The sequence below is a fragment of the Sphaerodactylus townsendi genome, linkage group LG11, assembly GCF_021028975.2.
Source record: "Sphaerodactylus townsendi isolate TG3544 linkage group LG11, MPM_Stown_v2.3, whole genome shotgun sequence".
Classification (NCBI taxonomy): domain Eukaryota; kingdom Metazoa; phylum Chordata; class Lepidosauria; order Squamata; family Sphaerodactylidae; genus Sphaerodactylus; species Sphaerodactylus townsendi.
This window is the reverse complement of record NC_059435.1, coordinates 51,194,128-51,437,920: the sequence shown is the minus strand read 5'-3', so window position 1 is coordinate 51,437,920 and position 243,793 is coordinate 51,194,128. Positions and strand designations below refer to the sequence as shown.

At 41.9% G+C, this 243,793-nt stretch overlaps 7 protein-coding genes and 1 long non-coding RNA gene across 14 annotated transcripts; 2 read left to right on the top strand and 6 right to left on the bottom strand.

The window, feature by feature from the left end:
• Positions 1-517: 517 nt before the first annotated feature.
• On the top strand, positions 518-7,741 carry GATAD1 (GATA zinc finger domain containing 1). Its single transcript, XM_048510370.1, has 5 exons — positions 518-834; positions 2,020-2,145; positions 2,864-2,923; positions 4,621-4,804; positions 5,910-7,741. Exons 1-5 carry the CDS (start codon positions 619-621, stop codon positions 6,098-6,100), a joined length of 777 nt encoding a protein of 258 aa, XP_048366327.1. The 5' UTR covers positions 518-618; the 3' UTR covers positions 6,101-7,741.
• Positions 7,742-9,794: 2,053 nt separating this feature from the next.
• LOC125440511 (1-aminocyclopropane-1-carboxylate synthase-like protein 1) lies at positions 9,795-30,736 on the bottom strand. 2 transcript variants are annotated; one of them, XM_048510366.1, is made up of 14 exons: positions 30,259-30,736; positions 28,960-29,019; positions 25,910-25,980; positions 23,969-24,038; positions 22,383-22,449; positions 20,950-21,047; positions 20,232-20,309; positions 18,397-18,497; positions 16,958-17,044; positions 15,572-15,617; positions 13,913-14,054; positions 12,541-12,683; positions 11,582-11,735; positions 9,795-10,743 (listed from the first exon to the last, which is right to left on the bottom strand). In XM_048510366.1, exons 1-14 carry the CDS (start codon positions 30,493-30,495, stop codon positions 10,532-10,534), a joined length of 1,566 nt encoding a protein of 521 aa, XP_048366323.1. In that variant the 5' UTR covers positions 30,496-30,736; the 3' UTR covers positions 9,795-10,531. The 2 variants fall into 2 exon arrangements, with proteins under 2 accessions (XP_048366323.1, XP_048366324.1); XM_048510367.1 differs by lacking the exon at positions 30,259-30,736 and adding an exon at positions 29,810-29,995.
• Positions 30,737-33,808: 3,072 nt separating this feature from the next.
• On the bottom strand, positions 33,809-66,533 carry PEX1 (peroxisomal biogenesis factor 1). The gene is given in 25 exon segments (XM_048510365.1): positions 33,809-34,092; positions 35,532-35,662; positions 35,883-36,080; positions 37,762-37,992; positions 40,081-40,257; positions 41,060-41,163; positions 41,243-41,385; positions 41,593-41,657; positions 42,190-42,324; positions 42,428-42,594; positions 45,094-45,283; positions 47,085-47,239; positions 47,707-47,877; positions 48,902-48,998; positions 49,703-49,835; positions 50,423-50,517; positions 51,465-51,574; positions 52,861-52,984; positions 54,802-54,921; positions 55,028-55,797; positions 55,891-56,005; positions 56,207-56,290; positions 57,251-57,394; positions 66,398-66,466; positions 66,468-66,533. Coding segments are annotated over 25 exon segments (3,861 nt in total). The 5' UTR covers positions 66,519-66,533; the 3' UTR covers positions 33,809-34,010.
• On the top strand, positions 66,409-73,644 carry RBM48 (RNA binding motif protein 48). Its single transcript, XM_048510368.1, has 5 exons — positions 66,409-66,985; positions 68,329-68,519; positions 68,750-68,886; positions 70,581-71,107; positions 73,021-73,644. The coding sequence occupies exons 1-5, from the start codon at positions 66,869-66,871 to the stop codon at positions 73,111-73,113; spliced, it is 1,065 nt and encodes a 354-aa protein (XP_048366325.1). The 5' UTR covers positions 66,409-66,868; the 3' UTR covers positions 73,114-73,644.
• On the bottom strand, positions 73,186-80,297 carry CLXN (calaxin). 3 transcript variants are annotated; one of them, XM_048510376.1, is made up of 6 exons: positions 80,099-80,295; positions 79,163-79,318; positions 77,570-77,674; positions 76,671-76,822; positions 76,074-76,178; positions 73,186-73,521 (listed from the first exon to the last, which is right to left on the bottom strand). In XM_048510376.1, the coding sequence occupies exons 1-6, from the start codon at positions 80,154-80,156 to the stop codon at positions 73,471-73,473; spliced, it is 627 nt and encodes a 208-aa protein (XP_048366333.1). In that variant the 5' UTR covers positions 80,157-80,295; the 3' UTR covers positions 73,186-73,470. The 3 variants fall into 3 exon arrangements, with proteins under 3 accessions (XP_048366333.1, XP_048366332.1, XP_048366335.1); XM_048510375.1 differs by lacking the exon at positions 73,186-73,521 and having other exon boundaries at positions 75,682-76,178; positions 80,099-80,297; XM_048510378.1 differs by lacking the exons at positions 73,186-73,521; positions 80,099-80,295 and adding an exon at positions 78,618-78,705 and having other exon boundaries at positions 75,682-76,178; positions 79,163-79,297.
• Positions 80,298-84,012: 3,715 nt separating this feature from the next.
• Positions 84,013-100,462, bottom strand: FAM133B (family with sequence similarity 133 member B). 4 transcript variants are annotated; one of them, XM_048510372.1, is made up of 12 exons: positions 100,305-100,440; positions 97,429-97,527; positions 96,906-97,003; positions 95,863-95,941; positions 94,414-94,488; positions 94,210-94,242; positions 93,869-93,937; positions 91,255-91,347; positions 90,449-90,496; positions 88,430-88,525; positions 87,559-87,603; positions 84,013-85,900 (listed from the first exon to the last, which is right to left on the bottom strand). In XM_048510372.1, the coding sequence occupies exons 2-12, from the start codon at positions 97,429-97,431 to the stop codon at positions 85,850-85,852; spliced, it is 690 nt and encodes a 229-aa protein (XP_048366329.1). In that variant the 5' UTR covers positions 97,432-97,527; positions 100,305-100,440; the 3' UTR covers positions 84,013-85,849. The 4 variants fall into 4 exon arrangements, with proteins under 4 accessions (XP_048366329.1, XP_048366328.1, XP_048366331.1 ...); XM_048510371.1 differs by lacking the exon at positions 97,429-97,527 and having other exon boundaries at positions 100,305-100,462; XM_048510374.1 differs by lacking the exons at positions 87,559-87,603; positions 97,429-97,527 and having other exon boundaries at positions 100,305-100,462.
• A 10,720-nt stretch (positions 100,463-111,182) lies between these two features.
• LOC125441085 lies at positions 111,183-113,431 on the bottom strand. The gene is made up of 2 exons (XR_007245791.1): positions 112,280-113,431; positions 111,183-112,230 (listed from the first exon to the last, which is right to left on the bottom strand). It is a non-coding gene; the product is annotated as an uncharacterized LOC125441085 (long non-coding RNA).
• A 768-nt stretch (positions 113,432-114,199) lies between these two features.
• CDK6 (cyclin dependent kinase 6) lies at positions 114,200-228,027 on the bottom strand. Its single transcript, XM_048511404.1, has 8 exons — positions 227,648-228,027; positions 218,817-219,275; positions 181,914-182,049; positions 169,246-169,413; positions 142,706-142,815; positions 125,383-125,433; positions 118,436-118,571; positions 114,200-118,021 (listed from the first exon to the last, which is right to left on the bottom strand). The coding sequence occupies exons 2-8, from the start codon at positions 219,047-219,049 to the stop codon at positions 117,875-117,877; spliced, it is 981 nt and encodes a 326-aa protein (XP_048367361.1). The 5' UTR covers positions 219,050-219,275; positions 227,648-228,027; the 3' UTR covers positions 114,200-117,874.
• Positions 228,028-243,793: the final 15,766 nt, after the last annotated feature.

Here is a 243,793-nt window from a genome sequence, read left to right as displayed (position 1 = left end):
CACGATATGAAATGGCGGCGGATCGCGTCTCAATCAGCGAGATGTATGGTAAGTGCAATCAGGTTTCACCCTGCGTCCGCGTCACTCCGCGTGACAGAATAACGCCCTCCCGCGAGGGTGGCCTTAAAGGGCGTTTAGCCCACGCCCGGACCGTGGGACTCGCGGCGCAAGCCAATCAGATCGTCGTTTTTGCCATTCCTGTGAGATAAAAACCGCAGCGGGACTACCGGCGAAACAGGGGAAGATCGCATTGACTACAGGGGCCATGTGCAAAATGCCATCGGCCGAACTACATTAAAAAGGCAAGGAATCAATGCGGTTCGCTTTTATTCTGGAACAAAAAGTGTGTGCGAAAACGCCCTCTGAGGCCTGTAGGCAAGGGGATTTTCCACGACAAAGAACATTTACATATTTACAGGTCCCGAAGTAAACCTCATGCAACCCGCGGGGCGACCAGCAGAGGGCAGGGCCTGCTGCGCTTCCCCCTCGCGGGCCTCCGGCCGTCCCCGCTTGCTGAGCAGCCTCGGCGACGCTTCCACCAGCAACATCCGTCGTGGTTGCTGGATCGGCAGGCTTTGCGGGTCAGGAAGCGGGCGAGCAGGGGCGTGTGGCGGCGAGATGCCGCTGGGGTTGAAGCCGACATGCAGCGTGTGTCGCACCACCTCCTCCTCCATGTGGAAGAAAGGAGGGCAGGGCGAGATCCTTTGCAACAACTGCACGGGGCGCCCAGGGCCGCCCGGGGGCGGAGGGGCCGCTCACGCCACCACCTCGGCTGCCGCGCAGCACAGCAACGGCGGAGGGGCCGGAGGGGGGAGCGGCGGCGGAGGGAAGCAGGTGAGACGCCCTTCTCCTCTCCCTGCAGCCCCCCGTAACAGGCGGGAGCGTTACAGGAAGGGGCTGCAAGGGGGAAGCACATGGTTATTTCTGGCTCAGGTGTCTATTCTGAAGATGCACGTGAAAGAGCAGCCGGTCTTGTCCCGAGGAATGCTAGATGCTGAAGTCAGTCCGGGAATGCACACGGTCTCAAGAGTTCCTCAGGCCATGCCCAGAAATCCAGGCTGCGAAGAGCCAGATACTGCTGACACCATCCTTTGCTATTCCTTTTGGGTTGGCCAAACCAGTTTTGCCCAGAAAAAGGGACTGCCGGTTATGAAAGCTCCCTTGTTGCTGCTTTGGTTGATTCGTTTTATTCTGTGTTATTGCTTTGTAGATTGAGGCTCGTTCCGCACAACATATTGATAACGATTTGCAATCGTTATAAAATATACATGAACTCGTTTTCCCTTTTGATAAATGGGAAACGGATTCATTTGTAACAATTGCAACTCGTTATCAATATGCTGTGTGGAATGGCCCTGAGTTTCTTCTGTTAGCCCAGGCGAAAAGCACCTTCAGTAAATGATGGAAGAATATAACAGAATAACCTTTTTCCGCTTAGGGCACATATGTAGATTGCTCACAATTATGTCTTAGATTACAGTTGTGTCTTGTACTCCTGAATTTGTTAAATATTAATATTTCTTGTGTTTAGTGGTGATTCTTAGTGTGAGAGGTGCTGTAGCAATTCTGGGGGGTGACACTTAGCTTCAAATAAACCTTTCTTTCTGAACAGTTTTCACTACCCTTACATTTGGAGTGGTAAAAGGAATGTAGATTTGCAGCTTGTGGGTCAAACTGCGTTGCAAATACATACGTACTTTTGAGAGAGCTGTGGTAGTCATCTTGGGACTGATTTTCTTAATAACTATGAATAGGAGTGAGTTGCATGAGCCTAAAGTAACTTCTGCCCAAACTTGAATTTTGTTATTCTTGAGAATTGCTGAAACTCCTTAGTACCTAAGATTTCACACAAATTTACAAATATAAATGTATTTAGGATAGGGAAGAAGTTGAAGTTTTCCTTTCTGGCATGGTGTGGTGATTGATCTTACCATTCTTGTAGATTGTTATTATTGTTTTATGTACATTTGATTATTTATGTGCTCAGGGGTAATCTGTTCTTATTTTTGCATACCATAGAGTAAGCAAGAAATTCACAGGAGATCTGCTCGATTAAGGAACACAAAGTACAAATCTGCTCCAGCAGCTGAAAAAAAGGTTTCCACTAAAGGAAAAGGAAGAAGGCATATTTTTAAGTTAAAAAATGTAAGATGATTATGGATTCTTGCTACTGTTGACTGTTTACCAAATGCCAGCAATGTCATAGGTGCTGTAGCAAGTACATGAGGACTAGACTTTAAGGTTAACTTCAAATACAGCTTTTTCTGTTAGGAATAAATTCTGTTTAGGGAAAACCAAATACACATGAATCTTATGAGAATTCAGCTTGCCTGAGGTGATAAAGTTATGACAACACGGCCAGAACAAACCAAATACAAATATAACTGTGGTGACCTTGGTCAAAATAAATCATACTACACTGTACTACAAATAAATTACAACTAATGAGGATTCCACACAGAGTTGGAATGAAAACAAAGCCTTAGTTATAGGCATATACAAAACTTTTTAGGGGAACAAGTTCCTTGCAATGCACTTGTTACAATTAGAGAAGAAACCTCTTGCAATTGTTAGTGTCTTTACAATTGGAAAAATACCTCCTTGCAATATAAAAGCATGAACACCAGTACAGTATTTCTTGTACAGGTTCTAATCAGTCTGCTTTAAGGGGCCACTACAAGTGTGGCAAACGTTCTTTATGTAATTTAGATTTGCTGTATTTATTTTTGTGTCTAGTGGTCCAGAGATTTTTCATGAAATCTTTCTTGCAAAAGTCAGCTCACAAAGCAGCATAATATTTCAGACAATAATAAACACATAAATACATTCTTTGTACTTAATCACTGTACCTTCTTTTTTTAAGCCCATCAAAGCTCCAGAGTCTGTAGCCACTATAATTACAGCAGAATCTATCTTTCATAAGGTATGATTTTTAAGTTTTATAAATCTCACAAAGTGTACCGCCACTGTTAAAACTGATATTAAGAGTATGTACTTATGTAGTTTTTAAGAAATGTAATATGAGAATATGATTAAACTCTATGAAGTGCAAATATTAAGATTTAAGGAAAATGTTTGCCAAAATGTTTTTGCAAATATTTTTCTGCAAATCTACAAACTTCTGTAATCCGAAAGGGTGTTTGAAGAGGCATAGAAAGCATCAGCTAAGAAGGAAATTGCTAAGAAGGAAATTAGGGAACATATACACCCGTTGTCTGAGAAGGAGTACTTTCCACTTGCACAAGGAGCTGTTCAGATCCAAGCCTATGAGTCCCATACAAAGGCAGGGGGAGAGAAGACCTTGAGGGAACGGCATGCCCTCGCACTGGCATATTTGCCCTTCGTGGGCACATGCCTTGACGAATGGAGAAACACGCTAGTGGCCCCCCATCACAATACTCCTCTGCTGCAGAAGCCAAAAGTCAGGACTGCAGTAGGACTACATTGACATCCCACTTGGATGCTAGCGTTGGAGGGGATGGGCTGGAGAGTTCCTGGGGGTGGAGCCAATTTCAATCAGCTCTCTTCCGGGATTGAGGGCTGGTAGCATGGCGCACCTGTCCTCAGACTTACACCAGCCTTTCAGCAGCATATTTCCTGTCAGCCCTATAGGGCAGTGATGGCGAATCTATGGCATGGGTGCCAGAGGTGGCCCTCGGAGCCCTCTCTTTGGGCACACGCACACAGGGTTTGTCATATGGGGGGGGGGAGGAAAATCACCCCCACATACATCTAGGCTGGCCTGGGCCACTGTGCACCACGGTGAGCAAGGAGGACTCGGCTGACGGGCCTGGTGCCTGTTCTCCAGGTGGCTGCTGCCTGAGGGGCGGGGGGGTGCGCAAAGGAGGCAAAGATGCTAGAGAGGCACTGGGGGGGTAGAGTAGCCGGGACTTGCCTGGAGGTTAGAACAGGCAGCCTTTGCTTGAGCAGGTGGGGTGGAGGAAGAGGGAGCCAACTGTTTTTTGTCTAAACTAAAACCTCAACATTCAGGTTAAATTGCCGGGTTGGCACTTTGCGATAAATAAGTAGGGTTTGGGTTGCAATTTGGGCACTCAGTTTCAAAAAGGTTCGCCATCACTGCTATAGGGGTTTTTGGCAGTGGGGAGGTTTCAGGGCTTTTCCCTGTTCCCCCGTACCACCAATAAGTCATTTCGGAGATGGTGGGGTGGCACTGTATCAGTGTCGTGGCCTCCCGCCTTTGGGTTTGGAATGGGCTGCCCGAGCGTTGTGTAACAGTTCATGCTGAATTAATGTATGGCTTGTAAAATATATTACCTATGGTTTAAACTACATCACGTGAGCAACATTGGTTGTGAACTGCATTGAATTCAAAAGTGGCCTGCTTCCAAGTTACTGCCTTTGAGAAAAAAGGAAAATAAAGATGAAGTCTTTTCATTCCTCTATTGCTAGTTGGGAGGAGACATTGAAGATGCCCTTCAACAAGAAAATGCTATGATCTAACTAAGGGAAAGATTCAGGAAGAGGGCAAAATTGTTGAGCAGTAAAAGCAGCAAAAGGATTGGTTGAGCATAGATAAACTTAAGCAACTACTGCTAAAGTCTCAGTTTAGTTAACTCTCTTTTCTACAAAAACACCTCTAACTGCTTATATCTTTTCTAGGGAGTTTACTATCAGATTGGAGATGTTGTTTCAGTAATTGATGAGCAGGATGGTAAAACATACTATGCTCAAATTAGAGGGTTTATTCAAGACCAGTACTGTGAAAAAAGTGCAGCTTTAACATGGCTCATTCCTACTACAGCTAGCCCCAAAGACTGTTTTGACCCTGCAACTTACATAATAGGTAAGTTCCAAGGCCTAAAATGCTATGTTTAAGTGATTCTGAGAAACCGTTGTGTAAAGCCCTGCTTGTGGTGTAGCTGTGTAGTTTTAGGCTTGATTCTCTTATTTAGGATTTGCAAATTAATTATGCTAAAGTGCCTTTCAGGTCTCCTGTGGATTGATTTTCTAACCTGAATTGTGTCAATATAAAGAAAAAAATGAAGAAATCCAGCATGGTAAAGGCGGATTCTGCATTGGCTAAAAACAGCAGTGTGAAAACAGTGTAAATCCTTTTACATCGCTTGACACCCTGTTACACTGGTATCACACCGCTGTTTTTGGCCCATGCAGAATCCACCATAATGTCAGAATAGGACCTGGGAAACCCGGTTCAAATCCCCACTTGGGTCATGAAAGCGTGCTGGATGACGTTGGACCAGTCACACACTCTGAGCCCTGACTCTGGCTGCTATTTGGATGGGAGACCTCCAAGGAACACTAGGGTCATGACAAGGAGGCAGGCAATGGCAAACCACCTCTCAACATCTTTGACTTGACAACCCCACCAGGGGTTACAATAAGTCAACTGTGACTTGCTGGCAAAAGGAAACCGTCAGTATTCTTACCTTTTCTGCTACCTTATGTTCATGAGGATGCTGATTTAATTTTTCATTGTGGAAAAACACTGTAGTATGTGCACACAAAATATTTGAATCTCATAGTCTCTTTTTAGCCCATGCTGTCATGGAGAGGGAGAGTAATACATGTCTGTTGCAGCTTGGCAAATATCTGCTTTTCTTCCCCTACTCCACCATCACTCCTAGGGAGTGTGTCTATACTGACAATCTGTGTGCTCCTAGTGTCCCTTTCAGAGGTTTTACCTCTGTTCATGTCCTTCCTGCAGTCCCCAGGTGTTATTTTACCCTTTTTGACATGGTGGAGGAGGGCAAATGTTGCAAGAGCAGTACATATGCAACCTGACACTTGTGTGGTGGATAGGAAGAAGGTACTTTCTTCCCTCTAAGAAATATCATAGTGGTAATTGTGATGTGCATGTACTTAATACCATATTTAAGTAACAAAGAGCTAACTTCTCCCAGCCCCCGCTTTTTTTTTTTTTACTAAAGGACCGGAAGAAGATCTCCCAAGGAAAATTGAATTCTTAGATTTTGTTTGTCATGCGCCTTCAGAGTATTTCAAGTCTCGGTCATCTCCTTTTCCTACCATTCCTACCAGACCGGAAAAAGGTTATATCTGGACTCATGTTGGACCTACTCCAGCAATCTCGATCAAGGAAACAGTAGCCAGCAGCTTATAGTCTTAGATATGTTCAAAATTCTTGTATGTTAAGTTATCTACCTTGCCCTAGAAATGGCATTTATTTATTTTAAAAAAATATATGGGTGCCCCCATTAAAATTAAGTCTTCAGCTTCTCTAAAACTTGCTTTTCTTTTCTGTCAAATGTATCTTACCCACCTCTGTTTTGAGTTCTACACCTTGTATTTGTCTCATTTGTATTATGTGAAATATGGAGATAAAAAAATAAGACCATCTCTGATGATGCAAAATAGGTAAAATTCCCTGCATGTTTTGCCTAAGAGGTTTTTTTCAGAGGAATCTGTTAGTGGTTTTTTTTTTCCAGAGAAGAGTATAAATTCAGTAGCCAGATTCCCCGACAAAGCCTTTTGGGTGAAACAGATAGGGAATTTTATCTAATAAAATATTTTCACCTGTTTTTCACCATCTGTCATGGCCTTATTGTTTTAAATCTTCTGGGACTGGTACAGCCCTTTTATTTCACCTTATGTAGAAGTATTCCAAACGTTATTTATGAAATGTTACTACTTTCCCCAGATAGTGTCTATCTATGTCTACGTGCAAAAGGATGTTGATCTAACTACTAGAACTTGACGTGGGAGTGGGTGAGTGGGTATCGGGATCCAGCTGAAAAACCTTGTTTCATTCCAAAAAATGTCAATGCTCTGTGATGATGGTTTGAAATGTGGGTTGAAAACACATTCTGATACTAATTAGGTGTGAGGCTGGTAAATGCCTAGCTAGGAGATCTAGGAAAGGCTTTTGTGTGCTGCTGAGCTTAATGAAGGATGGAAGACAGGACACACATTTAGAATTAAAACTTTAAAAAGTAATGTCAACTAAGCAGGCTTGGGAGTAACCACTTAGTCTGTAGTGAATAGAGTATGCAAGACAGAGAAGTCTGAGGAAACTGATTTTTTGTACGATGCACCAAGTGTTTAATGGTATAGGCCATTAGTAAAATATTTGATGGCTACTATATTTTGTTGATTTAATTTATAAGTTATCACTCAAGTTATATGCATACTTGTAATCTACAAACATGATCACAAAATAGTGATCGAAACTTAAAATGTAGTTTTGAAGCCTCTTAAAATGAAGCTTTGTTCCACATGTCCTTGCTAAAAATTTCATCATACTTATGTACAGAAATGCACACATATAAGCACATAAGGTACTTCAGGTGTTCCTTGAATGCCTTAGGGGGTCTTATAGCTCGGAAGAAGCTTTTATACTCTTGTTCACTAGTACAGAATTGAAAAATGTTAACAATTCATTATGCAACTCAATGGGAAAAATGCAAATGCAGCCTTTATTTAAAGTAACTACATATATATATATGATAGTTTATATTAAATACTAAAATAGCAACATGGTTGCTACAGAATAGAAGTTTTTTTTTAAAGGCTTAGTTTCCTTTAAAGCATTTGTGGATCCCCCTCATTTCTCAGATCAGTAGTTACTCGTATGCTGATCACTCTGCTATTTACTTAGAGCTAAGCAACTTTGATGTTCATTTAAAAAAAAAACAAGCCTAGACCTATTGTATATCTTCTGTTTATTGGTACCTTTTAGACGTATGCTGTGTACCAAAATGTTTCTTAACCTTCTTTTCAATGATCAATAAAAAGCAAAAACATTCTTACTGTTAATAGAAAGTTATTATAAAAATATTAATTACTGAAGAGAACATTTTCTAATTTGCTCATGTGTAGCAGTGGAAGGCAATATACAGAACCGTCCCAACATGCAAGAATGAAATGAAAACTTATGGGCCCAATTCTTTTTATAGTTGATGGATATTTTAGGAAAACTGGTAACTGTAGCAATGAACCACATCTGGAGTTGCTCTGGCATGGCTTTTGTTCATTTGGGGTCACACAATTCCCAGCCTAGCCTTTTTGTACTTTACTTAGTAGTTTTACAGAGTTGAAGAATAGTACCGGCAGCTAAACTGGTTTTCCTAAATTTGTTCTTTTATTTCCAAATATACTGAAGTGACTTTTTTTAATCCAACCATAACACCAACATTCTTCTTGAAAATCTTGATTTAAGTCTCATGCAGTAGAACCACGCCCAAACCGATTTCCAGTGCTTGTTTGTGGATTGACTAAGAAAATCAGGATTTTAGAAAAAACCCGCTTATCTACTACACTTAATGAGCCATATCCAGATTCTAGCGGTAGCAGGCATAGATGCTCTGAACAATGGAACCTTTTGGTGCCTTTGTAAAAACAAAACATTGGCTTAATACTGGTGATACTGAATACAAACTGTTTCCCAAATCTCCAACCATGTTTATTGCTTATCTCTGAACCAGTTCCCATTCATATTTCTCAACCTGTAGCATCTAGAACTAGATAAGACTGTTGCATGGAGGAAGTGGGGTGGGGGGTTGCCATCAAGTCACGGCTGACATGTGAACCCAGTAGGGTTCTCAAGGCAAGAGATGTTGGGAAATGGTTTTCCACTGCCTGACTTGTCATGACCCTGGTATCCAAATACTAGCCAGAGTCAAGCTTGGACATGTGACTGGGCCAAAGTCACCCAGCAAGCTCCCATGGTGTCACTGAGGATTTGAAATTGGGTTTCCCCGATCCTAGACTGACATCTTAACCACTCTACCAAGCTGTTTGTCTACATGGAATATAGCAGAACTTTTTTTCTTTTAGCCTTGGATGCTGTTGCTCCTATGAATGCATCTTAAGACAGCATTTGCCATTTTGGCAACTGCATTACTGTCAACTCATATTTCTTTTGTGATTGGATGTATCCTGAGATCCATTTTATATATATGACTGCCAAGTCTCTGTGCTATCTCTGTGAAGTTCTTTTTGACTGAATGCACAATATTACATTTGTCTTAGCTGGATTAATTTTTGTTTGGTGGGAAAGCAGCACTGAAATTACTAAGGCCGTTTCCGCACGGCCTCCTTGCGCCCCCACGCCGCCAAGAGTGCGGGCGGCGTGGGGGCGCAAGCCCGTTCGCATGCAAGCATCACGAGCAGACCAGCGAGACCGGCAGATGGCAGGCAGCTCCACACGGAGCCGCCTCTTCCCGATCTCCACTTACTCAAGGTGTCCTCGTGGGTACGCCTGCTGGGCGCGCAGCCCGCCCACGCTGCCCTCCGACCCCTAGAGGTGGGAGGGACAGTGTGGGCGAGAACTGCTACGCCAACAACTGGCTGACGACGAGGACACCGTGAGTGGGGCGGAGACGGGAGACAGCGTCTTCCCGGCGGGAAGACGCTTCCTCCCCAACAACAACCCTTTAAAGGGTTGTTGTTTAGGGCGGCCTGAGGCCACCCTGGGGGGAGGGAAGCGGAGTCAGGTCGCCACTGCTGCGTTGCAGCAGCGGCGCCTGTGCGAACGGCGGCCTGGGGACGGCGTTTTTAGCGCCCCCAGGCCGTCGTTAATGGGCCGTGCGGAAACGGCCCAAGATAATGTAAAAAAAGGTCTTTCTGGTTGTTTGGTATTCATTCTAGCTTTGTGTCATCTGCACATTTGATAAGAATTCTTTCTCCTCCAATTTTTGTATTTTCAGCTATACAGATAAAGCTAGTGGCTACAAAAGTAAGATCCAGTGTCCCCACCCCCACCTTTTAATAGCATAGTCTGGTTAATTTCACATCAACATTCAGTATTAACTTATAAGCTCCATTCCTTCCAAAGCCAATAATACCAGAAAACTATATGTATACAAAACGTATTTATAGGATTCAATTTTACATCTTATCAAAGAATGTCAATTTCGCAAGCATGATATAAACATCATAATCCAGAGACAGGCTGTTTTAAAGAACCAAGAATGAACACCAGAAATCTGAACACTTTCTTAGAAAGCAAGTACAGTTGTGCACATTTTCAGAAAGCTTAACAGTATTTTAAATAACATTTTAGTAGCCACCGATTCAGAAGAAATTTAGCAGCTACTTGTTAGTTGGTTCAGTATTTTCTAATTCAGATAAGTATACATAGTATAAGTAAGTTTGCTCTTGGTAGGCCAAGATACACTCAGCAAACTGTCCATGTTAAAAGCACTAATGTCATATCTTTGCTACCAGTAAGCTTAAATACCAAGTGCAAAAGAGTCTGAAGCTAAGGACATGCTTTGGGGCAAAAAAACAGGAGACGGAAACAAGGATGAAAGGTAGCCCGATTTCATTTTTCAACGAAGTGTGGTAGAGGATGTTCATCCTTCCCATCCCTGATGCACTTTAAATCACTCCACACACTGCGAATTCAGCACAAGAGTTTGCCATTGTCATGTCTAAGTTGGGCTTTCGTGCGCCCAAGAAAAGAGAAACCAACGTAGTATGCATGCTGGATTTCAAAGGAAAAAAAGTAGTTCAAGTATTCCACTAGTCAAGTTGTCAACTATAAGTTGCAATGTAGGAAAAGCATGCCTGTGAAGTTACAATCACGTGATGATTAAAAAAATGAAATGTCTGCATTCAAGTTTGTTAAAAAAACAGCTATTTTTTTCCGAAGCGAACATCCTTCTGAAACGTCATCCACTGAAGTGCTCATGTAATTGGAAGGTTCACCGTCTGACTCAGAATACTCTTTTTCAACAGGAGATGAACAGATGGGAATGGATTCATCTATCTTGTCATGCAGCATTTGCTGAAGTCTCTGAACACCTATAAAACAAAGAGTACAAGATAATATAATTGACCTTTTCTCCCAAAGAACAGAAACAAGAATACTGTAGTGTCTTATCAATCAACATATTCATTATGGCATAAGGTTGGGGGAGCCAGAGGACACTCTTGTCAAATACATAAAGGCTTTGGCTCATGAACACTGTGAATCTGTTGCTGTCCAAACAAAGTCTCATGGCACCTAATATAGTTTTCCTCTGGAATATCTCTGGGAAAGAAATGTGTTTTAAAGAAAAGTCCAAACAAGCTATTAGGCTTAGTGAAGAAACAGCTCTACAAATGACAGCTTTTGCACGTGTACACGCCAGTTGGAATGTTGCCTACCTGAAGTCCTTAAGCACAAGGAGCAACCCTTGACCCTCCAAATTAAGTTTTTTTAAAATAATGCAACTTCTCTCTGCCCCAGTACAAGCCCAGTTGCCTAATTTTAGTGCAGTCAGGGTAAGGATTCAGAAAATGTAAGAACAGAACAATCAAGCTATGTGGACCTTTACTTGCAGCCTGATTTTCTCAATCCACATGCTCAGTATATTTCTTTTTTTTTCTCAAATGAGAAAGAACCAATGCGCCATGACAGAATTCATGGTGCAATCATATGTCCAGTCTAAGTCCATTGATTTCAGTGGCCTCAGACAGAGGTAACTGCATAGGATCGAGCTGTTAATATAGTAAATCACAAATAGGATTTTCTCATTTTAGTGGAACTTCCTGCATACCCAACACACAACATGCTGGAAGACCATAATTGACAGCCTGACATTCATGACTATCGGGGGGGGGGGGGGGGTGTGTAAAAAAAATCAGAATGTAATCTTACACAAGTAAATCTTATCTGTTGAATCAGAAAAGACCAGTCTAAACCATCCGGGTTCATAACAGCAAAAGGCTTTCCCAGGACTAATGAGAAGCTTTTCTTCAAGCAGCTTCCACCATAAATCCATTTCCGCTTCAAATGTCTGGGACTTCAAGAACTAAGAAGAAAAACAAAGGATAATACCTGAATAGAATACCATATAAATTACCAAAACAGAAAAAAAACTTTACCCTGTTTCAAAGTATTAACATGGCTAGAATTATTAGATCTTCCTTGATACCCAGAGACCCTGTCGTTCAGTTGTGTCTCTTGCTTGATTTATTGCAGGGCTCAATAATGAAACACCTATTCTTTAAAACTAAATGCAAAACTGCCCCAGTTTTTTAATGCTACTACCAGGTTAAGTACATTACAACTTCAATTCTAGTCAGTGAGGTAACTTAGCCAATACACTGCGGCTAACAAAACTTATTTTAACCCCAAACGACCATGATATTAAAACCTACCTGCACACATACTTCCAGTATCCACTGAACACCAACCTCTTTCCCACTCGCCACCTCATGAAGTTTAGTGGCTAAAAAGTGTAAGCCACAAAGTCCATAGTTCTAGTTACATCTCACCTACAGACTTCAAGCAAGCCACTGTTTTCACTGTATTGTCGAAGGCTTTCATGGCCGGGATCACTGGGGTGTTGTGTGGTTTCCGGGCTGCATAGCTGTGTTCTAGTAGCATTTTCTCTACTAAAATGTTACTAGAACGTGGTCATACAGCCCAGAAACCACACAACACCCCACTGTTCTCACTGTTTTTAACAATTGTTGAGGTGATGAACATAAATCACATGAACACTTGCAGCTAAGCACCAGTTATTATTAAATTTCAGCATAACTCCCTCAGTTTTTTAAAAGGCCACTTCCGTCAGCCAGCCCTTCCTGATGTCTCCATATTTTTGCACATACTTTTCTGAAGTCAGCCCAGACGTATAATCCTCCTGAGCTTTTAAGAACAGGTATTCCTATCTCTGCAAGACCATCCACAAGAATGTTCTGAGCTTCCTTAAGTCTTCTTCTGTTGGTTGGAAAAAACACATTATCCAGCCATTCTGTCAAAATATGAACACACATGTAAAAATGCTATTTTATTTTTTCTCCTGTTTTTCTTTATAGTGTTCAGAAACAGTTGTAACAGCCTGATCAACCCATTGGTAACATAACTCAGTTTTTGCCCCACAAAGTGACCATTAGATGCCCCTGGAAAGTCTAACAGCAGGACACCGAAGCCAAAGCTTAATCCTATTGGTATTCAGAGACTACTGCCTCTGAACATGGAGGTTCCACTTCTAATAGTCATTGGTAAACCTATCCACTGACTTCAATAATATATGAATAGCGTGCAATGTTCCCTACATCTCACATTATATAGCTGGGTATTAATGAATTAAGTTCAAACTGATTGCTCACTCCAACTTGACTAAGGCACTGGGTTAACCCTGCTCAAAGAAGGAAATACAGATGAACCTGAACTTTAGGGATGGAGGTCATTATTTGGGCTACATACAGGTCGTAAACTAACATATGCACGAACTCAGCGGGTTGCTGAGCCTACTCCTTCCTTCTTGCAGAGAATCCTGCTGGAAAACTAATTCTGGTTACCCACGATCTATGAGTGCAGCTACAGTATGTGCATTACTGGAACTAATGTCCTACTCAAGGTTGGCAGCCTTGAGATCTCCTGGAATTACAACTGGAATTCTCCTTGAGATCTCCTGGAATTACAACTGATTTACAGAAATCAGTTCCCCTAGAGAAAATATTTGTGTTGGAGGTTGGAATCTATGGCATCAAAACCAGCTAAGGTCCTACCCCTTCAAACCCTACCTTTCCCAGGCTCCAACCCCAAATCTCCAGGAATTTCCCACCCTTGAGTTGGCAACCCTGTTCCTACACCAACTGGGATTCTAAATCAGGGTTTAATCCAAGCCGGGGGGGGGGGGCGCTTTAATTAAGCCAATTATCTGCATTTGTACACCAGAGGTAACCCAAGTTAGTTTCTAACCAGGATAGGCAGTGGCTGTGCAAAGGGGGTGGGGGGTGCACGATGCACTGGGCACACTCCGGTGCATGGCAGGGGCGCAGTTCCCCCTCGCTTCAGCCCTGAGGATAGATCATGCAGGGAATGGATGTATAAGAGAAGAAGGGAGGCCAGAAACAAGTCAGGTTCATGCCCTCAGCTTCACTTCTGCTTATTATGTCTAAATGCAATATCAGATACATACATACAAACACGAGAATTAGACAAAAACAGTGGAATGTTCCCCTTAAAAGTGCTAACCTCTGTCACTAAGAAACTGGCTGAGAATGTGTTGCACCGGTCCAGGACATCCATGGAAAACTGCCAGCTTATTAACAGCTTTCCGAACTTCATCATTTTTGGTATATAATACACCAACTCTGACACCACACATGCCAAAATCCTTTTTTATTTGGGGATAGAACAAAAACAAGAGAAGAATTAATTGTAAATTAAAATGCTAATAGGCAGAACATATTTATATTTGCATTAATCACAACAAAAGTGAAGGAAACAAAATCAATTTCTAACATTTCTGATTGGAAACTGAATTCTTTTAATTTGCATACAAACATCTGAGTGTTTCAAAAAACACTCATGTTTCCTAGCTATAGTGAACACTGTCTTAAAAAATGAATTGACCTCTTCTCTTTAAGTTAGTGCTTATTTGACTGGAAATTTTAGCTGGGAGGCTTCTGCTGTTCCCCTAAATCTAGTTTCAGATAGACAGTACAATACAAAGCCTCAGTCACTGAAAGTTGAACCTACATGGGGCCAATTGTTTTAGTGACAGGCCGTGCAGTAAAATAAACCTTGTTGTGCCTGCTCTATCAGTATTGCAGAACAGATGCTCTGGGTCCAGCTTTGGTTCACTGTTGGATGCTATAGATAAGCAACTCACAATGGTCCTTCCTGCACAACATAAATAAAATGTCATGGGGACATCTTAAGAAAAAGCACTTGTGTGTAAGAAGTTGGTGCTCTCTTCCACCCAATTTGTCATTTTTAATTTCTCCGCAGTTCACACCCATGGTTTTCTGCTGCGCCTGTATTATCCTGCTGCATTTTAGACAATCACACTAGTTGTAGTTTTGAATGATGTCTCAACTGAGCTGAAGTCATGCCCTAACCAGAGCTGGGCAGAATGTCTATCCCTAGTGTCTGCTGGGATTCTTATAAATGATGCTGGAATAGGTAAGCTGTAGCCTGATTCATCAAAGCATTTATGCTTTTATCTTTAAACAAAGCTTTGGGATCATTAATTTTATGCTAGACAGTTTATTCATGAACTATATTTACAGATCATCTTTTAGTCATAGCTGAATTCATGACCACTTTATGTTGGCCAGATTTGACAGTCTGACTCCTATAAATGAGATGCTAAGTAAAATTTTGAAGTAAGTTTTTGAAGCGTGACAATGATCTGGTTTGTTTTCCCTCCTGGTTTGCTTTTTTTCCCTTGAGTGCTTTACATTTTTGGCTTTTAAGGTTATTTTCAGCTTTAAGAACCAATCTGGAATTAGATCTTAAATCATTGAAAACAAAGCAGTTCATGAATAAACTTAAAAAGCAGGAGTGATTAAATATACATAGACAACAGAAATTCTAACAGCCAAGGGGAAAAAGGTACTATACATCACTGAAGTCAGACACCAACAATAATTTTCAGACTGTATCCCTAAGTCTGAGCTAAATTTCCATTAAGCACATGAAAAACAGAAGAGAATATGCTATCTCACCAGTGGCTTAACTTGTAATTCCGTAGAATCAAGAGCTAGGTTTTTCAACCCATGGCTACATAAATTCTACAAATAAATTCTACAGATAAATAAGAAGTACATTGGGAAGGGGGGGCATGTGACAATTAGCAATTTCAAACATCAAGCACATTTTGTAGCAATATTAATATTCCAAACCCACCTTGCTAAATCCCCACATAAAGTGTGTCCGGTCAGGATCTGGTAAACTTAAGGCAAGATTTTTTTCAGAAAATTAATGTTTTATAACAATAACTATTAGTCTTCTGACATAAGAAAAGTAGTTTATAGAAGGAATTTTACCACAATCCAGCAAGATCTGCTGCAGGCATAAGAATTCAGTGCACATATAGAAGACCTGCACCAACCTATACTATCCAGTGAAACAACTATTTGCATACACATGCCCACCTACATACACTGTACAATGCACCCAAGGATTGAGATCAAGGGCATTAATACTGCACAAAATCTCTTATGTATAAATAGTAAAGTAGGTTGAATTTTTTTTGCTAACAAGCAATAGTGAGAAAGGTCTTTGCAGAGAACAGGTATATCAAAAACTACTCAGTTCATTCACAAAATGTCTACAGATCACCTTTCAAACATTTCCAAGATGATTTAGTGGTTCTCAACCTTCTTAATGCCACGACCCTTTAATACAGTTCCTCATGTTGTGGTGACCCCTGCCCCAATCCTAACACTTATCCATTTTACAGATGATGAAAACTGATGCAGAGAGACTTAGGTGTCCCCTGTGAAAGGGTCGTTCGACCCCCAAAGGGGTCCTGACCCACAGGTTGAGAACCACTGATATGTGTCTGTACAAATAAAAAAATAGCATTGGGTTGCACATGATACCCTGTCCATGGCATGCCCAGATCAGAGCTCTGGTGAAGTTTTAAATTAAGAATGAAACCACCATCCTGTTCCTTTGTCACACAGAAGATACTGTGGAGTGGATCTAGTACAACCATCCCATTCTCTGCTGCCCCTGCAGAGGGTATAAACTGTGGTGCCAAATATACTGTGATAGAACGTTCAGTGAGAACTGAAGTTTCCAGTGATCTATTCATTCTCAAGCACACAAAGCACACATATACATCTCAATGTATAGGCTACTTGCAAAATAACTGGTGGCACTCACAAGAGCTTGGGAAAGACCATGTGATTAGATATTTCCAGGGAGGCATTAGAGTGTTTTGGCTTTTCACTGACCCGCCATTCCAACAAAGAGCCGCTGTGCGCGCAGAAGGAATAGAACTACAGCCACTGTACTTAGCAAAAGGCTTCAGAAATGTGAAACAGTGAAAATAAATGAATTAAAGGGTTGGCTACAAAGCAACAGAAGAATAAAACAAGTTTTCTAATACCCTGTAATCTAATGTTTCTGTACGGCAGTAACTGTGAAATATGATTCACAGAGGCAGATAAGGGATGGACTATTGTTTGCATAACATAAAATCAACAGGAAGATTTCTCAGACTGTGCATTTAGAAAGTCCGTACGACACACGTTCATTTTCACAGGACCAGAAATGTTTACTCACCTATCTAAGCTAAGGATGCTTGTGAAGGTGGTATCACCATATACAGATAGCATGTAAATCTCATCCATTATTATGTGTAATTTATACCTATATACAGAAGAAACACAAAAATATATTTCAATAGGTGTAATTAAAATCATCTTATTATTGCAACTGCAGCTTAGCAAATCATTTATAAACCTGAACATTTTCTTATATGCTCATCCAAGGTAACAGATACAAACTTGTTAATAAGCTTATTTTTAAATCAAGTTGCTCCTCCCCACAAAAACCTGCTGAGCACCTAAAGTTCTTGGCTAAGCAAATATGAATTTTTGTATTTCCCTATTTTAGCATTTCTATAACCAAGTTAAAAACAAGAACTTGCATGTTTTATACAATATTGTGCAAGCCAGATAGGGCTTGAAAACTCACCATGCACTTCTCTTATGGCACTCCAAAAGACACAAAATACATGTCAAACTGTGTTCTTTTAAAATAATTTTAGCAGGTATTTCAAAGTATGTAGTAAAACCACAAAGGTATCAGTGATTTTTTCCCTAAAAGTGTTGAAGTACATGAAATACCAGAGGCAGACTACAGCTTCAAGTCTACAAAGTTATCCTGGGATGGGAGGGATGAATATTACCCTCATCCAAAAAGGATGAGAATTACTATAACAATTGCCAATATAACTAGGAGTCTCCAAAATTTATATGTATTAATTTAGTATACATTTTCTTTTAAAAAATACTATCCTATTTCCCTTAGATCAGCCATTAAATACATATCCAACTCCTTGCATTCTTTAGACAAAACTATATGTGAAATCAATGACTAATCTCTAACTAATCAAGAATCCATAGCAGAAAAAAATTAGATCTTAGTATGCGATTCTTAAGAGAAATAACAAGAAAACTAAGAAGTTCCGAGGAATATTAATTTAGGTACCATTTACTATACAATCCTAGGCAGATCTCCTCCAGCCTAAATCAATAGGTTTACACTAGAGTAAGTCTACTTAGGGCTGTATTGTGAGATCTCTACAGGTTGACTGGCAAAAATTAGATCTCCTGATTATGAAACCTCACTTTATAAACACATAAACTGCTACAAAGCTATATTTTCAAATCAAGATATTTTATCTATTTGGTAATCACCTATTTTCATTTTTGACACAGGTTTAAAAATTTTAAATTATCAATATATCCAGGTTTAAGAACTTATGTTATTTAGCATTACATAAAACAGTGATAGTAGACTGCAAAATTAAGAAAGCCAATATTTTCTCTACAAATAACCATACAAAGTTTCATTACGATAAAAATATTTTTAAACGTTAATCCCTGGAGGATCAAATGCCAAATGAAATAAGGAGATTAACAAAAATCAGCTTTATAACTAGCATCCTGCATCATGGAAAATTACAAGGCCAAACAAATAGCGCTAGGGACTCAAACCTGTGCGCAAACTCTAGACATTCTTTCAGCAACTGTGCTGGGTAAATGTCCCCTAATGGATTGTGAGGGTTGATCAGGATTAATGCTCTGACTCGGATGCCCTGAAAAAAGAAAAACTGATAGTCGGAGACCCCAACACGATGTCACATAGGACCATGAACCTGCAAAGCTGCTATTTGATTAAAAATGCCAAGAATTATGGTTAGTTGATTATACAGTAATCTAAGACTATCTAAAAATACATTCCAGTACCATAATATTTTACTAGTTTAGATGTTGTTTTTTAGCAACAGACTTCATTTGAGGAAGCCTGAGTACCTGCTTTAAAATCACTCTTTTACTGTCTTACAATGTACTATGCAGTAAACCGTATTGTGACTACGATCCAAATCATAATATAATTTCACTGACTGTCTACAGACAAAACAAGAAAATCTGGACCATCATGATTAATGGAGCAGTTTCATGTATACCAAAACAAACTGAAATAGTTATTAAATAAATTCAAAAAGAATATTCCATTAAACAATTTTAATTCTTAATGTAGAAAATCCCACAAAAGCCATGCAGCATGAGTCAGTTACATATAAGCCCTATTAAAACCAACAGACCTTAAGGCTGGATCCAGGGGTAATTTCTTCAGGAGGGGTGAATTTCACTGATTCCCTGCTTCCCTGCAGATCTCTGACTAATCCTGTATATTTGTTCCTAAGGATCCCCTAAGTTCCAGGAACAGCATTTTGGAAAGGGTTCTGTGCCAGGGTGGGACAACCCGTTGGCCCAACTAAGTGTCATTCTCACTGCAGTGGTTTTGTTCCCACTGGCTTTCTCCTGCATTGATGGCTTAAGAACTAGAGATTGCATGGTAAATAGCCAGTAGCTGGGATTTCTTCTACTATCATTCTACGCGTATTCCCCACATCTACACTAAACATTCAATCTACAGCTCTTCTATGCATAACCTGCAGAAAAACACTTTTTAAAGAATATTTTTCCCATCTACTGACTGTATCTGATGAATGCAAGCTTTGATTCTCAACAGCTTATACCCTGAACATCTAGTTGGTCTCTAAAGTGGTACTGGACTCTAATCTAGCAGGCTTCTTTAACTACTGTTTGCTTAGAATTTGTTCTATAACAATTAAGGTCTCTTACAATATTACAGATGGGACATATTCAACTAGCAACAATGCTACTGTCACATAAATTTAAACAAGAACATTATAAAGAATGGAAAAATGAGATAATTTTACATAAATATTACTGCCATTCATTTAAATATTTTTATCTGCAAGCCTTGTGCAGAGACATTCCAGACCAAGTACACTGAAATGAGTGAATTTGGACTGGAGTTTCTTTGCATATGAGGGCAATACAAATCATCTATTATATGGAGACTCATCCATTTTCATTTCAAGGTTGGCCTGAGTTGGACCCATTCAAATGCCAGAAGAAACTGGTGATAGCTGTTATTTTCCCACACTTCCCCCTCTCCACAGAAATCCATTTCAACTCTATAAATATTATTTTTGGAATAGCAAGTGTTGAAAGAACTGACAACTCTGCAGATTAGGAGAAAAAGAGATAAAATTGCCACCATCTCTTCTTCCTTCTACACAGCTGATCTAAGAGCAATGAGATATTTAAATCTTTTCAATGCATCCTCCCACCCCAACTGTCTGCCCACATATTTCCCACAACTCTAGACATAATATTTCCAGGAATTGTATTGGGAGGGAAATGTACAAGAAATCCATGTTTTCTGCCACAGGTTGACTGGACACAACGCACAAAACTTATCAAATTTACCTGAATTCAGTTTAAAATATTCTTACCTGCTCCAATGCTTCCTTAAGTGCAGTTTCTAATTTTTCAATGGTTAACTGAAATGGATGAGTTTCTTCATTTGTTACCTGTATAAAAATAAAAAAAAACCTTTGAAGATAGAAATTCACACTTAAAAAATCTTTTGCTTTGTAGTCTCAATGTGCAAGTGAGTAGTCAATTATGCATTCATTATTGCACTAGTAAGAGTTCTCTTTCTTGTACTGTTGATATTCACTTTCAATCTTACGTTTGGGGAGTGCTACTTCTGTTCATAAATATCTGGATCAAGGCCAATATTTTCACTGATGTTTATAATTTAGAGTCATGCAAAAAAATTGTCATTTACAGACAGAATAGAGTAATCTGTATACTGGATATATACGGATGCAAAGATTAAAAGCCTTTAGGTCTGGTTCACGCCTGCCAAAGAACAAGTGCAAATGAAGTGATAGAATAAACCCCACCACTTCAGACTGCAAGCGATAGATTCTAGCTTTGATTATCCCTTTGCATAAAAAGTTCCATGCAACCAAAAACTAGTGAAGGAAAGATTAATGGGGCAGAATCTTTTGTAACTTTTGAGTCTGGAAACTCATTTTAAAGTTGTCAGTGGCTTGCTTTTATGTTCATTTGTTTTTTACTAGGCTGGGTTTTTAATGCTGGAGTTTAATCAATATATTTTAAATAAATACAATATTGAGAGCCTCCAATGAAATTAATTTTTACCTCACTGAACAAGGGTACATGAACAGGTTGCATTCCACCATACAGCCAGGTTTTGGCATTTATGCCACCATAATATGGAGCAGGAATTAGATACCCATCTGCCAAAAAAAAAATAAAGTACAATGAAGACTGCTTTTAAACATAAAGTGTTTTACCAATTGTTAAAATTGGTGATATATCCCTCATTCTGCTTCATCTTACACACATCAAATTTATTACTTTCAAAATCTTTTTATATGTGTTCAGACTTTCTGGATGAGTTGTGCCAAAACATAGAAAGTGTTATTTGTGCTCTAATTATACAAAGTTTCTAAACCAAATACTATTACTAGAATACTCCCAACTAAAACAACAAAATCAAACCACCAATACACAAGATTTTACTAATTATTTTCCATCTTATATCTCAATTTATGATTAATACAGATTCCTCCACAACCTGTAGCAAGTTGGTTGAGTGGCTTAAAGATGGAAGGGGCACAGATTTTTTTAACTTTTATGAGTTTCACATGAAATTTATCTAAATTTGTACATTTTCTAAAGGCATGTTTTCAATAAGACAAAGTGATAAATTAGATCATCCTCTATGAGATTTAGGTATTGTCACTAGATAATCCCAATTAAATAAGGCATTGCATTTTCTTCAACAAATGGAAACATCAGTTACCAGAAAGATTCTTTTCTACAGTTAATATGTATCTGACAGTGAGACCTATGCAGAGTTACACCCTTCCAAGTCCATAAAACTTCATTGAATGTAACTCTGCACAGGATTGGATTACAATATGTATCTGACAGTGAGACCTTTGCAGAGTTACACCCAGAGGTGTAACTCTGAATCCATAGTTTAATTAAACTGACTATGGTCAGCATGGTTTTCTCAGTGTGTATCTTACCACTAACTAAGGTTAGGTATGCCAAACCAGGATCTGAAACGACTGTTTGAAGTTGGGTTTTAAACCAGAGGTGGGATCCAGCAGGTTCTCACAGGTTCCCGAGAGTAGGTTACTAATTATTTGTGTGTGCCGAGAGGGGGTTACTAATTGGTGATTTTGGCCTTAGTTACGCCCCTCCTCCACTCCTCAAGCAGTAAGCTTGGCCTTGCAGGAACTCTTGAAGCAGTCCTAACAGGAGGTTGCACCCGGCATGCGTGGCAGCCCTGCGCTCTCGCGTGCATTAGCTTTCCCGCCCATGGGACCGGCGCATGGCTGACTGCGTCCTTGCCACAGCCCCGCCCAGGAATGCCCCGCCCCCTGAATGCCCCCATCGCGTGCCCCGCCCAGCCCCACTGGCGCTATGCCACTGTTTGAATCCCACCACCATGGGAATCTGTTACTAAAATTTTTGGATCCCACCACTGGTTACACCCTTCCAAGTCCATAACACTTCATTGAATGTAACTCTGCATAGGATTGGATTACAAGTTGCCTCACCTCCAGGATCACACAATACAGTTGAAAGAGCAGCAAAGACAGCACAGCAGCCATTCATCACAGTGATCTTGATGAAAAAAAATCAAATTATAATTAGCAAAATTGCCAAACCACTGAAACACTGATCTTTTAAATCTAAAACAGGTTTGCCATGTCCAGTTGTCAGTTGTTCAAACAACTTTTAGAAAAGTGGACCATTATATCAAACTCAATCAGTTATCTTTTCCCTATTGTCTATATGGATTCTATTGGCTGGAATCCAATCATTCTTATATTCAGAAACCTTACATGGCTATTGCATAAGTGAAACTGTAAAAGTATAATGTCATTTAGACCAACAGAAAAATCCCTGATGACATACCATTTTACTGGCTCAAATTTTCTAAGGTTGGGAGCCAGCATGGTATAGTAGTTAAAAATGGAGAATTCTAATCTGGTTTGTTTCTCCACTCCTCCACATGAAGCCCACTGGGTGACTTTGGCACAGTCACAGTTATTTCAGAGCTCCCTTGCAGAGCATGCAAGGGAGAGGAGGGAGTGAGGGGTGGCATGCAAGGGAGGGAAGGGGACCCGGCATCTGGACCTGGCCCACCCATCCTAGCAGAAGGAGGGAAGGGAGGGGTGGCATGCAAGGGAGGGGAGGGAGTAAGGGGTGGCATGGAAGAGAGGGGAGGCAAGGGGCCCAGCATTTGGACATGGCCCACCCACCCTAGCGGAGGAAGGGGAAGGGGAGGGAGAGGTAGCATGCAAGGAAGGGGAGTGAGCGAGGGGTGACATGCAAGGGAGCTGGCCCACCCACCCACTTCTCAAGGTGGGAAGGGGAACAGAAAGCGATTGTAAGCTGCTTTGAGATTCATAAAAGGTAGAGAAAAGTGGGTATAAACACCAACTCTTCTTCAGGTGGTAATTTATTTTTACTTGGTATGTCACAAGAAATGATGCCAGAGTTGATACAACATCTTCTGAGAAGGATACTGTGCATGGTCTCCTCACTTTGCATATTGCGATAATTCATTGGCTAAATTTAGTAATCGACTGTTTCTTGTAAGTATATAGAAGCAGAGGTGGGATCCAACCAGTTCTCACCACTTCTCTAGAAGTGGTTACTAATTTTTTCTGAGTGCCGAGAAGGGGTTACTAAAGCAACCTCCCTGCTCAATAGGGACTGGAGGTGCGCGTGTGCGGCGGCGCCACTGTTTGAACCCCTCCACCATCGGAACCTGTTATTAAAATCTTTGGCTCCCACCACTGTATAGAAGTAAAAAATTAAAAACAGTGTTTCCAACTGGCTGTTGTAATCTCCCATCAAAAGAACTGATCGTACTCTGTTCAGGCAAGAATTAGCTAGCTTTTATAGTTGAGCCAGTGAATCAAAACAAAAACACATGACTTCAGAATCTTATGCAAGTTGCATTATCATGATCAATTCTCATTCAAAATCCCATCAGTTTTCAGTGTTGCACAGATTCCAAAATAATCTGAAAGGAATGAAAATCCAAGACACCTCTGCAAAAAACCTCAATGAAGTTCTCAAAGATCTATTAACTGTCACAGTTTTAAATAGAAAGAATACTTTGATGCTTTACATGTTCTGGATCCAGTGCTGATGGAGCCTTTGCATACTCAGTAAGAAACTTCGCAATTTCTTCTCTGAAGCTGAAGGGTAAAATTAACAAAATTAACATAAAGTAACATATCACTGGCATTAAACGGTTCTATAATCACAATATAATATTTTAACATAAAGGAGGATATGATTCTGCCTCAGAAGCAGAAAACACATTATTATTTGTTACCAGAGGTTACCAGAGGTAACAATATGATCTCCTGAAAATTAAGGAGTTGGCTGATTATTATTATTATTATTATTATTATTATTATTATTATTATTATTATTATTATTATTATTATTATTATTATTATTATTATTATTATTATTATTATTATTAGATTTATAGGCCGCCTCACCCCAAAGGTACATTCTGGACTGTACCAATTTAAAAATTAAGAAACAGGGCTTACGTTAGTGCTACAGTTCACATTCAGTAAAGAGAAACAGGCAAATTCCACATTGCCCCTGGATCAGCTCAGGGCGAAACTCAATGATTTTTTTTTTTTGCACAGGTTAAGTCCAGGTTCCCGAACATGAATTTAAGAACACCAGCCACCTGCCATATTGTCAGGAACTCATTTCCAAAGTACAACTGCTTTCTGATTTGAATACAGAGCATGGCATAGGGGAGAAAGAGGCTTCAGTCTTCACCCTATGCTGATCAGAATTACCCTGAATGGACTCTTTTTTCCCACTTGTTTCAAATAAGGAAAACTTTGCATCTGTCATCTTGCTGCAGAATAGGCCCAAATCCAAATCATGGGCCCAACATGCTCGGGAAATGAATTCCAAAGATATGAGGCAGATGGTCTGAAAGTCTGATCTCAGAATTTAATCTGCCTTTCTACACAACAGAGAATCAAAGCCTACTACATCATTTCTCCCCTCCTCCATTTTATACTGACAACCACCCTGTGAAGTAAGTTAGGTTGAAAGTGTGTGACTGTCACTCAGCAAGATTGTATGGCAATTTGAATCTTGATTTCCTATATCCTAGTCCACTGCTATCACCACTATATCACACTGGTCCTAACATTATACACACACAAAAATAATATCTAGTTTGGCCCTTAAGGCACCATTTCTGCTTTTCCTTCTTCCAAAGTTCTGGGGAACAAAACATTATGGAAGATACTTTTTGGTTGCTGGGGTGGGTTCATTTTTAAGACTATTTTTCCATCTTATTCCTTGGTTTTATGGCTTTAATTTTTATATTGTAAAATGTAGAAAATTATGGCTGAACACTGGCCACTTTCTAAAACTCCAATAAAAAGGAGGACATTAATCTAAATTAGTAGAACAAGAAATGGTACCATGGTAGCTAAATAGCATTTATATGGCTTTAGAGAGCTTTTGAACAACAATCATATTAACCATTAAATAGTTATAATTCAGTCCTGCTCCATGAAAGTCAACTTGCGTTTGGTCATTAATATCTACAGCTGCAAGACTACAGTTTATGTGATTAAAGTATAGTCACATAGATGGCCAATAACCTCTATACAACATCAAGTAGTTGTATCTCTTTGCTAACCTGTTAGCAAAACTCAGTTTTAGAGTAAACCCAGAACTCAAAATTCCATCTCCATTGCAGGAAATATTGATCCTCTGGTATCCATGGGATCATTTCCATTAAAAATTATCAAGACTACAAGGGGAAAGTGCCACAACATATCTCTTGAATTTGCACCCCAAACAAAAATGGCTCTGTAAATTACAGAATATGTCTCCAGCACATAGTGGTTAAATATTCTTTGAAATACACTATTTTGAAGGAACTGAAAAACAGAATGTACATGTATGACAACAAAAGCTCTTCAAAACCCCATAGCAAGAAAACCATTCTGCTTAACAGCGACCTAAATTATTATGAGAAACTGCACCCAAATTTTGCAAGATTTGGAATTAATCATACCTTTTGATGCCCTGTGTATCAGAGTACTGCAGTAAATGAGGCTCAAGATAACTCATGTCAGGTTTTATGAGCTGTTGATACATTTTTAATAGTCAGTTAAAGACTTTTCCATATATGGTTGGTTCTCATCAATATATTCAAGAATTATTTCATAGCAACAAAGTGTTCAAGAAATTAGTCAACTTTCACTACAATCCTAAACAGAGTTAGACCCACCGGTTCAACAAACTTGGATAAGCATAACTGTGCTGCACTGTTACTACATCTTCCTCTGCATCCTAGCAGAATATTTATTTATTTGATTTATTAGTCACCCTCCCCAGAAGGATTCAGAGCGACATACAATAAAATAAATACTACAGCGTTTAAAACCTACTTCTGACTTTAAAAATAGTATAACTTTAAAATTGCTTATGACTTTAAAAATAGTACATGGCGATGAAAAATCCCCCCACTACCCACCCTGAGCCCACTGGAGACCGGGGCGATGTGACATATTTTCATCCCAGCTGACCAAATACTTGGCGGAACAGGTCCATTTTGCAGGCCCTGCGAAAACTTGACAAGTCTCGCAGAGCCCTGATCTCCTTGGGGAGCTTGTTCCACCAGAGAGGGGCCAGGGCTGTAAAGGCCCTGGCCCTAGTGGAGGCCAGCTGGACGTATTTTGGGCCAGGGACCTCTAGTAGGAACCCTCTGAAGATCGGAGGGTCCTTGCGGGGCAATATGGGGAGATGTGGTCCCTCAAGATTGAGACGTGCATTCTTGTATCATGTGGTTCCACTCAAGCTAGCATGACAGGTTGAACAGGAATAAAAAATGCACCCCGCTGACAAGTATACTGAACACAGGAATGGATCACTAAATCAGCAAGTACACAACAAGGAATATAGTTCTATTCTCCTAGCCATACGCTGGATCACTGGTTTTTAATCCGGCAAGATCATAACTTTGTCGCTTATTTAATACTAGTGGCGCCCGGCCATGTGTTGCTGTGGCAATTGTCCTTCTCATCACAATCTGCAACCCACACAGATGTCCATCCAGATCCAATGATCCGCAGCATAGCCTTTTGGGGTTGTCAAATGGAATCCGCTGTCCCTTTTCAATTCACACTGTGATATGGTGGTGTCTTGTGTTTTTTAGTATAAGGTAACCCTTTCCATTCCACAACAGAACTGTCCAGAGTGCGAATCCCGCTGTCCATGAGGCTGGTTGACACGCACAGTCCTGGCTTGGGTAAGGCAGAACTGGGGCAAGGAGGCTATCCCAGTCAGGAAGCAGAGGCAGGGTGGTGAGGCGTTCAGATCGAGGCCAGCTCCCCGGGTTCTTAAAGGGCCACATGCAAAAGAAGCGGAGCCAGTAGTGTTGGCTTGCCCCCACCCCGTGGATTTTCTTAGAAGAAAAAGGAAAACTCCAGCTCGCTTGTAGTAAAAGAGAGCTGTGGCGAATATGGGTGAGTAAGTGAGTAAGTGGTGGTTGGATGTGAGGGAGGGTAGAGTGAGGTGTGTGAGGATGAGCTGGGTGTGTATGAGAGTAAGTTACCTGCGTGTGAGGGGGGGGGGAACCCCACCTGACATCTCACACGGCAAAGTATGTATGTGTTTCACTTCCACTTGTATTACCTACCAGTATTACCTATTTACTGTTTTCATTGCTCATCTCTGGCCATCTCTGTGAACATTCTAAGGGCATCCCAAGCCCTCAGGCCACAGACATGCTGCACGAACATTCTAAGGGTGACAGTTAAACACAGCTAGCTTCTTGGCCTGGTGCACCAGGAAAAAGACTTTTTACCTGGCTCAGGTATGGACTTTCGGTGATTTGAAGGTCCGATTACCTGCCCGCAACAGGGAAGAATGTCACGTGAAAATTTGGGGGGGGATCTGTCCAGCCATTTCGGCGTTAGGGCATGACTAACAAAGTCACTGTTAGCTTTTTTATATATATAGATTACTATACATCTTGGACTATTCAACTACAGATCACAACCAAAAATGCAAATCATAATTTCACGGAGTAGCAAGCCTTTATTGGCATAGACAACAGTACAACAATAGTAAAAAACTGATTAAAAAACATATACAGTACAGGAAATAAATGTTAAGTGGAAGGAAATCTACTGGCATTTAGTAATTTCCAGAAGAAAGTCTGCCACTATCATACAGAAAGAAGGATCAGGATTGTCCAGCAAGTAGTGTAATCTAAATAAATCGGGGAGATCGGGTAAATGTAAAGGGGTAAGATTCACATACTTGGATCTGATTTCCTTGAATCTGAAACAGTGTAGTAATTGGTGGGCCAGAGATTCAACTGAGCCATCATTACACAGGCACAATCTTTTAGCCCAGGGGTCGAGAACCTTTTCCCCTCAAAGAGCCATTTGGCTCACACACACCCCCGCTCCCCCCCCCACTTGCTCGCTCGCGCCCCCCGCCCGCTCACACACACCCCTGGGCCTGCAGGGCAGGCGAAGATGGGCCCGGTGGCTCGGCCTGGCCGGCCACCGCACGAGCGCCCGCCTCGCAACCAGTGGGGCGGGCAGGAGGCGAAGCCCGCTGCACGGCCTGGCCGGCTGCGGGCGAGTGATGCGCCTGCCCTGCTGCTTGCAGGGCGGGTGAAGATGGGTTCGGCGGCTCGGCCTGGTCGGCTGCCGGAAGAACGCCCACCTCGCAACCAGCGGGAGGCGGGGCAGGAGAATTGCCGAGCCAGCTGACGCATCGGCCTGGCCGGCCGCGAGGCTGAGTGATCTGCCCGCCCTGCCGCTTGCAGGAAGCGAGGCCCGGTGAAGATGGGCAGCTTAGCTCGGCTCATGGAGCCGCCAGAACAGCGGCCGGAAGGGGAGCCACATCGCATTTCGCCGAGCCAGCGGAGTTCTGACCCTGTTTTAGCCTTTTCTTGCTTGTTAAATCTGCCATGTAACAAGGCAGAAGGCATAACATTAAACCTGGCGAGAATTAGGGCTCTCCTTTGAGCAGGGTTTATTAAGCAATACAGGTAGTGTGAATCATGATTTCAAAATCTGTAACTATTCATCTGTGAGCCAAACTTACCCTTTCTTGTAGTAAATCAAAGCAAAGCTTGTTCTCACTTGTTCCAAAATTCAAAATGCCCTGGAAACAAAATAATGAATTAAAGAGCTACCATCGCTGATGCTATTCTGCACCAACATGGAAAATTTTGCTGCGCACTCTGCTGGCTAGAAAACTAAAGAATCAAAAGGCAATATGGAAATACTCTGCTACAGTTAACATATTGCATCACTATATAAGCAAAGAAGCAGCATTGTGTACAGTGCTTAGGAACAAAACAAAAATGTAGTTTTAGAAACATATGTCAACAGTAGTGTTTACTCATTATGAATCAACTTCTGCATTTTAAAATCTATGAATTTCATTAAACACTTCTTCCCATTTTCTACACACAGCTTGTGAAAGTTTTCTTATGTAAGAGTTCAGCTTTATTCTCATACTCAGTTTTTCTGCAGCCTAGACTAAGTGAAAAAAATAAAAATAAAAAGCACAAGCAGCTTTCCATCCAGGGGATCTGGTGCAAACCAGACTGAACTATCTTCACTTAGTCTCAGGATGGCATCCTGGCTCTGGTGCTCTGGCTGAAAGAAACAGTACAGGTACTTCCACCATCATTCTTCACAACCCAGACAATTCTGGCCTCCATAAAGCTTATTTAACTGGAAGCATTCTTGGCTCCTGAAGGCTGTGGCAAAGCTCCAACCTAGATCGCCTTGCAAATCCGCTTTCAATCCCTCCCCTCCCCCATTTTGCAAACTTCCTGAGTTCTCAGCGACATTCCCACATCTTCTCTTCACTTCCCCCCACCACAAAATCCCTCCACACCCCTTTCTCAACCTTTCCCCAAGTATGCCTACACCTTTCTACTTACCAGCACCCATGTTTTCAATATCACCCTCTTCCTTCCTTCTCTTCTTCATAGAAACACAGCAGCAATTTCCTTCTCACCATTGCCCAGCCCCCTACGTGACCCAGTTTCCTCACATCGCCCCCATCTTCAATCCGGGTCTTTTCTTTACACTGCTTCAGATGGGAATACGATTTCCCCTGCAACCCTCCACCCTCATAGGACTTGCCCATCCCCACGACCTATTTTTTCCCCTTTCTACCACTCTCCCACCTCCACCCCCCTTACCAAAGCATCCAACTCTCGCCTCAGTTCCCCCGACCCTACTGGGAAGCCGCAATGGTCCCTCTCCCATTTTTCCCACCAATACGACAAACGGGGGTCACATCAGCACATCCATTTGGTATCCTCCTTCTCTGCAGGCGAAGCTCCTCCCCCAAGCCCACCTGGCGAGGACAAGGAGCGCCTCTCACCTGCGGGTTCCGCTCCGCGTCGAAGGGGTCCCTGATGTACATGTCGAACCCCTTCTCTAGCGGCCCGCTGGCGCCGCCGGCTATGAGGGCTCCCCGAGCCGAAAGCCCGCGGCCGGGTATCTCTTCTTCAGGCCCGGCGTTTTTAGGGCAGTCGGCACTGAGGAGATCAGTGGGCTTAACTGGGGTGGGGAAGGAAAGTTCCATTCTGCCGCTGGAAAATGTAGCCTGGATCCACATGCCTGGGGCTGATGCATGCTCTGGCTGATCTTGTGGGCAGGCCCTATGACGTCAGTTTAACTTGAAATTGGAAGCGGCTGATGTCACAGTTGCCGTCGCTGAAGAGGAGGAGGATTTTAAGGCTTTGGCAAAGAAAGTCCACATTATGGCATTGCAGGCAAGCACCAGACCACCACACCCTGCTTGAAGCATGACGGATAACTGAAGAACAAGAAAGAAAAGTATCATTTTGATTGCATTGATGTTTGCTCTCCATTCTCCTCCTCCCGCTTGATTGGCCGGCGGGGCCCTAGGCGGAAGCGGCCGGCGGGGAGAAGGAGGAGGGGGGGTGTCCTTCGGTAGGTGCTGCTGCCGCTCCCACTGGAGGTTTGTCGTGGTCGCTGGAGGGACTCTGGCCGCCCTCCCTCCACCCCTCCCTCGCTGGGCCTGATGGCTCAGTGAAATGGGCTCAGGTACTCTGTGATGGGAGCAGGTGCACCAGAGAGCCACCCTAGCAAGTTGGACTGGCCCTCTATGGATCCAACCTTGGGAATGGGGGGCCGCCTGGAACTCTGGGGCCCACAAGGAGGAGAAGGCTGCAGAATGCTGCCAAGGCCACACCCACAAGTCTCCGGGCAGCCGCTCCGTGGTCCCTGCCACACTGGCCACCCAAGGGGCCCTCCAGACCCGCCCCCCCGCTGCCATCCCCCTCCTGCTTCTAATCTTGGCCAGTGAACCTGAAGAACCGTTTTGCCCAGCTCAGTGCGCAATATCGGCCGGCAGAATTGTACCAGTCACCCCTGGGGAAGGAAATCCTTCCAAGGCTTTGCTCTAGGTAGGCCCGTCAGGATGCCATGGCTCACTGGGAAGGACTGGGAGGCCAGAAAAGGGCGGACTGGTTTCCTGGGTTGAATGGTCATAAATACAGAGGCTGGCCCAAGGTCATCTAAGCGGCTTCCAGGAGAAGTGGGGGTTAGAAAACCCTGCCCACCAGGGGCCAAGGCCAGCTCTCCATCCTCTTGGGCAGATTTGAATCCAGGAGCATCTCGGGGTCTGCAACCTGTGGCTCTCCAGATGTTCATGGACTACAATTCCCTGATGGGAATAATAGTCCATGAACATCTGGAGAGCCACAACAAGAGTTTCAAGGTATAAACTTTGGAAAGGGAGGGAGACCTCAAGGCCCCTGAGCAAGCTGGGGCCGAGGACGGCTTCCTCCAGGTGGGGCAGACATGCCCATTGATGCAGCTACCTGTACGCTGCCACTGGGAAATGCAAGCTCTCTGAGGGCATTTCAGAGTGGGAAGACAAGGCCTAACACCCTTTGCAATGCAGCCTGGTTGGAATCAGGCCCCCAGTCTCTGTAAAGGAGGAGGAGGAGGAGTTTGGATTTATACCCCACTTTCTCAACTGTAAAGAGTCTCAAAGCAGCTTGGAAATTCCTTCCCTCCCTCTCCGGACAACAGACTTCCTGTGAGGTAGATGGGGCTGAGAGAGTTCCGAGAAAGGTGGCCCAAGGTCACCCAACAGGCTTCATTTGACAGGACAAAGGGAACAAACCTAGTTCACCAGAGTAGAGTTCTCCACTCATGTGGTGGACCAGCAGCCCCCTTCCCCCACCCCCATGTCGTTATAACGACGGGGTGGTGTCGTTATGTTATAACAAGAAGGAGCGTTTTGACTACATTTGAGAAAGAACTTCCTAACAGAGAGGTGTGCTCAACTCTGGGGAGGCGGTGCATTCTTCACATATTGACAGGGATATGTCAGTCGTCATCCTCTCGCTGCTAGAGGCGTCTTCTCTGAGGGCTGCTGAGAGCGGAAGGATATCTGAAGGGCCGCTGCGTTGATCCAGCCCTGCCAGCTTCTCCCCGCCCAGACTGAAGGAACGAATAGTGACGTCTTGGTGCAATGATCTGGCGCTTCCTTTCACTTTTCCTCATGAAGGGTTGTGTTTTTGTTTTTGGTCTGGAGGAGTTTGGCTATGCCTTTCTTGGGTGGATTCTGAACAACATATACTGAGTTGCAATCGGTATAAACAAACTCCTTTCCCTTTTTTATGACCCCTTCCGCATATGCACAATAATGCTTTCAATGCACTTTGGGAGTGTTTTGAACAGCACTGCGAAACACAGGACCCTAACTGGGATAATGCAAGCTAGTTCAGTCTCATCAAATCTCACAAGCGAAGCAGGATTGGTCTAGTTCAGGGGTAGGGAACCTGCGGCTCTCCAGATGTTCAGGAACTGCAATTCCCATCAGCCTCTGTCAGCATGGCCAATTGGCCATGCTGGTAGGGGCTGATGGGAATTGTAGTTCCTGAACATCTGGAGAGCCGCAGGTTCCCTACCCCTGGTCTAGTTAGTAGGTGGATGGAGCACTGCCAAGGAAGTCCAAGGCTACCAGTGAATGATTTTTGCCTTGAAAACCCTACAGGTCAAATACAGGGTGATGGCACTTTTCACCACCACAACAAAATGCATGAGTAGTAAATTATGGAGCAGCAGAAAGAAGAACTGCAAAGTAAATGCACTGCATACAATTTGGACTAAACCAATATGATACATAATTAGGATATATTCTTTACAATAGACAGCCCAAGAAATACTGGCAACTGCAACTTTCCCAACAATAACAGTCTTCAAAATGTAGGTAGCAAGTGATGGGCAGATTCTGTGCATCTGCTATGCTTCCTCCATGTAATTGTGTCTACTCATGTCTAGTTTGCAATAGTCAAGAAACCTTACATAGTTTCCAGCTGGATCAAGCTGGTCCGAGTTTTTTTAAAAAATCCAAATCTGTTTTGGGAGGTCAGCCAAGGACAGCATTGCTCCATGTAAAGAGAGATGTCTGTGGATAGGGAGTTATCTAATAGTAAGCTAATACTGTGCATCCATTGCATAACACCCTAAAACAAGGTATTCCAGGGTAATTTCTGCACGGTCCAAATATCCCGGGTTGAGCAAGGGGAATATCCCAGTTTAGCCCAAAAGTCTGCATGGTTCCTGGTCCTAAATCAGGTTTGTCCCACAACATTTCCCTCATCCCAGGATTTTGCCTGGGATGCAACAGCTGATAATGTATATACAAAGACACAAATAAATAAAACGATACTGTTCACTGTTTAGCAGAGATAAACATTTTTTAAGTCTGAAGCTCCCTCCTTCAGATATGAACTCAAACATATTATTTGGTCATATGATACAAAAAGATTGCCAGGAGAATTGATTTAATGACTGGCAGTTCTCAGACCATACAACTTTCCACAAAATAGCAAGAGAACGCAATCTCTGGATTATGAATATCTCCTCTTTCAGAATTTAAACACCAAGTATTATCTCAAATGTTTTAATGTAGAATTGTAGGAAAACATAACAAGAAGACTAAAATGATGTAAATAATTTGCAATAATTAAAAATCATTTCAAATAAATTATTTTTTATTACAGAATTAACAAAACCAAATTTAATATGATTTAATAAGGTAAACACTTTACTGCCAAAATTACTTGGTGATCATCATTACATTAACAGTAGTTAAGCCAGCGTCACTTTTTGTCCTGGTTTGAAAGTTGCTCCAGAGGGCCCTTTCTTCCTTGGGTTCTGAAAATTGTCATAACTAAAAACAAATGCCGAATATTAATTCTAGATATCCTTGCTGCATCAGCAAGAAAACTGTTATGATAGCCAGAAATCATGCGACATTTAATAATAAAATAACAACACATTAATAATAATATATTCTTCAACCATATGCCTCCTCCATTCAATAAAAATCAGGGATGCTTACCATATACAGACAAGCTGAATATGAATAACATTAAAAATAAAATCCAAATCGAACATCCTCCAGACACAGCCAATAACCTGCTCAAAAGCCATAAATCACTGAACTCCTAAGATATCTCAGTGATTGAAATGGAAGTGGACTTATGACCTGACAGCTGAGCGTCACATGGAGGGTGATTAGCAAAAGGACAACCACTCCCCACATGGGCACAGGCCAATAATGTCAACACTCATATTGATACTGTACCTGGAAGACTGCATTCATTCGAGAAACAGTTCTGATTTAACATGACTAAAGGGATACTATTTCCCACCCCCTTCCTGAACACTACAGTGAATTTGCACATGTGACTTTGTTTAAAAAAAGTTTTCTTAAGCTTTGATTCTCCAAACTGTGGTCTTGAGCATGAGCTTTCACCTTTCTCACGTTTGTCCTTAAGACACTTAAACACCATTTTTTGTTGTTGCTGCAACACATTAAAATAGCAATTTTTCCAGAATATACAGGGACAAATTCTCAGAATAAATAGCAGGTGTGTTTGGGTTTGGCCTCCTGGGCCATTTCTTGAGTCCCCACTTTAGTGGGAGATGACAGCCACTGGGCCAAGTGGCCTCCAAGCCGGGGGCAGGGGGAAGGAAGAGCCCAAAGGGACAGACATCCCAGCAGTCAGCTCTTGCATCCACAACTAAGGCTGCATCCATCCTAGCATGGCTCCAGTGGGTGTGGCAGCCTCTGGCCTTGATCAGCTTGCTCAAATACTGAAGATAAGCTGACCAGGACACAGGCCAAGGGGGCAGAGCCCGCCAGGACCAGCAAATGTCAATCCTCCCACCTCGAGACTTAAACTCAGGAGTGGGCCCAAGGACTGGGGGTCTAATCCAGAGCCTGGCCAGGCCCAAAAGATAGCCCACAGGCCAATGAGGACCTGGGGGAAGTCACTGCCCCAGCTGAGCCAGATCAACTGGATGGGAGAGTTTGGGAGGGAGAAGAATAGGGAAGAGGATAAAAGAGTGGTGGAGGAGGGCACAAAGTGTAGTTATGAAGGGGAGAGTGAGAGAGAGTGAGTGAAGGATAGGAAGGGAAGAAGAGAGCTGACTGGAGAGTCAATAGTCCCAGTGAGTGGACAGGAGTCAGGAACAAAGAGCACAGAGGATGGGTAGGGTGGAGACCGCCTGGGAGACAGAAAGGGGGAACGGCACAAGGGCAAGACCCCAGTCCAACCCAGGGGGTGCTCAACAAGGGGATATTTCCTTTATTGATATACTTACAGTTCAGCAAAATGATCCCAGTCATCCCGACTAACAGATGGTTTTGTGTTTCCAAGTGCTGTCATTAGGTGGGACTGAGTAATATGTAAAGTATTCTTGATTGATACTGATTGACTCGGCGTGACTTCCTCCTATAAAAGCAACAACACGTAGATATTACTAGGAAATAGGAAAATAAACACAGTATTTTAAGCATATTTAAACAATCCACATTACAAATAAAAAGAATTTACTTATTGTGTGCTTGTTATATGAAACATTGTTTCAGCAAATGAAGCAGTTTAACAAACGACCAATTGTTTATAAAAAGCAACTGTAGAAACAAGAATCAGGAATTAAATTAATCCGTACTCCATTTCTGTTCCTGTAGTTGGCCTTGATAGCACTGATTTCAACCCTGAGTTGTTCTATTTGTTCTTGATTCAGTTCTTGGCAGCCTTCCTGTAAGGCTGTTCTTAACACCAGAGGTTGAGATGATACTAAATCTTTCAAAGATAGGCTGGTCAAATCCTGATTTATGGAGTTTGGTCCAGAGAAACACTGAGAACTCTACAAAAACCAAAGCAGGGGTGGGGGTGGGAAGATATAATAATGATCAAAAATGGAAACATTGTATAATTTTCACTAACACTTCAATCAAAATCCTCAAAGCAACAAATACATTATCAATAAGTGAACCTTCGGGAAATGCTTGTCAATCAGGCAAGTTATTTGTAAAATTAAAAAGTTTAAGTATGAACAAAATATTTCATTTTTAAATATTTCTCTTTTAAAAGGGTCTCTGCTGTAACCTGTTCTGAGCCAGAAGAAAGCATAGGGAAATGGAAATAAGTTCCAGTGAGAGGTTAAGACACAAAAATCAGGAAGATCAACTGAACTGATTATTATCAAAAAGAAGATGTTGATGCTGCTGTGGGGTAGCTATAGGCATGTGTTTTGCAATCAGATGATGCCAGAGTTTCTACCTGTGGCATCTCCAGTTACAAGATGTCAAAAACAAGGTTCTGGGAAAGACATTTTTCTGCCTGAAACTCTGGAGAATGGCTGCCACTTAGAATGGAAAATGCAACGGTCACCTCCAGACTAGACTATTGCAACTCGCTCTACGCGGGCCTTCCCTTGCGGCTGATCCGGAAATTAAAACTGGTCCAGCATGCGGCGGCACGTTTGCTCACGGGCGGTGCCTTTAGAGATCACATCATACCCGTGTTACGTCGCCTGCACTGGCTCCCAGTTGAGTTCCGGATCGTCTTCAAGGTATTGGTTTTAACCTTTAAGGCCTTGCGCGGCCTGGGACCCTCGTACCTACGAGACCGTCTGGCCCCATATGTCCCACGTCGGTCCCTGCGGTCAGCAGAGGCCAACTTGCTGGTAACCCCCGCCCCCTCTATGATGCGGCTGGCCTCTACCAGGGCCAGGGCTTTTACGGCCCTGGCCCCGGCCTGGTGGAATGCTCTTCCTCCAGCTGTCCGGGCCCTGCGGGATCTCAATGAGTTCCGCAGGGCCTGTAAGACCGAGCTATTCCACCGCGCCTTTGGTGAGACCAGCCGCTGATATGGGTGCCCGAAATTGTATGATCAAAATATCAGAAATATTCTGATACCCACTGTTCCCCCCCCCCTTTTTTTTTAAGAGGAGTTTTAAATAGCTGGATGCCATCTATTTTAAATATTTAAACCTACTTGGATTTGGAAATTGTATGCTGCATTTTAAATTTTTTAAACTTCTTGTTTTATTTGTCTGTTGATGTTGTGCACCGCCCTGAGCCCTCCGGGGGAGGGCGGTATAAAAATGAAATAATAAATAAATAAATAAATAAATAAATAAATAAATAAATAAATAAAAAATACTGAAAACGATGGACCAATGGTTTGACTCCTTAGAAAACAGCTTCACATGTTCAACTGTACATCATTTATGGATGCCTCTTCCAGTAATAGACGGTATTTCTGCCCATAAAATACATATTCCCTGTTTGTGCACAATGATTCTAAAAATAAGACAAATATATTTTGTAGTTAACCTTCACTTGTTCTTTCCTTTTGTTCTTTTCTAAGGGAAGTGATAGGTAGGAGTGACTCAAAGTATGAAACAGACTGTCCATAAATAATTTCCTTTATCCAGGCTTTAACATATATCAATTGATACTGATCCAGTATTTATATTTAATTAAAAATCCATTGTTTTATTTTGATCATACAATATCAATTAAGTGAAAGAAGCTGGTTACCATTTCTGATGGAGTTCCATTGCCAAGCTCCGATTCATAGGAGCTTCCAAAATAAAGACGATATATGTTGGACCTTGGATCTTCAGGAAGCAGCTCGGACATTTCAAGGGAAATCAGAGATTGTTCCATCCCCCCCTCTCCATCTCCAGCAGAATCATCTGATCCACTGCTTTGGTTTAAGAAAACCATTGATGACAGACTGAGATCACTGTCTGAACTAGAACCTACATCCTGGACAAAAATAACAAAATTAGTAACAGAAAAGACTATTAGCCTATATTTCTAATAACTCCACAACTCCCCACCCCCCACTAGTTACTTTTGACTTCCTAGTGTCACAGTCACTTGTCAGTTAAGGATATTAACTAAATGCAGCTCTGACAATCTGCTACAGTTTACAAATTTGCAAAAACATGTATGTTTTTTGTTCTCAGCTACATTCTCAATGCCAGGGAAGAGATAACTTTGAATAGGTGGACGGATGTCCAGAAAAATATCTGAACAAACAGATTTAAAAGTTCACAGCTTTGATACATATATTTCTATGGGAAATTTCTTCTAAGTGCAGATAAGCGCTCATTTCATATATAGGCCCAGAAGTGGCAAATTGGAAGGTTTTGGTATGGTCATGTGGGCTTCATATAACTGGGCCTATATATCACACCCCAAACATTCCTGAATCCAGATGTGGAGTATGAGAATATCTAATCTTTCTTAAAGCGCCCTGGTGTATTTTATTTTTTAACCCTAGAATAGATAGGGCAAGGGTTGATACGTATGTCTTCCTTTTTCTTGTTTTACTTGAAAATGCAAGTATTTTTGTAGCACTGTGATTCTTTCCTATTTATTAGTTTCAAGAACGATTATATTTCTTTTAAATAAAATCTTAAAAGATAAGCATGAGTGATCTTTGACTGGGATACAAAGTGTTTGGCTCATACCTGGAATGAATAACCTTCATACTTTTCTTCAGTCAGAGGGCTGTTACCTATAGAAACTGAGTACTGAAGAGAATAGCCTTCTCTATATAGCCTCGAGATTCAGTGTTGCTTTGCGACAGGCAGAGACCCATGTCCATTTTAAAAGGAATGCTCTATTTACGGGGTGGGGGTAATACATTATACTGGGACCCAGGATATCTCTTTCCTTGGAAACCCTTTAGGGTTGCCGTAAGTCAGCTGCGATCTGACAGACTAACATGGTTACCTACTCAAACTATATTATGGGATATGTAGAATTACAATTTAAATTCTGCTTGCAGCATACTTTAGAAAAAGATTCCCTGAGTAGCACAAAAGGGTCATGGTTCTGAAACTCTCTTGGGCCGTTTCCACACGGCCTGTTTATGGCGCCCTGGGAACGGTAAAAACGCCGTTCACAGGGAGCCATTCGCACAGGCGGCGCTCCCCCTCCCCCAGGGCGGCGTCAAGCCGCCCTGAAAAACAACCCTTTAAAGGGTTGTTTTTCCCTCAACAGCGTGTTCCCGGCGGCGCGGTGCGAACAGCAGGCCGACGACGGGGACAAGGTGAGTCGGACGGGGAAGGGAAACAGCGTGTTCCCGGCGTGTTCCTTTTAAAATGGACATGGGTCTCTGCCTGTCGCAAAGCAACACTGAATCTCGAGGCTATATAGAGAAGGCTATTCTCTTCAGTACTTCCAGTTTCTATATGGGTAACAGCCCTCTGACTGAAGAAAAGTATGAAGGTTATTCATTCCAGGTATAGAGCCAAACACTTTGTATCCCAGTCAAAGATCCTCATGCTTATCTTTTTAAGATTTTATTTAAAAGAAATATGAAAATGGATTCTTGAAACTAATAAATAGGAAGAAGAATCACAGTGCTACAAAATACTTGCATTTTTTCAAGTAAAACAAGAAAAAGGAAGACATACGTATCAACCCTTGCCCTATCTATTCTAGGGTTAAAAAAATAAAATACACCAGAGGTAAGCTTTAAAGAAAAGAATTTAGATATTCTCACATAATCCACATCTGGATTCAGGAATGTTTGGGGTGTGATATATAGGCCCAGTTATGTGAAGCCCACATGACCATACCAAAACCTTCCAATTTGCCACTTCTAGGCCTATATATGAAGTGGCTTATCCTGCTACTTAGAAGAGAAGTATTCATCGCGGAGCCGCCTGCCGCCTACCGGCCTCTCAAGAATTGCCGTCCAAATGCTTGCATCGTCTGAAGCGGCCTCCGCCTCCATGACGGCAAGAATTCTTGCCGGCGTGGAGAGCACATTCCCTAAAGATGGGCCGTGCAGAAACGGCCTTGGAGTCTGGGATTAGAAAAACATTTCAGTGTACTCACCTGGGGCAAGGTTGAGCCCAAACTGGCATGAACTGCCTCTAACTGGGCATTGTATAGTAAAGCTTTTAGGTCTGCTCCTGTGAAACAGTCAGTTTTTGCTGCCAAACCGTGAAAATCGACATCATGTGCCAGAGGCAGAGAGTGGCTCAGTGCTTTTAAAATTTCATATCGGGAAGTCTAAGAAATTAAAAACAATCTCTATTACTAGAACATAGATTTCTTGTCTTTGGGCAAAACCAAGAACCAAAATACTGTCTTGCATTTTCCCATTATGTTCAACTGATCTAGGGAAAGAGAACCTAGTTAATCTAAACAGGCATGTAACAAGATACAATGAAGTAAATAATCCGTTTACAAATAGAAAGTTTAATTTGAATTTTAATGCAAGAGGAGAACTAGCTGAACCCTCTGATGACATTTTTGAAATACAGCCATACAAGAAAAAAATTATCTGGAGTCTCCAGTCACTTTCAGATAACCATTTAGCCCTGCAGACTAATTTACTTATGCTTCACCCCCACTCATCCAACCTTCAAGAAAAACAGAATGCTGAGTTTAGAATAAAGTAAGGAAAATGAGAATATAGACATAATGAGAGTTTACTCTCAGCACTGGAGTTTCTGGGGCTTCATTTCTTTGGCACAAAACAATTTTGCAGTGTCTCTGTCATCGTAATAAACATAAGTGGCTGCTCACATGAGCATTCTCTCTGGTATAGAGACAGTGGAAAAAACCCTAGAATTTTGCACAAAAATCAACATTTCCAGGTATAAGCTTCTACCAGTCATAATAATAAATTCTGCACCATTTTCATTTTTTCTACTATGAATTCAGCATAACATTAAACTCCAGATTTACATCTATGCAGTCTCTGTCATACATGGTACAGAAATGATCAGGAATCACACAGCAGTGGCCCAGATCTATTTTGTCAAGTTTTCCCCCAGCTTTTTATTTCAGGTAGAGCATTTTCCTTTACCTGATCAGGAGGTGGGCAATACAAGCACTTATCCAGCCGACCTGGCCTCAAAAGAGCTGGGTCAATCAAATCGGGACGACTAGTGGCCGCAAGTACATAAACCCCTTGGAAAGAAGTAAGGATTTTATTAATACACCTGCTGAATTTTTGTCCCAGAAGAGGAAACAACAACTAAATCATTACCTTCTAAGCCTTCAACCCCATCTAACTGAGTCAGCAGCTGGTTAACCACTCGGTCAGTTACTCCAGTGTTATCGTGACCTCGGCGAGCAGCAAGGGAGTCAAATTCATCAAAGAAAAGTATGCAAGGCTTGGCTGCCTGTGCTCTGCAATGCAACACAATTCAGACCATAAGAGTGAAGCGACCTGCCAAGACTGAACATGTGATATCAGCGAGTTTTGCTATTCCACACCCCTCTGACATACACCACTTGGTCTGGCTTCTTCATGTGAATCTGTAATGATCCACACAGCTATTTTAAGCAATGAAAACAATTTATTACCAACGCAACAACTCTCTGTCTGGAGCCAACCTGTTAAATACATCTCGAACCGCTTGTTCACTGGCTCCAATGTATTTGTTAAGGAGTTCTGGTCCCTGCAAAACACAAACATAAAGTGCATTCTTAACCAATCAGGCTATTTGATTCATATTTATTAAGAAGTATAAGAACCAAAAGCTAACAGGATAGCACATCATAACCAAAATAGCACCAATGGTGCTGGTACCACAACGGGCCATTTTGGCCTCTTTGCCAAACAAATTAGTCCCCAAACACTAGGTAGAGACAATTTATTTCAATTGTTGTACAAAATTGAGACCAAAGACAGAATGACAAATATTTAAACATTTTTTTCTGTGGGTGCTATAAGGGATCATCTGGAATTTATCTTATGGCACTTATTATTTTCCCTGTATACTCTATGATCATAACTGAAAGATAATCAGATAAAAGACATACGTGACTACCACTGGAGCTCACTCAAGTTTAAAGTGCCATTTGGAGGGTCTGACTAGAGTTCTGAAAAAATGTATACCACAGACATTGTTTAATTTAACTGGATATTGACCTGTACAATATACATTTATCAGTTACTGCAACAAACTCTGCCAAGTCTCAGTCTGTTACCTTGATGCTGATAAAATTCATTCCACTCTCTCGAGCGACCACTCCTGCTAATAAAGTTTTTCCTGTTCCTGGAGCCCCATATAATAAGATTCCTGTTGTGTGTCGTATGGGCAGATTTGCAAATAATTCTGGATACTGAAAATATACAAAATCATCTGCTTTCAAACACATAGATTTTCTTGATATTAACACAGCATCAGGAAAAGTCACAGTTTATAGCTTCAAAAAGGAACAGTACCTTTGCAGGTAGCTGGATAGTATCTATCAGTATCTGCTGTATCTCCTTAAGACCACCAATCCTATCCCAGCCGAAGTCCTGAGGTTCATGAAGGTTAACATTTCTCAAAGACGTTGGAGTGAAACCTTTTAAAGCTTGTTGAAAGTCTGATGTTGACAGAATCAGATCTGTTAAAACAGATAAGACTCAAAATATCTTTTTTCTTTTACACACACATAATCCTGCATATTTCTTAAATGTCATACAAACAAAGCCCAGTTCAAAGATGAATTGTCTGATACTGTGATTCCATGGGCAAAGACCCAACGCATTCAGCTTCCAAAGGGACTCCATTACTTGCCATGGGTGGAAACAGATCATGGTTGTGGTTGTGGGGCACTAACTACAAATCATCAGCAGGACCAGAGAATTCTTCCCAATTGTATCAATGCAAAGTTAGATACATAAAATTGATCATTAACCCCAAACTACCAAATACCAAGTGCAAACCTCAAAGAATAGGTGAGCATAACAGATGAAAGGTTCTGGGACATACAATAACCATGGAATTGACTGACATAAAATTGACTGACAAATCACAGAGGAACTTATGGTGACCCCAGTGGGGTTTTCAAGGCAAGAGACAATCCAAAGTGCCATTGTCCGCCTCTGTGTCACGACCCTGGTATTTCTTGGAGGTTTCCCATCCAAATGCTAGCCAGGATCAAGGCTGAAAGTGGCCCAAGTGTCAGATCTATGAATCCACTCAATGACCAGTCCTGGATTTCATGAATCAGGAACCTATATTGAATTGAACATTATGCGCCTGGCTTTGCAGAAGCCAGTTCTGATCCAACGTTCAAAACCCCAACAGTACAACCCCTCTGAATCCAACCCCCAACATGCCCCCTTCCAATGTGATGCAAAAGTGGGGAAAGTGCGGGAAAGCAAAAGTAATCCCCAAGGCCAGACAGGAAATAGCAAGCCATCTGGCCGAGACCAGAGACACCTCTGTTATCTAAGTACCAAGCAGACAGGAGGGAAAGGAAAATAGCATAGAACACAGAGGCCCCTTTCAGGAAACCAGGGTCGAGAATTGAGCACCCAGAGCCAACCTAACACCAAGATCATCCAGCAAGCTTCCATGGTGAGAGTCGGGATCTGAACCTGGATTTCCCACTACCTCAACCACTACACTACAATGGCTCTAACTGACACAATAAGGTGCCTGAAATTATCTCAGCAGATGCTACAGGGTTTCCCCAATACTTTTGCTACTAGAAAACTGCAGGACATTCTAGCCTAGATGATCACATAATTACTCATAATGCTCCTTGCCTATGAACCTGCTGCTATCAGCAACTGTGCAGGCAGTGCAGGCTGTCAGGAAAGCTGTCTTCTTCAGTGTGGGTAACACTCAGAGGTTGGATCCAACCAGTTCTCATCACTTCTCTAGAAGTGGTTACTAATTTTTTCTGAGTGCCGAGAAGGGTTACTAAAGCAACCTCCCTGCCCAATAGGGACTGGAGGTGCGCATGTGCGGCGGCGCCACTGTTTGAATCCCACCACCATCGGAACCTGCTATTAAAATTTTTGGATCCCACCACTGGTAACACTGCTGTGATAAGCCAACCAGTTTAATCTCTGTGGCTGACTTTCTGCTAGCCCAAGACTGTCAACTGCCTTCAGCCTTCCCACAGCCCAGAGCCTTCTTTGCTTTCAAGCTTAAGCACATGGTAGATCCTTCTTTATAGGATCTGTATAGTCATGGGCCACAAAGGGTAGAGAAAGAAAATAATTAGAGAATTCACAGAACAAAAGATCTAACTCCAAGTCATCTTAGATCACAAGATGTGAACTTACTCACATGCTTGATGGCTTACAGCACACCTTAGTATGCAACAATGTTATTGCACAATAAGTGTAATTAAATAATGCCTTGGTTGCCAACAATACATTTTACTTTAATTACTTTTGATGCATAATTTTCCATAGTTTTAACAATTTTTCTTTACGCCAAGCAAGCCTCATTACCAACCAACCCCATGAAGTCTTTTCACAATAATGAACCATTTTTAGTAATACTAGAATGTGTCTACATAGTAAAGATAGGGATGAATATTAGTATTTAAATGATCAGAAGGTCAGAACATGGGGGTAGAACAGACTTGTGTAGTTTTCCAAATGATTCCAAACAGTTTTGCCTGATATACTGGAATATCTCAGGGATATTTGGTTTGTTTAATATGAATTACTTGCCTGGTCAAACAAATATCTCACCAAGTAATCAATAGTGGTAGCAATAGTTGATTTCCACTGCTGAAGAAAGCTATATTAGCATAACCCCCAGATTACGCGAACATAAGAACAAGCCAGCTGGATCAGACCAGAGTCCATCTAGTCCAGCACTCTGCTACTCACAGTGGCCCACCAGGTGCCTTTGGGAGCTCACATGCAGGATGTGAAAGCAATGGCCTTCTGCTGCTGCTGTTGCTCCTGAGCACCTGGTCTGCTAATTAATTACTGGGTCCTTTTATTATTATGGCAACATGATGTACCATCTAGCTTCCTATTTAGCCTTCGAATCTTGTGGTATTTAAAATATTAGCCCTTCATCTGAACCATTAAACCATTAATAATGTAGCAGAGTAACAGTTACAGAGTAAAACCAAAATGAGTGTACAAACCTTCTTTTCTGCATGGTCTCCTACGGAAAACAAATGAATGTACGGCACGGTCAACTAACATGGTCAAATCTCTAGCTACAAATCCTTCTGTTTCCTTAGAAATTTGATGGAGATCAAGATCACACAATCTATCCAGACTGAAATTAAGTTTATTTTTCAGTATGGAATTGAGTATTTCACATCTTTGCCCCTGGAAACAGAACACAGACAATTTAATCTGCTATCTAACAAAGAACTGAACAAAAACATGGAGAAAATAACGAAATTACAAAGCCCTTCGAAAAGACTAATTCTGAATAAACGATTTGTCAACTGCAAATGAGAGTGCTGATCAGAGTAATTTCTTTCACTGTTTTCAAGCACCTAGAACCTATATGCCCAATTTTCAATCAGAACATGAGGCTCCTATTTAGATAAGGCCTAGGCAGTTAATCGTTATGCAAGTCAGTCAATAGAAGATGTGTTTGGAGGATTTATTTATGGCACCTCTACTTCTCCAGACAACTTATTGGCCATGAGATAGTCAGAACACTTGTGTTCATCTCAGATGCAGACCCCACTCCCTGCCTTGGAACGGCTGGTCAGAGGCAGAATCATTTTTTTGGAGTGAAGGATGTGAGGAATGAAAAAGGATTGATTCTGAAAGAGTGAAACAATGGTGGGGAGTGCATTGGGGATGGGTAAGAGAAAGGAAATAGTATGAGGGAATGTGAGTTTTTGTGGCTTGGGGGAATTGTTTAAGTGGAAGAAGGTATAGGAAGGGAGCAGAGCAGCCCTTGCTGGATTAAACAGGTGGGTTTGACTAGACACTGGTTGTCAGCAGAGGTACTTATCAAAAGTTTGAGGTTGAGAATGCATCCCCTTTTGGCTACAGTAGAAAGATACCTTATGTTTGAGTTGTTCACAAAGGCAATAATCAAAGTCACCTTTTTGCACAGTACAAACTGGCATCTGAATGGAGCTATCCACTTACAGTAACTTACACAAATCTTTCATTTGGTTACCACCGCACTATGTGAGTCAGCGCAAGCTGACTTCCAAACTCACCCCTTCTTGTTAATCTCCTTCTTATTTAACAGTTAATTAGTTAATTCTGGGAAGATCTACACTGTCTAGTGCCTGGGTCAGTAATTCAAGTCAGGCTGAGTTTTGCTGGCCATTGAGGAGCGTGTTGGTTGAAGGGTGACATGGTTCATCACTTCCCCATTTTTCCTTTTCAACAATGCATTACTTATTAATACACTGGCTGGGTTACTTTAACAAATAACCTGGGGAATCTATGGAAGAAGAGCTCTTCCCAAGCCTACCTAATGGTGGCTGAAGCAGCCAGCTGAGTTGGGGAAGGGATGCCCTTAATCAACCGGTTCTGTGGTTGCTTTAGCAGCATGTGGGATGAGAGAGATTCATGTAACGTTTCTTTGAAAAGTTTGGATGTGCAGGCTTTCAAAAAGAAAATCAGCCACAATGCCAACGCACATTAGATGCTACAAACTAGCACCGACTTGCACGTAAAAGTAGGGGATGAGACATACTGCCACCATGAGCCCTTTGGGAATGGGTGGGGTATAAATATAAGAAAGAAAGAAATACACTGATGTCTCGTGACTTCATTTGGGGGCACAGCTAAGAACCTCACCATACATTTTACGCAATGACCTCAAATTACTCTGAAAAAAAATCCAACTGGTTTTCAATAACTTCTAGAAGCCCTGTGGCACCCAGTGGTAAGCCACAGTACTGCAGTCAAAGCTCTGCTCACAACCTGAATTCAGTCCCAGACTCAGCCTTCCATCCTTCCAAGGTTGATAAATTGAGTACTCAGCTAGTTGGGGGTAATGTGTAGATGACTGGGGAAGGCAATGGCAAACCACCCTATAAACAAAGTCTGCCTCGTAAATGTCATGATAGGACGTCATCCCACGGATCAGTAATAATCTGATGCTTGCACAAGGGGACTACATTTATCTTTTTAAAGTAAAAGTTATGTTTACCTGATTTGGAGCCTGGATATGCTGGGTGCATTGAAATAGGTGATTTCCTTGGGCAGAAACTAGGGAAGAATGTAGTAATCGTTCAGACGGACTTGTGGCAATCAGTGTAATCAAGCTGCGGGTGGAAATAGCTTCTTTTATCAGATCTTTCAATACTGGAAGTGGAAAAATAAATGAGCTCAGCTTTTAACCATAAACTTTTAACTTTTAACCACATGACAGCAACTGCATCTATTTTTTCAATGCATAGTTTGTTTCACTACAGTAAGTTTCATGTGGTATATGACCTACATCAATAGAACATAGCTCTATATAGGTAATATAATTATCTTCTACCTCTAAAACTAGTTATACCCTATAAACCAGAACTCTTAACTTCGCAACAAAACCAGAAGACTCTCTATATAAAGCAGACAAAATATATACAGGATCTAAAATTTGCAGATGCAAGAAATCATAATTATTGTGATTTAAGAGGCATCTGAAATTTTACATCGATGAACTGTCAGAAGGAAGGACAACAAAAAATATCCAAGCATAGATGTTAAATGTTTCAGATCCAGAAATCATACAACAGTTAATAAATATCAGTTTAAAAAACAGAGAGAAAGCAAGTTGCTACCATGAGCAAGGCGAGTGCTCTGCACTGCTTCAGGGCTGTTCTCGTGCTCTGGAGTCAGGGGAATCCCAACCACGTGATCAAGGTCATCTAACAGAATAACCGATGGCTGCCTCCAAACTGCCTCTAGAAAAGCCTCTTCCAGTTTCTTCCGTATATTTTCTAATCTTTTCCCTGTAACAAAAATATACTGTTAACAAGTATAGAGATAAAAACATGGGGCGTCCAATAGGATTGGAAGATTAAGAGGATAACCTAGACTTATATGATTGTATTCCACATTTTTGTTGCACCAGGGATCCAATACTAATCTATGATGGAATTATTTCTTAGTATTATCTCCCTTCTTTCTCCGTAACACAAAGGAAGAGCAGGTGTAGTACAGCAATGAATGGTATGAGGTACAATTCAGGAAAACCCTGTTTCAAATATCACTCCTGATATGGATTCATTACCTCACCTTTAACAAACTCTCTGATCTCAGTCACAACTCCTTTGAACACCTCTGCAAGATGGGGCTAATAATATTAGTAGTAAGGACTATAGTAGGGATTCATGTACAAGAAGTACTCTGAACAATCTATGGTGCCATATAAACATTAACTAACATTCTTCACACATTATGATGTGGACAGCCAAGAGGCAAGGGAACTAGTCAATCTATTGCAATGGCCACTGAAATAGATTGGGATTTTTAAAAAATTCTTCTTCTTAAATGGGATAAGATGCAGACAGCCCTCTAAATGAATCGTAGGCACAAACTGCAATTCTTTAATTTGGGGAGGTGGGGAAGAAGAGACAAGCATTCTTGCTGTTCAAAAAAGAGATTCTTGAAGAGAAAGAACTGTGTTTAATCAATTAAACAAACGTAGTTCCCACCAGGGCCTTTGAAGCCTGTTCTCTAGCCTGCTCGGTTTGTAATGTAAGTGTGGGGGGGGGGCACTGTGTGTGGGGCGCCGTGTGTGGGGGGTGCTGCCGGGGGGTGCCACACCTGGGGGGGGGGGGGGCAAAAAAGCCAGAATGCACACTGGGGGCACTCTGGCCCAGCTACACCTCTGTTGTGGGATGGCCTTAAGTAAAACACTTTCCCCTTAACTTAATTCTCACAGATGCAGTTGGAATTTTAGAAATGCTAAGAATAATAACATACTTTGTATGCTGACCAGTACCACACAAAAGACATAAATTGTACTCTTACCTTTTAAAGCTTTACAGTCAATTACTTCCACATGAGCATCTAGTCTATCAAATGCTTCCTTGCAGAGGGCTTTTGCTAAAGTTGACTTGCCGCTTCCCTATAAAATAAACTGGGGGTAAAATCTTCTGAAATGAATCAGATACTATATATATTTTTCCCTATGGGTTGTTTTTACCCTAAAGAAAGACTGAAAGGATAAAAGACACCAGGAATTTGTTGCTCACAACTGAGAATTGTAACAGGAGCCTTGAATCTCTGGAGCCCTATGGCAGTACCTTCAGAAGAGATTCACCTGATCAATGAATGGCCAGGCGCTAGAGATTTTCTTCCTGCCAAATTCTGTTATCAGGCACAGTCGCCTTACAGACTACTGTACCCCTCTGTCTAATGCCAGGTCCATGGTACCAAATGACAGTCAGAAAGCTTTAATTTTCCTCTATGCACTAAGTTAATTGCTACAGACAAGAAACTATCACATACATGCAATTGAGGAAAGAGAGAAAAATACATTACATATGTACACTTGTACATATATGTACACAAAAAGTTGTATAAATCACTAAGGCTCATTCCGCACATGCAGAATAATGCACTTTCAAACTGCTTTCAGTGCTCTTTGAAGCTGTGCAGAATGGCAAAATCCACTTGCAAACAGTTGTGAAAGTGGTTTGAAAATGCATTATTTTGCGTGTGCGGACATATTTAGAGATTAATTACAGAAAAAGAGATTAATTACAGAAACCAGTGTTTTTTAGATGCTTATATAAAAATGTAATGCTTGATAAAAATGTTAACATTCACCTTTGCTCCAGTAATCAGAATACCACCACTGCGCAGGCCTTCACATATATTAGCTAGCTTTTGAGAAAGCGGTCGTCCCAAAAGGCTGTGCGAGATGTGCTCTAACAGTGATGATTTGAGTTTATCCACTCCTCTGGAACACAAGATTTAACAAAAATAGAATGCCTTATCTCCTGACAATATAAAATCAGACAAGCTATTTGATAGTGTTATATTCAAACAGTACAATAAACTAGTTCTGGAAAGGCAACCAACCAATTCAGCTCTGCCAGTTATACCATCCTTAGTTGTGAGAACTACAAAAAAGTATTGAATGTTTTTAGCGTAATCACCTTCTCCATGGAAGTGAAGAAATAGTGCACGACATACAGAGAGATATCACTACAGAGACCACAGTCAGATCTACAGAGCTTGTAACAGACTGAATTATTTTGCTAATCCAGTCTCCATACATGTTTTTGTAATCTTTTTCTTGAGAAATCCATACTGAAAAATGCTTGACTTCTGCCTAATTTTTTTGGCTGAGTGAAATTAAGGAAATATTTAAATACTGACACAAATAAGACTCAAGGTTCTGGCCACATCAGTTTCTCCCCTGGCCTACAAAGTTGTTGACTCGCAGATTGTCCAACAGTTTTGATACTGTACATGTTTTTAAAAACCTTCAATTTTTACAGCTTAATTATTGCTAAGATTTATGACGGTATCAAAACATCTCACCCTAAACAGTTCAGACTGAGCCACAGAAGGACCTGGTCACACGATGGCTGCGCGCTGTCACCACTGGCAACTGAAGTCATAGGATGCTTCACGACCTGCACCAAATAAGTCAACTGTTACTCAGAAACTCAATATGCTTAAAAGTGGGGAAACTGCCCAGATGGGCTGTACCAGAAAAGGTGAAAACAAGACAAAACCAAACGTGCACAGAGAATCTTCAATAAATAAGCCATGTTCATTCAATGATCCTGACACATTTGTGTCAAAACACTTCCTCAGAGGATCAAACCTTGCTTTCAACAGCATTTCAAAAAGTTTCTCAAACTGCAACCATTTTTTTAATGGTTGCGGTAAGAATAGTTTCAGTAATAGGAAGGCCATATACCGCTCTGTAATGGCTCATGGAGGACAAAATACAATCTATGCACTGGTATTAAAAAATTAGACTGCTATTATGTACCAACTTCTAGCATATAATACAGTTAATGTATAATACAATTAGGCTATAATACAGTTAATGTCACATCAAATAAAATATGCACCTCAAAAAATACAGGAGCATAATGTAATTATCCCTTGGCTAAACCCACAGATATACTCAGGACAGAAAATTAAATTGTTGCACTATCAAATTTATAAGATTTCATATCAAATGTAGCATTATTTTCACATTTCCTTGGGTCTCCAACTCCTCTAAGCTCCTTTGGGCTTTGATCAATGTCATTTTTAAACTGAAGACAAAAGTTGTCATTTAAAAAATTTCAGAAAACTGAATGAACAGTACACTTTAAAAAAGTAACACAGCTGTAAGTTCATTTTGAAAGTGAAAGACTCTGCTTCAAATACTTCTTAAATCATGAACCTCAAAGATGACGCTGTGATGCAATTTATATAAGACATTCCCACCAATACCTCAAACTATAAATATATATAAGCAAAATGAATACAAATTACTCTGCACCTAATAAATGAAACAATTTGCTCTTTTAGCCAAATGCAATATGATTTAATCAACTGGATACCTTTGATAAGTGATATTTACTTGTATATTTGTTTGCTGCAGCGAGCTGGGACTCAAGATGTAAGTATTTTTTGATTTCTCTTCTTCAGTGTCTGGAGAAGTGATTAGACTGAGGACAAAGTCCTCTTGGCCTTTCAAAACACAATGGACACATTAACTTGTGATTTTAGGATTCCGTAACATACGCTGAATTAATCGAATATAGTGCAAACAAAGTTTAACAAATATATATAGGCACTTTTTGAGACAGCAAGTTATAAGTTAATCTACAGATTTTATAATTGAAGCCTTAATGGATTAACTGGCAGAGATCAAGTATGATGGACTAGAGTGAAGCTGAGAGCAAACTATTGAGACTGTTTTAGTTTTGATACGTTACTCCTTTCCTTCTAACAATACCCTTTTCTTTCTAACAATGATGAACATCATTTTGGAACAGTTTTAAGGAGAGTTACTCTTTCTAACTACAAGGTGCAACTGTGCTTAGGAGTTATTATTACACTGATTATTACACTGCTATCTCCCTAATGTCATTATCTAAAAAATACTGACTTTTTGTAATATTATTTATTTATAAGTATTTTACCCTACCTCATATTAGCACCTCTAGGTGGCTTACATAAATTAAGAACAATAAAAAACCACAATGAAATCATCATCAATATATAATGATTAAAACAGCAATAAAAATAATATTAAAACAACCCCAAACCCAATTCCCCCATCCCCAGGACCAGCAGCTGTAGAGGGAGGATTCCAGGGAGCCTAACCAAATGCCAAACGTGGGAAGTCTTCGCTATGACCTAAACCCATGACCGGACCAGACGGTACTCTGGACAACAGTGAAGTTCAATCTCATGCAGAATTGAATGACTTTATCCCCAACGTGCACAGCAAAACTATCATAGCAGATACCAGGGGGCACCCCAGCTGGCAGCCTCCAAGCGATTGACAGTAAGCTGTTAACCACCCTAAATACGGACACAATGTTACGGACACAATGAGGGCAGAGAAATACACCTTCTTTGCTTTTGCTGCCACCACATGGTAGGCCTTATAATGGGCTCTCATCAGTGTCCAGTAAGACTCGTCACACAGTTTACGCCACAGGAGCTCAAGCCCCTCGCCCCTCCTGCTTCACTGCCCTCAGATCCCCAGTATACCACAGGGCCCAAAGGGCTCTGCCAGTGGGGTGAGGGCACTCAGGAGCGATCATATCCATGTCCCTCCTGATCTCACAACATATGTAAACAGATTTAAATGCAAATGGTTAATAATCAATTAACTGTTAGAAGGCCAATGATTAATCAACTAAAAACTTTAATCTGTGAAGAATATTTTAAAAGGAAATGTAGAAACATTCACAATCAGCCAGCCACACAGTCATAGTCACAATGAAGGACACAATTTTGCTTACTATCTTTAAGAGTTAATTGTATAACATTTTTGTCTTCTATTATCAAAGGAAGAGTGGTGGTACTGGAATCCTCCAGCCATACATTAAAGGCATTTTTAATGTCGTCTTCGTTGATATCTTTATTCTAAAAAGAAGAAAGAACAGGGCATGGTTATCCAAAAAAAATATTTTGCTTGTTCATGCATATGGTATCAGAGGAAGAAAAGTGCTAATGGTTGAAGTAATTAGTGTTTGAGGATACACCCGTGATCACCAAAATATCTACAATTTTACTTTCCTTTATTTTGGTTCACAAGAAAAGCAGATATTGAAACTGAAAAAAATAGTAAGAATTACTTAAGGTATGTATGATATAGATTTGTCAACCAGTCTGGAGGGAAAGAGTTCTGTCCCTTTAACAGAGGCTTAATATTTTGAAATATGCAAGTGAAATTTTTCATGGCACAGAAGAAAACAACACCACCTGAAAAACAGTATCCCAGTAAAGTTCTATTAAAAGGTCAGGGCGCTTTTCTCCAACCATGTTAGCGACCCTATATACAGATTGAATTTTTTAGTTCATCAACTGTAGTACTAGTGCACTAAATTATTCCAAGATCAGATAGAGGCAATAATGTTGAATCATTCCGACCTATCTAGCCCAGCATCCTCCATCCTTTTACATTACCTCCTTCTAGCAATTTTCTTTCCATACAGTTTTAGAAGCTTCTTATTTCCAACGTGATCTTGGTACAGAGTTTTTCTATATTGCCCCTGAGGTTTGTGATCAAAAAGCAAAGCAATAATAATATATCCAATGATTCTGACTGCACATGCTCTCTGCCGTGCAGGCACAGCTGGTCTTTTGGGGTGGCATGGGGGGGGGGGAGAGAAGGTCTCTGCCAGGCCCCCACGGGCCCAGCAGAGGCCTTTTGGGGTGGTGGGTGGGGACAGAAGGTTTCTGCCAGGCTCTTGTGGGCCCAGCTCAGGCATTTTGGGGTGGCGGGTGGGGACAGAAGACCTCTGCCATGTCCCCACAGGCCCAGCGGAGGCCTTTTGGGATGGCGGGGGGAGGGAAGGCCTCTGCCAGGCCCCTGCAGGTTCCACAGAGGCCTTTTGGGGTGGCAGGGGAGAGGGAAGGCCTCTACCCAGGTGCCCGTGGGCCCAGGCCACGTCCCCACCCCTGCACCCCACTGATCTTAGGCGGCGCAGCAGATGGGGCTGGACCTGCCAGGGCCAAAGGACGACAGATGGCCATGCTGCCATGCTGCTCCTTCAGGAGCAGTCTGGCGGGGTGGGGATGAGGGGGGAAGTAGGAGGGGTGTAGGGGCGATTTTCTGCCCCCCACGTGACCCAATGGCAGCCTGCCCAGGATGTTTGCCCCCACACCGCCCTGCTATAAGTACGCCTATGATCTCCTGGAAATCTGCAGCCCGAAGGATATCTGGCTGGCTTCAGCTAGGGCTTTTTTGGCCCTGGCCCCAGCATGGTGGGACTCTTTATCATCTGAGATCAGGGCCCTGCAGGATATGGTAAAGTTCCGCAGGACCTTGAAAACTGAAATATACTGCTAGGTCAGTCGGGGCTTATCTGGCTTCCCTCTCCCATTTTAGAAATTAGAAGGTGGCGGTGGGGGTGGGTGGGGGGGCTTTGGGTCTTTGTGTACAAATTGAGAGGAGGTCCCTTGTGGAGGTCCCCTCTGGTATTTATATAACTGGGAAGCTCAAGATTTTAAATTGTCAAGATGATTAATTATTGAAGTTCAAATGGCAGAGGTTTTTAACTGAGATGTATTGTTCATTGGATGGTTTTATTGTTTGTATGTATATTTATGTTATGATGCTATTGTTCACTGCCCTGAGGACAGCTTTGCTGGGGTAGGACAAGGCATAAATGTGAAATAAAGTTTTTAAAAAGCTGGAAACAATTGACTAAAACATGAACCAAAAAACACAAACTCACTAGAATGGTCTTGGGATACAATTTCAGAGATTCTGGAATTTTAGGATCTGAATTCAGTGAAGTGAGTCTGACAGCTGTGTGCATTTCTATCTGCAGTCTCTTTCTCAAGCCACCTGGTATCTGAAATATAGGTAAGAAAATGATGTAAGCTGCTTTTCACCATTTCATTTAAAATCTTTGCGACATTTAATGATCGTCCTGCAAGCAAAAATTAACTTGGACTAACCCAAACTCTTCCAACATGCAATTTTTCCACATTGTTACCAAACAGGATGGCACCCTTTAGATCTTCAAATCCATTCCATATAATTTGTACTACAGCGATCTCACAAGATTTTTCATTTTCACTAGAAGTGAGCTGCTTTTGGTCTTCTATGTTACTCATCTCCTTTTCTTTCTTTGATATTAAATTTTGTTTGGATTCCAGATGGCGTTGTCTTGGGGAAAGAAGTTTACTAAGTTGTCCATAAGATACTTTAGTAGTGGCTTCTAAAGAAGTGAATTCTAGATTCCACGGGAAAACGTGAACCGCATTATGTTTCTGAAAAGCATGCATAGCCAAAGTACTTTGCAAACTGGGGGGCTGAGTCTGGCATACTCGGAAAATAGAATCCATGTGAATCAAGTTTAACAGGTTGCTTTTGACAGCACTCAGTTCACCAGAGACGTCGGAAGTTTGCTGTTTCTTGTCTGATGAGTAAGAGAAAATGTTTCCTATTAAATCCCATATGTTTGGCAGCACATTTGAACTGGATGATGTTTTTGCATTTAGTGTATGATCTTGGGCTCCTGCATTTAAATTCCTATCTTTGGCACACAGTTCCTTCATTTCTTCTCGTTTATCCAATTTGGTTTTAGAAGCATTGTCCCATGAAATGTCACTTATGGTAGAAGGCAGCAGGGTGGAGCTTTCTTCATGCACACGTTCTTTTGGTTGTATAGAAAGCTCCGTACGAGGTTCAAGTCTCCCGTAAAGAGAAGCTGGTCTTAGAGTAACTGGAATTAAGAGCGGGGAAAAACTTTATTCACACTAATTCACAATTGTTCATCTGAAATGAATATCATAAAAATGCTTTTATCAGGACTTACCAATTTGTATATAAATACAAGTGTGTTGTTCAACCCAAACTGGGAAGATAGCTTTGGGGAACACTATTCGAATTTGATCAAGAAGTCGGCTTTCAAGAGATGAAGCATGCAGCTCCTATGGTAATTGTACAGAATGTTAGAAAACTGATTTCATATTATACCTGAGTTGTGTTTCATGATAAAAACTAAAAGCTGATGCACTGAGCACAAAAATACATAAAAACATGAACTATGAAAGAAAGAGGAGAAAACAGGAAGAACAAAGCTGTGTGTTAAAAGCATCAGGAAATATATTTAATTTAAATTTGTTCATTACCAGTATCTCCCAATCATCTGCTGAAAGGGGTTCAACTTCTACTTGCTGACAGGACAAGACCTGGGAACACGGCTCGAGAAATATCTGACAAACAATAAACCTTTATGAAACAGCCACTCACAGAATTGCCAATATTGATATAAACAGCAACACACTAGGGACTAAACAGATATGTTATTATCTGGCCCAGAAGAAAAAAAAAGTGATGAATCATGGGACGGCCACTAGATGCACAATTCAAAGGCACCTGCATGACAGAGCAGTGCTTTCATAAAAGTACGTGTGTGGAGTGGGATGGGGGGGCTTGAACATTTATTAGACTGTCATCACCAACTAATATATTAATCAATATATATCACTCTGTTCTCCACTTCTGGAATCTAAGAGAGTACACATTAGGTTTCCAAAACATTTTCTATCCAGGCTCTGACCAAACTAATAACTGCTTGGTTTCAGCAAGATTGTGGTATCACATCTCAAAAACTTCCATAGTTACAGCAATGTTTGCCTATTATCTCAGGCAAATCTACAAAGCACATCTCCAACAGATCATATTTGAAAAAACAGTTTTAAGTTAAGGGCAGAACATGGTCAAAGACCAAATGACTGGAAAACAAACCCAATGTGTACATGTTTGTTTCTACAGGCATTAATCAGTGAATCACATACTACCACCCTGATAAAGCAAGGATGACTGATGTATTGAAACAGGTTTCAACATAATGATCCTATTCTGAATTAGGTTGTGCACTCAGAAGAGTATGCCACATACAGGAGAAAACAGGTGCATTCAGTACTTATAGTTGTCCACATTCCTTCCAAACAGATGGCTACTGCTGTCACTTCTGACCACCTCTGAGGAAGGTTTGATCTCCCATCATAGATCTCGGCAAAACGGAGAGTGCTGACCACCTGTTAGTCATTGAAATTCCTTCACACGGTTGCACAATCCACAGCCCAAGGAAAACACGAGGCCCTTGAGAATAACTCAACCAACATGTTTGCCTGGTACACAAATCTGTATCTCAAATCTGTATCTCAAACCTGTTGTCCATCCGTGATGCCGAGTTTCTCTGCTAGTTGTCTGTTTATTTCAACAGTGTTTTCACCATGCTGATCACAGTGTCTGATTTCTATCCAGCCTAAGAAGACATGCTGATGCTCCCAGGAAACTTTCACAGCTTGACCCTATTAAACAAACAAACAAACGAACAAACAGACAGACAGACAGAGGTTAAATAAATGGGCATATATCATTCACAAGTCTTTTTCTTGTGTGAAAAACACACAGGACTAACCCAGATCAAGAAAAGACAGCAAACCCCCATATACATTAATGGCTAATGAATCTTGTATCAAGGATTAACCAATCTGAACTGAGGTGGAAGATTTCTGGAAATTATGAAGTCGGGGGGGGGGGAATAGTTTGCAGGAGAAGGGTTTGAAGTCTGGACGGAACTTGAGATTGATGCAGTTTTCTATTTTCTTATCAAACCTGGATTTATTTTACTGCTTTAACAACATTACATGCATCATTTGTAACTTAGCTGGTAGATAAAACTGAATTATTAGGCGTTTTTGTCAGATTCAAAAATATAAAAGCCTTAGTTTTCAACAAGAAATATTACACAATACTTGAGAGAGAAAGAAGCTGGACCAACCTTAGAACACGCATCTTAGGATCAAACTTTCTGGAGTCTGTCTTCCCTAATTTTTTAAAAATAAATGGATTATGTAGCTCCCCAGTCCCAATTCACTTTCCCTATGATCACAGAGAAGCAACAGGTCTACTTAGAATCCTGTATGTATTAAGTGCCATTAAGTTGCTTCTGACTTATGGTGACCCTATGAATCACTGACCTCCAAATCATCCTATTGTGAACAACCTTGGTCAGGTCTTGAAACCTGAGGCTATGGTTTTTTTTATTGAGCCAATCCATCTCATGTTGGGTCTTCCTCTTTTCCTGATGCCTTTCACTTTTCCTAAAATTATTATCTTTTCTAATGATTCTTGTCTTCTCCTCTTCTTCAGGAAACATGACCAAAGTACAATAGCCTCAGTTTGATCATTTTAGCTTCCAGGGAGAGTTTAGACTTGATTTGTTGTAGAACCCACTTAATTTGTCTTTTCGGTGGTCCATGGCATCCACAAAACTCTCCTTCAGCACCACATTCTAAATTAATCAACTTTCTTCCTGGTAACTTTCCTCATTATCCAACTTTCACATCCATACATTGGGATGCACTGCTGACCCAGCAGCACCGTAAGTAGAGCGCTGGCACACCGGCGCCCTCACGGCTGCTTCTGGAGTCGCTTACCCGGCTCCCCACCCCTCATCCCAGTGGAGTCCACTTGGGTCATGGAGTACTACCTGGCTCTCTCCCACAACCACCCGGGTGTCCCAGGAACAAAGGGACAATGAGATGCTTGCCCTAAGGTGAGGATTAGGCCCAGGCAGATGCTCCTCCCCTCCTCCATACGTGATACAGCAGCCAGGTGAGATGGCCCATGCATCACATGATGATCTCTCAGTCTCACGCTCTCCCAGCTCTCGGAATTCCCCGATTCAATAGCCCTTCTACCGCGCCCCGCTAGAATCGCATAATAAAAGGTTGCAGGAACCAGCTTACTGGCAGAGTCGCTAGGAACCACGGACACCCAGCTCCCGCTGCTAGCACTCTCCACCGGAGAAATATTGTTATCACCGCGTCTAAATTCTGGTTCTTAAGCTGACCTGTGATCCCGGTCCGACCCTACAAAGCTGGTGCGAAACCGGGAATCCTCGAACCTCCCGCCCCTCGCACACCATACGTACAGGGAAGGGCAGCGGTACCGGCACGTCCGGCTGGATGGCGCGTCCAGGGACCCACCGCCGGTATCGCCCATCCCGGCTGGATCCGGCATCCAGGGACCCGAGTCCTAGGACACTCGCTCGTCCGGCGGACACTTACCGGTAAGTAGCGGGAGCTTCAAAAGCAGAACGCTTATGACAGAACCGCGTTAACGAACTAAAAGCGTTAAGCGAAGCAGCGGCGGTCCCCATAGCGAGGGGAGCTGCGCCAAATTGGTTGAGGAGATTGAAGCTCAATGTCCATGGTACCCGGAGGGACATTGAATCGCTTGGAAGTTAAGGGAAACATCGAGCACTCTTAGCACTGGGAGCCTCGGCCCGATGTCACTGCTACTGGCGATGGGGCAATGTTATGTTAAGCCATCAGCCTGCAGGTCTGTAAACCACTTGCTGTAGATAAGCCCTCCTTTCGACCTTTCAACTTCAGTTTCACCCCGAATTTTCTCTATCACTCTAAATTGGGCCGCAATATATTCAATGCCGCTGCCTTGCTCCCCTACCTCCTTTAATTCTCCCATGGCTCGCCCTTCCTCTACTGCATCCGCCTTCATTTTCTGGAAGCCATAGCACCTCCGTCAAGCCACATAATGGCGGAACGTTTCAAACCTCTAAGAGCGGTATTAGCCCGACCTGCGAAAGGAAACCCTAATGGAGAGCGATGCCGATATCCTGCAGCTCTATGCCCGTTTAAAACTTCCGCGGATACGAGGGGAGGATGGCATTGTTATTGAGTTGTCGAGTACCATCCTTTAAGTTATAATATCCTCCACCGAACTCCGCTTATAAGCGATCGCGGAATGATAGGAGTCCACCAGCCTATGTAGCAGAGGCATGCTGGAAGCGGTTACAGGAATCACCCTAATGGTTCGGTTGACTGGAAGACCACCTTTACCATGCTTTTGAGCCCTGCACAATATGTGATCTGGGAAGCGAGGTTCCAGCCAGCAATGTCTACGCTAGGGCAGCCTCGGTGACGCCTACACTACGCCATAACTGCGGCCGATGCCCGTAGCCAAGCTAGCGATCAGATTGTCCTGCCAGAATACCCTTATGGTGCATACCTCTGGAGAATCGCATACCTAAAGAGGCGTTCATCAAGTTTCCCCAATACCCGACCAGCCAACCCAAAGGGTTTCTCTGCCGAAATCCGGCGGCAAAACCCCAAGAACCCCTCGCTGGGTGGCCAGACAGGCTCCAGGAGGCTCTCAAGAGGCGGAGGTAGATGGCGAGGGAGACCCAAAGCGAGGCTCCTCAATGCTGCTTCGCCAGGAAGCATACTCCACTGGAGTGCCGCATGAGCAATCAAGGACTAGGCAAAGATCCTGAATTGGCCGACAATGCTTAAAGCTTGCCCGGGGACATGGCCGGATCCTCCCACCCACCAAGCTAGCCTCCCTGTACGCAGCACTCCTCTCCACGCCAGGGGAGACAGCCCCAGGATGGTGCTTTAGTGCGGCGGAGTCAGGGACTACTTCGGGAGGGGTGTAGGCAGCCAGCGGGGGGGGGGCCTACAATCCCGATGGAGGAGGGAATAACTTCCCCAAAGGCGAAGAAGGCCACGAGGCTTACCACCAAAACCCAATGCCCCGGTGCCAGAAGGCTTTCCAGCTGGAGAAGCGACTGCCCGTCAGGAAACTTCAGCGCCCGGGCATCTCCCAGCCAGGACCAAGGAGGAGTACTAGAACAGGCCCGAAACACCAAGACCCACGCAGGCCACCCCCCCCTCTACCGTGGCTGGTTATCTGGCTCCCGTGCTGACCAAGCCATCTCCTTCAAGTTCCCCACGAGGGTCCTGCATTAAGCCCCAACCCAGTATGTAGCAACCCATCCCTACGGGACCATTGGGCTGGTGCTGCCAAAGGCCTCCGCCCGCTGGTGAACAGGGATTGTTCGCCATACGTCCCGAATTGATGTCGACTCGCACGCACCAGGGACCCATCCAAATACTCCAAAGTCCTGGACAAACATCCGCCCAGGGAGTTGCCCGGCCAAGAACCAGCTGCGCTTGGCTTCCGATCCTCCCTGCCCATGTCGCTGCCAGCCATGTCGGCCCTTAATAAAGGCCACGCGAGCCCACGGCAGCCATCAGGCGCAGCCAGTACCACCATCCTTGGCCCGGTGGAAACACCCATCGGAAGCTCCAGCCCATATCACTGGAGCTCACCAGCAGAGGAGGGTATCTGTTCAAGGAGCCCTGGGTGGACACGGCTGATGTGACCGTCATCAAGAGCAGCGAGGTGGCCTGACCAGTAACCAACGAGACCCTGTCCGCACATCTGGGGGGTGGGGGGGAAGACCAAAGCCAGCGAGGCGGGCGTCCATACGCTCCGGCATCGGTCCCACAGCCAGGGCTTCGGCGGCAGCTCTGATCCGCCCATCATTCCTGGACATCCCATGTCAATCTCTGGGGAAGGGACCTCATGAGCCAGGTCCAAAGCGACCCTAGTCGCTGGGATGGATAAACCCATGCACAGATTATTGGCCAGTCCTAATTGTGCCTTCACAGACTCATTTCGCCGAACTTCCGCCAGGAAACTGGCTTCCCCCTTTTCTTTTTCCTTTTCTCTTCCCTCTATTTTTCAACCAGCAAAGGCCCGGGAGAGCCAATTGGCTGACTGGCCCTCCCTGGATTAAAATCTGGGCCCACGTCCTGGTACCGCAGCACTGCCAGGACAGGCCCCAGAGTTAAAGGGCTGCCACCATTATGCCCCTAATACCCAAACCTGTTTGGGTTATGGCTGCCTAGTGCCTGGCAACTTTACCAATACCGCGTCCAAAGAAAGCCAGGCGCTTAGCGAAGCCATACTAAGGGCGGTTTCCAGCGAGCGGCAATTCCCTAAGATAATTAGATTACAAATTCAGCACCATTTCCAGCCTCTTGCATTGGCCAACCACCAAAGGTCCGCGGTAAAGTACATTTTTCCCTGCAAAGAAAGGCCCCCCTCCCCTTTTTTATTGTGTGTGGAGTTTTACCCCTAACCGCCACAATTGCTTTTGTCTCCCTGGATGCATCCACCACCGCACCCAAAGCGCATCCATTACCTCTTTTTATGTTTGCAAATTAGCATGCATACCCACAGATTCCCCCAGGGGTCCGCTTGCCCCCTCACTCCCTCGAAGCTTTCGGACCACTTGCTCTGGCAACGCTTACCCTGATGGCGGCTCTGAAGCCAGCTTCCATCAGGATAGCCAGCCTACCCTCTACCCTTCCCTGTCAAACAATGAATTTAAAAGAAGAGGAGTGGAAAAATTTAGTTGACTGCATTACGAAGCAACCCTTCGCATGAGCGCCTGCAAGATAGAACTAGCTGCATTATATAGTCGTCTTATAATCAAACACTAAATCCAACAAAACTTGAGTTTTGACCTCCGCCATGCATCGGCTCTCCAAACTAGCGGGACCGACGGCCCCCCTCCTATAACCACCTGGGGAAGGGGTGTGTTTCGAATCCTTCTTCCTACGAGATCTCCGGTGGATCCCGACTTGCGCCGCGGCAGGGTAAGCCCATGGAGATAGGCCAGGAGGAAACCAACCCCATCCGCGGAGATGGAGCGAAGATCTCTTTGGAGGGATCCGCCCAGCGGCCTCAGCGAGGACGCGGCTTATACCGCGGCCCTTGAGGCAGTTCCAAAGAGGCCAGGATGACCTGGGGGAATGTCAAAGCAACGGCGCCAGCCAAGCTCAAAGAGCTGCTTGCGCCAGCAAAAGAAGCCACCCCAAGGCAGCCCGAGAACCTCTGGTACGCCCTGCTTTGCAATCATCACTGCCCAACTTCGGCTGACCACCATCCTTTTGCCTGCTCTGCACTGCCTCCTGCCAGTGGCGGTCGGCCACCCAGCAATGAGCTTGACCAAACCAACATCTGGGCGGAATTGCAATTTACTTGCGCTGCCAGCGTTGCCGATCCTTCTGCCTGGGCCAATTTACCCACAGAATTCGGGGAGCCCTGCCAACTTTAAGCTCCTGCCTGCTCCCCGTTTGCAAAGCCCCTGGAGACTTCCCTGGCGGAGTCTGGTTTAAAGAAGCCCCTTTATAGATGCTTCATCCATCAAATTACTCTATGGCGCTGACTGCAGGGACCCCGTCGTCCAAACCCTCCCGGTAGTAGCTGGCTCTCCCTTGTCACCAAGACTATGTCGTAATCCACCAAGTCCAATACTTGCGCCCGCATTGCCCGGTAGCGGCAAGGCCGAATGACCGACCCGGGCCCATTCACCCGGCTTCGACCGGTAATTGGAACTTCAACCATGCAGCAGGAGGACATTCCCCGTGTATGGAAATATCTTGCTTTCCCCAAGGGTTGGTTTCTGGACTTGCGGGAGAGAACTTTCAACTTCACATCCCTGCTGGAAGCTTTCTGCGGGACTCTCCTGTTGCCTTAGCCGCCTCACCATGCGTCCTGCCTCAGGCTCCGCACCCTGGGGAGCCGGACGGCCCGGCATGACAGCTCCTCACTCTGCCCCTTTCGACCCCTCTTGCGGGAGGCTTCATTGCGGTTGCCCCTCTCCAGGCGGAGTTCGTCTCCCTCGTGAAGGCTTCCCTGAGTGGGGAGTCCCGGACTTCGCTTCTTACAGCAGCCTTCAAGACCATTGTGGCCGGCTGGCCTGTGCCCTTCTCGCGAAGTCCATCAACTCCACCTCGGCATTGCTCTGGATGCTCTGGCCTCCGAGGCAGCAGGAACCATTCAAAGTGACTTGCTTAGATGGCTCGTGCTGCCTTCAATGAGTTATTTGTTGTTTATTGCATCCTGGGGTTGTGAGAATGTATACATGATATGTTGTTGTTTTAATCTTTCTGATAATTCCCATTTTGATTCATATGAAAGTCGCGTGAACTGCAAGATCAGTTGTATCCTAATCTGAAGTATGACGTTTTGCACCCCACTGGTGGTCAGCCCTCTGGAGCGTATGGCTACCCGAGGGAGATGGTTAAAGATGCTATTGTACAGCTCTGCATTGGCTTGATTGTGTCCCTCGTACATACGTAGGATGCTTGTTTCATTCCAATGTATATCTAATATGTTGCTTGTAACGTATAGTGCCAAGAAAACCCCTCGACTTTCCCTTACATCGCAACCAAGTTCTAATGTTGCACAAACAGCTCAACCAGCTTAGCCAAAAGCGGCCGGAGGAGAATGGCAGTCCCTTTAAATCGCATCCCCTAACATTTCCGGCCTCAGCGCTTCTAATGTGTAAAAAAAAAAGGAGGAGATGTAGGGGATGCACTGCTGACCCAGCAGCACCCGTAGAAGTGATAAACAGCTGGCGCACCCGGCGCTCCCTGCGGCTACTCTGGTCGCCACCAGCTCCCCCACCCTCGTATCCCGATGGAGTCCACGAAGGTCATGAACTTCACCTGGCTCCACAACCACGGGTGTCCCGGACAAAGGGACAATGGTCTTGCCCCCCCAGGTGAGGATTAAGAGCCCCGAAGACACTGATGCTCCCTCTCCATGCACGTGGCAGCCAGGTGAGATCATGCATCACATGATGATCTCTCAGTCTCCAGCTCTCCAGCTCTCGAATTCCCCGTTCCGCCCTTCCCTGCGCCCCGGCTAGAATCATAATAAAAGGTGCCAGAGAACCAGCGCAGCGGCAGAATTAAGCTGGGAACCACGCGGACACCCGCCAGCTCCCGCTGCTGGCACTCTCTCCACCGAGGTGTTATCGCAGCGTCGTGCGTCTCGTTGCTGCGCGGCTGACCACCCGCGGTCACGACTACACATACTAACTGAAGAAATGGGGAGACAAAATATATCCTTTTCTGATGCCTTTGCCAATTGAAAACCATACCGTTTCTACATATTCAGTCATTACTATAAGGACTGTTGTCCAGAGTACAAATTGCACATGTAATGGCACACTCATTTCTTTTAAAACCAACCATAACCTTTGCTGTAATCTATAAAGTACAAATCTGAAGACTGTGCAAGTGCCTACTGTAAATTTGACTGCAACACAGAACTTATGCAGATCAATTGTTTGGGAAATACTGGCTTTCTTCAGAAGTTTATCAGATTTCCTGAGGAAGTCCAATTAATGATGATGGGCAAGTTCTGTTACCAAACTTGTATGTTACCAAACTCCTACAGTAAGGAACACAGAACAACTCTGAAAAGGTTCTGCAGGGAACATTTTTGAGCAATGGTGAACCTCTGCAAGTCAGCCCTGTGTCCCAAATAATATGAATGCATTCTAGAACATATTCTAACTGAGGAACATAATAATGTATACTTTTCCATGAACACAGGAAGCTTTAAAAGCATAATTTAGATTTTTTGGTCACTGGGAAATTTACAATAACACTCGGGCAAATGAAGTTAGTGAGGGAAGCCAATAGTCTGTCTCTTATAATCCAATGCTCTAACCAGACATCACACTGGCTTTCAAGGAAAGAATGTATTCAATTTCAGGAAAATTTGCAGAAGAGGAGCAGAAAATTGTGCCACGTAAGGGTTTGGGGTGTGTGTGGGGGTGTAATTTTACTAGGATGGTTTTTTTCCCCAGAATCCCTTCTAAAATGTATCTATCAAGAAAGTGTGGCAGGTACTACTAATCAATAGGAATAAGAAAAAGAGAAGAAGAGTTTGGATTTATATCCCCCCTTTCTCTCCTGCAGGAGACTCAAAGGGGCTTACAATTTAAGCCTGCTGCCCTTCCCTCCCTCACAGCAAACACCCTGTGGGGTGGGTGCAGAGCTGAAGGAAACTCCAGCTGTGACTAGCCCAAAGGTCACCCAGCTGAGTGTGTCTGGAGGTGTACAGGCTGTCTAGATTCCCCAGATAAGCCCTCCACCCAGCTCAGGCTGACAGAGCTGGGGAATCAAACCACGGTTCTCTCCAGATTAGATACATGAGCTCTTAACCTCCTACGCCACTGCAGATCAGAACGTAAAATATGATTCGAAAGACTTTCGCTTTTCTGCTGGAGAAGTTTCTCACTCCCAATGCCGCAGCGAGTGTAGGAACCAAACAGACTTTATACTTCCTGTACATCTTATTGAAAACATACAAGCTCCTTCTTGTACTGGCAGTACAATCTGAAGCAGAAACACTAGATAGGCTGACTAACTTCAACGTACTTGAGATAGCAACTGTGCTACAGTGAATCCAGATTCCATGTTCGCCCACTTGTTGGAGGAAAGGTATAAATACCACCATGCCCTCCAAGTTGCTATCACAATGTTGGGGGGGGGGGAGGCTATCATGACGAAGGAGGTGGGCGTTGATAAGGGACCGGTGAGAGGACAGCCCCAAATCTATAACATCTCATGCTCCTCTCCATACGGGTCTTTTCTTTGCCAGGCCCCGGATGAAGGCGTCCTCCCCCGCTCCTATACCTGCTGCAGACGGAGACGGGACGTGGCAGAAGGCGGCAGGTGTAGGAAGCCAGTTCCAGAGCGCCACTCGAAAGAGACGCCTACTCACCGCCGCTACTCCAGGAACCCCCCAACCCCACATGATCGCCTGCAGAGATCCAGGACCATCCCAGCGCCCCGCAATTTACCGGTCGGCGCCTCAGCAGACCACCCATTCGCCAGCGGGACCCCCTTGGAACTCCTCGCCAGGACTCTAATCTAATAGGTTCAGCGCGGACCAATGAGGCAGCGCGGCCTGCCCATTTTCCTTCTCTACCATTGGTTGGAGGGTTTCGGCTCTGGGTCACTTCCCGACCAGTTCGAACGTTCACCCACTTCCGTACGTCACAGAGCCGCACCAATGAAAGAGCGGCTGTCAGTTCCAGCTCAACCCAATTGGCTGACTGGGAACAGCGGTTTGGACGCCGTTGTTGTGCGTGACGAAAAACAAAGATGGCGGCGGCGACGGAAGGGGGTGAAGTTGGCGGAGTTTATCAACACCACGCGCAGCGAGCGGTCTGCGCCTCGCGGGCCAAATATCGTGAGGGGCGAAGACCTCGAGCTGTCAAGGTACAGGGGAGGAAGAAAGACGATACAATTCCCTTGTCTTCCGACGTACCTTTGTTCGTCTAGTAGAGCAAAGGCAAATAAATGGGAATCTTGTGGCGTTTTAAAAGTTGACAGGTTTACCGTACGAAAAGCTTTTAGTGATTGGGCTTCAGCTGCCCGGGATATGTACATAAATGTGTTTGTGGCTCAGAGCGCACGCCTTATACTCAAGAAGGTCTTAGGTTTCTGTTGTCATTCGAGGAAGGCGACTCCACTAAGGCATCAGGGGATTTAGTACTACTGAGTTAATGCTTGGTTTCTCCAGGTAAAAAGATAGCGGGTAAGTAAGTGTCGTGAAAGCCTGTCCTCTGTTTCATAATGTCGAAGTTGCTGCTAGGCAGGGAAAATAATAAAACCAGAGAGGGAAATGCTGGTGAATATGTGTGGCATAATGCAAATTCTCTAAAAGTTTGGCTTCAATGCTTACATTCAGTTTTGGGTTTATCTTGGAATAGGTGCAGATGCTGATGTGCCATAAAATCTAATTCATTTACTTAGATTATATAGGAATAGGAAGAGTGAGAACAATTTCTTTATTTCCCAGTAGTCAGCCAACTTTAAAGAAAATTTAAGAAAATTCACATGAGAATGGGGGCTTTCATAAGCCCTAACAGGATTAGCTAAATTGTATTGCAATTAAAATCATAATTAAAGGACCACAGTTAACTAGCTTCTTGCATAAATCCTTGATTTTTTGTAACACTTCAGTGTAAGGTAACATCTACACTGTCTTCCAGAAATTAAAGAATGGAATGAAAAAGGCCAGTATGAATCTCAGGTTTGCTGAAAAAGGGAAATGACTATGGTTACTATACTATCCACGTGTGGCTCCCAGAACACTAAGTGAATATAACTGGCATGTTCAGTGATGGAGTTTGGACACAGCTGTAGTCTGTCCCTACAGACTATACATACAAATAGAATTATGAATTCATCTGCTGCCAGTTTCATCCATTCCACCCCTCCCCCTACTGAAACACCAAAGGAAACCTCCCTTGTCCGCGTACATCTGTCCAAACAATGCTTAGAGATGTGTGGAACCATGGTGCTCTGTCTGTTCTGCCAAAGCATTACTGATCGCACTTTTGTCTTTCAGTGGGAAAGAATATAGCATGCATGCTTTAAGATTTAAATGATTATGTTATGTTAGTCCAATTTTTATGAATTGTTCTACGCTAGAGTTGCTTGTATTATATCTAGATAAGTTGGTTTCAAATGGTGTAACAACGTATAAGAATGCTTTAACAAGAAAGTAGAACTTTGAGATTGAGGATAATATTACAAAATAAGCAATTTTTCCCCAGGTGTATACTATCAACTTAGAGTCTCGATACTTGTTGATACAAGGTGTCCCTGCCTTGGGTGTTATGAAGGAATTAGTTCAGCTGTTTGCATTGTACGGCACCATTGAAGAATATAATCCCATAGATGACTACCCAGCAGAAGAATTTACAGAAGTTTATGTGATCAAGTTTCAAAAGATACAGAGTGCAAGGTACTCATTTGTCACTTATGGTGACTTCTTTATATTTTCCCCACCATTTCTTAGTGGTTTGATTCTGAACTTTTAAAATGAAAATACCAGTTTTGTTGGTTTTCTCAATGTTGTAACTGAGAGCTTAGCTGTGAGTTAAAATAATTTTTAGAAACACTTAAACTGTCTACAGAAAAGGGCCCACAGCTGTGTTTAGGTGTAACTTTTTTTTTTTTTTGTTAGCAGGGTAGCCAAAGGGTGGATGAAGGAGACTTCTTTGGTAGTTTGCTGCATGTGTGCTATGCCCCAGAATTTGAGACTGTACAAGAGACAAGAGAAAAGCTACAAGACCGACGGAAGTATATAGCAAAAGTAATTAATTGCAAAGGTTTGTGGCCACTTATATACACATTTAAAATTAAAGTCCACAGTCTGTGGTTTGTTTGTTCCTATTTAGTTGTCTTCCATATTATATATTGAAGTGTGATGGGCTACAAGGATAGAATCAAACCCCATAACTTGTGCTGTGATTGCTGTGATTCCTGAGATGCTGTTTGAAGATTAGTTTTTATAAGATGAAAGTATGGGGGACAGGAAAAAGGAAAATCCCAATTCTGTCTATGTCTTCCTCCCTCTGGTTCTCGCTTTCCATGTTTGGATCACAGAGCTCTACTTGTTTATTTATGAGCTCATGTAGAAACCTCCCTCCCAATCTTTTGAAAGTTCTTGCTACTAGTACACATACATAAACATCAACGGAACCCTGCCTTCTGCTTTTCTCTGCGTGGATGTGGAGGGAAGCAGCAGTACCCGGCAGCAAGATCACTCAATGGCAGAGGCCCTTTCCGCATGGGCCAAAGCGCCCCGGCGGCCACGGTAAAAGCGCCAGCCCCAGGCCGCCATTACCACAGGCGCTGCTGCGCAACACAGCTTGGCGCCCGACCTGACTACCCTCCCAGAGGCGGCGTCAGGCGCAGCCTAAACAGCACTAACCAACTGGGGGGTTGTTGGAGAGCGTCTTCCAATGGCCCGGTGCGAACGCGCGCCGCCCGGCGATACTGCATCTCCCTGCCCGTCCCACTCACCTTGTCCCCGTGCGTCTCCTGCACAGCGTGAAGCCCATGCGCTGTCCTCCGACCCCTGAGGTGAGGGAGGGCAGCGTGGCTGAACTCAATAGGCGACGACGAGGAGCAAGGTGAGCTCTTTGTGGACGTAGTAGGCAGGCTGAAGAGGCGACTCCATGTGGAGCACGCCTGCTGTTCACCGGCCTCTGCTAGAGGCCCGTCCGCTGTCGTGCATCGCGAGCGGCTGCAGCCGCCAGCCTCCGCGCCGGCGTGAATTCTTCGCCGGCGATGGAGAGGCTGACAGGGTAGAACGTCTTGCGGAAACGGCCAGAGATTCTTCCATGGCTCTGATCCTGGCTGGTTCTTTATTTTTGGTCCCTGACCCTTGTAGTTTGTTGCCCACATTCCTAGCCATGACACCAGAGAAATAATAACTCTGTTTCTGCTGTGTTTTCCTTGCAAGTGACTCTACTATCACATGACTTCATATCACTTTTTTGCTGTGGGCCCAATGATAAATTGGCTTAATGTCTGAAAATGTGAGACTACTGGTCTAGCTGTATATACTAACTGACCTGGCTGCACAATTTTGTAGCCTGCCTTTTTTCTTCACCTCATCCTGAACTTGAAAGTTACAGTATGAGTGTATTTCTTTATCTCTCCTTCCCAGAGCTGTGTGGGAGACTTTGGGGGAGTGGCTTGGGGAACAGCACACATTCCTCCAGCTCTAATTTCATCCTGTAATCTGGGATAATTAAACATTTTGGGCGTTTCCTCCTCCATTTAAAAAGCGTTGGGATGATATAATTGATTGAATAGGACCACAGGTACACTTTTCCTCTGACCCAAATTAATAGGGTTCCTCTAGGTTCAAAGAATGTGAAAGATCAAAACATGAAAACTGATTTAGGAATACCACTAGTGCCAATCTTATTAATGAAATCCAGTTGTACATCATATAGTTGTTTTTCGCTAAAAATAAAATGGTATTCTAAATGTTTTTACTACTCTGTTTAAGATCAGTTTCAAGTGAAGAAACAGATTTTGAAAACGTGTTTTCAAAAGCCAGATGCTCCTGGAGTTCATACGTCTGAAATAGCTACTAATAACTGGAATGTACCTGCACAGTTACCCTGTTATAAACAGTCATTGAACAATGTGGCCTCTGCTTCTGAAGAGTGCTGTCAGGATACATTGTCAGCACCCCAGTATGCTAGTGACTGTGCTGAATCATCTGTGTACTGTAACCAGTGGTCACTAATGCCTCAGAATGTTCAACAGGGAACCCAGAGCATACCCGCTCACTGCAGCCTGCACAGAGAATTTGCTTGTGACAATGGACTCAGTAGATTTATGCCTCGAACAACTCAGTTACAGGAAAGAAAAAGACGACGAGATGAAGGCAACAGATTTGCTCTTATTGGGAAAGACTCTGATAATGCAGAAATACTTATTGGTCCAAGGCTGCCAGAACCACCTAAAATAGACATGGATGATGAATCGCTGAACACCTCAGCAGTCTTAATTCGAAATAAGCTTAAGGAGGTATGTTATGTGGTAAACTCTAATTTAATGTGGCGGGTAGTTCTAAAGTTACATGAAACGTTTTTCAGGAGTAAACGCAGCACTTCCATGGAAAGGAAAACAAGATAGTGTGCTTATATTTATCTTTTGTAGAGACTTTAATATTGGTAAATATGCAAACTCTCCAAAACTGACCATTATATTTCTAGTTTAATATTTACTGCTCAGGCTGTGGATTATCTAAACAATAGTTGGAAATAAGTTTTTAGAATTAGACGCAAACACCTTTTGTGACTAAGTTACAGCAGCCTCTCCTAAAATAGAAATTAGAAATTGTCTGTTTGAATCATAAGTATAAACTAATTTGTATATAGAGAATGCTTACCCCATAATTTATGGGGTACATTTGGAAGCAATTCCTTTTGATTTTGGCAAATTTGTACAGAAATGTGCTTTGGATTGCAATTTTTAGGGCCACTACATAATGCTAGAAGCAGATTCCTCAGTACAAAATGCATATAGTATCAGTGATTTAATACTGCTCATTTTGTGTGCATTGCAGATTTTTCCTCTCAAAATGTATCTGAGTGCTGAATGGAAAACTGTTGAGTTGCTCCTTGTGTATCATGGACAAGTTCTTTATGCTGTGAATGACATAACTATTAATTTAAAATCTGCTTTAAATATGAAAATGTATCACAGGCAGTAGTTCTCAGACTATTGCCTTTCACTAATCATTAGTTAAATGAGGGGCAAAATAATTTAAACTAGAACATGAAAGAGAAACTATTTCCTTTTTCTTTATATGAAAAGTATGAAGGCTATTTGAAATACTTTAGCCTCTTCCGCACATGCAGAATAATGCACTTTCAATCCACTTTCAATGCACTTTGCAGCTGGATTTTACTGTGCGGAATAGCAAAATCCATTTGCAAACAGTTGTGAAAGTGGATTGAAAGTGCATTATTCTGCATGTGCGGAAGGGGCCTAAGTCATCTTCTGTCCATGTAAGTGATTTCATTTTAGCCAAATTCAGTGAGGGCTCCCATTTGGTACCAGTTACCTGTCATCAGTTTCCCCACTCACTTGATGTCACCACCTAAAGCAGTGATATCGAACCTCTTTGAGACCAAGTGCCCAAATTGCAACCCCAAACCCACTTATTTATGGCAAAGTGCCAACACAGCAATTTAACCTGAATACTGAGGTTTTAGTTTAGAAAAAACAGTTGGCTCCGAGGCATGTGTTACTGGGGAGTAAGCTTGGTGGTAGTCGGTGGCTTTGCTTTGAAGCAACCGTGCAACTCTTCCAACAGGTGAATCACGACCCTAGGAGGGTTTACTCAAAAACAAGCCCCATTGCCAGCAACCGAGTTTACTCCCAGGTAAAGGATCACACTTTAGTTCTTCACATGAAAATCAGGGGGTTTAACAGCGCTTAACAGGGTTACCTACACTTCTTCCCCAAAAGTAGGTGTTAGGTTTAATGCTAATAATCAAGCCCAGTGGCCCAGGCCAGCCTAGATGTGTGGGGGAGGGGGGGCGACTCTGCACGTGCCCACAGAGAGGGCTCTGAGTGCCACCTCTGGCACCCGTGCCATAGGTTCACCACCACTGACTTAAAGCTTATAGTGCTTATAGAAGCAAACAGAACTTGCAGAGATTGTTTATAGGCAGTGGCTGAACAGACTGTCCTTGCTTTTGGGATGTGCTTGGGCACCATAGTGAAGGGGAAGAAGGTAAGGTGATCAGGAAATAAAATGAATGTGCAAAAGGGTTTGTTGGAAAGTTGTTCAGAGGATCCATTGAGATAAGGAGTCTCTACATGGTCCATCTTCTTCAATTATTAGATCATTATTAGTTTTAAAGATCTACAATAATGGTCGAATGAAAGGATACAACATACTAAGATCAGATTTTTCTCTCTTAAAAAAGGTTGCAATCCCTGATCAAGTTGCAGAACTATCTGGGGAGACATCACTGAATTGTCTCACAAAGCCAACTGTGAAACAAAGACGACGGATCTAAACACTACCGGCAGCATCTTTTGTGTATGTAAAAGATACTGTTTCGACTGTTCACAAAGCAATGTAGTACAGCTTGATTTCACAATATCAAAATGCTTTTTGTATGTTTTATTTTCCTATTCATTATGCTGAATTTTGTTTTAATTTTTTTGTCCCATTATTAAAGTGTCTATAAATATCTTACTTCACAGGAGATCAGGAACATCTCAATATTTCCCATTGTCTCTTATTCTCAACAAAAAAAATTCCCCAAACTGAGGCATTCTAACTGTTGGTAGGCAACAGATGACTTTCCTTCTTGACCTAAAAATGCTACTGGTGTTTTTCCATATTAAGTCACGTAGTGTATTTTGCAGAGCTACAAATCAGAGGACTCTTGAAACGCCTGTGCTTCAAATGCCATCCCACACTGAAAAAGAAAACATTAGGTTTGAAAAAACATTTAATATGTAATTAAAGAACTTTAATCTTTTAGAATATATTCCTCAATTTATATGTCTAAAGAAATACATTTTCTCAGTCTTTCTCTGTCTTTTTTTCTCCTGTTCTTTATTTTCATTGAGCTCTAAGAATTTACTTTAGTGTACAAGGACTTCCAGTTGGGCTTTAAGTAGCAGGTTCTTTCCCTCTGCGCTTCACATCACAATTTGGTCTGAGAATCCCATCAGCTAATAGCAATTTGGTACTTGAGAGGAGACATCTGTATGTCTCCCTTGGGCAGGCAGACCTAGATGTGCAGTTCTTTTGGATATTGATCTATGTATTTTATACTTTCTGTTGTATTTTGGCAGTTCTCTGCCATCTCATCACTAAATGTCATGACTGTTATGGAATTTGCATAGGCCCTTTCCGCACGGGCCAAAAACGACGGCCTAGGGCCGGTAAAAACGCCGCCCCCAGGCCACCGTTCGCACAGGCCATTCGCACAGGCCGTTCGCACAGCCGTTCACCCCCAGGCCGCCGTTTGACCTGACTGCGCTCCCCCTCCCCCAGGGCGGCGTCAGGCCGCCCTAAACAACAACCCTTTAAAGGGTTGTTGTTGAGGGGAAAGCGTCTTCCCGGCGGCGCGGTGCAAACCGCACCGCCGGGAACACGCTGTTTCCCCTTCCCTTTCCCATGTACCTCTCGTGTCGCCGTCCTGCTGGCCTCCTAAGTCCCTCCCTCGCTGTCCTCCGACCCCTGGAGGTCGGAGGGCAGCGTGGGCGGGGCTGAGGAGGCCCGCAGGACGGCGACACGAGAGGTACATGGGAAAGGGAAGGGGGGAAGAGGCGGCTCCATGCGGAGCCGCCTGCTGTCTGCCGACCTCTCCAGAGGCCGTCCGCATGCCTGCATGCGAACGGCCTCCGCCTCCACGCCGGCAGAATTCCGCCTCCACGCCGTGCGGAAACGGCCATAGAAAGATTACAGTATTTTTTACTGTAACCTACTCGTCGTCATACCTGCTAGCTTTGAATTTCTCAAAAAAAAATTTCCTGGTTTAAAAGTAGAAGCATGGTATCATTTGAGAACATAGAACAAAGCCAGTATACAGTTCTCATTCAAGGTCTGAGTTTCCTTATCAAATTCCCTCTTAGGTCCTTTTTCAGTTAGGAGAGTTATTTTCTGTTGTATCAAACTCTGCGTGCCCTAGACAATTGCTTCCCTGTAGCTCGGGACTTCCAAAGACATCTGGATTTGCTGTGCATCTAATATTAGTTAGCTAGTTGATTGGGTTGTCACTGGGGAGAGCCCTTTACTACTTTTTCGTTCTCTGCACTTACTGGTTGTTCAGTTATCCCACTGTAGTCCATCAACTATTTTTTATCCCTGTCACTGCATAACCAGTACTATGGAATGCCAATGTGGGAAGGAAGATGGAGAAGTTGCTTAGCACTTGATTTTCCCAGTCTAGATTTCCTTTGTACAGCCTTCACAGCCACACATGTGGTACTTCCCACTGATGCCCTTTGGAGTACCTGAACCCATAACAATGTATGGACTGGATCAAATATGGGATCTGCAGCAAACACAGAAGGAAAACACATCGTAGCAGGGTCCTCTAATATCTTTGTTCAACATATGTTTTTCTCTGGGGGTTGTGGAAGCAGTTAGTGCAACTCAATTTAAAAAATAAGCCTCTAAGCTGTAGTGCAAACGCCACAGACAGCCTTTACAGTCCCAGGAGAGAAGCATGTGCAGCATAAAGGTCCAATCCTTCTCTTGGTTAAATGCGCTGAAATCCTCTTGAAATCAATAGAATTCAAACATTTCTAAATTTGTACTGAATTGAATTAATTGCCTGGGAAAACTGAGTAAGGGTATCTGACTGAAATATTTAAGAAATCATTGTTTATGTTTATACAGATGGCTTGCTGATTTGACAAACATGGGTTTTGTTAAAATAAAAACATCCTTTTGTTAAGTTAAACCTTTCTGAGTTTAAGATCTCCATTTTGATAACCTTGATTTTTGTTTCTGTTGATCTGTTTGAACTTCCTCAGCCCCACCCACCTCATAGGGTGTTTGTTGTGAGCGGGGAAGGGCAAGGAGATTTCAAGCCCCTTAAAGTCTCCTACAGGAGTCTCCTACAGGAGAGAAAGGGGGAATATAAATCCAAGCTCTTCTTCTCATTGGAAAATGGACATTTCAGTGCACTGTACTTAATAGTTAATATTGGGGTTGGAAATTCACCCTAATATATTCAGCAAACAGTAAAATCTTATGCAGAAGAGTGTGCCACATTTAACACAACAAGGCTTACCTTGGAGTAAACATGCATAATGTATTGTTGAAGGCTTTCATGGCCAGAATCACTGGGGTGTTGTGTGGTTTCCAGGCTGTATGGCTGTGTTCTTGGAGAAAATGCTACTAGAACACAGTCATGCAGATAACCACATAACACCCCAAACATGCATAAGATTGTATTAGAATGGGTTTACCACATACATCAGTTCTGTGTTCTGATACACATTGGATATATACCTTCATATCAGGCAAACATGGTCCAAATGCTTCTAAAAGGAGATTTTCATCTCTTACAGCCTTTTCAAAATCCGTATAAGACAGTTTGCCATCATGGTCATAATCCTACAAAAGGAGAGCAGGCATTCTTAGCCATTTCAGTTGCCACCGTTAGTGTGCTATATGACTAAGTGAATATTTAGGATTTTTATTTATTTAAGTATTTAGTATTTAGTTTCTTCCATACTGGCAGTGGAATCAGTTATCTTCTATTAAGATGCATGTCAACAAACTGAAATCTAAAACAGTTCACATATAACATTACAACCCTGGGCATAGCTGCTGTATAGGACTCTATCGGACTTGCCTTCTGTTTTGAAAAATATTTTTGATCTTACATTCCAATGACGCTGCTGCCAACCAGTACAATTAACAGAGATTACATGGATTATATTTGTAGTTATTTTTGGAGTGACTGAGCTTGATCTTGTTACATATAAAGGTGAATCTGTAGATTGGATCATTATACACAACTCTTCTAATTCATAATTAAGATTAGATGTGTGCAAAGAATATCCGATATATCTGAGAAACTCGTCTTGCAGTTATGTTGCTTACCATTTTCTTTAATGTTATTTCTACTAAATCTTTAATTCCTTCATCAGGATCTTCTTCTGAAGGTTGTTTCAGAAGGCTGTTCTTCAGCATATGAAACATTTCCTCCCGTGAAATGTATCCATCGCTGTTCAGGTCATAGACATCAAAGCAGTCTTTGGAAAGCATAATTTATTTAATGTAAAGCAAGCATATAACAAAAGCTCTTCTCAGATCATCCAGGTACTACATAAATGTTGCTCAATGGTGGTTGTGTATGATTAAATAAATAACAAGAAAGTATTCCTCATGATAACATACTCATGGATATTTTGTGGGACTTTTTCTTAAGTTACTGTACAGGCATAATTTAGATGTGTGTGTGTGTGATTTGAACAATCTGACTGTACTCACATCTTTTTTCCCTAGAGCTGGACCTTTCTTTCACAACAAGAACCACTGATGTTCCATTAAAATGGTGTGTTTCTACAAACAGAACCCTAACACAGTTAACCCAAAGCATTACATCTTTGGGCCAAGCATATTCAAAACGAAAATTGACTTTCTTGGGAGTAAAAATGAAAGGAAACAGCATCAAAATAGATATGCTTCCTAAATTGGGAAATGTATCTTGAACCTGGTTTTTGAAGAAATACACAACAGGAGGTTGCTAAAGTAAAGGAACAGGAAGGAATATTTACTGATTGCATTAATATTTTTTCTGATGCATTTCTGAAGGGCATATGTGATAGCTGATTTTTTACATTTTTGTCTTAGTCTAACCACACTCTTCTTTGTTGTAAATTATAGTGTAACATCTCATACCTATATGTTTTTAATGTATTTTATATAGCATTCAAATAGAAAAAAATTGCCCTAGATTTAAAACTGACATAAACCTGCTTGTACTAAAGGAACCTTACATTTTATTTTTTCTTCCAGTGTCCCACGAAGAAATATTGATAAGCCTTCTACCCATTCTGTTACACTGACACAACTATCATTGTCTTTGTCAAAAGCACGGAACACTGAAAGTAGAACAAAGTACTTTTATGTATTCAACTGACATAGTTATGGTTAAATTAAAACTTTGCCTCTCAAATGTTGGCCAACCCAGCAAGGTTTTGAAACTCCAAGCTCAACATAAAAATAAATATGAGAACCTGGAATATTTCAGTACCCAGTTAAAATCTATATAGTCACACTAATTGAACTATTGCTTCGCCAAACTTTTCACTACATTAACATTCTAATCACAAGCACCTCTAGGATGCTTGTGCTTTTAACATCACAAGCAAGTCCAGAAAGGAGTTTTAACTCCACTATTTACCAGCCAGCTATTCAGAAATTGACTAAGAAAATTCCAAATAATTCTTTATACACAAGTCAGAATCTACAGGGCACTGCAATTACTGTCCACCCACCTCCACATTAGGTTTGTAATTCTCAAGCCACAGCATCCCCCTCATACACATGGCTAACCATTGTTGAAATCACTGAGGCTCATTCCGCACATGCAGAATAATGCACTTTCAAACTGCTTTCAGTGCTCTTTAAAGCTGTGCGGAATAGCAAAATCCATTTGCAAACAGTTGTGAAAGTGGTTTGCAAACGCATTATTTTGCGTGTGCGGAAGGGGCCTGAGACTTTCAAAAGCAATTTGTGAAATAACATGAGGACCTACTGTTGAAAAAGCGTACAACTATCTCTGGGCATGCAGCGGCCCTTAGCACCCCAGCTATAATTCAGAAACAATTCTACATCACTGTGAAATAAGAGCTTCAGATGATATCAGGTTAGAACTAGTAATTCATTAACAAAAGATGGTGGTGGTTTCATATCCTCTCACAATTTGCCCTCTTCCAGCAGCCATTTCTGAGCCTGGGAAATTTGATTGCTAGCATCACAAAACCAGGATGGATTAATAGTTGGATGGATCAGTGAGGGAGGGGGTAAAATCACTGTTCTTACCTCTTCCATTAGGGGACCTCTGCTGAGAGAAGAGATGAATAGATTTTGTCCCCATTTCCTTCCTCACTGCAGCCATCAACCTGCATGCCTAGCAGAATTAATCCACTTATGAGTACTTTAAAAAGTAAAGGCACTGGGTCATTACGGACCCATGGGGTGACATCACAACATGTCCTCCCTCTTCCAACGGAAACCAACTTCCGTCGAAAAGGAAGTACTTCTAGGTATTTATTATTTTATTTACTTTATAATCCACCTTTTGCATGCAGACTTATGGAACTTTACACAGTGTAAGTCAATGGAATCAAATATCACATCTGCTGAGCAATGCCATTCGATGACGAAAATTAGAAACAATAAACAATAAAGCAAATAAATAATGAAATGCATCATGAATAGTGAAATATACAACAAAACACTGAGGTAATGCAGGCTTGCACCAGGCTATCCAGCAAATTTTTAATCACCTGAAAATGATATATCTTTTCAAGACTTCTGTGAGAAAACACCTAAGTATATATTTGCAAAAATGCTTTTCCACTCACCTCTGTCCATAATCATGTCGTCTGTCATTCCAAATGTGACATGCAGGATATTTCGGAATGAGTTACGATCTAAGCCAACAACTGCATGTCGTTCACTAGGCTCTACTCCCAAGGTGTTGAAAAGTTTTATGAGGCATTCCACTTCAAATTTATTGACTATAAAATAAGCCAGGAAAATCATTGAAACGAAACAATGCTATGAAGGAACACACCGAAATATGTATTATGTGTCCTTTTATTTTAATGTATTTAATTATTAAATATCTATACACCCTTTCCTCAAGGTTCAAGCTTTCTCCACAGTTCAAAGATCAGTGCAGTTTATGTTATATGTAAATTTAGAAGAAGGAAAATAATTTTAAATAAGCATTCATAATATTTACTTAGCTTTTAGCTGCGAACAGATCTTTGTTCTTTTAACTTATGTGTGTTTAGAGTGTGAGGTTAGGATCCAGGAGACCTGGACTGAGATTCTGATTTAGGTTTGCCAGCTATGTGCTGGGAAAGACCTGGAGGGGTGGTGTTTTTTTTGGGTGGGGTGAAGCCTGGGGGCAGGTTTTGGGGAGAAGAGAGACCTTAGCAAGGTGCAATGCCATAGGGCCCACCCTCCAGGGGAACTTTTATCTGTGGTCTGGAAATCACATCTAATTCCAGGTGCTACCTGGAGGCTGGCAACCCTACCATCGACCTTAAGGTTACTGGGATCACCTTGGGACAATCGCACAGGTCTGTTGTGGGGATAAAATGAGGAAAGGAGAACCCTGTACTCTGCCCTAAGGGCCTTGGAAGAAGCGGTGGATGGGCTATTAATGACAGCGGCTGAGCAGGAGGGGAAAGAGCGGCAAGGAAGGGCAGGTTTTGAGAGAACGGGACTGAAATGAAGGGGCACGAGGGGGCAAGAGGCGAGGAGGAAGGCAAGGCTCGCCCCGTACTCACAGTGCTTAGCGCTTTTGCACAAGGAGTCGGTCAGCTTCTGCAGCTTTTTCCTGTTCATTCTCTCCGCGGCCTCTGCTGCTGCTGCTGCTGCTGCTGCTTCTCCACCCCTCAAAGCGGCTACCGTGGCAACAGACAGCGGCACTCCAGCCGAACCTCCCGTCAAGAGGGTGGGACTGGGAATGTAACCTCAGTGGGGAGGGAAGCCAGGGCCAAAAAAGGGCAACGCTGCTGCCTTTACTCATTCATTTAGTTCACCCAGTTAAAAGCCAAGTAAACAAATAATTGTAAAAAGTAGTTATTTGAGACGGCAAACGAGCAGCCTTTGAGGTCGCCCCCTCGAAGCCGGTTTGAGCTGGGAAAAGCTGTTTTGCGGTGGTCACCTCTGTGTTTTGCATATGGGGAGTTGCTAGGAAGAAGGGCAGACCGTGGTGAGGTTCTGGTTACTATGAGGAACACAGAATGCCCTGAGAGAACAATGGAGGGCGGGGGTGGAAGAGGGGCCATGAAAGATGGAAAAGGCTTGTTCTGAAGGACAGAGGAACGAAAGAGAAAGAATGGAAGAGGTTCAGCATAGAGGAAGTCTTAACTCCAAAAAAAGGAAGAAAGATAAAATGTACAGATGAGGGGTGGGGGTGGGGGAAGAGGCCATAGGAGGAGTGGTCAATTCCAAGTTGCGAAGCCCCTGAAGACTTCAAAGTGGAGGGTGGCTTGTAATGCCATACAGTTCCCCCCCCCCCGCCCCCCAGCAGTCATTTACTCCAGGAGAGCTGATCTCTGTTGTCTGCACATCAGTTGTCATTCCCTAAGATCTCCAGGCCCAGTTGAAGGATGGCAGTCCCAGTTATATGGTTCTCAACTGCCTGGAGGGGCGGGGGGAGCTCTTTTAGAACAGACTAGTTGACCCGATGATGTTATTTACTTCCATGACATAAAAAGCTTCCCCTGTTCATATCCACACTTAAGCTTATATAAGAGAGGAACAGGAGATTTCTCTGGTACTCTGTTGGCAAAACCTAGTGGTGACTGACACAGAAGACAGGAGCAACCACACCTAGGAAAAGGGCTCGATACCCATGGCAAAAGTTTTAACACCAAAATGCTGAGTTATTCCTTACGTTTATAACAAGGGATTCCACCCCTTGCTTCTCCACCCCTCAAAGCGGGTGATCTGGGGGTGGAATGGATCCTGGGGAGGGTGGTTTTTGGGGTGTGGAGGAACTCACCAGGTAAAATGCCACACAGCCCACCTTCCAAAGCAGTCGTTTTCTCCAGGGGAATTGATGTCTATGATTTGGAGGTCAATTGTGATTTCCAGAGATCTCCAGGCCCCACATATTTATAGCCCACATTTTCCCCAAGGATGCACTGATGGAGTCATCCAATTATTTCATCATAATGCCCCAAATAGATAGATTGGAATGAGAAACTGACCCAGGATCATGGGAATGACCTTCATGCATAACAGGGGATTCAGTGCCAGATCACCTGGTCCTGTTTCAGCTCTACAGTAACTATTACCCCACCCTATCAAGGTTTCAGTTTTACTGTGCCCATGTATATATGGGGCAGATATGAGTGGTAAGGAAAATTATTTAGGTGTTAGAGAACAGAAGGGTTGATAAGCTTGCTTGCAGGTTTGATTTAAAGATTCTTTGTGTATTTTGATTAGTTAACATTTTAAAATAATATCATTTATACAATAAAAAAGAATTGGTATATGCTTATCCTATTTTCCAACTCCTTTCCCACTGGTTAGGAAAAAGCAGGATATAAATATTTTAACTTTTAGAATAATAATTTTTATTTTTCTCACATTAGCAAACAAACACAAGGTTAGCAAACAAACAAGCTGTAAGGTTAGAGGATTTATGGGATCCTAATAACGTTCTGGTTCAAATCTGTAGAAAATTCACAATGGCTAGATTAATTTAGCAGGAAGCTGTGTATTGATTAAAGTAGAGTCTTGGCCTGATACTGATACAATAATGTTGTGGCTCACTGTCACCTTATATTCAGAGTGCACTAAAGAATATGCTCATGCTTCATTGTGTTTACACATGGAATAAATGATGAACAAGCTGTATTTCAAGCAAATGTTCTACTCAAACCTTCTGGAATGAACAAGTTAACAGAATACTCATCTTTGGTGCACAGTAGATCCTCCACAGAGTATGAAAGCTTTTTTGGATTATACTAATTGAGGATTTGGATAGTCATATGAGCTAATGACCTGTATAATTAGAGTGTATAAGTACTATATGGATAAGGATAAATGATTGAGCCTGTATTTAATTTCTTGAACCTTAAAAAAGATGGAATTTAAGATGTTGTAAAAGCAAATGATACGGATGTATGCAAGCTTCACAATAATTACTGTTTGATTTTAATTTTATGTGAATTTTTTAAATGTTAAAAAAGCATACTGCCATTACTGATCTTCTCCTTGAAGAACCTTAGCTTGCCCCAATGCAATTTAGATCCATACTTCTTTGAAAATGATGACAGCCCCACTCTAGCACATCCTGCATTTCAGAAGCACTGTATTCTCGGTTTGGGGTATTGAGCCCAAAGCTCGTTATGATCAGTCACTATCTGTCACTTACTTAGGAAGAGGCAGCTGTACATAGAGACAGTGGGAGGAGGCATGCAACCTGAGCCCCACTCTTGATTTCGCAGCATTTATAGATTCCAGAGGTACCTACCTGTTATTCTGTGAAGGGTAAGGCTTTCCACAGGTCCCAGAAGAAAATATATATTTCTGTTGACCTAAGTTAATATTGGGTGATTGCTCATCTCTCAAAAAGCAAATTGAAGAAGGAAGCATTCTGCAGTCTTGGGCCTTGTCATTTGTCAGAGAAACAAGTGGATGCCACAGAGGATAGTCCTTCTTCCAAGACATGCAGATGGTCTCCCTATGTCTCTCTTTTTGCTGTCAAGTTACAACTGACTTATGGTGATCCCACAGGGTTTTCAAGGTAAGAGATGATCAGAGTTGGTTTGCTATTGCCCACCTTTGTGTCACACCCCTGGCATTCCTGGAGGTCTCTCATCTGAGATTGCAAATGCCTTAGTAGACCAGGTGCTCAGGAGCAGCAGCAGAAGGCCATTGCTTTCACATCCTGCATGTGAGCTCCCAAAGGCACCTGGTGGGCCACTGCGAGTAGCAGAGTGCTGGACTAGATGGACTCTGGTCTGTTCCAGCAGGCTATTTCTTATGTTCTTACTTGCCAGGGTCAAGGGTAAGAGTGTGTGACTGGCCCAAGGTCACTCAGCAAGTTTCCACTTTGGGTATTCTAACCTGAGTTTCCCAAATCTTAGTCCTCTTTTAGTTGTACTGTTGCTTATTTATTATTATTGTACATGGAAACTATTGTTTGCCACCCTGAGCCCTGTGGGGAGGGCGGGATATAGATAAAAATATAAATAAATAAAATAAACAGGCTTAACCACTGGTCACATACTTTTAAAAGTTATTTCTGAAGCAGCTGAGAAGGCAATTAAGACTGGTCTGTCTTAAGCACCCTTCAGAGATAAGCTGACTCAGTTGCAATCCCATTCGTTCAATTTTACTAAACACACACCCTATTGTTCTCACAATGAGCTCACGTTGTCTACCCTTCTTGGATTCTACTGCACTTTCAGCAACTGGCTCACAAGGAGGGTGCCACAATGCCAAGAGCCAAACATCTATATCAGGCTTGCACCCAGTTATTGGTGTTCTCTTTTCCCCCAGGGTGGAAACCAGAGGTGCAGAACGGATGTTTTAATAGCAGAAATGAGCTCATCATGTTTGTCACTACCGGTATATATCAGGCTAAATAATTCATCTATTTTTGGATTGCTTAGATGCAGGATAGAGGTTTATTTCTTCATGCTCTCTCAAGCATTTCACACACATAAAATCCAGAAAGACATTTTTGAAACATTTTCTTTACTGAGTGTCGGCCAGTAATTTTATATTCCAAGACACAGTTGCATAACAGGTCTATCACTGAACTAGTGTAGAATAAAATCAGCTTCAATATGAAGCTGTTTGATATCAAATCCCCCCCCCCCCCCAGCGTTTTACATGCTAAATATCTCTGGCAAGTATGTATTTAAACATAACCATGAATGCAATAGGAATTACAACATCTATAATAATGCTGCATGTGGAACATAATTATTAGGGAGAAAAAACAACCCACTGGTTACAACTGTATTTCTCTATTGGTTAATTTAAAAAATGGTACAAAACCACACAAAATATTAATTCTAAATACCTTAATTACAACACAAAGAATAAAAGTTTTGCCAAAAAAGCTCAGTCCAACTCACCAATATTTGAAATGATAGTAACGTGTATAATTAGCACAGTATTCTTTTAATTTAGTGGGATAAAAATCCACTTTTTGGAGGTCAGCTATGCATTGGTGTTTTTGCTAAGCTCTGCAGCATATGCTGCAGTTCCAGAATTAACTAACAGCCAAGCCAGATGTAAGGGGACAGGTACATTTGTTATCCATGTGTCTGGACTATTCTCATATAAAGTAGGGAAGTGAGATGTGGGCGTGACTTTTTTTAAAAGAATAAAAGGAGGAATAGAAGTTCAATCATTCCCCTATCTCACTTCCCCACATTCGATGCTGCAGGCACTTTTCTCCCAGGGCTGGGAAGAAGCTGGGTGAAGTATGGCAGCAGAGTTCCTCTCACCCATGTGAACCTTTCTCATAACTATTAGCCCATCCTACCTCCTTGTCAATGGGGAGGTATGGTAGCACAGGAACGTGGCGGCGCTGCCCATATGATCTATCTGCACAACTGCTCCCATGTAGCTCCCCTTTATTTCAACATGGCTTGCATAGGAAAAATGCCCAAGAAATTCTGCCCCATATCTACAGAGCAACAGATTGTTGACATTACACTTATGTGCCCAGCTACTATATTAGCAAGTACTGCTGCTGTCTGCAAGGATTGATGTGTTCTACTAATCCAAGACAGCATGAACATATTTCCCACCCCAACATCAAGCACAAAGTTACACACATCTACCACATATGTATGTTACAGGCATGTACCCATTTCAAGAAGCATCAGTAACAATTAAATGTCAAAGAAATTGTTATGGCATGTCCATCTTTAAAGAGGAATTTTGCAAAAACATCTTCCTAGTGAACAAACTAAATATTAAATTGCCATACTGACAAAAATAAATACACAAAGCAACTTTTGAATCATTATGGGCACAGCAGTTCCACCGCATATACTATCCACAAAGTCACTGTCCACCAAGCCTGTTCCATTAACAACAACTGATGGAACTGATCCATATTCACAACTGCTTTGGATTGGCAGAACCAGTTCCTTTCACTACAAGGTAGAGGAACCCATAACATATATAAACTGCACGTGTGCAACAAAGCACTGTCGAAACCCCAACTCCACAGTGCTGCTGAATCATTTAAAACCATGTGCTCAGGAGTCCTTTAAGAACATTCAACACCAGTTATGAGAGAGAAAGACAGAGAGAGAGAGAAGGAAAGAGGTACTACATGTTTTAAGCATCAGGCAACGACAATGGCTGCTTCCAGCTCCACAGCGCTGGGCAAGCTGAAAGTCTAGAATATTGTTAACACACAGGAGAGCTCATGCAGTTTGGTAAAGTCGTCATTTTCACAGTTGCAGTTTTCTCTAATCTCATTGCACTTTCGATTTGTAGGAAAAAAAATCTCGACTGAAGTTATTCCGAGTGAGAACTTGGGCTAGCTTCTTTTACTTCCTTTTCCCATGCTTCTTGTGCTTCTTTCGTTTTTTTGTTTTATCCTTTGAAAACAGAAAAAGATCAGAAAATCATTTCATGAGCCCAAATTCCAAGACTGAGTATGCATATTTTTAAATGAAAATGAAATTTCTAACAGTCCAATCCAGATCTCTTTGGAAACAGGGACGCTTCCACTGTGGCCCCACCATTTCCAAAGGGGTTTTCTATGGTCCAGGAAGTCCTCCCCCCCCGCCCCCGCCAAAGGAAAGCACCATCTGGCTAAATCCCCCATGGGGGGATAATGAACGTATGCCATGAAAAACATGGTGTACCTCCCAAGCAGGTTCTGTGGCACATGGGGGGTTGGGAGGGTAGTAGAAACCGTCTATGGTCAGCTCCACCCCCTGGAACGCCCCTAGCCATGTCAGAATATCTTTCTATGCTGATGGGACTAGGACTGTGGTGACGAACCTTTGGCACTCCAGATGTTATGGACTACAATTCCCATCAGCCCCTGCCAGCATGGCCAATTGGGGCTGACAGGAATTGTAGTCCATAACATCTGGAGTGCCAAAGGTTCACCACCACTGGACTAGGGAATGGTGGCAGCTTTTGGGGTTAGGTGCCACATGGCGCCTGCCTGATATCTCCCCTCCCACCTTGTTGACACATTTGCCCCTTCCACTGACTCCTAAGGTGAGTCTCCCCCGCCCCCCTGGATTGCGCTGTTAGATACACTAACACAATCCAAATTAAACTACTGAATAGCAAAGGCAGGGTGGGATTAAGACATGTGGAGGCGCCACAGCATTACCAAAACAATGTAATTTAGATCTCCCCCCCATTTAGGGGCCTCTCATCTAACCACTCTGGAGCCCTAACATGTGGCTTAATTTGTGCAAAAACCCAGCTCTGTGCAGAGGCACTGACAGAGTGGTTCTTCTAAATATCTGAAGTTCTAAACTCAGTCCTGAAACATCAGATAGCAAAGTCTGGGAAAGAATATCTATTCAAGACGCAGACTAGTCAGTTTGAAAAATGCTGCCAGGCATGTTTGGCTGGCCTATATTAAATGTCTCATTCAATGGGAGACCCATCTAGACCCTTGCCACTGATCACAAGATAAAAGCAACAGAAAAAAGTAGATCCAACTTCCCAAAGGAATTATTCCCTGGTCTATTACTCTGTAGCCACAGAAGCAAAGGGAAGGTCATTCTTGCCCTGCCACTAATCGGAAGGCCAGTGGCCACTGGGTAATGTTCACTCTCAGAAACAGAACTTTAGCCTGGTTCTAGCAGGATGTAAATATGTACTAACAAACTTCTCTGTGACGCTTTCAGATTGAGCTCCTTTCTCCTTCCCCCTACTGCCTCATGGGCATTATTGTATCCCTAACAGCAGGGCCCAAGATTTATTTTTATTTATATACAGTGCGCTTACTTATGAACAGCAGTGTTATATGCTGAATTCTAATAATTTTTTTCTAAAAAATATTATTCAAATATAATTAATATATAAATAAAATTAAAATTTACTGTATTGATGACTGTACACAAATTCAACAGTATCTATTCAGCACATTTTTATCTTGTCTCGCATACAAAGAGGTCTGAATGGAGTGAGCGTGTGTTGTGTGTATGTTGTGGTAGCGGGTGTTTATGTTCATCTTCAGGTTAGGACAAGTACATTCTGAAGGTTATTGGTTAATGAATATGCTCACATTTTTTTCTTTTTCTTCATTGTTTTTCTTCTTTTTTGTTGGCACCTAAGATGTGGGACAGTAAAAGAACAGAACACTGTTTTCAAACATGCTCACATGCAGAATTTAAATACCGTATATACTCGTGTATAAGCCGACCCGTGTATAAGCCAAGGCACCTAATTTTACTGCCCAAATCTGGGAAAACTTATTGACTCGGGTATAAGCCGAGGGTGGGAAGCTGGGAGGCAGAGGGAGTTCCATATTTGGGCAGTGACTCCCCCTGATGTCACTGCCCAAATAAGGAGCTCCCTCTGCCTTCCGGGGTTTGACCAAGCCCAGTCTCCGAGGAGGGGAGCAACAAGCAGCTTCCCACCGGCAAGGAGGTTGTCCTGACCCCGCCCCCAGCCTCCTTGTGATGGATAGAAAATGGTGACTCGCGTATAAGCCAAGGGGGCTCTTCTCAGCCTTTAAACAGGGCTGAAAAACCCGGCTTATATGCGAGTATGTACGGTAATGAAAGCAGAAAACAAGGCTGGAGAGTAATTCCCTTCTCAGATGCACTGCACAGTAATCTTCAGTTCTCCAGGAGAAATTGGATGAGCAACTTCTTTGGTACAATTTTTGCAGCAGATGCAAAACTTTTCTATTAAAAGCTTTTTTCTCGTTTATGTTTCCAGATGAAATGTTTTGTTTGTTGAAAATGTTGATCTTACACCAAGTATTATTCTATTATTTTATTGTAATAATTTAATGACTTGTTTCTAATGTTGCACAAATGCTTAAAATAAATGTTAAAAAATAACTGTATCATGTAGCTCCCAAATTACCAAAGTAGAATTTGCAGAATAGGTTTCTATTACATTGGTAATGACATGATATGAATACCAACCTCCTCTATATGGTCAGATTCCGAGGCAGAATCTGATGATAACAGGGCATCCCCACGCTCATTTTTTATCCTTTTCCGAACAAGGGTTTTGCTGTCCTGCACAAAAAAGTGTCACATTTCATTTACTAATAAACAACAGAGATTTAAAACTTTCAAAAATTAAAGTTTGGATCTGAACATTATGTTGATTTATTTGTGGGTAACTGAATTAGAAACTAAAAGTGAAAACAGAAAACTCGTTCAACCAATATTTATGCCCTCCATAGCTATAATTTCATCCATGCTGATAAATTCTGGGAATGAATGAATGGGACAGGTGTATTTAGTTTATTACAGGATAAAAAGCAACTAAATGTGTATCTTACCTTTCTGCCCAATCACTGCTCACTGGGGTTCTATACAGAATCCAGTGCAACTCTACTCTAAATAAAATTAGCCCCTGAATAAAATAGACTTTAGCAACCACATTTTTGTTTCTGAAAGCTTAATGCATGCAGCTGCTTGACAAAAAACAAGGATATAATTAGCCTGTATATTTGTTGCAGGGGATTATTTTCTTTGCACGATTCAACAGATCTGACAAGCTAATCTAAATATGGGTTATAGTATCATTTGCTTCCAGCTAAATGTGACAACAGAAAGATATTTTATGGCATGCATCTTAACTGCCAATCACCTCTGGGCTGCCTGTCTGCAAGCCCTGTCTGTCTTGGCTGCCCTGCCTAGCTGAACTACTGATGTCAAAGAATGTGTCAGTAATCAGAATCTTGGCAAACTCTGCAATTTCTGATAAGGTAATGAAAGATACATTTTACTAGGGAACACCTCTGAAAAACCCAAGAGCAGAAAGGGAAACAATGAGAAGATATACGGGGCGGCGGCGTAGAAGCAGTAAGAAAAAAGACAGCATAGTAGGCGAACTCAGGAACAGGAACTTGGGAGCAGAATAGAAACGAGATAAACTTGAGGCATTTCAAATCTAGTCACTGAAAATGGGAGTTTGTGGAAGAAACCCACACAGGACTGAAGGAAGCAAAAGATGTATCTGTCAAGGAGAAGACGATACAGAGGTGTTAGCAGGCACAGAGATTAATGCAAGACTCCCAACCTGTTTGATCTTGTAAGCACCTTTGGAATTCTGACACAGGGTGGCGGACATAAATACAAATTGGCTGCTGCAGGAGACCCAGCTAACTACAAAATACCAGACAGTGAGATCATGCATAACTCTAATAGTAACTCCTCACTGTTTCGGGAAACAGCTCTATTTAATAAGATGCCTTTCAAAAGGAAAACACTTTGCCTAACCAACCAGATTTCCAATGGTCAACCAGAAATCTTGTGGGGCAAAAGCCTGACATGGACGTGCCTGCTTTCTAAAAATTCTTGGCAAGCATCAGGAAATGTGTAGGGGGAACCATGATGCCCATGGACAGCATGTTGGGGACCCCTGGGCTAAAGACTGAGAAGAAAGGAGGAGAGTAAAGCAACATAGAGGATGATAGAAAGAACTGCCCTATAGCAAGTGATTAGTTGTGCGAGCATGCATGTTAGTAAAACAAGGGAAACAATGAGTCTGGGAGAAATTTTGCACATAAGTTATGAGCATGAGTATCTTCATGCCATTGGCAGGAAGGACCAGTCAGGCAAGAAAGCTAAAGAGGCCATAGTGGAAGTAGTGATGAAAGTAGTATATGATTTTCAAATCAGTCAAATCTTTGTCTATAAAGTTACTATCACTCATCTGAATGTAACTTGGTACAGTTTGACATTCTACAACAGCAATCCAATGAAGAGACCAGGCAACAGACTTTTTAGTCAGGGATCTTGAAACTACTTCAGCACCAAGGAGTGCCTACCGACATCCTTAATTCAGAAGATGCTTGAAAAAAACACCTCACTTTGCAACACTGGAAGAAACACTTCTGAAAATAGAGGTATTCAAGTTTCATTTGACAAATGCCACGAACTGTGTCTGTGGCCTTTTAAGAGATTCAATAAAAGTGTATGAAATTTTACCTTTTCTCTTTCACGATCTTCCTTTGATCTTTTATTTTTTAAACTGTCCTGAATAAAATATTAGGTAGTTATTATTTAAAATAAAATGGCTGTAGTCTCTCCTCCCCTTCCCCTACTTCCTTTACTGAGGCAACTAGTGTCTTCTTGATGAAAACCTCTCATCATTCTTCTTTATGCCTTTCAAAGAACTTGGGTTGAAAGGTCTCAGCATGTTCCCAGCAGCACACTACTCCTTCTCATACCACACAACCACTCTCAGTCTTCTCCACCCCAAATTCTTCATTTGCCCTCTGCCCTTTTGCCTGTAGTCCATCTCTCTTTCTTTATCCCTAAGCAGTTGCCTACTGAAAGGGTCAGCCTTGTAGAGCAGGCAGTCCCATTCCAACCAGGCGGTGGTGGGCTGTTATGCCGATGTGGCATCGCCACGCTTGTCCCATGGCGGCATGAACAGTAAAAAGCTTCCTGCCACCGAGAAGTCCCCACCAGACTGGATGGATTTAAACTGCTTTTTTTACCATGTAAATATGAGGCCCAGCCCACTGACGTAATGTCAGAAGGCTGGCTATGCCCCTTCCCCACCTTAGCCCCAGGGTGGCTACATGCAAGTGGAATCGCCCCTCCACAAGGGCAAGGTGCCCCAGGGAGAGTGAATCTGCCAGCACAGCCATGCACCGCTTCCGCGAGCAGATTCAACCTTCTCCCTTTGGATGGGGCTGCAAGTCCATGATATAAATCCAAGATATAAAACAAGTTCTACTGTATTTTTGAAAAATGAGAAGATCACTTCACAGATGATTACATCTTACCTTGCTGTCAGATTCAGAATCTGAATTAGAGCTTTCAGACGACTTCCGGGAGGAGTGATACTTCTTTTTCCTTCTCTTTTTCCCTTTTTTATCCTGGTCGCAAACAAGAAAACAGTTTTTTTTAAATTCACACTGAATTTGTATCCAGTATTCCATTTGAAACAAAGCATAAGCTTGTAGACCAACAATCAGAACTGCCATGGCTTATACAAATTCCTGAAATTGAAGCTGCCTTTATCTAATAATGCTGTTGTGGACAGTTAGAGAATTATTGGACAAAAGTAACATTGATCTATTATTCACTGTTGCCTACTACTTCCCTCATAGATTTAATTCAGATAGCCAAACAAATATTTTAGAATTTTTAATGAGGAAATCAGTATAATCAAATCTCGAATATGGTCAAACAAATATTGTAAAATTGAAATACATTAATGAAATGTAACAATAAAATGACATTTAACATTACACTTTGCACAGCCAGTCCAACCAACTCACAGCCAGTCCAACCAATTTCACTCCAACCAATTTCACTCCAACCAACTTTTTCTTTCTTCAGGGCTAACATTTCAACCAGTTTCAAGAAATAAATGTTGTTGATATAATTGCAATCCTGAAAGAATTGTGTCCTATCAAGGCCTGTTACATTAACAGACACTTCCCCAGCACTGGAATTTAAGGCTTTGGCCCCAAAACCACTATGTAGGCATGTATAATATTTGCTGCTTTGCATAAAATAATTCCCTCTGAAGGAAACTGAAATGGTTTCTAATCAAAGCAGCCAGATTTCCCCTCCTTTCATCTGTACAGTTCTCTTTGTCAAACGATAACACCGCAGTAGTCTTTCGTGAAAAGAGTTAGATGGGCATTGCTGTGTTCTTCCATTCTGTTTTATAAATAAGCCGAATGGTCCTGGAGTTACACATCACACAGCCACTTTGTATATTAAAAATTCAGCCTCATTTCTGTGTTTAACACACAGGGGTAGGCATGTATAGTTTCCCCCTTGCTGGTTCATCTGCTGGTACAACAAAACAAAAATGGGGCTTTTGTTCTCTAAATTCACTTTAAAAAGAAAGTATTTTTCTAGGCCAATTTGTTGCAGAGATATGCATGATATCCCCACAATCAAAAATGAAAGCTGGGAATTCGGAAAACCTGATACACGTACTATTATAACAATAGGTACTGATTAAAAAACAAAAAAGCCCCTGGTGGTGTGTTGTGGGGAGAATTGGTGGTCAGAGGAACAAAGGCAGGGAAAATGGCGACCATGTGAGAGGAACTGGGAATATCCCACCCACACAGCAGCCATCTAGGATTTGCTGTGATCTCTGCTTCCAGACTTAGGAAAGACTGGAAGAAAGCTGTGGAAATCCCAGGTGGTTCACGAATGCACTAAGATGCTGTGGGTAAGCAGAAAAAGAAACATTTTCCAACAGCATTGAACCAGTGGCCATGGGAACATGGCCTTCTTCTGTGCGAAGTAGCATTGTGTGTCTGTGGAGAGTGATGTTCAGTGGATCCGGAAATGGTTATAATTTGTTCCTCACAATCCACACCCCCACCATTTTTCTACCACATGTCACTCTATGTTCATATTTCTGTCACAAAAACTGATCTGGAACTTCAACTGGGGGAAAAGCAGTATGGGGAGGAAGAGTTAAGCAAACACACCCTTTGCTGCTTACAAACTGTCCACTTCCAACACTACCTTGCAGAGAAACCACCATCATTCCCAAGTAAACCTCATCATCTTTAAAATAAACAAATGCTAAACCCTCTGTCCTGCAAGAATGGTAGGGGTGTTCATGCTTCCTAGCAGCAATACAAGTAGAGGGCCTGGCCAACTCCCAAGGCAGCTGCCCCAGAAATTCGCTTGTCTACTCAAATCATTGCAATGTCTGGGGTAGGCCACTTCACATCTCCCTACAAAAACTGTTCATTTTTGGCGGTGTCAATTAAAAAATTAATGTCAGCATAAACTGTTCTCCATTAAACAATATCAAATGTGGTTCCAAATAACACAGGCAAAATATATTTTGCCATCTAATGCTTAACACAGGGGTCCTGATCCATAGGTTCCCATTTTGTGAGCACCAGGGAGCTTTTCATTGACTGTTTTTTGCTTCAACTTGCCCATTCTCTTCTCTGGTGGGAGAATTTTTGAAGCTGTTTGATGTGTTATCCAGCGCAGGAGGGAACGGTCAGGAAAGACAAACCATAGCCTTTGGCAAAATACGTAAAAGACCTAGTGGTCCCTAAACTTCCTCACAGATGAGGATCAGTATCTCCACAAGCACTGGGGGCTTTTCAACCTCCTCTTTCTAGTCCTTGTTTAATTTAGGAGGCTCTGGGTAGTGACATGACACAAAATACAAAGAGCTATCACTTTAAGAGAAAATGGGTAGCTGCCCCCTCAGACACAGATCCCAGTGAAAATGTTTAGGATGTTGGTTTGGAACACAGCAACTATCTAACTTCATTCCAAAGAAAATGCCAACTGGGTCAGAGTTTTAGCTAAATACATCAAAACTTCAAGGTGCAAGGAAGACTGGCACAAGTCCATGGAAGGTACACAAAGCATTTAAAGTGGCAGGAACAGAATTCTTACCTCATCTTCAAAATCAGAAGAACTACTGGAAGAATCAGAACTTGATGAGGAAGAGGAAGATGGAGACAACTTGAGCAAATACAACAAAACGTAAACTTGTGAGATGCAGAATTGGTATACACAGTCCAAGAAGGAACGAAAAATATTCCTACATTTATAAAAACTACATTGTATTTCAAAAACAGAGTCTAGAAGATACTCTTAATTAAAGCTGCTAGAGTTTTAGCCAGTATTAACTACTAATCAAACAAAAGACAACTTTCAGATTTCTCCTTGAGAAAGTTAACCCAGTTTCAATTTAAGTAAATTTTTTTTAAAAAGCAACTGAAATCTTTGCTCACCCTACTGGATTTTTTCTTCTCCTTCCTCTTTTTCTAAAAAATGAACAATGCGCCAATTAGTCATGCACACACCACCAATGAAAGCATTACCTTTTAACATATAATCTGTCACAATAGCTATATTATTGCCCTAACAACAACAGTCCTCATAATGGGTACATCCAGTTCCCACTGTCCTTGACTGAATATATTAAAAGCATTTACCTCTTTCTTTCGTGAAGTGCTCTCACTTCCACTTAACAATTTCTCCCTATGCTTTTCCAACTCTTTCTTCCAGTTCTGAAAAACATTGAAAGAAATCATGAATCATTCTCGAAATAACCTTTAATGATCTCCAAGCAACTTTCGTAGGAAAGACGTCACTTGATACATTCAGGCAATTCTTTAATATTTTTTCCAGTTTTGGGACCTACATACAGAGAGAAACATTTGGTTATATGTGTTCCTCATGCAGAGGAAGAATTCAATTTGTCCCTGTAACAAGTCAATTGGAGCAGTCACTCACAGACAGCAATGGTAATCAGGTGTATTCAAAAAGTAAGTCTCATTCTATTTGGTGGGGGTTTAAGGAGTTCCTAGGATTGCTGTCATAGTTTAAGCAGTTCCTAAGATTGATCAGGACTTCAAAACAAAATGTCTTTAACATGTCAACAAAGCTGTAAAGATGTATTTTTGAACAGTGTGAAACAGACTTTTTTCTCTGATACACCTCTGAAGATGCCAGCCACAGATGCAGGCGAAACGTTTGGAACAAAATCCACCAGACCACGGCCACACAACCCAGAAAACCCACCAGAACCAAAGCTGTAAAGCTTTTACAGCAAGAATGAGAGATGGTCTTTCTAACTAGTGTTACATTCTTGTAAGTCCAATTTACTTAGAAGGTTCTAACCCTGCTTATCATGTAAGCCACAGAGCTGAAAATGACCAAACTTCCAGGTGCGTTGCCATAAGTCAGTTGTAACTTGATGGCTCTTTCTACCACACAACAGACCTCTGATCCCACCCCCTCCAGCTACTCCTGGCCAAACAAAGGTACCATTTTAAGAGGGGGGAAAAGCAGGAAAGCTGTGCTCCATAAACATAAATCCTTCTGTCCATGAAATTTGAGGTAGGATCCAAGCTTCCCTAGGACATCTCAGTCACCCTTAAAGGTACCTGTCATGCCCCTGGTGTTTATTTCTCCTGGTTCCTCCCCTTCTCTCTGGTGAGAACCAAGCTCCATTTCCAATGAAAGTGATCACATCCTCACCAGGTGGCATTATCATCTATTGTCTCCAGCCTGATGTTGACTCTAATAGGTATTAGCATTACTACCAAGCTATTAAAGCTTCATTGATGTTAACTTGTTGGAGTGATTCTGAATGCATTTGAAAGGAATTTCCAGAATCAAATTCCTGTATAGGCCTCATCCTTCTGGGGGCAAAAACTGGCAAAATGGAGCCCTGGCAAACAAGAAGCAGCTAGTTCTAAAAATAATGACATCCAGCAACATGACAGATGGGAAGGGAGGGATACTAGCAATATTTCTTGCTGCGGCTTTAAAACAAAATGCAGAAAAAGAACCAGCAGGTTGCTGAGAAAGGTGATCAAGACATTGATTTCATTATGCTAATGACTGTAGAAAGGAAAAATGTTGCTGAAACAACAAACCTCATTCATCTTTTCTTCAAATTCTGCTAAAGCCTTGGAGCCCTTTTTCTTCTTCTCCAGTTGTTCTTTTACTTCTTCCCTTTAATTAAAACAACCACTCATTTATGCAAATCTCCACAGTATCTAGCTGCATACTCCAGAAGCCTGACATTTAGATATAGACATTTACGTTAACCATGTTTATTTGGAACATATCTCATGATTCATTTAGAATTTTGGGTTAGATCTTAGCAGATTTTGCACTGATGAAAAAAAAGACTGTAGTTAAGAAGGGTAGTCGGGAGATATGGAGTAAAAAAGCTAGCTGATTGTCTTAAGCAACAATCCGAAGCAGACCTAAGCAGTGGGGCTTACTCTCAGGAAAGCATTTTTAGGATTGTTGCCTTAATTTCATTCAACTGGCCATGCAATCCTGTGAAGAGCTATTGTTTATGCATTTAGACAAGTAACTGTGACTGCATAGAAATGCACTGTCAGCGCCGTAGTGGAACTGTGCTGTTAGTTTGGATAAAGACCCTTACAAGTATCCATCGGATGTTTTATTGTTTTGTTTTAGCAAAAGTGAATTTTTGAAGAGTGCCCATTTATCTTATAATAGGCTAAGTACATGCCAGGAAAAAAGCATTGGCCACTGCTACTTATGACCCTTATACACACTGACACCAGTCTCCACAACGAAGTAAAAGTTAACACCTAGTGGCTTTGGACGAGTATGTGTCTCCTCACTGGCATGGAAAGACAGATCAAGTTAGATTGAGAGAAACTAAATGGGATGGGGATACATAACTAGGCATACATCATTGTCATCAAACCCCATGTGAAGAAGTCAACTTCCATCGGTCATTCCCCCTGTTGGATCAGGGTATTTACATATACACACAAACCTTCTCAGGCAACAAAATCACAATAATTTTATCTGGACTCACTTTGATTATTACTGTGAATGGGGCAGAAGTATCCATACTGCAGAGGAACATTACAGAGTATATTTTGGAGCACAGTTACTTTTGTAAGAGGAAAAATGTTCTCCTCCTCCTACATACCACGTTGGCCTTGGTCTATTCAAATAGTCTTGTATGGTGGGTCCTGATGATGGAGCAGGACCTCTTGATCGAGCCATTGCTATGGGATTCATGTAAGCCTGAAACAATGACAAATCAAGGCAAGATATAAGCGGAGTCATTCTACACTTAAAAAAAAAAGAAAACATTATCTTAACAAGAGGCTTCTGCAGGCAGCTTGCCAAACCACAAAAGACAACGAGTTGATAAACTGAAAATATCCGGGGGGAGGGAGTGTGTTGTTATCCGGACATATTCTGGCAAATCCAGGTGCTCAGTTATCATCCAGTCTCTTCTCTGCCTCTTACACAGTTTTAAAAAACTAAACAGAAGTTATGTTAAGCTTTAGGAAAAACAGTTCCCCCCTCCCAATCATAACAATATTTTTTTCCTAGTCTTGTTTTCTGGCTCACCGTAAACTGTGTTCACTCAGACTCTGGAAATCATTTTGCTTAAGAAACACTGGCATACTATGATTTACAGCTTGGGTCAATCGTGAAATTACCATTCAACTTGGTAGCACTGAACATGCAGTCTATACGACCATTTCACAAGCTTTCTCCCCCTTATCCTTGAAAGAAGTCTGTGTCACATGCCGCCATGGCTACAAAGAATAGAAAAGGAGTGATGGTCCAGATTCCTGAAGGACAGCATGGCCAAACCATCCTGGCTTATAAAGACATTAGGAGAGATTTTCTAAAGAAAAAAAAATCTACTCCAAAATTGTGGACATCTCCTTCAATAACTCCTGGAAGTCCTACTAGAACTGGGTTACCCGTCCCTCCGTCAAAGAACAGAGATCAGATGACAAACCAGTTGTGCAAAATGGGAAAATAAATCTACCCCTGTCAACCTGCTGCGTATCAGAGATGGTACAGATGAGAGCTGCTTAATTCTTCTCCTCCCCACCACTTCTCCTCCTCACTTGGAGCGAGTGGCTGCTAAACAGCTTCTCTCCCTGTTTTAATCTGAGTCGACATGAATTAGGTTTTTGTATACAAGAAATAAAGAACAACTGAGTTAAACCATAAGAACGTAAGAACATAAGAACAAGTCTGCTGGATCAGACCAGAGTCCATCTAGTCCAGCACACTGCTACTCGCAGTGGCCCACCAGGTGCCTTTGGGAACTCATGTGCAGGAGGTGAAAGCAATGGCCTTCTGCTGCTGCTGTTGCTCCCAAGCACCTGGTCTGCTAAGGCATTTGCAATCTCAGATCAAGGAGGATCAAGATTGATAGTCATAGATCAACTTCTCCATAAATCTGTCCAAGCCCTTTTTAAAGCTATCAAGGTTAGCTGCCATCACCACCTCCTGTGGCAGCATATTCCAAACACCAATCACACGTTGCATGAAAAAATGTTTCCTTTTATTAGTCCTAATTCTTCCCCCCAGCATTTTCAGTGAATGCCCCCTGGTTCTAGTATTGTGAGAAAGAGAGAAAAATGTCTCTCTGTCAACATTTTCTACCCCATGCATACTGGGTCTGTCAAAGCAGGGGCTGTCTTCTCTGACCAGCGACAACTATCTAGGGTTCCAGGTCTTTCACATCACTCCTTATCAGCTAAAAGGACCAGGAAATGTTGGATATTGGACCAGGAGCCTCCATGTAAAGCTGGAACCTCCATGTAAAGCAGATGCTCTAGAGCAGTGGTGGCGAACCTTATATCTCCCAGATGTTAGTGACTACAATTCTGTATCAGCCTCCAAGCACTGGCCATGCTGGCAGGGGCTGATGGGAATTGTAGTCCATAACATCTGGAGTGCCAAAGGTTCGCCACCACGGCTCTAGAGCTGATCGATGTTCTCACTTTCTTATGTGGCTGTTAGATTTTTGTTACATCGGTGTGCAATATTTTGCAAAACCTTTATGTTCAAATGCACCTCTGCAAATCTATCATGTGCAAAGGCAGGCGGATTGGTTGCATTCAGGTACATGTGTAAAGGAAGGTCGACTGGTTGAGGTCTCTCAGTAGCAGATCTGGTTAGCTGCTGAATGTAATGTATAAGTGTAGATTTACTATTTCCTCTTTTTCTCCATCTGCTTTTTTTCTAACATTTCTAACACTTCTGTACTTCAGTCCTGAATTGATATGGCATATGTATATCACTAATTGAACATGCCAAACTCAGAACCCTCACAACAGAGGTCTCTGTTTATCCAAGCAGCAAACCAGTGAGTCAATCTAAATTAGAAAACATTACCAACAACCACTATCCCTTTTTTTGAAGCTCCCCCTTACTTTCTCTTGTTCAGCACTATAGATAAAATCAACCCTGCAGGATGATACTATTTGGAAAAACATCAGTCAATACAAGAAATAATAATCTAGCAACTGCATACAGACAGTGGCTAATTCACACCGGTTTGGCTTTTAGACTGCTGTCTTTGCCATAAAATAGAATATCGTTAAGAAGGAATCACTGTATGCTATTTACTGCCATCTATTTACATGACCAACTTTCAACATCAGATCTCAGTGGATCTGCCATCATTTGACATAAGATTGTGGGGGGAGGAAGGTGAGAAGAGAACGTTTTTGTGCAGAAAGTCTGTCTCCGGATGATGCACAACACAAAGCATGAAATGAGCACAATTCCAGACCAGGCCAACAGCAACAAATGCTTCAAGAGGAGCCCTATGCGACGATGGGAGATTATCTTTGCTGTGGCAGTTATAAACATTAGCCTCGCCTGCTCTTGTTGAAGTGACTTAGCAACAAAGTGAGGGGAAGATTCCAGGATTTAGCAAATAAGTACAAATTGTCAAGTGGACTCAACAGAGTTGTCAAGCAGCTTTTTTCCATTACCCCCGTGCATCTTTTACTCCACCACCAAACTAAAGTGAGCACAGATCTACAAACCAGCACATCTCTCAAATCTCACTCCCAAAAGAACATATGAGCAAGAAACCAGCTGTATTAGTGTGAGGCCAACCCATATGCTTCATATGGAGGCCAACCCAATGCTTCAGGGTAATTCCCCCAATATCTGCCGCCACCCCCCCCCCCCCGTATTCAGGAATATGCTGCTTCCTTCCAGTTATCCTAGGTACTTACCCTTCCCCCGCCCTTACTTTTTGTTAATATAGTCTGACAAGGCCACAATTACTACTTGCCACTTGACAGGAAGGAAGCCTTTCGATTTGCATCCTCCACATAAAAAGCAACCCCCCCCCCCCCATCAGAATTTTAGAACCTCCCCCAGGCTTTTTAACCGGGGAGAGGAGAAGATTTGCAATCTGTTGGACAGACAAAGCCTCCCCTCCCCCTGAACCTCTGACTTTGCAAACCCTCTTTAGCTCCCGGGTCCCGGATCCCCACCCAAGCCCTGTTGCAGCCTCAGCAGGCCTCAGCGCCCGCCCGCGTCCCAGCTCACTCACCACCCGGTTGTCCCTCTTCCCCATGGCGTGCAAAAACTCGATTGCAACCACACCGGCCTAGCTGGGTCCCCTTTTCGGCTGTCCGTCAAGTTTTAACCCCAAATACTCCCGAGCATGCTCAGTTGCACGCAACATGCGCAGTAGCAGCAAAGGGAGGCGTCCGACTCTGCCTCCTCCCTCCAGCCCTGCCGGCACTTCGTCGGGATCTCGGGTTTCACGTGGCGCAGTGGAAACGTGGACTGAAGGATCAGTGCAAATGAATGGGGCCGGAGGCTCAGGGATCGCGCCGGGTGCACAGCACCTGCTGGCAGGCGTAAACGGAGCAGCACTCTGGAGGGGAGTGGGAAAGGAAGGTGCAGTGGGGCTGCGGGGACTCCAGGCCAGGGAAGTGTCTCGGACAGTCGTTGCGCCTCCCTGCTGAATGTGTAACTGTTTGCTGGCAAAAGCCCGAATGGGGAAACCTTTTGAGGACGCCTTCGCAGTCGCTGCATGAGCAGCTAAGGATGAGAAGCGGGAGGGTCTGAAGTGGGAGAGGACGGGGGACAAGTGTATCCACCCCTAAAGCACCAAGAGATTTCCACACTGGAGCCTTTTCATGTTATCCATGCAGAATAATGCATGTCCACTTCACAGCTGGATTTTACTGTGCGGAATAGCAAAATTCACTTGCAAACAATTGTGAAAGTGGATTGAAAATGCATTATTCTGCATGTGCAGAAGGGGCCATAGAAGCAACTGAGAGCATTGGGCTGGGAGGAGAGTCGAGTGCTGCACACCTTGAACTGCTTGGCTCTCTGGTTTCATATGCATCAGGACTTCAGCAACAGGGTGCCTTCCTTCAATGAGCTTCTGGTTGGGATGCAGTATGGTCACTATTATGGAAATGGCAGAGTTGCCACCTTTGGGTTTGGAAAGTCCTGGGGATTTGGGGTGGAGCCTAGGGAAGGTGGGGTGGGGGACCTCAGAGTTCACCCTTCAAAGCAGTTGTTTTCTCAAAGGGAATTGATCCTTGTAGTGTGGAGATTGCTTGAAATTCTGGGAGATCTCCAGGCCCTACCTGGAGGTTAGTAACCTTACTTGGAGCAGAAGGAGGTTCAGGGTTGGGGTGGGGGAACAAGTGTGTCCTCACAAGGATTTGCCTTGCTCATATGTGCCTAAATGTGATATTGTGCCTTCAGTACAATGATTTGTATGCCAGCGTAACAAAGAGTGTCAGGCTAGTATCTTGGAGACTCTGTTTGAATCCCCATTAGAGAGAAAAGCAGAATATTAATAAATGAATGCAGACGTATGCATTTGGGAGCTGCAGACCTGGTTGCCCATAGTTCTGCTGGTTTCCAGACTGCAGCTCCAAAATAGCTGCTCACACTACTGAATTCATCTAGCCAGGAGACATGTTTACATTTAGGAAACACCATCCAAAATAACAGTTCTTGGTAATCAATAATGGTCACTTGTGTGTAACGCATATTTAGAAACTTGGTCATGACTGAAGCCTTCTCTAATTTAGGAGAATATGATTGAGATGTTGATATGTCAGATGAATAACAGAATTATGCTCATAAAATTATCTGGCAATGCCTTTTACTTCCTGAATGTCCAATGTCCACAGCTAGGGTAGCTGCCACCACTGTACTGGCAATGTTCTAATGCATTTAATAGCCACTTGACACCTAGAAAAGTTAGCAAAAACATAATGGAAAAATCTGCAACCACGTTTTTGTGTGTTGGCTGAATGTTAAAGGCATAGGAGCAAAAATGTGGCAATCTTGCCCATAGCAAGTCTTATGCAGGAGCATATATTCAAGATCACCTTTCACAGATGAATGCAACTTGTAATTAGGGTGGTGCTGGCCAATAAAGCTAGCTAAAAAGGCGTAAAAGAATTTCCCACTAATGGCTATTGTGGTACTTCTAATATGTATTAATGATTGCACATGTAGAATCTGGGATAGAAAGTGTGGTCTTGTGTAGGTGGTACAGGATGGGTGGCCCTGTACTGGCTCTTTTCAATTATGAACTGGTTGTGGCTGGTTGTTATACTCCCTGGCTTCTGTTAATAACATATTTTAGCTGGGGAGGTTTGTTTGATCTCTGATTTTAAGTGCCATCAGTATATTTTTAAATATGTTTGAATTGCGGTATTTTAACAAAGTCTGTTTTAAGTGTTATTGGCTATTTGTTGTTAGCATCCTGAGCCCTGCTGTGCAGGAGGAAGGCAGGATACAAAGTGTAAATAATAATAAGTGGTGGTAGAAAGTGCTGTCAGGTTGCTGTGGCGACCCCATGGGGTTTTCAAGGCAAGAAACATTCAGAGGTGGTTTGCCGTTTCCTTGATGGTCTGCCATCCAGATACGTAGCAGATCCCTTATTTATGGGCTCTCAGCTCTAGTCTATTGGCTTCTGTCTGCCATTTTGTTTTACACCATTATACAGAAGGATCCATTTTGACTAGAAAAGCTTTTAAGTGTACCATGAGCCCAACACCCATGTAGTGGCCCAACTCTGAATTACATTTAGCGACAACAAATAAAAGTCAATTTCAGACAGGTTTTGGCAATCTTTGGCACATTTGCTGAGGGCAGGGTACAAGACCATTTTGGTTGGCACCCAGGGCCAGCTCTGTTCCCAAGCAACCTAGACATGGGCAGCATAGCTGGGATAGTGATATAGGAGAAGGTAACAGGTGCGGCTCTCAGGACAGCACAGTCATCAGCTGAGTCTAAGACAAATCCCCAAGATGGCAGTGCTACTGGTGCTTGGCTTGTGCCAAGTATATCTGGCCAAGTGCCACCCTTGTCTCTTTCTCCTCGCTCTTCTTCTTTGCTGGAAACCAACATCTTCACAGGTAAATGTAATTTTTTTCCCCTTGGCACTTGGGCCAAAAATACGCCTACTTCTGATTTAAATGAATACAGAGTACTATTTCCTCACCCCTAAGAACTGGTGTAGCTTAGTGTAGTGGGAAGGAGATCTGAAAGTTCACCAGTTTAAAACTCATCATAGTTCAGAAACTCACCATGTGGTCTTAGGCAAACCACTCTCTCTCATCCTCAGCTCCCCATCTGCAATGTTCTATTGTATAGCGTTGTTGTGTAACTGTGGTAATGTAGGAGAAATGATTTGGAAGAGCTTAGTAACACTGTCACTTAGTTCTTTTGTTGAGGATTGGCGGGGGGGGGGGAGTCTCCTAGGCTAGGTTTGGATGTGGATTTCAAGCAATTTGAATTTCAGCACCTTGTTTTTGGATAGTGTGTTGGACTTGTTATATATTTTTTGTAGCCACATCTCAATAATGAACACAGGCTGTCTTTGGGCTGTAACTATACATACAAATATATGTGTAATCTGAGGAAGCACAAGTGAGTTGCTCACTTGTGTACATGTTATTCATGTTTGAAATCAAGGTTCACAGAATGCAACTGAGGGGAAATGCAGTTGATCCCTGGGCGAAGATGAGAGAGACTTCACTGAGTTTTTATGGTATGAGTATGAGAGGGGCCATGGCTCGAGGAATACAGTACATCCTTTGCATGCAGAATGTCTCAGATTTAAGTGTCATCTCCAGCTAAAGGATCTCAGGTAGCAAGGTGGGAGGAAAAATCTTTTTCTCAGACCCTGGATAAAGTAAAAGAAAATGCTGAAATAGTTAGACCAATGGTCTGGTCCACTATAGGGCAGATTCATATGTTCCTCTATTTAAAAAGCACGATTCTTCAGTACTTCCTATACTTTAACATATCAATAATTTCTTGATGAATTATGAGACAGTTTGGGAAACAAATACTATACATGTGTATATTGCTACACTGGATGCCTAAAATTTGGTGTGGTTTGGCAATCCTAGGTGAATTTTGTGAATGAAAGAAATATAGTTTCCACACAGTGCAGTCTTTCATAAACAAACACATAATTACCAAATCAACCCTAAGATATGAAAGTACTCTCCAGAAATATTCTGGAATGTTCAGCAAAAATAAAGCAGAATGTGCATTCTGGCAGTAAAAAAGAACAAAATGTACAATATGTTTTTACAAAAGTATATAATTCCATAAGGACAACAGTCATTCAAAGTATCATGAAAAAATACACAAAAACTCCATATTATCAAATGTAAGTGTTTAATATGCTTTGCATTTATTGTTGCCTTTTGAGATGGAAAACATCTCCCTATAAAACTCAAAAGAAACATTGAATGGGATGTCTGGTAATATACAAAGAAACTTCTTGATTTGTTTCAATTTTTTTGTGCAATTGGAAACCCCCCTCAAAAACCCTGATACTGAAATATCATGATACTGATATCTCATCATCTAATAATAAATGCAAACAGAAAAGTATCCAATTCCAAGCCTGTGCTTTATGTAACTATACTCCTGAGAATTTAGTCTTATCAATCCAATCCACAATCCACTTAAACTGGAGCACTGCAATTTTGTTAAATTATACTAATTGTGCCATCCTAAATAGACTTACACACTCTAAATGCATTGAAGGATGGAACTATAGAGGTATCTTTATTTCTATTTCCTTTTATTAAGGCGTGTGTGTGAATGACTGCAATGTAGTTCTGAATGAGCTGGAAACCACGTTTTAAAATGGACTGAGAAGTTATGTGGGAAAGATGGGTCTACATTTGCAGTGAAAACTATATACACTTTTTGTCTCACGGTGGACAGATGTTGATTATCTGAAATAGGTAGACTTGCAGTCATTATGTCCAAAGAGCTGCATACTTCCCCTGCAAAGCCGGTGAGAGAGCATCTTCTTCCACACTAGAAGCAGGGGAGAATTGCAGTCTGTACAGCCGGATGAGCCTCACTGTCATCACATAACTAGTGGTGATATTTAAAAATATTTTCTGGTCACACGAGAAGCTTCCCTACACTTACGAAGCTTTGCTATAGTTTATGAAGCTGTCAATGGCATCTTCTGTAGATATTATATATACCCTTCTCTATACATTTAAGTGAATGTACTTAAAAGGGTGGAACGGCATAGAGTGGAACTGTAAATCGGCTTGAAATTCACCTATTAGGTTTAAATGGATTGTACTGCCTAAATGTCAGCTTACATGATTTCCTTATGCCATCATTACGAAAGCCAGACGATACGATTTGTGTGCATGTTCTGAAAAACCAAATATGTCTGAACACATTTCAGTGATCTAAATAACAGTCTCATCATAACATCTAACTTAGCCAAGGAACAAACTCCAGAATATACTGGTACAATATCACACCCCGGTTTTCTTAACAAAATAATCAGGCTTGGCTGTGTTATGGTGGCATACAGTGGTACCGTATGTTATGTCAACTCACTGGCTTAACATGATAAAAAGCACGTAAAAAAGTAGGAGGCATATCATGAATACAATTTTCTCCTTGTGTTGCAAATGACCAAAAAAGGTTGTTTCCTGCTGAATGAATTTAACTCACTGCAATGAGATACATGCATCTTTTTTACAGCAATGGTTATGTATGCTCTGGGCAATTCATGCACTTTTGAAACAAAACAGTAGTATAGGTAGACTTAACAGATGGTTGTTGTGCATTGAAAGTGGACTGAAAGTGCATTATTCTGCATGTGCGGAAAGGGCCTTAGTCAGCTGTGACTTTGGGGCAAAAAAGAGATAAAATAGCTTCCTTCGCACACTCGCTTGCCATTTAAAACCACTAGAGGGCAATGATTTATCCATATTGCACTAAATACCTAGGTCCAATCTATAGGGATTCCTCTCAGACTGTGAGTTACTACTTTTGCATTCTTAGCTTTAATTTATGATCCAACAATAAGGATGCTAACTTATTTCCCCAGGTTTTGTTCCTGTGCCTTTAACAGCAGCTTAATCTACCTAATAGAAGGAGATAATATTTATCTCAACAAAAACATAGGAACAGCCCAGGCATGTATGTTTTCCTACTTAATTGACAATGCCATCCATCAATTGTGGACCACTTTATAGTTCTCAAACCAAACTTCATCAGAACTAAAACTTTTTAAAGTGATCAGAAGTCCATGAAAACAGTTTAGCTATCTCTCAGCAGCTGATTTCTATAGCTACTACTAATAAAAATGCAGTTAGAAAAATGAATCAAGGAGATATTTTCTAATTTTAATTAACACAAAATCCTTTCCCAGCTTCACAATTTGATGTGTAAATTTTACTCCACCATAACATTTCAAAGTAAGCCATTATTTACATATATACCGGTACTCTCAAAAATCCAAAAATGCGGCATAAAAGGTACTATGTCCAGTAAGCTTTGTCTCTTTAGTTGCAAATTGCAAATATTATACTAAGCAGCTCATTCAGATAATTTATGTCCTACCAACTTTTTGGTTCCTTTAAATCAAACTAGCAGCTTGCATGTCTAAAACAAACACTTTAATGCAAACTAAACTATAAAAGCGCATGCCTTTTACACTGGCAACTAATGATACATTAAGGTACCCAGTGCTGTTACTTTTGAAATTTTGAGAAGGTGGGTACCCCCATAAAATGGCCGCTATAGGCAATCCTAACCATCTCCCATGCATATTTTAAACTAAATTTTCAGTTACGTTCAGTGAAGGAGATAAAAGATTTTAGTTTTTGCATGGGGCCAAGAAAGTTTTTGGTTAATAGTGTAATTGCTGAAGGTTACTAATTTTTGTCTAATTGATTTTTTTAATGTGTTAGTTGGTTTAGTTCTCATTTGCAGCTCTTTGTGAGACTGATGACTCAGATGGGCAATCCAGTTGAAACATGTATGGATACCATAGACCCCTGTACAGTTGATTTTATGTGAGTGAGTACTCTGACTGTAAGGTTGCCAGGTTGCTGGGAGACTTGGGGAAGGTTAGGAACTTACCCAAATTATATCTCACAGCACCATAACATCACATCTGATTATGACACCATCATGTTGCAGAATTCACACAGATTTCTCCAAATCCCTACAGCAAAAACCATAGAGATTTAGGGGAACCCGAGAGCATCCTATAACATAGTGATGTCACTTCTAGTTATGCAACTGAAAGTAGCATTGCAGGATGCTGTTTTGTCTCTCCCCCCACTTTTCTCCTCCACTGCCCTATTAAACAGTGGCATGGGACCAAGGGCAAGGGGGGGTTGCCTCGCAAAGTGGGCAATGTAGACTCCCTATCAGGATGTGGCAGATGCCACGAGAGTGTGTTGGTTTTCCAGGATGGGAATCCTGTTCTTTCACAGAATGTGAAAGGTGACAAAGACTGCAAAAGTAGGTAGTGTGAGCACAGTGATAGCCATAGAAGGGAATTTTAAAAGGGATAAGGAAGGAGTGTGTAAAGAAGAAGAAGAGTTTGGATTTATATCCCCCCTTTCTCTCCTGTAGGAGACTCAAAGGGGCTTACAATCTCCTTGCCCTTCCCCCTCACAACAAACACCCTGTGAGGTGGGTGGGGCTGAGAGAGCTCCGACTAGCCCAAGGTCACCCAGCTGGCATGTGTGGAAGTGCCCAGGCTAATCTGAATTCCCCAGATAAGCCTCCACAGCTCAGGCGGCAAAGTTGGGAATCAAACCCGTTTCCTCCAGATCAGAGTGCGCCTGCTCTTAGCCACTACACTACTGCTGCTCCCTAAAGAGTGCCAAGGGCCAGGAAGCAGGTGCCAGGGAACATATTAGTGGGTGGGCACAAGAGCGGCTGCTGTGGATTGGCTGTAAGGCCAGTACTACATCCTATTTTCTTTTAGCCCTAAGCTACAAAGGCATTTTACATTTTAGTTTACAGTAACACACATTAAACTAGCAATTATTTACACTGCAGATAAACAACTTGGATACAGACGTCCATCTTTTCAATAAATGCGAACCCGTTAATTGGGTTTGAGTGCTGTCGCTAACCATGTGTCCTCACTGGTTCATTCAGTTGCTAACCTGAAACTGCAAACATTCTTGCAAAACTTACTCCCAGGTAAATCTCACTTGTTTCAATGGGAGATGTTCAAGACGTAATTGTGTTTAGGTCCAAGAGTCACAGGTGGTAATCCTGAAACGAGTTGCTGTGCAACGATCCTGCAGAAAATCTTTAGGAAACTTGTGTAATACTCAGAAATAAATAGATTGGGGATTAAAATCTAATTCTGGTCTCCCAACAGCCCAAACCAGCTGAGCTAGAGGACCTGTTTTAAGATTATTTGCAGTTCAGTCATAAACTTTCTCACTGCCACATCTGTTTACAAAATCAGAATAAACTTGTGCTTTTTGCCATTTTACTAGGTTGACATGTGGGATATTGCATCAGAAGCATTTAGGGATAGGTATCTACAGGAGCTTCTCCATTCATTTTAATGGGACGATACCGCAATGCGATAGCTCAGCACATACCTGCTAATCCCTTCTGTTAATGTGAACAGGAAATCTGATACATACGGGACCTTTATAGGTACATTCAGAACCTTTGTGTGTGTGTGTTTTTTTTAATGCCTATGTTCAAATGCAAGTTTGTGCTAATTCCCATCAATACTCTCATCAGGATTTAGGAGAACTCCCCTCTCTTGCCAAGATGCCGGTACTCAGTACCAGTGAGTACAATCACATACACACACAAAAGAGGGGCCACGGTGCATCTTATCATGTACAGAGGTTGGGAACAGGGGCACTTGGCCTCCGACCAGAGACTTTATGTGTAGAATCTTCTGATTCTTTGAAGGTTTCCAATCCTGAATGTGGGTGCCTCATTGGGAATATTCTCTTGCTTACAGAAGAGAATACCGTGTTTCCCCAAAAATGAGACAGTATCTTATATTAATTTTTGCTCCCAAAGATGCGCTATGTCTTATTTTCAGGGGATGTCTTATTTTTCTGTGTTCTGTTCGTCAGGCATGCTTCCAAATAAAAACTTTGCTATGTCTTCCTTTCGGGGGGATGCCTTATATTTCGCGCTTCAGCAAAACCTCTACTACATCTTATTTTCAGGGGATGTCTTATATTTGGGGAAACAGGGTAAGAAACGCCACAGTTTGGAGCTCTGAGCACTCATGGAACTCCTGGATTAAGGCTACTATGAGGGATAAATTCCCTTTATTTAATTGGCCTATATGTCCATGTAATTGTACTTAGGGTTGTCATCTAAACTGATTTAAATGTAGTTTATGTAGGCTACATGAAATGTACTAATCACGTACGTTTGCAATTTCAGGTCTTAGAACTGAAGGAATATGAACCTAGTGAGGAAATTAAAGTATATACTCACATATAGTATAGTATAGCATATAATGTAAATGACACACACGCTAAAACATATTTTGATACGCAAGGGAATATACAATATTCCCCACAGTATATATTTCAAGTTATAAAACAGCCTCTTGAAAGTATTTAACCAACAGGAAGGCAAATTGTGTACCAGACACCAGACTCCTGTGCTTGAAAAGCAACCCCACCAAATACATGTAGCCTTGAATGTGGACTTGTTTTAGCAAGAAGGGGCAAGCACAGTAATTGTAATCAAACAGCAGGCAACATCGTTCAAATGATTTCAGGAAGCAGGTTGTCTCCAATGATTCAGGTGTAATCCTAAACCTCAATTTGTGGCAAAAAATAAAAAGACAATGTCTTAGAAGTAAACTCTTTTGGGCAGTGGGCCATATAGAGAGCCCATTCGTAGAATCTGTTAATGGCAGGACAGAAGAGGCAACATAGAAGCAAACGTATTACCGCTAATAGCTTGGCAGGGAGAGGGTGTCCAAATATGCCCGTTAGTCATTTTAAACTCATCAAGAAGGAAGTTTCTTCCAAACAAGAAGAATAATTGAAAGAAAGAGCAGAGGATCCTGGTGATTTCAGTAAAATTCTGCATAATCCTGTTTAGGATTGTACTGATTTATTTTTTTGTCTTGTAATATATTATTCATAAACAAGGAGAATTAAAAAAAAATTGTAGGAAGATGTGAAACTATCCTAATTACTGGTCTAGGTAGGCCAGTACTGGCAGTGGCTTTCTGTATCTCTAGCAGATATTTCCTAACACAGCTGTGAAAGATCCTGCTAATGAAGAATACGGGGGATTAATTCTGGAACCTTCTATATTAGTGATGGCGAACCTTGTTGAGACCAAGTGCCCAAATTGCAACCCAAAACCTACTTATTTATTGCTAAGTACCAACACAGCAATTTAACCTGAATACTGAGGTTTTAGTTTAGAAAAAACGGTGGGCTCCGAGGCATGCGCTACTCGGGAGTAAGCTTGGTGGCTTTGCTTTGAAGCAACCGTGCAACTCTTCCAACAGGTGAATCACGACCCTAGGAGGGCTTTCTCAGAAGCAAGCCCCATTGCCAGCAACCGAGCTTACTCCCAGGGAAAGGATCACGCTTTAGTTCTTCACATGAACACCAGTGGAGTTTAACAGCGCATAACAGGGTTACCTACACTGTTTCCCCAAAAGTAGGTGTTAGGTTTAATGCTAATAATCGAGCACAGCGGCCCAGGCCAGCCAAGATGTGTGGGGGAGGGGGAGAGGGGGCGACTCTGCGCGTGCCCACAGAGAGGGCTCTGAGTGCCACCTCTGGCACCTGTGCCATAGGTTCGCCACAACTGTTGTATATGCAACATATGTATTTCCTGGCTGAGCTAAATTATGGAAAGGTGGTACAGTTCATGATATTTTGACAGAAGGTACAAGCAGAATTTCCTCCTGCATATTCAGAAACTCAGATGGTAAATATTACGCAACTTACAAATTTCAAGTCTGACCCAGAAATGTTTGGAGCTTGCTCATTCTGAAGTGCCTTTTAAATACTTAACTTGGCTCACAGCAACAAAACTGTTTGTCTTCATTACCCACATATTCCCAATACATTGATTTCCAACAAGCTATAAAAGCAGCCATGCAGAAAAAAATATGTCATTCAGTGGCTTGATTCAGACACAGAGTGACATCATGGTTTATTTTAATAATGGTTATTCTGTGAAATCAAGATTTAGTTCATACACTTAAACCCTGGTTTGTCTCCACCAATATTGGTTTTATTTCTTTCAGTCATCTGGGAGGCCTTTGTCAGAGAACAAACCAAGATTAAGCCATCATGTCGCAATTCAGATATGTGAAACCATAGTTACAATAAATTGTGTCTTAATAAACCAACTTCAAGTCCTGGGTTCATATCCTGATTTGACCCTAAGGGCCAAACTACACACTTGGATTTTTACAGTTTGGCTCCCCGCAGTCACACAGCAGCTTCATGAAATGGCTTTTAAGAAATAAACAAGATCCTCAACAGGCTCAGAGCACCACCACAGAGGGGAGGAGGAGGGTTTCTGCCTTCCCCCAGGTTATTTTTCTGTGCCAAGACAACACTGTGGGGAATTATTTCTCTATTTTTGCTGCACAGAATACTCCTCCCATGCGCTCACAGCTGCTGTGTAGTTGTGAGGAACCCAAGAATCCTGAACGTACATTTGGCCCTTTCTAACCATAGTTTGTCAAGTGGTTTGCCTGCAGACATTCACATCAACCATAGTAAGTTTAATACAACCATGGCTTAATCGTTTCTAAAACGAGCCAGTGCTAAATTCCCAGTTAATCTGAACGCTACAGAAGATCATATGAAAGTATCCCAGGTTTGACTTTGCTTTAGGAAATACTTTATCACCACATCACTCTCAAATGAGAATTACTCTAGCATGAATTTGTTACTAAATCCAGAGCTTCCATAAACTCCATCTGACAACCATGTCTACGAATTCCTTTTTGCATTCTTATCACACATATTGACACCATCATGTCTAGTTGGGGCTGAAGACATTTTGGCTTGTCCTTCAACTTTATTTTCTGGTTTCCTTGCACACAATTCCCCCAGCTTTCTCTCCTGCCTATCTTTCTGCTTGAGGCTGTCCTTCCTTCTTCAGAACGTCTCCTTGGCTTTGACAAGGATCCATGTTCGGATTCTGTACTACCTTCTGTACTACCTTGGCTTTGACAAGGATCCATGTTCGGATTCTGTACTACTGTACTGTACTTTCTAAGATCTGCTAATCCTTCTTATGAGCTCTGCTCTAATATTTCCTCACAACTCTGGTCCCAATGGGATTTGTCATTACATTTTTTCCAGTGCAATTCAGAGGAGAGAGGGGTAGCTGTGCCACAGCTGGGGATGGCACAGCCACCATGCAGTCGCATCACCTCCTAAGAGGATTGCTGTGCTGCAGCCAGCAATTCAACAGTGATGCTCCCTTTTCCCGCATGAAAGTGGCTTATGCATGCAGCACAATGGGCTGCACCACTATTTTTGCCACTGTAAATTTGCACTAGCAAATGGCGGCATTATCAAGCCTAAAGGGCTCAGGAAGCTGACTCGTATGGACCCTGCTCCCCCGAAAACCCCCTTCTGCGTTGCCACAGGCTCCTGTTCTGGAGGAACGCTGCCACCATGGCTGCACTGGTGCCCAGGCATTGCACTGCTGCTGCACTGCTCTCCAGCACTCACATAAGTGTTCTGGCACTGGCATAAGTACCCCGAAGTGGGTTCAGGGTCACACTACCTCTTGAGTGATTTTGGGCCCCCTTTAGATTGCACTGTAAGTGTTGGGAAACAGTAAACACTATTTGTGTTCATTTGCTGTACTGCAAGATTTTCTCTGGTTTCCAAATCATGTCACACCCATTGAGAATTCTGAAGGGTGTAGCTTTGTGCTAATGTGTGGGACAATTTTTGGATATTCTGATCCCAAGCAAGAACATTTAGATGGCCTGTGTTTTCCAGAGCTCTTGACAGCCCTAAAACAAAGATTCCTGAACATTCTCCACACTACCCAGACCCAACCCAAACATCATCTGAAAACAAATGACTTGCTCCATGGGTCTCCAGTGAAACAGGCACCCCTGGAACTTGGTCCTCAAAACCCCCACCCTCAATCTCAACAGCCCTTTTCAATGGAATATTGACACACACGCTCACTTGAACTTAGTGAAGTTAACAACAGTGAATGATTATTACAAAGGCTCATGTATGTGAGGGTCTGGCTCTTCTGGAGTCATCACAAAGACATTGATAATAAAATACCTTTGCAAAAGTCTGAACTGCTTTGATTTAGAGCAAATTCATCTAAAGGGAGGCTAATAGCAGCAGGTTCTGGTGGTTTTTCCCGGCTGTGTGGCCGTGGTCTGGTGGATTTTGTTCTTAACGTTTCGCCTGCATCTGTGGCTGGCATCTTCAGAGGTGTATCAGAGAAAAGTCTGTTTCACGCTGTTCGACAATACATCTTTACAGCTTTGTTGACATGTTAAAGACATTTTGTTTTGAAGTCCTGATAAATCTTAGGAACTGCTTATATCCTTCTACTGCCATTGACTTCAATGGACTCAGAAGGGTGTAACTTTGTCGATGTGAAGATGTATTGTCGAACAGCGTGAAACAGACTTTTCTCTGTGATACACCTCTGCAGATGCCAGCCACAGATGCAGGTGAAACGTTAGGAACAAAATCCACCAGACCACGGCCACAAAGCCCGGAAAAACCACCAGAACCAGTTGAATCTGGCTGTGAAAGCCTTCGACAATACACTAATAGCAGCAATTTCAGGAATGCTGCCAGGAATTCAGTTTTTGAACTCCTGTACTTATGTTTCACTAGGATTTGCAACCAGAGTGTTTCCTGAGAACAGGTGTCTTGATAAAAACTGGTTGGCAAGAAGCCATTTTGCAAAGGAGTTGTTAGTAAGGATAGCCCAGAGTAGTAAATGACAGAAAATGCCAAAGAGCTTCAGTGAATGAGCAGATACATGCCAAAGCTAGATCACCATGATCATTTGCCAACATACTAAATAATACCATCCACAAGTAGCCACAATACAAAGGGAGACAAGCATACTGTGGCCTGTTCACTCATTTCTATGTGGTTTAAATACATCAACATGACTCTGGACAATGCTCACTGTCTTCTTAAGTCTGAATTTATTGTCTATGCACAGCCGTTACTTATCCTTTTGCCACTTCAAAGTATTGAGCGCCTAACAGAATGTTCCAGAAACATTTCTAATGCTATAATCAGTGATATTAAGAAAAGTTTACTGACTACAATAATTTTGAATTGTCAGAAGACAGAATATGAAGGCAGAAGTATGCAGAAGAATTCCTAAAACATTTCATATTAGCAAATCTCATAGAATCTCTAACCCACATACCATACTAGCAAATTCCATTCAAACTCTGAAGAATTCTAACTAAAAAGGTTTTGTAGATATTTGCCTGACCTTTTAAATTAAGATATATTTTATGACTGATGCATTTTATCTATTGATATGTAACCCTATAAAGTGGTATAAGCTGGAAAGAGAGAATTATTAGCTAAGAGATTGATACGGTGTTATTTCCCGGTTATTCTATATTTCAAAACATATTCTCTAGCAGCCAAAACAATACTTTTCATAAAATTATTTGAAATTGTGTTAATCACGTCAAAAGTTTAAAGTAACATATTACAGAAATAGTAACTAAATTTGCTTAAAGAAAAATTAAGTTGGGCGTCAAGCAGGACTAATCTATGACACTTTCTTGTGCTAAGTGGCTGCACTACATAAGGTGAAGGGTACCACGAAGCATTGCAGAGGATGCTGGGATGGAGGTATCAAACTGCATGCTGTTTCACTGATATGCCTAAAAATAGGAGCTCCTCAAATGGAAACTTGGTGAAAGAGTGTGGCTCAAGTGTGGCTCAGCAATAAAAATACACGTTGTATCCAGAAAGACCCAGGTTCAATCCTTGGCATCTCCAGTTGAAGGAACTTGGGCAGTGTGTATTTTCTCTGCTTGAGGCCCTGTAAAACTGCTGCCATTTAGAGCAGACAATACGGAGCTGGGTGGCTCAACTGTCTGACTCAGCATAATACAATTTCACATATATATGTATACTCTGATATATACTCTATGTTCAAGCAGCCACTTGGGTTGCAAGAAATTCTCCATAGGAAGAAAGATAGGGTCATCAGCTTCTCTCTGCCCCCCTTCCCCCAAAGCTAACTGCTTGCTTGGATGGGCATTTTAAATTGTGAAAGAGGTAATAATTCTTAATATGCTCTTTAAGTTATGGAGTGTTCCAATCACAACTCATTTGATGCTCAGTCTCCCCTTCACCTTTTAAACAAAATGCCCACAAAACATTCAGGAGCTACCACAGCAGGACTGGGCGCTTCTGTCAGAAACAAAGCTACACTTAACATGTAAATGGACCCCTGGATTTTAGCCAAAGTGCTTTATTGGAAGAAAGAAAGATTCTTAGGTAGACATTCCCTAAGTATCCAAAATGTTATTCCCCTAATAAAGAAAGAGAAGCACACTATGCTGAATTTCCTAACATTTGCAGAAGTACATCACTTATTTTATGTTGGTCCTGGCAGGTGGGGCAACAGATGTCTCACACTTTTGAAAGGGACAGCTCACAACTAAAAGAATGGAAAGCAGCTGGACAGTGAGCTTAGCTCTTAAGGGAAACATGTCCATAGCAAGTGTAGACTAGGAGGGTATGCAAAAAGAGCTTCTCTATTTAATCCTCTTGGGGAAAGATGTATCACGTCTCCTTAAAATATCTGGATAAAAAGTTTGTTGGTTCACAACCTTCATGTGCCATCTAGTGGCACGGCTCACAATCCAGAGAAAGTTAAACTACTTATTCCATTGGCACTGATAAGATAACCACAATAACATCACCAAGATTGTGCTGAATGATGCTAAGGGCACATCCACATGGGAGCTTCCTTCAATCTCTCTTCCATGCTTTCATGCAAACCACATAATGGGTTGAATCCATACTAAATTAGTAACTTCCACCTAATCCTCCTTTCTACTGCAGAACTCCCCCCCCCCCACATGTGATTCCTCAGTTTCTCCTTTTCCCCCAGAAGAAACATTTTGTGGCGACTGGTGGCCTCCGGTTGGATGGGAGAGGCAGGGAAATTCCATCATACCACTGGAAACTTTAATCTGGATCTAACCTCATAGAAACACAGGTCCTCTGTAGTGCAGAGAATTAGAGTGTCCTGTCCCTGATACAGGTTATATATGGGACTGCCCAAAAGGAGCTGGGGAGTGGGTGGGAATCTCCTAGGAATGAATTTGCGGAAATTAAGGACTTGGGTTTGTACAGTTCCGACAGAGAAGACAAAACAGGCATTACAGTAATAAAGCTTATTATGGGTGTTAATAGCACTAGTCCTTCATTGGCTCAGCAGCACTTATTGTATTGTTGTTGCACCTCTTAACATTTAGGGCCAGTTCTCCTTGGGATTGCACCTGGGTCATTGCAATTGAACCAGGCTAAGCACATATCTTCATTTTTGTGGATTAAAATTATTTCAGTACTACAAAAATAAAATTTCTTTTAAAAATTCTATTTTTTTTAAAAAAACAACCTTAAACTAAATATATATATGTATGTGTATATATATATATATACACACACAAAATGTAATGTCATATTTAATAGAATTGTGCTAAGGCAGCTAGGTGAATTATTTATTAAAGCTGGCTTTCAATGACAGGAAGTTAGAACGAATACTAGACCAGTCAGTCTAAAAGGAGTTGCAGACAGAGATCCTCACACATTACTACATAGAAAAATAAAATCTACTAAAGTACATGAAATGCGAATGCACTATGGGTGATTGGCTGTGGCAACCAGAGTTGGGCACTCTAATGCCTGAGTTTTACAGTGGGCAGAGCAGGCTGTATGAATTATAGCACTGGAGTCCTCGCTCTAGCCCTCTAATTTGTTCTTCAAGCACAGGAAAAGATGTTGCCCCTAAGCATTTTTTTCATTAGAAATTATAAATATATAACATAGAAGGAATACTTGATTTGTCTTATCACATATGTTGGAAATGTTATCATTGCCCAAAACTACACACAATAGCCAGGAAAAAAAGAAGTTACACTGTGCGATAAAGTTGACTGAACCAACCTAGACTAAATGAATGACTCCTACAGATTAATTTGCTGAAAATCCACTTTTTTTTGCTTCACAATCTTGTTAAAAAATTTCCCGTGCATTAAGTCAGAGACACAAATGATTAAGAAGAGCATCTCATGTTTCCTACTGGAGAAGGGTATATATACATTTCCCTTAAATGCAGATTGTTTGCTATTTAATAGAGGTGCAGTGCTGTTCTTGTAAATATTGCTCTATGGATTTTTTTAAAAAAAATCATAATTAATCACCATATCTCCAAAGATGTACCAAATCAGACTTCAGCAGCTAGACAGAGAAGCAATTGCATTTTGGCAGTGAGACTAGATTACTCTAATCCACTCTGGCACCATTCAGTGTTAAGAGAAAAAAAATGGCAGTAGATACGGTCAGCAGCTTGTCTTCACCTGGCGATCTCCAGACAATCAGACTTAAACATCAGGCCGAAGTGAGAGTCTTGCCTCTTGCATTGTCTTACTGAAGGAAAACGAGATTCTTTTCCTTGGCGAAGCAGATCATCATTCTGAAGCACACAGATAATTCATGAAGTGATGATTTTTCAAGTAATGATCTTTAGTTCACCATCTATGGTTTCCACCTTCAACAGTGACCTTGTTGGTTTCATCCGCAAGCTGAGTTTGAAGCATACTTATGGAGAATTTATCTCAGAGGAGTTTTGACTGGATGACATATCGGAGTCCGTACTTTCCTTGCGTTTCTCCAGATCATGAAAATAAGGGTGACATAAGGCATCATATGCTGATATTCTCTTTGATGGGCTGAATGCTAAACATTTCTGTATGTAGGGGAAAAATGATAAATCATAAATCAGGAGGTTAAATTTAATCTGATCCAGCAATGCACTTATGATGAGATGTACCTTGATACTTAACAAAGATGTTAACTGATTATGATTAAGTGACAATAATGGAAAAATTAATTTAGTTTTCTAGACCTTCTTTTTCACTATGGATAAGAAAAGGAGACTGCAATAAGAATTAATTGTCATAGTGAAAGGAACAAATTTCAACATGCTTTATTGAGGGATCTTTCCTTAAGATGTGATCAAAAATGTTGACGTTGGTATCTATCATCATTAGTAGATTAATTTAATAAACCTAATATATTGCTTTTTTTTGGGTTGAATAAGCAATGCAAAAGGGCAGTGGGGAAAGTATTCTTTTAGAGGTTTAATGTGGCAAAAACTTACAAGTAGTAAATCTTTGCCCAGGTCATCAATATCAGCTACAAAATTTTCAATAGGCTGCGGAGTTCTAGACGTGAAGGCATTTCTTGGAAGGGCAACATCATTAGGCCAATCTTCTTCTTGTGGAAGCCCAATTACACTGTGAAAGAAACAAACAGGCAAGCCTCAAATACTACTGAACACTACTTAGTTCACACAAATTCACCATTGCTCCTGCTAATGAGTAATTCAGTTAGTGTTCATATGGGTGTATTCCCATTCAAGAAAATGTCATGCTTCAGAGCCCTTGCTTCATTGAAGCCCATGGAGTTTTCATTCTGGAACAGGTATACTCTAATTTTTACCCAGAAACACCTTTATAGCAGGTGCCCCTGAGCATCTTCATATTTGTAAGTGGTCAAGTTAACCCAGAATCAAAAGAGTCTGGTAAGGTAGAGTGCCGAGTAGAAAGCTTGGGAATCAGGGAAGATTAACAAAAAGCCTAGCTGAAATATTTAGCAATTGCTTCACGTGCTCTGTATCATTCAAAACTGTTGCACTCAACTGAATAATGATGTTTCAAGGCAAAATATCACCTAGCTAGGGACTAGATAGAAATCAACTTGGTTGTGATGGACCACTAGGGTGCAGGATTGCTCTTGTTATCAAGCAATCAGTCTCTTCTAGTGCCTGTATTGAAAACAAGGGCATTTCCACATGAAAGGGTTTTCAGAAGTCAGGGTACTGATCTAGCTCCTTCAGTGCCCTCAAATTGCATGGCATCACATCCCATTTTGATCCTACCAGTGCAAGAGCAGTGGGGTGATCCTATGATTATTTGCAAATCCCTCTATTTTTTTTTCACTTTTCTCTAGTTTTACTTTTTCTAGGCTTGCTTTAGTACTAAATATTGTATCTACTGATGATGCTGGGTTTTTTAAAACACAGAAATTAAGTGAAGTAAAAGAAATTAAAGTTCTATCCCACTGCTTTCATTCTAAACACTTTTTACTGGAGAAACTTTTTTGACATCAGCTAAGTAATTCTGATTCCAACTGAAAATGCCATCAATAATATTTAAGCCCTAGCTACAAGGTAGCACAGAAAGATTTTATGTATTCGTTAATGTATTCAATACATTTATTAGCCACCTTTCTATCTTGTGCCACTCACTGGAGCTTACATTTTAAATAAAATGGCTATACGACACATATCAGGAGAGCTAACCCCATTCAAGAAGGGAGATCTCAAGTAAATAAAAACCAAATCTGTCAAATGCAGTCCGAAATAAAACTGCCTTCAACCTCTCCCTGCATCCTGGCTATAGGACTTGCAATATGGTCCCCTTTCTCCTCAAATCAATTTTTAAATTGTTCATACTGTTTTAATTCAGAACTCCCAACCTTATTTCCTCCAAAGTTGAAATCCACAGGGGTTTCAAGGCAAGAGATGTACAGAGATGGTTTCCGATTGCTACCCTCTGCATAGCAGCTCTGCACTTCCTTGGTGCTCTCCCAACTAACCAGACCTGCCCTTGCTTAGCTTTTGAGATCTATAAAAATTAGACTAGACCAGGGGTCTGCAACCTGCGGCTCTCCAGATGTTTGTGGACTACAAACCCCATCAGCCCCTGCCAGCAAGGTCAATTGGCCATGCTGGCAGGGGCTGATGGGAATTGTAGTCCATGAACATCTGGAGAGCCGCAGGTTGCAGACCCATGGACTAGACATACCCCTAGTTTTTGCTCCCTTTAAATACTATGTTTAAGCGTCAGTTCATGTTTTGAAGAGGATATTCACAACTCTGTGACCACTAACTCAGCCCCTTTTTAGTTAAAAGGCTTACAGAAATAAATATCATTTAATGTTTTGTTAATGAACCACAGAAATCAACCACAGCAGGAATACAGGAAAATACAAACTTATTGCAACTGATAGGTTCCTTTGTGAATCCATTGGAAAGAAAAATATAAACAATATTTACTGGAAAATCTGCATCTTCCATTTTTTTGGCTAGCCCCTAGATCCAATTTGTCAAAGCCTGCCATAGTCCACAAAAGTTTATATTTAAATTAAGTTTTGTTAGTCCTCATGGTACCTCATGGTTCCTGTTTATTTTGGCTGCCGCCTTGTGTGACTACCTTCCTGGAACTAATAAATTGTGTGGGAGAACTGATGGATGACCCTACCTCACAAAAGGGAAAGACCAGATGATCGCTCGCTCTCTTCCAAATGAGTTTTCCCCCATTCCCTCCCCCCAAATATTCATTAAAATTACTCTGTATATATACTCATCCTGAGATACAAATAACATCTTTATAAGCAACTAATAGTTCTGTACACTTGTAAGCCCATTGACTTCAAGGGACTTCGAAAAGTGTTAACTCTGCTTAGATCACGCTATAAACTTAGGCCCCTTCTGTACATGCAGGATAATGTATTTTCAATCCACTTTCACAATTGTTTGCAAGTGGATTTTGCTATTCTGCACAGTAAAATCCAGCTGCAAAGTGGATTGAAAGTGGATTGAAAGTGCATTATCCTGCGTGTGCGGAAGGGGCCTTAGAGGCCACCAGCTGCAAAAACAGGGAATTGCAACTAAGTATGTGCAAAGCAAGAGAGACACTAGAGCTATTAGAAGATTATTGTGTTACTAGAATAAACACTGACAGATTTCCCCCACCCTCTGCAAATGGAGTAATAATGAATCTCTTGTGGCCGCTCAAATTGAACCACATTTTCTCTATCTGATTAATGGGCAAATTCTTTTCTGCGCAGGTAATGACGTTTACCATAAACAAGCAGCAAAGCTGGTATGTGGCTGCTGTTATTTCAATCCTATCCTGACTCACTTTCTTATCAGAAATGTCATAGAAAACAGTGTTTTTTTAAAGTCTATCATATTTCTTTTGAATATGATAATATGCATATTGTAAGAATCAAAGCATTCTTTATCTAATCAAAATAAATGAACTGAAGGGATAACTGACAAGAGTCAGAAAACCCAAAGCACCAACTATTGATTTAAGAACATGAGAATTGCCTGTTGGATCAGAGCAGTGGTCTGACTGGTCTAGCATCCTGTTCACACAGCAGCCAATGAGTTGTCCTGGAAGCCCATCAAACATTTTAGACTGTGCAGGAAGATGATAGCTGTTATCTCTTGACTTGAAAACCCCATGGCCCTGGGGCTGCCATGACTCAGTTGCAGCTTGACGACACACAATTATCATTAAAACTTCAGAAACTGCTCCTCAAAATGGAAGGAACTATTTGGAAATGAGTGGATTTCTTTCTTTTGATCTAATCTGCTCGTTCCTGTCTCTGTTGAACTGCCTGCAACTAGGTACGCATCCGGTGTGTGAGCATGGCCACTGTGGCCTCCTAGGAAGCAATTTATTTATTTAATTTATTAAACTTAATGCCCCACTCTTCCTGGCCTACTGGCCCGGCTCAGAGCAGCTAATAAATCAGAAATATATCAATAAAACAATTCACAAGTTAAAAATGACATCCAAATATTAAAATCCTACCACAGATGGTGATTACTTCTTTAAGAGCTCAATCTAGAGTGGGCTGGTGGGTGGGGACAGCACTGCTCTCACGCTGCCCCGTCCTTTCCAAAGGTCTTTACTACAACATGGGAAGCCCCCCCAGAAAACCCCTCCAAAAAGACAATGAAGATACTCTACAAAAATGTGGTGCACCTCCAATGCCGGTTCTGCCGCCGCATGGGGGCTGGGTGGGTGTGAAAGATGACGAAGGTCAGTTACACCCCCTGGTCCAGCCCCAGCCATGCCCTTGTAGCTTTTTGCGCTGGTGGCCCTAAGGACAATTTGCTCCTTGCGCCAGCGGGGTGGGCACCCATGCCGGGTAGGGTGAAACATCTCTACCTTACAGGCCCTGCAGAACTCAGTTAAGTCCTGCAGAGCCCTGGTCTCAGCTGTCAGAGAGTTCCACCAGGTTGGGGCCAGGGCCAAAAACCCCTGGCCTTGGTTGAGGCCAGCCAGGCATTCTTGGAGCTAGGGACCATTAAAAGGTTACTGCCAGCAGAGAAAAATGCTTGCCGGGGGAATACTGGGAGAGTGGGTCCCATAGATACAATGGTCCCAGACTGCTCAAGGCCCTTAAAAGTTAAAACCCAAAACTTGAACATGATCTGGAGTTCAACTGGTAACCGCTGCGACTGCACAACTGAAAAGTGCAGGTTGAATATATGCTCTTACTTGGAAATAATTTGTATGCCATTAAAGGTTAAAATGAAATGAAATGAAATATATGCTCTTACAGATGTCACTGTAAGGACCCTCGCTGCTACATTCTGGACCAGCTGTAGCTTCTGGAGCAGTCTCAAGGAGAGGCCAGCATAGAGTGAATTAGATACTTGTATGAATTCCCCTCTTCTGACCCTATACCAAGAATGGGTATTCTAGTCAATAGTTTGGATTGAAAAGTGGGAAGAGTCCTTGCTGACGACGACAACAACAACAACAACAACAGACTATGCTGGATTGATGGGACATACATGGACAAAAGCCATGTGGAACAAAGGCTGTAGTAGGTTGGGTAAGTGAGTAAAAAAGCTGTCAGGAATCAAACCAAACTCCCCCCTCCCCCCCGCTCTTCTTCCAAGGGGTTTATTTTTCTCTTCTAACTTGTCCATGTATGATGGGCACTGTTGATGAATGCCATGTCAGTCTATGTGTTTATTCGGTTGTGAATGGGTCTCTAAAACAAAGAAGTTGGCCTGGCACCCTCTGTTTTGGGGTTTAGATGCCAAATTAATATTTCATTTGGCTCTTGATTGATACCATCTTTTGACCTTGCTTGTTCTGAATCTGCTGTTTTAAACTTGTTCATTGCCTCTGGTTAAAGTTCTTCTGGTTTGGCTCTGCTGCATTTGCCTCAGTAACAACATGGTTGTTTTATAACTCGTCTAATAAAGTCTCATTGCTTAAATCCCCTTTTGTTGGTTTATTTATTTTATTGCTTGGTTTTGTGGAACTGCTGTGGGCAATTAAAGCAGATGAATAAACTAATTAATCTGCATAAACTCTTTGAAAAGAAAAAAACAGCATAAGGCTATGACAACAGCTGCCTCATTTTACATCTTTTTAAAAAATAACACTGCATTTAAAGAATGTATTTTCAAAAAGTCTACTTATGAATGAAACTGACCGGGACATATACTATCTTTAGTTCTTTTCTTCAATTTGTTGAGTTAGAAGGAGAATTAGCTGCAATTAGGAATTTAGAAGGTGGAAAACACTAAGGCCGTTTCCGCACGGCCAAAAGCAGCGACGCGATGACGTCGCAAATTGCGACGCATACGAAAAAAAGCGTTCACACAGACGAAGTGGCGAGGGCTACGAGCGTCCGCAGCCCATGCCCAGAAATGTGGCGGTTAGCACTGAAGAGAAGCTGCTTCGGAAGCGGCGTCTGCTGCAATGTTGCGCCTGCGCGCCAGAAGCCGTTACAGAGCCCGGCGTCATGCCGCGCAGCAGTCACGATGGACAACGTATTGAGCTGCCCTGATGTCCTGCCCGTCCCCATCTGTCAGTGCCTCCCCTCCCAGCTACTGTCAGTCCCAGTGCATGGGTCTGGGAAAGGTGCTTGGCCATGCAGGGAAAGCACCAGGGACGAACGTGTGTGTGTGTGGGGGGAAAAGGTGACCCAGCTTGGCCCGTCCTGGCGGTAAGTCGCCATTTTAGAAGGCGGCTCCCCTTCGCGGCTGTTACGCATGCGCAGTCTTGCCTTGGCGTCGATGCGTCACAAGGGGGAAAAAGAGTGGTTTAAAAGCGTTTTTTTCTGAATCACGAGCGTCTTAGCGCCCGGTTTAAGCGTTTCCAGCGGCCGGTAGCCGTAATCGCGCTACCTCCCGCCCGCTTAGCTTTCGCGTACGTCTGAAGCAGCTCTTGCTATGGCGGTTCTTTTACCGTTTCCACGACGTCATATTTCGCCCGTGCGGAAACGGCCTAAGCTTTCCCCACCAACTGCTTCCCCTATGTTTTGACCGCACAGTTATCAAATTACTGATAGATCAAGATTAGTATCACAGTAGTACTACTAAAGGTGCATTTATTCTTCTTGTTCTACAGAAGCAGTTATTTATAATGGGCCTTATAATAGCCAGCCAGTGCAGATAGCTTTATTGCAATATCTTATCTTCGTATAATAAACTGAGGGCAGATAGACTGGATCTAGCTAAGCCACCATTGGAAACAGTGCAAAAAAGAAGGTGAGATGACTGATGTAGCACCAGTTTTGCACAGCAGAGGAGCGCTTTACCAGCAAAGAAATTTATGTAGATTCCTAAAATCGCAGGACAGCATGAGATAGAATTGCTACTTTTTGAGCATTGAAGAAGTAGGTGCTCCAGGGTCTAGAACTGTATGAGCACCAGGGGGAGCACATAGACAGTCCAGATAGTAGCAGATAAAAAAAAAAAAGTTCACAAAATAGTGTGGAGAGGAAGGGTTTGTGCTGCTATTTCTTATGGCCTCACAGGCAAACATAGTCAATGGATATTGATGACCCTTCCACACACACAGAATAATGCACTTCCAATCCACTTTCACAATTGGTTACAAGTGGATTTTGCTATTCTAAACAGTGAAATCCAGCTGCAAAGTGGATTGAAAGTGGATTGAAAATGCATTATTCTGCATGTGCGGAAGGGGCCCCAGTTTCAGGGGATAGTAATCCCACAGCAGTGGGAGCTCCAACTGGAGAGACTACTACTTTTCTATAAGTATACAACATACATATCCGGTGTGAAGAAAGCAAAGTGCTTGCAGTTGATGTAACAAATGCACACTTAGAAAGCAATCCTAAACCAGTCTATTCAGAAACCTACTCGGGCCTATTCAGGGAGGCTTACTCCCAGGAAAGGTTATTTGGATTCCGCTGTTATCGTGCTCAAGTCAATCACTTAGAAATGCCGTGACAAGGTATCAGGAAATGATTACTCACTCAAAGATTTTTCCTAGTTGATCAACATCAGAGTTTCCACGAAAAAGCGGTCTGAAAAAAACAACAAAAACATTTTAAAAGATTTTTTTACGGCTGAATTTTTAAAAAACTTTTCACTGTGTGTGGCTTTTTCATGTATTTTCCAATGATAGCTGTCTGAGCTTTAGTTTCTCATCAACCAAAACCAAATGCTGTAACCCATCCTACATATGGTGGCAGCAAAAGTTACTGTTCGTCTGTGCATTCCAAACAGCAATTTCAGTTCCTTCCCACCACCTGGTGACCAAAGAAATCAGTGCTCATTAAGGACAAAAAATGTTTGTTGTAGCCTATACTGAAAGACATAGCTAATATAACATTTTTCTTCCTTCTGAAATGCTGAAAAGTTTAAAAAGGTCATCTGTTTCAAATGATTAAATGAATTCTTCTGATTAGTACCACTGACTGCAATTCCAAAGCAATGCACTTGAAATGGTGTTAGTACACTTTACGTCCAACTACTGCCTGTGAAACATAAGTTGATTTATACCCCTTGCAGAGGCACAAAGTCACTTATGAACATGAGGAAGAGATCTGTGTTTTCTGTTGTAAGAAAGTTGCTTGCATTAAAAAGCGGAAAGCCTATTTTTTGCAGGTCTCTTACTAGTTCCTTAAGAATGACTAATCTTGAGCCAGGCAAGAGTATCAAAGCATTTTCAACAGATTAACTCACTGGAAACCACCTCACAGCATGACAAAATCCACCAAATATGTAACAGAGGAAAGGGAAACTAATGTTTAGGAGAAAAAAAAAAACAGAAGGCCTTCTATTTCTAATCCAAATACATTACAGAGCCACGTGAGAACGTCTAGAACTGCCAATACAGCAGCCTCAAATTCTGGGCTGGAAGCCAGAAACGAAAGGCAAGAGAAATAACTTCCAAAGACAAATATCTGGATTCTGTCACTGTTTGTACAGTATAGCCAGCTAAGATGCCAGTTACACATTTTAATGTTCTTGTTCTCTCCATAACACTGCATCAAAGATTTCAGAAGAGCCCTGCACTCTGGCTAACATTACTTTGCTTAAAATTCCACCAGCACAAATCATGTTGTCACAACAAATTGCAGGGTGTGTGTGTGTGCTAAGAAACTGCAATTTCCCCAGACTGTTTTTTAAATCTTCCACAACAACTAAGTAGTGATGGTACAAACAACTGAAAGATGCAATCCTATGCACAGTTACCTGGAAGTAAGTCATAATGAACACAGTGGGATTTACTTCCAGAGTAGACATGCATGGGATTGTGTTGTAAGTACAGTGGAACCTTGGTTTTCATTGCCTTCAGTTTTCATCGATTTTTTCAGTGAAAAAATTGTCTCGTTTTCATCGATTTGCAGTAAGGTGCAGGGGTTTGTGGAGAAAAATCAGCCGGACAAAGCTGATGCAGGCCGTGTCTGCAACTTGTTTAATGACAATGTCTTGCCCCATTTCAGACAAATCTTAAAGAGGCGTCAGAAACAGATCTCTTTGGACAGATTTCTGGTGCGACATTGGTCCACTGGCTCTGAAGCTGGTCCTAGTGTTATTGTTTGTTACTGTTTTCAGCATTAAACACCATGTTTATTCACCCTAAAAATGTGTTTTTGGTATGTTTTTTGAAGTGTCTAGAACGGATTAATTGGATTTACATTGATTCCTATGGAAAAGTTTGCCTCGGTTTTCATCGGTTTCGGTTTTCATTGATTCTTTCCGGATGGATTACCAACAAAACCTGACTGTATCTGCGAAAGCCCATTTTGGAAGGGGTGTGTGTGTTTGCTGAGCAGATTCATCTGACAGTCACGAAGTGATTGTGCTGATCCCTGATAGTCATAAAGCAAACCAGGGAGTGCCAGATGCCACAGTCCAAAGAAAAGTCCATCTGATACAGTGGTGGCGAACCTATGGCACTCCAGATGTTCATGGACTACAATTCCCAGCAGCCCTTGCCAGCATGGACAATTGGCCATGCTGGCAGAGGCTGCTGGGAATTGAAGTCTATGAACATCTGGAGTGCCATAGGTTTGCCACCAGTGGTCTAATAGAATCCCTGCACTAATATGGCCATAGCAATTCCTTTAGGCACTTCCCCTAGCTTCTGGTTGCATGCTATATTTATAGACCAGCCATGGAGAAACCTGCCATCTGAATAAGCCCTTGGCCACTGCTGACAGCTTAACATGCTTTGACTTATTTCCAGTCACTTTCAGTCCAAGGCAGCTGCCCTGAGCAGCTTTGCATTTCTTAGTTTGCATTTTAAACAAAATATTTTCCAATGGGGTTGAATGTACTTCTTCCTCTTTGGTTGGTATTTCTGTGTGAATCCATGCAAGACTGCGCATGGGAGACAATTCTAACAACATGAGGCAATGCCTCATGTACCACTTATTAAACACGACCACAAGTTATGCAAAAGTTTTAAAAGTTAGATTTGAATCTAGATTTGGATCTAGTAGCAGTTAAGAGACCAACAAGAGTTTCAGGATATAAGCAGTGGTGGGATTCAGCCGGTTTGCTCCACTTTGGCAGAACCGGTTGTTAAAATGGTGCTTGTAAACAACCAGTTGTTAAATTATTTGAATCCCACCACTGGGTATGAGCTTTCAAGAATCAAAGCTCCCAAGCAAACGTTTTGTGAAATGCAATGTTACCTGCAAACGATATGTGAAGGGGTGGGGGGAAGATAAGTTGGCCAAAGTTAGCCAGAGAAAAGTGGGTCATGAACACTCAGTCTGCTGTACTGAGGGTACTGATCTGAGTGGTGGTAATTTACCATGGTGGCTTAATTCATCCCACTTGCAATTTATCAAGCAGCTGAAATTACAATATCAAACTAAAGTCCTAAAATCCAGTCCAGTTGATTGCTATTTTACTCCACTCTGAAAGTTGTCAGTAATTTTTAGTGCAAAATGCCAGTGTGCTTTACTTGGAGTACTGCACTGGGACTGGATATGTATCTATAAGTCTCATCTTAACTAACCTCATGAAAGGGAAGAAAACTGAATAACTTCATCTATGGACATCATCCTGAACACCTAGGAAGGAGGATGAGATATAAATGGGAGGGAAGAATGATTTTAAAAAAGCATATGCCAACATAACAATTCTGACGCTGGGCTGTATCACAAGTCAACTATTACGCCATTATTAGCAGATTATTGTCAAATATAGGCACATTCCATGGTAACTCAAAAACTTGTGGGAAATATGTAAATGAACAATCTTCGTATGAATCCTGTTTTGAAATATCTGCACTACTTACTTGCAGTACAGAGGAGGACATGAAGAAAAGTCCTCAGTGAAAGGTTGAGTGTGATTATGAATTTTGCCAGGCTTCGTTTTTACCCAGGGATGGAGCAAGGGAGAAGCGTGCCCAGTGCGCGCACGCTACATGCTCCTCCAAGCCCCTGGAACGCCCCATCCCGCCTCCGCAGGGGCGTCTGCCTGGTGTGTCACACCTCCCCAGTCCCCTTGGTGCTACGCCTCTGTTTTTACCTTGGCAGAACTGGGAGTACCATCCACTAATATCAAACTGGGAATATCCAGGTTCAGATCCTTACTTTGCAATGAAAACTCACTAAGTGACCTTGGACAAGTCATTCTGTCGCAGCTTAACCTTCCTTGAAGGGTGGTTGTTGTGAAAATAAATTGGAAAAGGGATAATATTGAAAATTAAGTCCACCATTCATCATAAACTGCTTTCAACTGCACTTTCAGGGATGGAGGTATGCGGAATGATTTCACAAATAACGTTTCCAAGACACAAGGTTTGACCCCTGGGAAAATCTGTGGTGAGCTATGTATGCAGAAAAAGGTTTCAACCATTATGAAGGAAAATATAATAAATGGATGAGGTAGGTCGGGGAGCAGTTTTCAGTAAAAAATCACAAGACATTTCTTAAATTGTGGTCAAATTTTAAGAAGTTATCTTTTTAAAACCCAGTCACAATTCATTTCTGCATGTGGATGTTTTCTCAGCTCCCACTCTGACATGACAGGGAAGTCTAGAATTCTAGGGATTAATACCACCAATAAAGTAGAAACCGAAATACTAAAAGCTAGGAAAAAAGAACATTATGAAAATAAAAGCAATATGGAAGTATAATGTGAAGTTCTGCAAATGAATGAAAAATGCTGTCCCCATTTATTATATGAATTATATGATGATGACTTTTTGCTTTAAATTGGAAATTGTATGTCTGCTGATAATCCCCAACTGAACAAACACTTCTTTTGAAAATAAAATATGAAGATATATGAAAGATCTGTGGAGGCAATGCTAGGATGACTGTTTAATACATTTGTATCTTCATCCAGTATTATGGTAATTGAGTAATATAAATTAACTAATTCTGAGGTCAAATATGCTTTTATGTAAAGATTCCATTAAAGATATTTTTAGAAAGTGTGTAAGGCTGTTAGGATTACTGGTGGAATTTAAGGCAATCTTCTTTATATACATTATTCTGTTTATTGTCTTGTCTTCTAATTTTGTAATCCAGCTATAGTACACTGTCTACTATTGCAGTACACTGTTCTCCAGTCCTGTAATGGTTGTGTTGCCGTGTCTACTGTATTGAGCAATGTTCTCTAAGGCCCCTTCCGAACAAGCAAAATAATGTGTTTTCAAACCACTTTCACAACTGTTTGCAAGTGGATTTTGCTATTCCGCACAGCTTCAAAGAGCACTGAAAGCAGTTTGAAAGTGCATTATTCTGCATGTGCGGAATGAGCCTCAATGTAAATGTTTACAGTTATTATGGCAAACAAAAGATTGGCCACAAGGCATCTCATATACCCTCAAGTATATACCCTCAAGTACTTAAGCAGAAAAGTGGGTCTAGACACCCAACAGCAGGCAAACCCTCAGGGCACAGAGAACTAGATTCCTGCAGTGCCATCTTGGAATACCACTTCCACCCACAGCAACCAGTAACCCCACCCCAGTTACTACAGAGTAGCTGGTGGATTTACTTTTCTTGCTGCAATGTTTTTTAGCAATAATCCAACTTGAGTTTCAGTGAAAAGGGTAGACCATACATGAAAAGCTAATTAAATAAACAAAAATTAGGAGACCCTGATCAAATCATAATTACTGCATCCCAGAAAAAGGGGGGAGGTAATTTACTGAGATTTTGAAGTGTCAAAATTCATAATAATGGCACCATGATTAAATACATGTTAAAACAGTTTGGTTTTAACAATAGAATAGATTTTTCAGTCATGTAATTTTACATTTTTGAGGCAACAGCTTATAATTGCCTTAGGCCTCACCAACTGAAAAATTTTCTAATCCGACTGCAGTGATGGGAAACCTTTGAATAGCAAACGTTTAATGCCAGTAGGTCAGTTTCTCATGGAATAAACTTTGCTTAACCAAACATACTCCTGCTTGTATCAGTTGAAAGCGGTTTGTACACATGAATGAAAGCGTGAAGGAAGTTAACTCTTACCTCCTTGCAGTTTTTTCCAACAGAACTGCAGACCAAGTAAACAAAAGGGAATAAAAGCAGTTAGCTCATATATGACAAGTATTTTGGAGAGGAGAAATTCAATCCATCTGTTCCTGTTTCTAAAACTCTGCTTGAAAATGAATTAAACTGTGCTAAAAGGTTTACAAGTATTAGTGAATCCTGCGCAATCCCATGCAACCAGAAAAGGAACACCTTTGGAAAGGCCATGTGGTCTGTTTGCAAAACATTCGTGGATGAGTCCTTGCCGGAAACTCTGGATCAACTGCTGCCTGCTGAACTAGACCATTCTGGGTTGGTGAAGCAATGGCTTTGTTATATATACAAGAAACTTGGTATGCTAATAAGACAACATAGATCTCATCAACATTTACCAATATGCAACGAGCAACACAAAAGTCATACCAAATTATGGATGGTATAAGGCTTGCCAATTTTTAAAGTCCACCAAGAAGAAGAAGAAGAGGAGGAGGAGGAGGAGAAGTTTGGATTTATATCCCACCTTTCTCTCCTGTAAGGAGACTCAAAGTGGCTTACAAGCTCCTTCCCCTTCCTCTCCCCACAAGAGACACCTTGTGAGGTAGGTGGGGCTGAGAGAGTTCCAAAGAACTGTGACTAGCCCAAGGTCACCCAGCAGGAATGTAGGAATGCGGAAACAAATCTGGTTCACCAGATAAGCCTCTACCACTCAGGTGTAGGAGTGGGGAATCAAACCTGGCTCCTTCTAGTTGTCCCTTTAGCATCAGTTGATCTACTGCAAATATCAGGAGATGTCATTTAGGCTCCATGTCATAAAAAGTTTCAACTGCCCAGTTCTGCATATTAAACTCCTATTAAAGAGACAGAATCTTTCTCCTCCTAACCAGCTGGCAAACTTTGCTGATATCCATCATCTAAGTGCTACCATAATTTCTTAACACAGATCGAATACAACAGATTGAAATGAGGTAATAAACCCTATCAAAGACCCCCTTTGCTCTATAATTCTTTAAAAAGTGTTTTGCCACAAGACACATAGAAGGCAACTCAATTCACATACACTTGAATGATCAAACAATGTAGATGCAAAATGTAGATTTCCACTGGGTTAAAGATTCATGTATCCATGTTTATTGACAATTATCTATCATTGTATTTCTTAGTAGGAGATGGTTAATGGCATGCACTGTTTGTTGCATTTACATCAGATATAGCAAATGTATAAAAACTGTTTGTAATGAAACACAGATCAGCTTCAGAAGGCAGCTGGACGTTCAAGACAATAAAAGCATCAGAAACCATTATGCCACTAAATGCCAGGCCATTATGCAGAGAGAGGTGAAATTTCAACTTTTACAGCAGCTGTCCAGCTTTCAACATAAAAGACATGAAAGCAAGATAAGGTGATAACATGTAATTTAGGACAGCTGTCTAAGCTTACTGAGAATAAAAATATGCAGAAAAATTGAGACCATTAAAATAGAAAGCATTTTCAACAACAGTAGCACAGAAACTGACATTTTGTTCAAAGACCGTTAAAATATATACCATAAAGGTTTTGTGAAAAACAGTAAAATATTTAGAATGATTGCTGAATGATCTCAGTTTGTAACTGAATCAACACATTAATTTTTTTAAAGTAAATTTTATTCAATTTAACCATATCCTTTCTTGGGTTCAACTTAGAATTATGAAGTTCCTTAATTTTGTCTGTATATTTAAACTGAAACTTGTATACTATAGGATTTTTTTAATTTGAAAAACTTCCTTAAAGTACCAATGCTAAAATACAGTAAAACATCAAACAAACCAATATGAATCATATGAGATCAACTGGTCTTTTAGATATTCCATGCCCCAGAACTACGGTAATTGCAGAACTATGGTCTCACCCAGTGGTGGGATCCAAAAATTTTAGTAACAGGTTCCCATGGTGGTGGGATTCAAACAGTGGCGTAGCGTCAATGGGGCTGGGCGGGGCACGACAGGGGCATGGCTGGGCATTCCTGGGTGGGGCATTCCTGGGCAGGGCTGTGACAAGGATGCAGCCGCTGCACTGGTCCTTGGTGGAAACTTGCAATCGCATGCAGAGCTGCAGGGCTGCCACGCATTGCCAGTGCACCTCCTAAGCTAGGACTGCTTCCAAGTTCTGCATCGCTTACTGCTGAGGAGGGAGGGGGCTTAACTAAGGCAAAAATCACGTGGCAAAATCACCAATTAGTAAACCCCTCTCTGCACACACAAATAATTAGTAACCTACTCTCAGGAACCTGTGAGAACCTGCTGGATCCCACCTCTGGTCTCACCAGATATCAGAAGCTAAACAGGGTCAGCCCCAGTGGTGTACCACCCACGGGGATGGGGACGGGGGAGTCAAATGACCGCAGGCACAATGGTAGGGGGGCACAATATTGACCCACCCCCTAGCTTGGAAGAGCTGGGTTGGCGCAGGGGAGGAGCCTAAAGAAAGATTCAGGCCGTTTCCGCATGGCCCATTAATGGTGCCCTGGGGATGGGATAAACGCCGTCCCCTGGGAGCCATTCGCACAGGCAGTGCTGCTGCAACGCAGCAGCGCCGACCTGACTCCGCTCCCTCTCCCCCAGGGCGGCGTCAAGCCGCCCTGAAAAACAACCCTTTAAAGGGTTGTTTTTCCCTCAACAGCGTGTTCCCGGCGGCGCGGTGCGAACAGCAGGCCGACGACGGGGACAAGGTGAGTCGGACGGGGAAGGGAAACAGCGTGTTCCCGGCGTGTTCCTTTTAAAATGGACATGGGTCTCTGCCTGTCGCAAAGCAACACTGAATCTCGAGGCTATATAGAGAAGGCTATTCTCTTCAGTACTCAGTTTCTATAGGTAACAGCCCTCTGACTGAAGAAAAGTATGAAGGTTATTCATTCCAGGTATGAGCCAAACACTTTGTATCCCAGTCAAAGATCACTCATGCTTATCTTTTAAGATTTTATTTAAAAGAAATATAATCGTTCTTGAAACTAATAAATAGGAAAGAATCACAGTGCTACAAAAATACTTGCATTTTCAAGTAAAACAAGAAAAAGGAAGACATACGTATCAACCCTTGCCCTATCTATTCTAGGGTTAAAAAATAAAATACACCAGGGCGCTTTAAGAAAGATTAGATATTCTCACATAATCCACATCTGGATTCAGGAATGTTTGGGGTGTGATATATAGGCCCAGTTATCTAAACCACTAAATACACCATGCTGATTCACACTGGTTCCCACAATCCCGACTTCCTATTGTGCTAAGTGATATTCCTAAAGTAGCCTGTCCAAAAGAGCTGATAGACTGAGGGAAAACTGCCTCACATGCCACACATGTTCTCTCTTGTTTATCCTCTTGAGCAGACTTGGCCTAGAAGTACATTTACTTGGTTCCAAGTTGGCAAAATGCTTCAAATTTATATTATAAGGACAGCCTCAGCTGTCCTTAGAGCCTGTCAGCATCCTGCTGTCCTAGACTCTTTCAGATATCCATTTGATTTTTCCACTTCCCTGGGTGCAGATTAACCTGATGTTTAAAAATGAAAACCATGGTCCTTTGATGAACATGCGGAGAACAACCAAGACAAAAGCTCTTTTGAAAATTTAGGGAAGGCAAACAGGGTTTACACAATGTATTTTGTATTATAACATAACTGACTTGACTAAACAACTACTATGTGTTTTTTTTTAATCAAACACAAAGGCATTGAGAAATAACTGCAATTTGCATTAAAAGAGTTTTATCCTCAAGTAGGGAAAGTATTCTGTATTCCTGCTCGGACTTTGAAACTTGCCTCATTTTACATAAGTGGAGAAGAGCAAGACATGAACATTATGGATAAAATAAAGTTTTCCTCAATCAAATCTAAATAAAATGAAATCAAATGAAGACATTTTGGACATAAAAACATATTTCGAGAAATATGTTTCACTGGGTTTCTGACCTCTTTTGATGTAACTACAAATGAGTATTGAAGGAACTCCTGCCACTTTATCAGCAAGGTAAGCACAAATCAGTTTATCAGTTCACATATAATGGTAAAATTAATTAACCTTGCACAGGGAATATACAAGGAAGCCTGAAGCTCTTGTAAGGGCTGCTCATGTGATATGATACCATACTTTACAATTATTACCAAGCCAAGCCTAACAGTACCATCCTAAATAGCGTTATAACCTTCTAAGCCAATTTATTTCAATGGACAAAGAAGGGTATGATGTTTATAATGGAACTGTAAATTTATTTATTTATTTATTTATTTATTTATTTATTTATTATTTAGTTCTTTTATAATTCCCCATCCCCAGGGCTCTGGGCGGTACAACATAACTAATATAGAAAGTCACCAAATTTCAGCGACAACCATCCATCATTAAAAAAACATACTTCCAAAACATATTAAATTGTGTTAAAACAGCTGCAGTCATACTAAAAAGTCATACCTAAAGGCATACTAAAGGCTCGTAAGTCCTTCCATTCCTTAAAACTCTCCCCTAGGGAGAGCCGGACTTCCATAGGAGGATAATCTAGATGTAAGCTTAGCAGGGCAGGGCGTTTGGCACTTAGCGGCTGAGCTACTCCAAAGGCCCGGCGGAACAATCCCACAGCCTTACAGGCTCCCCAAGTGGAACTCATCAGATCTCCCGCAGGGCCCGGATAGCCGAGGGAGAGGTTCCATTCAGGCCGGGCCAGGGCCGTAAAAGCCCTGGCCCGCGTGGAGGCCAGCCGCATCATAGAGTGTACAGCTTTGTCTACAGCAGGGGTAGGGAACCTGCAGCTCGAGAGCCGCATGCGGCTCTTCTGCCCTTGCACTGCGGCTCCACGAGCTGAGCCGCTGGTTCTATCTGCCCACCCTGCAGGCAGCAGGGCAGGCGCACGTCTCAACTGCCCGCGGCATAGCTGGCCATGGAGCTTCTCCGGCCTCGCCCATTGGAGTGGGGCGGAGACTCTGGCGGTCGCAAGGCCGTAGCCGCTGATCTCTATCCTGCCTACCCTGCAGTCAGCAGGGCGGTGCATCCATGCACTTCCTCAGAATGAGCTGGAGTAAAAGGTAAAACCCAATGTATTAAGCAGTGCTATCTTTATTTTAAATGTCAAAAATTATTTGCGGCTCCAAGTGTTTTCTTTTCCCATGGAAAACGGGTCCAAATGGGCTCTTTGAGTGTTAAAGGTTCCCTACCCCTGGTCTACAGTCTCAAATATCAGGATATTTTTAAAAATGCCAAAATATACAAACTCTATACACTTTCATCACAAATCTAAACCCATTTACAAGGGGAAAACATCCAATTATTTTATTTATTTATAAAATGTATGTCTTTCCTTTCTGCCCTCATAAGGCTCACCAAGGCAGCTAACAATGGAAAAACACATAATAAAATCACATTTTGGAACCATTAAAAGCATCCATTCAAAACACATATCATTACAACAAATTAAAACAGACTTCAAATAGGTACAAATTCAAAACAGGAATTAAAACATTAATCAGGAAGAAGGGATCAACTGGCGGAATGCCAAACAAAACACAAGTCTTCACCCACTGATGAAAGATGGCAATAGAAATGAATGGATGAATATCCCTTGGGCAAAAGTTCCAGAGCTCTGCGCCAAGGACTAGCTGTCCTTCCTGGATTGCCACCGCCTAATTCAGGCTAAAGACACCTAAACAGGGCCTCCAAAGATGACTGTAATGGTCAGGTAGGTTCATAAGAGAGTAGGAAGTGTTTCAGGTATGTTGGTCCCAAGTCATATGGGACTCTGAACATCAAAATCAGCATCTTTATTTGTGCTCCTCCCGCTGCAAAACTGGAAACCAGTATGGGGCAAGACTGGAGTAGTATGGTCCCTACGACCCACTCCAGTCAACATCCTGGCTGCATGTTCTGAACCAACTGAAATTTTTGAATGCTTCTCAAGGGCAGCCCCATGTAGATAGAGCACATTGCAGTAATCTAATCTGGATGTAATCAGGGCATATATCATAGAGGTCAGATATTTTCTGCCCAGGAAATACTGCAGCTGGCTAATCAGTCAAAATTGACACTCATGGGATGTTTCTGCATGGCGGCAGAAATGGCTGTCCGCCAGCATAATTGTCCACTGTGAGTCATCCTGTTCACCTACCTGTCCTCCCTGCACAGCTCTGGATGGCTGGAGGGACACACCCATGCTGACCTCCGACCTCCGGGGGTCAAACAGCAGCATGGGCGTGTCTCTCCAGCCGTCCAGAGCTGCAGAGGGAGGAGAGGTAAGTGAACGGGAACCCTGGAGGGTGCCAAAAGCGGTGTCCTCACACCAGTGCACTTTGCTGTGCACCGGCGGGAAGTTGCCGCTTTTGAAAAACCGCTTTTGATAGCACTGAATGTCATCTGCATACAGGTTACAACACAGCCGAAATCTCTGGATGACTTCATTCAGCAGTTTCATATAAGTGTTAAAAGGACACAGGGATCAAGATGGAACCTTGTGGGATCCTGATGGCAAAAGGGTTGAAAAGCAATCCCTCAGATGCCTATACTAAGTAAAGGAGGTTATCAGTGAAAACTCTCACTGAAAAATCTCATTTTGACTGCATTTTTTTCTTACAAAACAATTGCTGTTAGGGTCAAACCTAAACCTGATAAAGAAGATTAGTCCTCAGGATCTCCCATGAGCCCTTCCCCACAAGCATCCATACAGGAATGCTATCAGGAAAGTGATACTGTTTAACCCTTTTCTCCCATACCATTTTCCAGACATTACCATTTCTTGCCCCAAGGTAAAAACACAATAAATCACTCTCTTCAGTGAAGGAGTCTTTTTTGTAACATTTTAATAGAATCTGAACCTGGAAAGGGGAAGATGTTTAGTCCAATCGCTTGCCTATATGATCAACACAATCTACTGGGAAGTTCTTTTCTACAAGCTCCACTGAAAGGAACTGAGCAGATTAAAATATAAAAGAAATAAATTCTAATGCTCATATGTAGCACCCATTGATTTGAATGGAGTTTGCATTGGTAGACTTCCTGGTGGATCATTCCTTGAGTTTCTATTAAACAAACTAGAGCTTTACTTTAATTTACTAGAGGGATTTTGCCAGGCTAAGATTTAAGCTCTTTTGCTCACACCAAAATTTAGATTTTGCCTTCACCACCAAAATTCTGTTTCAGTGTTCTGCCACAAAACTAAACTCTGTGACAGATACACTTTTTGTAATGTTCCATGCATGCCAAGCTGGAGTTCTCCCCCTCCCCTTTCTTTTGTTAGAGTAAGTAACAGTTTTTGGTTTCTATGGTTTATCAACGGTTTCCTTTGCCCATCTTATCTGCTATTGTGACAAAGTCTGGCATGATTGGAAGCCTGAAGGAAAACCACAACGGACTAGCTTGGCATTCACTTCAACGCTGCTCTTCAACCACAGACTGATACAGTTACTGGATTTGACTAACGGTTATCAATCAACTCAACTGTAGGCTCTTGGAAAAATAACAAGCCAGAAAAACAGAGAAAGGAGAAGGAAGCTAACATAAATATTGCTTTAAAAACAAAATGTATGTATTGCGATAGGATTATTAATGTTCCAGAATTTCTTAAATGTTTTCCACTTGATTTTAATTGGGTGACTCTGGGCCCATCACAGATTATAAATAATGCTAGAAACGTACTGGGGTTTTCCACAGTGAATGTAATATGTTGTTAACATATCTGCACATATACAGACCTATGAACATGCATCTGGGAAAAACTAATGCCATTAGGGTACACAAAAATGCAAAGCCATGCCTGTACAATATCTACGTAAGATAAGCCTGTAAAGGAGTGCTGGGCTGCACTTTACTATTTCCTTCTACTCACAACCAGCTCATGTGGTCAGTGGGGCATACAGCCGACACCAACATTCTCATCAGACTTTCCATTGATTAATTTTATTCAGTTTAATTTTTCTTTTTTATCACACTAAACACAAAATGTCCATTCCATGAAAATATTTCACTTGAAAGTCTAAAGGGGCAATACAAGAAGGGGAACAGCTGCAGGGGAAAAATCACAGAGAACAAGACATAACTATCGTATTACAACCTGTTGTAAGCATGTTTATATTGAAGCGAGGGTGAATTCAAACGTATGATTGAGATGGTGGGGCTTCTTTAAATTTGTTTTAAACATTCAGACCCCAATCCTCAATCAGGAACTGTTTTCAAGGCAGTGGATAAACATACCGGTTATTAAAATACTTAAAACTCACAGTTACAATTAAAACATTCATTAAAATCATTACGCAGAAAGGACTACAGCATAACCAGCAAGAGAAGTTTAGAAACCATGGAATGAGAGTCTCAGATGACAATTTCACAGAGCAACTGGCATATATGAGGGAAGGCAGTCTTTTAGATATTCTGGTCCTCAACCATTTAGAAGAAGAAGAAGAGTTTGGATTTATACCCCGCTGTTCTTTCCTGTAAGGAGACTCAAGGCAGCTTACAAACTTCTTCCTCTCCAACTGGCTGGTAAGTACCTGTGTGAGGTAGGTGGGGCTGAGAGAGTTCTGAACGAACTGTGACCAGCCCAAGGTCACCCAGCAGGAAAGTAGGAGTGAAGAAATAAATCTTCCAATAAAAACGCCTTTTAAATATCTATTCTGAACTGGGTTTTGAAAAATGCCACACTTGTTGATAAAGCTAATGTAGTGTGTCCCATTTGCATTTTATCATTGGTCTTGTGATAATAATATATGTTAAGCGATTGTCAACTGTCAATTGGTGAGGCCTGATGACGTGGACATGATGCTAAGAAGTATGCAGCCTCCATGTCTAGACTGAACCCTTGCCTTTCATGGCTGTTGATATTAAGGCAGAATCGGCTGGTTGACCCAGAAAATAATAAATGTCTTTCTGTAAGAGGGTGGAGTTCCAGTCACTTTTGAAAAGGTAGCCACGAACTCACTCCTAATTCCCCAAGATCTATATCCCTGGACCGTTGGTATCTAAATAAATCTATTGTCCTGTGGGCCAATATTCCTTTTAAAGGGCAAGGTGTTTTGTACAGGTGGGGTTACATAGCTTCAGGCAGTTATGGAAAAGATGGCTTATCTAGACCAAAGATAACACAATATTCCAAAGGTGAAAATGTTGATGTCAACATGTGATATTTTAACCTTATCTATTGGCAAGTCAAAAGTGATTAACATGAGACTGTAGGATGCCAGAAGAGGAACATGTGGCAGATTTCTAATTACTTCAGGTTTTTCACAAATATTTTCACTTAAGTTTAAAACTATTCTGATAGCTACACAATAAAGCACAGTTTGATCTAGGCTTGTTTCATAAAAAACATTTCATTGAGAATAATTTTGAATTTAGAAAGCAACATTTTAAATTTTAAAACAAGAAATGCAAACTGTTTCTAAATGAAACTTCCTACAGCACTATTCCGAAACAGCGCCCTTTCCGCGACGTAGAGGTATGATATTTGGGTCGGCGAATGAACGCTGACTCCAAGATGCTGGACCGTCCGCGATGGACGGTCCTGCAGAACCGGCTGGGACGACGGCGCCGCGGAGCTTCGTCAGCCCGGGCCGATTCTTTTTTCCTCGTCTTTCCAGCCGTTGCGCCGCCCCTGGGTTGGCCTCCAGATACTCCATCGCCAGTTCACGACCGCCAGGGGTCGGAGGATACGAGGGAGGGCCTCTTCAGAGGCCAGCAGGACGGCTGACGGCAACGAGGGGTGAGTGAGAGTGGACGGGATTAACAGCGCATTCCCGGCGCCGCTCGCATCACTCACACCGCTGGGAATGCGCTGTAGCCTAAAACCTTCCAGGAGGTAGTTTTGATACGCGGCCTGAGGCCTCTGGGGAGGGGAAAGGAGCCAGGCTGCATGCCTAAGCGCGATTTGGTTATGCCGCTTGCGAAAGGCCCCTGGGGACGGCTTTAAGCCCTAGGGTGCCGCGCATTATCTGCATGAAAGGGCCAAAGTTACACCTGGTTCTGGTGGGTTTTCCAGGCTGTGTGGCCGTGGTCTGGTGGATTTTGTTCCTAACGTTTCGCCTGCCTCTGTGGCTGGCATCTGTGATACACCTCTGAAGATGCCAGCCACAGATGCAGGCAAAACGTTAGGAACAAAATCCACCAGACCACGGCCACACAGCCCGGAAAACCCACCAGAACCAGTTGAATCTGGCTGTGAAAGCTTTCGACAAAGTTACACCCTTCTGAGTCCATTGAAGTCAATGGCAGTAGAAGGATATAACTCTGCTTTGGATGGCATCATAAATGTTTTTTTAAAAAAACACTTTTTTTCAAAATGTTTTTTACATATACACATTTTTACTAATCTATCTAACTTGCAAATTGGTTAATTAATTAAAGATACAATTAGTTGATTAAAGTTTTTCTTGTGTATTGACTTTGGTTTTAATTTCTGATTTAGTTTTTATTTCTAATGAACAATCCTTGTTGAAGGAAGAATCATGTTTACAAGTTAGCATATAACTCTTTCTCCCACTAAGATCAGTTGATAATTTCTATCTAACTTAACAGTGTCTGCAAGTGAGTACGGCCTGTTAACTCCTTTACTACAGACTGTCTTAAACTTTATAAATTGTTTGGAGCAGATCATAGGTGGTTGTTTTATTCAGATGTCTGCGATTTCATCCATTTGTCTAAAAGAAGGTAGTTTTTAATTTGTGGGTGATAAATCTAAGGCTCAGACCACATATCACACTTTTCTGAACAGAGATAATCTCTACATAGGGGAAAACCACAACAACTGTCATTTGAAAAATGTATGGAAGAGTTTGTAACAAGCAGCACTCTCAAGGCTTAACCTGTGCCCCAGCTTCCCAGAGCTTAGCTCTGGCACCTGTTTTCAGTGCTAATAGTCAACCCTACAAGATATGTAATCAGAATATATTCAAGTGTGAATGAGTAGTAAAATGCATTTCTCTTAGGCCCTTTCCGCACGGGCAGTTTATGGCGCCCTGGGGACGGCAAAAACGCCGTCCCCAGGGAGCCATTCGCACAGGGGCGCAGCTTGGCAAGCGAAGTTGTTTGGAACGGCCAGCTTGGAACCGCTGCCGTGCGAACGGCAGCGGCTCCAAGGCGCCCTCCCCCCCACTCCCACCCTTCACTTACCTTGTCTCCGGGCCTCCGGCGGGTCGCTGAGGCCTGGGGACACGCCCCCCTGCCCTGTGACACTGAAGCAGGTGCGCAGGGCCGGGGGGGCGTGTCTCCAGGCCTCGGCGACGTGCCGGAGGGCCAGGGACACGCCGGGTCGGCCGGGCGACGGCGCTCCGCGGTGCCGTCTGCCCGGCTGTTTCTGGGACCGTGCGCCGACCCAAGTCTGCCCGGCTGTTTCTGGGAATGCGCCGACCCAACCCCCATCGACGCCGTGCAGAAACGGCCTCTGAGTAATTCTAGCAAGGCTTTGTCACCTTCAGGTTTCCAAACCAAAAAGTGTGCTTTCCAACCAGAATTAAACCACAGTATCTCTGAATGCTTGTGTGAACCCACTGTTCTGCCTTCTGTGTTCTTTCTGTATTCAAAAGAAGCTTTTTGAACCTCTTTATCATCATCTCAGCAATCATAGCAAGAGTATAGCAACATACAGAAAATAATAGAATGCAGTCCTCAAAAAGAGATTCCTATCCCCATACCCTGAGTACGTGATTAAAAATGAAACTGTTTTGAGGGGGGAGCTAAAAGAGATCTCTTAGACATCCAGGTCCGAAATATAACAATTGGGAGAACATTGGTAAATCAATTGTTGATTGACTGTGTAAAATTTCATGGGTCACCGATCCTCTATTGTATATAAGATTAGTTCAGTTTTCTGCAAAGATTAAAAGGTTAAAAATATTTCTTACTTTCTACGGAACATTTCTGCAAAAATGCAACCAACGCTCCAAAGATCAACCGGGGTTGCATAACTTGATTGAAGCAAAACTTCAGGAGCTCTGTACCATAAAGTGACAACCTATAATACAAAGAAGAAAAGTGAATATTTGAATAACTTAATTTGAGGTCACTATTATGGAAAGCACCTTTTTTAGATTATAAACCTCTAAGCATTGTGCTAGTTCATTAATTTTTGTAAGCATATAATTTTAGACTTTGTGTTAAACTGCTGCTGCTATTCAAAATAACATTCTAAAAATGGTTTATAGTATTATTGTCTACATGCCCAACATTCAGACTTTTAAAGTATATTTTGAAAAAAATGTCTGGAACACGTGATGAGAACATTTAAAAATAAATAACAATTATGCTATAAATGGAAAAATTGGGAAAATAATTTGTGACAATTGTAATACACAAAAATGCTTAAACCTACATGGATGATCAAGATAATATTGTTGCTGCTTTTAGAAATAGAATTAGGAAATGTGACCTTTCGCATTATAATAATATTTTGGAAGAAAAATGACAACAGAACATCAGATTAATTGGTTGGGCAAGACTACTGGGAAACGATAATATTTATTAAACGGTTGTGTTGAAAGGATACAGGAGAGAAGTTAAAGGGTATTTACACAAGGGGTCAGTTTGGTTCAAAATCTTGTTCAACACTATGATTCTGTTTGTAACATCTGTTTTAGAAAAAACTTCAATCATTTAAGGGCAAAAGAAAGCTGAGACAGGGATGTAAATGAATGTGTAAACTGGCTCTACAACAGAAGAATAGTGTAAATTTAATCCTGTGCACCTTCTCTGATTGGTAAGCATTACAATAACGGTTCTTCAGGTTTGCTAATTTTAAATGCTGGACATAGAACAGTGATGGTGAACCTTTTCGAGACCGAGTGCCCAAATTGCAACCCAAAACCCACTTATTTATCGCAAAGTGCCAACACGGCAATTTAACTTGAATACTGAGGTTTTAGTTTAGAAAAAACGGTTGGTTCCGAGGCGCATGTTACTCGAGAGTAAGCTTGGTGAAGCAACCGTGCAACGCTTTGAATGGGTGAATCATGACCCTAGGAGGGTTTACTTAGAAGCAAGCCCCATTGCCAGCAACCAAGCTTACTCCCAGGTAAAGGATCATGCCCAGGCCAGCCTAGTTATGTGTGTGGGGTGTGTATGATTTTCCACACCTCCCAAATGATGAACTCTGTGCATGTATGCCCACAGAAAGGGCTCTGAGTGCCACCTCTGGCACCCGTGCCATAGGTTCACCACCACTGATATAGAAGATTGCTTGAAAAACTTGCATGGGCTGGTTTTCTTCCTATGCACATTGCTGGTACTTATAGGAGCCAGCTTTTCTCATACAATATGATGCAATTCTAGTCCTATGCACTGCTTATTGGATGTCCCATCCTGTTGATTGAACTGACTTTCAATATGTAATCTGGCTTGAGTCTCAGAAGGAAAGGTGGACTATGAATAGTGAAAACAAATAAGCAAATAAAACTGTGAAAGCAATGATGTGCCATTGAAGGAATGTGCCACAATGTAGATCCTGCATTGGAAACATATCTTTGTCACATCTGAAATAGGGAACCAACTCATGCAAGATTTCAAGGGTACCAACTCATGCAAGAGGCAGGGAACCAACTCATGAAAGATTTCAAGGGTACCAACTCATGCAAGAGCCAGGGAACCAACTCATGCAAGATTTCAAGAAGCCAGAGAAGTGAAGGAGGCCCTTCTTCACTCAAATGCTCTAATTTCTTTCTCTCCTGTACTATTCCCCATGGCTACTGGGGAAGGACAAAGGATCCATGATTCTTGCTGTCATTGGTGCATTTTGCTCAGATACTTCGTGAATGTTTTTTTCCCTGCAAGCTGAAACACTGCATTTCTATGACAAACTGTGGTCCCTTTCCCTGGGAAGAAGGTCACAGAAAATATTTACACTTCAAATATATTTTTCTTGTTCATCACAAAGCTATGTTTGCAAATTACTATAATTCCTTTCACCAAAAGGAAATGCAATTCCTTTCAGAGAAGTGGAAAAAAGATGCAGTATCAATAGCTGCCTTGCACTTAGTTTGAGTCTCTTACAGAGCAATTCTGAGCAAAATAACACCCATGATCTTAGAAGGATGTAAAAGTTTAGAATTACACCGTTAAAGATTTTTCTTTTCTTTTTTAATGACAGACTGGATCCTGAGATTCCCTTCCACTCCCTGGCTTCTTTTGACCAAGTGTTCCTCCAATGGATAATGAGTTTGTCCAATGGGGGAAAAAAAGTTGATGAAAGGGAGTTGTAGGATCCAGACATCTCTCATTAGGTTCTGTTCAGCACCAGCTGTACAATATACGATCTCCACATGTGAATAAGGGTAAATTAGATTCAGGGGGATAGCCTTGCTGCAAGGAATATCCCCACTCTCATTCTTCCTTTCGTGTTGTTTCTAAATTCACGAAAGAAATATCATTCAGTGCTGAAGAAGATGAGAACTTGTCCAATAAAGAATGAATTAAGAAGCTTTTCCATGGTCCACAGAGTGGAACAGAGATAGGAAGGCAGCAGTCGTGTCATGGAAAGAAGCCCGTGAGTGCCTAGTGCATTTATGTGATCATGTTTTTCACAGAACTAGCTGCCATTAAGAAACTAGAAAGAAGGAAGAAATGCATTTTCTCAGCTATGATATATCGTAGCTTGAGTGTTACAAAAATGTGACTTTCCTGTTAAAAACAAACAGCCTGGATCCCAAAGACAAAAACTATGCAGTTGTTTCGAAAAGAAATAATTTGTAAATACACATGCTTGATCTTTTTTGTGACTTATGCATATATTCTATTTTACAACCACTTTAGCAACCACTGACTGAGAGTTGTAATTTAGAAATCTTTTTAAACAACAATATTAAATAATTAATATGAGTCCGTGTGCGGGTTGAGATCATTGCAGTTCATTCATAAAGTGTTCATTAACGATTAATAACTCTTTCATCAACAAACCTCACAAAGTGTCTGTTTGCATTTTGATAGATATGTAGTGTTGAGGTACAATGTATGTTACAGAAGCTATACTCAGGGTATGCAATCTTCTCCACTTGCTTTCAAGGAATAACCACAGATAACCTTTCTGTGCTAAGAATATTCTTTCAAAAATAATAGCGTTGTGCACTGAATTTATGTGATGTTTCCTGCTATCTCCTCCCTTTTCTCCAGAGAAACCAACCAAATATTTGAAGGCAATCCATTGTGGTGGATTAGCAGAAGTGAAAATTATTCTGAAGACAGGATATGGTGAGCTCAAGAACTAGCTCATCACTTCCTTTTTTTGCTTTGTTTATGCTTACAGACAGAATTTGGCTTTTCACAACAAAGAGGAAACGTTAGCATTATATCATGATGAATTAATAATAGGCATTTTTACGTGCCCAGGAATAGCAGAGAAAACTGGAGGAAGGACAAACAAACAAACAAACAACCCCCCCACCTGCGATGGACATCAGAATTAAGCTTGGGCTTTACACATGTTCTTATATAACTGAGACAGTGTCAAGGGGGACTGATTTGGCTCAAGTCTTGGTTGTAATCTACAGTGGGTCACCCTTACTTCTTTTACTTAAAAGCAATTATGAGATAATCCACTTGCCCATGTAATCACAGAGGAAAAACTCCTATGCAAATGTATTCCTACCAGAGCCCCCGATATTTGGCTGCTTCTCAAGAGATGTCAGTGAGACTGAGATTTATAAAGATGGCTACTGAGTAAATGTTGATATGTACCAAGTGTGGTTTCTAACACCATCAAAATGCTTAACTACATGTATTTATATAGTAATATTACAGGGACAGCCCAATCCAGAGTGCCTGGCAGATGGGAACAGTGCTGATGCCATGCCATCATGCCACCTATGTGGGCATCTTTGGAATTCTGGAACAGGATGGTGGGCACAAGTACAAAATGGCAGCTGCAGGAAGCAGTGCCAACCACAAAATTGCTATTACAAGAGGGGAAGTCAACCACAAAAAAACCAGGAAGTGAGATCAGGCATAACTCTAATAGTGACTCTTCAGGTAGAAGTTCTCATTAACAAGGTACCCTTCAAAATTAACATATTTTCTTCATATACACAGCTTACCTTTAGTCATGCAATGAAGATCTTTGTGCGGTGGTGGCAGCTGCTACCAAAGCAACCTTTTTAACAATCCACGAAACCCATTTGATTTCCCATGGCCAATAAAAAGCCCCGTTGGCAAAAATCCTGCCTACTTCCTAAAACACATGGTGAGCACCAGGAAAGATGTTGGCAGGCAACGTAGCAACAGGAGGCACTATGCAGGTGACCCCTTTCTTAAACAATAGTCCTATGGTGGGGGATGATGACAAATTAGCTGAGTGAATTCAGAGTCAGAAAACCATTACTACTTTACCCTTGATTCTAATTGTACTGTCTTAAAGTCCAATCCTCTGGGACTTGTGGCACTTATGCTGGCAGGAAGGGCAAACTGGAAGGTGGGTGGGTGCGATGGACATCAGTGGTGCCGACTGAGAAGACAGCCTAACCCCTGGAGCTCTACTGGCATCCAGGAGGACCCTAGCATGATTGGAGGTGTTCCGGGGGTGTTCCTGGGAGTGGAACTGACTTTAGTGGAGTCCTCAGAGATGGCACAACGTGGCCTTTAGTGGTGGTGGCCTCTGGATTGGCTTGCCCAACAGAGGCTGTTTCCGCATGGGCGGAATACAGCGTCCCAGGGATGTTAAAAACAGTGTCCCTGGGGAGGGGTTCGCACGGCTGTCGCCACCGCATCGCAGCAGAGGCCTTGCAACCCCCGAGCGGCGCGAAGCCGCTGTTTCCGAACCTCGCTCCCTGAGGCTGGAAGGCGCCATTTCCCCCCCCCTTTCCCGAACGCCTACCTTGTCTCTTGGCTTCCAGTTTGTTGCAGAGGCCAGGGGACATGCCCCCCTGGCCTGCGCCTCCAGAGCCGTCGCTCCAGGCTGCGGGGGCGTGTCCCCTGGCTTCTGCAATGAGCTGGAAGCCAGGAGACAAGGTAGGCGTTCGAAGGCTGTGCCGCCACCTGCTGCCCTCCAGGGACCGTCCATGCAAAGGTCCTGGGAGGGGTGTGTCGGCATTGTTTATGCCGACACACACTCCCCCCGTTGCGGTGCGGAAAGGGCGTAGAGTTACACTGTAATGGATTTAGACAGGTGCAATTCTGCTTAGAACTGCAGTATGAGAGCCCCAAATTGATCTCTGTCACAGAATGCATGAAATATATTTTTCAGCCATCTTTTCACAACGTAATTTAATAGCTAATTTTCTGAACAGATTACTGTTTAAACACCTGTTATTGCTTTTGTTTGTTTGGTGTAACATTAAATCATTGCTTTGGTGTGCTTTTTTTCCAAACAGTCAGCAAAGAAAATAACGTACCTTGTTTATGGGTCTGAACACAGTAATTTCAGCTCAACATACATTATGATATGTCCTGTTTTAAGATGTTTGTGTATTGAAAAAGAACGGTAATAGCTACAGAAGATAATTTTATGAATAGAAAAGCTATACACTTCCTTTAATGGTTTAACCAAAACTTTAACCAGAATCTTGTGCTATATTTCTAGGAAAAACCACATCCTAGAATGGTGGTGCTTTTTTAGAATCTTTTTAGGTATATCCGTTCTCAATATATTTGTGAGTATGTGTGTGTGCATAAACACAAACGGAAGATGCTTTATCTTGATATGGTGGTTTTTGCATCATGTCAAAGCATTAGGTACTGTGTGCAATTGTTATTGCAGAGAAAACCTGTGTTTTCCCAGTGAAGCATAGCTAATAAGATTTTCCTTTATTAATAGCATATTTTAAAGAATACACCAATTATGTTAAATTATATAACCTTCATTATTTTAAAAAACCCTCACATAATGTAGAATAAGAATGCTGATACTTTACAGAGTTACTTCCTCCTATGCCACTGAAGTCAACATGCTTAGAAGGGTGTAACTATAGATACTACATGTAGTTCATTCCTAGTGTTTCATTTTGTGGTATGGAATTGTTATGACAAGTCGTCCCAACAGAGAACTTGTTTTTCCAGATCCTTATAGCAAAGAGTATCCCTATGGGGAACAGGATACATTCAAATTTACCCTGCCATTCTGTCAAGTTTGACCTTCAAGGAGACTGGCAAATCAATAACAAACAATAGCAATCAGATATTGTATACTGCTTCCAAACATCCATTTAGAATACCTTCTGTCATAGAATCGCTCACCTATTTGAAGAACTCCCTGACATAGGGTTTAAGATGCTTTCTGTCCTAAATGTATGCCTCTGAGCTTTGTGTTTCAGAAAGATCTGGACAACCTCTTTTCTTTTCTCCTTTCCTTGACAGGAGGTATCCGTTCAATTAAGATTGCTGAGGAGAGTATGTTCCTGGGCAACGACCTCCCAGTCTTTCTGGGCACAAAGGTCTTCACAACCTTCTCTAAACATTAACAATGTAGAGCACACTGAGTTGGTCATAGTGGTCACTGATGAAGGATAAAGGGGTAGGTTTGCCAGGTCCAGGCTGGAAAACTCATGGAGATTTGGGAGCTCAGTGAGGTACAATGTCATAGAGTCTGCCTCCAAAGCAGCCATTTTCTCCAGGCAACTGATCTCTATTGTCTGAAAATGAACTGTAATTCTAGTGGATCCCCAGGTCATAGTAAGTTATGAGCTTGCTGCAGACCCCCTTTTTAAGACTGCCAACTTTGGGTTGAGAAATTCCTGGAGATTTGAAGGTGGAGCTTGAGGAGGGCAGGATTTGGGGAGGAACCTCAGCAGGGCATAAAGTCCATGCTCAAAGCAGGCATATTGTCCAAGGCAACCGATTTCTAGAGTCTAAAGATCTCTAGGCCCTACATAGAGGTTGGCAACTCTGCTGGTTCTACATTTACAACATGAAAAGCAGCACTTCCCTCTAGAATGGGTGAAATCTGAAATTTTTCACAGGCAAGAACTTTCAAAAGATAGATGACAAAGAGAAGAGTTTAGCATTTAAGTTAGTTTTGCCCAATCAGCTCTTTGATTAGCCAGTGCTAACAAGACTCTGAAGGTCTGATGGACCATGACAGCCCTTGCTTGGAATCTAGGCCACTTAATATGCCAATAATTGATACAAAGGATCGCCCAACTATGAGTCTACTCCAGATTGGGGGGCAAATCCCCCACTGGATGCAGTGCAGGCTCATGTCAATGGGGATGACTACCCTGCCAGCATAAGGGACACCCCCACCAGCAGTGAGGGTACCCATGCCTCTGGGGGGGTGCCGCAGAGCTCCGTGGTGTCAGAACCCAGAAGTGTGGGTGACCGCAACACCCAACTGGGTGGAATTGCCTGTCAATGGGGGAGGGGGAATTCCAGGGGTGGGCCCAGAGTGGAGCTGACTGCAGGTGGCTTCTACCAGGCTTTCTGCCCCTGGAAGATAATGCAGTCAGACCTGAACTTGCACCATGAAAATCACTATGGGGTTTCCTGGGGGCAGGAGGATTTCATGGTTTTTCTCCTGCTCATGCCACTGGGAAACCCACTAGCAGGAGGCATGGCTGCAAATTGAACCATTAATACAAGAGAAGGGTTAATGTTTTATGAGGCATTTATAACCACGTGACAAAAACCTCCAACAAGTATGTAGATCAAAGGGAAAATTGGTAATGACTTTAAAAATTCATATTTCCTAGAATTGGCAATAAGCAAGGCACATTTACAAAACAAAGTAACACAGATTGGATCTACAGATGACATATCAAAATGGACCAGGAGAACGCTTTTCTGTTATACCTTCTAGAGTTCTCTATTCTGACATATCTATAACTCAAGCTTCAACTACTACTTCTGAAATTAAAATTAATTTATAATTAAACAATGGTTTCTTGTTAGAGGGCCTATTTGAACTCTATTTCCCCACACCTTGACCTTTTTTTTTTTGCCAAGGGAAGGGTCAAAGACTTGCCACAAATAATGTTCAAGGTAATAAGTGCTTTCATGTTTCTAGTTCTCATGTTCGAGGGCACTCCATCCAATGAAACGACAACAAGATAACAATGATATTGCCAGTTGCTAACAAACACAAGATAAAAGGGCTACTGATTAAGCGACAACATTCTACACATTCCTCAAAGTTGAAAAAGTTTCGCCTGAGAAAAGGCAGCTACGGCACATATGATATGGTACCACTAAACAAGTCTATCTGTGTTTTCAAATTCCAGCACAGTAATGGTATGTTTCACCCTGTCTCCTTCATTGAAACAAAACATTCTCTGGACATACAGAAATAACTCTACACTGCCGTTTCCATTAAAACCTGTAACCATGTACGCTGGCAAGACAGAGAGGTTCTGTAAAACATTGTGGCTTCCAGCCAATGTTTACAATCCCCTGGGTGGGAAATTCAGAGTGAAAGGCTCTTGACGGCAGGCTCCACAAGCCTTTGCTGTTGCCGCCACTGACCTTCGGCTCTGTTTTCAAAGTAGTTCTATGTTAACCCCTTGGAGACTTGAGGGCACAAGAGGTTTAGGAAGGAAATACCTTTCCTGAGAAGTGCAACCCCCCTACCCCCCAGCTTCCTTTTCCAGGAATAAATCTGTGAGATTGTGGCAGCATATTGGGATAAGACAGTACAATCCATTCACAGGGTGATAGGAAAAAGTCTCCCTCTTCCTCCCCCAAGGTCACTGGTGGTAGAGGTAGACATGCTCTCTCTGTATGCCGCAAAACATGAAGGTTCCAGCTGCAAATAATGGACTAGATTGCAGTATTGTGAAACAGCATATCGAGTCTGCAGGAGAGAAAAGGAAGCATCCAATTTAGGAAGAAATGCTTTCTTCCTGCCTAGCCAATAAGCTTTGCTGGAACTGGTCGTGGTGATTCCTCCTCCTGGCATTTTCTCACTGACAGAATTGTGCTTGAAATTAAAAACAGGCTGAAGCTGAAAGGGAGCATTCAATACATAGAGAATTTATGTATACCTCAATGATCTTATTTTCTGTTCTTCTGTAGAAGCTAAACAGAATCAGTGATACTACCCTACCACCCATAGGCCTACCATGTTTGTCCTCACATGTACTGCCTACCAAATGTATTATATTTCCTGTGATCTTTCCCACCCTAGAAATATAATTAGGTATATTAATCTGCTTTCTATATTAATGTAGTTTATCTTGCTTTTATGCCGATTTTTCTCCTTTCTAGATCTGACAATCTTCCAGGCAACTGTAAAAGGACCAGAAAAAAAATCAATAACTCTAGCAGGAATATTATAAAATCCTCCTAGATAATATTATCCCTGACAAGAAAGCATTTGGTATAACCAAGTTTCCTCCATAATTTGCAGTGCAAGTGCTTGCACACTTACTGAGGAGAAAGTCCCATTGAATACATTGGGAAGTATCGCTGAGTAAACTTTTCTATAGTTCCATTGTGAATATTCTTGCCCTCTACTTATATGTCCCTTGCCCTTCCAGGTTACTTAAATCTTTCAGGGGGTGCTGGCTGAAAGGGTTTAAGAAGTAGCTTTAAAAGAGAGTGTGGTCATCCCAGCTTTGAAACAGACTTCTACTGAAGCCTACTCTTGACCCAAGAAATTTCTATAGTAATCAACCCATCTGAAATGTTCCCTTCTTGAGCATAGTGACTGAATGGATGGTGCTGGACAATTCCAAGCCTTCCTGAATGAGGCAAATTGTTTAGATTCCTTCCAATCTGGTTTCAGGACCAATCATGGGACTGTAACAGCCTTGGTTGCCCTGGTGATGATTTGCGTTGGGAGATGGTCAGACGAGTGAGACTCTATTGATTTACCTGAACTTTTAAAATAGAATCTGAGGTGTTTTCCGCACGGGAAAACAACAGCGCTCCAGGGACGGAGAAAAAACGGTTCCTGGGGCACTGTTCGCACAGGAGGCCGTCCTCGCTCCCCTGAAGTGGTGTGAAGCTGCTGCTTCCGAAACTCGCTCGGGGGGCGAGTTTTTTTGAATACGCTGGTTGCCACCCGTTGCCGAGCAAACAGCAGCGGGTGGAAGCCGGCATATTCCCGTGGCGCTCCCGAACAACTGCCTACCTTTTCCCTGCCTTTCATCGCTCTGAGGAGGGAAGGGGACACGCCTCCTTGCCTCCATCGCTTCAGCTGTCACTCTGGCCAGGGGGTGTGTCCCCTTCCCTCCTGAGAGCGATGAAAGGCAGGGAAAAGGTAGGCCGCTGTTTGGGGGGCTGTGCGGAGCATGCTCTGCCAGCAGCGCAGCCTGTGGGGCCGTTCATGTGAACGGCCCCAGGGCTTGCATCGGCATCAATCATGCCGATGCAAGCCTGCAAGTGCAGAAACCGCCATAGAGTTGGAAGAGACCACAAGGGCCATTAAGTCCAACCCCTGCCATGTGAGAATACACAGTCAAAGCATTACTGATAGATAGCCATCCAGCTTCTGTTTAAAAACATCCAAAGAAGGAGCTGCCACCACTTTCAAAGGCAGTGTATTTCACTGTTGAACAGCCTTTACTGTCAGGAAGTTCTACCTAATGTTTAGGTGAAATCTCTTTTCCTGTACCTTGAATCAATTGCTCCTTGTCCTAGAAGACCTTGAATCAATTACTCCTTGCCAAAGAAAACAAGTTTGCTCAATCTTCAACATGACATCCCTTCAAATACTTAATCATGGCTACCATGTCACCCCTTTACCTTCTCTTCTCCAGGCTAAATATACCTAGCTCCCTAAGCTGTTCCTCATATGGCATGAAATTCAGACCTTTTACCATTTTGGTTGCCCTCCTATGGACCCATTCCAGCCTGTCAAAATCCTTATTGAATTGCGGTGCCCAGAATTGGACACAGTATTCCAAGAGAGGTCTGACCAATGCAGAATAGAGTGGTACTATTACATCTCTTGATCTAGACACTATTCTTCTATTGATGCAGCCCAGAATCGCATTGGCTTTCTTGGCTGCCACATCACACTGCTGATTCATGTTCAGTTTGTGGTCAAAGACTCCCAGATCCTATTCACATATACTGTTGTCAGCTGTCACCCATCTTATAACTCTGCGGCACCCCACTAGTCATTTCTCTCTAAGATGAAGATGAGCCATTGCTGAGCACCCTTTGGGTTTGGTCAGTCAACCAATTACAAATCCATCTAACAGTAGCCTTATCTAGTCCACATTTTATTAGCTTACTTGAAGAATGTCATGGGGGATCTTGTCAAAGGCCTTACTGCTTCTTTTGTTTTGTTTAGCATTCCCTCAGTGATCCCTCTTTCCTAAACAATGCTTTTATGTTTTGTATGTATTTGATTTGTTTTTAATTCCTTTAAAAGTTATTTTAATGATGTATATTTTTATATTTTTGGTATAATAGTTTTTAGGAGGTATGTTTTTATTATAATGATTTTATAACGTAATTTTATCATGTATGGTTTACATTTTTAGCTACCTTGGTGGATTTAAATGTTGTAAATAAATAAAATAAATAGACTCACAAATGGTTTAACTGAAGTACAGTTCCAACCCTTCTTCTGAGTATCTCCATCCTCCTGTGTGCTTCATCAACATCCTGAGGTAATTTAGGACTAGCAGTCAGGTACCTGCAAAATCATTCTTCCCTGACATCAATCCCAGAGTGGTCATGACCCAGCCTTGGTGAAACCCTGATTTCGAGGATGTCATATAGTCTCACTTTACTTGTCCACCACTTGCACTGCCACATTCTTACACAATCAGTTCACAATCAGTGATTGTTTTGGTACATTTCAACTATTTATTATCTTCATCCATTTTCCAGGAGCTATAAAGTGAGCTGCACTCAACACTATATATTCTTGCTTTCCTCTTATCTAATCCCTCCTTCTTTATAAACTGTTATTAGAGAAATCTCTTTTATGTGTGTGTATGTTCTTAGCATAATTTTAAATGCTTAACATTATCATCATTAATTTTCATCAGCATCATAATCAACAGTACTAGCAGTCTTAAAATTTTTATATGACACCTTTCAGCTTACCAAGCTATACAAGTAATACATTCAATAGAATATGCTCTAAAACCAACAATGGATATATTCTAAGTCTCTGCCCATTTTACGGGTGGAGCCTTCCTCTATCCCATCATCCCATCTTCCAGGGAAACGTTCCCTGTGCTAGAGTCATATTTAGCTGAGTAGAGTTTTAACACAGTCTATTAAAACTAACAGCCATTGCTGTGAGTATATACATAGAAAATTAGGCAGCATGGATTTGGGAAATAACTGCTCAGGATAGCTACTAATGATCAAAAGACCAGAACAAAGCAAGATGGTGGGGGTGGGGGAAGACAACACTAAAGTCTGCTGGTAAACTGCTTAGCATTTTTATTTTACTTATTTATGTTATTTGTAGTCTGCTTTGTTCTGACCTAGATAGCTCTGGTTAATACTTGGATGGGAGACCACCAAAGAAAACCAAGGTTGTTATACAGAGGAAGGCAGTGGCAAAGTACCTCTATTAGTCTCTTGCCTTGAAAACCCAACGGGGTTGCCATAAACTGGCTGCAGTCGACACATGGTCTCCCTTTCTTGTTGAAACTCAAAGGAAATTATACAGTGCAAATCAGCAGGATGGAACATCCAATAAACAGTGCGATAGGATTTGAATTGCTAAAATCTGGAACCAAGTAGAAATCTAAACAGAGCTGTGACAAATCATAAGGATTAAAATTTCACATTAAAATATGCAAAAATTACATAGTAGGATCCTACTTAACAGCAACAGAAAGTACGAATAATATCTAGCACAGTCCTTAACCCTTTACCCAAGTATCTTTCCGAACCATTTTGTTACAGCTCTGTTACCTCTATGCCATACCAACGTTACATCCACAAAACAGCAGCTCCAGAGTCATGCCATTGTATCCCCTCAGCCCACATCCTGTCCTTGGCACCAGCATATCAGGAAATTGTGCTGTATTTTTAAAATTCTGCCCTTCAATTCCTCACAGCCACAACACAATTTGCAATACCAGGGCATACAGCATGAGATTACTTGCCTTATGTTAAGGTTCATGTGTATTTTGCCTTATGTTAGGAACACACACTTGCACACACACAGATATGGACTTTGATAATGGGAACACTGCATAAAAGGGTATACTTTGCAGAAATGTCAAAGAGAACGTGCTTAACAGCAAGTTACTGACACTGCTCTGCTCAGAACGCTTGCAGTTATTAATGTCAGGACACAAACACTGAACAGCGTCCTTCTCCTACAACTGAGAATAAATATTAGCTTAATTGCTATACTCCCCTGCACACCAAGTAAATCTCACTAAATAGGAGGTATAGGAACTAGAAGAACACCATGTGGAGAAGGATTGGGCCTACTTTGTTTTTTGCTCCTGCTGAACATTACTCATTTATGTCTCTTCTCAATATGCTGCGTGCTTGCAAACCTACTCCATCTAGAATGCACCAGTGAGCTATTGGTGAAATAACAAGGATTTCATCAGGGAACTACCGCAGTTCCACAGGGCCTGCAAGCCGTGGCTGTTCCACCAGGCCTTTTCCATCTAGCCAGCCAGACCAAATGGAAGTTAGATCATCTCCTTTTGGCCTCCAGGGGAGGGAGGGGAAGGGGGTGATGGCGATGATTATTTGTTATTTATTAGCCATCAGTCTCTTGACATCTCTTGACTAATTATACTGAATGTTGTTTTAATGTTTTTACTCGTTTAATTGTTTAATATTGGATCGGTATTTTACAGTAATGATTTTAGTGACTGTATAATTGATTTTATATTGTGACCCACCCTGAGCCTTGCGGGGATAGGGCAGGATACAAATCCAACAAACAAACAAACAAACAAACAAACAAACAAGCAAGCAAACAAATGTACCATCATCTGTTCCCTTGTGTCTATGCTCTCCTTATCATGCAAAGAGGAACTCCTCAGAACTGTCTTTTCCCACTGAGATGGGAACCATTGCCTGGGGGGTGGGTGGGGGTGCCATGGCTTTTTGTTGGGGAATTCATTCCCTGACTCAGCCTTGAAGGTATCCAGCTGATCCTTTTCTCCTTGTGATTGCCAGCCAAAAGGTCATGTGACTTCTGGAGGGAATTGGAATGTCCACCAATGGAACTCCCAGGAGCGTAGTAGTTACTGGGCTCCTGCTGGACTCTCCCAGTCCTCTCTACTTTGGAATGTGCTGTATTTCATTTGTACCTTCCCATGTGTACTTGGCAGGCAAGGGGGAGGGGAATGTGATGCCAGGGAATCATGCTGTCATTGGTTTGCATTTGTTTGCAACCTCTATGCATGGCTGACATGGGAATATGTTGGTGGTTAGCGACTCCAGATCATTTGGTCTCAGTTCCTTGGAGTAGGGATTGGGGGCGGGGGGGCATTTATTTTTTTCTGCTGAGCCTGAGAGACCACAAGATACTGAATAATGGTGCAGCACTGCACCAGCATCGTTAATATGCTGACGTCCCAGGCTTGTGACTGAACTATTAATCACTTAGCGTACTGTAAAACTTCTCTATTTAACAAAGACTCAATTGCTTAACTGTTAAGAATAATAAACAGAACAGAAAGGTTACATCAAAGCTCCTCAATTTTGGAGCTTCCTATTTTTACCCCCAAACAGCCATGTTAAGTCACAGGCCTTTACATTACATCAGCTAGCTCTAAATTCTTTCACTTCATTGATGAGTTTAAAAGGCAGCATTCATCCCATCTGTGCAGTTTCCCTGAAGGCAGCTGCTGCTGTAAAGGCTTGAATTTTTTGCATCCCCCCCCCCCCCTTCTTAACATTAAGCAGTTATAAAACACCAAAACAACTCCATTGTCACTTTTCAGGACTTTGTATATACCACAGTGTTTTATTTACTGCAACAAAATCAGTATATACATGAAGTTAACAACTGATCTGTTCCATATACAGCATATAGTTAACACTGTACAACTCAAGCCAAAATATACACAGCTAAAAGGAATGTTACAGGGGGCCTCTCTCTTACCGAACAAAGCAGGCTCAGTTTGGCTCTTTTTCCCTAGCACTACCACATCCGCACATCGTTAGTTGGAAAATTCCAGATATATGCTGTAATTTTTTGTGCTCCCCCCCCTTCAGTGTCCAGATGCCATTCCCCTCTCCCCACTTATCTGTCCCTGCTAGTTTGGTTTTTTGCCAATTGTGGTCAACAATTAATACAGCGAAAGAGAGGGAAGAATAAAGAACACTCCCTGGCAACTGGCACAACCTCACAGGAAATACCAAATAAAAACTTTATTATGTATTGTTTAACTATTTTGTTTGCCTGTAGGCCACCCTGCCATTGGTGTAATTTAGCAAAGCATGCTCCGTTCGGATGAACTGTGCGCAGACTCATTGTTTCTTGGGTCTGTCATGCACAATCGTTGCTTCAGCATGTGGCCCACTAAGGGAAAAGGGGAAGCAGCGTGGCAGGCCTCCAGCCCGAAGCCCCTTTTCATTAGCCAACTTGTGACCAAACGTTAAAACGGATGAGTAACCTTTTAATATTCATGTAATTAATTTACTCCCCCCTCCTTAATTGTAAAAATCCTCTCATGAAAAGTTGTAGTAAAAGCACCAGCAGGGATGAGTGAGTGAGTGAAGTGGGAGGGAGGTGTGTGTGTGTGTGAGAGGGAGGGAGGGAGGGAGGGAGGGAGAGAGACTGTTCCCCTCCCCCCCTTCCATCTGCTTGCTCTTTGGAATATGGAAGGTACCACGATTACACCTGGTTGAAAGCAGGGCTGAACAGTGGGGAAAATTCCAGAGTTTATATGTCTATCTGCGGCATTCTCTTGAATATATTAATTATGTTGGTATTTTAAACAGATTGCCTCTATGCTACAAGTATAATTGAAATTGGATTTTAAAATGTATTCTTCCTTATCATAATCAACCAACTAGTACACTGATTCACATAACTATCCATTCATATTTGAAAACAACAATAAAAGATTCACTCTCTGAATTCATTTCATTTTAAGGCAAGTTATAAGTTGGCTGACATTACAATCTCATACTTCATCTGAAGCTGTGACTTGCTAACATCATTTGTAAATTCCTTCCTGATATTATCATGGAATTTGGGCAAAGTTTGGCTGATTACTATTTTTCAATGTGATTCATGACAGTGATTACATCCATCGACATTTATCCTAAACCCAATTATCCCGTTTTTCACCATTTAAGAGAAATATCTAATTTTCTTGTTGTGAGCTGTTTTGGATCTCTTTGGGAAGAAAAATGGGACACAAATATCTAAAAATCAATTAATAAATCTTAGGGTACACCTATGTCATTGGAAAAAATGAGGAACTCGACAAAATGACTAACACTGCACATTTATTATTTTCTGTTTGAAATATATATCCAACTATATGGGTTTAAAAATCCCCTAGAGTATTTTAATCACATTAACCCAATTTATAAATATTCCAACAATACCATCAACACATCAATACATAAAAAAATAATATTTTTAAAAAACGATATCATCATTGCCATTGTAAAAACAGGCAATAAGGTTCAAAGGACTGGCCAGTGTGCCATGTAAATGGAGTGCAGTACCCATTAAAACACGCCACAGAATCGTCTGCAATGTGCAGCAGATATGCAGCAAGCACGCTGATGTGCCAATCTTTCATGAAAGGAAGGAGTTTAAGAAGTACTAATGTGGTCTACATGCTACCAGACATACGATTCTCACAATCTGAAAACTATTTAACCATGCCCCAAGGTTTGCTCACATCTCTGAAACTGTTAGCTATCCACTCTGGAATTTCTGAAGTAATTTGTCATGTGACATGAGGGGTCTACTGCTTGAAAAAGTTATGAAATTTGTAGTTCAGGATTGTTGCCCATTTTCCATTCCAAATGTTGAGTCACAATAAATCTGAGCTAAAGACAAATGCCTCAATCCCAAATAAAAGTGGACTGTAAATAACCCAAAGAGTCCATCTTCCAAATCCGCTATTTTTTCCAGGTGAACTGATCTTTGTCACCTGGATATCAGTTGTAGTAGTAGTAGATCTCCAGCTACCACCAGGAGGTTGGAAAACTTAACTTTAGAATGTTACTATTTTTAATTAATTTCTTAACTGCCTTTCATCATAAAAATATATAAAAATCATAAAAATTATAACAAATGGCCAACAAATTGGCAGAAATATTACATCAATGCCTTGAAGACAGACCCAACATTATGATTCTTGCTGTCCATGAAAAAGTAAATTAAACAGTTTTTAAAGTACTGTGAACATATTTGAAAATACAAATCATTTTCTACGTCAACTCACATATACATTTTTCAAATGTACAAATACAGCAATTTAGCAGGAATCCTATATCCAAAGGAAGACTACACACTGCACCTATGAAAACAAAAGTGGTGGGATGTAATCCCCAAATAGGCAGAAAGTATAATAGTTATAAAATATTTTGTGGGCTCTCACTTGCCTAGCTATTAGGAATGGTTTGAAAACTATTTTATTAATATGTGGGCTATGCACACACCTTCAGTAATGACTGCAACAAAAGCATGTTATTTGGGACATTAATTGCTAATCCAGGCTATAATATTTCACATATTCACTGGCCAAAAATTTCAGCTATGCAGCAAATCACCCAGCAGGAATATAAAAAGAACACTGAGTGCCTTCTGGCCAATAAGGAAACAGATAATTGTAGGTGGATAGGGGAACCACACGCACCTAGACAAAGGGGATAATGCGCAAGGAGATAAAACGTTCAAAATGAAGGGCTGCTTTAATGAATAATCTCTTAATTCAATCTAGGCTCCTACAAACAATTATTAAAATTTCCATCTGAAGAATATCCCACTTCCATCTCATTCTGAGATGTTGAATGCTCTCTATAGGCAAAAGAAAACTCTGCTTAATCACTGGAGCGCTTATAGAGATCATCATCAGGCTATAAGTATCTCAATGTGAATGCTAATGGCTTCCACTGGGAATCATTTCCACAAAGCCCAATCCTGTGATCCAGCCATGTGGAAACTGATTTCTACATTTTAATTAGCCATACAAGCCCACTGCTGTGAGGAATGAGGAGCATCCAAAAGCTGGAGTTTGAATTACTATGTGCAGCAAGTTCAGTCTTCAGCAGGTATCTTACAAGTAGCTGGGGAAGTACCCAAGTTCAGTCTTCCCCTTTACCACACAAGTGTTGCCATGTTGCACAGATCTCCGTATATTTTGAAAGGTTGATTGCTTGCTGCAAAAACAGCAATAAATATACAATCTTTCATTACATTATATTATACGTATATTATTATATTATATTTCATTTATAATCTTTAATTTGTTTTTAGGTTCAAATTAGGATTACTTGAAATTATACTATTTCTTTGATGTAAAATTGCTGGTGAGATAGCTTTTGGCAACTAAGTAAAAAAAAATTTTTTGCACGGCAAATGTATTATTTGTGCTGTAAAAAAAGAGTGAAATCAGGAAGCTTAAGGCAAAGTTCAGGTTATGTTTACATTGGTTATAAAAACCTGGAAACAATGTTTAGATTCAAACAAGGAACTTTCCCTTCTCTGCTTCTATTTTTTTAAAGTATTTATTTAAACTTGGCCAAAGGTGAACACTGATTTTTTTTGGTTAAACTTACCTGAAAAAATCTTACCGTAATGTAGCCCATTTTTTCTTTCGGGGGGGGGGGGGGGGGGATGTGAATTTACTTTTTTTTTTTAAGGGAAATCTAAATCTTTAAAAAATAACACTGGCTATGCAAAATCTCACTATATTTTTATTTTCAGTATGTATTCAGATGATTTATTCATCTTCAGCTTATCTGTTTGAAACAGCAGATTAACTTCAACAGGTCCTTGCAGCATGGGAACTTTATGTATGCATTAACTATATCCTGGGATATCTCTTGCTGCAATTCTAAGCACACTTTCCTAAAAGCAAGCACTACTGAATAAAATGAGAAATACTGTTGAGTTGACCTGCTTAGTGCAGCTGCCTCTGAGTTATAGTGATAGTGGCCTTTTCCTCATATGCTACTTATGACATTGGCCCACTCTGCACGGGGGAATTACAGCGCTCCAGGCAGTATAAAAACACCATTTGGAGGGACAAATTCGCATGGGATGCGGCTACGGAGCAACGCTGCACCGCCATATTTCTCCCAAATCGTTTGAGAATTATAAAACTCAGACGTTGCAGCCGAACTATCTTGGGCAGCAACATTGTGTTTCAGTTTGCAGGTCACTGTCTGTGTTCCTAGCCTTGTATTTTCAATAAACAAGTGCACCCGTGGAATAATTGTGTCTGGACTGTCTGTTGGTGCTGGGACCTGTCTACGACTGCAGACTGCTGTACCTGGCCTGTGCAGAATGGGCCATTTTCAGGCTGGATAAGATGGTTCTAGAGTGGAGTTCCACATTGTCGTCGTCGTCCCCCCCCCACACTTTTGTTTTGGAAACATTTCTCTTTTGTATCTGATAACTCTTTTACAGCATTTCTTTCCGCTGAAATGTTTCCAAGCCGGCTTCCCTCACAGTGCAATCATACTGAGTTATTTTTCCCACCCAAACCATGGACTGTTTTCCATGTGCGGTTGCCAAACCTCAATTTTGGTGTTTGCTCTACCATATTTTTGGTTCTCACCTCACAGCTTTGCCCCTCTCCTCTTAAAATTATTTCTGGCATTTTTCTAGTTCTTACCAAAGGGTCTAAATGGCTTGGGGCCAAGGTACCTGAGGGTACCTGAAGGATCATCTCTTGCCATACTATCAGGACCACCAATTAAGATTTGCCTCTCAAGCCCCATTCTCTGTATCCCCACCTCATGGGCAAGGCAGGTGGTGACATCAAGGAGGGCATTTTCTAATAGTGCATTCTTCCCTTTGGAATATTTCCCCTCTTGAGACTGACCTGATGCCTACTTCACTTTCTTTTAGGTGCCAGGCTAAACATATCTTTCTACCCAGGTTTTTAATTAGTGGTTTTATCTTATCAGCTTTATAAAGGTTTGCTCTGTTTTATCGACCATTTTATGCTGCTTATGTCTACTACCTTTGTTTTAATGGCTTGGTCTTTTATACTGTGGTTTTTAATTGTAAGCTGCCTCAAGTGGCAGCGTAGAAATGCGCAATATAAATAAATGTTTTAAATGATGCTTTCATATATGTAAAGTTGATTTTGGTAGTTTAGTATTATTCCTTAGAATAAACAGAAGAATAGAAAACACAGTAAGTGGTTATGAATAAATACATTAATAAAGCCCATTATTTTGTTTCATTTTTGCTGAGCATTCAAAATTACTGAAGTTATTTTTAAGTTTTGATGGAAAACCACATCCTGCCATGTGTGATGTGAATACTTTATGACAACAATATAAGGCATGGTCTTATAGTTTAAAGGGAAATATTTAGCTTTCTGTTACTCACAGAATTCCTCCCCGTCTATTTCCCCAATCCTAATAGCATTAATTGCAAACTGAGCTTCCTTTCACAGTCTGGTAGAAACTAGCTTTCTGGAACTAGGATCTGTGCAGACTTTGGTCCATTTAACAAGGTCAGACTGTTTATTCTTGACTAAATTCTTTCCCACTGTAAAAAGGTACTCTTAAATGCCACATTCCACAGCCAGTGCCAGTAAGTCACTGAAGCATATTTTCCCACAAGAACTGATACGATGGATGTGTCTCTACTGATTTAAAATTTCCAGCATTTTAAATTACATAAAGTAAAGAGAGTCTGTAATTAGCAAACTGTTTAAATTTACCCTTGTATTCATTGCAAGTAAGTTTCCAAATTGTGTGTTCATTAAGCATGTAGTGATATACATATGAAACAAACACTGGAAGAAGAGAGAAAAGGTAAATTAAAGTAACAACAAAGGTGAACAGACTTGTGGATGACATTTATGTTGCAGCTTTGAGTAATATAAATCTTTGAATCCACAGTTGTTTTATATCATTTTGTAGTATATGGCCTATTTGTAACAAGTGGGTATTTCATAAATGAGGTACTGTGCATTATAGTGTATTCTGATTATATTTTCGTCAATGCTGAAATGGATGCATCTTCAAAGCTGCTTTTCATTTGGTAAAAATGGAACATAAGAGTCTAAAGTTAAATAAACACCATCATATACGTTTAAGAAATATTTTCCCCCTTTCTGCATAAATATTTTTCTGCAAATATGCTGAAAGCACATTCTATCAATTGTCCACCATTTTTCTTATTTCAACAGCTTAGGCCCAGTCTTGTGATCTGTTGAGGGTTGTGGCTCAGAGGGCTGTAGCGCACTTGCAGACTGGACTGCAATATTTTACATTGACATAGTGATGCTGAATGCTAATGTAATCAAGCTTACCTGAGACCAGATGGTTCATCTGAGGCCAGACCAACACCAACTTGAGAAAGGGCCTTTATGCTTTAACCATCAAAAACACTATGGCCCCTTCCGCACGGAGGCGGAAGGGGTTGGGTCGGCATAACCCAAGCTGACCCGACGACACTGGGACCGTCCACATGGACGGTCCTGGAACCGGCAGGGACTGCGCCATCGTCCAGGTGACTTACCAGTCCCGCGGCACTCCGGCACGTCGCCGAGGCCAGGGGACACGCCCCCCTGCCCTGCGCGGCTGCTCCAGGGTCGCAGGGCAAAGGGGGCGTGTCCCCAGGCCTCAGTGACGCGCCGGAGGGCCGCGGGACTGGTAAGTCGCCCGGTGGGGGGGGGGGGGAAGGCGCTTGGAAGCCGCTGCCGTTCGCACGGCAGCGGCTCCAAGCCGGCATTCCCAAAAACCATTCTGGGGAAGCGTGGTTTGGGAATGCTGGCTTCGTGCCAGTCGGGCGGCGTGAGGGCGGCACGGCTGCGCTGCAGCTGCGCCCCCTGTGCGAATGGCGGCCTGGGGACGGTGTTTTTGCCGTCCCCAGGCCGCCATATTCCGCCCATGAGGAAAGGGCCTATGCTGGGGCTTACAAGAACTGCATGGACAAAAGCCACGGGGGCCAGTGGTGACAGTATGGAGGGGAATTAAGTCAGACTAAAATCCAACCCAATACAACATAAAAGCAATTTGTCAATTTTCCTTAAGAGTACAAAAACTTATCCTGAAGATATATTCAAACACAAACTTTCAGTTCAAGGTGCTAAAAGTTATCAACTGGCTGTGTGAGGTTTCTGGGCTTTGCAGCTATGGTCTGGTAGTTTTTGCTGCAAACATTTTGTCCATATCTAAATACTAACCAGAGCCACCCTGCTTATATTCTGAGATCTGATGAGATCAGGCAAATCTGGGGCTATGCAGGTCAGAGCTGGTTATCAGTTTTTAATGGTCTAGGACCCACACATCTAGAGGACCGGTTGCATCATCTGCTCCCATCTGACTAAAGCCCATGGAAACTGCCATGCTGCAAATGGGTGATACCTACAGCTGCTTAAACCAGATTATTATTAATTGTGGCTCTTATTTTGTGGAAAGGCCCACCTAAGCAAGTTAAAAAGGCTTCTGAGGACAGTTTTATAGAGGAAATAAGTGCTGTAGTAAATAGTACTGTCATAAATTTTCATACAAGCAACATGTTTACAGTTTAGAGCACCATTTGCTATACATATTATCTGCATTATTTTCATAATGGGAATAGGGTTGTAATAAATGAAATTGTATTGGAGGGTGTTCTCATACAGGGAACAGGATAGTAATTTATTGCACCATTTTGCTGTATATATTATATAAGGTTACAGTTTCCTGCACTGCTTGCTGTATATACATATCCTATTTAGTTACAGCATTGTTTATGGCATATCGTACTGGTTTTATTTGTTCTACTGTTTATTCTAATTTTATAATCCATTTTGAGTTTCAGTGACAGAAATAGTAATATAGTAATATAAAAACTGCCTAAAATGGGATACAGAAGAATTCTTCATTGAAATAATGTGGTTAATGTGGTTAATTTATTTCTGAAGATCATTTTTCCTTCAACATTTCACGCAGCCTAAAACTCATCTAAAACTATGCTTCAAAACACTGATTAGCACCAACAGAAACTTCCTTATGATGCAGCAAAATTTAAACCGCAAGTATTAGAAGTGTACTGTTAGAAATACAGTAGATTTCAGTTTTAGGTAGAAGCATATAGAGGTTATAGAGGCATATTTTCTTTTAAATGCTCATGTATTATTTTGACACATTTGCCCCACATTTTATCTGCCTTGATCACAATAGTACCCACTTTGCTTTGCCAAACACTACAATATTTTCTCTTTTATGAAAATCAGCAAGTGACAGAGAATATTACATTAACAGATGTTAAATATCAGGGTGCCTACATTGTATAACCTCACACTTTTAATGGATCTGGTGCTCCTTCTTCTAAGCAATGAAAAATACAGCAGTGAAATAAACCTATGTTATTCTAAAATTAACTTTCTCAACTGCCCTCTGTAACTTGATGTCTCTCTTACTATGCAGCTCTTTCAAACCCTTCCCATGGGTCAACACAAACACTAGCAATACAGTCTAATCCCATATGATACTGAATGGCTGATCTATTCTTCTCTATCTGAGAACAGGGCCAGATATGATTCTCCTTAGTTCAGTTCTGAGACTTGTTACATCTGCGAATAGTATTGTCTCCACAAACATGTGCCCACTTTCTTTGATGCTTTCATTCATTTATCAGATGAAGCTGCCAGGAGCTGCAAATGGCAGCAATATGGCCACCTGTCAAGAGAATGCCTGGATGTTCAGGAAATGAGTAACTTTCAAAGATAAAATACTCTGAAGTTATCAGTTTGCATTACCCAGTAAACTTGGGCAGGGTCATTTCTTTCTTTCACAGCTCTTTCTGTTCCCTTGGAAGAGACCAAGGTTGGAAAATGACCAGAGAATTAAGATGTATCTTGAGAGTAAATTCAGTTGATACTTCATAAAATAATTTGTGGGTGTATGCAAGCAAGCTACTGCTGTGCTGTAAGAAACAACACAGAATTCACGTGTACGTTGATCATTACATCAGTACTGAAAAAGGACTCCAATAACTTCCCTGTATGCACCACTGTCTGTAGATGAAGGGCTCAACCAGATATAGGCATCTTTGTGAAATCAATTTCACACCTTGATTGAAAGGGACTTTGGGCCAGAGAGAAGCAAAACCTTCTAACCATAGTCTAATTGAACAGCAAAGGCCAGGAAAAAGTTTCAAAGTTTCTAATGGAAACAGAAAAAGATGGGCGCCACACAGAACCTAAACTTCTGGTACTCAGCAGAAAACTACCATTGGGTATTATTGTCCTTGTATATCTCTGTATGTCTACAATGAAATCATTTGAGCTGGACAATATATTGAAAACCAGTTCAGTTTTCTGCCCAAAGTAACTATGATGACTTTATTAGACACGATGAATTAGAATTATTAGAATTGTTGCCACTTAGCATATCAGAATTCCTATTTCTCAGATACTGGATCCTAGTAACCAATCAGTGCATTTTCTGGCTAGTGCTGTGAGATGTTATGGAAGCTAAGTAACCTTGGGAAGTGGGAGAATATGCTAGCTCTCACTCTTTGAAGCAAGGGGAAGGCAATTTGGTCCCCTTCCCCCAGGTGGAGAATCTTTGCCCCCAATTCCTAGAAAACTGGGAGGGCTATTTTTTCATGTTATTAGGATGGGCATGTGAAACTCTATGGGTCAATAATGACCCAGTGCTTTACCTTTTTGAATTGTTTCTAAGGTATTAGAATGACATATTGTGATATTTTAAAATAATACAATATTACGTAAACACTACAACAACATTATTTTAACAGTTAATTTTATAGCTAGATATTTACATCAACTTATAGCTAGATATTTACACCAACTGACCACAAACTTAGATGGGCTTTCACAAGGGCAAGATGCAACTTACTTCCCTGATCCCTTCTTCAAGGGCAATTTGCCAATATTCCAAAAATCAAACGACTGTGCTCATTTTGTTCAACCCATGAAGATTTGATTGAGCATATCCTGTTTATATGTCCAAATTCAATGATGTCAGGCCCAATTTTTTTTCATTGTTTCCTAATTGGTATTTTGTGCCTCCCTTGGAGTTTTTGAGGCTGAACAATGAGGCTGAAGTAACTGTATTGGTTGCAAATTTCCTGTTGCGTGTGCTGGAAAAGCTTTGATTTGGTTATTTGTTCCTGGTTCTGCCTGTATTAAACGTCCTGACTTTGGTAATGCCTAGTAAAGGTTATCTGAATCTGAATCAGTTAATTTTATAAGAAACTACTGAAAATAAAGTCTATGACATCCCTTCCTCTTAGTTCCTGATACATCAGGCAGGAATGGAAGGAGTAAATGCATGCAAGTACCACCCAAGATATACTGATTATCTGATATATTTTTATTCTCTTTACTTTGATCTGGACAAGCCCAAACATTCTAGCATTCTCTGGCATGACATTTAGAAGTGTTGACAAACTTGGCACATATTATTATACGACTGTGCTGAAGCACTGCTTTATAGTAATGAACTCTGGTGCTCATTCTGGCATTTTGGCTACAGGTACTCAGGGTCATGTCGGAGAACCAGTGGCAAGACCTGGATGTCTGAGTGCTATGGTTTAGGCCGATAGCTTAGTAGATCAGATGGTTAATAAGCAGTTAATTTCATGGGGAAATGGTCACCTTTTCTTGGACTTCTTGCTTTTGGCATCAACTCCCAAATATCCTTTTTCTCTTGTAACTTCCACTATATCTCTCTTGATCCTTCCACATTGGAACTATCAGGTTTGCTTTAGCAGTAGGCAAATGCTCCTATTTAATGTTCCAGAAGGTAGCACAAATGACAGCTGAAAAACTCTGAGTGGGATCCATAGTAGAATTATTTGTTCTTTTAACAGGATTACCCTAAGACCAAGAAAAGAATTGTGGGTATCCAGAGTTGTCCCCTCCTTCATTTCACTTTCTCCAGGCTCAAACATAGAATCTGACTGCATAAAAATAATAACTGAAGTAGTTAGGTCTCAAGACATCAGAAGTCATGCAAAGAACCCACAAAGCACGTTTTCACCCCTTGGTTGCTAAGCAAAAAGCCAGCAGCAGCAGCAGCAGTTCTTTTCAAGATAGTTGTAAGTCTTCTTTTAAGTACTGTCTAGATGTGAAAAATTCAATCTTATCTCTACTGAAATATGCAGTGCATATTTCCCATACACTGCAAATATTATTTGCGAAAACTGATACATGAACGATGCTAAAGGATATATGCAAAGAAATATGCTAAAGCTTATTATTGTTTCATTCAGCCCCAGTCATTTGTAGGGATAATTTCTTTCCAGAGCAGAAGCAACTGATTCAGATAAAATTCAACTGGAATATTTTGCAAATGCTGGCAACTATTTTTTTTGCCATTAATCATTTCTAAACTCATGAATAAACAAACTCGATGCAAAATACAAACGAGGAAATTAAACTAGAAGAGAACTAAGAGATATACTGAAACTTACCACAGAGGTAAGAGCCATCTGAAAACTGTAGATTCTTGCAAGCCCAAAATCAGCTAGTTTTATCTGTCCATTGCTGGTTACTAGTATGTTTTGCGGTTTCAGATCACGGTGGACCACTCTATGGGAATGCAGAAAATCAAGTCCTCGTAGCAGTTGTAGCATCATGTCCTAAGAGTCACCAATTGAGAGTTTTGATCAGAATGTATGAAAGAAATCATCTGTATTTAAGAAACATATTTATAGCTACGGACATCTGTCTGTCTGTTGTCTATATGCTGGTACATATATCGGCTTGGCAAATGATGCAACAGTACTGCCAAAAGCAGAAAATGACTACACATCATTACCAGCTCACCCAAAGTGACGTGCTTGTATTATTTGCAAGGTGATACCTTTTATGTTTCCATTCAAATGCTAGAATTACTCTGTACAAGAAAAACTGACACATAAACCAGTTTACTGAATCAAATCACAGAATTACATGCTGTATAACTTCATAAGAATTAACTGGGAGGGTAACTGGGAGTTCAAAAACATTTTGAACCCCCCTCCATGGATTTCAAGATCAGAGTGTCATTTTATTTCAGCATCAGCAATTTGCAAAAGAAAGAATTGCTAAATCCAAGAGTTGTGTTTCCCCCTGTTTCTTTACAATTCAAGGTGAATTTTATAATACAAGCTGAAAACCAAAATTGGGACACAGAATACCTAGAACAACAACAAAGCTTTCACAAATTTAATTGTAGGGACCATGCTTTTGCAACCAGAAATGACAACCCTGGATTCACCCAGGACTGCTTTTTGTTGCCAAGGTGCTTGGGAAATGAAGAGGATCTTTCCCTGGCTGCCCAGTGGCAGCATGCAGGTTGTGGCAATCAGTCCTTGGCTTCAAGGGGGGGGGGGGGGGCTGAATCAGCATCTGGTCAGTTGAAAGGGAAGGCCCTCCAAGAAGACCTGGAAGTGCAAGGCTTCAATGAGATAAGTTCCTATGGATAGCCAGGGGAATTAAGATGTCCAGCAGGGGGCTGCTGAGGGCTCAGGTGCACCCTCAGAAGCCCTTGAAAAAAGGAGACGCTCATAAACACAGGTACACACACACACACACACACACACACACACACACACACACACACACACAGTATTTGTCATTTTTACATATGATTGTTTTTAGAAAGTAGCTTTAAAATGATTTTTTCCATTGAATTATTCTTCCCTAGTTGAATCAATATGGCTATTTGCATTTTTGTTCCATTACATTCTGCCATATCAGCTTTTCTGCAGAGCCTGTAAGACAGAGCTGTTCCACCAGGCATAAGGTTGAGGAGGCTATGATTTCCCATCATTCTGGCCTTCCCTCATCCCCCTCTGATACTACTTTCCCAGTGCTATAAAATAAAAGGTTTTAATATTTTAAAAGGTTTTAAATTATTTTAATGTTTTCAAATGTATTTATATTATTTTAGGTGTATGGTTGTGCTTTAAATAATTTTGTTCTTGTATTATGGAAATGTTATAAGTCACCTTGAGCCTGTTGGGGAAGGGTGGCATACGAGATCAGTCAATCAATAAAAATAAAATAAAGAAGAAATTCATGCTGGAATAGAGAAAATTACATGACTTGGTTTTGTAAAATCCTCACTTCTAGTTCTGGTCCGAAAATGCACCAAAGCTTCCTATACAAATGAACCTTCTACATAACACAACAAAACTGTATTTTAATTTTGGCAGTTGACAATGTCATTCTATTAAGTTTGCGAAGAAAGAAAAAGCTAACATTCCTGTATGTAGCTGAAAACCTTAAATACACTCTTAACTTGAAGAAAACCTAATGAGTGATTTTATAGATCGATTTAATCTAGCCCCTCTTTGAATCATATTATATTTGTATTAAGTAGCTTTGGCTCCTTAGTGACAAATCAACCAACTAATTCAGTTTTCCTTTTATATAAACCATTGCTGTGTTATATGGTTATTATTAAGATACAGAAGGAGATGTCATAACTGGGATAGCAGCATCAAATATTTCCTAAACTATCAAAGCATCCTCCATGCTTTGTGTGACCTAACATCTCAAGACATCTTAAATTCAGGGCTTAATTTTCTTTTTTAAAGGGCCATACTTAGTTTGGTTCTAAGCCATATTTGGCTCTTGGGCCCACAGCCAGTAGATCTCTGCTCTAAAGTTCTAGAAAGCGTGGAGTGACGCACTTTATAGGTCTTGTATTCTAAGCTACACTGTGACACAGTATTATATAACATAACAACTGGTTTAGCACTACAGTTTTTAGCTGCTGATTTAGCTGTTTGTGGCAGAACCTAACACCTTCCTTAAGGGTTAAAACATGGCAAATGTTGATAGCAGTCTCCTCACTAACAGGAAAGACACATGGCTTTGGGGCCCAGATCAGGGTTTCTCCTTCCTCACAGCTGTTTGTGGGCAGCAGCTAATTGTATCCACTTGTTTTACTTCAGGCATAATGCCTGGAGGGCACCAAGTGCCACAAGCACACTCCCCCCCCCCAACGGTCATTTCCTCTCTGGTGTAACTTGCATGACAGTATGTGACAAACAGAAATTAATGGGGGCAATACCTCTTGAATTGCTTTGACAGTGGCTGAAGGCCGCCTGCTTGGCCACCCAGCCAAGACCTCACATGAAACATGGCAAGGGGCCCACAAATTCTATTCACTAACAAGACAGCTGGTCAGTGATTAGGAAGCTGAAACAATGCACCAAGGGGGGAAAAAGCTTTTGCACGCAGCTTCAGACTCAGGAGATGAAATTTGTTCAAATAAGTGAATCTACGCATTTATCGACTCTGTGGACTAAGGATCACTTGTCTAGCAGCATGAAGCAACCACTTCACAAACAGTACCTGGTGAAATTAAGCATCCAAAAAAAAAAAAAAGGCAAATACAGCCTTCTTAAAACAACCATGATAGAAATTCAGTTAAGCATTTAAATGATGGAAACAGACTTTTACTCAGATCTGAGTTCTAGTTTATCTACTAAACATACATACCTCATAGATGAGATTTGAGAAGCTAATCTGCCTAGATCAGAAGTGCTCAACTTCATTTCAGTCAGCTGGCAGAAGCCAAGAAAAATACATTTGTACCCTCTCCACCATTTATTATCAAAGGAATATAATGGGAAATCATTATGTCGAACTGCACCATTAAAATGATAATATGGCCATTACATGTGTACAAGGAAACAGTGGGTGAGGAGGGAAATGAATACTTTGATAATGTTACCACCCCTAAAGCATTAAGATGGGGACTTCCATCCCCAACACCAATTAACGCAATTCTTCCAATGGTCGGATGAGAAGGAAACTCCCCTATCTTTGTACCTTTTATCATGAAAAGTCAAGAGGATATGCATATAAGGATTAAGGCCATTCCTCTCTAAACTAAATTCTTTCCTTCCTAAACTGACCTATCCTTTGAAAGGTATGGGAGGGATGTGACATTACGGTGAAGGAGAAGCAGAAGGACTATCCCTCCTTCTTCCTCTCTGCCTCCTGGAATACGTACTTTGTGCATCTACTTGTTTCTGTTAAAACTGTATTTAGAATGCTAGATTTGAATCCAGCAGCACCTTACAAACTAACAAGATTCTTGAGGCATAAGCTTTCCAGAGCCAAATCTCCCTTCATCAGATACAAGTGGTCTTTGAGTACAAGAGATCTTTGAGTCCTTATACCCCAGTCAGAAGGTGACAGTGGTGTTGCAAAAAAAGGAGTCAGGATGCAAAGGTACAGTGCAGAATGCAGCCAGTCTGATTAGAACAAGAGAGAAATGTATAGGGGCAGAAAATAAGCATCTGTAGTGAATTAAGAATTCTGTGTTCCCCTTTATCCTTAAGAGTTCTATTGTTCTAAATTTATAAATGAAGCCAAGTCTAGCAATATCACATTGTAATCTCCCCTAGAAGCTTCTCTGTTTGAGGAATGCCATTCTTAGGTCAGTCTTGGAACACTGAAATATTTTCCCACTGGTTTTTGAGTGTTGTGATTGTTAATGCCAGTTTTATGTCCATTTATTCTTTTATGTGTGGACTGGTTTGTTTGTCCAATGTAGAGAGTGGAAAGACATTGCAGAGACTTGGTAGCATATATAACTCTAGAAGATAAACCTCAGATGGTATGGCTGATGATTGTATTCTGGTGATTGTGCTGTCATCATGAATATAGGGACAGAGTTGGGTTCTTGGTTTACTGCAGGCCCTGTTCCCAGGATCCATGTCCATATTAGGAAGTCCATTATTGTGGGTGAGAAGTGGTTTAAAGTTAGGAAGCTCTCTGTGAGCAAGAAAAGATTTGCCCCATTGAGCCTGTAAGAGGGGAGTATCATTTGTTCAGCAGAGTTTGAAGGTCAATAATGGTGGGTTAAATTGTTTGAACTGAGAGCTGTATGTGGCCACCAGTGGTGTTCTATTGTTGTTTCATTTGGGCCTATCTCCATAAAACTATTTATTTTCTCCTATTTTCACTGGCAAGCTGCTGCCACAAAAACACTACTAAACTATGAAAACGTTCTGTTGTGTGCATTTCTCTGTGTTAATGCATAGGTTAATGAATCTCTGCTGATGTTATGGCAACTGAGAACGTGACCTTCATGTTTTTGTTGCACCATCTTGACAGCCAGTTCAGATACAATGAACATGTGGTCATCTATCCCAGAAAATCTAATCTCAGACTGGTGGTCCTTCAGGCTCAGCAACATCAATTTTGAGTGGTAATGATTCTCAAGTGTCTCAGTGGAAGTCTTTCCAAGCCTTGCCACTGAAGAATGTTTAAGGAGAGATGCCAAGAATTAACCCGGTACTTTCTGCAAGCAAATCATGGGCTCTGTCTCTGAGCTGTGATAAATTAAAATTTGTCAATTATAAGAAGTAACAGCATAGTAAAGGGAAACATGATCCAACCCTGCACTGTTTTGAAAATAAGCAATTGTGAAAGACACACTTGCCACCCACCTGGTACTGCTCAGTCCTTAAACCACAATAACAACTCAACACTGTTGTCTGTGGGTAAAATTTTTGGCCATAGCCAAAACCGTTTTATTGACCAAGGATGAAAAGAAGCGTGAGGCGCAGCATGGGACCTGATTTGTACACTGGGCAGCCCAAATGTTGTTTCCAAGTGAAACCTTCTTCCTCCAACCCGCCTGTTGGAAGAGACCGTTAACCTTGTGCAGCAATCGTGGAACTCAGCTGGGCTGAAGGCCACATGCTGAACCGTTATACCACTAGGGGGCGAAAGCCTCAGTAGCCCCTGCCTGGGCGTCCTGACTCCTGGCTTGCTCCACTCCAGCCCTCTTACGGAGATACTACCAAAAAAGGTAGTTTCCCAGCTCCTTCCACCATCAGATCAGTTCTTATGTGCAACTTGCTGGTCTGGCTATTAACATTGATCAAAGGGGTGAGGAGGGTGGGAAACACGTTGCCCCCTGCGCATGACAAGGAGGGCCCACAGGCTGCTCAGAGCCTTATAAAGCTCCCGGCCAGCTCCTCTTGATGATGTCACACTGGCGGCAGTGGTGCAACGTCTTTGCCCTGAATGAGCATGGCTGCTGCCTGCCTTCTGCCTTTTATTTTCTCAATAAAATAAGAATGTTTCAAGGAATTGCAGTTGGTGAGAAACTAAAACTTCTCTTTCATGACAAATCACTCCACGGAGAACGTATCCAGAGGGTTAAACTAGACATTGCTCAATTCAGCCAACAGTTTTAAACTGTGATGTATCAGGGCCTAAGTAACCTTTCATTTGTTCATGCCAATTAAGAAAAAACAAACCCACCATCAGAAAGCCCACCGCAGAAAGTATGCACTGTTGCAAAATGCCACTCAATGAATTGGAAGCAAACTGTGTATTTAGGGAAGCAAATGAAAGAGGCTAGGAATCACTATCAAAAGAGCGCTGTTCTCTTTTGTGCCTTAGATACTAACAGTATTATTTACTGGGCGCCTTGCAAACTAGTGAGCAGCTGGGTGGAACACATTTTCATGCCATGTAATCTCTCCTTATGCTTCCTTGGACTTCTTATCAAGACCAGGAGAAAAGAGATCTCTTTGGTATGCTTTTCCTGTGGCAAAGGAAAAGACAAGAAAAGACACAAGAAAAGAAAGCTCATTTCACTTTCATAACATTCTCATCAATCACCATGGGGTGGGTCTTTGTTATTTTTGCTGAAGAAAAGTTCTTGGTTTGCTGTTGACAATGTAAAGTGACTTTGTTAACTAGCACATCAGAGATTTGTAAGAAACAAATTATACAGCTAAAGGCCTAACCAAGTAATCTGTTCAGATTTTTTTTGAAGAAGATTGTGAGGTTAGGGACTTCAAATTCTTGTAGGCTGCAGCAACTCACTTCCATACAACCCATAATCAGAATTATGTGTTCTTGTGCTTTAGCAGTTCTACAAATATGACATTGGGGTACTGTGTGGTTTCCGGGCTGTATGACATTAGTGATATTAGTGCAGAATTCACTATATTAATTTTCTTGCTTGCTTACTGTATTTATTGTCTTCGGCCCCTTCCGCACACGCAAAATAATGCATTTTCAAACCACTTTCACAACTGTTTGCAAGTGGATTTTGGCATTCCGCACAGCTTCAAAGAGCACTGAAAGCAGTTTGAAAGTGCATTATTCTGCATGTGCGGAATGAGCCTGTCCTTCTTGCTGAGACTCAAAGCAAGTTACGCAGGTTAAGACATCTAATAAGCGAACAGCGTAGGACAATACAGTTAGTGTAAGGAAACACTGAGTGAGCAATTTATTAGGACTAGCACTGCTGAAATTGGAATGGGCATGGTATATTAGGCATGATATATTATGGATAAAATGAAGAAAAATGTACTATCTCAGAACTGAAATAACAAGAAGAGTTGTTTTCTATATCCTTCTTTTCACCTTAAGCCTTAAGGAGTCTCAGAGCAGTTTACAATCTCCTTCTCTTCCCCTCTCCATAACAGACACCTTGTGAGACAAATGGGGTAGAAAGGAGAACTGTGACTAACCAAAAGTTACCCAGCAGGCTTCTCATGCAGGAGTGGGGAATCAAAACCAGTTCTCCAGATTAGAGTCCACTATATACCACTATATACCATGCCGGGTAATAACGTGCAACAAAATGATAATACTTCATATACACAGTGGAATTTCGGGGTTTTTCAAAGGCTATTTTTATTTATTTATTTATTTATAATTGGTTTTATATACCGCCCCTCCCCCGAAGGGCTCTGGGCGGTGAAACAACACAATAAAACAATATTTTAAGTTTTACAGAAGAAAAAGTCCTAAGACATGACTGTGGCTCAGTTCAGAGAAAAAAAATCTTTTTTTGTCTCAGTGGTGGCCTGAACCAGCATACATCAGGGCATGTGGTTCTCCAAAGCCTTCCCCAGGATCATGATCAATAGATAAACCTGCAACCTCCACTGCTTATCAGACTTGGGCAGCTGGAGTACAGTCAGTCATTCTCCAGCTGCCTCTGCAGCCTGATGTTCAGATAGGACAAATGAGGTTGTCAGACCATTGTACCCCTTTCTTGGGCAGCTCACAGCATGAATCAATACAAAACATGATGTAATAAATTACTAATTAAAAACTTCCCAAGGCATAAAATATACCAATAATAATGTATCCATGATTAAGCAACAGACACATCTAAAATTTATAAAGTAGAACGGTGTAGCGGTTACAGAACTGCACTAGGACTTTGGATAGGTTGAAATCTCCACCCTGCCATAGAAACTGGGTGACGCTGCACCGGCAAACACACACTCAGCCTAATCTACCTCGCAGGGTAGTTGTGAGAACAAGAGAGGAGAATGCTGTAAGCCAGGGGTAACCAACCTATGGCGTTCCAGATGTTCGTGGACTACAATCCCCATCAGCAGCTGCCAGCATGGCCAATTGTATTCCATAAATATCTGGAGCGCCATAGGTTGGCCACCCCTGCTGTAAGCTATATTGGGTCCCCATTGGGAAAAAGGCAGGATATAAATCAATCAATAATAACTTTAAAAAATACAGCAGCAGACTTAATAACTTCAATTGGCTAAGAAGGAATAAGTCACGTTCGGACTGCACTGTAAAAGTGTCCAAATAAAAAAGAGATCAATATGATAAAACAGTAGGTATCTGGCATGAAATAAACCTTCCAGAGTTCAAGCCTACTACAGTGAAGCCTACTACAGCCTACTACAGCGAAGAACAGCAGCTTTGGCTGCAAATGGCCACTGAATTTGTTTCTCTTCTTCTAACACTGCTATATAATCAGACCACTGATGCTGGAGTGAGGGGAGGTAGAAGATGAACTTGAGTGGAACCTTCCTCCTGCATGGCAGGTCGCTGGCTTAATTTTGGTGGTAACTGAGCAAAGAATACCAGAAGGATAATAAAGTACATATTTAGAGATGGTTTGATTTCCCACAAGTCGGGTGGGGTTTTTTTTTCCAGTGTTTCCTCTGTTTTTTCTCAATGAATGACAGGACTGTGCAAGACATACTTTGGTAATATGAAGCATATGGCTTCATAGCTCTCCCCCTTTTTTCCCTTTTTTCTTCAAAATTAGCCTTTCTAATTTAAAATATATGAAAGACATCTGTATACTCTTTCATTAAACTCTTTTTATATTTGTTAACATCCCATACATTCTTTTGGAACTGTTTCCATTAAATTGTGGAGACTAGGCTTCGGTGGCAGCTATTTCCTTTATTTTGTATTGGGGGAAGAACAGATTGCTGTCAGAGCCAATCTCATCCTCCGTAACTCTCTGTGTATGTTTGTCTCTCACACACAAAAGCATTTGCTCAAATAGCTACTTCTCTTTTCCACACAGATAAAAGGGTTAATTTAAAATGACATCATATTGAACATGGATTCATAGGCCAGCCCACACATGCTCCCACTCAAATAGCTATCTGATTTCTGCTTCCACAGGAAAAAAAATGCTGGAAAACTGCTGGGAATCTCCATTAATGGGGGACATTTTGAAGCCTTCTGAAATTTCTAAATTGTAGCAGCTTGCAAAACCCAGTAATGTATATTTTGTCTGATGGGTTTGTTACACCAAAGAAGAGTGTGCAAATACCCAAATAAAGTGGACAAACAGATGCCAAAGGTACATCATCTGAACATGCATCCATGCTGGCAACGCAACTGCTTATAACAAACCCAGGGAGCATACCTTTGATTTTAAAGTATACAGGTCCCAAATTCTCTGCATATCTTTATTACAGATCTCCAATGGTCAGTTAGTTGGATCTTAGGGCATGTGACCAAGGACATCTGTGATTAGGATCTCCTGTGGGTTTCCTGCCAGTAGGTTTCGTTTAGATCCATGGTGCTGAAGGAATGGGACTATTCTCCCCACTGGACCATTTTACCAATGCAATAACCCTCTCCCTAGAACAAAACATTTTAGTATCCATAGGTCAAACTTATGCAATAACTTACAAAAACAACAAAATTCTTACTACATGGAGATTAAGGTATTTTCAAGTTGCCGCGTTATCACTGCAGCTGTGTAATGTAACCTATGAAAAACCATGTTTGGATGAGATTGGATTTGACTACTGCCATAAAGAGCTTGTTGGTATTATTGAATCTTGCACTTTTACCAGAAACTCAGATGAATGAGGTGCCAAACGAACTGTATTCTGGGAACTGCATTTGGTATGGAAATTATCTCCCTTCCTGATCTCCAAGGACCTAACCAGAAGTTTCCAGAATTTCAAGACTTTTGCAGTGTGGTCTATGTAGCACTGCCAGAATCTAAAACAGGTGTGCAATATGGAATTTGGACTACCAACAGAAGTGCACAGATGGGAGCATATTATTCCCACCTTGTAGCTAGTTACACTAGTTACCAGTAGTCTTCTGGGTTCAGTTAAGGGTGCAAGTTTTGACTTTTAAAGTCCTATAACATCTAGGCCAAATCCCTTGAGATTCTCCTCATGGTTGATCACTTTCTTCAGCACATTCAGTCAGTCGCAATGATTTTTTTGGTATTATCATATTCCTCCATTAAGAGGAATGGAGATTCCTACACTAACTCTTTTATTAAATAATAAAAAATAAGGCCATTCTTTTCATACACGTATTTGGCAGGTAAGTTATAATTTTCTGATTGCTCAGGTATATAACTGTGGGACTGGCGGGGAATTAATGGATAAATATTTAAATAAATAATGTGTGGAAGATTTTCTCTTGGAGAATATGATATGAATAAATTAATGACAATTTATCTCTTCCAATCCCAGAAGTCCACATATCACTGACTGCATTTATATTCACTTTCAAGTAATTTCTTTAATACCGCAGATTTATAACCCATGTGTTGCTTATTTATTTGGAAGTAAGTCTCATTCAGTTCAATGAGTCTTGCATCAAGCTACAAGTACAGATGTTTGTAGCTTTAAACTGTATATATGCCAGGACATGACTTTGTCACTTCTGTACAGGGCCTTGCGGACTTTTGGCGCAATGTAGAAGCAGTCTTAATTTAACACATATTCTTCAAATAGGCAAAAGTGAAACAGAGCCAATAGTCATACTGCTCGAACCATAGCGAGAAAAAGAAAATGGTATCAAAACTATCCTATATTCATTCACTGATGCTCAAGAAATTAGATCTTTCAGTTTTTCTAACATATAATTTCTGTATCTCTGTCCCCCAGGGGTTCCCTCCTTCTTTTCAGTACATTCTGCAAACATCTGCAGTACATTTCAAACATGGTCAACTGATTATGTGAGTACATGGCAGATGGCTCTGAGCTCAACATGAAAGATTGACATTTTCAGAAAAGCCAGATCTTTGCAGTAATTGATTCGTTGACGTGCAATGATGACATACACTGGTGGCTTTATGCACAGAATAAAATGTATACAGAAAGGGCAACAGACGCACGATCCACTCCACTTTGAACACATAAGCCTCATAATGGATAACTGCCTAAACCATGTTAAATAGGGCAACTGTTTTTCAGAGCTGGTAATAACTAGAAACTGGATACTATGGTCTACAGCTCAGCACTAGTGAAGCTCATAATCCAGAACTGCAGCAGGTCTACTCCTTGTATCATCCGCCTCCTACAATGGACAAACTGGACTGCACCAAAAGTGCAGAGTTAGGCAGGCAAACTACCTCTGAACATCTCTTGCCTTGAAAACCTATGGGGTCGCCATAAGCTGTCTGTGACTTGACAACCCTTTCCACCACCAAGCACACTGAAATAAATGGGCTTACACTAAAGTAACACTTCACAGGATTGCATGGCAAATTGCTCACTATGGTAAAATAAGGAAGTTATTGGAGAAATATCTTAAAATAACATTTGCCTGGGATGTGTTTTATCAAGGCTCCCTGAATTTGTTCATATAGTTTTGCACTTGCTGCATTTCAGCTGTCATAACCAGTAGTGCACGTATAAACATATAAACACATCTCACAGGAGCCGTATATGGCAGAACATGGTGAATAGGATATAGTATAATATATACTACAGGAGACAGCAAAATCATTCTTTTACAGGCTAATAATAAATATTATGCCATGGCTCAAATGTAATACCCACCCATGGCTTGGCTGTACATGATAATTCATTTGCTATGGCATCTATTTAGACAGTGACACTTTACAGATCCTTGATGAAGCATATTCGAAAGACATAGGGGTCTCAGAGTTGAATTAACATTAATTTTCCTATTGCACCAGCTTGTCTCTTCTTTTTGCAGTATGTGATCTAGCACTCCTTGTGCTTTCTGCTCCTTCCCTTATTCTTCAGTGCAGACCATTAATTGTTTGCCATCTGAATCACTCAACTTCAGTTTGTCTTTTCCTACTAAGGATTATAATCTGGATTCACATTCTGGTTTGGGATTTTGGTTTGGAGTGACTAGAACTATCTTTTGATAAACTGCGAGCACACGAAGCTGTCGTATACTGAATCAGACCCTTGGTAGGCCAAGTTCGGTACTGTCTACTCAAGACTAGCAGCAGCTCTCCAAGGTCTTTCAAATGATTTGATTTTTTTAACTGTAGATGCCAGGGACTGAACCTAGGACCTACTGCATGCCAAGCAGAGGCTCTACTTACTGAACCACAGTCCACAACCAACTATGGCTGCTGCTAACATGGAAGCCATGAACTAACTAGAAGCCATTTGACAATTTAACTGAATCAGAAATAACTTGGTGACAATATAAAGTCGAGTAAGCACAAAGCTAAAGAGCACGCATCAATGAAGAATTATTCTCAGTGGTGAGTTTTTTTATTCAGAACCATCTCTTTTGGAAAAGATCAGTGCAACTCAGTCAGAGCCATGATTAATTGATTAGTGCAGTGGTTCTCAACCTGTGGGTTGGGACGCCTTTGGGGGTCAAACGGACCTTTCACAGGGGTCGACTAAGACTCTCTGCATCAGTGTTCTCCATCTGTAAAATGGATAAATGTTAGGGTTGGGGGTCACCACAACATGAGGAACTGTATTAAAGGGTCGCGGCTTTAGGAAGGTTGAGAACCACTGTGTTAGTGGGATTCCCATTGTATGTCCCTTTGCCCTTAGCATATTATTATGCTTAGCATAAAATTATTTACAAACCTTAGCATAAAATTATGTACAAACCTCCTCCCCCTACCCTTCTGTGATACCTTTATAGTTTCGCTTGGCACTCCAGGTTCTGGAACTTTATTCAAATAAGTGGTCAAGTCTTGATCGACATGCTCGAACACAAGTGTTAGTTTGGTCTCTCGGTCTGTTCGGGACACTGTGCATACATCAAACAACCTAAGAGGGAAGAATTGAAATACTAATTTGTAAATAACTAAAAGAGTAAGCTGGTGTCACGTAATACGTACCTCCATGTATCAGAAAGCAATAGAAAAATCAAGATGAATTGGTACACTATACCTAATTCATGAGACAACCCTGATTGGAAACAGCTACAGTTCCTAAATATACAAGCTGTTTACCATGCAAGAGACCCCACAGCTAAGACCAATAATTTCTTTTTAAATTATTTTTAAAATTTCACAAATAGAAATTAACAAAACAGAAAAAACAGTTGGTTCTAAAGACTGAGGCAGATTCCACATGGGTCAAAAACAGCAGTATGAAAACGGTGTGAAAATGATGTAAAAGGGTGTAAAATGGTGTAAAAGGTTTTACACCATTTTCATACTGTTTTCACACCACTGTTTTTGGCCCATGTGGAATCCGCCTAAGACACAAAACCATGTTATACATATTATATAACAATCAAAATAATAATAACTAAATATAAATTTCAATAATATATAAAAACACTTCTAATTAAGTTCTTTTCACAAAATAAAGATTATACTTATACTGAAATATCATTCTCACTTTTTTTACAGGATTCATCATTTACCTGTTTCCCTTCTAACCCCTTTTCATTCTAACACATGAAGGTTAATGAAAATGTACATACATCAACAAGATCTCTTATTCACAAAATTTGTTAATTTTGCCATATTTTATTAGTTTGTTTCCTGGTTATCTTTTGAGCATTCTTCTGCCTTTTTGTGGTGGGTACTACTTTGGCTGTTAATTTCAAGCACTGAAAAGGTCCTTCTCAAATTTATGGCATATTTTTGGCAAGATGTCTAATAATATAGTCTTAGCATCCACTGCAAATTTGATTTTTTAAAAATTTCTGAATTTCTCCATGCATGCCCAATAATTTCAACAATGGGCTCTGAGGGCACATTCTACCGATCAGCAGCACAGACTTGTCTGCTCACTAGGGCTTTAGTGGTATGTTTAACAAACAGATGGTCTGGATGCCTTGAAAATCAGGCTGTTAAATTTGCAAAAGAGTCAAAAGTCTTGTTGTGCCCTCTCCACCTAGGGCTGCCAGCTCCAAGTCAGAAAATACCTAGAGATTTTTGGGGGGTGGCGCCTAGGAAGGAAGGGGTTTAAAGGGGAGAGTCTTCATTGGGGTATAAGGCCACAGAGTCGACCTTCCAAAGTGGCGACTTTCTCAAGATGAACTTATTTCTGTTGCCTGGAGATCAGTTGTATTAACAAGAAATTTCCATTAACAACCTAGAGGCTGGAAATCCTATCCCTACCCAAAACATGGAGGAGTCTAAGGCTCATTCCGCACATGCAAAATAATGCACTTTCAAACTGCCTTCGGTGCTCTTTGAAGCTGTGCAGAATAGCAAAATCCACTTGCAAACAGTTGTGAAAGTGGTTTGAAAATGCATTATTTTGCGTGTGCGGAAGGGGCCTTAATTTCTCACATTACGAGCCAAACAGCATTTGCTAACATTAAGAGAAATACATTTAGTAAGTTCCAGTGTATCTTATGAAGGAGAGGGGGCTGGAATAAGACCAGTTGCTGCAAGATCTTTTAGCTCAGTCTCCGACCCACCTCTTTTTTGGCAGGTAACCTTTTAAAGTCTGAAGTGGCTCAAAACAGAAACATGTGACATAGTATGAAAGACATGAAAGAAATATGCAGTTGCCTTGTTCTGAATCAGACTATTTGTCCAACAACTCCACTACTGTCTACTGAGATTGGCAGTGGCTTTCCAGGGTCTCAGGCCACATCACCAACTACCTGGAGATAGTGCTTTCAACTGGAGATGCCGGGGATTGAACCTGTGACTTTCTGCTCACAAAGCAGAGGCTCTTCCACTGAACCACAGCCTCACCCCCATGGCTTTAGGGTTATAGTCTGAAACTGGAAGATCTGCTGGCAGTATGAGAAGAAGAGCTGCCTAACAAGCCTTTCTTCCTTATTAGTTTGTTTTATGTTGTACGTTTGTATGGTAATCTAGATTGGGTTTCTATTGGGGAGAAAACTGGGATATAAATGCTTACATAAAAGGGTTGGATCAGGCCTAACATTCCTCTTCACACTTAGCCACTATCCTAGGTCGAATCCCGGCTACCGTCTTAGCCAGGTTTCAGAACACAAACTAACCAGGTTTGAGGGACGACCTCCCCAGTCGAATCCCCACTACCGTCTTAGCCAGGTTTCAGAACACAAATTAACGGTCATTTGTGTTCTGAAACCTGGCTAAGACGGTAGTGGGGATTCGACCGGGGAGGTCGTCCCTCAAACCTGGTTAGTTTGTGTTCTGAAACCTGGCTAAGACGGTAGTGGGGATTCAACCCTTGTTAACTACATTTCCTATCTTGCAAGGTTTGTTTATCTAAACTGATTGCATGATCCACAGCAGAGCCCTCTGGATTGTCAGTGGAGATCTCCTCCTACCTTTTTCACCAGCTGCTTGGATTCGGTCCAATATTTTTACTGAGAAACTTTTGCATTTTATTTTTAGTTCCATAATTCTTCTCAATCTAAGGCCCCTTCTGCACACGCAAAATAATGCGTTTTCAAACCACCTTCACAACTGTTTGCAAGTGGATTTTGCTATTCCGCACAGCTTCAAAGAGAATTGAAAGCCATTTGAAAGTGCTTTATTCTGCATGTGCGGAAGGAGCCTAACACTCTATTTACTATGTTTATTGACCTGCAATTATAAAGTTTTGTACTTGGTAAGAATCTGTACTAGCTAATCATTGTATAACTCACTGATACCATTTTTGCAGGGGATTGACATTTATTGCTGAAATTCTGGTGCTGCTGGTTTTTATTTTAATTTCAGTTTATGTTTTTATTTTGCTCTCGTCTACCAGGGTGGCCATGTGAATTTGCTTCAGCAATAACAAATGGAGCTTTAAAGACACAGCACCGTTTATCAGGTGCATGAAGCGTAACTTATTGAAGCATAACTTCAATAATATTCAGTTCTATAACAGATTGTAAACTGAATTTAAGGAATCCATGTTATGAGAATAGATAAAAAATGTTTTGCATAAATATTTGTTTCTTGTTCACACATCCATACTCTGATCATGTTATGCCTTATCCCGTGTGAAGTTTAGACTATTTTTCTTTTCAATTAAGCCATATAAACCAGGATCAGATGAAAGTCACATTTAGATTATTTGTATCAGCATCGTGCACATGTATTTTCATGCCCACTACTTAAGAAGCAATGGGGGAAAGGAGACTCCATGATAGCAGAGTTGTTTTTTTTCAACTTGAGTGCTCAGTGGCATCTGTCCTAGACACCCACTGTCTCCAACCTACAGTCTCAAGTGTCTGCCACCAACTCTCACTTGAAGATACCATCTGCCTCTTGTGAAGAAAATTGCACATGCTATATTACTAGACAGGTCACAATGCAGTTAAGAAAAATGCTTTGCCTTTGTCTAGAACTTTTTCATCTTCAGATATCAAAGACGTTTGCAAATTGGGTGAGCATTAATATTGCTAAGAACAAAGCGCTGAACCAACAAACCTGTAAGTGGAAGCATAGCAATCTTCCGTTTAAGATTTCAATCTGCTATTTCAAAGATTACTTGGGCTAAATAGAGAAGCCCCAATTAGGGTTGAACTGAATGGAGCTTGAGCTCCTGGAATAGTTTCCAGATTTCAGCTGAATGGATGAACCAAGAATTACTTCTTACCTCACAGGATACCTCCCTGAACCAAAGAGAGAGAAAAATGGACTGAAGAACTAATTTTGTGGAAATATGAGGTTGTAACATGGCATTGTCTAGTGAACCTGTTTAGGCATGTGGGATGGTAGTCAAGAAATAAGCAGCTCTGTCTGAAATCCCAAATGCTGGTGACATCACTGTTACCACACTGCCCTGGCATAGCGTGTGTGTGTGTGGGTACTTATTCACAGGTATCCCTGCCCACGTACCAGTCTAAAGGGTGATGCTGGCATTGCAGAGATGGGGAGCCCATTCTCTGACAATAGCCAGGTCTACCTACAAGAAGCTTCCAGGAATTGTTTTTCTGTTCTCACGCTCTCAGCTTGTTTGCCATATCAGCACATTTTCAGCTTCACAGCCAAGGAACATAAGAACATAAGAACATAAGAACAAGCCAGCTGGATCAGACCAAAGTCCATCTAGTCCAGCTCTCTGCTACTTGCAGTGGCCCACCAGGTGCCTTTGGGAGCTCACATGTAGGATGTGAACGCAATGGCCTTCTGCGGCTGTTGCTCCCGATCACCTGGTCTGTTAAGGCATTTGCAATCTCAGATCAAAGAGGATCAAGATTGGTAGCCATGAATCGACTTCTCCTCCATAAATCTGTCCAAGCCCCTTTTAAAGCTATAAAGGTTAGTGGCCATCACCACCTCCTGTGGCAGCATATTCCAAACACCAATCACACGTTGCGTGAAGAAGTGTTTCCTTCTATTAGTCCTAATTCTTCCCCCCAGCATTTTCAATGAATGCCCCCTGGTTCTAGTATTGTGAGAAAGAGAGAAAAATTTCTCTCTGTCAACATTTTCTACCCCATGCATAATTTTGTAGACTTCAATCATATCCCCTCAGTCAGCCTCCTCTCCAAACTAAAGAGTCCCAAACGCTGCAGCCTCTCCCTCATAGGAAGGTGCCTCCAGTCCCTCCATCATCCTTGTTGCCCTTCTCTGCACTTTTTTCTATCTCCTCAATATCCTTTTTTGAGATGCTGCCACCAGAACTGGACACAGTACTCCAAGTGCGGTCGCACCACTGCTTTATATAAGGGCATGACAATCTTTGCAGTTTTATTATCACTTCCTTTTCTAATGATCCCCAGCATAGAGTTTGCCTTTTTCACAGCTGCCATGCATTGAGTTGACATTCCCATGGCACGATCAACTAAGACTTAAATCCCTTTCCTGGTCTGTGACTGATAGCACTGACCCCTGTAGCGTGTATGTGAAGTTTGGATTTTGCCCCTATGTGCATCACTTTACATTTGCTACATTGAACTGCATTTGCCATTTCTGAGCCCACTCATCTTAATTTATCAAGGTCCGCTTGGAGCTCATCAATCCTTTGTGGTTCTCACCACCCTACTTAATTTGGTATCATCTACAAACGTGGCCACCATGCTATCTTAACCTACTTTAAGGGCATTTATTAGTAGGTTAAAGATCACTGATCTCAAAACGGATCCTTGTTGGACGCGACTCCCCACATCCCTTGATTGTGAGAACTTCCCATTTTACACCCACTCTTTGTTCCTGGTTTCTCAACAGGTTTTTATTCATTAGGAGGACTTCCCCTCTTATTCCTTTGATTGCTGAGTTTTCTCAACAGTCTCTGGTGAGGAACTTTGTCAAAAGCCTTTTGGAAATCCAAGTAGACAATGTCCACCGGTTCACCCCTGTCCACATGCCTGTTTACACCCTCAAAGAACTCTAGTAAGTTTGTAAGACAGGATTTGCCTCTGCAAAAGCCATGCTGACTCTTTCTTAGCAGGTCTTGCTTTTCTACATGTTTTATAATTTTATCTTTAATGATAGATTCTACTAATTTACCAGGAACAGATGTCAAACTGACTGGCCTGTAATTTCCCGGGTCCCCCCTAGATCCTTTCTTAAAGATTGGTGTGACATTGGCCATCTTCCAGTCTTCAGGGATGGAGCCTGATTTCAGGGATAAGTTGCATATTAAAGTGAGAAGATCAGCAATTTTCATGCTTGAGCTCTTTAAGAACTCTTGGGTGAATGCAATCTGGGCCAGGGGATTTGGTAACATTTAGTTTATCAATGGCTGCCAGGAAACTTCTTCCCTTGTCTACTCAACTATCTCGCCGCTTAGTTCTGATCGGATCTCGCCTCCTACAGAAGCTTTGGTTCAGGTGCAGGAATGTTCCTCACCTCAATTCTCTGGTGTGAAGACAGATGCAAAGAATTCATTCAGCTTCTCTGCAATCTCCCTCTTGTCATCTTTTAGCACACCCTTTGTTCCCTTTGTCATCTAACGGGCCTCAACCGCCTCTTCCAGTTGCTGGCTTCCTGCTTTTGATGTACTTGAAGAACTGTTTGTTGCTGGTCTTGATGTTCATAGCCATGCGTTCCTCATAATCCTTTTTTGCCTCCCTTACAGCTAACTTGCTTCTCTTTTGCCACCATTTGTGTTCCCTCTCATATTCTTCATCAGCCAAACTGGACTTCCATTTTCTAAAAGACATTTTCTTTTTTCTGATAATTTCCTCAACCTCTCTTGTTAACCATGGTGGCTTTCTTTTGGACTGGGTGCTGCCTTTTCTAACCTGTGGAACACATTCCAGCTGAGCTTTTATTACTGTGTTTTTAAATAACCTCCAAGCATCCTGGACAGTTTTGACTCTCTTGATTTTCCCTTTCAGCTTCAGGAAGAAAATGTTCTCAACATGATACAGTAGCCCTGCTGAACAGATACTCCTTTTCAACCACAAGAAGACCTCTGATGTAATTGTCTCCCGATTATCTTAACCCAAACACTCCATTCTGTAACTAACTTCTTCTGAACACCTTACAATACTCTTGATTGTTTCTTAAACAATCCATCTGGACACCTCCCAGACGTGGATCTTCACCCTATAAATATCCCTCCCCCAAGGGCCAATTTCCTAGTGCCTTTGACATTTTTCTGTCTCTGTTGCTGTATCCAAAACGGTGCCCCTCCCTGCCTGGAACCTTAACCAGCATTTCACAACATTAATAAGCAGTTTGCTCTAAGCTAATATTCCCCACTATATCGAGAGGCTGTGTCTCCACTTTGGGTAATATCACCAATGTCAGTACAGCATCCATTGACATCCCAATTGGTTTTCCTCAAAATACCCATGTCCAAAGAACTGAGAGTGCTTAGCAACTGCATTGGTGTCCACAGTGACATCACCCACAACCACCAATCAGGTAGCACACACTGAAGATACCAAGGTTCACTCATAAATGGGAACAATCAGACAATGCACACCAACATCACCTTTCCCCACTACATACCAAAAAAGGGAAAAAACATTAGAAACACAGTACCCTCCATTGTATGGAGGACTGTAGCATGCCTAATATGAACAATATAATCACTAGACCCTTAGAAACACCACAGATGCAGATTGTATACCATTCTGCATACATGTATCCTTTTCACAGGAGGACACACAGGGAAGGAAGCACTGACAGCCTATTCATATCACTGGAGTACCTTCACAAGTCACTCACCCAAAGGAACCCCCCCAGAAATCCTGCATTTTCCTAGACAAGGAATCTGGTCAAAGAAGGGTTAACTTTCCCCAAGGAGAAACCTTTGGAAGGGAACAGGGATACAAATTATAAAATAGCAACAAGAGAGCAGAAATTGAGAAAAGAACTTCAGAGAGGGTATACTGGTCACCTACTGAGTAGTGGGGAACAAAAGGAAGAAAGAGAACTATGGAATACAGCAAAGCTCACCTTTTGGCCAGCAAGAGGCTAATCAACAATGATCAGAATGATAGAGAATGTGGAGTACAATTGCGCCAGCACTGATGAAACTTCTCAGCCTTGTAGTTCCATCCCAAAGATATCTGAGCTTAGTACTGAGAGGGGGGCATGGATCCTTATCTATCTAACACCCCCCCCCCCAAGCCCCATCAAAAACAGACACATGGCTATAACACAATAGAAACATTTACTGAACAGAATCAAGAACGGAGTTCAGAATGTAAGTGAGATGAATTAATCTGCCAGTTCTGATGGTCTGATAAGGCTCCTCCTGTGCTTTGGAAAGCTGTGATAACAGACAACAGATCAGAGGAGTCCCTTTCACTGCACAGGCAAGATAGGCACAACTTTGCTGATAAAAAAACCCTGCTAAGCAGCTTGCAATGACGCAGGAGTCAGTCTAGAACAAGACAATTGGCAAAGCAGCTACATGCTCACTGGTCACTGCAGCTGTTAGCCATATTGTAGCTTCCGCAGGTGGTTGGCAGTGAACTGTAAATGGGTCTACCTTGGGTTCTATTCCTGTTAAAGAGCCAACAGAAACACAAGACCAGTGAAGACTAGTATTCTGCAATAACAATAGACAGCTCAAGCATTCTCCACATGGTATCAGTTATGAATGTAAAAGAGGGGCACCACCTAGGTGTTTTCCTTCTCCACCCCCTTCGATGTTTCTGCATGGGCGGAGACACCTGGCGAGGGAGACAGCACAGAAATTGAACCAATTCTTACCTATCCCCTGCAGGAAGCTAGATTAAAATTATGTCTGCAGTTTCCGTGGCTGCTATGGGCAAAGAAGTCATGAGTGTTTGACCAGAAGTACAGCAATGCTTGCAATAGCTAGTGTTTAATCGGAAATTTGTACCTGACATCATGACCATTGTCTTTCAGAATGTCTCAAAGAGAAGGCCCCATTCAGTACTGTGTATACTACCTATCCTCTATGTGGGAAAGCTCTGATAGAAACCATTGAAGGAAAAAGAGTAGTTGATCAAATATACAGTAAGTTCATGTTGCAGAGAGAAGGGGGAGACATCTGTAGCAGCCAATATTTGAGGAAGGGTATTGCTTTCCCTGGTTACATGTGTGGGATGCACTGTAGTTGTATCCTGAGTTAAATGAACAATGGGTCAGTGTTTGTGTCCTGAGCTGGTTCCTGTAAAGGTACTGAGAGGAGGCCAGTAACAGATATGCTATAATAATTGTTCTCCACCCTTGGTTGTTTGTATAAAGTGCTTCCGTTTTGTATAAAATGTCCTTTGTCTAGAGTTCCCGTCAACAAAATCCCCCATGTGGGTTCTAAACGTGCCTAGCATGAGGTCAAAGATGTACAACTCTTTGCCACACACGCTATCATCTGAGAAATGATTGATGTTTACATAGTGCTTAGGAGATCTTTAACTGGCTGTAGACTAGTATTCTAAGCTACACTTTGACTATATAAACATGGTTGGAGCAGGTGGAGAACCCTTGTTTTTTCACTGCCTTCCAAGGGGTCCCTTTCACTGCACAGGCATGATAGGTACAACTTTGCTGATAAAAAAACCCTGCTAAGCAGCTTGCAATGACGCAGGAGTCAGTCTAGAACAAGACAATTGGCAAAGCAGCTACATGCTCACTAGCCTCCTTGCCAGCGTTATGATAGCACTGGGAGTCACAACACAGGCTAGGGGAGAGATTACTAACAAAGCCTTGCTTTTCCTCCATTGGTATCCTCCTAGCACTGCCCATGTCTAGATCCTGTGCCAGAGAAGAAATTTCCAGCCTGAAAATGTTGTAAAAGGCCTTATAATGTCTACTCCTGAAAACTGTGTAACATTGGAAGATCTAATTGTGGAGTAGTTGTCACTATTAGCCTTCTTTTCCTAGATGATGCTGTTTATAAACAGATCAATTGCATGTATAGTTATTTGCATGGATTGAATTTGACTTACAGTCACTCTGGCTCATAATTTATGTAGCTAGAAAAGTTTAGTATGGTTAAAAGAAGAGCATTGTCCTGACAACAATTATGGTCACAAAAAAGAACTATGGGGCTCCTGCCACATCCAACTTTGTTGCTTTCATTAACAGATTAGGCACCCTTTGTAAACCAGCAAGTTTATCAGCCTCTGTATTATAGAAGGCTTTCACGGCCAGATTCAACTGGTTGTGGTGGGTTTTCTGGGCTATGTGGCCATGGTCTGGTAGATCTTGTTCCTCACTCCTCTTCTCAAAACAAGGTCTACCAGACCATGGCCTGGAACAAGATCTACCAGACCATGGCCACACAACCCCGGTAACCCACCACAACCAGTTATCAGCCTCTGTTCCACAACTACTAGAGATAGATAATTTCACTTTCTTTGCCATATTGGGTATCACTCATCTAAATGTGTCCATATACAAGTTCCCATGAGAGTCATAAAGACATTTTAAATTTTGACTGTGCCTATAGATTAAGCTTTTCTTTTACCAATTAGTTAGATGCCACAATAGTCACCTATGCATCAGAATCCTGTTGTGGAGTCAACTACAGGAGTTCAGTCTCTCTTTACAGAATCGTATTGTTAGATGGATTTAGATGGACCGATTAAATTCTGTGAAATCTGACTGAGGATTTAATAATCTTCAATATATTTAGATAAATTACCCAGTACATGTAAACACAGAGTAGCCAGACAGGTCTGAAATCTGAACATAAACGCTGGAAAATATTTCCCATCTGTATGTTTCTGTTGAACAACATTTACTTAATTTTTAAACACCTTTTTTTGCCAAGTATTTAACACATTGGCAAAGTTACCCTTTTGACTCAAGCCATATTTTTAAAAAGATTCCACTGTGCAGAAAGTGAACACCATCAATATTCTGTACATTTTAAATGAAATGATAAAGACTGCTAAGTCTTTTGACTTAAAACAATTATTATACCCCAGCTTCTTACAGTATATCGAAACTATTAATATTTAGCACATTGATCCAGTTTCATAATACAGAACTATGCTATATGTGTGTGTGTGGATAGCAAGTAGGACATTTTCTTATTTAAAAGCCTGGGTCTGGCGGTACCCAGGGCTGCCAAATGCTTAATTTCAATCCAGTGCACACAATATGTGCTGTATGCACATTAAACTGTACCCATGCATCTGTAAGCATACGTTCACCAAGAGGATACATCTGGATGAATTAGCCAATCATCAAAGTGATGCACAGTCATTTCCATGACCACAGCACAGGTTGTCAGTGGCTACATTGCTGGGAGTTAATACAGGACATAGTGGCATCAACCAGTTCACACAATATGTTTCTTTATGTAAGTGCCAGCTTGACTGTTTCAACTGCTTCAGTGAAGAAAAAAGTAATGTGAGAAAAGGCCTTAAACTTGTCATTTCCTCTCCAAAGAGAACTGCAGGAAATGCATTTCTGTGTTTGGGCAGTGGTTAGACAGCTCTAACTTAGAATTCTTAGCACTCTTTTCAAACAAAAATGGTTCACATTGTTTTGGAGAAACCACAACAGTAAAACTGGTACAAAACGGCCTATACTGAATCTACATATTTGAAGTCATAACAATTCCATCATGTATATTCTGAAGATCTCAAAACACTTTGAAGACACTCCATTAAACAAACACTCACTGCCTGTCTGTGTTTCCAATTACATATTCCATCTAAGCAGAGCACCTTGAACTAAAACTTGCATCGGGTTTGATGGTACCAAGGCAACATTAACAGGATGCTTGTCAAATATTTCTTTCAAGAGCAGAAAAAAAAACATCAGAAACTCCTTGACTGCGATGAGAACCCTTTGTTGTATATTGTATCCTTTTTATATCCACTGTGGAAATCGTGCAGATGTGTTTCCATAATAGTTGCCTACTATGGTAAGAATAAAGACTCACTCAGGAGTGCTGGTGGTTCCCCCCCCCCCTCAGGCTCCTATTTCTTGATAACCAGCTACAGAATGTGAAAGCTGTGTGTATGTTATATTCAAAGGGTCACGTTATATCCACAAACAACAATGGCATCAATTGGAAAAAAGGTTTTTGTACTGAAGGTAGCGTAAATATAAGCCACTGTGTTTTTGTTGCGCAAAAGATGTTTCCCCTATTCACATGGATTGCAGTAAGTCAGGCAACAGAGAATGGATCAAGGAGAAATGTAAATGCAGATTCCAATCCAGTTGCCAACTGCTGTCCCCTACCACGCCTTCATTCCAACTGCCATTTCTTTTACAATCAAGAATCTTTTGGGTGGTGGGAAGGAATAAACAGCGCTGGATTTACCAACAGGCAAAACTAGGGACCTGCATCTTTTTAAGGTCTCAAAAGTTCTGCAGAAAAATGAAGTCGTATAGGAAACTTCAGCCACAGTATTTGGAGTGGGGCTGTGGTTTAGTGGAAGAACATGTAATTTGCTTGCAGAAGGTTTCAGGTTTAATTGCTGGCATCTTCAGCTAAAAGGAGCAGCTAATAGGTGCTGTTATATGAAAGACTTGCCTAAGATCTTGGAGAAGTGCTACCAATCAGGGGAGACAACACTGACCTTGGTATACCAATGGGATGATTCAGTGTAAGGGCACTTTCCTATCCTCATCTATCACCTATTTCTCCTAAATCAATGGATCTCTAATGATGGGTGGGCCCTTGGAGAGCTAAAAGACTCTTGGGCTCATTCTGCACATGCAGAATAATGCACTTTCAAACTGCTTCCAGTACTCTTTGAAGATGTGCGGAATAGCAAAATCCACTTGCAAACACTTGTGAAAGTGGTTTGAAAACGCATTATTTTGCGTGTGCGGAAGGGGCCTCTGAGGGAGGCATCAACTCCTGCAAAGACAGAAAACTCAGCAGAGGTCAAGGCCAGAGGACCTTCACCTCAGTCTTTCAGCCACCAAAACTAGCCAACCAGGGAATCTGCAGAGAATCGCAGAAGACAATGGAAATGTGCAGCCAGAACAGCTCCTCCTCATTCTGGTTTCTTCCTTGGTTTACTGAACCTTCATATAATATGAAAAAATGGTTTTTTTCTTAGTTACAAACCTGGAACAATGTCTACCAATGTCTACCCTGCATTGTCACTCATGTTGCCAGACAACAACTGGTCGGCCTGTTGCTCATCTTTCTGAGCTTGTTTACAGTCATTCTTTACTCTTTGCTCCAAGCATTTTAAATAAGTCAAATTTTGCTTCTTTCTTTAGTGTGTTGACTGCTAGGAATGCAGATAGGGCTGAGATGATTATAGTGAAATACTTGCTGATGTTTCTTTTAAGTGAGATAATCCACACGATAATAGAGTTCCTGAGGTTATTTCACTTGAGCCTGTAGATTGTTTGTATGTAGCTCGTGCAGAAAACTCCTTGTACATGGGAAAGTAGAAACTTCTTTCTAATGTACTAATTTTCCATGGACAGAAATATTTTGGTGTAGAGTTTGTTTTTTTGCTGTTAAGTCACAGCTGACTTATGGCGACTCCGTAGGGTTTTCAAGATGTTTGGAGATATCTGGTTCCTTGCCTTGATCCTGGTATTTCCTGGGAGTCTTCCATCCAAATACTAACCAGGGTCAGGGCTGAGAATGCGTAACTGGCCCTAAGTCACCAAACAAGTTTCCACAGCACGAGAGAGGATTTGAGCCTGGGTTTCCCAAGTCCTACTCAAACACCTTAACAACTACATCACGCTGGCTCTCAAAATTTGAGAATGTGGCAGACCCATTTAAATGTATGGTTTTACAGATATGCAAATCAGCTCTAAGCTAGATCATGCATACATTTTTCATTACTCTGTGACTGCAGTTATAAGTTAAGGTTTGCATGTGTGAATAAATCATTACAGTCCAATCACTACAGACAGAAGTCAGTTTATACATTCAACGACTATTCAAGCATTGACTACTCAAGAGATGAGAAAGGAAGGGATATGCATGCATTTGTGAACCAGAGTTGCACACAATCCAAAACACTAATTTTATCATTCACACTTTATTGTGTGACAGAATATATAAAACTGAATTGCTCAGGAGTTCATTTTCCCAAAATAAATGAGGCTACAGCTCTGTATATTGCATTGTTCATTGTATGGCTTTTTATTGCATTGTTTTCTAATTCCGTAATCCGCTTGAATCTCAACAATAAAGACGGGTTATAAATGATGTGAACGCATAAATAATGATAATTTTCCCCAGGAGATGGCCTAGAGGTTCAGGCCACCAGTTTTGCAAATTATCCTTCCACTGATGTGAAGAAAAGAGACTTGGTTTGAAAATGAAGTAAACAGTTCAGAATCAAGGCCAAACCAGTGAGGTCAGATTGGGCAGGCTTTCAGCGAATGGCTAACAGTGACCCACAGCACCAGGTTCTCTTACCCTGGACCACTCTGGAGTTGAGAGAATTTGGTTCTGACTGCCAAATTCTAATGTGGTTTTGGGATGCAGACAAATGTCTGGAAGGAACTAGGCTGAATCCAAGCTAATTTTCACGTCCCTAGTTTGCATCCAAGATGTTGTAAAGGCTAGTGCCTCATTTAGTCATTAAGTCACCATGTTACCAGTTCTGTAAAAGGTTTCATTGTTAAGAATATTTCAAGGAAACAGTGCCCGATAAGATGTTCTTTCCATCTCTTTACTCTCGCTTTTCAGTACATCACTTTATTTTCCAGACACCCTAGTCCTTCTTAATCACCTCTGTCTGGCTGTCTATTTTTTAGTAGTCTGGAAGGATACCTAGTGACACATCAATACTCACAACGCTTTTTATAGGAAGTAGGATGGCAGTCAGTGCTATCCTAAGCATTATTACTCCAGTCTGCAGTAATTATTCACAGGATTACACCAGTAGTCAATCATTATTACAGACTCTAATCCTCAAGAATGTATTGGCTTTTCTGCACAGATATCTTTGTCCACTCAGATATCTTCTTCATTGGCCCTGGTATGTACTGTGAACTGATGGCTTTCTATTTGAGACCAATGAGACACACAAGTCAATGAAGTTCATATGCTGCCATACACACAATTCAGACCAAAGAAAAGAACATGTGATTTACATAAGGAGGACAGTATGTATATTTTATGTGGCCCACCCTACCAATGTTCTGTGCCTTTCTCCAGACTTTCTCTGTGCCTTTCTCCAGACCCAGACTCTGCTCTGAGGAAAATCCAAATGATGAGATTTAAATTAATTCTGACAATGGTCAGATTTTGTTTAAAAAAATGCCAATTTCTTTGCAAGGATGGCGAAAACAAACTAGAAAGGGAAAAGCATTTCAGTTTAGAACGATAGCCTGGAGATACAGATGGGATAAGGACAAGGAACAGTGCAGAATACTGAAGTCCTACTCCTTGACCTTTCAAAGCTTTGTTGAGTTCTGCTCTAACTTGTAATGCATGGAACAATAAGGAGTTCTTTCACCAACCTCTGCCCACACATCTTTCAAGCTTTTCTTGGCAGTGCTGAAACTCCACAAACTCACAGATGCCTGTGCCAGATAATGTGTTCCATGCTTGGGCAAAGAGTGGAAGGGAAGGTTACTACAATGTATTCTTTTAGCAAGTCCTGGTGCTGTTGGGGGCCAGAAGCTATCTTGGTAGCTACGCAGGCACACAAGAGAATCTTAGTCGCTTTGAGGACTACTTTACCTCCTGGGTGACTTTTCAGCCTGAAAAATACATAGTTGTGCTCAGCTCATCCTGCTGACTCCAGCAATATATAGTTTTCCTTTAAAAAAAATTCCAGGAGCTATCTCAACTAAGATGGTCCACAACGGGCAGGTCTACCCAATGCTTCTCAATAGGTATTACTTTGGGTGTGTTAACCTCCGCCCCCCCCCCCCATGTATTGATCAATATATAGAAAGATTAGATTTCAGATTTTTCTGCAAACACAGATTCTTCAGATTTGTAGAAAGATCTGTCTTGTCTGTTCATGGCTACAGTCTCTGGATGGGGTTTTCTGAATTTCAAGTTTTGATTTTAATGAAAACTGAGTGACTATTCCTTTTGTGCTGGAATATGTTATTGTAATATGTCAAATGTGATTTATTTTTTTTAAAAAAACCTTTAAAGCAAGTGACATGGAGGAGGAGGAAATGGCTGCTAATTCGGAGAGGAAGAATGAGGAAAAACTTGCCATGAAAAAGTCCTGTTGCTGTTGAGCTGTATCCCAGTGTAAAAAACACCTCTGTTTCTAAAAAGGTTGTGGGTAAAATAATGATGCCCTGTCATTTCTATAATCTAGGCAGATCCTTCATTTGAAGATGCTGCCAAATGCAACATTCCTGTGTCTTTTTTCCATTCCAAAATGTGTCTGACACATATACTCCAATCATTTATGTGCAATAACCCTTCTCATCACAGTGATCTGAGATTGCAAATGCCTTAACAGACCAGGTGATCGGGAGCAACAGCCGCAGAAGGCCATTGCTTTCACATCCTGCATGTGAGCTCCCAAAGGCACCTGGTGGGCCACTGCGAGTAGCAGAGAGCTGGACTAGATGGACTCTGGTTGAGAAGGAGCCACTCAGCAGCGGTCGTGGTAACAGCAGAAGCAGTTGAGGAAAAGAAAACACAGGAACCCAGGCGTTGTTCACTTCAAAGAACAGAAGGGTTTATTCCTTGTTTCCAAAGTCACAAAACAGTCTGACAGAGTGCAGCGCAGCAACTGTATAACCAAAGCACGCATAGACCAAACTGTTCTGTGCATATACATAGAGACATACAACCAATCAGGGAGCAGTGATGCAATCACACATGATGTGCTTAGTCATGGTTGCATCACCCACTGAAACTAGGTGAAAGGTAGAGTATTGCATCAGCCAAGCTGTCAAGTAGATTTTGGTGATCTAACTGTCAAGTCCTAACACCCCTTCCCAAAACTACTATGACAGCACCTTTATTACTTTCAGCTGTTCTAACATTCTCTGATGCTTATTCTGTGACACAGCTTTAGTAAACACATCAGCAACATTTCGGGCCTTGTCTCAACATAGATAGGGCGCAGTTGAATAGTTCCATTCTGTACTAGCTCTCTAACATTCTGGTACTTTTACTCCTATGTAGTTAGTTCTTGTGTTCATGTTTGCAGTCTCTGGTAATGCGATGCAGGTGTGTGAATCATCAAACACGCATTATAGGCTTCTTTTATGGATTCACCTAACTCAGTCAGCAGTGTTCTCAACTCCAAAGTAGTTCTGAACATGTTTCAGACAATGCGCAGAACTCAGCCTCAGAAGTGGACAGGCTGATTGTGGTCTGTTTTCTAGAACACCAGGTGATAGCTACATCACCATACTGAATGACAAAACCAGTACAGGACTTCCTGTCACCACAGTCTGCAAATGAACTATCTGCAATAGCACACAACTCTGTGCTTTACGTGGACTGGATCAGTAAACCATGATCAGCAGTTCCTTTTAAGTACCTAACCACACGTTTAACACCCTCCCAATCATGTTTGCTGGGCTTGCTAGCTTTTCTGCTTAGCGCACTAACAGCAAACGCTATATCTGGGCGTGTCCAGTTAGATATATGTAGGAGACTACCTACAACAGATTTATACAGTTCAGGATTGTTGAACTCCTCACTTTCACTAACTTTCTGAAAGTCTAGGGACATTGGTGTTGTGGCAACCCTTGCCTTTGACAATCTAGTCTTGCACACCAATTCATTTATTTTGTTCTTCTGACTCAGGAGATAACCTTGCCTTGGTGTAGATATGACATCAATACCCAAGTAATGTTTGATAAAACCTAAGTCCTTTAGAACATACATGTCACTGAGTTGTTTGTACAATTTGTCAAATTGTTGTTTAGATCTTGCACACACACATATGTCATCAACATAAAGAAGAATGACCTCTTGATTCTTTTTAGTTCCCCTGATGTATAAACATGCATCAGCAACAGACTTCTTAAACCCCAGTTTAAGCAATGTACTGTTCAGTTCATCATACCAGTTAGCACCAGCTTGTTTTAAACCATACAAAGAACGATGCAAAAGATAAACAGTATTTGGGTCTGCTTCTTCATACCCTGGTGCAGGCTTCAGATAAATTGCTTCCTTCAATTTAGCATTTAAAAAAGCACACTGGAAGTCATAATGCTTCACCATAAAGTCTTTCTTACTAGCTAATGCAAGCATAGCTCTCAAAGACTCAGGTCGTGCCGTGGGAGAATAGGTCTGGTCATAATTCAGCAAACGGTCTTGTACAAACCCCTGGGCGACAAGCCTTGCTTTATACCTTTGAGTACCATTTGGCAACTCTTTCCTCCGAAACACCCACTTTGACCCAATTGCCTCCTCTCCTTCTGGCAAAAGGTCTGATCCAGCTGGCTTGTTCTTATGTTCTTATATATGAAGATAAGCTTTCCCTCACTTTATCTGTTTGTATGACACATCCTAATCTACTATATTATACTGCTATGGTCTCAAACTGTTCTTCCTTCATTTCCAGAATTTTTAGGGAAACAGAAACAGTTATTGGGTATCATTATCTGATCTCGATCAAACGAAAAATAAATTAAAAAAGAGAATTTGTGTATGATAATTTGAGAATTTGTCTATGAGCATTAAATTATGATTAACTGGCTATATAGCTTTCTAAATCTTACTTTTAGCAAATGTTTTAAATGAAGAACATTTTCAATGACATTTAGTAGTGGGATGCTCTCTTATGAGGAAAAAGGGAAAAAGCAAAAAAAAAGTTTATATTTTCCCTATTTGTTTTGTTTAAAATGTTGAAAAGCCTAAGGAATACCCCATAAAGTAGTCCTTTCAATCAGTCTTTTGCTGGAACATTCAGAATTCATTTTAAACCCGGTTTTGGGGGGGGGGGGGAGTGCCACAAAGACCAGAATATACATTTATTAACTTAAACCACTTCCACTGATTTTCTTTAATGTTGTTAAATAGAAAACCCCATCTAAACAGGAATTTCTGCATATTAAAAAAATTCCACTAAGACCGTTTTATCATTCACTTCATTTGTGTTCTTTTCTGCTATTTCCCCCTATATCCTTACCAATCAGTACTTTCCCAACTTCTACTGCCAAGCAAAAATGAAAGCACTCTTAGTTAAGAAATGATTGAGGTGGCTTGCTCTAATCAAATTAAACCAGCCAAATGTTCCTTTCAAAGGTAACTGTCTACTCGGCAGCTGTATGCAAACTACCAGATCAAATGTGGAAAAAAACCCCACAGATGTAGAATTCTTACCCCCACCCCCTTCATTCTACTGATCTAGCTCCAAAGATGGAGTGAAACAAAAGCCATCAACACAGCAGAGAACTCAATTCTCACAATGCTTGGATAAATTTGCTAGTTTGGCAAACATTATGTTGACACTACCAGTACTTAATATAAAGATTTCAAGAAGGGAAATTTCTCAGAAATAATAATCAGCAACAGAGAACTGTTTATCCCAATGATTTATTTTCTGCTACATATGTCAAGACTACCTATTTCGCTTCACAGCAAATTAAAGGGGGGAAAATCCTCTTTTCATTTTTGTTCATACTTCTGTCTCGTCTGAAACACAGTAATTACTGGCATTGAGAAATAGTGAACTTAGGGTTTTTTTTAAAGATTCAATTAAAATTATAATGACTCATTTGCATCTTACATAACCAAGCAAGGGATTTTTTTTATTTGACCACACACATGAGATGTTTTCTTTTTCAATCATGTTTACCTTCTCCAGCAAACTGCTTTTCTTAAGCCAACCCTGACTTTTAAAAGCTACCTGACTTTTGAATCACAGTCTATATGTATAGTTGGTGCATTTATTCAGTTACTTTGTATAAAACCTTGCCCCCTCTGAAACATTTATCACATTCTTTATCAAATTAATATGTCAATGCAGTGATAGGATTCAGAAGGTTCACATCACTTCAGTAGAACCGGTTGTTGTATAACCGGTGCTTATAAACAACCAGTTGTTAAATTATTTGAATCCCACCACTGTGCCAATGCCATGTAGACTTAAGCCCCTTCCGCACGGAGGCCCCTTCCGCACGCATGGACGGTCCCAGAACCGGCTGGGACGACGGCACCGCGGAGCGCCATCACCCAGCCGACCCGCCTCTTCCCCGTCCCTCTCCCGTCGCCTCCGTCGTCCTGCTGGCCTCCGTAGACCCGCCCATGCTGCCCTCCGACCTCCAGAGGTCGGAGGACAGCGAGGGAGGGCCTTCGGAGGCCAGCAGGGCGACGGAGGTGACGAGGTGAGTGGGAGAGGGACGGTGACAACAGCGCATTCCCGGCGGTGCCGTTCGCACTGCGCCGCCGGGAATGCGCTGTTGTGCCAAAAACCTCCCTCCAGGAGGGAGGTTTTTGGAGGCGGCCTGAGGCCGCCCTGGGAGATGAAGAAGGGAGCCAGGTCGGCGCTGCTGCATTTTGGCAGCGCCGCCTGTGCGAACGGCTCCCTGGGGACGGCGTTTTTGCCGTCCCCAGGGCGTCGTTATTGGCCCGTGCGGAAACGGCCTTAGTTTTCAGTGGAATCCTGACCATCAGCAACCGTTTAACATGAATTAAGGATTTTGAATGAGAGAATCTTGATTGTGGAAATTTCTCTGTCAGTGCCATAATATGTAATGTGATACATCATATAGCATTTTCACTTATCATCAAGAATTTCCAACTCAGTACTATCCATGCACACCTCACATAATGTTCTTCCATGTTACATCAGCAATGTGAGAACACTATTCTTTTTTATCTACATGATAAAGATTGCCTATTACTAGACACAACAAATGAAGTTTATTATTGAATGCTTCATTGATAGCACTAAATTGGTTAATCCAGATGAAACATGACTAAAAGTAGTCAAATCTGGGTCTATTAATGCTTTGGGGAGGGCCATAGCCTTTAATAGCCTATTCAACGCTACCACTATGAATTTTGGATAATATATGTGAAATGATAACCCACTGTGAAGCAAGAGGTTTAATCTTCAGGCCTTCAGGCTAAAAATGCTTCCTGTTGGTCAGTTCAGGGAAGCTGTAGGATGCCCTTACATGTCAAAGGCATCATTCTTAAGGAAAGTAAGATTCCTCTTCCAACTCTGAATCTGACCTTCTATTACTGTCATCATTATATTAGCTTTCTAAATTAGACTACTTTTCAATTCTATCCATACTGTGCAATCTGGTTGATCCTGTTCATTCCTCTTCCTTCATTATGCTCATTATCTTTAATAGATTGTGAGTAAACTCTTGACTATGAATCTGAAAAAGGGAGCTTTAACTCTCAAAACCTCCCTTGTAAGTACTCTTTGACTATGACTAACAGCTTTGACTCTCAAAAATGTATGTCCCATATATCTGCTTGGTTTCTACAATGGTACTGGACTCAAATCTAGCTGTTCTACTGCAGACTAATAAAGCTACTCTCCGAAATTTTCTTCACTATGGATGTATATGCTGCAGTAAGATGTAAAAGTATTTGGTCTTCTACTAAATGCAACAGACTAACAGCACATTTCTATTTTCCAGTTATACTGGCAAGATGGGAGAAAAACCACTACTAAGTACTACTAAACGAGTGTAATGTTGATGACGTAACTGTACAGTTTCAATATAACAACACGGTGAGTGCATTGTCTGTTCCACTGCGATCTTTTTGCTATGTTGTAACAAGTCTGCTACATCAAGAGCAACCAACAGCCTAGAAGAGAATGTGGAGGATGCAAAAGACACATGAACAGGTAAACTGGGAATCCTGTCATTCAAGGCTAGAGCCACCCCTATGCCAGCACAAAGTCTGGATCCAAGTCTGACAAGAGCTGATTCTGAGCACCTTCCATTATGTACAAGATCCAGCTTTTGTCATGCCAAATATTACTTTCATGAACATTTTATCATATTTTGCGCCTTACACTGGAACTCTGTGAGCAGTTTCCCATGGGAAGGGAATCAGACTTTGCACTGAAATTGGGGGCAGACCTATACATTATTAGGTAGCTAATTCTTATCCTGCCTTTCCCCCACAGAGCTGAGTAGCACACATGGAACTCTACTGCTCAAACGTCTCGAAAACCTATGAAAGGTTGTTTGAGCTGAGAATGAGTAACTGGCCTCACAGCAGCTAGAGTTTCATGGCAGAATGGAGTTGTGGACCTGGGTCTCCTTAGTCCTACTTCAAAACTCTAACCAATGCACCATACTGCCATTGCCAGGACATGATAGGGCTTTCTACTAAGAACCAATACATATGAACTGCTATATGCCTTGGGGCTTACATAAAGAGTCCCAAGCACATTACTTTTTTTTAAAGTCTGAAAAGCAATGTGTCTCCTTTTTATTTTTATCACTCAGAATAGTGTTTGGCTGTGTAGACCAAACAAGAAAAAAAAAGAAGGCAAAGACTGATAGTTTTAGAACATGTATATATTGATCTGTTCAAAAAGAAGCCCCCTCCTAAATAAGTCACAAACAAGCATGAACGATTTAAAAATTAATATATCCCAGTTGGGGAAGGGTGCTTGAACTTGTGATGGCTGTGCAACTTCAGGCTTTCTTGGCTAATTTCTTGGCTTATCAGTGTGGCTTCTCATCAGGGCTTAGGACTGAAAATATCCTGGTCACCCTGATGAATACAACCTTGGCTGAGCATAAGATACTGGATGCTAACTGACTGGATGCTAACTTCACTGATTTTCCTGAATGTTTCAGGATCTCCTGATGCCATCAGCTATGGTATTATCCTGACCTGGTTGAGATGCAAGTTGGAGACACAGCTACCACTGTTCGGGTCCCATCAAGCGGATAAGTAGCAGAAGGTGAGGCAGGAAGACTATTTGTCAGATCTGTGGCAGTGGCACTATGACTTCTACAGGAAATTACTAGGACAAACTGTCCAGAGATTTGGAGTAAAATGCCATCACTATGCTGATAGCACTCATCTGACTTTCTCTGTGTTTGGTAAGACAATGGATATCCTGAACTGCTCTCTGGAAATGATAATAGGCTGGATGCAGAACAATAAAGTTCAGGCCGGACAATAACAGGGCATTGTTGCTTTGTAATACTGTCAACCCGCCTGTGCTAGATGGGAGTTGCATTTCTGTTGTAAGAGCAGATTCACAGCTTGGGGTCCCAAGTGGATCCATGTTCGCAGATGGAGACAAAGAAGCTTTCCTTTGTTGCACATAGCAATTGCTCCCAAGTTTGACTAGTGCACCAGCTGTGGCTGTTCCTATATAGGCAGGATCTGGTTTATGCTCTGATCACATCCAGATGGCATTGCACTCCATAAGGAACAGCCTTTGAAGGAAGCTCAGAAGCTTCAATTAGTACAAAATGTTGCAACAGCCTTGCTGCTAATGGGAACTGGTTTTAAAAGAACTGCACTGGTTGCCTATTCACCTCTAAGAATAATTCAAAATTCTGGTCATTACTCTTTAAATCCTAAAAAGTCTGGGACCAGGGTACTTGAAAGATCTAAAATAATGAATCTGCCTAGGATTTTTCACCAATACCTTCCATGTCCCCTCTTAAACAGACCCCACAATCTTACTAGTAGTGGTTCTTCAACTAGGGAATTCTTTCTCCATAAATACTTGCCTGGCTCCTGACCAGGTCAAACATTTTTATATTCATCTATGCTGCTGTCTGATTTATTCTGTTACATACGTTTGATCTTCCCCTCTCACTCTAATTCAGAATAGATTTTGATTTATTGCTTTACCTTGTTACATTATTCGTTTTACTTGATTTTTTCCTGTATCATTGTTATGATTTAATGAGGTTTGCTGTTAGCTACCTTCAAACTCTGGCCGTTTCCGCACGGCGGCGGAAGGGGTCGGCGTAGATGACGCCGACCCAACCCCTCTGGGACCGTTTGCATGAACAGGTCCAGAACCTCCTGGGACGATGGTGCGAAGCTGGGCCGTCGTCAGGCTGACCTACCTGTCCTGTGGCCCTCCGGCATGTCACCGAGGCCAGGGGACACGCCCCCCTGCCCTGCGCAACCGCTCCAGAGTCGCAGGGCAGAGGGGGCATGTCCCCAGGTCTCAGTGACGCGCCGGAGGGCCGCAGGACAGGTAGGTCGCCCGGACATGGGGGGAGGGAAGGCGCCGTGGAGCCACTGCCATTCGCACAGCAGCGGCTCCAAGCCACCGTTCTCCAAAAACCTCACTGGGCAAGCGAGGTTGGAAAATGGCAGCTTCGCGCCGCTTGGGCGGCGCAGCTGCAAAGCAACTACACCCCCTGTGGGACGGCAGTCTGCCTAGTGAACATCATGAAATGTCATCTCATGGGTCAGCAATGACCTGGTGCTTGCGCAGGGGACTACCTTTACCTAATATATAAGTACATGTATAAATATACTTACAGAGTGCTTTTTCATAACAGAGCTGATATATAATGCTATTATTTTTGTCACATACTTATTACAAACTGAGAAAAGTACCCATCAATTAGAACATATGGTTTAATGGTGAAGTACAAGCTTTGCATGCAATAAGTCCCAGGTTAAAATCCTAACATCTCTAGTTAAAATAATTTAAGTAGTGGGAAAGACTCTCTTCCTGAGACCCGAACCAGTTGTTGCCAGTCAGGGGACATGATAATCAGTCAAATGGACCAGTGGACTCAATATAAGACAGCTTTATATATTCAATTAACAGGCACTTGCGTTTCTAGTCTATTTCTCAAAAATCTCTCTCATGTGAAAACTTGAAACCACGTTACACCATTTTCCATGGAAACTGACAAAACATTATTTCTATAAATAACTCAAGTTGGTCAGCTCAAATGTATAGTTCTTAAAACTGATTCAAATGCTCACTAAAACTGCAAATAAAATAAAGAACGCATTTATGCCAATAATTTATCTAGGCAGAGAACTGTCTTCTTTAGGGTCAGAAAAATGCAACATCTTAATTGTATATAGCTATTTTGTCCTCCTGAACCCACACATGTTCTGTTTTAAAACTATTCCTTGCCTCAAATTTTCATGTATAGATTTCCTGTTCAGTTCTACTGACAAATCTAATACTTGTAAAGCCAGTGTGCTGTAGTGGTTAGAGTACCAGACTAGGATCTGGGAAACCCAGATTCAAATTCTGACTCTGAAATGGTTGCTTGCTGAGTACCTTGAGCCAATCACTCTCAGCCTTACCAACCTCTCAGGGTTGTTGTGCAGATAAAATGAAGAAGGGAAAAACAATGCTGTAAGCCATGCTGGGTTTCCACTGGGAAGAAAAGCAAGATCTAAATGAAACACAGAGGCCCCTTCTGCACACGCAAAATAATGCATTTTCAAACCACTTTCACAACTGTTTGCAAGTGAATTTTGCTATTCCGCACAGTTTCAAAGAGCACTGAAAGCAGTTTGAAAGTGCATTATTTTGCATGTGCGGAATGAGCCAGAGGGAGTACTAATGTTTTATTTAATGTCAAGGAAGCATAGTTACCATTTAGGAAACACATCCCTTAAAGTCATTTTCTCTCTGTCTCTCTCTGTCTCTGTCTCTGTGTCTCTGTCTCTGTCTCTCTCCCCCCCCCCCCCCCCCCCCCCCGAACCTGGCCATAGAGTACTGACCAAAAATCTGCAAGTTTGCAGAAAAGTATGAAATTCAAAAAAGGAAAGACATACATTGAGATGTTAGAAAAACTCAAACATCATAGACATAGTGTTTGCTTCTTTAAGAAAAGTGTGCCGCTGCTATCTCACAATGCTATGTTGTGAGATCTCAGGAGCTATTTTGGGGATTGCTAGGCAACTTGCCACCAACACTGCTGAAGATTCCAAGCCCTAGTTTATATCAGCACAGGGGAAGAGGAACGAGACAGGAAACGTAAAAAATAAGTGACAGAGTCAGAATAGAAAAGGTAAAAAGGGGAGGGGGTAACAAAAAAAAGGTGGGCGTAGAGTGAGTGGGGGCAGAGACTGCTAAGAGGAGATATGTGATAGACTGACCACTTAGCCAGTGGTAGCAGGCATTTTCCTACTTTTGCTGCCACCTTCCTACTGCTTTCCTCTGGACAGTGGGAGGAAAGGGAATGAAGAGGAAATAATGATGCATGTGTTGCAGTGTCATTTATGGTGAAAACTTTGAAGTGATGTCACAGCTACTCGGCACTGTGTGTGCATCTGTATAAAGTACTTTCGACTCATAGCCGATTTATGGTAACGCAGTAGGATTTTTCAAGGCAAGAGACTAACAAGAGGTGGTTGGCCATTGCCTTCCTCTGTATAACAATCCTGGTATTCTGTGGTGGTCTTCCATCTAATTATTAATCAGGCCTGCCCCTGCTTTGCTTCTGAGATCTGGGAACATCAGACTGGCTTAGGCCCGTGGTGGCGAACCTATGGCACTCCAGATGTTCATGGACTACAATTCACATCAGCCCTTGCCAGCATGGCCAATTGTAGTTCATGAACATCTGAAGTGCCATAGGTTCGCCACCACGGGCCTAGGCCATCCAGGTCAGGTGTACAAAAGTGGTATGTATGCGTGCAAAATACCATTTTAATACCGCAAGTGGGGGTGGGTTCACATGAATTTAGCTATGTATACTGTTTCCACTATTGTTTTTGTTAAAAAACCTGCTTATACATGTAGAAAATTAACACTTCATGGGCCCCTTCCGCACACACAAAATAATGTGTTTTCAAACCACTTTCACAACTGTTTGCAAGTGGATTTTGCTATTCTGCACAGCTTCAAAGAGTAGTGAAAGCAGTTTGAAAGTGCATTATTCTGCATGTGAGGAATGAGCCATGGAGAAATTTAGGCTAAAATACTTGGCATACTAGTTTTCTACAGGGAAATAAAATGAAACAAATGAAGGGGAGAAAAATTATTATAAAGCACCATTTAATTATGATGCCCCAAGATTCCATTCCTGGCACACACCTGGCATGTTAACTCTACCTAAGCATTATTTGAAAGAACAAGTCTTTAGTTTTATGGTCAAGAAGGCTGCCTGTTGCTTCTGGCTGTTTCTTTCTTGATCCCAAAACTAAGCCTGTCCCCAGCACACAAATGAATTTAAGGTTCGGCTTGAAGGACGCAACATGGATCAGTTATTCTTTGCTTTCCTTTCTCCTGTTTTAGTATACATAGCTAAATTCATTAAAGAAGAGTTATTTTAATACAGTTGGTGGTAGCCATTTGGTGAGTACATTTAAACAAATGTACTATTCACATTCAGCTGTGCATTTTAGTCCTATTCACCATAATATGATTAAGATATGTTTTCATGAAATGCACATATACATGGGATAAAGGAGACATTGAAAAGTCTGTCAGGAACACAGAAGGACAATCTTATCATTGATGTGTTATCACCAAGAGCTTGTTTAAGGGTCAAAATGCACAATACATGCGACATGAGTACAGTCAAGGGACCCAGCCTGACTCTTGGTAACACGTTCATGTGTGGATTAACAGAGTGACAGAGATTTTTACAAGGGAGTCCTCACATGAATGTCTGACTGAGAATCAGGTCAAGCATCTGTGACCTAATTCATATTTTAGCCCTAAACAAATGTGAATTGACTGTTGCTGTCCTTAAAATTAGTTTACTGTCGAGCCCAACTAACATCAGTATCCTTTTCTCACAGAAAGGAAAGAATCTCTTGCTAACCAAAACTGTAAATCGTTAGTGATTGATTAATCAATAATTAGAATAACACTGCAAACTGAATGCCTGACAGATATGTAGACCACGTCATGAAACATAGGCAATCAATGTATGCTCTAGGCACAATGATACAAGTCACGAATGATATATTTAGGCTAACGTATTAAAATCTTGAATGAGAGGAATTCAATGGCAATATCTGGTTATGCTGCGAGGTCACAGGATTAATGTGAAAGCATACATTAGAATAGTGAGGAGAATATGGTTAAATGGGGTATACAAGAAAATAGGTATACAAGAAAATAGGGTGTACAAGAAAATTTTGCAATAAATAATGTGTGCTTTAGCCTCTGAATTAAGCAAGGATATCAGCATAACATCAGGTGTTTTATGGACTTGGCAGAATTATCATCATAATATATTTCTAAAGAATAACAAAGTAGATTAATAGTGCCAGAGAACGTGTAGCACTATGTGTTTTTTAAAAGTACAGAGACATACATATGAAGCTTTCATGATCAACCATGACCTTGTATCCTTGGTGTGGTTGTCTTCATAGTAAGTGACATAGAAATAAATGTAAATGAGTTACAGACTATAATAACTCAAAATTCAACATCTGCGCAGGAAGAGACAGGAAAACATACCATAGAAACAATTAACTTCAAAAAAGTGAACAGCATGACAGTAAAGACATTAGTCAAAAGATAATTAAAGGGATACAGTAAAGAATGCTGCCACTCAAAATGCTGGCAACAAATGTTATTTGCCAAATATTAAAAATCAGAAGAACCCCCACAAGTACCATTTAACTATTTAATCCTACTTAACTATTAAGGAACCCATTTGATACAGGCATTGAATATAAATGAGCTTGCTGGATCAGGCCAGCAGCTCATCTAGCTCAGCATCCTGTGTCCCAAAGAAGTCACCCTGTTGTAGCTGGTATTCTGAGCATGGCAGTCTTGTTTGGGCACTGGGTCTAATGGCCTCCATAAATTTGTCTAAATAACTTCAAATCTAAGCTAGTGGCCATCACTGCATATTTTAATGAGAGACTTTGTTAAACGTCTCTTTATAGGACTATTGTTGTTGTTATCATCTATAATGGACATATACTCTGACCTGGACAGCCCAGGTTAGCATGATCTCATCAGATCTCAGAGGCTAAGCAGGTTTGGCCCTGGCTAATCCCTGGATAGGGGCCCACCAAGAAGTCCAGGTTTGCTATGCAGAGGCAGGCAATGTTAAACCACCAGTTTGTCTCTTGTCTTGAAAACCCTACAGCACCACCATATATCAGTTGAAACTTGATGGCACTTTCCATCCACCCCAATGGACAGAACATGAACATCTTCATATTCATTTCTTTATAAATTTATATACCACCTTACCAGAACCTGCTTGATGCTTGTTGACATTTTCAGAGAGCTCAGAAGTTTGATTAAATAGGACTTCACTTTGTAGAAGCCATGCTGATTATTACATAGTAGGGCTTGCTCCTCTGTATGCTTATTGATACAGTTTTAAATAAAAATTGTCATCAATTTACCCACCACAAACTATATGACCTGTAATTTTCTAGAACCCTTTTTAAAAATCAGTGTTTAATTTGCTATTTTCCAGTCCTGATGAGAAGGCTAATTTTAATGAGAGGTTATATATTATCATTAGGAAACCAACAAGTGCGGAAGGGGCCTTGGTGAGTCAGTCTAGAACATCACCTGGAAGTGACACCAAATCAGTGACTGATTATTCACTGAATAAAGAAGTATTTCATTTTACATATCCTGAATATATTACTTATCAACTTCCTTGGGTGCTCTCACCCAGTAGTGGTATTATGGGAGTGGGAAAAACATTCTTTCTCGTACATAATCTTTCAAACATTAATCATAACCTCCTTTAGCAGGGTTCCCAAAAGTGCCTTAGAAAATTCTGGGAGATTCAGGGGAGTGAGTGGCTGGGGAAAGCAGAATTTGAGGAGGATTTGGGAATAATTTATGACTGAATAAATTTAAAAAATAATAAGTTAGGGTTAAAGCAAGAACAGGGGCTCAGGCTTGCCTTAGTGTTACATTGAACTCTATGGCGCAGTCCGAGAATAGGACTATGGTCAGTTTCAGGTTTTGGGGTTTTGCCTTAACCCTTGCCTTAACCCTAACCCTAATTTATTAATTTTATTTAATTTATTCAGTCAAAAATTGTTTCCAAAATTGTAACAAAAACCCAAAATCTAAAACTGACCACAGCCCTATTCGCGGACTGCGCCCTAGAACTCAATGTAACACTAAGGCAAGCCCGAGCCCCTGTCCTTGCCTTAACCCTAACCCTAACATTATTTGTATTAAAATTAATAGCACCATCTCCCCACACCATACATCCTTTCTTGTCCTTTCCATAGAGTCTATGTCTAGGGATAACGGTTTTTCAATAGGTGCTGCAACAGGTTTTTAAAATGCTGATTATATCTCTGTCCAACTGAGGTTAAAAAAAATTGCCGATCTCCTCTATATGGAAACCGAGTGCTAACTGTCTTTTAAAATACTGGTTAAATCCCCAGTTCAAATCTTAGTTAAGGCATGAGCTCCAAGAATGACCCCAGAAAAAAACAATCCACTGCCAGTGAGCTCCCGCTCCTGTCTGCAATATGGAAGAAATAGACCAGATAGACTTTAAGGCTACAACTGATATGTTATAGGAATTACCAATGTATATGAAATTCTTTTCCAGTTATTCTTGATGCTGCTTCTTTCTCTTTGGAATTCTGTCCCTCAGTTCTTCACTGGACAATATGTCTGAGCAAAGAAACTTACTATTCCTTTAAGGAAAAGAAAGAAGAACTTTCTGTCAAATGCAGACCAAGCCTGCCACAAGCAACAACACTCAAAAGCCAATTCAGAAGCAGAATGAATTCCAAGGAAATACAATATGGGTTTGTAGTATGGTTGTGGTTCACTGGGAAAAGTGGGAGTTGTAATGGTGGCATATAGAAAAGACCACCGCAGCTCAATGAAACAGCTTGGTGATGAAATGGTAGGTTAGCATTTGTATAGGGGAAGTAGTTGTGAGCGAAGATGTAAGTTTATGACACATGACAGGAACCAAGACACAAAAGTTGGCAGAGCTCAAGTGATTATTTCCTCACTTTATCCTCCTGAGATATATCTCCCCTTTAGTAACAGGGCCCCCATCCCAAATCATAAGCAACTACAGCATTCAAACTTCCCGAGAGTTGTGCAAACATATGAATAACACTTATCACATTCTCTAGAGGTTTGCCTTATGTTACGTTAACATTTCCTACTTACTGATTCATGATTTTGGAGCTAAAGCTGATTTTCCAAAGTTTATGCTTTGGGAGTTGAGGGGGTGGCTTTTCTGAAGACATTATGCATGGAGTATCCTTGTAAGCTTGGAAACCACTGCTTCCATCACACATAGCTAATTTTTCTAGAAATAGCTTCTTAAACCAAAATTTTGGGCAGCTTGCTTAGCAACAGGAACAGAGCTCAGATTACAGCATTCTAGTAAAAATTTTGTGTACTCAGAGTTTCAAAAAGTTAAACTCTCAGCAGATTTAAAAACACTTAAGGAAGCAAGATTACAGCACTTTAACTATTTCATCTATTTACTTGTAGAACACTACAAAAACAATCCCAAGAGCTTCCAAATACATTTGCATTTGAAAATGAATGTTTCATCTCTAGCTTAGACAAACAAAATGTTGTCCTTATCTTGAAATGTACTTATTTTATTTCATAATTCTACTTCTGAATCATACTTTTAAAATGAAGATTTCTCTATGTGCAGGCTGATGAAGCTGAAAGCAACAAATATAATTAAAAATAATTCTTGCAGATACATTACAGCAGGAAATACTTCTAATTTTACACTCAGGAATTTCCTGAATCCAGCATGTCACTTATTCCTGGCAAAGTTTCTCCTTTGTCTATGTATATTTCATGTTTTCCACAAACAGAATAGCAGTAACTTACGTAACTTGGAGATGCATTTGGGCAAGATTTATCTTCTTTGCATTTTCCTGTTTGAACTCGGGATACACTAAAGATATCTTAACAAATGCATTTGAAAGATCAGAAATGTTGTAAGCAAAATGTAGTAAGGCATACTTATTCATATGGTCTTTCTTAAAGAAAAAAAGATATTGTCGAAGGCTTTCACGGCCGGAATCACTTGGGTGCTGTGTGGTTTCCGGGCTGTATGGCCGTGTTCTAGCAGCATTCTCTCCTGACGTTTCGCCTGCATCTGTGGCTGGCATCTTCAGAGGATCTTGATCCTCTGAAGATGCCAGCCACAGATGCAGGCGAAACGTCAGGAGAGAATGCTGCTAGAACACGACCATACAGCCCGGAAACCACACAGCACACACACCAAAAAAAGATATTGATACAAAAGCTTTCCAGTAGAAGACATGTGAAAAATATAATATTTATCTGTCAGAAATTCCTTCCAAAGCAGTTTGTAATATTCTAAACCGTAGTTAATGTATCTAAGATTTGATTAGTTGTTTAATTTCTAGAAGGCCACTTATGTTCTGCATACGTACGGATAGAGAATCTGTTTTTAGTAAGTAATTAAGGAACTTCCATGCTAGTCTATTTAGCCCACTACTATATGACTGGCAGTGGCTTTTCAAATCTCACACAGATACCTTTGGCAAGTATGGTTGCTACAAATATTTGAACTAGAAGTGCTAAGGGTTGAACCTGGAACCTCCTGCAGACAAATCATGGACATTCCCACAGCATTACGGACACTCCTGAATGGTAATTATTGAATCATTCTGTTTCTCATCTTGGCTGATCTTGCAATGAAGTGATCTAGCGCTGAGGTTGATGACCAATCTTGAGTTCTGTAATGGAGCCCAATGTGTTGGTGCCAACCTATTACTTGGTCTACTAGATCAGGATGAATAGTAAGGAAATGTAAAAAAGTTAGATAGAAACACTGACCTATTTTATTACTTGGGAGTTTGATACAAAATTTGACAGAGTAACAGCCTGAAAGTTACCTCAACAATGTTCCAAGCAAGAAACTCAAGTAACTCAATGTATTCTCAAAGGCTTTCATGGCCAGATTTAACTGGTTGTTGTGGGTTTACCGGGCTGTGTGGCCATGGTCTGGTAGATCTTGTTCCTCTAGACACAGTGTGTAACAGACTTTTCTCTGTGATACACCTCTGAAGATGCCAGCCATAGATGCAAGCGAAACGTTAGGAACAAGATCTACCAGACCACGGCCACACAGCCAGGAAAACCCACAACAATCAAGTAATTCAGTTCACTAATAAAATGTAGTAAATGTGTTCCATTCTGAATAATTTGTAGGCTATCAAGAGTTGTCTAAAGAAAACACTGTTATCTGTAAACCCCCCCCCCCCCTCAATGTTGCTAAATGACCAGGATTGGCCGTGGTCTTGGTCAAGAGTATTTATCAAATGAAGGAAAATTGTTAACTCCCATTATCAAAAATAAAGCATGCTATGAATAATATAAAAATACTTCTCTTAAGCCCTTTCCACACGGGCGGAATATGGCAGCCTGGGGACGGCAAAAACGCCGTCCCCAGGCCGCCATTCGCACAGGGGGGGCAGCTGCAGCGCAGCCGCGCAGCCCAACCGGTGCGAAGCCAGCATTCCCAAACCATGCTTCCCCAGCGTGGTTTTCCGGCAATGCCGGCTTGGAGCCGCTACCCGTCGCGGCGAACGGGCAGTGGCTTCAAAGCCGCCTTTCCTTCATCGGGCGACTTACCAGCCTCGCTGACCCCTCCGGTGTGTCGCCGGGAGCCTGGGGAACACGCCCCCTTTGCGCCTGGGCGACCCTGGAGGCTGGCCGCGCCAGGAGCAGTAGAGGCGTGTCCCCTGGCGCTAATTGGTGACGTGGCTGGAAGGGCAGCGGGGCTGGTAAGTCACTTCCCGAACATGCAGCTCTGGCGGCCTGTCGTCCCAACTGGATTTCCGAGGACCCGGTCCATCGCGGGGCCCGGTCCCAGCGTCGTCGGGTCGGCGTGAGCAACGCCGACCCAACCCCTTCCGCCTCCGTGCGGAAGGGGCCTTAGTATTTTATTTGAACCACAGAATGGAAGGGAACCAGCACAAGGGAGAGAACCATCTGAATATACTCAACATCTTAGGACAAATCCCCACATTTCTATGAATATGCAGTACATGGGTATACAAAAGATCTACACATATTTTAGTACTGATTACCTATTATGGTATAGAGGACAATGTTGAGGAGTAGGGGTTCAATCCAACTAATCATTCCAGCCATTAAATATGGAATATACATATGGATACAATCCAGTAAGGATCACCACACATGTAAAACCAATTGTGCAGCATTCAACAAAATATGGAACCCAACACAGAAAGGGAACTGCATCCCTTTCTGGCACAAGCAGTTTCTCTTTTACAATCAGGTAACTATCCCTATAAAGGCTTGATTATTACTGAACAAAAGTCTATGTTCTAGCACTCAAATAGTTATATTTTCCACGTAGAAAATATTATGCATGAAAAGGCATAAGGTAATGTGTCATGGCATCTTATGTAATTCTTAAATTTGTCTCTACATTTTTCTCAAAAGAGTGTAGCACCTTGGTACCAAGACAGGAAATTAACTGAAATATTATAATATCTATTCCATTTTTAAATTGTTTTCCCTTTGAATGTGCTTCTAAAATGTGATACAGAAGAAATAAATGTTCTGTTATATATTCTGGGTACAGCTAATAAATAATTCCTTTACAGGAAACATTAATTTGTGAATTTTAAAATCCCTGGGCAACTCAAAATACTTGCATAAATATAAATAGCCAATATGGTTTTGTCCCAAGCAAGTCAAAACAAACCAACATAGTTTTTCTATTTTAATATGTTAACTGGTTTAGCAGACAAGGAGGAAGATGCAGATTGAAGTCTTGAACAGAGTAAATCCATTGAAGTCCACCAAATGGATTTAGAAGCCATTCTGATTTAGGCTGTACTTGCAATCAAATGAATGTCTCTGGTTTTCAGCAAAGACATTTACTTTCCTAAGAAAACTTAGTGAACATGTATTGGAAAGGAATGAATATGAGAGAGGCAAAGAGCTGGCTGAAAATGTTCATGCACAGAACAATTGATAGATCTTTATTAGGGTGCACTCCGCTGCAATGAGTGGAATTTGATTAATGCTTGAAAAATTGAACTAATTGTCTTTTTCACAGTCATCCCATCCTTCATCTTACACAAATGGCAGCCTATCCAGATTTCCTGTCGTGACATCATCTTTTCATGGTGTCCAGAAAGGCAGAGAACAAGTGCTTCTTAAATCAGTTCCATTTTTTAAAACGTTGCAAGTACAAACTTGCTTTGTGGTTTTTTTGGGGGGAAAAAGGACATTTAACTTACTTGTTAATACTACTGCACTGTAAAATAATGCACTAAACATAAAGGTTAAAAATATTACCACCGGATTCACATTGCTTCGAAAAACTTACAAATTCCTAGCTTGGCTTTTTCTAAATTCTGGTATGTACAGGCACGATCTACAACGATTAATCAGCACTCAAATCTGAACCACTCAGTACCACTTATCTAACGTGTTACTCATCTTAAGAAATGTATGATTGAACTTTTTAGGACTACACCCATGATTGGTCAATGAATCTTCCTCTCCAACTATCACAATGAACAAGAATGTTAGGGGAAATTAAGATCAGAACTCACATTTGCTAACAAATAGTCTCGTACTGTCTTGAACATCTATCAATTTAGGCTAAAGTCGTCATGATTTGAGAACACTAACGATGAAGAGCAGTCATTTCTATTCCATGATTCTTAAAACTAGTCATAACATTATGATTGCAGAGAGTTGTAGAACAAAATGACTACCAGAAAAAGAACCTGCTTAAACAGATCACAGTTGTCATGGGTGGAAGGCAAAAGAGGACATGACATTCTAGAAGATTCTAGAATGGATCTTCTCAGCATCTTTTTTGAAGGGCAGCCAAACCAGTTCGATTCAGATCAAGGTTATAATGAGAGCACTTGTGTCAATTTAACTCCTCTCCCAATTATTATTTGTGAATGGGGGAAAAGGCAAAGGCTCATTCCGCACATGCAGAATAATGCACTTTCAAACTGCTTTCAGTGCTCTTTGAAGCTGTGTGGAATGGCAAAATCCACTAGCAAACAGTTGTGAAAGTGGTTTAAAAATGCATTATTTTGCGTGTGCGGAAGGGGCCAGAGAGAAAGGTCCTGCAGTTTTTTCCCATCAAGATTAATAATGACTGCAGGGGCAGGTGGGGGGGGGGGGACACTGACTTTGACTGGCAGAACAATGCAAGGTAAAATGTTAAACCCTTTGCACCTCAGCTCTAATCTGAATGGGGAGAGGAGTTCTGGTATCTGCTACTGTCTCTTAAAAATGAGATTTGTTCAGGGATCTCCTAGGCCCCTTGGGCACATGCAGAATAATGTACTTTCAATTCACTTTGCAGCTGGACTTTACTGTGAGAAACAGCAAAATCCACTTGCAAACAATTGTGAAAGTGGATTAAAAGTGCATTATTCGGCATGTGCGGAAGGGGCCCTAGTGTCATATCCATATAGCTGTAAGAAGTTTTGTACATGATGATGTTTCTGCTTAGTTAGTAGCTAGGCCCCAACATATTTAACCAACCACTTCCCACCATATCCTCCATACATGACCATAAGGATTAGCCAAAAGAGCTTCATTGTATTTATCATGTCATAACCATATAGATAATGTAGGTATCTCAATACCAATCTTGTTAGCTCCTCTGAACTGTAGAACTTCCCCCGCTGCATGATGTATCAATAAAGTATGAGTATCTTTCAGAAAGGCTACAAGAGTAATTAGACACAGGTTTTTGTCTTGGAATTCAAGAGGAGAGTTGAGTGAAATTTCAGCCCTTGTTACAGTTCAGATATTATATATTTATTTTGAGTTTGACATCTGACATAAGATTTTTACACATTCTTAATTTCTCTGCATCTTTCAAGGTGGAATGTACTAAAAAGCTCAAACCAAATTGTTCCAGCAAACTTCTAAGAAGGTTGTTGCCAATGCTGACAATATTTGGTAATGCCACAAGAATAGCATTGCTACTGTGTGCGGGTGAAGTGTTGTCAAGTCACAGCTGATTTAAGGTAATCCTAACAAGGGGTTTTCAAGGCAAATTAGAAGCAGAGGTGATTTTCCCTTGCCTTCGTCTGCAGAGTCTTCCTGGGTGGTTTCCCTTGCAATTACTAACCCTTCTTAGCTTCCAAGATCTGACAAGATCAGGATATACCATGCCCCCCTTCCTTCCTTAGCATCAGTACTAGTTCCAGCTAATGCTCAGGACAAAAGAACGTTTCTCTTGTTATACTTCCTTTTTGTGATTTAAAGAGTAAGGCATGGCTCCATGCCCATCCACTCAAATACTTAAGTCACACACCTATGCCTCTGGAGATGGATGCTTGAATGCGTGGGAGGCAGAGTTAAAGTATAAGATGGGTTAGGCTGGGAAACATACTTGTTTAAGCAAACTTAAAGCCATCTATTCTACTGCTAAACAAATCCACACACCCAAATTCAATGCTCAGGACATCCACCATTCCTTTATTTCATCTACATAACCAAGCCAAAGACCATAAACCCTGATCTGTTTCCTCACCTGACCACATTGGGATGCTCAAATGTTTCCAGGTGCTTCAGTACAGCCACCTCCCGGATGGTGGAAAGTGGCATCCCCTCTTCGCTCGTCTGCACTCTCACCCGCTTCAGCGCTACAAAGCGCCCTCCATTCTTCAAGTCCCGGGCTTTGAACACCTTACCGTAGGCACCTTCACCAATCTCAGCTACACATTCATATTGCTGGTCAGCTAGGGTCATGCTGTCCTTATCCATGGTGAAACTGCTTGCCTTCTTTCTCTGCCCTTTCTATGATATTGCAGGCACTCTGGTATTGTCCTGGTCCCAGGCTTACAAATATATTCAGTTCTCAGAGCTCTTCCTGATAGACCAGCCAGCAGGACAATTTCTTGCGCCCTTTCAGTATTTTAACAATGCACAGTGAATCTTCTTACTTATCTCACAGTCTTCGGGATCACTGTCTGCGTAAAGCTAATGAGATCTAAAGGGGGAAGAGAGAGAGAAACATCATTAGTACCAACAGTGTTTCCCTACTAGCTTCCATGACAGAATATCCTGTTGTTAGACATTTCTCTAGCATGTGTTACTTAGCACAGTTTAATTGAACAGGACTGCACATTTTTGGTTGAACGGTACAACTGGCAATACATGACAAGGTCCTTGGGGTGCTTGTTTCCAAACATGAATGACTTATGCTGCTTGTTTCCAAACATGAATTACTAACTGATGTGAGGCTTTGTTTTAAAATGCATCCTTTATCTGAATGGGATTTTGACTGCATGTGATTTTTTTAAAAAAGATTGTGTTAATGCTACAATAATTGATGGATTAGACAAGTACCTCCTACATCACAGGTAGATGTACAATGAGCAACCAGTAAATCAGACATCAAATGAAATCTAAAAGCTGTGTGGTTCAGAAGCTGATAAACCCAGAAGGACCTTCCAGTTTTCACTTCTCTTCATAATCTTAATTTGGAAAGGGAAAGAAACAATGGCACAAAATGTTAACAGCGCAATCCAGTGCTGTCGGGCAGGCAGCGACAGCACTGCTGTGGCACAGCTCTGTTCGCTCCACAATTTTCCTCCACAGGCTTCAGGTTGAGAAAATAGCACAGGAGGGAAAGCTTAAGCTCCTGATCCTGCACCAGTTCAAGTCTTAATTGAAATAGGGTCCCCAAACATCTGGAGTCAGATGTTTGGCCCAGAAATAGGGGCCAGTTCCCACCAGTTCACTCCAAAGAATCCCCCATAGTGGAAAATAGAGGTAAGCCATGAAAATCGTGGCATATCTCTGCTGGTGAACAGGGACTGGCCCTGCCCCCCATTGGCACAACATCTGGGTTGGGTGCCATGTAGTCGTGAAGTACCTGGCTAGGTTGCTTCTTGGCCAGCACATTTTCCCCTTGCACTAGCAGAACGGCACCCGTGCCACTGCAAGGGTGTGGGGAATTGGGCTGCCCAAACCATTTTTTCCAAATATAATACCACAAGCTTGATGAGAGTCCTTGGCCAGTCACATTCTCTCAGTCCCTTGATGAGAGTCCTTGGCCAGTCACATTCTCTCAGACCTGCTAGTATTTGGATGGGAGACATTCAAGGAATATCAGGGTGGGGCAATGGCAAGCTGCCTTCCAGTGCCTCTTGCCTTGAAAACCCCGTGGGGTTGGAATGAGTCAGCTGTGACTTGACGGCAGAAAATATACCATAGCTATTGATTTATCATATTTTCGGATTTTAAAAAATGGTCTGATACTAATTCCCATCTGGTCCTTGTTCAGTGGTACACCAGGAAGCTTAACAATCATGATACATGTTCTGCATTTGAATTAAAGGGAGAACTGAAAGAAGATTATGTAAGGTTTACCAGCACAGGGTGCAATACATTTAAATATGTTGGGCAGTCCAATCTGGGCGGGCAGCAAATCTCCCCCTGGAGCCAATACAGCCCTGTGCCAGCACAAATGCCCATTCCGCTGCACAAGAGGCAAATGTGCCAGTAGGGGGCAACTTACTCAGGTGGCCGGACACCTCACAGCTATGTGGTGCCTGACCCAGAAGCAGCCCCTTGTCCTGAGGTCTGCCAGTACAAAAAGTTGTGCTGGTATGGCTGGGGGCATTCTGGGAGTGGGCCAAGGGGAGACGCTGACCTTAGTTGGTGTCCACTACCTGTCCAGCCCCCATACAATTTTTGTGATGTACCTCTGCTTTCCCTTATGGGAGATCCTTGAAGATGCTTTTTTGTTTTAACTTTCTGGGCTTCCCACACTGTGGGAAAGCATGTTTGAGGGGACAGAGTGGCAGTGGAGCAGAGCTGTTGATCTCATTGGTTGCAATGAGAAAGTTTTCTTACACTTTAAACCTCTTCTGCTGAAACCACTGACATTCTAAAAATGCTTGCCTTCATCTGGATCACGCTCCCATGTTCTGGTTGAACAGCCGAATTAACAAATAGTTCCATTTGTCTCACAGGCCAGTGAAGTTACCTACAGATATTATAAGGGATCAAAAAAACTGGAAGCGTCTAACAGATGTAATTGTCATTCTTCACTCATAGGGCTGCAAAGGTTGCAACCCAGGAATAGCTCTCTGGGGAATGGGGATAAAGAAGCACTGAGAGAACAGAAGCTTTGGCTCCTTCCGCACACGCAAAATAATGCACTTTCAAACCACTTTCACAACTGTTTGCAAGTGGATTTTGCTATTCCGCACAGCTTCAAAGAGCATTGAAAGCAGTTTGAAAGTATTATTCTGTGTGTGCGGAATGAGTCTGAGTCCCCAAAAAGTATCACCCAAGATCAGTGATTAGTTGTGAGTGGCTACCAACAATTTCATCCTTCAGGGTTACATAAAATAAAAAAGAATGTCATATAGCAATGTGATCATAGGAGGTTCACCTTTTTCATCAATCACTACATTAATTACCAAGCACAAACAAATAGCAAAATTTCTTTGTAATAACCTGGCAGTCTTGACCCACCAAGGACCTTGTTGCCAAAAGCTATACTGAAAAATCAATAATGTTAGCATTTAACATAGTTCCAAGATTCACTAGCAATGCATTCCAGTAGGCCAATCCATGTATTTTCTGGATGAAATTAAAACAACAATTCAGCATGCTTAAGACTAGAAAGTGAACTAGAATAAGCCTGAAAACAAAACAACAAATTGGAAATGTTACAGAAAGTAAAATGCAGGGATCTTTGAACATGACCTTGGGATGCCCTGCTGTCCCCTTCATCCTGTACATAACTATGTGGTTCTTTCTCTATCTCTTATTAACCATACTCTGGCCCCTTTTGCACATGCAGGATAATGCATTTTCAATCCACTTTCAATGCACTTTTCAGCTGGATTTTACTGTGCAGAATAGCAAAATCCATTTGCAAACAATTGTGAGAGTGGAGGGGCCTCTGATGGCTCCCTTCCCACATCTGTTCATGATCACATTGGTCCTTCCTTTCCTCTGCTCTTCCTTCAAACATTTATTCTCTAAGTCAGAGGTCCCCAATGTGGTGCCAGTAATCACCACAGTGTCTGCCAACATCTTTTCTTGCACTTGCCAAGTGTTTTTAGGAAGAGAGTGGGGTCAGGTAAGGCTTTTGCCCAGCAAGGCTTCTGATTGATTATTGGAGATTTGATTGGATGCGCAGATTTTTTTAACATGCTGTTTTCACAGCGGCTGCCATCACAGCACAAAGATCACAGCCATCACAGCACAAAAATGTGAACTGTATTACTGAAGTTAAGCCATGGCAATCATTTTGCGGCTGACCCCACATCCTGCAGCACCCACTGTGGCAGACATTTGTTCCCACACCCACCAAATGCAGGCTGAAAAGTGTTGGAGGCTCCTGCTCTAAGCCATTTTCCTACCATTTTGCCACACCTTCCTGTGCCTTTTTTGTGTGAAAACCATGCAGTCCTTTTCTTTTGAAGTCCTGTGCCAGGTTCTTTTCATCTGCTTTCTGCTTCCTCTATTTCAGGGGTAGGGAACCTGCGGCTCGAGAGCCGCATGAGGCTCTTCTGCCCTTGCACTGTGGCTCCACGAACCGAGCCAACTGCCCACGGTTGGCTGGGCTGCGCCACGGGCTTCCCCTCTCGCCCGCCTGCAGGCAGCAGAGCGGGTGCATCCATGCGCTTCTCAGAATGAGCAGAGTAAAAGGTAAAAAAACCCCTATATATATAGTGTTATCTTTATTTTAAATGTCAACAATTATTTGCGGCTCCAAGTGTTTTCTTTTCCCGTGGATAACGGGTCCAAATGGCTCTTTGAGTGTTGGACTGCCCCTGCTCTATTTCATCTTCATGTCCCTACTTTTCAGGTCTTGATTTGCTCCTTTCTTTAGCTACCCCACCACTCTGTCTTTCTTCCCTACTTCATGGATACTCTTCTTCTTGTTTTTTTGCTTTCACCATTCTAAACTCTATTAGAGGCAGAAAGAACTGTCAAGTCACAGATGACTTATCATGACCCCATAGGCTTGTCAAGGTAAGAGAGGTTCAGAGCTAGTTTGTCACTGCCTGCCCCTGCACAGTAACCCTGGAATTCCTTGGTGGCCTCTCATCCAAATACTGACCAGGGCCAACCCACTTCGCTTCTGAGATCTGACAAGTTTGAGTCAGTCTGCGCCATCCAGGTCTGGACTAGTGCTCAGTACTTACTTCTATTTCCACCCCTTCCACCCAAGAACCCAAATCACTCCTGATTCCACGCAACATGTAATGTTTTGTCTCCTCTGGTCAGGGCTTTCACTTCCTCAATAAGTTGCATCATTTTGCTATAATTATAGATAGCTTCTCCTTGAGAAGTTTTCAAAGGTTTACGGCCATTACATGACATCACAACAGTTCAGCCAACAGTAAAGGCAGCTTGGCAATGGAAGATGGATGACAATTTGGTTTTAGTTGATTACAGAGAATAAAATATTAGGGGCATCCAATTAAAACGAGGAGTGCCTTCTAGCTTTAATATTACAACAAGTAACACTGGTTGAAATCCAAAAAGTACTTTCCTGGGATAGATATTTTCCATTACTTACTTCTGAGCTTCCATCATTTGCTACTTTCAGGGTCAAGAAAACTAATTACACTTCTTTGTAGACTTCTAAGAGAGCTTCTTAACAAATATTAAATTGTTTCTTTCTGCCTCTAACTAGAGATGCTACCATTTTCTCCTTACAGACCATAAGAAAAATGTAGATCTGAAAGTGTCATTACCCTACGTGGACTAATACAACGTGATAAGTATAAAATGAATGTACTGTCAAAGGCTTTCATGGCCAGAATCATTAGGATGTTGTGGGTTTCCAGGTTGTGTGGCTGTGTTCCAGTAGTATTTTCTCATGACGTTTCGCATGCATCTTTGGCTGGCAGCCACAGATGCAGGCGAAACATCAGGATAAAATGCTACTGGAACACAGCCACACAACCCGGAAAACCCACAACATCCTATAAAATTAAATGGCTCTGGAAAAACTATGAAATAAGTATTTGTCTCCTCCTTAACACTGGAGACAGGCTGATATTCAGACTATGAATTCTCTCAATAATTCTTATCTATTGAAGAAAACTTTCATCTGCAACACAAAGATAATACCAGGGGAAACAGCTCTCAGATACAAAGTTACATACAATTTTTATAAATATTTCCTGTCACAAACTCATAAGAAGTAGTTCTAATAGTTTGGTGAACAGCAGTTAATTCTTTTAAAGTTCCATGTTCTCCTTCTCAGAACTACAATTCCCACGATGCCAGAAAAGATGGACTGATGGTTGAACTAGTTATGGCTCATTCCGCACACGCAGAATAATGCACTTTCAAGCTGCTTTCAGGGCTCTTTGAAGCTGTGCGGAATGGCAAAAACAGTTGTGAAAGCAGCTTGAAAGTGCATTATTTTGCGTGTACGGAATGAGCCTAAGTCTTTTGTGTGAACATGCCTTGTTCTATGGAGTGGAGGTTGGAGTTCTAAGAGGGAGAAAATAACTTACAGCCGAATGAATGCATAATTAATAATAATCCCATGAGAGTTAAGTCCCACATAAATGAACCCAAGATTGCAACTCTTGTAGGATAAGAATTCTATCAATCAAATATTCTATCAATACTTTAGAACAGTCTAAATAAGAACACTCTAGAGAACACTACACATTTACTAAGCGGTGTCCGCTCACAGATTGAAAGAAAATATAACTACATAGTAACAGAGCAACAATTACAATAAAGCAGCTGTAGAAGATGTTTACTGTTTGGTACAAGGTCTGATAATCAGTGACAAATATTTACGCGGGGTATCTTCTTAGGCTCTGTTTATATAACTTTCTAGGCTAAATGTCATCTGCCTCATCCATAAATGCCACCCCTTAACTTATGCCAGCACATCAAGGGAATGGCGTATGTTCAATATTTTCACGTTTTCTAAAAACCCTTCAATACACGTTAGTGACCCCTAACTAGATCCAGACATTATACTTAACATACTATATTTATATTCAGGGTGAATTAATTTGGGGAAAATAAATTTTATTTTTGTTCACAACTTCTCAGTACATGGATTAGAACCAATGTACTGACACATAATCATCTATGCAAATAATAGGGGAAATCCAGCCTTTTAAATAATCTTGATCATGTTGCTGACTGATTAGATTGTTCTGTGTTATTCTGAGCATGTGACCTCAGGATGATTGAAGAGGGTTGTAGGGTGGAGCAGTCATTGACAAAAGGAACAGAAAGAAGCAATGTCTGTAATAACATAAAGTTGCTACTTTTGCTGCTAAGATATGGAAGCAAATGTAACTCAGGTAACAAAAGTGTCAGTTTTTGCTATTTTGTTTTTTGCTATTTTGAATTCTTCCACTGGCCACAGTTACTTTTTCTGAGCGATCTTTCGTTTATCATACAACACAAAAACGTGTCATAACATTTGTAATGTCAACTTTGTGCTCTGGTTCACTTGCCCCCAGATCTTTGCAAACTTTTGATGGCAGTATTACGGGAGAGGGGTTTCACATGTGACATGAAAATGCTTTTTGCTTTTGGACACCCATGCATGCATGTTCTTTTGAGAGGGAATAAAAGACCATTGCACCCATTTTCAAACTGAATCTGCATTCAAGCCAATTTAGGTTTTATATAAGCAAGAAAAGTGAACTTCATGTATAAGCTTCATGTATGTAAATGTCCTTTAAAAGTATTCTCAAGGCACTGTAGCTAGGTTTTTTTAAGTCCTCAGGAAACCACAGTAATTGAGTGCTCTTGGGAGCAAAGTTTCATTTGGCAAAAGGTGTGTGCTGCGTCCATTCAGAATGCAGTTGGGTAATCCATGTAAACATCTGCATGCAGGTATAATCAAAAGTTAATAATATTCAACAATGGCAAAACTGACATCCTTGGTACATAACAGACCGTCCACAGAGTATGGAAGGTTTTTTTGGCCTGTATAAACCCAAAACTCGGATAATAAGTGCATATCTATAAGAAGAAAATGTTGAACTCAGATTTTAGATTTCATTTAGACTTGAAAATCTTAAACTGGAATTTAAGACGTTGTAAGATAGGAAGATGACAGATGTAAGCAAGCTTTGCGTATTATACTATATACACTGTACTAATTAATTTAAATTTTACAAAAAGGAAGAGTTAACAAGGTAACATTGGGAGCGGTGAGTTTCTTCCATGATGAGGAAGGGAAAACACAACACAATTTTATCTAATCCCAGGAGTAGGGGAATGATCCTTGCGCGTCCTGGCTTCAGCTACCCACACAAAAGTAGAAAAGAAAACATATGCCGAAAAATAAGTATGAATGCCGGCTACATAAGCCCCCCACCCCACCCCCCAATATGTCTACCAGGTGAAGAGCGACTGAAGTTATTTTGCGGTGGGGAGCCAGCAGCTCTGCACGGGCTAAAAGCTATTACCGCTGTGGGAATCTGACTCAAATTAAGCCCGGCGGTGGCTGAAGAAGAAAGAGGCGCATCCAGGAAACCACTGCAGAAGGGGATCTGCAAGTGGAAAGAGGGACTCCACGTGCCCCTGAATGAGTAACGCGTCTCCTCGGAGGGAAGCGCTGATCAGCCAATAGAAAGGCAGAATGGCCAGAGGAGGGTGGGATCCGGAGCGCCTCTGGGCTGGAGGTGGCCACCCACTGCCCAGGCGGCCTCCAAGAGCCTGTGTGTGTGAGGTCGTGAGACTGAAGGGGGGGAGAGTGCGTGGGGTCGCCAGTAGGCGGGGCTTCCCGCAACACCGGTGCGCCTGCTGGGGGCGAACCCGCACGCAGCCCGTCCGCAGCGCAGTTGCCGGCTCCGACCGTGGAAAGTTACCGGTCTCTTATAAAATGCACATCCTCGTGGGGGATAAGAAGCATCTCTCCCCTCCCCGCACCCGGCAGGACTTTTACAAACCATAAATGCAACGTCCCCCCTCCCAAGACACATGAGGAATGCATGCGTGATCTTGATGGGCTGGCAGTTGCGGGCGACCCTCCTCCTGAATTCCCTCCGCAACCCCCCCCCCCGTGTGGAAAGTATGCATAATAAGTATTTCCCAAAGGGCAGCCCCCCATCCCCCTCTAACCACACACCATGAGGGTTTTTCAGAATGCCTGCAAAAGTGCCCCCCCTCCAAGCCATGCATGGCATTCCTCAGAAAACGTGCACGAAGACCACCCAAAGCAAACCCCCCTGAGGGACATGCATGGCAGTGGGGGGAAACCGGAATAACAAAGCACCCCCCCTCGACTGGAATTCATAATCATGTCTGAAAGGCAGCCCCCAAACCCCTGAACCCCCCAACAGAAAATGTAATGGAGCATTACGTTACAGGAGAGCACATGGGCACTTCCGAAAGTACCTGGTATTGCTTTGGCGCTGGCTGGATCTTCAGAGAAAACTCCCACCTAGTGATCTCCAAGGGCTTAATTTTGTAAAAAAAATAAAATACATTTTAAAAAAGAAAAAAGAAATAAGAGAGCGTTCTGCTGCCTGTTGTCTGTCTGTTTGGAGAGACACAGAAGCGATGGGTCCGAGAGAAGAACCGCACCGGATTCAACGCGTTCACATGGTTTAGGATGGCTGAGGTTCCAAGCAGGTCTCAGCAGCCGCTGCGGGGCCACACAGGTAGTCCCAGCGGCTCCGGCGGGGGTCGGCTGCTGGTGCCACCCTGGATTCGCATCTTCCGCTTAGCGCTAAGGGCAGGCAGGCAGCACCTTCGAGCAGAGGATCTCGCACCCCCCCCCCACCGCACCCACCCCACCCCCCGCTCGTCTGTCCCCTCCCTTTGGGGAAGCAAAGGGCTCGTGCTGACTATTTCGGGGCTGATCAAAGCTTTGCAAGGAGCAGCCTCCCCCCCCCCTCCCCGCCCCGCGCGCCGGGCTCTTGCACCAGCTCTGCACGCTGCCTGCCTGGGCTACTTTTCCTCCCCGAGTGGCCGCTTCTCTCTCTCTCTCTGGCTTCCTCGGCCCCTGTGCTCAATCTGGGAGCTGCAGCGGAGTTTTCCCCCCACCTCGCCTCCACTTTTTTTTCCCCTTCTCCCTCCCCCTCAGTTTCCCACGCTGGCTGAATGTGACTTGACCCCGTTTCAAAAAAGTTTGACATAGTGCTTCAACATTTCCGCATTCCTCCCCGACTACAAAGGCAGCGGCCGCCTCCTTCTGCTTTCTGTCTCTGCTCTCTGTCTTCGCACTCAATGAAATCCTTCATGTGCTCCCTGCCAAAAAACAGCCGCATACCGCCAAGGGTCGCGGGGAGCGCAGCGGGCAGGAAGCAGGCGCCCGGGGACGGGAGGAGCGCGCAAGGAGCGCTCTAGCGCTCCGCGCTGCTCAAAACAACCACCTTCCATAAAATGCAAACAAAACACCAAAACAAACAGAATTCCAATTAGGGCTATCACTCAGGCCCCTTCCGCACATGCGGAATAATGCACTTTCGATCCACTTTCACAATGGTTTCCACGTGGATTTTGCTATTCCAATAAAATCCACAATTCAAAGTGCATTGAAATTGGACTGAAAGTGCATTTATCCGCATGTGCGGAAAGAGCTTAAGGAAAATTATTTTCCCGGGGATCAATCGATTGGTCAACGTGTTAACAATCAGTGCATGTATTAGTTAAAGCAATTGCTATGAAGCAACAACTATGTATTTTAGACCTTCCTGGCAGACTTTCTCCTTCTTTTGGTTCCTATGTGTAGGAAAGAGGACTTTTACAATGGTGCCATTAGCAGTTTTTATAATTGCTTTCGTTAAAACTAATTGTTCTTGTAAATCCACTACCTGGTTGGCATCTGAGTAAGTGATCGAATATTTGTATCTACAAATTAAATTTATTATTTCATTTTGCCTTTTCAGCCCTTGTTATTGATATAATTGTGGTGCTGTGGTGAAGAGCCGATTGAGTGAACTGGGAGCTCCCCCTTCCCATCCAATCCAGCCATAAACCAATTGAATGACTGTGTGGTGCAGTAGTTAGAATGTAGGATCTGGAACACCTAGGTTCCGATTCTCTTCTAACATGGAAGCTTGCCAGATGACCTTGGACCAGTGATACACTCTCATCCTAACCTACCTTACAGGGCTGTTTTGAGAATAAAACAGAAGGAGAGACTATTGTGCACCACTTTGAATCCCCATTGGGGTGAAAAGTGCGGTATAAATGAAATAAATACATACATGATAACAACAGGGAAAGAAAGGCAAAGACATAGAGATTAATAATCTTTTCATGCTTTCAGAAACTTGGACAGTTATATGAAAAGTACACATTTAGACTGCTTTGAAGTTTATTTTTTCTTGACTGGCCCAACTCTTCAAGGGTTAGAAATGATATATACATATTAGAAGATTAAAAGAATCAGAAATACATTATTTCTGGTCCATTGTGAGCATAGTTTGGAACACAATAAGTTTAGGTCCTGAAGTGTGTGCAAATATACATTAATCTGAAGAGGGGGGGTTTGGAATCACATGAACGTTGATTTTAGAGTAAGTCCTATTTCTTTCTTTCAAGCTCCTTTGATCTAATGATCTTGAGTAGCAAATGGGGAGGCTTTATTTATTTAAGAGAGGGGAAGTCCTATTGAGTGCAGGTTAATTTTATTCTGAATATTTATTTGTTCATTAAATAGTTATATCCTGCTGGCACAATAAATATGCATCGTCTCAGATGTCATTGTGCATATACTTACTTCAAAGTATTTCCCATTGAATTTAGAAAAGCACATTACAAATAAACATGTTTCTTATAGAGCTGCAGGGACAGTTGTATGTTTCGCAGACGTAATCTTCAGGATGAGGGGTAAGGATCGAAATAAAACAGGAACACATTGTTGGGCAATTTGCAGAGGCAGGGAAAATATGTACATACAAATGTGTTATATTAAGTGACCATGACAAAACATAATAGTTTCTTCCCTCCTACTTTCCTTTTTTGAAATAAAGTAAAAAATAAATAAATGTAGATTTCTTTATTTGAATAGTTCCCATTGGACTCACTGTGCACACAGATCATTTCTGATTCATTAGTTAAGTAGATGTGAAAGAAGTTTCAACTCTGGGATGATAAATCATTTCTGTCTGTGTGGTGTGGGGGGTGCAGGTCAATTTACAGCCTGAAATCAACATTTGGAGAAGCCAAGCGTCCTACACAGTTCAGCTTCTTCTGTCCAAGGAAATACAGGACAAATATTATTTTGCACTAAGGCTATGAAGGCTGTAGTATCATTGGGACAAAATAGTGCATTTTCATGGTGCATGGCACGTGTGTTACATGACACACATAATTTCTCAAATTCTGAATATTTATTTGTTCATTAAAATAGTTATATCCTGCTGGCAAAATAAATATGCATTGTCTCAGATGTCATTGTGCATATACTTCCTTCAAAGTATTTCAAAGAAGAATAGCTTGTGTGACTAAGGTGCCAAGCGGAAAAGAAATGGCACTGGAATGCCACTGATGTTTCTGGAAGTTCGTAGCAGAAGAGAACCCTAGCATAGTTCTGTTGCATCCAGCATAAATGGTTATGTGCTTTCTTGTCATTTTACAGCAAGTGCAGCTAATCTATCAGACTGGATAGCCAGCCACCAGTGATTCCAGTCTAATGAGTTTAATGATCAGTGACGGCGTCACAGCTGCTCCACCCCCCACTGCCTTGTTTTATTTGATATGGAACTTCTAATGAACAGGAATGTTTGCTGGAAGACCTTAGAATTTCATTTAGGAAAAGCTAAAATCTGCATCCAGTTGACAAGCTACCAAGGACAGTTGTTCAAATGAAAATAAAAATTCCAGAAGGATGGGAAGTTACATTTATGTTAAATTGACTCCAAAAGTTACACAGAAGTGTATGGTACAATAAACAGAATGCCCAAGAATTATTCTACTTCAGTAATTTTCATTTGTTAAAGATCAAGGCAACAAATGACTTTCGTTCCCATCATAATCATGCTACTTGTGAGGACATAAGAAAGATTTAAAAGCACAATATCTATCCAAAGTGGTGTACCTCTACAGCCCTAGATAGTTTTATTGATGGTCACTTTTATCTATCTATCTATCTATCTATCTATCTATCTATCTATCTATCTATCTATCTATCTATCTATCTATCTATCTATCTATCTATCTATCTATCTATCTATCTATCTATCTATCTATCTATCTATCTATCTATCTATCTATCTATCTATCTATCTAATTTATATACCGCCCTCCCCCGAAGGGCTCAGGGCGGTGAACATGAACATACAAATAGAGCACAAAATAAAATCAACAAATCTCAAATCATCAAATAAATCATAGTAAATGGCTCTATAGTCTTTGAATCATTAAAACCCCATTAAAAGCAGCGTATTAGTATCAAATACAATAAATAATACAATAAGAGGCGACCTACTAACCAATCCCCTAAAAGAGGGGAGGGACGGCAGGATCCACAGATGTTAACGGGGGGGGGGGGGGCATCAGCGGCCAGCCTCCCCAAAGGAAGCAATAGGAACTTTGTATTGTCGAAGGCTTTCACGGCTGGAATCACTGGGGTGCTGTGTGGTTTCTGGGCTGTACAGCCGTGTTCTAGCAGCATTCTCTCCTGACATTTCGCCTGCATCTGTGGCTGGCATCTTCAGAGGATCTGATGGTAGGAAAGCAAGTGGAGTATATATACCTGTTGGAGTGTCCAGAGTGGGGGAAAGAACCACCCTTTACTTGTTAACTGACAATGGTTCTTTCCCCCACTCTGGACACTCCAACAGGTTCATGTGTAATGCGGTTCCTGTTGTTGCTTAGTCGTTACACACATTTTCCCTTGCTGTTTGTTTTAAGTTCATTGAGCATTCTGAGGTGTGCACCATCTAGCTTGGGAGATCTGTACTCATCCAGTGCAGGTAGGTTCCTCTCAGCAACTTCTGCTTCCACATTAACTAGCAGCCTGAATGCCGTGCCTTGTCTATTACCATCTCTGAATGAGCTTGTTCCCTTCTACAGGGGAAAACTGAGGCAAAATAGGCATTGAGCCTCTGTGCTTTCTCTCTGGCCCCTTCCGCACACGCAAAATAATGCGTTTTCAAGCCACTTTCACAACTGTTTGCAAGTGGATTTTGCTATTCCGCACAGCTTCAAGGAGCACTGAAAGCAGTTTGAAAGTGCATTATTCTGCATGTGCGGAATGAGTCTCTGTCGTCTGTCAGAGTTTCTCCATTTTCACCCAACAGTGGGCCTATCACCTCTTTTGCTTTCCCTTTGCTCCTTGCATATCTGGAGAAGCTTTTCGTGTTGTAGCAAGCCTCTCTGAGCTTTGGCCTCTCTGATGGGCGACCTACAGAACCTAGCAACCCAACCCTCAGATACTCTTCTTTAGAAGTTTGTCCCTCCCTCCATTTCTTGAAAATTTCCTTTTTCTTCCTTCGATCATCATGGAGTTATCTGTTCATCCACTGTTAATTAGATTAATATTTAACTTGTTTTTTTAACAGTGCTGGTGACTGGTTCTGGAAAAGTTTTGAAAGGAAACCAGAGTTCAAAACAGACAGCAGACTACCTGAGCAGATGCAAACTTCTGGAGGAACTCTGTCTATGCAAATGATGCCCCAACTCCCAGTTCTTTGGTTTTTCAGTGAGCTGCGGTTTGGAACTTTGTTGAACCTTAAAAACAACAACAATGAATAACAGGGTTTGTGCATATTTTAGAAATCTGTGGCAATCAAAACAATTTAACCAAATGATTCAAGAGGGATTTTACTACCTGTAATGTGCTATGCATATAACAAGACTTTTGAGCAGAAATGGGCACCAATGTGCTTGTGATTTTTAAATCAAAACTCAAAACAAGTTCCAATCCACATGATTTAGAATTAGCAGAATAACACACTGTCTGCTTAGTGACTTATGTCTCCTTCTTACAATCTTCCACATCCCACAATCACCCTTTCCTGCCCATGTTGCAGTATGTACTTCGAAACATAATTCAGCATGTCAGCTAGTGGTAGGCAGAGCACTTCGGAAGTCCCTGTGACTTAAATCCTATTTAATAACAGTTGTTAAGAATCTTTTGGCCAAGCTGCCAAAGAAAAAGAGGTTCATTGTGAGCACAGGAAGGTGTGTTTTCCACATGTAAACCCTTCCTTCTACATTCCAATGAGTATACTGTCATCTTTTTCTATGTGGCAAAATACACTTAACTCTCATTAACATCAGTAGACTTTCCTTTGCATGGAGACAATGCTATACCCCTTAAGGCTTTAATACCTTTTAATCTATTCTAGTTGGATGTAATGCAGGTATACAAAAAAGCAAACTGATGGAGACAAATGTTGAGCATGCAGAAACTAATCTTAAAGCATTCCTGATACATAAGTAAAGGAATAGCCTGCAACAATCACATATCAGTGGGTGGTTCAGCAGCACTATAATTCCTATTATCAATGGCTGCTAATATTTTATTATGAAAACCACTCTCAGAAAAGCGAATGGCATACCGCCAGCATGAAAGGAGATATTGTAGTCAAGGGCTCAAGTTCAGCTTATCAAATAACAGAAACAGAGCCCTCAGTTCAAAGATGTTCGTGTTCCCAAATGGGCTGCATGTGAGTAGTTCAATGCAGAGGCGTAGCAAAGGGGGAAAGCTTCTGGTGCACCGGTGCGTCCTCCGCCACGCCCCTGGAATACCCTCGCCATGCCCCCAGAACACCCTCACCACACCCACACAGGGGCACGCTCCTGCGTCATGCCCCCTCCGTTCCCTTAGAGCTACACCTCTGGTTCAATGGACAGAAACTAGAGGCTGCAAAGAGATCAAAGGTAGTCAATATCATAGTTGGGCTCAACAGTGCCTTAGAGGGCAGGGGCACTTTTTACATAGGCCCCTTCAGCACATGGAGAATAATGCACTTTCAATCCACTTTTAATGCACTTTGCAGCTGGATTTTACAGTGTAGAATAGCAAAATCCACTTGCAAACAATTGTAAAAGTGGATTGAAAGTGTGTTATTCTGCATGTGCGAAAGGGGCCCTAGTGTTCGTCTTTTTTGCCCACCCTCATTATCAGCTGCCACAAGCCCTTTATTTACTCTTCCTTACACACACACCCATTAACTTTTACCTGCAGTCCTTTCTCCAGTCTTGGAGCAAGGTTGTTGACCTACTTCATCCAGGATGCACATCTGCTAGTCTTTATTTCAGTTGTTTGGTGCTCTTTAGTCTCCTGGGCCTATGTGCTCTTGAAAACTGTCTATCCTTCTCCCTGGTGAGAGCTGCCTGCATATAATTCCTTCCTTGGCTGTACCTCCTCTCCTTGCAATCCTTCCTTCCTTTCCACTAACAGTTGGTCTTTCTTTTTATCAGGTTCCAACCTGGGGAAGAAGAAATTGCCTGGTCCACTGCAGTCCTACTTTGCCTTTACCCTGGTCGTACTTCCGCACATGCAGAATAAATGCACTTTCAATCCACTTTCACAATTGTTTGCAAGTGGATTTTGCTATTCCGCACAGTAAAATCCAGCTGCAAAGTGCATTGAAAGTGAATTGAAAGTGCATTATTCTGCATGTGCAGAAGTGGTCTGAAACTCAGATGGGCCAGTGGTAGTGCAAGACTTGTGTGACTTTTGCAGTTTTCCTTCCTCACAGGCACTCTTTGCATTTTAGTTCTGCACTGCTCAGACAAGTACATAACCTGTCAGAGGTATACCTATTTGTGTTTTTGCAAGATTGGATACGTTTGGAGCTGTATTCGCAATTTTATATTGGTCGTAGGTACTCTTTGCATACTGGATGCAGATAATTTGTTTTTGCTCTCTTGTTCAGGCAACGTTAAACCCCAGGATAGAGTTGGGTGTGGGTTTTTTGCTGTCAAATTGCAGCTAACTTAGAGCTACTCCATAGGGTTTTCAAGGCAAGTTATGGTTTGCCATTACCTGCATCAGTATTCTCTTGGTGGCAAAGGCATATTTACAGAAAACAGTGCCTGGGGCAAGCTGTCAAATTGCACCCCCAAGTTCTGGATCTGCCTCTCCCCAACTTTTGGATCTGACCCTGCTTAGCACGCAAGATCTGATGAGATCCAGCTAGTCAGGGCTTTCATTAGCCTATCAAATTATGAAGTGAAATCTTAGTCAGCAGAAATATACATAGATGTTCACTGAGGGGTAGTGTAGAAAACAGTGGAAATGGAATTGAAATTTGTGTAACTCACAGCCTTTTAAGTCACAGTTAATTTCTCACCTCCCCTTCTGTTTATATCTTTCTGCTGAATGAGGTTTCACTTCAGGATCTGATGAAGTTTATGCTTCAACAAATCTGCTCGTGGTAAAGCTGCAATGAGAGTTCTTTTTGTTTTTGCTGTAGCTGACTAACATGGCTGTCCTGGGGAACTTTCCTATCTCCTATGTTTCCCAAGCTTCCCTCAAAGACATCAGGGGAGGTATGTTGTTCACACTTTCATTTTAACTGACGGATTCCATTTTTTTGCTGTTTACTTCTGGTTCTAGCCTGAAGACTCTTGTATGACTGTGATTTTAAGATGCTGCCTCAAGACAAATCCTTCTCAGTGGCCGTTTCTGCACGGCGACGATGGGGGTTGGGTCGGCGTATTCCACGCCGACCCAACCCCCCTGGGACCGTTCGCACGAACGGTCCCAGAAACAGCCGGGAAGACAGCGCCATGGAGCCGTCCAACCCTTGCCCTGCACGAGTGTTCCGGCGTCGCAGGGCAGGGGGGCATGTCCCCAGGCCTCGGTGATGTGTCGGATGGCCACAGCCACAGTAGGTAGAGGGCGGAAGGGGGGGAGGGCACCTTGGAGCTGCTGCCGTTCGCACGGCAGTGACTCCAAGCTGCCGTTTCCCATAAACCTCGCTTCCCAAGCGAGGTTGGGAAACGGCGGCTTCGCAGCAGCTGCGCCCCCTGTGCGAATGGCTCCCTAGGGACAGCGTTTTTGCCGTTCCCAGGGCGCCATAATCCGCCCGTGCGGAAAGGGCCTGTGTTTACCTTCAGTTAGAGAACAAAAGGGGGAATATGGCTTCTAGCTTCCAGGGCAAAAACAACAACAACAAAACTATACACATTTGTTTGTGGGATGTTTCTCTAAATAACTTTCTCACCACCATGGCTAGGAAGTGATGCATCTCTACTTAGGGGTGAGAGATAAAACACTTTGCAGTCATCTAGCAGCGCCTAGATTTATGCAGAGCAAACTATCATTTCTCTCTCTGTGTATACACACACAGTTCTGTTGTAATGGATTGGTGGTCTGGGAATAAATCTCAGGTATTCTTATCCATCACCCAAGTAATGAAAACTTATATTGCTCTTTTTAAAATATGCCTTCAAAGAGTGGTTATTGCATCCTGTCAACTTGCTCACCATGATTGGTTTATTTTAAACAACTTATACCCTTCAACTCTTAGTATAAAGTTAAAACCATATTATAACCAGGTAAAAATATAAAACATAGTTCATAACATAGCAACATAAAGTGCTGGGCATGGGACGGAGACTGTTCTCGTCGCCGTCACAGATACACTCCGTATGCAGCTTGACCGTGGCGGATCGGCGCTGTTGGTACTGCTAGATCTTACCGCAGCGTTTGATGTGGTTGACCATGACCTTTTGACCCACTGCCTGGCCGCCTCTGGAGTGCGGGGCACTGTCCTTCAATGGATAGCCTCGTTTCTCCGGGGTCGGAGTCAGCAAGTGAGGTGTGGGGATGAGACCTCCCGGAAGTGCCCGCTTCATTGCTGTGTACCCCAGGGGGCACTATTATCCCCGCTGTTATTTAACATCTACATGCGACCCCTTGCTCAGCTGGTACGGAGTTTGGGGCTGTCTTGTCATCAGTATGCAGATGACACCCAGCTCATTCTGTTGATGGAGGGGGGAACAGCCGCCGCCCCTGCGGCTCTACAGCACTGCTTGGAGGCGGTCGCTGGTTGGTTGCGACAGAGCAGGTTAAAACTGAATCCATCAAAGACGGAGATCCTCTGGCTGGGCCGTGAGGGGGAGAGGGGGATGTTTCAGCCGCTGGTGTGGGAGGGGGTCGTATTGGCACCAACCCCCTCCGTACGCAACCTGGGGGTCCACCTGGATTCGTCTCTATCAATGGAGACCCAAGTGGCTCATATAACCCGGGTTGCTTTTTTCCATCTTCGCCAGGTCCGGCGGCTGGCCCCCTTCCTCTCCCAGACCGACCTGGCCACAGTGATCCATGCAACGGTCATCTCCAGGTTAGACTATTGTAACTCGCTCTACGCGGGCCTTCCCTTGCGTCTGATTCGGAAGCTAAAACTGGTCCAAAATGCAGCTGCGCGCCTGCTCACAGGTGGTGCCACCTGGGATCATATCCAGCCTGTGCTGCGCCAGCTGCACTGGCTCCCAGTAGAGTTCCGAATCATTTTCAAGGTGTTGGTGTTGACCTTTAAGGCTTTACGCGGCCTGGGACCTTCGTACCTTCGGGACCGCATCACCCCACACGTCCCTGTACGGCCCCTCTGTTCTGCGGAGGCCAACTTACTGGTAGTCCCTGGCCCCTCGATGATACGGCTGGCCTCCACACGGGCCAGAGCCTTTACGGCTCTGGCCCCAGCCTGGTGGAACGCTCTTCCTCCAGCCGTCTGGGCCCTGCGGGACCTTACTGAATTCCGCAGGGCCTACAAGACAGAGCTGTTCCACCGGGCTTTTGGAGGAACCAGCCGTTGATGGTGCCCCCCCCCCGGCCTCTACATCTGTGCCTCTGTCATTCTAGGACTGGCTGCGCTTCCCCCCCTGAAAGAGGGTTTGAAATGGAATCGTCGGACGCCACTCTGCAAACTAATTCTAGTTGGTATGTTTAGTTTTCTATTTTATCGCTGCTTTTAATAAGTTTTAGTCATTTTATCTTGTACATGTTGGTTAATGTGCTGTACACCGCCCAGAGCCCCTTGGGGATGGGGCTGTATAGAAATTGAAAAATAAAAAAATAAAAAAATAACTAGAAAGTCAAATGCAAACTCTAAAAGACAAAACTGGCAAGAACATTCAAAGACATTAAAGTACAGTTGCCAGCTAAATCAATTGTTACATTGGTTAAAAGTCTGGGTTAAAAGTTATGCTTTTAATCTGGCACTGACATTAAGTAGGCTGAGTGCAGATTTCTCAGGGGAGAATGTTCCAGACCGCAAAGTGCCACCACCAAGCAAGCCTTATCTCTGGTTGCCCTCTCTCTCACTGGTCCTCCACAGGATGGGGAGAACAGAGAACAGCTAGTTCAGATTTTAACTTCTGGTAGGTAAATGTGTGTATCTCTCTCAGTATTGCATTTTGTGCTAACTGAAGATTCCCAAATGCTCTTAAAGGGCACGCTTTTGAGTGCTGCTATGGTTCCGTTGGAATGTGATCAGACATGGATGTTTGAGGCCAAGATGATGGGGAAGTTGTGGCTGCTCTGGACCAATGGTGGAAGTAATGGATCAGGAGCTGTAAGCTGTGTGTACACACACAAATCACAACCAATTTATGGATACCCCAGCAAGGGGCTTTCAAGGCATGTGAGAAGCAGAGGCGGTTTGCCATTGTTGCTCCTGGAGAGCCTCCCTTGGTTGGTCTCCCACCAAGCCCCAACATTACATTGCTTCCGAAATCTGATGATATTGGTCTGTACCAGAGGTGTCCAAATCTGGCCCTCCAAATGTTCATGGACTATGATTCTCATCCACCCCTGCAAGCATGCCGTGCTGACAGGAGCTGATGGGAGTCATAGTCCAAGAAGATCTGGAGGATCAGAATTGGACACCTGTGGTCTTACACTATGCCACCTTCCCTCCTGTAAGCTATACTGGGAAGAAGAAATGGACTCCTGCTCCAATGCTACTTGCCTTTTCCGTGGTCTGAATAGTTTGCTTTAATCTCAAACATTTAAGCCTCAGGGAGTACAAAGAAAACTTTGGCGCACCTTGGTGGGTTAACGGGATGTACAGGAAGTAACACAAACAGCTGCAATGTGGTACTGGAGAACCTTGATGTGGCATTTAATCTAGGGTTATGTGAACAGCTCAGTCTGCTAACCAAGAGCTCACCCCAAGGCATAAGGAATGTGTACTTAGCAGAGATGAGATAAATGGAGTCAGTACACCTGATCCTGGAGGAAAACCCTGATGAGGAACAACATGCTCTTAAAACTCTTTCACATGTCTCCATAATAGAAGCTCACAAGTTATTTTCAAATCCCACACGATCGGTTATCCCTTTGACTGACTCAAGCAAAGGTCTGTTGACAACTGCCTTTATCTAAACATCTTGGCTGATCAACAAGATATTTGTGAAATCGGAAGTTCAGTTAAATCTAAATCCTATTTATCTTGGATTATATAGACATTGAAATACCTGTGGTGAAGGAGGCAGGGGAGTAAGACACAGTCAATTTAGTGAGTAGACTTTCCGGTATATTTTGTAACCCTTTATGTTGTTTGCTCTTTTTAATTTGAGAAAATTAGACCTTATCTGTGTTCTGAGGTAGCACAGGATGATTTTAGTTCTTTTCCTGCCTCAGAGTTGTCACTTTCTCTGGTCACAGTGTTGTATTATCTGAAGGGTTTAATGGATGATCAAATGTGAAAGACAGCACAAAGGACCATTCAACTGTTTATTCTTATCATTTAAATGCAGGCTTCCAAAGGATTTGTATGCTCATGTGTGAGGACATAGCTTGGAACACTGCCCTCTCAAACAAACATTTTAATTGATAGTAACCCAGTCCTTGAAAGCTTTTAGCATTTATGAGTAACAGCATTACCAAGCACCTGCCTCTTAGAACATAACATAACTACTAAATGGCAGGTGTTCTAACTGTGGTAATTTCCTTACTTAAGAGACAGTTTGATTTGAAATGTCCTTCTTAGCATCTTTATCACTCCATGAGATCAGTGGGTTTTCAAACAGCTTTCCATGGACCATGAATGGCACATGAGGGTTCCACAATTACAAACCTTGCAAGGAATAAACTAGAAAAACAATCAGCACAGCACATGTATTTGTATTCTGGATTGGACCCCTCCATTAAGGATGAACAAATGCAAGGATGGCCATTTTCCCCTCGCTCCTGTTGTGATATTTGTAGGTCTGTGTATGTCAATAGCCTGACTTCAGAGGACATCATTTCTAGGTCTCAGGAGAGCTGTTGAGATCTACACTTGGCTAGGAAGCTCACTTGGGTGAATCTCATCCTACCTACCTCACAGGATTGTTGTGATGAAACAGAGGAGTCGGGAGATCCACATACATCTGTCTGAGTTCCTCAGAGAGTGGGATAAAAAAGGGAGAAAGAATAGATGGCCTACTTCTGTATTCAGGACTGTTTTCCACCAAGAACCCATTCCTCTGATAGCATTAGCCTTTCAAGGGCATTCTGAGGAATTCCTACCCCAGCTCCACCAGTTTCTTCATTTACCTGTCATGTTGGGTACCAAATTGTAAGATCATGGGATGAATCTTCCATGATGCTATTGTTTAGGGAACTCTTCACGCCTTACACATTCAGTCTCCCAGCTGTCAAATCTTGCCTGAAATTGCTGCAGATGGCCATATCGTCTGACCCTGAAACCAATTCACCTGGGATAAAAACTTATAGTCTGCCCTACCAGTGAAGATTACAGCCAGCCTTCCTCCCCTCTACAGAACTATAGTGCTCAAGAAATACCAAGAATTCACAAATATCTTTGATGAAAGGGTTTGACAAATTGTCACTACTTCAATCTCACATTATTCCATAGACCTTATAACATGGGATAGAAATGCCCTTTACACACATTTACTTGTTTTTGTGTCCCAGAATTTGAAGTCTAGAATACCACTGAGAGTGAAGGTCCTCTTGACTTTCCATGTTGCTAGCAGAAGAACTGAACAATTCTGAGGGGAAAACAGATGGAGGGTTACATCATTTCTGTATGTTTCATGATGAGGTTTGGCTCTTGTGATAGTCATCAGTGTTTCAGTACTAGATCACTGTTCTTTGGGACTTTATGCCTAATTTGTAGTTATCTAGATGCCATCGTGTTTTCAGCGTATTTGGAGGAATATGACTATTATGTTATCATAACACCAGATATTTGCAAAATTCAACATCTGCCTCTTTGATCGTGGGACTCATTACCCCTTCTGGTGGTCTCTGACCACTCAGAAAAAGGATCTCCAGCAAAGAATGGATGTACAAAAAATCCAATCCTTGCTTTAGTTTACTTACTTATTTATTTAGTTGCAGCAAAAGTTTATTGTATTGGCCATAGGCCTTCACAGTCTTCCCATATACCAAACAATACAATATGGCAAAACGAAGTAAAACAAGAACAACAAATGTACTCTAATAGCTAAAATCTTGTACAAATGTTAACAACTAATTAGGCTAAATGTACCTAAGGAAAATTATAAAACAAATATCCAAAACAGTAAAATGATATAACATGCAGATCCCTTTGCAATATTTAACCTAATTTTCCTTGTAGCATGTGCAAACAGCATGACTCGGTTAGATACATATGGATCAATGTCCAACAATAAATAAATCAAAATTTCGGCATTCCCAGTGCCTGCAGCAATTGGCAACAGTTTCTTAATAAATTTAGGTCTTAGTTCTTTGTAAAGAGAGCACTCGAAGACATACGGTAGTGTAAAATATCCTCAATTGCCTCATTACCAAACATAGGCCGTTTCCGCATGGGCGGAATATGGTGGCCTGGGGACGGCAAAAACGCCGTCCCCAGGCTGCCATTCGCACAGGGGGTGCAGCTGCTGCGCAGCCGCGCTGCCCTCGCGCCGCCCAACCGGCACGAAGCCAGCGTTTCCAAACCATGCTTCCCCAGCGTGGTTTTTTGGAAACGCCGGCTTGGAGCCGCTGCCTTCCCCCCCCCCCGGGTGACTCACCAGTCCCGTGGCCCTCCGGCATGTCGCCGAGGCCTGGGGACATGCCCCCTTTGCCCTGCGACCCTGGAGCGGCCGCGCAGGGCAGGCGGGCGTGTCCCCTGGCCTCGGTGATGTGCCGGAGGGCCGCGGGACTGGTGAGTCGCTCTGACGACGGCGCAGCTCTGTGCCATCGTCCCAGCCGGTTCTGGGACCGTCCATGTGGACGGTCCCAGCGTCGTCGGGTCGGCGTGGGTTACGCCGATCCAAGCCCTTCCACCTCCGTGCGGAAGCGGCCATACACTTGCAATTGGCTGCTAGGGCATAACTGAACCATGTTGGTATGGCTTGAAATCTCAGATTTGTAAATGCCATTCTAAAGTTAGCGAATGTGGTTAAAGTTTTCATGTTCACTGCAGTGTTGCCAATAACACCGATGGCCCAACGTTGTAATTGGCTGTGCAGAAATGGACTCAGTCCCATTTCACTCCTACTACCACACCAAAATTCTATGCCGCCTTTGACTAGCTATGTCTATGGGCTGACATTCTCTCAGTCTGTAGTGTAACATTCTTGTCCACACATAGGAAGTTCGGTAGTCTTGACTGCAGTACATACATTGATCAAGACAGTTCATTTCATTCTGACTTTAGCTCTGCCATCCACCCTCCTCAGCAGACCGGTTGTTTACCAGCTGTGTATTCCAGATTTTGCCTCAAGTCATGCAATATTTGGCAAGGATGCAAGTGCTTAAGAAATATTTGTCCTTGGGTGGAGCATTCCTATGTCATTTTATTTGTCCAAAATGAAGAATACAGTAAGGCTCCTTTTCATAAAACCATGGAGAAACTCAGTAGTAGCCAGCATCATGCAAACAGCATGCTTTATGCACACATTCCTTTTTAGGTACATTGACAAAACATTAAAAAACACACACATCCTGACGTCACAAGGGGCAAGCACTGGCCTAGGTTGCTACAGAGTCCAGAGTCTAGGTTGCTCCAGAGGCCTGAGCCAGCTTAGCCTCAGCAATTCTGTACCATCAGTTTGACCCATTCCATTCACTAAACCACTCATACCATTCACTTGAAGACATAATATCCAACAGATATAGCAAGTGCATTAAGTATCAACCTACTCATCAGTGGAAATAGCTGAAAACTGGGCCAATATTCCTTTAACCCAGCCTTGTCACAAATTCTGCCTTGATGTTTTTTTATCCCGCATGGCAAGACTGGCCTGGCCACACAGTAATCAAATCCATCTTCCTAACCTGCAGGAGAACTTTTGTCCTCCTCTGAATTGCCAAATGACAACAAAGACATCCTACCAATTGCCTTCCAGACTGTTTGTCTCCTGCTGTGAGAAACTGAAGCCCATGCTGTCATTGCGGTGGAGGAATAGGGGACACAATGATGGCTGGGAGAGATGTCGATTTGCAAAAATGAGAGGGCTACCTCTCCTTAGAGAAAACCATGAAATAGACACTGAAAGGGACTTTCTTTTCTATTTTAACTGCTTCTCCCTCCTGACCCCATTGCCTGCCTTAATAATTAAAGGAGGAGAAAAGCTCATGATTTAAATGAGACTCTCCTTCAGCATTAAATGGTTGCCAACATTCAATAGTCACAATTCTTTCTATTTAGA

Excerpts from the sequence above, each read along its gene's own strand:
- CDK6 (XM_048511404.1), bottom strand. The coding sequence starts at position 219,049 with ATGGATAAGGACAGCATGACCCTAGCTGACCAGCAATATGAATGTGTA. Across the intron at positions 125,434-142,705 it reads GCAGAAATGTTCCGTAGAAA|ACCGCTTTTTCGTGGAAACT; the intron begins GTAAGAAATATT and ends TGTTTTTTTCAG. Across the intron at positions 118,572-125,382 it reads CAACTAGGAAAAATCTTTGA|TGTAATTGGGCTTCCACAAG; the intron begins GTGAGTAATCAT and ends TTTCTTTCACAG.
- LOC125440511 (XM_048510366.1), bottom strand. The coding sequence starts at position 30,495 with ATGTGGATCCAGGCTACATTTTCCAGCGGCAGAATGGAACTTTCCTTC. Across the intron at positions 24,039-25,909 it reads GATACACAGGGCATCAAAAG|CTTCAGAGAAGAAATTGCGA; the intron begins GTATGATTAATT and ends TTTACCCTTCAG. Across the intron at positions 22,450-23,968 it reads CAGCACTGGATCCAGAACAT|ATCACTGTGATGAATGGCTG; the intron begins GTAAAGCATCAA and ends TTTTTCATCAAG.
- CLXN (XM_048510375.1), bottom strand. The coding sequence starts at position 80,156 with ATGAACAGGAAAAAGCTGCAGAAGCTGACCGACTCCTTGTGCAAAAGC. Across the intron at positions 79,319-80,098 it reads GTGCAAAAGCGCTAAGCACT|TCAATAAATTTGAAGTGGAA; the intron begins GTGAGTACGGGG and ends CTTATTTTATAG. Across the intron at positions 77,675-79,162 it reads CGACATGATTATGGACAGAG|TGTTCCGTGCTTTTGACAAA; the intron begins GTGAGTGGAAAA and ends TTCTACTTTCAG.
- GATAD1 (XM_048510370.1), top strand. The coding sequence starts at position 619 with ATGCCGCTGGGGTTGAAGCCGACATGCAGCGTGTGTCGCACCACCTCC. Across the intron at positions 835-2,019 it reads GCGGCGGCGGAGGGAAGCAG|AGTAAGCAAGAAATTCACAG; the intron begins GTGAGACGCCCT and ends TGCATACCATAG. Across the intron at positions 4,805-5,909 it reads CCCTGCAACTTACATAATAG|GACCGGAAGAAGATCTCCCA; the intron begins GTAAGTTCCAAG and ends TTTTTACTAAAG.
- RBM48 (XM_048510368.1), top strand. The coding sequence starts at position 66,869 with ATGGCGGCGGCGACGGAAGGGGGTGAAGTTGGCGGAGTTTATCAACAC. Across the intron at positions 68,520-68,749 it reads CAAAAGATACAGAGTGCAAG|CCAAAGGGTGGATGAAGGAG; the intron begins GTACTCATTTGT and ends TTAGCAGGGTAG. Across the intron at positions 71,108-73,020 it reads TTCGAAATAAGCTTAAGGAG|GTTGCAATCCCTGATCAAGT; the intron begins GTATGTTATGTG and ends CTCTTAAAAAAG.
- FAM133B (XM_048510371.1), bottom strand. The coding sequence starts at position 100,328 with ATGGGGAAGAGGGACAACCGGGTG. Across the intron at positions 94,243-94,413 it reads GCACTTCACGAAAGAAAGAG|AAAAAGAGGAAGGAGAAGAA; the intron begins GTAAATGCTTTT and ends TTCATTTTTTAG. Across the intron at positions 93,938-94,209 it reads AGAAGAAAAAATCCAGTAGG|TTGTCTCCATCTTCCTCTTC; the intron begins GTGAGCAAAGAT and ends TATTTGCTCAAG.